This window comes from Ictalurus punctatus, chromosome 19 (assembly GCF_001660625.3).
Source record: "Ictalurus punctatus breed USDA103 chromosome 19, Coco_2.0, whole genome shotgun sequence".
In the NCBI taxonomy this organism is placed as follows: Eukaryota; Metazoa; Chordata; class Actinopteri; order Siluriformes; family Ictaluridae; genus Ictalurus; species Ictalurus punctatus.
In genome coordinates this window covers 27,333,845-27,598,181 of record NC_030434.2, presented here as the reverse complement: position 1 = coordinate 27,598,181, position 264,337 = coordinate 27,333,845, and the positions used below count along the sequence as shown (strand labels likewise).

At 40.4% G+C, this 264,337-nt stretch overlaps 12 protein-coding genes and 1 long non-coding RNA gene across 25 annotated transcripts in view; 9 read left to right on the top strand and 4 right to left on the bottom strand.

Moving 5' to 3' along the window:
• si:dkey-97m3.1 (fatty acyl-CoA reductase) overlaps positions 1 to 8,745 on the bottom strand; it is a 23,791-nt gene extending 15,046 nt beyond the window's left edge. Inside the window, exons 1-2 of one of the 3 annotated variants that reach the window (XM_053688407.1) lie at positions 8,590 to 8,745; positions 959 to 1,164 (exon numbers count right to left, since the gene is read on the bottom strand). In XM_053688407.1, coding sequence (XP_053544382.1) covers positions 959 to 1,147 — 189 coding nt within the window. In that variant the 5' untranslated portion in view covers positions 1,148 to 1,164; positions 8,590 to 8,745. Of the gene's footprint in view, positions 1 to 958; positions 1,165 to 2,202; positions 2,340 to 4,540; positions 4,945 to 8,589 lie in introns of those variants that run through there. The other 2 variants (XM_017493768.3, XM_017493767.3) reach the window with 2 other exon arrangements.
• A 12,213-nt stretch (positions 8,746 to 20,958) lies between these two features.
• cpsf6 (cleavage and polyadenylation specific factor 6) lies at positions 20,959 to 34,469 on the bottom strand. Of its 4 annotated transcripts, none has more exons than XM_053688405.1 (10): positions 34,351 to 34,469; positions 32,923 to 33,132; positions 32,340 to 32,443; positions 31,987 to 32,132; positions 30,538 to 30,711; positions 29,948 to 30,434; positions 29,653 to 29,768; positions 28,807 to 28,960; positions 28,512 to 28,710; positions 20,959 to 21,488 (listed from the first exon to the last, which is right to left on the bottom strand). In XM_053688405.1, exons 1-9 carry the CDS (start codon positions 34,408 to 34,410, stop codon positions 28,521 to 28,523), a joined length of 1,641 nt encoding a protein of 546 aa, XP_053544380.1. In that variant the 5' UTR covers positions 34,411 to 34,469; the 3' UTR covers positions 20,959 to 21,488; positions 28,512 to 28,520. The 4 variants fall into 4 exon arrangements, with proteins under 4 accessions (XP_053544380.1, XP_053544381.1, XP_053544378.1 ...); XM_053688406.1 differs by having other exon boundaries at positions 28,512 to 28,707; XM_053688403.1 differs by having other exon boundaries at positions 28,512 to 28,960.
• Positions 34,470 to 39,860: 5,391 nt separating this feature from the next.
• On the top strand, positions 39,861 to 44,705 carry LOC124629219 (myelin-associated glycoprotein). The gene is made up of 8 exons (XM_053688398.1): positions 39,861 to 40,408; positions 40,510 to 40,833; positions 40,916 to 41,173; positions 43,053 to 43,337; positions 43,434 to 43,533; positions 43,658 to 43,676; positions 43,804 to 43,882; positions 43,968 to 44,705. The coding sequence occupies exons 1-8, from the start codon at positions 39,964 to 39,966 to the stop codon at positions 43,994 to 43,996; spliced, it is 1,539 nt and encodes a 512-aa protein (XP_053544373.1). The 5' UTR covers positions 39,861 to 39,963; the 3' UTR covers positions 43,997 to 44,705.
• Positions 44,706 to 50,460: 5,755 nt separating this feature from the next.
• On the top strand, positions 50,461 to 94,354 carry LOC108279495 (B-cell receptor CD22). The gene is made up of 16 exons (XM_053688394.1): positions 50,461 to 50,589; positions 52,872 to 52,939; positions 53,172 to 53,537; positions 53,646 to 53,975; positions 54,058 to 54,315; positions 54,440 to 54,766; positions 54,849 to 55,106; positions 55,231 to 55,557; positions 55,640 to 55,897; positions 56,022 to 56,348; positions 56,431 to 56,688; positions 87,977 to 88,234; positions 90,475 to 90,774; positions 92,770 to 92,860; positions 93,019 to 93,070; positions 93,176 to 94,354. Exons 2-16 carry the CDS (start codon positions 52,882 to 52,884, stop codon positions 93,566 to 93,568), a joined length of 3,861 nt encoding a protein of 1,286 aa, XP_053544369.1. The 5' UTR covers positions 50,461 to 50,589; positions 52,872 to 52,881; the 3' UTR covers positions 93,569 to 94,354.
• A 4,452-nt stretch (positions 94,355 to 98,806) lies between these two features.
• Positions 98,807 to 102,673, bottom strand: LOC128635425 (sialic acid-binding Ig-like lectin 7). Of its 2 annotated transcripts, none has more exons than XM_053688400.1 (6): positions 102,533 to 102,673; positions 101,150 to 101,217; positions 100,600 to 100,956; positions 100,172 to 100,498; positions 99,832 to 100,089; positions 98,807 to 99,408 (listed from the first exon to the last, which is right to left on the bottom strand). In XM_053688400.1, coding segments are annotated over exons 2-6 (990 nt in total). In that variant the 5' UTR covers positions 101,196 to 101,217; positions 102,533 to 102,673; the 3' UTR covers positions 98,807 to 99,406. The 2 variants fall into 2 exon arrangements, with proteins under 2 accessions (XP_053544375.1, XP_053544376.1); XM_053688401.1 differs by having other exon boundaries at positions 102,529 to 102,657.
• Positions 102,674 to 104,380: 1,707 nt separating this feature from the next.
• Positions 104,381 to 112,519, top strand: LOC108279496 (cleavage and polyadenylation specificity factor subunit 6). The gene is made up of 7 exons (XM_053688148.1): positions 104,381 to 104,436; positions 105,445 to 105,460; positions 105,675 to 105,884; positions 107,099 to 107,202; positions 107,410 to 107,555; positions 108,829 to 108,987; positions 109,086 to 112,519. Exons 1-7 carry the CDS (start codon positions 104,381 to 104,383, stop codon positions 109,238 to 109,240), a joined length of 846 nt encoding a protein of 281 aa, XP_053544123.1. The 3' UTR covers positions 109,241 to 112,519.
• A 2,563-nt stretch (positions 112,520 to 115,082) lies between these two features.
• LOC128635424 (sialic acid-binding Ig-like lectin 5) lies at positions 115,083 to 129,322 on the top strand. Its single transcript, XM_053688395.1, has 11 exons — positions 115,083 to 115,266; positions 119,650 to 119,717; positions 120,241 to 120,606; positions 120,715 to 121,044; positions 121,127 to 121,384; positions 124,147 to 124,404; positions 127,505 to 127,789; positions 127,862 to 127,961; positions 128,139 to 128,157; positions 128,560 to 128,638; positions 128,750 to 129,322. The coding sequence occupies exons 2-11, from the start codon at positions 119,660 to 119,662 to the stop codon at positions 128,761 to 128,763; spliced, it is 1,767 nt and encodes a 588-aa protein (XP_053544370.1). The 5' UTR covers positions 115,083 to 115,266; positions 119,650 to 119,659; the 3' UTR covers positions 128,764 to 129,322.
• A 4,679-nt stretch (positions 129,323 to 134,001) lies between these two features.
• LOC128635426 (uncharacterized) lies at positions 134,002 to 135,894 on the bottom strand. The gene is made up of 3 exons (XR_008398399.1): positions 135,663 to 135,894; positions 134,352 to 134,465; positions 134,002 to 134,189 (listed from the first exon to the last, which is right to left on the bottom strand). It is a non-coding gene; the product is annotated as an uncharacterized LOC128635426 (long non-coding RNA).
• Positions 135,895 to 144,248: 8,354 nt separating this feature from the next.
• On the top strand, positions 144,249 to 160,075 carry LOC108279490 (alpha-N-acetylneuraminide alpha-2,8-sialyltransferase). 6 transcript variants are annotated; one of them, XM_017493788.3, is made up of 7 exons: positions 144,271 to 144,355; positions 144,736 to 144,865; positions 146,036 to 146,122; positions 148,132 to 148,276; positions 157,294 to 157,403; positions 158,378 to 158,470; positions 159,413 to 160,075. In XM_017493788.3, the coding sequence occupies exons 2-7, from the start codon at positions 144,855 to 144,857 to the stop codon at positions 159,876 to 159,878; spliced, it is 912 nt and encodes a 303-aa protein (XP_017349277.1). In that variant the 5' UTR covers positions 144,271 to 144,355; positions 144,736 to 144,854; the 3' UTR covers positions 159,879 to 160,075. The 6 variants fall into 6 exon arrangements, with proteins under 6 accessions (XP_017349274.1, XP_017349278.1, XP_017349276.1 ...); XM_017493786.3 differs by having other exon boundaries at positions 144,272 to 144,355; positions 145,905 to 146,122; XM_017493785.3 differs by lacking the exon at positions 144,736 to 144,865 and having other exon boundaries at positions 144,249 to 144,355; positions 145,905 to 146,122.
• Positions 160,076 to 168,386: 8,311 nt separating this feature from the next.
• Positions 168,387 to 185,509, top strand: LOC108279500 (sialic acid-binding Ig-like lectin 13). Of its 2 annotated transcripts, XM_053688396.1 has the most exons (8): positions 168,387 to 168,479; positions 174,937 to 175,004; positions 175,198 to 175,563; positions 175,672 to 175,998; positions 176,248 to 176,544; positions 183,942 to 184,032; positions 184,247 to 184,310; positions 184,871 to 185,509. In XM_053688396.1, exons 2-8 carry the CDS (start codon positions 174,959 to 174,961, stop codon positions 185,345 to 185,347), a joined length of 1,668 nt encoding a protein of 555 aa, XP_053544371.1. In that variant the 5' UTR covers positions 168,387 to 168,479; positions 174,937 to 174,958; the 3' UTR covers positions 185,348 to 185,509. The 2 variants fall into 2 exon arrangements, with proteins under 2 accessions (XP_053544371.1, XP_053544372.1); XM_053688397.1 differs by lacking the exon at positions 174,937 to 175,004.
• An 8,769-nt stretch (positions 185,510 to 194,278) lies between these two features.
• On the top strand, positions 194,279 to 198,060 carry LOC128635421 (deleted in malignant brain tumors 1 protein). Its single transcript, XM_053688392.1, has 3 exons — positions 194,279 to 194,567; positions 194,782 to 195,096; positions 197,706 to 198,060. The coding sequence occupies exons 1-3, from the start codon at positions 194,363 to 194,365 to the stop codon at positions 198,026 to 198,028; spliced, it is 843 nt and encodes a 280-aa protein (XP_053544367.1). The 5' UTR covers positions 194,279 to 194,362; the 3' UTR covers positions 198,029 to 198,060.
• Positions 198,061 to 198,453: 393 nt separating this feature from the next.
• Positions 198,454 to 205,868, top strand: LOC108279477 (antigen WC1.1). Its single transcript, XM_053688147.1, has 16 exons — positions 198,454 to 198,550; positions 198,679 to 198,870; positions 199,105 to 199,419; positions 199,504 to 199,824; positions 200,544 to 200,858; positions 201,274 to 201,579; positions 201,778 to 201,843; positions 202,302 to 202,607; positions 202,728 to 202,784; positions 202,873 to 203,022; positions 203,663 to 203,782; positions 204,834 to 204,896; positions 205,199 to 205,264; positions 205,375 to 205,452; positions 205,657 to 205,719; positions 205,858 to 205,868. The coding sequence occupies exons 1-16, from the start codon at positions 198,454 to 198,456 to the stop codon at positions 205,866 to 205,868; spliced, it is 2,526 nt and encodes an 841-aa protein (XP_053544122.1).
• A 14,424-nt stretch (positions 205,869 to 220,292) lies between these two features.
• Positions 220,293 to 232,271, top strand: LOC128635389 (scavenger receptor cysteine-rich type 1 protein M130-like). Its single transcript, XM_053688146.1, has 15 exons — positions 220,293 to 220,401; positions 220,595 to 220,912; positions 221,027 to 221,341; positions 221,426 to 221,746; positions 222,466 to 222,780; positions 223,448 to 223,516; positions 225,797 to 226,102; positions 226,319 to 226,384; positions 226,490 to 226,627; positions 228,030 to 228,092; positions 228,395 to 228,460; positions 228,571 to 228,648; positions 228,853 to 228,915; positions 229,015 to 229,077; positions 232,174 to 232,271. Exons 1-15 carry the CDS (start codon positions 220,293 to 220,295, stop codon positions 232,269 to 232,271), a joined length of 2,388 nt encoding a protein of 795 aa, XP_053544121.1.
• Positions 232,272 to 264,337: the final 32,066 nt, after the last annotated feature.

Sequence of the window (264,337 nt, the reverse complement as noted above, 5' to 3'; positions counted from 1 at the left end):
ATATATACACAGTCTAACACACACACAGTCCAATATATACACAGTCTAACACACACACACACACACACTCCAATATATACACAGTCTAACACACACACACACACACACACACACACAGTCTAATATATACACAGTCTAACACACACACACAGTCCAATATATACACAGTCTAACACACACACACACACACCAATATATACAGTCTAACACACACACACAGTCTAACACACACACAGTCCAATATATACACAGTCTAACACACACACACACACACACACTCCAATATATACACAGTCTAACACACACACACACACACAGTCCAATATATACACACACACAGTCCAATATATACACAGTCTAACACACACACACACACCAATATATACAGTCTAACACACACACACAGTCTAACACACACACAGTCCAATATATACACAGTCTAACACACACACACACACACACTCCAATATATACCCAGTGTAACACACACACACACACACAGAGTCCAATATATACACAGTCTAACACACACACAGTCCAATATATACACAGTCTAACACACACACACACACAGTCCAATATATACACAGTCTAACACACACACACACACACACACAGTCCAATATATACACAGTCTAACACACACACACAGTCTAATATATACACAGTCTAACACACACACACAGAGTCCAATATATACACAGTCTAACACACACACACACACACACACACACACACACACACACACACACACACACAGTCTAATATATACACAGTCTAACACACACACACAGAGTCCAATATATACACAGTCTAACACACACACACACACAGTCTAATATATACACATTCTAACACAAACACACATTGCAATATATACACAGTAACACACACACACACACACAGTACAATATATACACAGTCTAACACACACACACACACACACACACACACACACCTTGCTCTGCAGCATGGTGTGGATCCTCTGCTGTGAGCTCTGGCCCTGTTTGGTGCGAATCAGCAGGTACAGAGCTTTAACCTCGGGACAGGAACGCAGAAGCTTCTCCACCAACACCTTCCCCATGAAGCCCGTCGCCCCGGTGATCAGCACACACTTCCCTGCGTAGAACTCCGAAACACTCGCCATGACCGCAGCGCACACACCTGTGAGAGAGAGTGAGCCACACACACACACACACACACACACACACACACGGAGGACGGGACAGGGAGAAAGTGTTATTGTTATTATTATATACAGTGGATTCAGATCCCCTTTACTTGTTGCACACTAAATCACCCGTAATGATGACGTGAAACCATGTTCTTAAAGATTCAGATATTAAGTAAAATAAATACATAAATAAATTAATTAATTAATTAAAAAAGACACAAACATCTGTCAGTCATCGTGCGAGACAAGGATGGATAAAAATGAGTAAAACAGAGAGAGAGAGAGAGAGAGAGAGAGAGAGAGAGAGAGAGAGAGAGAGAGAGAGAGAGAGACAATACGAATGTACCTTCGTGATAACAAAAACACACCTGGATTTAACCAAAACCAACACAGAGAGAGAGAGAGACAGACAGAGAGAGAGAGAGACGCACACAAAGACAAACATGGAAATAAGTATAAATGCAGATTAAGGGATAAAAGGAGTAGAGGAAGTAAACATAACATGACAGAGATAGTAGAGAGGTGTGTGTGTGTGTGCGCGCGTGTTTAAATCTAACGGCGCTCATCAAAATCAAACACATTGTGTAGTTGAACGTGAACACCGTGATGCTCTCTGATAAATCGTACATTAACATCAGAGAGAAACCGTAGTTTTTAATAACACACACACACACACACGGTAGTATTACACGAATTATATTTATCCCTAATGAGTGACACAGAGGCACCGGTGCTGAGGAGGACCTCCCCGAGACCTCCACCCGAGGAAGGAACCAGATATAAATCATTATAAATCATTAGTCACACTCTGTGTTATTCCCACGATGGAAAACCCTGTAGAAACCAGTTAAGATTTATTTTGACCTGTTCCTTAACGAGTCTTTAAAACCATATTAAAAACGATGCACTATTAAACCTGACGTTCACCCTACTTCCTGTCTGTGATGAGATCAGATTAAAGCTGCTGCTAAACGCTAACACAACAGCCGCCTCCATGGAGATTCTCCATGTTATTTAAACAAACTTACACTGCAGAGGAAACTTCCCGAGTGGTGGAATTACTACACTGGAGCACGCTTTCATCTTCTGTCAAACTGGCTCCTGTTCCACACATCTTCTACTAAACAAGTAATGTGGGTTCTTTCTCTCTCTCTCTCTCTCTCTCTCTCTCTCTGTGTGTGTGCGGTGGGTGGGCGGGGGAGTCCTGGAGACAAGAACAGACAAGCTCGATCTTTGTCCTTCTTTGGTTAAAGGCATCACAATTGTTCTCCTAGTAGTAATCACCCGCATGCCGTTAGACATTTGAGACATCCTTCTCGTCACCGTAGCAACCACACCAAGCGTCAGTGGTAAACAGGTGCTCATAACATGGTTTCAAGGTTGTCGTACCAGCTGAATAACCGTCTCTGTTCCAGCGGGCCGAACCGCGCTCGACTCTGCGCTCTGATCCCGGCGTATTAACACGTATGGGCACGTGAATAAAATATTTCTCTGGACTGGTGTTCTTCAAAAAGAACAATAAAAACAAACGTTTATGGAAGTTCTCCAACTTATGGTTACGTTACAGGAACACGCACAACTTTCAGCTGCGAACCCCGGAGAGACCAAAAGAACAGGAATGACGAGAGAGGAGTAACCTGCTTTAGAAGGAGAACACACACACACAGATTCCTCTCGGGTCACAGGCGCCACACATTCCTGTACAATGACTCTCCAAAGTAACCTACAACTTTGGCGGTTGACAGCACAGACAAGTCTCGCACATATAACAACAACCAGGCCCAAAGAAGAACCTACTACTTCCCATCAATGTGCTAGAACACATTGTTGGTTACCATGACAACGGTAATACAGCCTGAATCATATGCAGTGTTTAAAAACGTTCATACATCCAGGAGAGCCCCCATTAGTCACGACGTCTCTCTCTACAATTACCACCATAGTGTCAATCACGTTCAAGAAACAACGCTCCTCCAGAACCACGGCCTTACATAAACACCACACTAACCACACAGAACTAAACAAGACCTACACGTTTCTACATCAAGTGCACAACACGTGCTCACACCACAAGACGGTACAGTACTACTAAAACTGGATAAGAGGCACAGTATCACGTTGATGTTGCTGATGGTTCGGTTTCATTTCCACCATCTCATGTAAAGTTAGAGGAAGTTCTGATCAGGAGTGGAGGTGGACTGGGACAATACTTTATATAGTCTGGTGCGTGAGCCTCGTTGGCGATCACTCGTGCAGTACGTACGCCGCTTCGTCCTGAGCGCAAGCTTCTAAAGTTGTGTAGTGTGTACTCATCTTCACGTGACCATGCAGTGTGTCAGGACTCGTCAAGAACTTTCAGAAACATTTGACAGGGCCGAGTAAACTCATCCCGTGTCTGTGTGGCGCTCAAGAGCTCACTCACAAAGCTCCGTTCGACGAAGTCGGAAAGTTCAGGGCTCCGCCCACCCAAGTACGAACTGCGCAGCGGAAAAGCACAAACGTTCCTGAACCGTACGAGTGTCGAGCGATCGTCACTCAATAAATCATACACGGCCGATGCAGCTGCACGTAAACAGTGCCAGACCCATGTAAATTCTTTAGAGTGATGTAGCTGAGGTTGAGGAACTATCCGAGCCTATCAGATGTGCTTGCCTGCTAGCTAGTTAGCTAACTTTATGCTAGCTGCCCTTATCTGGCATGATGTTATTTCAGCTCAAACTACTAAAACATCCATGGCTGTCCAACTTTAAGGTACAATAGTCATTAGCAAGGACGTCATCCTGTCACTATCTGCTAATAAGGTTTACGTTCAGTCTGAAGATCGGGTTTAAGAGGCATCTCGTATCACACACACACACACACACACACACACACACACACAGGTTCATGTGTCCTTGTAATCAGAGAGATTAGAAAACCAACAACTGAAGTGTATCTAGCACTTGGTCCTTGTACACTTGGTCCTTTATAAACCGTTTCATTTTCTGAACCTTACATCACCTTTCAGTAAAAGTTGTGTGTAAATGTTTTCACGGACGAAACAAACTAAACATTTCCAGCGTTCACATTTAGCCACGCCCACAACACGACAAAGGCTATAAAAGTGGAATTATCGGAACGTACTAAATAAATGTCATTCGGATGACACTAGGCAAGTACAGGAAACAAAACCACCGTGTGTGTGTGTGTGTGTTTGTAGCTGCACTGTTTTCCAGGCAGCCACGCCTTACATAAACAGGATGTGGTCTCATGCACACACTTCCCACTGACACCGTGTGTGTGTGTGTGTGTGTGTGTGTGTGTGTGCGTGTGTGTGCGTGTAAATTACACTCGTTTCATCATCGCTACACCGTCAGATTCACTTACCATCGATTCTCAAACCCTTTTACTGCTGTTGAACATTCTGGACCGGCTGTGCTCCAAACTGAGGTTTCAGATCGAATGTCAGCTTCCTGAGCACTACGAGGGAGCAGTTACAGCTGTTCCATCATCATCACTCCACACCGAACCCTTTCCATTTCTAACGGTTTCACCACCTGTCTCTAAACGTCCGTCTGTCCGTCCGACTTCAGTGTACACTACAACTCCTCTCAAAGCGAGAAATAAAACTCGATTAACACTCCAAAGCACACGTAGACCATGTTCTACACTCAAGTTTTCACGCTCCAAGTTCTGCTGTCGTATACATTTTAGAGCACTAGCCACAAGAAAGAGGTATCAGTGGGAATAAAGTGCAACTCAGCCTAATTAGCCGAGGATATAAATAGTGTCTGATCTTAGACACATTTTTGTCTCGGTCCCCGAGAAGCCACGGTGAGCTGAACTTACGTCTGATGTAACGTCATATGTGAAGTGCTTTAGTTTAATGGAGATCATTACCGACGCTCCGGTCAGGATGTTTACAGACGATACTACTTCTTCTGAAACCGAAACTGATCCACATACCAATCTCTATTTATTTTGTTTTAAAGCTTTAATCAGGAGGTCTATCATACACAGCTAAATGTAAGCTCTCTGCTCACAGTCACTGCTTATTGATTTAAAATAATAACAATGACACAAATACTGTTGGTAAATTGATAAATAAACAAGCATTAAATATTTTTAGATATTTTAAACAATAAAGAGTCCTAATTAAAAGTAAACTATAAAAGTGATCCATATTAGGAAAAAGATGGATAATAGACTTCTAAGGAGATAGCAAACTAAAGTTAATGTCAAATTGATATTAAATGCAACCCATAGTAATTAAATATTATTTCATTTCTCATTTTATGAAATTATTATAATATCTATTTTTATATTAAATGATTTATTTATAACTAAGCACATTTTCTGTCTTTACATTTGATTAGTTTGTTTGTTTATTAGTTGTTTAGATAGGTTAAACAGTACAGTGTTGCCATGTCTGCTGATAATGTGTTTTTTGGGGAATTAAATCCAACTGGAGTTGACCTTTCTGGTGATATCTAGGAACCCTGAGTTTAAATGAAGTGGATGCGCTGTCTATTAGAGTTGGTGAAGAGAGTGACAGTGTACTGTATGTTTACACCTACCTACCTGGAGCATCACAAGTCAGTCTCTCTCTCTGGTACTTGCTGCCAAGACAAAACCCGGGCACTTGGTGTCCACGTGGCAGGACATGGACATGCTGGACTCAGTGAACAACGCCTTTAACCACTTCTCAAGTTCACAGATCTTTACACGAGTGTGTCCTACCTTAAACCTGGGTTGCACCTCGTCATAACAGAGGTTCTGAAACCCTCTGATGATGGCACGTAGCTCACGACAGACATGAAGACAATGGTCATGGACCATCTCAATGAGAAGTCTGATGACCTGCTTGATATGGCATCCTTGGTTGATATTTATAGTGATTAATTATTGATATCGACTGATATGAAAATTTTTATCATGATCATTTTTCTCACCACATCGCCCAGCCCTACCTGTACCAGGACCTCAGTAACTTACCCAGAAGCCCCTGGGTTTTGCCCTGTGAGGTTGTAGGCATCTCTGAATGTCTGAGCCTTGTCCCAAACATCACAGCTTAGGACGTTATTACCCCTCGCTCACTACACCTGAACTTCTGTGTTAATACTGTAACAGGTGATAAAACACTACTGTGATAAACACGTGTGCAGTGCACTACAGGAAGTGACATCATGGTGGTTAGTCCATCACGCGATCATCATTCTGCTGGGGTCTTAGATTAGGGACAGTAACTGTAAACCGAACTCTGCTCCACCCGATCCTGTCTGTCTGACACACACAAAAAGACAAATGGGGGGGAGTGAGAGAGAGAGAGAGAGAGAGAGAAAAAGAGAGAGAGAGAGAGAGAGGGAGATAGAGAGACCAACAGAAAGACAGGTTTATTTAAAGAACAGGGATCTATCGGAGTCTGATCTTCACAACACGTGTTTGTGGAAGTGTATCATGGCACGAACATAGGAGATTTCTGAGGACCTCAAAAAAAAAAAAAAGTTGTTGAAGCTCATCAGGTTGGAAAAGGTCACAAAACCATCTGTAAAGAGTTTGAACTCCAACAATCCACAGTCAGACAGATTGTGTACAAATGGAGGAAATTCAACACCATTATTCCCCTCCACAGGAGTGGAGACCAACAAAGATCTCTCCAAGAGCAAGACGTGTAATAGTCCACAAGGTCACAGAGGAACCCAGGGGAACTTCTACACATCTAAACATTTCTGCCCTTCTGCAGTTTTTTAAAGCTCACATGGATGAGCCAGAAGACTATCAGAAAAAAGTTTTGTGTATGGAGGAGACCAGAATAGAACTTTTGGTTTAATTGAGAAGCGTTATATTTGGAGAAATTAAACACTGCATTCCAGCATAAGAACCTTCTCCCATCCGTGAAACATGGTGGTGGTAGTGTCAGGGTTTGGACCCGTTTTGCTGCATTTGGACCAGGACGACTTGAATGATCTGAATCTGAAGAGAAAGTGAGTCGTGCAGAAAGACCACGATCCTAAACACACGAGTCGTTCTACCAAAGAACGCTTAAAGAAGAATAAAGTTCATGTTTTGGAACGGCCGAGTCAAAGTCCTGAGCTTAATCCAGTAGAGATGTTGTGGAAGAACCTGAAGCGAGCGGTTCATGTGAGGAAACACACCAACATCCCAGAGCTGAAGCTGTTCTGTACTGAGGAACGGGATAAAACTCCTCCAAGCCGATGTGCAGGACTGATCGACACTTACCCCAAACGCTTATCTGCAGTTATTACTGCACAAGGAGTCACACCACATACTGAAAGCACAGGTGCACATACTTTTACCCCTCACAGATATGTAATATATCATTTTCCTCAATAAATAAATGACCAAGTGTAATATTTATATCTCATTTGTTTAATCGGGTTCTCTTTATCTACTTTTGGACCCAGACCCCCTCAGGTATACGGCCTAAACTCTTCACACCTGAAACAGAGTGACACACCTCTGTAGTATATACAGTAACAGTTCCTACGGCCCCCCAGTACAAGTGCACAGCCCTACGGCCCACCAGTACAAGTGCACAGCCCTACGGCCCACCAGTACAAGTGCACAGCCCTACGGCCCACCAGTACAAGTGCACAGCCCTACGGCCCACCAGTACAAGTGCACAGCCCTACGGCCCACCAGTACAAGTGCACAACACTACACCTACATGCAGTAGTATGCAGTATAACGTGTTTATTTACTGTTCTGATCACTACACTGCTCCGACTCACACACACTTCCGCACTACACAGTGCTCTACACCCACAGAATGCAGGGAAGTGCGCGCGCGCGCGTGTGATGGACGTTACGCCCTGGGTGCCGCGTTTAAAACTCGCACGAGGATTCCAGTTCACGCGCTGACACTCACCTCATCTAGCTAACATTACATTATCTTTCTCTCTCTTTCTTCTAGCCGGTTTCCGGTACCGGTTCCGCACACGGCCTGCTTTCCCTCTTTCCTGAACGAATTTACGGTGACACAAATCAAAATCCCGTCTCACTGAATCCGCACGAGCCGCTGAGAGAAAACCCCGAACCCAGAATTTCTGTCAGTTAGCGACATTAGCTAAGCAGCTAGCCTCAGAATGTACCGAGATGTCACATCCTTCCCGGTATTACACACACACACACACCACGACGACCGCTCCAGGACACACACACAACTAAAACTAGGTCTCGTTTAATTTCCGGCGTGTTTATAAAGTTAAAACTGTTCAAACTGAAGGTTACACAGGGAACAGGATTACCTCAGAGGCTAACAGTGATACAGCCGGCATGCTGAGGGAGGAGGAGGAGATGCTTCAGCAGCGGCGTGGAGCATTTTTACCTCAGATTATCACAGAAAAGTGAACTTCTCCACACAAATCAGCGCTAAATCAAACACACTGTTAAATAATGAGGTTTTTCTGTCATACCTTGAGCATGAATTTGTCCGGGTTTTTTTTTTTTTCCCCGAAGTGTGTGTGTGTGTGTGTGAAGCGACGATTCCGTCCCTGCGTCTGTTCCGGAGTTAAACAGCCTCAGACGCTCTCGCGCTCTCTCTCCCGCGCGTGCACACACACACCTGCGCGTTCACGAGGAGGGCGGGCGTGTGCGCGCCTAAAAATATGAGGAAGAAGCATGTGTCAGAAACATGGCCTCAGCAGCCAGGCGGGAGATGATTTAACTCTGAAATGTTTGTACAGCAGCAGGGGCTAGACGGGTGTGTAAAGCAGCAATGCAAATATCGTCCTAAATTAGCATTAACGCTTAAAAGATGGTTCAGGAGCTAAATAAATTTACCTCAGGTAGCAGGGACAAAGCCAGTCATCCACTGATAGAATATCAGACCCTAATTGCCTTTATTATTATTATAATTTTTATAAGTGTTGCAGCACTTTTTGTAACTGTTTCTTACTGTTTTGACAAAATAGCAAAGTATTTCATACTTAGTGGAGAAGCCTTTGTTTGTAATGACGCTTCAAGATTCTTCCTGTATGAAGAAATTAATGTTCTGCAGTATTCAGGTGTGATTTTGACTCAATCTTCTAAACATATTGTCTTTATATCTTGTTCAGTTGGATTCGAGTCAGGTGATTGACTGGGCCATTCTAACACCTTGATTTATTTTCTCTGAAACCAATTGAGAGTTTCCTTTGCTGTATGTTTTGGATCGTTGTCCTGCTGGAAGTCCACCCACGTCTCATCTTCATCATCCTGGTGGATGGCAGCAGATTCGTCTCAAGAATCTCCTGGTAAAGGGCTCCATTCATCGTTCTTTCAATTATATGAAGTCTGCCAGTACCATGGGATGAAAAACATCCCCACACCATGATGCTTCACCTCCACACTTCACTGTTGGTATAGTGTTTTTAGGGTGATGTGCAGTGCTATTTCTTCTCCAAACATGGGGTGTAGTATGACTAACTTTAAACGGGCTTCGACATGCCTTTTCTGTAGTAATGGAGTCTTGCAGGGTGAGCAGTGGAGTGCATTGCCTATTGTTTTCTCTGTGACGATGGCACCTGCTGCCTCCAAGTGTTTCTGGAGCTCTTTCCGAGTGCTCCTTGGCTCTTGGGCTACTCTTCTGACTCCCTGGTCAGAAATCTTGTGAGGAGCTCCTGTGCGTGGCCAGTTGATGATGGAGTGATGTTGCTTCCACTTTTTATAGACCATCAATTTAGTAACCCAGCTGATATTAATTTGCACAGATAGGGGGTATAATTACTTACGGATTTCAGCTGGTTCCTTGCCTTGCCTTGGAGAACACGCTAAGAAAAAGCAGTTAAAAACTTTTTCCCCCGTGGTATCCACTTTATTACACAACTTTATTTATGGATTTAATGTTGTGAATTCTTTATACGTGTGGATTTCTTGAGTTAATACTGATAATACTGAATATTTCATGTGAATAACATCGTGAAATATATTTACTGAAAAAAATATTGACACATTCAATACTTATTTCCCACACTTTATAATCAGCCATAACATTAAACCCACCTGCCTAATATCGTGTAGATCCCCTTTGTGCCTCCAAACAGCTCTGAGGCGTCGAGGCATGAACTCCACAAGACCTCTGAAGGTGTGCTGAGGTATCTGACACCAAGACGTTAACAACAGATCCTTTAAGTCCTGTAAGATGCGAGGTGGGGCCTCCATGGATTACATTTACATTTATTCACTTAGCAGACGCTTTTATCCAGAGCGACTTACAAATGAGAAAATACAAGCAAAAGGATCAGACTTGTTTATCCAGAACGTCCCACAGACGCTGGATCGAATTGAGATCTAGGGAATTTGGAGGCCGAGTCAACACCATGAACTCTCATGTTCCTCAAACCGTTCCTGAACCATTTTTACAGTGTGACAGGGTGCATTTCCATTACCATTACCCTGCTGAAAGAGGCCACTGTCCACCATTAGGAAATACCGTTACCATGGTATACCAAAAGGTCTCATTTACCAAAAACATGTCTGTGAAAGACTATTTCATGTAAGTAGTTTTCCACCAGAAAACCACAAATTTTGAAAAAAGCCACAGCAAAATCGAGCATTTTTGGCCACAACAATCACAAAAACACCTCTGCGAAATCCTTTATGGACTCATCGTGTCCAATTTTGCACCTCAGAGTTTTGAAAATAAAGATTTTATTTATTATTATTTATTACAAATATTATACAGTGAAAACAGTGAGAACTGAAGTTGAAAAAGGAGAATAAAAAACTGAGTGAAAACGAACAGACAGAGGGGTTATAATGGCTCTTTCCAAACAGAAATGTCATTTTAATGACATGATGAGGGAATTTCCATTTATCCACCCAGGTCTAGAAGATACAGTGCTTCACGCCACCATTTATAATGTGTCTTTTTCGATTGGTAATGGAGGGAGACCGGCAGCGGCAGAGCATCTACAGACCAAAAAACGTTTTTTTATTACCATGTAAAACATTATAGATTTTAAGCTAACACTGCTAGCAAGAAACCTTTATAATACATGACAATAAAAGTTGTTTACTGATGACGTGTCAAACCAAACAACAAAATTTCTATTTCTCAACTTCTAGTCTAGTCATGTTTGGTATTCAAATTGTTAGCTACGAAGCTTAAGACTAGCAATTAGCATCATTCTCACTTAATAAAGTACGGTTTGTAAAGTAACACGACATTAATATATAATTTAATCGGTTTCTTACACTTCAGTTTCAAGCTTTGGAACGTAGCCACTGCTAACTGCAGCTACGAGTCCAACATAGCAAAGGCACTTATACATTAGCTTATACCACTTATACCATCAACTAGCATTATAACTTGCAACTAACTGCAAGTCAGCTCCGCTAAATCCAAGTTAATCTCACACAGCTCTGCCGAGGCAGTTAAGAAAACGAATAACTAACTTTTGATCTATACAACTTCTTTTGCATTTTTTGTGATATGATGCTAATTTGAGCGCTATGTCAGCGTCATTTCCCGTGCTTTGTATTCTTGTCTATTGACTCAAAGACTGAATCTTAAACGGAGATATAAAGATAACATACGAACAAGAAGCTAATTACAACAATTGGTATCAGGTAACTGCATATGATTACACCGTTCATAGAGGAATCTCGTCATTCATTTGGTGATAATAGGTTAAAATGAGCGATAATGGTTTTGACAAAAGACGTGAATGTGTTTTAATCGAACGGCCAAGAACATGTTTTATGAGAGAGAGGAATAGATGAAACACTACAATATACTTCCATTTGAAGCATTTTCCTCCAGTTAGGCTAAACGCATTGAAATTTGGGATAAAGCTGTTTAACAAATGATATCACTGTTATAATTAAACAAGTAATAATAACTGCTTTCACCGACACACTTCAGGAACACTTTCTACATGATGAACACAGACATACAACTCGGCATAATGAGGAAATGAATGGGCAAAAGCACTAACGAAAGATCCCATGACCATTACTACATTCACATGAATACATCTGAGCCATACAACAATAAACATGGGCTGTGTGTTTAACCATGTGAAGGGAACTCCAGCAGCGAGAACAGTTTAAACAGTGTGTGGTTTGAGACACACCCGTAATAGTAGTTGTGGGAACAAGCTGCGTTCAATTGGAACTAAAATAAAACACAAGGATGAGTTCCGCATAAGCCATGAGTAAACTGTTGCTAGGCAACTCCAATGCATAAATGTAAATAGCTAATGTCAGAGGCGATTTAGCGAGCTAGCATGCAGTGTTTAATACAGATTGTGTAAAGACACAGTGAGAGGGATAAACAAGACATGAACAACATTACTGTTAGCAGTGGAAGAAGTAAATGCCAGATTCATTATAAATCGACATTTTAGAACCCTGCAGGTTCATGATTATTAACTCTAATATAAATATAAATAAATACTATCGGTTTTGTTGCATCCGTTAGACAAACAGACCCGAGAACGCAAAGTTTTCACGTTGAAACGTTTTTCCATTCGACCTCATTGTGACCAAAACCCACAGGGTTATGAAACTCAGCGTTGAGACACTTGACTCTCTCTTATCGCCATGTTCGACACTCAGAACTGCACGACCTTAAACTTTTAATCCAAACACAGACAATGCTGTAGCGATAGACTGCATAATAACCTTATCACTCAGATTAAGACTTCGAGGGTGCGCAGTATTTTTCTGCTCACAATCTCACATACGCCAAACAACGATTAACGGCTGTGACGGGAAATACGGAGCTCTATCAGCGAAGGACAAAAAGCGTGTGTTTACGAGCACTACATAATACAGTCATTCTGCCACAGTCATAAAATTCAGGGAGAGAAATACCCATAATGCACTGTGGCATTGAAGATGGCTCATGTCCTATATACAGTATAATTTTAATTTATTTTTTTATTTCAGCCTCAGGACAGAAAACAGAAAAGAACTGAACTGCAGCCAGAAGACCTGCAGCTGTTTGTGTTTAGGTATAATTAGAAATGATTACAATGCAGGACTGAATGAGCACTTTACTGTTAACACCAAAACACACACACCCTGAATTACAGCAGAGCAAAGGCTGGGCCGTTAATTTCTTTGAATATCAACCATTCTAGAACTAGTTGACAAGCACACTTTCGTCATTGTCAACATTCTTTGGTGGTAAGTTGAGATCAGATGTGTTGTGTAACATCTGCACTTAACTTTTGCGCGTGTTGACGTGACGATGACGTGAGCAGAATGTAGTAATTATAGTCACAGAAGAATTATAAGTAGATCATCATCATCATCGTCGTCATCATATTAACGTGACATGGAGAACCCAAGTTATCAGACATTATAAAGTTCGACCAAGATTTAATTGGGATCCTGTACATTATGATGAATAATAATCTTAAAGTGTGTTAAAATCATACAATCATACAGTTTAAAACCAGATCAATAATTTAGGTATTTGTCGAACAGTTCTTTACCCTGGCACAGCTCAGAAGGAGGACATGCGTGAGCGTTCTCTACCAACGTGTCCGATGTTAGAACTTCTGATGTGCTCATGTAAATTGTCTTTTAAATTAGTAAGCACGTTGCAAATAATCTGCTGGAACGTCTCCTTTGTTCTTCTTCTGAGTTTTTTACATCACCAGGCTCACTAAACAAATGACTGATGCAAAAAGCGTGTCATCACGTTAATAAAGCAAGCTTGCGTTCCCAGAGAGAAGAGTCCCAGCGTAGCGACGTAGCTTCAAAACGTCTCGTTTTATCATCGTTATTTATTTCGCAAGTAATAAATAAACCACCGTCACGTATTTTATTTCTCTCAGACCACGGCAATTTACAGATTAAAGAACAACATGCTTATGTTTTCATTCTTTTCTAAAAGTTCCATTTATTTATCAGAAGAAAGATGTTCTGGTTCAGGACATGACTGTTCAAGCACAAATCTCAAATAAGATATGTTATAAATTTAACTGTCCTCCTGTTACACCACATTAAACAGCTATGGGGAACATGATAAAGACTGATTTGAGTGTTATATCACAGTTCTGGGTTGTGACTGGTCAGAAGGTGTTGACTGACTCTCTAACAGCGGCTCTGACAGTAGCGCAGGTTTATATTAACGGGCTCATTCTAATATGTTATCGTTTCTATAGTAATCACTCATTCACAGGGATGTGTACAGAGGACGCTCCACTGATAATAAACAGATTTTTTAAAACGTGTAATGGTTTATGGTGAAGTTTTCTCTGACGGGATGTTTAACATTTATGGAAGGAGTCTCCAGTGTCAGTGACCGTCTTGTCTGAGGCAGCATAAGGAAACCAAAAAGGTCCTTTACTGGAAAGAAGCAATCCCATTCTGTTCTCATTTTAATAAGCATTTAATAAACTACTTTGACTCCCGAGGTCGTTGTTAGACAAGTGACGCAACCTTCTTGTCATCACTTATTAATAAAGAACATTGTTCTCCTCTTCTGAGGATTAAATATAAACAATAACTGCTGAGCCTCTTTCTATTGCCGGCGATATGAAAATAAAGATTTTGTAATTTGAGCATTGTGATATTGAGACCAGATCTAATTATATTCCAGCCTTTAAAGCTGCACTGCTTTCAGACCTGATGTACACTGACTCAGCAGAACGAGATTACAATGGAAATTTAATCTGGAAATGTACATCTGTATAAAACAACAACAACAACAACAACAACAACATCTCTAGTTTGTTTACACCTGTTCAAATTCATTAATAAATCCTGTTATTGTCAACGAATCGTACTTTCTTTAAAGCAGATCACATGATAATTAAATCCTGTCATAGCAATTTTTTTATTTTAAAAAACAAACACACTTGAAACAAATTTGTTAAATATGAATAAAATTACTATTAATATTGTACATTATATACCATATTGCCATTTCATCAGGTCACTTTATAGGCATATAATTGCTGACTGCTGTCATCAGTCATAGCGCACAAAGTATTGGCACCCCTACTCCATCCACCAATGGAAAGGGGCCACCACTGAGCAGATATGGTTTGAGTTGTGATTTATTCCCAGCACAGTAGTGACACTGACATGGCACAGTGACCACTTGACTGAGGCTTGGTATTCAGGGTACTTTTAGTCCTGTCTGACCCTGATATATCCCACTACCACCATCTCAACAAATATTTCTGAAAACGGCAAGACTCCGATCTGTAGTCTGTGGTGAACCGTGCAAACAGCAGTAGAGCATTCATTGAATCCTGACAATACCACAGTCTTCCATGGCCAGGAATCAAGGGAATGCATTTGGCCTTGCTCTCTCGGTGTGAGGAGCTTACTCTCTCTTTAATGTCTTTAATGTATAGCAAAAACGAAAGAATTGGTCTTGCCCTGCCTTTCAGAGGGGACTGTATGTGGAACAAGACAGTGCTTTCGTCAGTGTTCTGCTGCCCTGTGATGCAGCATCAGTGGTATGAAAAAATGCACTGGCTTTATGCATCTCAGAGGAAGCATATGCTAGCCTTCACCCTCCACGGTTGACAGCTGAGGAAAGCCAGCCATTGGGTCGAAATTCGCAAATAACAAAAAATTGGGGGGAAAAGTGGAAGTAAAATACTGCTCCCTGCAGGATTCCAGACCTGCTCATGATGGACCATTTAACCCTAGGTTGCTTAGTAATAAAGGCAATAGAGTAGTCAGCAATTTGTAGTGCCTTTCCCTAATCTAATTAAAGATTAGAGGTGACCCAACGGTCTTAAATGTGTAAAGACAGAGCTACTGGTTAATAGTCAATTGATGTTTTTTGTAGCTCCAACTTAGGGACTCGACCATGCAGGATGGTGTCCACACAATCGGACACCTCCAAGGATAAAGCTTATGGACTGCTTAAAAGCTTCCAAGTACAGATCGTTAGTACCAAGTGTCTCCTGCAGCTCTGCATAATAAAGCTTCCTTAGCCCACCTCTTACCTGGTCAGCAGTGAAAGCAGAAAGTAGTGTGGGAAATACTTAATTAGTGCCAGTACAGGATCCATTACCTCTCGGCTTTGGAGTGCCTACATCCCAGGACTTACAGTATTTATTTATGTGGATCGGACACTTCTGCAGCTTATTTTCCTTTGTGTCACATCCCTTCCAAAGAAACAAGCGTCTCATTTCTATGATCAATTGGTGAAGAGTGGAGCTTATAACAACAGCAAAGGGGGAACAAATATGGAATGGGAGGTTCAGTATGGACATATGGCTGTGATGGTCAGGTGAGCACAAACTTCTGACAATATAGTGTACCTACCTAATCTATTTGCCCTAGCTCTATTTGACAGCATCAACACTATTGTATTAGGTGAAGCATTTGGAGCACTTGTGTCTACATGTTCTAAGTACGAGACAGGGACAACGGTGTTTGATGTGCATAAGTTTGAATGATTATAATGGAAACGGGGGAGGGAAAGTGTTGTGTAATACTAGGGATGAGATGAAGTACATAATGTTTTAAGGAACTACAACATTTTAGAATGATTTCCTGACTTGCCCTTCCCCATACTACGGGAACGGTTACAAAAACAGAAATGACAAACCACAAAATGGTTACGACCTTTTACCACGTGGTGAAAGTACAGTACAGCAGACCAGCAATCATGGAGGAGGTGGACATATTTGACATTGTTTTACATACTTAGAGATTACTTAACTGTTATATTCAGCATCTTGTTAGCTAAATAATTCAGACATTAGAGGGTTCCGTGAAGCTTGCATTTAAACAGCAATGATCGACTTTGCTCTGTACAGCAAGCTCGGCCCCAGTACTTCCTGATCTGTAGGAAAGTAACCTGTATATAGAACAAGAACCAATAAGGTTACTGGAACTATGACGCAGGAAGTAAAATCAGCCCTAGTTCATTTTATGGGTGGAAATGCACCAGAGTGCAAGTGAGCACAAGGTTTGTTGTGAAACTTGAACAACTGGTTTAACTTATTTGTATCATTTACAGCGTCCCAGCCAGTGGTTTGCAACTGTACTGGTTTGAGCCAGTGATGCTCTTCAGGCCATTCCACACATTCCATTTAATATGTCCTGTAACTAGTTCCTGTGTTCGTAAACCTAGACAGGATTACTGAATCTAGCTGATGTCGGCACACGATGCTTGGCTAACTGGGGACACTTTGACAGATCATTGTCTTCCGATTACTTTATATTTTCTTCTTGTTTATAGAAAGCAGAATACTGAAGTTGCTAACTGTAGAGTCATGTGTTCACTGGAGAAGTGACACTTACAAAAATTTGGTCTGCGTTGAATAAGGGCAGACCCAAAGATCACCAGGAAGTAGGAAGCACAATGGGATGTGGTTGGCTGAAAGGAACGAATAATAAAAATTATAATAAATTATGACAATATTTTCCTGTTATTTAAATTTGTGTCACTACTACTGTGGTATCTGTGTTTACGCCTCTGGAGTCCTCTCTGGACCAGCTTCATTTTCTTCGTGTCCTTGTGACCCACATTTTAATGGTGAGCAGCCAGTGGACAGTCCTCATTGGTTAGTAGAGCCAACAAACACAGTAATACAGATGGTTGGTCCAGCTGTATCCTCTACATGTGGTTTTATAGCCTCAAGGCAGAGCCATCAGAACCTCTCCGTGACCACTGGAGACTTATTCACATTCCCAGTGGTAACTGATTGCCATACAATAGGCTTATGCTAATCAGACACTAGCAAACAAAAGATTAGCATGCACGTAGCCTGGCTAAATGTAGAAGGTTTAATCTAAGGACATTACCATGCAATAACCTTGCATGATGCATCATGTAATTAAAAAGGTAAATGTGTGCAAAACACATAACTCCATATTTACAAGTTTTACACTATATACTAAAAACTTCCTGTAATCTTTTTGACCTCAGGGATGTTTGTGTTAGGAATTAGGAAGTAGTTAGCATTGAGAAAATGTAAATAAAAAAAATTAAATAGTACACTTTTGTATTTTTCCACCTTCATTAGTACATTATTGGTAATCTACATATAATTTAAGCAATTTAGACATCCTGCGTTTATATGAAGAATGCATTGTTCAATTTTGTTGTTACAAATTAAATGTTGTACCTAATTTATAGTTTATTCTTCTCCTCTATTATAATCTTGGTTAGAGTCGTTACCAATAGCCAAAGAACATTCCGGTTTATTAAAAACGTTCCGAGTGCTATCTGTCCTTAAAATAACTGACAAGCAGTTAAAAGGACATCATTAAAGTTAACAATGCTGCCCTCAGGTGGCCAGATAGAAACAACTACTACAACTACACCGCCACCCCATACAGGTTTTAATGAGATCTGGATATTTTTGTAAACACTAAGGTCTCTATAACCCCAGACAGGGATGTACAGGCAATAGCACTAAACCACAACAATTAATTCAACAAGGTGTGTTACACAATCCCAACTTCTTAATTTATATGCTGCCCTTTATCAATAATTAATAAAATACTAAAAGTTACTGTAGTAATAACCAACGTCCATTAAGTATATATTATTCATGTAGTGTTGGAAGCCACATGACTGCTTTTAAATTTAAGTGGCTTCTAAGTAGATAAAATTACATTATTGATTGTGCAACTGTTATATTTCATCAGAGGTATTGTTTATAATTATGTAGTCATGCACTTCCTGCAATTTTTGGCTAAATGTAGAGTGCAATTGTTTTTAAACAGCGAGCAACTGTATTTAGATGGGTATCGACCACAAACATCAATATTATTCAGAACAAAACAGTCCGTGGAAACAACTGAAGGTTTTGTTAATTCCATGTTTTGTAATAGTTTTCTAAGTGCATTTACAAGTACATCTACATGAACTGAAGACAAAATATTCTTTATAAATAAAAAACAAATAAACGAAACTTAGCAACCACACAGCTACACTTTAGGTTTTTTATTATTATTATTCTGAATGTTTAACAAGGTAGAAATCATCAATTTGATGTATATAGCAAATCAAATGAAATACTGTAAAATCCACTTACCTGTTAGTCCCAAAAAGGTGAGAACGAATGGGAAAATCCTCATCCTGAGTCACATGATATACACTCAGACCCTTTAACTCCAAATTCAATAGACGTAACAAGGGAATTTCACCTCACTTCAAGGGAAACACACCTGAATACAAAGGAAAGTTCACCCAAAAATCCCATCTTCTCTGCCACATTTTTTTTTTTAGTTTGAATAAAAAGAACAATGTTTATGAAAACAATGGCTTTTACAGCACATTATTGTACTTCATGTCACACAGCTATAATATGATGCAAGATTTTAGGTGACACCCCCATTAACATTTCAAACATTTTCACACAATTAACCCAGTGATACTTCAATTGCTTAATCTACTGGACTACATATATATATTGTTTGATTCTTATGCTTAGGGGTCGTGATTCACAACAAAGAAAATTTCAGACCAAACAACTAAAAACAATAAAACAAATTTTGTTTTGCACTTAAGATACTTCTGCAACTTTTTCCTTGTTTCTGAGCTTTAATGTTACAAGTGTGAAACATTTTTACACCAAATTTAAACTATTTCTATTAAACAGAATGAAATCCATCAACAGCATGTACTTTCTACACTTTGGCAAAAATGAGCTAATAGTGTTTTTTTTTTTGTTGTTGTTGTTTTTACCAAAACCTGTACCAAATGAGAATACAATAATGATCATGATTCCTCACTGCCTTATTAAAAACCCTATAAAGTGCACATCTAAAGCTTTAACTCAGGAAAAATTGGGTCCAATTACATTCCAATTTTTCAATGCATATAAACATAGAAACCCAGATTTTAAAACCCTGATGGGACAGAACACGTTAAATTCCATTAACAATTTTACCTTATCACTTAATGTTTTGCCTTACTAAAAATACCTGATGCTTGCAGTAAAAATCTATAAACATTCACAGTCAAAAGTTCACCAAATCACAAAAACCTGAGTAAAATTAAATCCATACAGATCACATGAATCTTGAAATGCACCTCTAATGCCTCACTAAACTTACAAAACTCTTTTTACAGCTACAATTCAAACACAGTGTGAATGTAAAAACATTGATGTTCAGCCCCTTATTAAAGCTTTCTGCATAAATTCTGCATAATACAAATAACCTCTACAAACGTCAAGTCAGAAATGTAAACCATTAACCGTACACCTCAACATGAAGCTACAATTGATAAATAAATAAAAGTATAGCTTTGTCTAGTGCTGCTGCTGTAACAGAATCACACACACTAAACAAAAACAAACAAACAAAAAAAAAAGTTAACTAATTACTTTTCATAGAGTCCTGTTTAAATGTAAATTTTCTAGCAAAAGCTACATATTTAAAATTTGTGTGGTAGCTACTGATTTCAAAAAGGCCATTGTCAAAAATTAGCCACATGGTAAAAGTACAAAAATATACAATTTTACACAAAAAATAAAAATAAAAAAATCAGACACTAATCATGTAGGTATGAGGTAAGACGTCTAAAAAATTTGTAATTTTTCCCCCTTAAATGGTTCAGATCAAGTTTAGGCATGTACTGACCATCTGCTATACAATTTAAGAGGATTGTAGAGAGTTGAGATTAATGAGCCTACTCGCTCGCTGCATCGAGGAGAGGCGTCTGCGTAAACAAATTTGGACAAAAAAAATAATCCAGCATTCAAATTGTAATTTACCATCTTAAAGATGATTTAAAAAAAACAAAAAAACGAAATGACATCAGTACATGCCTAAAAAGGGATTTTCAAAATGTTGCTTTTTAGTGCAATGAGTAAACATGTACAACATGAAAAATGCATCAAGAAATACAGAATATAAACAAGTGGCAACCCCAGAAACACTTTATTACAACAGTATATTTAATAAATCAAGGCAGAGACATTCACAGACAATGATGAAGACAAACGGTGGGGGAAAATAAGGGTAGGAGGGCGTTGAAAACAAAAGTTCCCTATAAAAACAACGTCTAACAATTTACACATCACAGGCGTCAAAACGTTTAAGTTTTTGGTGGAGGACCGAGCAGGCAAAAGTTACTTTAACGCCGAAAAAGTTACTTTTCTTCTTCCATTTATGCAGATCAAATAAAATGTAGAAAATAAAAAAAATATGCCGCTGGGAATTAAGAGTAAGTATATATATATATATATATATATATATATATATATATATATATATATATATATATATATATATATATACACATGGTTTTTTAAACAGAGCCGTACTGGAGCGCTGTGTGGCCGAGTCCCGTCGTCTTGGTGACGGAGGGATGAAGAGCGCTGATGGATGAGTGTGAAGTGCTCGGATTGCTTCCTCCTCCTTCTCCTCTTCTTCTTCTTCTTCCATTCAGCTGAAAGGTGTCAGAAACGGAGGTGGCAGTTTGGTTTGGGGGTTCAAACCCACACAGACACACATACACACACACTTTATACTTACACACAATAAGCATGCGAGTTGCTCTCGTTTCAAATTTTAACAAGTTCAAGGTCAGAAAATCATTCACAAATTTACCTTCAACACATCCAAATTTAAACACTTCAGACAGCTTTTATCTTCACTGTTTGAGATTAAATCTGCTTTACACATTACACAAATAAATCAAAAAGAATTTGGGAAAAATTAAGGCTTTAAAATAATGATTTTTAATATTTATCTCACCAATTACAGTACAACTGCTATGAGAAGACCTAAATTAGCAGCACTAGTATTACTATTTAACAGATCTATGAAATTTAACCTTATTTCTGTAATATTTAATGCAGCAAAATAATCATCTGTCAGAAATCAAAGCACATTTTAATTGGAAATGGCCATTTATAACTTAATTATGAAGATCAACTAAAGCCAATTACAATTCGTTTTATCGCAGTTGAAAATTCAATTATTGTTGTTTTTTTTTTAAAGTATATCCCATTTACCCATCCTAGAACACATACCATAATACACATACACACAATTCATCCATCAACTACAAAAATATTACTAACATGTAAAAATATAACCACTTGTGTCGAAATGGCAAAATCAGAACATTTTTGTGGAAACTTAGAATTTGCCTGATATGAAGCTACTTTTATATCTTCTGGATGACAAAGCGACTAAAATTTAGATTTATATACATACACATTTATTGTTTTTTATATATATATATATATATATATATATATATATATATATATATATATATATATATATATATATATATATATATATATATATATATATATAAAGTTTTCCAAAATGTCCTGATTATAACCTCACTTTTCATAAATAATTTGTAATACTGTCGATGAAGTGAGCATAACAATTATAAAATATTTGAGATGGTACGAATTGGATAGCAGAATAAGACAAATCAGGGCTGGACAAATGAACGTCGGGATTTAATTCATAAAGTTGAATCATTCTGGCTGGTTAACTGATGAGAATAAAAATATAAGTAACTGAATTGTGAAGACATACTCGACTTTTAGACTTTTTACTCATTTCTGAGTAAATGTTTTATATACAATGAGCGTAAAAGGTTTACACCCCCGTTAAAACTGCAGGTTTTTGTAATGTAAAAAATTAAACCAAGAAAATGACAAATTTCAAGTTAATGACAACTAGATTTTATTTTATAGCATAACTGTACACACCCTCTGGGTTACTGATCAGTAGGTCGGGGGTTCAAGCCGCAGCACTGCCAAACTGCCACTGTTGGGCCTTTGAGCAAGGCCCCTAACCCTCTCTGCTCCAGGGGCGCCATATCATGGCTGACCCTGCGCTCTGACCCCAATGTACTATAATGTAAACGTGACCGGCTTCTTCTTTTGTAATGGGTCGAGTGACTGTGCTCAGAATGAACCAATCCCACTCAGTCTCATGATCAAAAGTAATCATACTGCTGTCATCAATGATGTGATTCTGATGAACCCCTAATAAAGTCCAGATATACGAGTTTCTTAACAAAATCTCGGTTCCATCCGACTGCTTAAGCAATGGTCCTCAAAGAGCTTACAAGTGAAGTATCAACAAGTGAAGAAGATAGAGCACGACAGTGACATTGCAGAGAACTGGACTTCCCTCCAAAATACACAAAAACTTACCAGGGAGGCTGCCAAGAGGCAGAGTTGCAGGAAAATCTGGCAAGTACAGATTACTCCGTGCATGTGACGATCTCTTGTAGTCTTCTTATATGTCGGGCTATGGCGTAAGGTGGCTAGAAGAAAGCCTTTTCTCACAAAAAAAAAAAACCAAAACCAGACGGCCCAAAACATGTGGCGAGATGTGTTATGCTCAGACAAGACCAAGTTAGAACTTGGCATAATTATGAAAGACATGTGTGGTCTAAAAACAAGACAGCTTATCACCCAAAAGATCACCATACCCACGGTGAAGTGTGGTAGTGGCAGCTTCACACAATGGTTCTGATTCTCTTCAGCTGGGACTGGGAACCATGGATCGCTCCAAATACCAATCTAACTCAGCACGGAAACTGCAGTCCTGTTACACAGCTGACAGTGAAGAAAAATGTCACCTTCAAGCATGATAACAAATCCCAAGTCAACAAAGGAATTGCTTCAAAAGCATTTTGGAACGGACCAGTCAGAGCCCTGATCTACATCTTATCCAACACCTGTGGAATGACTTGAAGACAGCTGTGCAAAGGAGATCCCCACACAATCTGATAGATCTGGAGCATTCTTGTAAGGAAGAGTAGAATAAAATATTAGATAAAAGGTGTGCAAGAAGGTTATTGCACAGGTTTTCTTTTTCCACCTTAGAATATTTATTTTTCACTTGAAATTTCCGGCATGATTTCTTTTGATTTCCATTTTTACATCAAAATAATCTGCAATTTTAACAAGGGTGTGCAGACTTTATAGCCAATGTACATACAGACAGTTTGTCCAACCCTGTAACAGGAAGAGAAATGTTTAAAAACATACAACCCTAAAACAAAAACAAAAAAACCTAATGTAGTAGTAATAATAATAATCATCATAAATATCAGCTCCTTCCACCAGAGAAATCTATAAATAAAATATCTAGAAAGCATAAAATGTTCTATTTTTATGGTTGAATTTAATACAACTAAACCTACATGTGCTGCAAAACACGAGAACAAAAACAGAAAAAAACACACCAAAATCAAGGCATGGGCCGATACTAGATCTGCATATAATTCAAACGTGCATTTGATCAACACCCTTAGCTTAAATTGCCTTTTATAATATCTATAAATACAATTTGATGCATACGAAATACTGGTTATATACTGAAAAACTGAATATCGGCACATGCTTTGTTGAGTGTACACAAAAGGGCACAAACCTGTTAGCAACTTCTAAAGCGAAGCAATTCAGAATATAAAAAACAATTATGTTTATAAATGTTTTGTGCTCCATGCTCTTCAAAGCCAGATATTTGGAATTTTACTTAAATTATCTGGTGGCAGTTGAATTACTTTAAAATGGACCATCAAGCTTGCAAGTGTGTTCCCTTACTCATCCCTTATCAAGCTAAATATCTTACTTTTTAAGTAACTTAACTGCAACTTGATGTTATACAACGGTAAAACTTGCAGCAGAACTTTCAGCACCAAAATTCATTACCATTTCCTTGACAACTTGTCAAATAATATTGGCTTTGAATGATCAGCATGAAGGCACAAATTTGATCAGAACCTCAGAATAAAATCAACCATTTTCAACTTCCTGTATATTGACAATGTAATGACAATCTGAATTGTGACACACACGTAAAAAATGTTTTGTAATAAATGTAGGTAAATACGTGACAGGCACTAATGGCACCTGATGAATTCTACAGTGCTATATACTTGTTAAGTTTATATTGCAGGAGAAAATAAACTTTAATTGACTTACAGAATAACTTCAACCTTCGGGGCAGATTTATCAAGTTTACAAAACTACTGGGTAAATACACAAAGTAATTTATGAAGTCTGTAGTTATGTTTGTAGGCATGGCAAGCTACAACTGAAATTTGAAAAGCTCAATTTTATTTAAAATCAATAATAAATAGATTTATTAACCTTTACTTATTAGGGTTTTTTTTTATTTTATTTATTATCAATCATAAGCCTTCTACTAAATAGATATGATTATATTTAGTTCTTACAGGCATTTCAATGATACATTAATATCATAAATAAATAATTATTTGGCTGATGGCAAACCTTAAACTTTACTCGATACACCTGCCCCCTTTCCCTAGAACCTAAAATTATTTCTTTCATACTGATTTATTAACCTTTTTCTTGGCAAAAAAATACATTTTTGATCATAAATTTGAATTTGCTGTAACTTGTGACAGTTACATTCATCAAGTTATAAATTACAACAAATTGGCAAAAACATTTTCTGAAGTCTCACCTTTCAGTAATAATGAGATCAGAAGCAAAAGCAAAGTACGGACAATGTCCTCACACTTCTCTATTTCAGACTAAAGAGAATAAATGTCATTCTACATAATCATAGTAACAGGCCATGTTGAATGAAAGTGTACACAATCATATTCAAAGGTTACTCATCGAATTATAGAACAATTCTAACTTCACATTTGATTGAACAGGTCGTTGTTGTTTTTTTTAAGTCAGGTTAACCAAAGCCTACTTTAGAGTAAAACTACAAAACTTCAATAGATAAATATAAATATGGAGAAGAATTGCTATATTTAACATTTATAAACACTTACAGAATCTGACAATGTAGTTGTAGTGACCATGACTACTTGCTCTGTTAAAATTAAAAGAAACTCGAGATTGTTTGTGGACATTTTCGATTCAACTTGAAGTTAATGGAAATTATATCAAACCTACATGTTTGATCCTTTTTCAGATTTTCTCAACTGAACACTTTCTGAAATCACACATCAATGCAAAAATACCCTGCAGCAAAACATGATATCATCCAAATACACAATACTAATGATCCTATAAGCTCAACTTTAGATTTCACTACAATATCTCATCAAACTCTACTTTGCTAGTTAGCTCAAAAATCCCTTACCATTATGTTCACATTAGCAAGTGACAAAGCAACAAGTGACCGTTTCACTGAATTTATTTTGGCAATAGTAAATAAGCATATATTGTGGTGAAATAATACAAGTTATTGTTGTTTGGGTTCTCCAAAGTCCCACAGTTCTCAAACTTTGCACTACATATACATACAACACAGGAGACTAGTGAACATCACCGTGGCTAAATAAATCCAACAAAGTCTGCTATGTTTTCTGGGACATTTTAACATTAGCCAGCTATTTTATTTTTATTTTTAAAAAATTAGTTATTTGTGAAAAAGAAGAAGGAAAAAAAAACTATAAAAATATTAATTTAGTCGCTTCCTAATGTGAACAAAAGGCCAAAAAGCAGAATTCCAAAAATTTCAAAACAGTTGAGGACCACAAAGATTACTTCAAATAGCCAAAACACCACTTAACCAATGATAGAGGTTTTTACATTTTTCTGAACAAATTTAGGATCACACATTATTTCAAAACAGCCAAAAAGACTACTTTACTAACTAACAAAACTGAATTTAATTACCATTACACTAAACATGGCCTCAGCTTTCATCTGATAATAAGGACATTTTATGCTAGAACTTTACTTTTTTCTCACCATCATGGCATCAAAAGAACTTGCATATGTACATAACTTTGGGAATTTCTTTTTTTCCAAACACTCTTTTGGCAAAATTTTTTAGCAAGACAGAAAAATTGAAAACAGTTTTGACAGAATAAAGCCAATCTGATTTACCAATTGAACAATTTGACATGTGATGATCATTACACCAGCCATATTCTTAATAAATTCATTTGAAGATCTGATAGCAAAGGAAAATTAAGCATTTAAACATTTAATACTACAGAGTCATGTAAAATTCGTGTATACAAACAGCAAACAGTAACTTCATCCATCACTGACTTATGATATTAAATATCTGTAATTAGTACCTTAACATTTTACGTTTTGGTACTGCAACTCAATTAAATCAACCTGATTGAGTATAACAGAACATACTGATCACCAATACATATAGGTTTTCCCGACAGATTATAGCCAATTTTTTTCCATTATTAAATATTAAATCAGTCAAGCCTCATAGTTCTTAAGTACAAGAATTTTAATCATTTTCTCATTACAACATTAATACTAACAGGCTACAAAAGTGAAGTTTAAATTTCTGAATAAACCCTTAAAACAGTCAACCTCAGCATATTTTATTGTTTTTCCAAAAATTACAGCCACAGAAATGAACATTTTGGATCAATCCATCCCAGATTTCTGACTGTTTATAACTAAATCGATCACATACCAAATTTCAACAGGTGAAACTAAATTAAGTACTTCAATATAGCCTAATTTATTGCAATTACAGAAATATCTATAACCAAGATAGATACATTACTTTTTGTGCCAATTTTCTGAAGAAAATACAAATAACAATGAATGGATTTGGTACATGAGCAAAAACTACTACCTTGGCTGTAAGGCAGCATTTAGGTTTCAGAGAACCTCTTACTATGGGAAGTTTTTCCAAAGATATTCACAATATAAAAATGAATCACTGAGAATTAGAATGCTATTAAGTCAGTGTTGAAAAAAAATGCTATAGCACTAATTAACGCTTAAATAGCACCTTAGATTCAGGAATAACTGCTTCAAAATATAATTACTGGTCTTCACAGGTTACACCAACAATGGAAATGGATTTTTGCACTTAAAAATCACTTAATCTCATTTCTACAGCCAACAAAACCAGTTATTATTGAATTAAATGCCTGTACTTTAGTACAATCTCCATACATACACTGATTATTAAAAAGGCACATAATTAACATTCCAGACTGCAGAATCCCAAAATTCAACATATCCTCATTTACTATTTACTCACTCTCAAAATATACTTCATAACCTATTTGTATACAACATTTGAACAATCATTGACTTCTTACAGAATGCACCTGAATGCAAATATTTTATCATAATTTAATTACGGTAATGTCTACAAACACATAGGCATGAAAACACTGCTTTCAAAGAGTGTGTGTGTGTGTGTGTGTGTGTGTGTGTGTGTGTGTGTGTGTGTGTCCTGCATAAACATAAATACCCTTTAAGAGGTCATCAGTACAAATCAAATCATGAACCAATCAATTTTCAGCATGGAATGAGCAGTAATTAATTAGAAATTAAAGCAAAAAGAAAGTCTTCAGTATGGTAAAAAGTGTGTGTGTGGGTGGTCTTACCTTACAGTTACCTACCTGGTATGTCCTCTAGTGTCGTAGCAGAGCTGGGTTTGAAAAGTTTAATTAAGAAATAAAATAATAAAACGATAAACACACGTTAAAAAATAAAACACGCACCTCTTCGTCCTAACGATGGCGGTACTCCCTCTCTCGGTCGCGGTCTCTCTCTCGGTCGCGGTCCCGCTCGCGATGGCGGTCTCGCTCGCGGCTCCGCTCTCGGTAGTAATCTTCGTGCCGATCGCGGCTGCGTGATTTGTGACGGCGACTTTTCTCACGAGAGCGACTGTGGTCCCGGTCCCGCGATCGCTCTCGTCTGCTGAGAGAGACGGAAGAGTCAGGGAGAGGACAGGACGATTGGAGTGCAGAAATACGTTGAGCAGAGATGAGCTCTGAGCGCAGATGAGCAGTGTACCTGGAGGCCGAGCCGTAGGATTTGGACTCTATGCCGTGCAGGCAGTCCTGCAGAGAGCTGATTAACACTTTACAGCGATCATCAGCTGAAACTTTCGACTGCTTTATTAATGAAATTGCAGTCACCAGTGTCTCAATAGCACTGCCGTAATCTCCTGAAAGACACACACACACACACAAAATCAGATTACTGAGTGTTCCTCTAACCACCTGTCTGTCTGCCTCCCTGTCCATCTGTCGCTCTGACCACCAGTCTGTCTGCCTCACTGTCTGTCTGTCCACCTGATCTGTGTGCCTGCCCGTCCCTCTAACTAATCTGTCTGTCTACCCCAACACCAATCTGTCGGTCCCTCCAACCCCCCAGCCCCCCAACACCAATCTGTCGGTCCCTCCAACCCCCCAGCCCCCCAACACCAATCTGTCGGTCCCTCCAACCCCCCAGCCCCCCAACACCAATCTGTCGGTCCCTCCAACCCCCCCCCCCAACACCAATCTGTCGGTCCCTCCAACCCCCCCCCCCAACACCAATCTGTCGGTCCCTCCAACCCCCCCCCCCAACACCAATCTGTCGGTCCCTCCAACCCCCCCCCCCAACACCAATCTGTCGGTCCCTCCAACCCCCCCAACACCAATCTGTCGGTCCCTCCAACCCCCCCAACACCAATCTGTCGGTCCCTCCAACCCCCCCAACACCAATCTGTCGGTCCCTCCAACCCCCCCAACACCCCCCCCCAGCTAGTCTACCCAGATACATCTCTAAGGATTCAGAGTAAACTATCTCTACCATCATGACCTACTCAGACATACACATGCAGAATAACTCAGAGGTGTGTGTGCGTGTGTTTACCTGCACTTGCGTCCGACACGGCTCTGGATATAGCACTGCTGGAGATAGCTCTGTTTCTGTTCATTATCTCCTCAAATTCGGCCTCACTGAGAGGGGCCCGAGCTGCGTCCATCTCCCTGATGATGATGATGATGATGGTGTGCGTGTGTGTATGTGAGAGAGAGAGAGAGAGAGAGAGAGAGAAATAAAAAAAACAAAAAAACAATTACAATACACTAATCACCTCCTGATACCCAAAAGACAAGGTCACAAATAGTAAACATTTAGCTAATTATCTGACGAGTGAGTTTGTTACCTGCCCGGGCCGTAATCCCGGTCATAAGGAGGGGGCCGTCCGTACGGGTCGTTGGGGGGCGGGGCTCTATCCGGCGCTGCCATGTTGTTGTTTCCGGGCGGCGGGAAGAAGGCAGGGTTGACGTGGGGGGCAGGTGGTGGGCCTCCAGGAGGGGGACCACGTAAGTGAGGGGGTGGAGCTAAAGCCAAGGGAGGGCCAATAGGACCGGGGGGACGAGGTGGGAACGGGCCAGGAGGAGGTGGACCTTGCTGAGGTGGGGGTGGACCAGGGGGCGGACCATAACCTGGAGGAGGTGGGCCAGGGGGTAACGGGCCGAGCGGAGGTTGGCCAAACTGACCAGGAAACAGGACAGGAGGAGGTGGGCGGTCCCCTCTATTAGGGGGGCCTGAAAGGGGTGGGGCTAAACCTTGCCCAGGAGGTGGAGGGCCAGGAGGACCTGGAGGACCAGGGGGGCCTGGAGGAGGGCGGGGAGGACCCTGCATACCACCTAAAGAAGACAAAGGAATACAATTTGTTAACGTAACCATTTTAGAGAACCATGTAGAGAACGAACAAAACAGTAACACAGAAATTACAGTAAAGTGTCGTACCAGGGAAGTGTGGAGGGGGTGCCCCAGGTCCAACGGGTCCAGGAAAGCGATCTCCTCCTGGCCCTGCAGGGCCTGGAAAGCGCCCTCGACCCCTACCTAGGGGAAAACCGCCACGGGGACCCACACCTGGTGGTCCAGCCTTCCCTTCCCCGGACATTTGCCCCGACTGGGTGCCTAAAAAAAAAAAATATATATTACATTAACACCCTGCCATGAGGAGCACATACACCACACACACGCACCAATCATCAGTTACCCACTACAGCTATAACACCAGGGAAATATTTTAATATTGTCAGTAATGCGGTGCTATAACGGAGAGAGAAGTCTGCTCTGTGGGTTAAGGGCCTTTCACACCGAGCGTGATTAAGCGACGAAACGTTTGACACGATGACGCTCTTGAATAGAAACAGCAGATCCCTATGGATCTGTTCACACAGGGTTCCATCATTTGCGGTGCGACAATGCGGCACTTTTTCGTCCAGTGTGTCGATTTTCTCCTGTCACTCGGCGACCAAACGGGCCGTCCAACTGGATTTGAGCTTTAGATCACGTGCCCCGAGCCGCTGCTGTTGCACCACAGGGTGAGGTAGGAGGCGCTATAGCACAGAAAGTGGTTCTGAAAACCAGTGTAAACACAGAAGAGTATGAGTTCATGTTATCAAGTTTCCATCCACTTTTTGTGCATTTCTGCTATCGACAAAGTGAAAGTGAGTAAAAAGGTTTGTGATGGTTGCTGTCTCCTGCCTGTTTCTATCCGACCGGCCATTTACAGACGATAAAATGGTGCATCAGTTACTTACGAAGTAAAAAAACGCTGTTTGCTCAGTGCGTGTGCGCGCTCTCTCTCCCTCACACACACATACCATGGAGATATAAACAAAGTATCTTCACATGCCCTGGCATGAGATAACTGCCAACAAAAAATATTTCTAACTGAAATACTTCATATTTGTATGAACGTAAACCGATTTATTTCTGTAATGTTACAGTTGAACTTTTTGCAGCAGAACACAATACTCAGTGTGTCATTTGTTATTAATCTTTAAATTCTTGTTGAAACACGGCAGTAATAAATATAACGGGATAGTAAGAACTGAACTGTCCCTTCATTTATCAAAGTTCTTTCACCAGGAAGAAAACTGGGCTGGTCTTGGGCATTAAACTGGGGTTTTGTCCCACTGCTGTGTTCCTGCATTATATTTCACATTATTTCATTCAGACTAAAACAGCTGCTGAAAAAAACCTTTCTTCTTAACACTTCTGTGCTAACATTTCCATGATTCTTCTTCTCAGCGGTCAAAGACGACAGGCTTGTGGGTTGTGTCGCCCATCATGGAGGCGTGAACTAGCTGAAGACGAACAGTGGTTTTGCACTCGGTGTGAAAGGGCCTTTAGAGAACTGAGTACCGGTGCGTGATGTTACAGAACAGGGTGAATGTAACTCACTCTTACGTGACTGAAGCTCGAACTGACTGAGCGACTGTTTGTTGCAGGGTGTGACGATCGGGTTCTGCCCGTGCAGCTCTCGCTTCGACAGCAAATCCATCAACTTCCTGGAGGAGGCTTCTGATCCCACACACACCAACGCAAACCTGCAATACACACACGCACGGTTTAAAAAAACCTTAAGTAAGCTTTGCTTACACTTGTATACAAGAACCTCTGCAGGTTCTACAACCACACTGAAGAACTAGCACAGCACTGACGAACAGAGCAGCACAAACAGTTCTAGGACATCACTGTAGAATCTAGAACCATTGTAAACAGTGCAGACACAGCCTTCACGCATGCACTCTCACCCTTTCGACTGTCCGTTAGCTCGGTTCTCGAAGAACTTGATTTCCAGAACGTCGCTGATGCCGATGGAGCGAATTGCTTCAGTCAGATCCTCATCTGTGGTCCACTGTGGAGAACACGCAGAAGATTATATTTAAACACAACAACGTGTTAAACAACCACTACACTTGCTCACTGCACACGGTAGAACAGACCTCTATTTGAGGCTCAAAATGTTATACATCACAGCTATAATGCAAATTACACCATACATTACACCAAGGTGAGGTGTGTGCGTCTTACCCAGGTGAGGTGTGTCTCTTACCCGTGTGTGTGTGTGCGTCTTACCCAGGTGAGGTGTGCGCGTCTTACCCAGGTGAGGTATGTGACTTACGTGTGTGTGCGCGTCTTACACAGGTGGTGTGTGTGTGTCTTACCCAGGTGAGGTGTGTGTCTTACGTGTGTGTGCGTCTTACCCAGGTGAGGTGTGTGACTTACGTGTGTGTGCGCGTCTTACACAGGTGGTGTGTGTGTGTGTCTTACCCAGGTGAGGGGTGTGTGTCTTACCCAGGTGAGGGGTGTCTTACCCGTGTGTGTGTGTCTTACCCAGGTGAGGTTGCCGATGTACAGAGCGATGCGTTTGCCCGTGTAGGTGTAAACGACGTTGGGCGGAGCTCCTTTATTCCCCTCGGTGCCTCCAGGTGCGGGCAGGTTGTCTAGGTAATCTCTGTCCTCGGGTGCATCACCGTTATTGGCCGAGGGGGAGATGACATCATCGTACAGGTCGATCTGCTCGTGAACGGGATAATCCGTTTCCTGTAAACACAGAGCACCCACGGTCAACAAACAACCAACATTAAACCCCTTTTAAAAACACTGGACTAAATTACTCGCACCGTTTAATACTTGTGAGAATTGTTTTCAAATAGTTTCTTTAAAGATGCCACCTGAATAAACTAACATCTATTTAATATAACTATTTATAACTAACAACGTCTTCTCCGTACCATCTCACCTGTAGCACTAACGAGGGAGATCACCATGTGACTATATTTTATGGATCTTTTCCCCAAATAAGGGGTGTGTGTAATGAATAAAGAGTGGAGCTGGATGCTGATTCTCTGCACATGTCAGTGGTATAAGAGGAATAAAACACAGCAGTTCCTGGAAGTGACGCGTACGAGTAACTCGGGTCACACCACCCCGGCTTTGATTATTTTACTACAACAGCGTGCCCCAGTGTGTTATTCCTCTAATAGGTGCTTATAACTGCTTTATAAATGACGAATGTTATCCCATATCTGCTATTAAAATATCTCACAATCCCTCAATCCTGTGCATATCTAATAATACAAGAAAAACAATTGTTTATGGCGAACTGCACAACTTCGCTAATAAGAGCTTTGCTTCAAACACTAAAAAAAAAACCACACAGTTTATAAATCTGACCACTTTGTATATTTACACACTTCCTCTAATTCACTATTAACAGCAATAAAATGTTCAGGATTGTACCCTTAAGGCTAATTAGCTTAGCTAAACAGTATAAACAAACAATAGCCGCATACAACTACAAAGTAAATTCAATAATCACAACAGCAATCTCAAATATCTTCCACTTTGTTAAATAAAGTATAACACATTTAAAGAGTGAGCAATGAATAAGGCTACAAATGTGCACAATAATAAGCGTTAATACAAGATTAACACACCGAGATGCGAGGCCGAATCCCAAATCACAGCCTGCTACAGTGCGCACTACACAGCGCTGAGGTCGCCCTTATCCTATTCACTACGTAGCACGCTTAGCTAGTAATGAGCGCGCGATTTGAGACGCGACCTCCATCCGAGACATTTCATTGTGCGCACTAGCGTTAGCTTGCGACGCTAACGCCAGTGCACGCGCTTGCAGCCTCAGGGCGGTAAATACACATCGCATTTTTTAAAAAATGAACGTTCGCGTTCAACCTTCACGATTTAAACTGATAAAAAAAAATGGGAAACACTCTGCGTTGTTCTTTGTTGAAGGTGTACCTGATTGAACTCCTCTTCTACATCTGCGTAAATGTCGATGTGATCAACACCGTCCGCCATTTTCCGCTCCTCTGTCCTCCTCCCTCAGCGGGCGGAAATGACGCAGGCGGCGCGCGAACGTGCGGAAGAAGGAACAGTGCGCCCAAACGGTGACGTCAGAACGTTTGAAAATCGCCACAACTGACAACTCGTCTATTTAGTTTAGATTTTTATTTGCTAAAAGATGATTGTAAACAAAACGTTATTAAAAATCTATTAAATTTATTAAAACTGTGCTAATATTCCAGCAAAGTCAATACAAAGCCACGCACGTAGGATGTAGCGAAATTAAACTTAAATACATTTTAAACAAAGTTTAAGATTATTTAAACTTCATTTACATTGTATTATGACCCTAATGTAATATTAACACACAGCAAGTCACCAGTATTCTCTCAGTTGTTGTCACTTGTGGGCGTGGCCTGGGCAGTTTTTATTTAAACAGTATTAGCCAAATTATATAGTCTACAGTCCACTGTACAATTTATACACACCTCTATTGTTTAAAATGTATTTGAGTTTGATTTAATTTTACATGCTCGGCTTTACAGAGCTGTCTGTACTATCTATGAACACTCACCAGAGGCAATCGGCCATCTTTGTTCCTTCCTTCCCAGCTTTATTGTTCTTTGTAATGTCTCTACACACATTTCATGAGAGGTCGTATATAACAGGATAAGATGGAACCACGCTTATAAGTATTTCTTCCATTTCTGTGTCAAACAGTAATGCAGTAAATCGCATGTAGGAGCATGTTGCGGGGAGCCTGGAGCCTGTCCCAGGAGATTCAGGGCACAAGGTGGGGGTACTCTGGACAGGGTGCCGACCCATCGCAGTGCACAACTGCGCACACACTCACACACTACGGATAATAGCTTACCATGCACGTCTTTGGACTGGGGGAGGAAACTGGAGTACCCGGAGGAAACCCTGAAGCATGGGTAGAACATGCAAACTCTGTGCACACAAGACAGAGGCGGGAATCGAACCCCCAACCCTGAGGTGCAAGGCAAAAGTGCTAACTACTAAGCCAGTGTTAATTATTTACTAACTGTTAGCTGGCTGAAAAAATAACACAACGAAGAAGATAGCTAATCATTTTATACTCTTACATTACAAAAAAAAAAGGCGCTGACAGCTGGAATATTGTTTAGTTAACCTGATTTATTCTATTTATTTATTTATTTATTTTCACACAGTGAATATATTAATGCATGCAAATACAATAAATAAAAAGATTGGGTGAAATTGTGGTTTAATAATGTATAATCAATAACACATGTACATGTAAAATGTAAGAAGGAGCACAGTGCAAACTTAAATGAAAACAACAATGAAGAACGACCAGCGTGTTGCAGCAGCAGTTGCTATTTGTGCCTTTTCGTTTGCGATTGGAGAAGAAGAAGCACTGTAACCTTTTGACGAGACTACATTTGCGAGATCGTGGACAATACAGCGTTCATTTAGTTTTCAAAACTGTTTAAAACACTTTTATGAAATAAATATACATGAAATATTTTGTAGATATTGTAAATAAAATGTAATTAATGTTATTATTACAAGTTTTCACTTATTTAATTTTTTTACCCGAACTGACACGAGTGACTACTCGATGAGTGGTGATGAATGGTGATGAATGGTGCTTCCTGCTCACTGGTCACTGCCTTGGCCGGGTGTACCTGCCCACTGACTGCCCAGCAAAAATTTCAAACATATCAGAAGCCTTTTTCCAGTTGGTGAAGTGATTATCATAGCAGGACCTCTAAAACCTGAAAATCGCTGGAAAAATCGGCTAGCATGATGCTGGCTTCACTGTCCCATGAGAGGAGAGAGTAGAAGCTGCCTTTGAGAGGAAGAGGCTGAAGTACTCAGATCTTGTCAGAGTGTGCAGGGAGGCTGGCTGGAGAACCACCATCTACCTTGTAGCAGTAGGATGCCGTGGCTTATTTTTTTTTTTTTAGAACACCAACTGTTCACCTTCTGGGGGTTATGGGAGTAACTGGAGCAAACCAGGGGAAGGTCCTGAAAGTTCTGGCTGAAGAGGTCGTAAAAAACATCTTTTGTCTCTGAGTGAGGAGAAAGGAGAAGTGTTGGGGAAGTAACACCTAACCCAAGGTCTAGTTGCAGGTGTGTCAGGGAGACGTCCCTGCTACTGCTCCGCCACCAGGAGATGCTCTGGGGTTAAAGTAACAAAACATTGTTGAGTGGTGGTACATGCATTAACATTGTCAGTGGGGCTTGTCACAGCCTTAGTCACTGGGAAGGTCTGTATGGCTCTGCTTGTGTTAGGCAAATGCACCAGAGTGGGATTATGTGCAGAGGAAACCATATGGAGCCAGTGGCAATGAGTATGCATTAACAGTGCCAGTGGGGCTCGCTACAGCCTTAGTCACTAAGGTTTTTTGGTCTTTATGTTTTTGGTTGCAGTAAGCATGGTGGCAAGGCTCAAGGATGGGAGGGGTAATACTTTGGGCACCGGAGGAGGTGTGACATGCAGTAATGCCATAGGTCAACATCTACCTGTGCAATTATTATTATTATTATTATGATTAGTATGATAATTGTTATTATTGTTATTATTATTATTATTATTATTATTATTATTATTATTAATAATAATAATAATAATAATAAAAAAAAATGTAACATTTGATAATAAAGTACATAAACCTGGGTTGAATGTCAATATCATTAGCCACTTCACAGTAATGGACCAACAGGAGGCCCTGATGTTTATTTAATTCTTACTTGTAATTATATTTACATTTACATTTTATAGCATTTGGCAGATGCCCTTATCCAGAGCGACTTACAGAAGTTATAGAAGAATAAATTCATTCCGATACTGGTTCACTAGGTCATGGACTAAGAATATCATCAGTCTAAAAACTCTGTTGGGAGGAAATGTAGTAAGAAAAACACACAGATGACACAATACACAATTTAAAAAAATAAATAAGGAAAAGTGCTCATTTAAATACTTTAGGAAGAGGTAGGTCTTTAGACGTGGTTTGAAGACTATCACTGTATCAGCTGTTCGGACATCATGGTGAAGTTCATTCACCTCCAAGGTGCCAGACCAGAGAAGAGTCTTGATGCATGCCTTCCTTGAGAGATGGTGGCAGCAGTGTAATGGTGCTAGAGGATTGGAGGGAGCGTGGGGCAATGTGGGCTGTGATAATGATGCTCAGAGGCAGATCTGCCAGGACTGAGGTACAGTAGTCCAGTCTCGAAATGACAAGAGACTGAACAAGCACCTGAGTGGCCTGTGTGGATAGAAATGGATGAATCTCTGATGCTGTAAAGGGGAAATCTACAAGAGCAGTGTGAGAGAAAAAAGACAGTTGATTGTCCATATTTAACCCAAGGGTGTGTGGAGTAACTAAAGGGAGATCACAAGATCCTGACATGGTGATGAATCAGCTGGGATGACAATGATATATTTTATACAACTCCTTGACTTTGTGCATTTTACTTCCTTATCTTTATTTCATTTCAGTAAAATGGAGTGGTTTGGCATATTAATTCTTATAATATGCCAAACACTATTATTAACATTAATAACACTATTAATAACACATTATTAACACTAATATTAACACTATCGACCCACAATTCAGAAAACCACCATTCTGCTTTTTATTAAACTGCTACAAAGTTTTTAACATTGTGTAACAAAGTGAGACAATACTACACGAGTGTGTGTTGGATTTCTGAGTTGACTTTTACGCATCTCTATGAAACTTTCTTATTCGTACAGGCATCAGCCAATCAGAAGAATCATCTACTGTAATAATATTATCTATGTTATATAATAGAATGTCATTTAAAAAGGTGAATAAACAAAAAAACTAGGCAATGTTGCAGCAACAAAGACCTTGCAAACACACAAGACACTAACAAAGACGTATTCATTCACAGAATGGTCTTGCAAAACAAAGCACAGAGACACACAAACACTGGTCTGATTAATAATCAGGGGGACGTGGCTAAAGGAGAGTGTGAAACGTTACCACAAGCCAAATGTCAACGATTGTTACAGTACAGAAATTAAAACATTGCATGTATATATATATATTTATATATACAGTATATCAGTATCGTACGAAAGGATTTTCTCGACTCCATGTCATGTGAGTAAGTAAGAATTATTCTGTTGCATATTAATGAAAATGTGACAGTTGTCAGGTGTGTTTTTATGAACAGTTTGTCTTCATGTTTCACTTGTGAATTGGAAGGTGTTTTATTTATTTATTTATTATATACTTGCCAAAAAACAAATAGCTATAGGAGTTTTCAATGCATAGTTAATCAAAAGTCTATAACACATTGTTATGTTTATGATGGAAGTGTAGTAGATTAACAGGTGAAATGGCGTATTAGTAGAAATAAGTTATTGCAGTTGGTCAGCTGTGACTAACCACTATAACAAATACGTAACAAATGTAATTAAAATTATGAATATTTTCTTTTCTGAAAAATATTCTGAAATATCTTTATATTGGAAATCTTTTGTCTGAACTGTCCTCAAACTATTTAACAAATCTAGTTTTAATATTACTTCACGCTCACTGAAATGTGCATCATTCTCTTATCCACAAACAGTAGGACATTCCAATTCCCTTCATAATTAGCACGCACAATGTAATTTTCTTTTGTTGTACTAAAATGATCCAGGTCTTATTTTAAATATTCAGTAGCATCCTTGGGCATTATATTGGAGCTCTGCCACCTTTATAGATCTAATGTCCAAGGTTTGATTCTGAATTAGCCCCAATGCCAAAAAAATTCTGGTGGGTGGACTGCAAGTCCATCACATGCCTGCCAAACTGGCATTGCACCTGCAAGTGCTGAACCCACAAGATGGCTTTTGTACATTTTATGGGATTCATTGGGCTCTAATTATCATCTTATTAGTTCTTTGTCTGATCTCCTGACCTTCACCAAGGGTGGTCCTATTGGCTTTAAGGTTCCAGCAACACAGCCATATGGTTCACCAAAAGTCCACAAGTCTCTTAAAGATATCACTCCACAAAGGGTGTAGGTGGCTTAGTGACACTAAATTGCCCACTAAATGTGAATGAGTGTGATGCCTTGAAATGGACTTGCATCCCACCAGTGTTCCTGTGAAAGGCGCTGGATTCACCATGACCTTGACTAAGATTAAACAGTTACTGAAGATGGATGTAGTCAAGCAGATTGTATAGTGCTTGATAAGCAGCATCATAAAAAGATTTCTGCACATATCAAGAGACTGTGCTTAAATTGTTTCACTTCATAAGCTTCAGCCATTGAAATCTGTGTTGATTTAACTCACTATGTGTGTGTGTGTGTGTGTGTGTGTGTGTGTGTGTGTGTGTGTGTGTGTGTGTGTATGTGTGTGTGTGTGTGTGTGTGTGTGTGTGTGTGTGTGTGTGTGTGTGTGTGTTTATTACTCTTTATTTTAGGTGACCTTTTCTGACCTGAGATATGAAAGCTGTGGAGAAATTTGCATTCACCTGTTGTTTATTTCAAGGTTTGTGAATGATTTTTTAAATTAATTTGTGCATTTTTAGAAAAAAAGTTTTATGTGTAATGTGTTATAATAATACTTTGTGTTGTGGTATACGGATGTGTGTGTGTGTGTGTGTGTGTGTGTGTGTGTGTGTCTGTGTGTTTGCAGCTGTTTTTTGCAGAGAATTCTACATCAATCTACCAGAAAGTATAGAAGCTGTGAGAGGACTCTGTGTTCGTATACCCTGTAGTTTTGATTTTAAAGAACATTATGATGAAGAACTGCAAAACAATCCTAGAGGAGTCTGGTATAAAGGTGACAGTTTGGCAAAACACAAAGTCTTTTCTTCCAAAACTACCGAAGACAACAAGATTGATGGCAAAATAATAGGAGACCTCCACAGGAAGAACTGCACCACCATCTTCTACAACATCAGTGAGAGTGACAGTGGAGAATATTACTTTAGAATAGTGTCTGGAAATCTGAAATATATTTATCCTTCTTCTCTTTATTTAAATGTCAGAGGTGAGAGCTGCAGCACATACAGTATGTATGTAATTACACTAATGATGCACTGGAACACATTTAAAACTCATCTCTAATGTGATACTGTGTGTTTATCTCAGCTTCTCCAATCAGTCCCTCAATAACACTGTATAAGGAGGATCAGGGGGAGGTGGAGGACCAAAATGAGGTGGTGGAGGGAACTTCAGTGAGTCTCATTTGCTTTGCTCGATCTCCGTGTCCCTTCAACCCCCCTATTTTTACATGGAACTTCCTGCCTGAGGAGAGAAGACAGGAGCACAACCACAATTACAGATTCAGCTCCTCTCAGCTGAACTTCACCGCTACTCACCTTCATCATGGACTCACTTTCACCTGCACCGCCACCTACCAGCTCCAGAACTACACCAAATCAGCACGGAGCTCTTTTATATTACATGTTCTCTGTAAGTGCTGATTAATCACTTCACATTCACTACACTTTTAATGATTTATGGAGTCTCCTAAATCCAGTTCTTCCTCCTTTAGTTGGTCCTAGAAACACGTCAGTATCAGCGTCTCCATCTGCTTCAGTGCTTTTGGGCAGTTCAGTGTCTCTGAGATGCAGCAGTGATGCAAACCCAGCAGTGCTGAACTACACCTGGTACAGAGAGAACGGAGAGCAGATAGGAACCGGAAACCATCTCACCATCAACACCACTGATTCTACACACAGTGGTCTATACTACTGTAGAGCTCAAAACCAGCACGGAGATCACACCTCATCTGTCCTCCTGGATGTTCAGTGTGAGTACAGTGCTGTGTTGAAGTATTATAACATGGAGTCAGGTTTCCAAACTTGTAAGCTGACCAATCCAGAGAAACATGGTTTTTGCCATTTGTGTGGTTTTATTTGCTTGCAGAGGTGAACCTAGATTATGTAGGGGCCCCAGGCAAAATAAATGCGTCCCAACTCGTCAGCATATAGGGAAGATAACAGGGTTCAACCTTCCCAACTCTCTGTGTCCCCTTGACATGGCACTGACGTCAACAGCCCCGGCACTGCCTCCCCAGCCAACGCTGTGCACATTTTACACTGTCTCTCCCTACTGCTGGACCCAGCCATAAACATTTCTTTCACTAATGCTCGAAACCCTAGCCAATTTGTACCCAAGATTATTGGATGGGTGAGGCAAGAACTAACCGCCACCTATGTGTTTTTGTCCCCAGAATTTAATGATGATGGCACCAAAAGATATTCATGAACATCCCTGTGCACACACGTCACCTTCAACAAACATGCATTTCCCAATGCCTCCCCTTGAACCAAGCATTGGTGAATTGAGGTTTGGTTACAGCCTGAATCCACCAATGTGTGGTATGTACCTCCTTGGACACTCACTCACCGTGTGTGGTACGTCCCAGCCTGATCGGAAGTGGCTTGCGGCATGTCAGGGATCTGGACCAAGACCCCTCTGCCAGCTAGACCACCTCATCAAGTGATGCCGGTCGGTGGTGCTGGACCCACACCATCGGCCCTTCTGGTAGTCGGTTGACGAACTGCTCCAGTACCACAAGGTCGATCACTTCTATGACACTGCTCCCGTCAGCCAGCAGCCATCTTTATCAGGTGTCCCTGAGCTTCTGGGAGAACGTAAATGGGCTTCTGAGTTTATGGAGGATCAGTGAGCAGAAGCGTTGACAGTACTGTTCAGAGGTGTGGCCGACACATTGCACCTTCCGATCCGCTGCCTGGGCATCTGGAAGGTCCTTAATGTGCTGCTTCTGACTTCTGCAGCCTGCGCAGTCTGGTGGAAGTTGGCGAGGGAAGCGATGATCTCAGCCAGCTGTGAGGACTCTATGACAGCATCTCTTGTTCAGTCTCCCAGGTTTCGGCACCGGTGAAACCCAAGTTCAGGTAGGGAACGAGGAAGCTGAGGCAGGCCTGGAACAACTCAAAAGGCACTTTTTTCTTTATCTTTTATTTGAGCTTTTCAGCGCTTTTATTTCATAAAGACAAACACAAGTACATACACACATGGCTCTCTCTCTCAAGGCTCTCATCTCTCTCCTTTTATCTTTGCCACAGCTCACTGCAACACAAAACTTTCATTAGTCTAATTCCCCACAGGTGTGCATTCCTTACCACTCACCTTCTCCGGCTCTGCAGTTCATTCACAAGTCAGTGCTTGAGTACGACCCCGCTCACACAGGAATCATTATTAGAATCCATGTTTCTGTGGGGACCAGAGAGCAAGTGATATATAACCACAGATGGGAGATGTTAACTTTATTCTGCAGATTTTCACACAGCACACACGGACATAGACCACTCCTTAGAAATGTTACTGCAAATAACTTCACGTTCATCCCACTGGCTGAAGAGCTTTTAAGTGATAGACTGAAATACAATAGCCAAAAGTTTGTGGATACCTAACCATCACACCCATATGTGCTTGTTGAACATGCCATTCCAGCTTTATTCCCCCTTTGCTGTTATAATAAGCTCGACTCTTCTGGGAAGGCCTTCTACTAGATTTTGGAGCATGGTGAGCATTATTGAGGTCAAACATTGATGTAAAGTGAAGAGGTCTGGGGTCCAGTTGGCATTCAGGGCTCTGTGTCAAGTTTCTCTCTCTCTCTCTCTCTCTCTCTCTCTCTCTCTCTCTATCTATCTATCTCTCAGATGCTCCTCAGGTGTCTCCCTCCTCCAGCTGTAACAGTGCTCAGGATTTGATAACGTGTTCCTGTGAGGTTCATGGGAATCCATCTCCTAAACTGGAGTGGCATCTGGCTGGACAAACTGTCATGCCCTCTGAGAGCATGCCCATCCGAGAGGAGTCTATGGGTGACACAGGTTTAAAAAGCTTCATTACCATTCATCAGTCATTTATAGACACTCCCACTCTGCAGTGTATTGGCATCAATAAGTTGGGTGTCGACACACACCTGTTTAATCCCATCAAATCAGGTAGGCAGTTACAGCGAAAAAGTGGTGTAACAATTACATCCAGCTAAATATGTGAATCAGTCAAAATCTACTAAAATCTGTTTTGTTTTCACTCAGAATGCAGACATACCGCAGTACCTTATCTGGTTCTATCTCTGTTTGTGGTTCTCCTTCTGTGTGTTGGTGTTATTATATTTCTCATCTACAAATTAAGGCAGTAAGTCACACACTTGATTTTTAGGAATATTTCTACCATTGATACAGGATCTAAAAATGATAGGCTATATTCCTTTGAGTTACAAATACATATTTAAAAAAATGTTTTTTGTTTTTTTTTATAGATTATTTGGAAAAATAAAGGTGAGTCTAAAAATAGAAGTGAATTCCTACAGGATATTGTATGCATGAATGTTGGCAGTATAAATGATGATGATGATGATGATGATGATGATGATACTAATGATATTGTACTGTTTGTTATTTAAAGGTTCTTAAGAGTGGGAATATTTATACTTCACTCCAGCCCTCTGCTCCAAACACTTATGAGATTTTGGAGCCTCACAGAGGTGATCTCACGTCATTCATAATTATTTAATTAACCTCCATGGCACTGTAAAAAGCACTCATGTTAAAATGCCTTTTGTGTTACAGAAAGGAGACTACAAGAGAACAAAGTCTGAAAAGCTGCACAAGCTTTATAGATACTCGTTTATTTGTTGGTCTGTTTATTGTGTAATGCTGTAAATGATATTATTTAAATATGTTGTGTGTAACATCCAACCCAGACAATTCCCTGCCAGACTGCCAGAAGGTCACAGTCATATTCTGTTTGTTAGCTATGAAAAGCACATGGACTAGAATTTCCCTGCAAAGCCTTAAAGGTTGACTGTCACGTGTAAGTTCTGAGTTGTTGGTTCTCTATAATTTATCTGTGCATGACCCTGCCCTTTCTTGCCCTATATCTTCCTTTGTTTAACCCTCTGAATTTGACCTCTGATTATTGACCTTGCCTGCCCTTTTGACCACATACTTTGGATTGTCTTTTGGATTGTGCTTGTTGGTATTGAACCTGGAACATTTTGAACCATTTGATTGTGCACCCATAAATGTCTTGCATGTGGACACATAAAACCTGACTGAGTCACTGTTTACTGACATTTATATATGTACAGATATATGTTATAGATGCTGTTGTGTTGTTTCATTTTAATGTTCAGTTTGCAATAAAAACTCAGATTTTTGAAAGGCTTGATTTGGTGTGAAAGTGAAAACTAAAATGTAAAAATACATGAAAAATCAATCATTTTAAGAAAATTTACTTAAAAAAAAGTAAATAAGAAAAATCTTATTTACTTATAAAAATTTATATAGTTGTGCTCCTAAATATACACACCCCTTGCAGACTCTGCAATAATTTTAATAAAATAAAAGGAATCATTAAGATTGCATCTTATTTTTTATTTAGTCCTGTCCTGAATAAGCTATTTCACATAACAGATGTTTACATATAGTCCACAAGATACAACACGAACTGAATTTACACAAATTAACTAGTTCAAAAGTTTACACTTACGCTTGATTCCTAATAACGTGTTGCGACCTGGCGGTGCACGTACAGTACGCCTGTACTCTGCTGATGACGAAATGTGCGCTTTCCAAGCATACACATAAAAAGTGAACTATGCTTCAGGCTTGATTCGACAAAAGGGGGCTGTTCTATCTCACTGCCGGGGGTCCCCCCCTCACTCTCTGAGGGTCAACACAGGGCCATGCTGTGCTAGTGTTTTGTCCAGCCATTTGGTCCTGATGCTTTGTCTGAATTAGCAATTAAAGGAGTAAAGTAGTAAAGTAGTTAACCTGGGCTGTAGTGGCACATACTCAAGGAGATAAAAAAACAAAGAAATAAGTCAGGAAAAGTGTTCACATAGTCTGCAACTGCAGGCAGGGTGTTGGTCTGCTGTCTGAAATGTTTGCATTGTACATACATCAGTAACAGGCACATTCACATCAGATTCATCATCATCATCACCATCTTCATTAGAGATATACAGTGTATATTGACTTCATTTCAGCAATGAGATTGTACCTAAATAGGCCTGCCATAAAATCCACTGCAGGACCCACGGTATTACCCTCTGTAGTCCTGTCAACAGTGAGGGCTGTTCTATCAGTCACTTGTGGCCGACGTTCTTTTCAATGGAGTGGTCTGCTTGAGAAGCAGCATCATTTCAAAAGATGGCAAGTACCTCAGTAACTGATCAGAAAAGCCAACTCCATCGCAGAATTGACATTAGACTCATTGGAAACAATTACAGATTAGATAATGGTAGCAAATCTAGATATCATCAACAATTCTGCTCATCCGCACAGTGGCACATTTTCCAGGAGCACCTTTAGCTCTCAGCTCATTCCACCATGGTGTTGTAGGAAACACTATTGGGGGTAATTTCTACCAGCTGCCATCAGGCACCACAACATAATTATTATTCAGAATGAATAACTGTGGACAGAATTTATTAATATAAACACATACACATGTACAATGCATACATAGAAACACCATCTATCTATCTATCTATCTATCTATCTATCTATCTATCTATCTATCTATCTATCTATCTATCTATCTATCTGTCTGTCTGTCTGTCTGTCTGGTGTTGCTTAATTGCTTTAGACAGCCCCACTGCATGCAAGTTTTTTCACCCAACTATAATATTATTTTTAGTTCTTATGGTATGCATTTTTGCATTTTCTAATATGATTCTGTTGACTCTTTCTTACTTCTCTGATTTTTATAGTCATGTGTGTCACTGTCTTCACGTCTGCCTGTCAAAATCCCTTCTTCTGTTTAAATCCTACTGTTTCATATTCCCTGACTAATTTCTGATTCCCATTCCATCTGAGCTATCACCCAAGCTGGAAACACAAGAGAAAAAAGCAAAAAGAAACTGGACTCTCTCCCACACAGCACTTTTCTTTTAAAGAAAATATCTTGATTCGCATATTGATTGCTTGATTGCTTGTATACATTGGGGTGGTGTACAGAGGCAAAATTACAAAAGCTGTCACTGTCCAAATACTTCTGGATCTGACTGAATGTTTAAGGCCAGGTTTGCGATCTGCTGGTGATCCCCCGCTCCAAAACTTGGCTCTGTATTCACCTGACCCACGCACACCCACCGGGCAGACACCTGGATCCCTGAAGCACCCTGGAAAAACTGCACGACAGGATCCTCTGGCCCGGTATGAACGCAGAAGTCCGGGGCCTTCTGCAGGCAGTGTCCTCGGTGTCAGTGCACTGAGCCCCAGAAACCCCCCAGCGCCCCTCATCCCACTCCCCATCATCTCTGTCCCCTTTCAGTGGATAGGCATGGACCTGTAGGGCCGCTCCCAAAATCTGTCCCGGGCAAAGAGTACATCCTGGTGATCCTGGTGTACACCACCAGATACCCTGAGGTGGTCCCTCTGTGGACAGCCATCTTCTGAAACATCGGAAGGGAACTCATGCTGCTGTTCAACCGTGTTGAGGTCCCCAAGGACCTTCTAACAGACCAAGGTGTGCCTTTTATGTCTAAGCTAATGGAGCTCTGTGTCGGCTTTTGCAGATGAGACACCTGAGGACCTCTGTCTACCACCCTTGGACGGACAGCCTCGTCACAAGGTTCAACCAAATGCTCAAGCGGATGCTGAGGCAAGTGGTAGATGTGAAAGTACATCTGAGAAATCCCTCAGGCCTCTGCCAGCTTCACCCCTTTTGAGCTCCTCTTTGTATGGTGACACCGAGAACTGCTGGATGTGGCACAGGAAGCATGGGAAGAACAACCCTCCCCGTTACGCTCCTAGTCGAATATGTCCAGGATATGCAGGAGCAGATCGACAGGGTAATGACAATCATCCGCTATTGAGGAGGAGGTTAGCCGGATGCTTCATGATGGGATGATCAAGTGGTCCGCCAGCCCTTGGTCCAGACTCATCGTGGTGGTTCCAAAGCCAGACGGCAGCCTCCGTCTGTGTAATGACTTCCAGAGGATGGACAGTCTCCGTCTTCCACAGCTACCCCTTTCCTGTAGTCGACGAGCAGGTGGAATGCTTGGAAAGCGCCCAGTTTATATCCACCCTTGACTTAACCAAGGAATACTGGCAAGTTGTCCTATCCCTGGACGCAAAGGCCAAGACCGCCTTCAGTACTGCCAGCGGCCACTGGCAGTACCAGCTTCTCAACTTCAGCCTGCATGGTGCTCCAGCAACCTTCTAACGTCTGATGGACATCGTCCTGAGGCTGCACTGGCCATTCACAGCCACCTACCTGAACAATGTCAACATTCACTCATCCACCTGGGCAAACCACCTCCACCACCCCTGGGGGTACTCGGGAGCCTCCGGAAATCCGGGCTGACTGCAAACCCAAGGAAGTGCCACCTGGGTCTGCTGGCAACACAGTACCTGGGGTGCCACATCAGTCAGCATCTGCTGAAACCCCAGGAGAACAAATAGAGGCACTGAAAGACTATCCCCGGCCTACATCCACAAAACACACATGTGCATTCTTGGGGCTGGCAGGGTACTACTGATGGTTTGTGCCCTCTCAGATCTCATCAAAAAGGGCCAATTGGACTCGTTGCTGAGGACAGATGAGGCGGACCAACATTCCAGGCCCTCAAAAGGACTCTCACCAGCTCCCCAGTCCTCAGTAACCCCTGACTTTGACCTGCAATTCATGGTCTACATGGATGCCTCAAGACAGGGCTAGGGGTAGTCCTGTCCCAGATGTTTGACGGAGAGGAGCACCTGTTCTTGTACGTCAGCAGGAAGCTAACCCCCACTGAGAGTAAGTATGCCGCCGTGGAGAGGGAAGCCCTGCCAGTGAAGTGGGCCAAAGAAGAACTCAGGTACTACCTGGCTGGGTGCCACTTCACTCTCATCACTGACCATGAGCCCCTGCATTGGATAGCCTGGGCCAAGGACTCGAATGCCATGGAGACCAGGCGGTTCCTCTCTTTGCAGGACTTCTACTTCCAGGTGAAACACCGGTGGGAGTCCACCACAGGAACGCAGATAGCCTCTCCCATAGACACACTCTCCAGTTCTCCAGTCTGGTAACCCATCTTTCTCTCTCTCACACAGAGGCTGCTGCCAAAGATGATGCTCGATGATGCTCCCCGGCCTCTCCACGAGACCATGACACCTCTCTAGATAAAGCAAGTCCACTCAGAGCTTAAAACAACTTCAAAAGTGAAAGACAGATACAGGGACAAGCTAGAATGCAAGCTGCAGCAGAACAACGTGTGGAAGTGTGGAGTGGAATGAGAACCATCACTGGCTACAAACAGGCTGAGAACCACATGGTGTCAGTCTTAAGGCCTACAGACCCGTTACACTCACCTCACACATCATGACGTCCATTGAGAGACTAGTCCTGAAACAGCTCTGGCCACTGGTCATGGTACAACAGGACCACCTGCAGTTTGCCTACCAGGCACTTTTAAGTATCAGTGATGCTCTGATCTAAATGTTACACAGAGCCCATGCACACCTGGACAAATTTGGACCTACAGTGTTTTACAATTTTAATACCATCCTGCCTTCTTGACTGAGGAACAAACTTAGGGTGATGAACATTGATGCACCTACAGTCAGCTGGATTATGTACTACCTGACCAACAGGCCACAGTTTATGAGATCAGATGTCCACTAGCTCACACTAGCTCATGCCACGTGCTGAGGTTCTCTGATTGATGACTTCTCCATTGTGAAGTGTATTCACAATGGACCTTAATAAGAGTGCAAGAAATTGGTGGAGAACTTTGTCTTGTGGTGCACATAAAACAACCTACAGCTGAACATCAGGAAGACAAAGGAACTGGTGGTGGACTTTCAGCATGTTAAAGACCCTGTAAGACTGGTAACCATCCAGGGGGATGAGGTGTATTTGGCGCAGTTCTACACCTTGGAGTCTGCCTGAACTGCAGACTGTACAGGACAGACACCACCAACACACTATAAAGTAAAGGCTAAAGCAGGCTCTTCTTCCTAAGAAAGCTCAGGTCCTTTAATTTTGCGGCAGACTATTAGAACTGTTCTATCAATCAATTGTGGCTGGCATTATTTTCTATGGTGTGGTATGATGGAGGAGCTGACATTAGGCTCATTGGAAACAATTACAGAGAAGAGAATGGTAGCAAAACTGGAACTATCCTCAGCATTCTATTATCGGAACTATCATCAACATGCTCATCCACTCCATGGCACTTTTTCCCGCGACCACATTTAGCACATCTTGCATGTCTCTCATATCGGAAGGAGAGTGGCGCAGTGGAAGTATGCTGGGCCCATAACCCATTGGTCAATGGATCGAAAGCATCCTCTGCTAGTTCCAATACTTTTTAACAATTGCAGAGTAAATAAAGTATATCTATCTGTCTATCTCATATTTTTGCTTGTATTTTCTCATTTGTAAGTCGCTTTGGATAAAAGCGTCTGCTAAATGAATAAATGTAAATGTAAATATCTGACACTCAGCCTAGTTCATGAATCTCTCTCCTAATGAGCTGATATCTCATATCTGAATCAGGTGTGTTAAATAAAGGAGACATAAAATGTGTAGAGCAGGATTGAAAACCACTGTTCTAGAAAACACTATTAAGGGTAATTTCTACCAGCTGCCATCAGGCTCCACAACATCTTCTTCCAGCGGGGCATGCACCCAGCTTTCAGAATGAATGAATAACTGTGGACTGAATTAAAAATTATATATATACATACACGCATACAGTGCATACATAGAATCACCACCATCTATCTATCTATCTATCTATCTATCTATCTATCTATCTATCTAGTATTTAATTGCTTTAGACAGCACTACTGCATGTAAGTGTTTTCCCCACTTATTCCTCAAATTATAATATTATTTTTAATTGTTATGACATGCATTTTTGTGTGCTCTAATATTAGTCTGCTGACACTTTCTTTTCTTACTTCCTGGTTTTTATAGGCATGTGTGCCACTCTCTTCACTTCCTCCCTTCTGTTTAATTCCTACAGTTTCATATCCCTGACTCAAATCTGATTCCTATTAAATTCCATCTGAGCTGTCACCCATGCTGGAAGCAGAAGAGAAGAAAGAAAAACGAAACTCACCACAGTCCCACACAGCACTCACAGCTCGGCATCTTGTGGCTTCTTTTCCTGTTGTATAGCTCTTCCTGCAGTCCACTGTTCATTTCTCCTGAGCTTTGTTTTCCAATATTTAGTGTTCCTGATGAACATCTCAGGTAATATTGGATGTATTTATTTATTTATTTATTTATTTATTTAAAAGAAATAAATCTCATTCTAACTTACAGAAGTACTTTGAAGTCTCCATCAATAAATACATCCTGAAATTTACTAAACAGAGGAACGGGATTGTACAAGGCTAACAGAAGATATTATTAGAATGTGCAGTAATATATTCAGGTTTCAACTTTACAGACAAAACTTCTTAAAAACATGTTAAATAATTTTTTTAATTATAAAAATTGTCTAATTAGAATACTTTACATGTTAAATTTTGCACTTTGTTGCATATACATTTGTTAGAATTTTAGATTTTTTACTCCTGAAGCACAAAATACTGGCCAGAGATTACTGTGATGCCCCACCCATACTGATTTAATAAGGCTGATAATAATTGGTAATTACTAATTATAATAATTATTATTAACTTGAGATTAAATTTCAAGAACAAACAGTGTCGGCAGGAGAGAGCTTGCTATAAGGTTAAAATGTTAAATGTTAAACATTAAAATTCAGCTGCTATTCTTAGTGGTTGCTATGGTATTTCATGCAGGGTAGTCCTAAATATTTAACATATTAAATCAAAAGTATTTTCTAGGTGTTATGAATTCTGATCCAAAATAACCTTGTAATAGCCTGGTAATAATTCGTATAAAACTGTAATTGATTCATGGTGTGCACTGTGTGAAGTTAAATGAAACCTACAGCTAAATTATTTTCAGTATCTAAAGATATAATTTTGTAAACATTTCAGCTGATTCAGCTGAAAATGAATGTTTTGAAGCTGTGTAATGAAATCTTGTGGCTGGTGTGAAAGGTGAAGTAAGGTTGTTGCAGGATTGGCTGTTTCACACGTGAAAATTGAACTTTTTGTGGTTGAAAGTTGACAGTGTTTAGCCTGGATACCAATAAACACAGTATGGCACTGCGTCATAGCAAAGCAAGCTAGTATAATTAGATCTAAATTAGATTTAAATAAGGTAGAAGGACTGGATATTTTCTGTCTACTTAATTCCATTGCACTTTAAATTGCAGTATGGTGACGGGTTTAGTACGTATATTACAAGTTATTTTATACACAAAGGTACTTTGACAGTCGAATATTATTTAGTTAAAAATACCTTGTGTACATGTCACAAGCTGAAGATGTAATTTCTTTATAACTAAAATATAAATGCCATTTACAACAGTTATTGATGCTAATATCCAAGTTTGAACATGACATGAATAAATATATATACCTCCAGTTTAATACAGAATAATTATATAATGATAGACATATGATCCCTGTGTTACATACTCTTTTTATTCAGAAATGGATGTATTTACTGTCATTTGTTAGGATTTACCTCTCACATCTCATAGTATTAAATTCTAACCTTAGTCTAAGCTGAAGTTAAGACTGAACTAGTGTTAGCTACAAAGATCATGACAGTAACATTTAGAGCTGTTAGAATTAATGTTATTAATATTTATGTACTCAACAATAAAATGCAATAAAACTGTACATTTTAAGATCCCATGTTTGATTTTCAATCACCTACTGTAAATAGTTTCTGTAAAACTTATGAAAAAACAGAAAAAGTCTGAGTACATGCAATGTAATGTATGGCATACTTTATTGTCCCTTTTATCAGATGTATCCAATATATAATTACACTTTTCGTAACGAACGTTTAAGCCCTAAAAGTGATGCTACATGAAAGTAGTTAATTTCCAACATACAAAAATTAACAAGATGCTGTTCCTGTGGTAATATAAAAAAATTTGAAATGTAGGGCACTAGGTAGAATCTACAGTACAATCCAATCATTATAGGGTATTATGTAGTGTGTATGGGGTGTGAACAGGAAATGAGTGAGTGAAGTATCTTGTGAAATCATATGCTAATTTTTTAAATACCGAGCCTAAGTGTTTCTCCATGTAAAACTCCACAGAAATCGTAGTGATAGTGTCACATGTTTATACAAAATGAGTTGTACTTCTGATGCCATTGAATATTTTTATATGTGAATAAGAGTGAACAATAAAGTGAATCTGTAATCATCTGCATACACATTGTTAACAGGTAAGTGTTAAATTGGCCACACCCACAACAAAATAACTAAAAGAACTGTAATTAGAGTTTATCTTAAACTTCCCTTTTAATCAGTATCAATAAATGACATCATACACACATTAACCTACAGTATGTTGAAACATTTGTACTAATCGTGTTGTTGATTGCATGTACTTTTCTGTCTAACTGAGATCATTTCTCATTATGGTTCTTCTCCAGGTGATCTTTCATGAACAGAAAAATGAAATCAGCAGTGAAACTTGTCATCATTTATTCTCTATTTCAAGGTTTGTGTGAAAGTTGATTTTAATTTGTGAACTGATAATGGCAGGAACTGAGTGCTTTGTTTATTAGTGTGTGATTCTGTAGCATAACTAGTATAGTGGTAGTTTTGTGTTGCTTGTGTTACAGTAGTGAATTTGATTTTGTTTTGTGTCTTACTGTACTAATGATTTTGTGTTGTGTGTGTGTGTGTGTGTGTGTGTGTGTGTGTGTGTGTGTGTGTGTGTGTGTGTGCAGGTGTTTTGTGTAGAGAATTCTCCATCAGTCTACCAGAGAGTGTAGAAGCTGTGAGAGGACTCTGTGTTCTCATACCCTGCAGTTTTGAGATTAATGAACAATTTGATGGAGACCTCCAGAAAGATCCTACAGGAATCTGGTTAAAAGACGGCACTCATGCTGACAATAACAGAGTCTTTAACTCTAAAGAAACTGAAGAGAACAAGATTGAAGGGAAACTTATAGGAGACCTCCGCATGAAGAACTGCACCACCGTCTTCTACAACATCAGACAGAGTGACCGTGGAGTTTATTACTTTAGATTAGTAACTTCAGGAAGACTGAAACACACTTATCCTTCTCCATCAGTGTCTGTAAGAGTGGGAGGTGAGATCTGCAGCAGTGTGTGTGTACAGTGTAACTGTAATTACACTAATGATGCACTGGAACACATTTAAAACTCATCTCTAATGTGATACTGTGTGTTTATCTCAGACTCTCCAATCACACCCTCAATAACACTGTATAAGGAGGATCAGGGGGAGGTGGAGGACCAAAATGAGGTGGTGGAGGGAACTTCAGTGAGTCTCATTTGCTCTGCTCCAGCTCCTCCATGTCTCTTAAAGCCACCCACTTTTACATGGAACTTCCTGCCTGAGGAGAGAAGACAGGAGCAGAACCACAACACCAGCTTCAGCTCCTCTCAGCTGAACTTCAACGCTACTCACCTTCATCATGGATTCACTTTCACCTGCACTGCCACCTACCAGCTCCAGAACAAGATCACCAAATCAGGAGAGAGCTCTTCTATACTACATGTTCTGTGTAAGTGCTGATTAATCACTTGACATTCACTACACTTTTAATGATTCATGGAGTCTCCTAAATCCTGTTCTTCCTCCTTTAGATGGTCCTAGAAACACATCAGTATCAGCGTCTCCATCTGCTTCAGTGCTTTTGGGCAGTTCAGTGTCTCTGAGATGCAGCAGTGATGCAAACCCAGCAGTGCTGAACTACACCTGGTACAGAGAGAATGGAGAGCAGATAGGAACCGGAAACCATCTCACCATCAACACCACTGATTCTACACACAGTGGTCTATACTACTGTAGAGCTCAAAACCAGCACGGAAATCACACCTCATCTGTCCTCCTGGATGTTCAGTGTGAGTACAGTGCTGGAGCTTTGTGAATGCTACGATACATGGGTCATATTAACATGGGCTGAGCATTAACACATTTTAATAAACTCAACTAGTTTGTTAATGTGATACTGTGTGTTTATCTCAGACTCTCCAATCAGCCCCTCAATAACACTGTATAAGGAGGATCGGGGGAAGGTGGAGGACCAAAATGAGGTGCTGGAGGGAACTTTAGTGAGTCTCATTTGCTCTGCTCCAACTCCTCCATGTCTCTTAAAGCCACCCACTTTTACATGGAACTTCCTGCCTGAGGAGAGAAGACAGGAGCAGAACCACAACACCAGCTTCAGCTCCTCTCAGCTGAACTTCACCGCTACTCACCTTCATCATGGACTCAATTTCACCTGCACTGCCACCTACCAGCTCCAGAACAGGAACAAATCAGCACAGAGCACTTTTATACTACATGTTATGTGTGAGTGCTGATTAATCACTTGACATTCACTACACTTTTAATGATTCATGGAGTCTCCTAAATCCTATTCTTCCTCCTTTAGATGGTCCTAGAAACACGTCAGTATCAGCATCTCCATCTGCTTCAGTGCTTTTGGGCAGTTCAGTGTCTCTGAGATGCAGCAGTGATGCAAACCCAGCAGTGCTGAACTACACCTGGTACAGAGAGAACGGAGAGCAGATAGGAACCGGAAACCATCTCACCATCAACACCACTGATTCTACACACAGTGGTCTATACTACTGTAGAGCTCAAAACCAGCACGGAGATCACACCTCATCTGTCCTCCTGGATGTTCTGTGTGAGTACAGTGCTGGAGCTTTGTGAATGCTACGATACATGGGTCATATTAACATGGGCTGAGCATTAACACATTTTAATAAACTCAACTAGTTTGTTAATGTGATACTGTGTGTTTATCTCAGACTCTCCAATCAGCCCCTCAATAACACTGTATAAGGAGGATCAGGGGAAGGTGGAGGACCAAAATGAGGTGCTGGAGGGAACTTTAGTGAGTCTCATTTGCTCTGCTCCAACTCCTCCATATCTCTTAAAGCCACCCACTTTTACATGGAACTTCTTGCCTGAGGAGAGAAGACAGGAGCAGAACCACAACACCAGCTTCAGCTCCTCTCAGCTGAACTTCAACGCTACTCACCTTCATCATGGACTCAATTTCACCTGCACTGCCACCTACCAGCTCCAGAACAGGAACAAATCAGCACAGAGCACTTTTATACTACATGTTATGTGTGAGTGCTGATTAATCACTTGACAATCACTAGACTTTTAATGATTCATGGAGTCTCCTAAATCCTATTCTTCCTCCTTTAGATGGTCCTAGAAACACGTCAGTATCAGCATCTCCATCTGCTTCAGTGCTTTTGGGCAGTTCAGTGTCTCTGAGATGCAGCAGTGATGCAAACCCAGCAGTGCTGAACTACACCTGGTACAGAGAGAACGGAGAGCAGATAGGAACCGGAAACCATCTCACCATCAACACCACTGATTCTACACACAGTGGTCTATACTACTGTAGAGCTCAAAACCAGCACGGAGATCACACCTCATCTGTCCTCCTGGATGTTCTGTGTGAGTACAGTGCTGGAGCTTTGTGAATGCTACGATACATGCGTCATATTAACATGGGCTGAGCATTAACACATTTTAATAAACTCAACTAGTTTGTTAATGTGATACTGTGTGTTTATCTCAGACTCTCCAATCAGCCCCTCAATAACACTGTATAAGGAGGATCAGGGGAAGGTGGAGGACCAAAATGAGGTGCTGGAGGGAACTTTAGTGAGTCTCATTTGCTCTGCTCCAACTCCTCCATGTCTCTTAAAGCCACCCACTTTTACATGGAACTTCTTGCCTGAGGAGAGAAGACAGGAGCAGAACCACAACACCAGCTTCAGCTCCTCTCAGCTGAACTTCAACGCTACTCACCTTCATCATGGACTCAATTTCACCTGCACTGCCACCTACCAGCTCCAGAACAGGAACAAATCAGCACAGAGCACTTTTATACTACATGTTATGTGTGAGTGCTGATTAATCACTTGACATTCACTACACTTTTAATGATTCATGGAGTCTCCTAAATCCTATTCTTCCTCCTTTAGATGGTCCTAGAAACACGTCAGTATCGGCGTCTCCATCTGCTTCAGTGCTTTTGGGCAGTTCAGTGTCTCTGAGATGCAGCAGTGATGCAAACCCAGCAGTGCTGAACTACACCTGGTACAGAGAGAACGGAGAGCAGATAGGAACCGGAAACCATCTCACCATCAACACCACTGATTCTACACACAGTGGTCTATACTACTGTAGAGCTCAAAACCAGCACGGAGATCACACCTCATCTGTCCTCCTGGATGTTCTGTGTGAGTACTTGCCTTCTATTTGAGGATAATTGTAAGAATTCTTACAATCTATGTAAGATTGTTACATAACAATCTTACAGTCAAGCCTTATCTTGGCCTTATCTCAGCCTTATCTTGGAGTCTCAGTCACAGTGTTGTAGAATTCGTTTTGGGCTTTATTTTACATAACTAATTCCCACATAGCAGACGGTCTTGGGCTGAATGTGTCAGTGATGGCACTGCAAATGTGACGGCAAACAACCCCCCCCCCAACACACACACACTTTTTCATGATTTTTAAATGTGTTACTATTTGAATTAGTATGTATCTTTCATTTACTGATTTATAGGGTCAATGAAAATAAGCCATGTCCAGAAGAAAAAGGAGAAATCATTTGAAAAGAACTAGTTTTATGTGCCAAGTTCTCAGAAATGTAATTCAAGAAATTTCCATAAGGTTACTCAACCTGAACAAACAATGCATTTTCATAAAATTAATGAAAATGCATGTTTGCCATCCAAGCCATGTAAGGCCACCATGGCATTGGTGGGCAAGGCCTATGCTGTAGTGGGTCTTGCTTGTGGGTCACTGTATACAATGGCAGTGTTGCAGGCCTACCAAGCTGACCTGCTGAGTGAGCACGATATAACACAGCATTCAGCCAGTTCTTTCCCTGTTGTGTCGAGTGGCAGGCCTATAAATAGGTATAACGTTACACAAGCTTCAGATACTGGTCACGTGCGACGGCGCTTCCCACAGAATGGAGCTCATGCAACATCTCGTTCCTGTCACAGCTCAGTCAGATCAGAACTCAATTTCCCAAGATGCAACACTCACTTCTCATGCATGCATGCGCTCACCATCCCCGGAATTCTGATCAGACACACCTGGCACCAATTACACACACACACACACTCTCACTGCTAGTACTTAGGGATGTCATTCACTTAGAGTCAATGCGAAGTACACGTTCAGTCAACTCGTTTCTCTACGTTACCAAGCCGATATAGTTAGTTAGTCTTCTCGTTATCCTCGACCCTTGTTTCTGGTTTCGACTACGCTCTCTGCCTGACCCCGTTTGTGTTCGTCCGATCACTTGACCATTGCCTGTGTTACGACTACGTTTCTTGAACTTCCCGGTACCACGCTTTACACCTGCCGCCCGCTTCTGCTTCCGTGCCGATTCGAGGTTCGTGACAGAATACTTCTGCTTCCAATGGAAGCAGCGGGAGATCCCCGTTGGCCGCAAGCCATTGAGGGACATGGCTGGATGATTAGTGACCATGATCACCGTCTCGAAAGCCTGACTGAGCAGGTAGCTCGGCTAAATCAAACCGCGCCGTTTTCTACGGCACCGACCACACGCTTACCTCCCACTCCAGCGCCGGAGAAGTACAACGGAGATCCGGCATGCTGCTGAGGTTTTTTACTCCAGTGCTCCCTGTTTGTTTCAATGTACCCAGATATGACGGAGAATCGGAAAATAATCCACTTCATGGAACTCTTAACCGGGAGAGCTCTCCTCTGGGCCACAGCGGAATGGGAACAGGAAGGGAATGTCATCAGCACATATGATCAGCTGACATCACGTGTCTGCACTGTATTCGATCATTCTCCAGACAACCGGGAGACGGGGGAGGAATTATTATCCTTGACGCAGGGATCATGTTGTGTGGCGGATTACACTCTTGAATTTTGTACTGTGGCCACTAGGAGCGTATGGAATCAACCCGCTCTAAAGACTATGTTTTGCCGGGGAGTAAATGCCGATATCGTAATGGAGCTGGCGTGTCGCGATGATTCGCTGACTCTCAACTCACTCATTAACTTAGCTATACGCCTGGATCATCTACTACGGAGCCGCTTCTCCATATGCAGCAGGGCAGAAGTACCAACGTCTGAGAGCCCTGGTGAAGCCATGCAGCTGGGACAGACTCGGGTGAGCATGCAGGAGAGAGAACGACGGCGCCGTGAACATTGTTGTTTCTACTGCGGCGAGAAGAGCCACTTCATGCAACAATGCCCTCTCAAACAGTGCTCTACCCAAGGGGAAACCAAAACTCCCAAACAACCTCAGTCAGGGGTGAGTTTAAAACCCATTGCCCAGTACTCAGTTCAGTCTGCATTTGTATTACCAGTTATATTAGAATACTCTGGCGTTTCCTGTATTTTAGAGGCGCTGATCGACTCTGGAGCGACGGGAATTTTCATCGACCAAGAGACCATACACCAATACAACATCCATGTTCGTCTTCTCAGCACCCCCCGCCATGTCCAAGCCATTGATGGAGCCCCCATTGGAGATGGTTTAATCACCCACTGCACCGAACCTATTAACCTCCTCACCAGCGCTCTTCATCAGGAAAAAATTACGTTCCATGTCATTGTGACGGCCCGGCATCCAGTGGTTCTCGGTCTTCCTTGGCTCGAACATCACAACCCACAAATTTCATGGAATCAAAGGGAGATCACTCGCTGGTCAGCTCACTGCATCAATCACTGTCTCCAAGTCCCTGTGATCACCTTAGCGTCTACATCCGTTGAGAGCCCTGACAAGGCGGACAACGTTCTGATCCCCAGTGTTTACTACGACCTCATTGAAGTATTCAGTAAAAAGAAGGCTAGTGGACTACCTCCTCATCGAGATTACGACTGCGCAATTGATTTGCTTCCAGGCACTACACCACCGCGAGGGAGAGTCTATCCGTTAACAATAACTGAACAAAAAGCCATGGAGGAGTACATTCAGGAAGCATTGCACCAGGGTTATATACGACCATCTACTTCTCCAGCATCAGCGGGGTTTTTCTTCGTAGAGAAGAAGGGAGGAGGTTTACGACCATGCATCGATTACCGAGGACTAAACCGGTGTTGTGTCAAGTACCGTTAACCACTACCTCTAATACCAGCCGCTCTGGAACAACTATGCACTGCCACCATCTTCACGAAACTGGACTTATGCAGTGCATACAACTTGGTCCGGATTTGAGAAGGAAATTAATGGAAGACAGGGTTCAGCACAACTTCAGGTCACTATGAGTATCAGGTCATGCCATATGGGCTTTCTAACGCTCCCTTGGTCTTCCAATGTCTAATTAACGACGTGTTACGTGAGATGCTGGGACGCCATGTGATCACCTACATAGATGACATTCTAATATATTCGAACTGCCGGGAGGAACATGTTCACCACGTCCGCCAAGTTCTACATCGACTGCTCTCATCATCAGTTATATGTTAAAGCTGAGAAATGCGAATTTCATAGAACCACCATTACGTTTCTGGGGTTTGCAAACTTCTACAGAAGGTTTATTAGGAATTTCAGTGCCATCGCCAACCCCCTAATGTCCCTGCTAAAGGAGAAACCCAAACGTCTGTCATGGAATCCAACAGCCCAAACCGCCTTTGACAAGCTCAAGAAAGCCTTCACTACTGCTCCCATCATCAAACATCCGGACCCATCTAGACCGTTTATAGTGGAGGTGGACGCGTCAGAGACCAGGGTAAGAGCCATTTTATCCCAGTGGTTCGGAGAGAGGCCAAAGCTCCATCCAGTGGCATTCTTCTCGCGAAAGCTTTCCCCCTCTGAGAGAAACTATGATGTGGGAAATCGTGAACTCTTAGCAGTTAAGTTAGCGCTGGAGGAGTAGAGACACTGGCTAGAGGGGGCTACACATCCTTTTGTCATCTTCCAATTCCCCGACCCAATGGTAGGGGAGTGTGTAAAGATCCCTGCGGAGACCGGAGCTCAGGGGGCACGGGGATGGGGGGAGGTGTGCTTAACTGTACCTCAAGGGCCTGCAGTATATCCAAATCAATAGTGCTCATAGGCATGGGGTCATCAAGGTTATCAGATTGCCAGAGAGTGGCGAGTGTTGATAACAATTCTGCCTCTGGTGGGGTTACTAGCGGGACGGCAGCTACGTCTCCCGCTTCAGCTCGGGGGGAGGTAACAGGGTCAATATCATCGTATGGAGAGGAGAGGAACGAAGAGCCTGTTGAGCTACCGGCATCCGACTGGGCCGGTCTATACAGCCTTTCCACAGCCCGTCGTTTAGCCTGGGCTTGAGTGCCGTAGGCTGGACCCATAAGTGAGGTATCCGAGTCGCTGTCGGTTAACACCTCCGTCTCCATGGGCTGCCCTGTAGTGGCAGGGCCTGGGGTTGTTGGTCCTCGCCGTCCCATATCTGCTCCGGCACGGACGCACTGGTTTAAGTGGTACCAATGATCTCTCTCTTCAACTCTCACAGCCGAGGCGGTTGCAGCGACCACAGTGAAGGGTCCTTCCCGACGTGCCCCGAGGGGGCTATTTCTCTTAAACATACGAATGTGTACTCTATCCCCGGGGGCCACTAAACGTACATCCTCCCGTCCCCCGTCCCCACCATGGATTGCTTCTCTAACCTGTGAATATAACTGTCGGTGGATTTGAGTGAGGATTTGCATATAATCCCGCATTTCGCCCTCCAACTGGGTTTCAGACGGCTCGGTGTATGGACCTTCAGTGTATGCCAGAGGCATTGGGCGCCCAGTGAGCATTTCATGAGGAGTCAAGTGCGTCATACGATTGGTTTGTGATCGTATCTTCATCAATGCCAGTAGTAAGGCTTGGACCCAGTTTAGGTGTGATTCATCGCATATTTTTACCAATTTATTATTTAGGGTGCGGTACCCTGGGTCCATCATGCTTTGGGACTCAGGAAGATATACACATCCTAGCTTATGATCAATCTTCAAGGCCGATGCAACATTCTTAAGGACGTTATTTACGAAGTGGATGCCATTGTCTGAACTCAAAAAATCAGGGGTACCGAATCGAGGTATGACCTCACAACATAAAAATTTAGCGGCGGACTCCACATCTTCCCCAGAAGTAGCAGTCGCCTCCACCCACTGGCTGAAGCGGTCCACTATTACCAGAAGGAAGCGTTTCCCATCCACCTGGAACTCCGCTCCCATGTCTATATGACTCATCATTAGATGCTGAAATGGTCCCGTCGGCGGGGGAATATGTCCTAAGGGGGTGGTGAGGTTCTTTCGCACGTTGTGGTTGATGCACACAGCACATACATTTACCATTTGGTCCACTTGTGAGGCCAGCTGAGGGGACCACCATTCCTGACGGATTTTCCGGATCATTTCAGTCTTATTGACATGATCCACGCCATGGGTGTCTTTGATCAAGCGTGGGAGGAGGCTGACTGGGGCTGTACACAACCCTTCCACACTGCGCCATATCCCCGCACCGTCTTTTTGAGCCCCCCGTTTTAACCAGGACAAAATTTCACTTACTCCTGCATCGTTTTGTATCTCTTTCACGCGGGCTCCATTGTGTCCCTGTGGATGCCGCAGCCACCTACTTTCCCCGTCCTGAGTTGGGAACCTCCCCCGTGTAGGCCCTGTGGCAGCTTCCGCAAAAACAATATATTATTATTCTCATTTTTGGGGCTTTTACCTAGACATCACATTCGTAATTTATAGCATAAAAATAAAAGGTCCAAATGGACTAACTCACTCATTTCTCAATAATGGCCCGACAATATACACTTTTCTCCCACCTTCAGTTTTCCTGTTCCTGGATCACACAATCTGGGGATATGTTGTTATATATTACAGGTCTAGTAATTCTTGACTACCAATGGGCAGTCGTACAGATGTCTAAAATATGTACCATTGGCGTGCATGCTCCAAAATATGTATATATATATATATACAGATACACATACATATATATATATATATATATATATATATATATATATATATATAAATATATATATATATATATATATATATACATACACATTATTATTTTTTTTTTTTAACACACTTATACAGCAGTTATTGATATCAAATTAATTATAACACACACAGTCTAGCCGACTCACCGAAAGTATGTACCGGATTCGAAACATTCAAAGTCCGCAAGATATCTCACAATGCTCCGCATTACCAAGCTCACTCTGAAGAACACACACACACCGAATTGTCTTACCTTTTTCCCCCTTTTTTTTTCCTTGTCCTTCCACACAGACGCACAGATAAGAACGGACAGGAACACACACACATACACCCCTCCTTTCTATCAACAACGCAGGCAAGCTCACATACACACATTGTATTCCACATTATTACACTTATTTATGTTACTACATGAAGTTTTCAAAGTATAAAGCACCTACATACCAGCTCCGTATGCATGAAGCTTACAGTCATACAAATTAAATCCAACTTTCTCCAAAAGAATTCTTTTCTCTGAATCTTATCCAACTTATCCAATACTTCGGGTATGGAGCTCATGTTCAGAGCACTAATAAATACATTTTCCCTGTCTCCAAAACTAACACGCTCTCACACCACACTCATATTATAAGCACATATATTATAAGCACACACATTTGTTAGTACACATTCCATTCATACACCGGGCATGCTGTATTACACGACCCAGGATTTATTCCCCTCTCTATCCAGCCCTGGAATCTAATCTATCTATCTTTTATCTAATCTTTTTCCAGCGGTATTAGGGGTCCCCACCAATGCAGCCGCCACTAGTCTGCTAGTCTAGTCTAGTAGCCGGTATCTGGGGTCTGAGGCCTCATTTTCCACCTGCTTTCTATCCCCGCCCTGGAGTATTTCTCTATTTCTCTTCTCTTTTTTTCTACCTTTTTTCTACCTTTTTTCCCTTCCTCCAGCGGTATTGCAGGACTTTCACTCACACAACACATATACCATATCCTTACACAGTCTTATGTACCTTATACAATTACAATAAGTACAATCTTCTACAATCTACACTTCTCTTACCTCTTCTCACTCACTCAAGGTTCTTTTGGAGACCCACTTAGTCTTTCTTCCCACCCCGGGGCTTCTCAGTCGTAACAACAGACCACTAAAACAGAGCTTTGAAATAACAGGCGTCTGCAATGCCTTTTCCTATACGGCCTGTCTGTTGCTTAGAGAGCGAAGTCCCACGGGAGAGATTCCAGACATATAGATCTTAGCCCAGTCCCATCTGGGGTGCCAAATGTTGGCCCAAATTTAGCCTATTACCCAAAAACATTTAAAACTCAACTTAGAAGCCAATACTCACATCTACCTCTGAGCCCAGTTGGAGATAGAAAAAATACACCAGCCGTGAGTGAGAAGAAGCAAGGGTCCAGCTTTATTGTTCCATTGCACCACACGAGATCCACACCGATGAGAATTCTCAAAAGTGATCCCCATATCCTGAGCTTAAGCTCCAGTATTTATACTGTATTTACACACTAGATAACCCATAGGTTTCCAGAAAAGGCCTATTTCACTTACTCATAGAATTGAAACCAGGGTTTTTAATTTACACATAAAATCAGAACCCAGGCATTTCCAACAACCCAGGAAACAAAAACCCAGAGTTTCTAGTTACCTAGGTGGTCAGAAACCAGGATTCTCATTTACCTAGGTGGTCAGAAACCAGGATTCTCAATTACCTAGGTGGTCAGAAACCAGGATTCTCAATTCCCTAGGTAAAAAAATGACGTAGACAAGACGACTAAACAACCGGGAGGGACCTTGGTCTTATCGTTATCTCGAGGGGGGGGCAGTTTGACCCAGCCACCCTTATAACTGGCTTTCTTCATGGTTCTCTAAAAATTAAGGCTTTCCTTGCGAGACGAGAATCTTCACCACCTGAATCATGAGTAAGTTATATTTTTCTATTTTTCCTGTATTTCTCGTTTATAATTTACTTTCATATTTGCACTATAGTTCTCAGTTTATATATATTTATACTACTTGAAAAGAGGTTTACTGTACTTCCAACTTCTTAATATCATTACAGTTCTACTGTCCTGCATATCCTACTATTCTGTTTTTTATAGAGTTTCTCTATTACTATAAGATATTATTAAAGTTATTCATGTGTGTGTATGTTGTGTCTACTTGCCCGCCCTTGACTGTACGAGTGTGTGTGTGTGTTTTTTAGCACTCCTCAGCTCGTACACTTCTTTCGACTTTTTGACTAACAACCCATAATGATCTTTAAAGTGTTTCACCACTCTCTCCACCTCTGACTAAAACCGCTTCTGTATGTCTAGGTGCCGGTGCCCGTCGTCAGTCCCCTCTCTCTCTGTTACTGGACCTGGATCTGGACACTCATTACCAGCTTGTGCATCTCACTGCTGATATCATGATGCTACTTAACTATCTTCGCAGCACCCCCCCTAAGAATAGAGATCCGGGGTTCCCCCCTCTTCTTCGGTACAGAATCTGCCCCACGAACGTGCGTGTTGACGCCTCTACACAGTCAGACCCAGAACCCCTCTCTAGCTTCCAATCCGAGGATGATGTTGTCTTCTCTGATCCGGGCCCCGACCATCCGTCCCTCTTCTCACCCACCAGTCTGCCCGACTCTCAGTGGTCCGTTCACTTCACCCACCCTGATTTCCCCATGTCCCCAGGACGCACCCCATTTTCTTCCCCCTCTTACTCTCCTCCAGACTACGCACCCACCCGTCCTGTGAATTACCAATAAAATTACATTTTTACTCATACTCAATCTCCCTCGTGTTTATTTCATGTCATTTTTATCCACAACAACAGACCATAAGAACCTGGAGTACCTTCGCACTGCAAAGAGACTCACACCCCGCCATGCCCGATGGGCCCTGTTCTTCACCAGGTTTCTCTTCATGTTATCATACAGACCAGGGTCCAAGAACATAAAAGCTGATGCCCTGTCTCATCTCGACCATGCAGAACATGTCAATGATGTGTTAATGTGCTAGAGTGGGATCTGGACCAGGAACTAGAGGAGATTCCCCAGTCGCAAATACCCGTAAAATGTCCCCCGAACAAACTTTTTGTACCCAAAGACTACCGTCAAGAACTCATCATCTGGGCACACATGGTACTCGGTGCAGGGCATCCAGGGGCACAGCGCACACACCATCTCCTAAAAGAGAAGTACTGGTGGTCCAATATGGAGGGAGATATACACAAGGTGGTGGCATCCTGTTCATCTTCGCACAGAATAAGGTACCTTGGACCCTCCCAGCTGGGAGGCTCAAGCCCTTACCCATACCTGAATGCCCATGGTCACACATATCAGTTGACTTCGCGACGGATTTACCAAGATCCCAAGGAAATACCACAGTTCTAGTCACAGTGGACCGGTTTTCCAAGTCTGGGTGGGCTTTTGAGGCACCCATCCCTGCAACACAGGACATTCATTAGTATAATTCCCCACAGGCGTGTAAAACGGCGCTCGAGCACTCCCCCACTTCCACACTTAGTCTGTTTAAATCTGAGTTAACTCTTTATTTCAAATCAAAATGCAGGACATCATCTCAAGTTGCGAAAAAGCAGGACGTCTAGTCACCCTACTGTCTGGACATTTTTTTTTACGTTAACCACCACCAAAAAATACCAAAATGATCTAATTGGTGGATAAAGGGTCACGTGAAAACTTCTGATTGAATTAGGCTGTTCTCACCACGGCCTTGGTTCTCACTGAAGGTGAAGTTTCTTTCTGTCTTGAACGATATTGCTGCAGGTAAGTGACCACATTTTATTTACTGTAGATCACGCTACGTGGTTTGATGGGAGGCACAATTTTGACAGTGTTTGGCTTCCTATTCAGCTTAGAAATGTGAGATTACAGGTAGCAGTATGAAGTTAAAATGATGGCAAAAAGATTTGCATGTGTGGTTTAAGATTTGTGAAAGTGTATTTAAGATTACAAGTATAAATTCAATTTAAAAAAAGATTTGCAACATTTGACTGTTTTTCATGTGTAATTCATGTGTTCCCAGATAGCAAAATTTGTCTGGTCCACTTGTGGGTCACATACTTGCTTTAGTTATGGCCCAGTATACGCCTGGGTACTTGGCCCAGATGTGGCCCACACACTGTAAACTGAGCAGAACTAATGGATGTGGGCCAGATCTGGCCCAAGCACTAATGTGAATAATTCATAATTCATTCATTCATTAAAAATGGTTATATTCAAATAAACTAACAACAATAAAGCAGTTTAAATTAGTGATTTTTAATTTTTATTTTTAAGTTCAACTCAGAAAACTATACAAAAATATTTTGTACCCCATCAAATTTCAAGAATTACATTAAACTTTTAACAACAATGCATACACAAAAACGTGAATTTAACATGTAGAACAGATTATTTTTCACATGTAATGTGTCTGTATATATCAATGGTCACGTCCCGAGATGTAAGGGAGTTGAATATGGAAGCATGTACAGGTAAAGACGTTAAAGGAGGGAGGCAGATCGTGAAACAGAGGCGTAGTCACAAACAGGCAATGGGTCAGGCGATCGGCAGACAGGCATATACTGGGCTAAGCAGGAATCCAAAACGAGGTCACAATAAACGAGGTCAAAACACTAAACATGAAATGTGGACAGAGAAACGAGAGGTGGGGACCAACATCATGGTATAAAGTAAACTATCTATCAAGGTATGTTACTTAACTAATCTAATGTAATACTCCGTGCCGTTTACTGGGAGGCGTGCGGTATATAAAGCAAACATAATCATGGTTAAGTGCTGACAGCTGAAAACTATGAAGTAACACCCTCAAACAACAACCAATGACAGAACAGGGAGGAGACAGAAGAGAAACAAAACAAACACAAAACAAACACATAGTAAACAATGTCACAGTTATCAACATTTGAAGAGCACACATGTGCCCTCCGGCACTCAAAGCATGTGGCAGGGTGCAGCTCTGTCTAAAGGGGGGATCGTGACACAACCCTCCCCCAAGGGCACCCCTCCTGGAGCGCCAGAAAACACTCCTCTCCATTGGCGGTCCTGGCCCCCTGGGCAAAATGTCCCCAGCTGAACCAGGAGACTGAGCGGAGCAAGAAAGTTAAGCCATGTCCATAGCGAAACAGGTAAGCAGACTGACATCCTCAGCAGAACAGAAAGCAGACCGGCATCCTAAGTGGAACAGGAAAGCAGAACTACATCCTCAGTGGAGCAGGAAAGTGGAGTGTCGTCCTCCATCGACTCTGTAGGCTGAACTTGATTGGCTGTGTTAACAGACTCAGGTGTGAGCAGAACGTGGTTGGTCGTGTCAGCAGACTTGGGCATGAGCAGAGCTTGGTTGTCCGTGTCAACATTTACATTTACATTTATTCATTTAGCAGACGCTTTTATCCAAAGCGATTTACAAATAAGAAAGTACAAGCAAAGCGATATATCAAGCAGAGAACAATACAAGTAGTGCTACTATACAAGATCCATTAATTGAGTTCCAGAAGAAAAAAGTGTGCAAAGTAGAGGTGTAAGTGCCAGAGTAATTAAAAAAAAAAATAAAATTATGGGTTGATTAGGTGTTCATGGAAGAGGTGGGTCTTTTGCTGTTTTTTGAAGATGGTGAGAGATTCTGTGGTCTGGATTGAGGTTGGAAGTTCATTCCACCACTGAGGAACAGTTAGTTTGAATGTTCTTGAAAGGGACCTTGAGCCACACTGAGTAGGTACTACTAAGCTTCTGTCGTTGATTGATCGGAGATTGTGTGAGGGAACATAAGCCTTCAGGAGAGAGTTGAGGTAGGAGGGTGCTGTTCCAAACAAGGTCTTGTAGGTGAGCATCAAGGCCTTGAATTTGATGCATGCGGCTAAACGTAGCCAGTGGAGGGAGATGAAGAGGGGTGTGACATGGGTTCTCTTGAGCAGGTTGAAGATGAGGCATGTTACTGCATTCTGAATCATTTGAAAGGGTTTGATGGAGCTGGCCGTAGGCCCGAGAGTAGTGAGTTGCAGTCGTCCAGTTTTGAGATAACAAGAGCCTGGACTAGTATTTTTGTAGCCTGTTCAGTGAGGTAGGGTCTGATTTTCTTGATGTTGTATAGGATGAACCTACAGGACCATGCAGTTGTTGAGATGTCAACAGACTCGGTTGTAAGCAGAACTTGGTTGTCTGTGTCAACAGATTCGGTCGTGAGCAGAACTTGGTTATCCGTGTCAACAGCCTCGGATGTGAGCAGAACTTGGTCGTTCATGTTAGCAGACTTGAATGTAAGCTTCTTTGGTTGGTCGTGACGTCAGTGTCAAGCGTGAGCAGAGCCTGGTTGTCTGTATCAGTAGACTCCAGTGTGATCAGAGCTTGGTTGTTCGTGACCTCAGCTTCATGCATGAGCAGAACCTGGTTGTTAATGACTTCGGCATCGACCTGGGACAGGAACTTGGCATGAGCAGGGCCTGGGTTGGCCGTATCTTCAACCTGGGTCAGGAACTTGGCATGAGCAGAGCTTGGGTTGGCCGTCTCTTCGACCTCGGACAGGAACTTGGCATGAGCAGAGCCTGGGTTGGCCGTCTCGTCGACCTGGGAGAGTAATGTGTCTTGGGAGGTCATCTCTTCGACCTGGGACAGGAACTTGGCGTGAGCAGAGCTTGGGTTGGCCATCTCTTCGACCTGGGCCATGTACATGACTTGGGAGGTCACCTCATTGATGTCTGTCAGGAACTTGACCTTATGCTAGAGTTCTGGAGCTGAGACCCCCTCATACTGTAGGTCTCAGGCTGCCACACAGAGCTTGAGATTGCCACACTGACCGCTGGCTGGAGCTCTGAGGTTGCCAAGTTGAATTCTGGCTGAAGCTCTGGAGCTGAGACCTCCTTGTGTGCTGTCCGACACAAGAGACTCGTTGCATGTTTTTATGTCCTTGTGTTCCAGGTCCTCTCCTCATGCTGCCTATCTGCTCACTTTTTCCTCACTTCCTGGTATGCCCTGCCCATCTTGCCTTCCTTTGGTGCATTGGCTGAGCATTTGACCTTCATGCTGTGGCCCCAAGTTCAAATCCTGTCATCTACCACTTAAAATTGCCTCTCTCATGTTTTTTTTTTTTTAATAAAACCGGTTTTCACCTTGTATCCATGTGTCTGTGTTCTGCATGTGGGTTCCCTTGTCTCTGTGTCTTTAACAATATAATTGACAGCTAAAATAACTTGTTTGTGTCTTTCACATCCAAAAAAGCAGTCATTGTTATTTGTTTTTACTTTAATGGTAAAAAAAATGGTTGTATTTATGGATCTTGGTAGACACCTTTATCCATCTCATTCATACAAATGTGCAGTTTAGAGTTATGGTTTGCTTGGCAGTACTCATGACCTTCAAAGCAATAGTCCAAATATCTTAACCACTGATCTACCACTGCCACGACAAAGCTGGCTTTCTTGTGACATTTGTTTACATAATTTGGGCAAGCTTTGGCTGGGCTGTGGCTCAGTTTTGGGGTTTCTGATTACAGGCTGGTGTTGATATACTTAAGACTGGAATTCCAGTATTGAAACTTGTTCTGGCCCAGTGCAGGGCCATGTATGGACTTTTAATCGACTGACATTTGTGTGGCCCTTGTTTGTAAACCGAATCTGGGTGGTCCATGGGCCATCATTCTTTGCAGTATGTGGGCCGAGGGAGAATTGGTTGTGTGGACCAGAGCTGGGCCAGAAAAAATTGCTATGTGGGTTATGTCATAATCTGAATCAGTATGAGCTTTATTGCCAAGTGTGTTCACACACATACACACAAGGAATTTGACTTGGTAAGTGAAGCTTCCAGTGCATAAACAAATATGACAGCAAGACTCACCATAACAAAATAAATAAAGAAAGAAGACATGATAAGCTTAAGTCAGAATAGACATGGTACAGATGCTATGTGCAGTTATGCAAGGGGTAAAGAAGGTGGGGGAATATACAGGTAATAGGATAAATAGGAGTGAATTTACAATTGCACATAAGGGTCAATTCACAGTGGGAAAAATGCACTAGGAGGGTCCTTGGAGGCAGTTAACTGTTTATAAGGTAGATGGTCTGTGAGAAAAAGCTGCTCCTGTGTCTGGATGTTTTGGTGCTCAGTGCTCTGTAGTGCTGGCCAGAGAGCAGCAGTTCAAAGAGGTTGCAGCCAGGGTGAGTGGGGTCTGAGATTATTTTTCCTGACTGTCTCTTCATTCTGGAGGAGTACAGATCCTGGAGGGAGGGCAGAGTAACACCAATAATCCTCTCAGCAATCTGGACTGTCTGTTGTATTCTGCTTATGTCCAATTTGGTAGCTGAACCAAACCAGACAGTTATTGAATTGCATACAATAGACTCAATGACAGCTGAGTAGAACTGGGTCAGCAGCTCCTGTGGCAGATTGAACTTCTTCAGTTGGCGAAGGAAGTACAGCCTCTGCTGGGCCTTTTTCATGATGGAATCTATATGGGTAGCCCACTTCAGATCCTGTGAACCTGAAGAACTCCACAGTGGCCACAGTGCTGTCCAGGATGGTTGGGGGGTGGGTGAGGGAATGATGGGGAGTTCCTCCTGAAGTCCACAATCATTGCCACTGTTTTGAGCTCCAGGTTGTTTTGACTGCACCAGACAGCCAGCTTTTCAAGCTCCCTTCTATATGCAGACTCATCTCCATCTTGGATGAGACCAATGACTGTGGTGTCATCTGCACACTTCAGAAACTTGACAGAGGGAGATCACACAACCTGGAGGAGAGCCAGTGCTGATTGTGTAGGTGCTGGATGTGAATTTTCCCAGTTTCACTAGCTGCTGCCTGTTTGTCAGAAAACTGGTGATCAGATTCGTGATTGGCATAGAGAGCGTGTTGGCACAGAGAGCACAGATCGTGATTGGCACAGAGAGATGGGTTAATTTACACAGTAGGATATCTGGGATGATGGTATTGAAAACCGAACTGAAATCCACAAAGAGGATCCTTGCATAGGTCCCTGGTCTGTTGAGGTGTTGCAGAATGTAATGCAGTCCCATGTTGATTGCATCATCCACTGACCTGTTTGCTCGATAAGCAAACTGAAGTGGGTTCAGCAAGGGTCCAGTGATGTCCTTCAGGTGGGCCAATCCCAGTCTCTCAAATGATTTCATGACCACAGACATCATAGCAACAGGTCTGTAGTCATTCAGTCCTGTGATCTTGGGTTTCTTTAGGACGGGGATGATGGTGGAGCATTTGAAGCAGGAAGGGACTTTACACTGTTCCAGTGATCAGTTAAAGATGATAGCTGTCTGGGCCTGGAGCTATCCTGATCTTCTGTGTCTGGAACAGCCGGTACACATCCTCTTCACAGTGCAGGTTGAATAGCAGGAGGGGAGAGCAGAAGAGAAAGAGGGGTAAGAGGAGGTGTTAACAGTTCTGTGCAGAGGAGGTCAGAGCGGGTGTGTGGTTTGAGTCTGCGAGACAGCCTGTTTCTCTTAGCCACTCAAATCTTCTTTGTCAGTGTGTTTTTGGCCTGATTGTACAATACTTTCTCCTCACTTCTGTAAACCAATTCTTTGGCCTAATGAAACTTTGACAACATGCTAGCAAACATCTGGGTAACACATGTAACCCTATTTGCTGACAAGGGAACAAGACGTTGCGTTTAGCATAACACTATGGGAGCGCCCTCACGCGCAACCCGCATCTGAAGCTTGTGTAAAATCATGCCTATTTATATACCTGCCGTGATCAGGTTACGTGGCAATTAAGCGTGTCGTGTGATATATCATATCATCGTCATACCGAGGGTACAGCCTGTTCAAAAAGACCCAAGCCTGAGGGTCACTGCAAGACAATCAAGCCTGTGGCGGAATGAATATCCAGGCTGTAATATCGAAAGAATGTGTCTGGCATAGACCACCCTGCAGCAGCACACATATCCTGTAAGGATACCCCGCTGGACAAAGCCTTCAAGGAGGCGATCCCCCCTCCCTTATGCCCAGAGGCATAGCAAGACCGCGCGCCTCATAAGCGATAGAGATTGCTTCCACTATCCAATTAGAGATGCGCTGCTTTGACACAGCATCAACTCTACAGTCGTCGCCAAAGCAGACCAGCAGCTGCTCCTACTTACGCCACTGGCTGGGGCGGTGGATGTAAGTACAGAGAGCCCTTACTGGACACAGCAGGTGCATTCTCTCTTGTTCTGGTGTGAGGAACAGAGGAGGGCAGAAAGCCTGGAACACCACAGGCTGGGCAGCAGATGTAGTCACTTTAGGAATATAATCCGGCCTAGGATACAAGAAAGCCTTGGCTAACCAAGGGGTAAAGTCAAGGCAGGAAGGGGCAACAGAGAGAGCTTGTAGATCTACTCACTTGAGAGATGTCAGGGCCAGCAGAAGAGCTATCTATAGAGTCAGAAGCTTCTCAGAGGCTGACTCTAAGAGCTCAAATGGGGCCCCTGACAGACCTTCCAGGACCACAGAAAGGTCCCAGGAAGGTATATGCGGCCTGCAGATGGGCCTCAGCTGCATGACACCATGCATAAACCTTGAAGTTAGAGGATGTTGCCCCACAGAGGCTCCATCAACAGGGGCGTGACTGGCTGAAATGGTGGCCATGTAAACCCTGATTGTAGAAGGAGCCCACCCCGCTGAGAAACATCCTTGTAAGTACTCCAGTACTGTAGCTATTGCGCAGTTCACTGGGTATAGCTGATGTTCCTCACAATATGAGACAAAAAGTCACCACTTGAGTGCATACAATTTCATCATGGATGGTGCCCTAGGGTTCAACATGGTCAATACAACCTCAGTTGTGAGACCAGAATCTATGAGTTGGTGCTTCTCAGGGGCCAGACTCACAGTTTCCATAGTTCCAGCCGAGGGTGATAAATCAGAAATTGAGATAGTAAATCCCTGTGGATGGGAATCTCCCAAGGAGTGCCATCTAGCAGGGATATTATCTCTGAGAACCATATTCAAGCTGGCCTATAAGGTGCTACTTAGCAGACGTAGACTGTCTTGGCGAACTCTCGCTAGAACTTGTGGGAGCAGAGCCATCGGGGGAAAAGCGTACAGATGTGACCTTGGCCACATGTGCACCATGGTGTCCAGCATTAATTATGCGGGAGGAGAGAGGGTGGACCACAACCGGCAGTGTGTTGTCTCCTCGGAGGCGAACACATGCAGTCCCGCTTGGCCCAACCTCTGCCATATGGACTCCACCACTACTGGATGGAGCCACCCATCCCTGGGCCTCAGCCCCTGCCTCAACAGGATGTGTGCCCCCACATTCCAGTTGCCCAGAATGTACATTGCACTCACTGACAAAACTTTTCCCTCTGTCCAGAGAAGAATTAGTTGCACCTGCCTGAACAAGGGGTGTGGACATAATACTCCCTGGTGGTCAATATATGAGACCACCGCTGTGTTGTCTGTAAAAACATGGTGACCGCTCAATTGAGGAAGAAGGAATCCCAGTGCTAGAAATATGGCCCACATTTCTAGGCAATTTATATGCCGATCCAGATGAGGGCTGCTCAAAAGCTGGACAGCTGTCTAAGACACCGCTCCAGCCCAGGAGGGAGGTGTCTGTCATTACTGCCTTGCACTAAGGAGACACCCCTTGAGTGTGACCCGAGGCTAGAAACCGAGGACATTTCAAATTCACAGAGCACGTAGGCATCGCCACGTGACACTGATTACTCTCAGAGGTTTCGTTCTTGGACGAAACCCCCAACTTCTCAGCCAACACTGAAACGGTCTCCTGTACAATAGGCCCAATGGTATGACATTGGCTGCTGCTGCCATAAGCTCCAATAGTCTCCCATAGAGACTGGAGGGGATGCCAAGCTCCAGCTTTGTCTTGCTCAATGTTGATAGGATTGACCCTACGCATGTTGGGGATAGAAATACCCTCATTGTAGTAGAATCCTTATAACCCTTATAACCCACTACACTGGGGAAAGCATACTTTTCTGAGGTTCAAGCTGAGCCCCAAGCTCTTCATGTGGGCGAGAACAACATCTCGATGTTGAACCGCCAGTTCCCTGGATCGTGCTAGAATTAACCAGTTGTCCAGGTAGTTTAGTACACGGATGCCCTGGAGTCACAATGGAGCCAGAATGACATCCATGCACTTTATGAAGGTGTGAGGGGATAAAGCTAGCGCGAAGGGAAGAACCTGATCTTGGTATTCGTCGCTTCCAACACAAACCCCAGGAACTTTCTGTGACTGGGCGATATTTCTATGTGGAAATATGCACCTTTTAGATCTATCATCACAAACCAGTACTCAAATTGAATCTGTGGAATGATAAGTTTGGGCATCAGCATCTTGAACCTGTATGTCTAAATAGTAGAGTTCAGATAACACAGATCTAAAACTGACTGCATACTCCTCTATTTTTTGCGGACCAGGAAATAACGGCTGTAAAAACCTCTCTCCCTTAGTGAACGGGGTACATGTTCTATGGCCTCTTTGTCCAAGAGGGATCTTACTTCCTGCGCTAACGTCAGGCTCAGCTCTGTGCTGACTATTGTGGTGAACACACCTCTGAACCAGGGGGGGTCGAGCTCTGAACTGGACCTGGTAACCCTTTTCTACGGTAGACAGAACCCATGGAGCCCCATTTGACAGTAATTTCCACGCTGCCAGATGGTCTTTTGCCAACGTTAACTATTCCACATTCTATTGGAGGGAAAGCACCAGATTTTCACTGCCCTGTGACAGCTTGCTGACCAGAGAACACTGAAAACTTGGGACAGCCTTGGCTAGGGGAGGCCCTGCAGTAGCACTGATGGCTAACTGCACTAACAACCTCATGTCCCCTGATACATCCATCCAAGGCCCCTCAGAACCGCTCCTCTTTGTCTGCTTGGCCTTTATGACCATTCTCAGATCAGGCCTAGTAGCTGACTGTGACTGTGGTCACCCAGTTCCCCTGGCTGTCTGAGGGGGTTGGCGGGCTGCCATACTCGCCTTCTGTGTCTCCCTCAAACTAGCGCTGGCCTGGGCTCCACTCGTGGATGCCCAGGTGAATTTGACACAACAGGGAAAGAACTGGCTGAATGCCGCCATATGTCGAGCTCACTCAGCAGGTCTGCTTAGTAGGCCTGCAACACTGTCATTGTCTGCAGTGACCTACAAGCAAGACTACTACTGCATAGGCCTTGCCCACCATTGCTACGGTGGCCTTACACGGTGGCTTGGATGGCAAAGTTGGCCCCCATAATTTACCTGCTATTGATGGAGAGAGGTAGCTTGCAAGCACCTCCTCCACCTTCAGCATAGATAAATAGCCATGCCGTTCATTCCCCACAATAGCCTAACAATCCAACATCGTGGGGTTATAAATATGACTTATGCATAATATGCTGGTTTCTCCCCAGAAGCCTGATATTTTCTCATGCACTTCTGGAAGAAAGGGGAGTTTTCTGCAGTGTGAGGTATTTACTTTCAATGGGAAGAAAAAAGCTCATCCAGTCTTAGTAATCACTTCAAGCAGCTCTTTATATGCTGCTCTCAGTTTTTAGTACACCCTTTTAGAGGAATTATTACTATTATTTTTGTGTGTCTGTTTTTTTTTTTTTTGGCTTTCCATAGCAGAAGGAGGAGTCACGATGCGATCTCCAAAATCCAGTGGACCCGGAAGACAGAGCAAGATATACCCATATACACTTCACACAGAAAGTGTGCACTCCTGACCCATGATGAAACGGGAGCCAGGTGTAACACACTTCCTGATTTCTCTCACTCATACTTTTCTCTCTCACTCATTCTTTTTTTTTCTTCTCTTTTTTTGTAAAGGTATACAAAAGTCCAGAGATTTTGAGAAAATATTTTCTGGATAGCATATAGTATACCAACGTGATGCTTGGAAAGGTGTACAGAAATGGCTGCTGTGCTCTCACCGTCTCGCTGAAGATAATACGGCTGACAGCGTGATTCACAGGTGCCATATATATATCATGCAACGCGCTTAATTGAGACATCAGCTGATCATGGCAGGCCTATAAATAGGCATGATTTTACACAAGCTTCAGATGCCAGTCGCGTGCGAGGGCGCTCTTAGTGTTATGCTAAATTCAACATGGACTTCCCTTTGAAAGGGAACAGTAGAGACATTCTTTTCTTGGTGCAGTTTTATTGTCTGGTCACAACAGCAAATGCTTAAATAATAGACACCAATTATGATGTAACTTAATATGCATCTATATGAATACATATGTTTGGGGCACTGCTGGAGTTCTCAAATTTCTGAAAAATCATTTAACGTTTACCAAATCCAAAAATACATATTTTGGGAATAGACCCAAAGATCAGATTATATTGAAACTGCTCTACCATCATACCTCTATATTACAACCTCCTGTTCTTCCTCCTTTAGATGGTCCTAGAAACACGTCAGTATCGGCATCTCCATCTGCTTCAGTGCTTTTGGGCAGTTCAGTGTCTCTGAGATGCAGCAGTGATGCAAACCCAGCAGTGCTGAACTACACCTGGTACAGAGAGAACGGAGAGCAGATAGGAACCGGAAACCATCTCACCATCAACACCACTGATTCTACACACAGTGGTCTATACTACTGTAGAGCTCAAAACCAGCACGGAGATCACAACTCATCTGTCCTCCTGGATGTTCAATGTGAGTACTTACGAAGTTTATACACAAACCCCTTTTAAAACTCCTTAACTTAAGACAATCCTAAACAGTTCTTAGTTCTTTTCTTGCAGCTTCATTACTCAAGATTCAAAGGTTTATTTGCCACATGCACATTGGTAGCAGATACAAAGGTGCAGTGAAATGAGATGCAGCAACTCTGAATACTGTGCATAACAAAAACAATTGATAGACCTTCATAGACACTATGCAGACAATATAACAGTGGGTATAGGGTGATGGAGAGTACAAGACAACAAGAGCATACAACAAATACATATACAGTAGCAAGAAAAAGTATGTGAACCTTTTGGAATTTCATGGTTTTCTGAATAAATATGTCATAAAATGTAATCTGATCTTCATCTAAGTCAGGGGTATTGACAAATATAATGTGTCTAAAATAATAACACTCAGAACAATTCTGATCTTTCATGTCTTTACTGAACACACTCATTCAACATTCAAAATGGCAGTGGAAAAAGTAAGTGAACCCTTACAATTAATAACCGGTTGACCCCCCTTGGCAGCAACAGCCTGAACCAGGCACTTCCTGTAGCTGTGGATCAGACCTGCACATTGTTCAGGAGGAATTTTAGCCCATTCTACCTGGCAGAACTGCTTTAGCTCTGTCATATTCTTTGGGCGTCTCATGTGTATGGCTCTCTTCAAGTCATTCCATAGCATCTCTATTGGGATGAGGTCTGGGCCCTGACTTGGCCAATCCAAAATGTGGATTTTGTTTTTCTGAAGACATTCTGTTGTGGACTTGCTCCGGTGTTTTGGGTCGTTGTCCTGTTGCATCACTCAACTTCTACACAGTTTCAGCTAACGTACAGACATTCTCACATTATCCTGAAGAATTGTCTCATAAATTTGGGAATTCATCTTCCCCTCAATGATTGCAAGCTGGACAGGCCGTGATGCAGCAAAGCAGGTCCAAATCATGATGTTTTCATGATGATATGCTGTGCCCTTTCTACGCCAGATGTAGTGCTGTGTGGTTTTTCCAAATAGTTCTATCTTAGTTTCATCAGTCCACAAAACATTTTGCCAATACCGCTGTGGAGTGTCAATGTGCTCTTTTGAAAACTTCAGGCATGCAGCAATGTTCTTTTTAATAAGCAGTGTCTTCCTTCGTGGTGTCCTGCCGTAGATACCCTGCTTGTTCAATGTTTAACGTGTTGTAGACTCATGAACAGAGATGTTAGCCAGTTCCAATGATGCCTTCAAATCTTTGGCTGTCATTCGGGGTTGTTTCTTTACCTCAGTGATGAGTCTTCGTTGTGCTCTTGGTGTCATTTTGACTGGGCGCCCACTTCTTGGTAGAGTAGCAACAGTCCCAAAGTGTCTCCATTTGTAGAATGTTTGCCTAATTGTAGACTGGTGAATTTCTAAAGTCTTTGAAATCACTTTGTGACCCTTGCCAGCTTTATGTAAATCAACAATTCTTGAACGTAGATCCTCTGAAAGCTATTTTTGGCGAGGCATGGCTCACATAAGCGTGTGCTTCTTGTGCAGAGCAAACTCCAAAAGTTTGAGGGGTTTTTATCAGTCAAAGTAGCTGTAGTCCACACCTCCAAACTCATTTTCTTAGCAAGACTCCAATTAGCTTTTTTACGGTCATTAACTCAAGGGTTCACATACTTTTTCCACAAGCACTATGAGGTTTTTTTGGTTGTTCTCAATAAATATATGAGGGATCAGAATTTTTTTTGTGTTATTATTTTAGACACATTATATTTGTCAATACCCTTGATTTAGATGAAGATCAGATCACATTTTATGACAAATATATTCAGAAAACCATGAAATTCCAAAAGGTTCACATACTTTTTCTTGCCACTGTATGTATATGTGAAGGTAAATGTTCTGCACTTATATAGCGCTTTTTAACCTTAGCAGTTAAAAAACTGTGTCTCATTCACCCATTCACACACACACACTCACACACCAATGGCAGCGGAGTTACCATGCAGGGCGCTAGCCTGCCATTGGGAACAACTTGGGGTTCAGTGTCTTGCCCAAGGACAGTTCAGCATTTGGAGTCATGTGGGCAAGGGCTCGAACTGCCACCCCTGTGATTAGTGGACAACCCACTCTACCACCTAAACCACAGCCACCTCATGTGTGTGTTTGTGAATGTACATTATATATGCACATATATACCAAAGTGTCCTGAGCATGTGCAAATATGCCATATGTGACATATATGTTCAGGTGCCATTTGTGTGTGCATTAGTGTCACGTGTAGTCCTAGCCTCTCAGTCCTGGCCATGTGGCTGCAGAGGCACTTTCCCAACTGCAGTCAATGGAACAGTCCATTGTTGGTATTTGTGCACAATCCTCACCACCCTCTGCAGGATTGCATATGTTATTAAAAAGGATAAACCAACATGAAGACCACAGAGCTGTATATCGGAGAAAAGCAAGCCATTTTGAAGCTGAGAAAAGAGAGGAACTTGATCAGAGACATTGCACAAGCATCGGGTATAATCAGTACAACATTTTGACCTGAAAAAGAAAGAAGGCACTGGTGTACTAAGCAACAGACATCGAATGGGTCGGCCAAGGAAAACAACAACAGCTGATGACAGAAACATTGTGAGAGCGGTGATGAAAAACAAAAACAACAGTAAGTGACATCACCAACAACAAAGAGCAGGGGAGTAATAATCCACCGTTCGAAGAAGACTTTGAGAGCTGAAATATAGATGCCATACCATAAGATGCAAACCACTCATGAGCAGTAAGAATTGGAAATCCAGATTGGAATTCTCAAAGAAATACAGAGATGTGCCAGAAACTTTCTGAAACCAAGACTGACCTTTAGCAAAGTGATGGAAAACCCAAAATCTGAAGAAAGAAAGAATCTGTCATGGCTACTTCTGGAACAAGATCACTAATCTTTTTTGATGATGTAACTCATGATGGTGGCAGCAGAATCCATCCAGAAGTTTACAGAAGATATTTGCCAATCTAATTGGGAGGAACGTCATCATGCAGCCAGACAATGACCCAAAACACGCCGCCAATACAATAAAGGACTTCGTCAGAGAAAAAGGAAAAAATGGGCAGTAGTGACTCAATGAGTAAGGCTCTGGGGTCCTGACCATATGTTTGGGGATTCAAGCCCCAGCACTGCCATGCTGCCACTGTTGTGTGCTGGAGCAAGGCCCTTAACCATATCTGCTGCAAGGGTGCTGTGTCATGGCTGACCCTGTGCTCTGACCCCAGCTGCCTAACAAGCTGGGATATGTGAAAAAATCTATTTCACCTTGCTGTAATGCATATGTGACAAATAAAGGCTTCTTAAAGTGGAAGATTTTAGACTGGCCAAATCAGTCACCAGACTTTAACCCAGTTGAGTAACATTTCACCTCCTGAACAGGAGACTGAAGGGAGAACCCCGCTGAAACGAACATCAACTAAAAGAAGCTGCGCCTCAAGACTAGAAAGCATCACAAAAGAAGAATGCAACTGTTGATGTCAGTGGGTCACCAGCTTGATGCAGCTATGGCAAGCAAGAGATATGAACCCAAATACTAAGTGTTATTTACTTTGAGACTCCTACACCTATACTCAACCTATACTCAACCCCTATACCTTTGCTCAGCTAAGGTGCCATGTTCTAAGTTGTTTAAGATATATAGGTGTATATATATCAGGAAATGAAAACTGAAATTCTGATCTGTAGTCTCATATTAATCTTTTGATCTCAAACCCAAATGTCTTCAGTGTTTAGCAAAAACAATAGAATTGGTCTTACCATTGCAATACATTCAGAGGGGACTATGCATGCTGCCTTATCCCTTCCACACAGAAACCTCTGCAGTAACTCAGAATTTGGGAACGTCTTTAAATACAGTACATCATCGGTTCCATCATTGCATTTGTATGAGAGGTGGTTTGTCACTCTTCTGAAATCTTAAAAAATCTTAAATCTTCAATTTCATCCACAAAAGGCTGGTGTGGCTGCAGGCTTTCAGCTTGTTTAATCAGTTAATCTTGGGAATGAATCAGGAATGAATATCAGATGCTGTTGCTGCTGTGAACTGGTGAACAAAGGTCAGCAATAGAAAACTGCATAATATCTGGGCTGCAAATGTGATTCACTTGCGTTGATTCCCCTTGTACAGAGTTCAAATGTTTCACGGCATATTATGCAGTTTGCAGACACTGGTCTAAGCCAGCACAAGAATTTGCTCTTCTCCAGCCACTTTGGATTAAATTGACATGTATCCATGTAGATGATGCTTTTAGCTTAACCGCATATTCCTCTGTCATGCAAGTGACCGACCCAGAATAATGTGTGTGCAACATGTCAGGAGTTTTTTTTATTATTATTACTTATTTTATTTTTTTAAATGACACAAAAGAAAGTTAATTAAAAGACACTTATGAAGCATAAAATATAAGATCATGCAACTTAAAATGTAAGACAATTTAAGACTTATTAATGGTTTAAATGTGTAAAATGTAATTTCAGAAGAAGAGTTTTTAAGGATGTAGACACCCTGTCTCTCCTTGTGTTTCTCTCAGATGCTCCTCAGGTCTCTCCGTTCTCCAGCTGTAACAGTGCTCATGATTTGATCATGTGTTCCTGTGAGGTTCGTGGAAATCCGTCTCCTAAACTGGCTTGGCATCTCTCTGGTCAGATTGTCTCTCCGTCTGAGGCGACATCTATCCAAGAGGAGTCTGTGTGTAACAGGGGTTTAAGAAGCGCTATTACCATCCGTCAGTCATTTATAGACACGCCCACTCTGCAGTGTGTTGGCTCCAACAACCTGGGCAATGACACACACCTGCTTAATATCATCATTTCAGGTAGGCAGCTGGAGCAGGTTAATAAAATGTATGTTTTTCATAGTTTAATCTTACTTTTGTTTTATTTTCCAGAACCCAGACACACCGCAGTACCTTATCTGGTTCCCTCTTTCTCTGTGGTTCTCCTTCTGTGTGTTGGTGTTATTGGATTTCTCATCTACAAATCAAAGCAGTGAGTCACAGATTTAGTTTATACAACTCACAGTGAATTAAACATTAGTTAAAATCAGTTAAGAATGGTCAGAAAAATAGAAGTAACAATTTTTTTATTGCAGAATGAAAGTTTATGATCTTAGACTTCAGTTAATAGATGAATGAATAAAATGTTTATATTTCATTTGTTTTCTAGATTGTCCAGAGAGATACAGGTGAGTCCAAAATAAATATTAATGATGATGGTGACAGTGATGATGATGAGGATGATGATGGTAATGATGTTGATGTTGGCGATGGTGGTGGTGATGACTGTTTTGGTAATGATGGTGATGATGATGATGGAAATGACAGTGACGATGATGATGGAAATGACAGTGATGTTGATGATGGAAATGACAGTGATGATGATGATGATGATGATGATGATGATGATGAGGGATGACAGTGATGTTGATGGGGATGTTGGCGACGGTGGTGGTGTTGACTGTTTTGGTAATAATTGTAATGACAGTGATGATGATGATGGTAATGACAGTGATGATGATGATGCTGATGGTGATGATTATGATTATGATGATGTTTATTATGTGAAGGTTCTACAGAGAGGAGATACTTCTCTCGAGCTCTTTGCTGTACAGAACTCTGCATATGACTCTCTGCAGACTAACAGAGGTGATATCACAACATTAATTATTAACTTTATTCAGTTAACCTCACTTATTGCTTTAAACATGACCTTTATAAAGAGCTGATGAATTTTGTGTTTGTGTTTCAGAGAACAACGCCTGAGAAGCTGCCCGTTTTCATCACTAGATTTTCAGCCACATCAGGAATAATCACTGTGTGTGTTGCTGTTACATTGAAAGAATTAACAGTGGGGTGGTGTGATGAAGCGAAGTTATTGTTATCACTTCGAAGTTGGTTATTTTCCTATAACCTATATTTTATTCCTCTTACACCACAGCAATCTGACTCCAATTTTTCATTTATTAAATTTTGACATGTCATACTTTTAATCAGTTATAGTTACATTTAATGTTGTGGATCATCAGTGAAGCAAATTAATTCCTGTTCTCTCTTACATTATAGCAGATATAAACAGTTATTCTCTCACCAGCTTCTCTTTTTTCTCTATTCTGAAGTTAATAAGACAAAAAAAAAATATGTTACCAATATAACACAAAGCATAAACTCATCTGTCCTGAAAATGTTGGAAATCTGTATTTCTGTTGGAAATCTGTAAGGAGCATCACTATTGAAATTTGGATTTATACATATACAAATATGTGTTACTGATTCTGTGTTGTTTTATTTTAATTGACGGTACACAATAAAGGGGTTTAATTTAGTTTTGTGTGAGTGAAATCTTGTTAAAAGACACATGACACATTTATAATTTATTTTTAGTTTTTTTTAACAACAAGGAAGAGGTGAGACAGATCATGACACGTGAAGGATACAGTCAGTGACGAGACAGGGAGACAGGACATGAATGAAAACAAAAACACACACGGTAATATAAACAAGACATAAGAATACGGAAGTGTTTTTTGAGAAAAGTGAGTAAAGCACTTTTGACTCAAAATCAATATAAATAAAGATTATTATTATTATTATTATTATTATTAATATTATTATTATTATTATTATTATTATTATTATTATTATTATTATTATGTGTGTGCAGAGTTTGCATGTTCTCCCTGTGCTTCGGGGGTTTCCTCCGGGTCCTCTGGTTTCCTCCCCCAGTCCAAAGACATACGTTGTAGTCTGATTGGCGTTTCCAAATTGTCTGTAGTGTGTGAATGTGTGTGCGATTGTGCCTTGTGATGGGTTGGCACCTTGTCCAGGGTGTCCCCAGCCTTGAGCCTCGAATTCCCTGGGATAGGCTCCAGGCTTCACGACCCTGTGTAGGATAAGCAGTACAGAGAATGGATGGATGGATGATGATTACTGACATTTTTATATTTAACCTATAAAGAGAAATTACTCTGAAGGACCTAATTCAGGGGTTCCCATACTTTCTGGGCAAACGCCCAAAATGGACCCCAAACCTTGTTTGTAGAGGTGTTGTGTTGTCAGTCTGTATGTCCATCCAAGATTCTCGTTAACATGATTTCTCAAGAACAAGTGGGTGAATGTTTGTAGGATTTGTATGGAATCATGATTGTTACCAGCAGATGAACTGATTAGATTTTGGAATTGATATAAAAAGGGTCAAAGTCACAGCAAGGTCAAGTGTTTCACATGGTTCTTTTAAAGTTTGTAGTATATTTTAAGGGTGTTTCAGGCGTATACATTAGTAACGAGAAGGCAACATGAGAGGGTTTTTATAATTCAGACACCAAATGTTATAGTAAACTCGCTTAGTGTTAGAACTCAATAGCGGTATAAAATAGTACATAAGTATGTGATTTGAAATGCAACATTAGTTTATTTAGGGGAGGTAGATGGATGGGGTAATTTATCATTTTCTGTTCTGAGATTAAATAAATACACTCAAATGTGGCTTATCTGAATGTGACTCAGTAACTTTTCAAAATATTAGCACACGATGGCTTTGATATTTGTTTACTTATTTGTAAATTAAATCAAATATCGCAAAAAAGAGCAGATTGTGAGTTTCTGTCTTTGTAAATCAAGTGACCCCTAGTTTCTGAACCCTGACTGTTGTTAAAAGTGCTATACAAATAAATGGAATTGAATTTAATTCACATTCAGAATTTAAAATTAAATATTATTGTTTTATTCACAGTACAGTGCAAGAATATGCTAAAAAAAACAAACAAATAAAATAGACAAAAAGATGTGTATAATGAAGCATGATCTGTAAATAATCTACATTTAACAGAATAAGGAAACAGTAGTATAAGGAAGTAGTGTGTGTGTGTGTGTGTGTGTGTGTGTGTGTGTGTGTGTGTGAGAGAGAGAGAGAGAGAGAGAGAGAGAGAGAGAGAGAGAGAGAGAGAGAGAGAGAGAGAGAGAGAGAGAGAGTTAGTCGTCAGAATGTTGTGTGTAACTGGTCACACTTCATTTTGAGAACTAGGATTCAAACACACTGAGGTGAGAATCACTCGTTCTTCATTCTTACACTTTATATTTATATAATAATAATAATGGACTCAGCTACATTCATTTGTCTGTTTATTGATGACACGATTGTGTCTCATTCTAACACACACACACACACACACACACACACACACACACACACACACACACACACACGAGTTTCAATAAAGTTGCACTAAAATGCTTTTGTTTTAGTCCACAGTAAAGTGTGTAAGTTAATTCTGTTTTCAAGATAAATTCAGACAGCAAATGTATATTTTTATTCATGTTTCTGAACTGAAATAAATGAAAAGTTATTTTATTGAGAAATATAATTTAATCAAATCCGTATTAGTGTTGAAACTGAAATATATGATGTATACATTTTTGGACTTGACTTTAGACCCTCGGTTACTCAAACACGCAAATCTTTCAAGATATCTTAATTTAATCAATCAAATCTTTCATTTGTGTCTGTAAGCACTAAATTCACTGTTTATAAATGTCTAAATAGAAACATCACCTGTATGTGCTTTAACGCCACTTTATACAGAATGATCCATATAATGATACTGAGTCTTTATTGGTCACATATACATCTTTTCTTCACATACCCCAGCGTGCCAGGTAGGTGGGGTCTGAGCTCAGGGTCAGCCATGATACAGCACCCCGGGATTAAGGGTTAAGGGCCTTGCTCAGGGGCCCAACAGCAGCAGCTTGGCAGTTCCAGGACTTGAACCCCTGACCTTCCGCTCAGTAGCTCAGAGCCTTTTTGAAGTGTCTAACAGAGGAACATACTAACAGAAGATGTTATGTTAACTTTGCAGAAACTTTAATAAAAAATGTAATGGGTTATTAGAATGTTTTGCATATTACGTTTTTCACTTTGTTGCAGATGCATTTCTGTTTTTCTCTTTCTTTCGAAGCACAAAAAGCCAGGTGGAGATTACTGTGCAACCCCATCATCCACCCATTCTGATCATCATTTATTTACTAAATAATAATAATATAAGTTGTGTATGTATAACATCAGTAAATGACATCCTACACACATTAAGCTACAGTATGTTGGAACACTTGTGCTAATCGTGTTGTGTTTGCAGGGTCTGTACTTTACTGTCTAACTGAGATCATTTCTCGTTATGTTTCGTCTCCAGGTGATCTTTCCTGAACACAGAAATGAAATCAGTGGAGAAACTCGTCATCGTTTGTTTTCTGTTTAAAGGTTTGTGTAAAAGTTATATTTAATCTGAGAATTGATCATGTAAATATAGCAGAAACTGAGTGATTTATTCATTAGTGTGTGATTCTGTAGCATAACTGTAGTTTTGATGAAACAGTTCTACACACTTCAGATAAACAGGTGTGTGCTTCGCTAACTGCAGTAATGATTTTATATGTGTTGTGGCATTGTGTTCATGTATTAATAAGTGTGTGTGTGTGTGTGTGTGTGTGTGTGTGTGTGTGTGTGTGTGTGTGTGTTACTCAGTGTTGGGGAAGTTACTTTAAAACTGTAGTTTTTCAAGCTACAAGCTACTCGTAGTTTGAAGTAGTTAAGCTACAGTCAAGCTGCTCTTTTAAAGAAGTAGTTACTACACTACAAGTTACTAACAGAAAGTAGCTCACTACACTGAAGCTACTTAAATGGGTAACATGTTTAGTTTGTCATAATTGTGAATCAGATTATGAATAACTGTGTGTAATTGTGCAAAAAGAAATGAAGCACAATTTAAAAATAATTCAGAACAATTATGAATGTATAATGTGCACATTAGGCTACTCATCAATTTAACATGACAATCGTTTTCACCTCCCTATGCGTCCTTAAATTTCTACCTGAACTCTTGGATGTCGTTTATAATCAAAGTATTGGATGAAGTATTTTAATCTTTGGTTTGCAAAGATTACATATAAAGGTGTAAGATTTATTATTTGATTCCTTTGTGTTGGTGTTAGTGTAGTAATGTGTGTGTGTGTGTGTGTGTGTGTGTGTGTGTGTGTGTGCAGGTGTTTTGTGTAGAGAATTCTCCATCAGTCTACCAGAGAGTGTAGAAGCTGTGAGAGGACTCTGTGTTCTCATACCCTGCAGTTTTGAGATTGAAGAACAATATGATGGAGACCTCCAGAAAGATCCTACAGGAATCTGGTTAAAAGACCGCAAAGATGATAAAAATAACAGAATCTTTAACTCTAAAGTAACTGAAGAGAACAAGATTAAAGGAAAACTTATAGGAGACCTCCGCATGAAGAACTGCACCACCGTCTTCTACAACATCAGAAAGAATTACAGTGGAGTTTATTACTTTAGAATAGAAACTTCAGGAAGCCTGAAATACAATTATCTATCTTCATCAGTGTCTGTAAGAGTGGGAGGTGAGATCTGCAGCAGTGTGTGTGTACAGTGTAACTGTAATTACACTAATGATGCACTGGAACACATTTAAAACTCATCTCTAATGTGATACTGTGTGTTTATCTCAGACTCTCCAATCACACCCTCAATAACACTGTATAAGGAGGATCAGGGGAAGGTGGAGGACCAAAATGAGGTGGTGGAGGGAACTTCAGTGAGTCTCATTTGCTCTGCTCGATCTCCATGTCTCTTAAAGCCACCCACTTTTACATGGAACTTCCTGCCTGAGGAGAGAAGACAGGAGCAGAACCACAACACCAGCTTCAGCTCCTCTCAGCTGAACCTCACCGCTACTCACCTTCATCATGGACTCAATTTCACCTGCACTGCCACCTACCAGCTCCAGAACAGGAACAAATCAGCACAGAGATCTTTTATACTACATGTTCTGTGTAAGTGCTGATTAATCACTTCACATTCACTACACTTTTAATGATTCATGGAGTCTCCTAGATCCTGTTCTTCCTCCTTTAGATGGTCCTAGAAACACGTCAGTATCAGCGTCTCCATCTGCTTCAGTGCTTTTGGGCAGTTCAGTGTCTCTGAGATGCAGCAGTGATGCAAACCCAGCAGTGCTGAACTACACCTGGTACAGAGAGAACGGAGAGCAGATAGGAACCGGAAACCATCTCACCATCAACACCACTGATTCTACACACAGTGGTCTATACTACTGTAGAGCTCAAAACCAGCACGGAGATCACACCTCATCTCTCCTCCTGGATGTTCTGTGTGAGTACTTATGGACTTTAGATGCAAGATCTTTATACAACTCTGTAACTTAAGAAAGTCTGATGATTCCTTCTTAGTTGTTGATTCTAGAGATTCAGGCTTCATGTAAACACTTACACTGTCTCCATTTTTTATCTGAGACCCGAGAGACTGCTGTATTACCATCACTCGAGAGCAGGGAAGCTCATGGAAATGGATCCCAGGCAGCACACAGACAGTTATTAAATGAGTATACTCTAGAAAGCGTGAGACCTTTAGAAGAGTGATGGAGGGAGTCTTATGTGTATTCACCGATGACAGAAATAGTGACCATCCCCTTGAAGACCAAATGCCCCAGCTCCTGAGTAGTCCTTTTTCTGCTGGACTAGAGGAAGTGAGAGGTCACCCTTTGCTTATCCTAGCTTGCCTACTCAGTGTGAGATAATGTCCTCAGGTTCGAGCTAAAAATAGAGACAGTGTATTATTCAGGCCGTGAGCCATCACTAAATATTCACATTCTCCAAATCTTGTACTACAAGTGATCTTCCACACATCCCCTTCACATCCCCTTCACATCCTCTTCACATCCCCTTCACACCCCCTTCACACCCCCTTCACATCCCCTTCACATCCCCTTCACACCCCCTTCACATCCCCTTCACATCCCCTTCACATGGATAAAAGCACAGGAAGTAGAATATGTATCATTTTGTAATTTATGAGGCAGAAAGAGTGAAAATAGTCAATAATTTTCATTTAAACACTTCATCAGTTGACACCACAGTGCTGTTGAATTCAGATGGTATTAATTTTCTATAACAGCAGTAGTGGAGTGCCAAATCACATATTAATGCACTCATTTTAATATTATTTCTATAGCAACAGCTCATAAACAGGGACATGTACGACAGAAGTGCCACATAAATTCATTAACAAACATATTTGCCCATTCACGTGGTGAAGCTTTCTGGAAGGAACTGTTGATTCATGTTATGAGTCTCCAGTGTTCCAACATCATCCGGACAGAGGAGTTTATGTTTTGCGTTTTCTCGGTAGCATGACAAGATGTAATTTTTTGTTGTTGTTTTATTACTTTAACTTCAAGAGTGTCATGTAATGGAGTTGGAGACAGATGCAAGTGCAGTTAAAGTTTTTAATGAGAAGAGAGGCAGGCAGACAAATCCAAATTGTAGGGCTGTTAAGCGCGCTGAAGAGAAATCTCTGACAAAGAGAGAGAAAACGTAAGGGATGGTGAGGGAGCAACTGTTTATATCTGAAATAACGTAAGGGCCAAAAGGAAGAAACTTGTTTCATTAAAATTCTACATAATTAAAAATAATTATAAACGGGCAAATGTTAAGACATTTTCTTTGATAATTATTTAATAAATAAGAATAGTAACTGATGGTAAATTGCTGTTGTATAAGAGGAATTAAACACACTTGGTGATGTGCTGTTTTAGGAGAATAATCAACTGGGGGGATGTGTGTGTGTGTGTGTGGGGGTGACAGTAGGTCTCTTTTCAACCTTGGAGGTTGTGTTGGGGTCTGAGAGATACAGTACTGTGCAAAAGTATTAAGCACCCTAAATTTTTTGATTAATTTTGCCTATTTTCTGCATTGTATTCTCCAAACATCACGTCGGAATGTTACCAATAAATTGTTGTATTTTGTTACGTAATCAACCATGTGATGTCTACAGTATTTAGTACATACTTTTCTGGAAATTACTAGTTTTATCCATATTAGCTAATTAGCTAATAACCCATATTAGGGTGTCTGGGATTTTACTTGCAGAGAGTGAGAGAAAGTGTAGAAGGTTCTCCAAGAAGGCTGGAAGAACATCCTAGATGATTTTATTTAGAACCAGTGGTATTTTGAGAGAATTAATGCTGTTTTAAATGCAATGGCAAATTATGATTTGATTAAAATTTTGCATTGGTTGCTTTGTTCATACTGTTCAATACAGTAATTATTATTATTATTATTATTATTATTATTATTATTATTATTATTATAGTGTCCTAATTTTAGAAGTTCCCTGGTAAAGCAGAACTGATTAGATGATTTGTTAAGAGATGGAGGACAGCACAATGTGAAGAGTAATGCTCACATTATGGCAGCATTGTGGATATTGTCATACTGTTTCTTATTTGTTCAAATATTATCTTCTCTCTCCCTGTCTCTTTTTGTCTTTCTCTCTCGCACTATTTCTCTCTCTCTCTCCCTCTCTCTCTCTCTCTCTCTCTCTCTCTCTCTCAGATGCTCCTCAGCTCTCCTCCAGCTGTAACACCACTCAGGATTTGATCGGGTGTTTCTGTGAGGTTCATGGAAATCCGTCTCCTAAACTGGAGTGGCGTGTCTCTGGTCAAACTGTCTCTCCCTCTGACAGCATATCCATCTGGGCTGAGTCAGCGAGTAACAACACCTTGAGAAGCTTTATCTCCATCAGTCCACCAGTTAACGTCACGCTCACTCCACAATGTGTCGGCACCAATAAGCTAGGCGTCACCTCACAAGTCTTCTTCTCCATTTTGAACAAGGCTCGGTGCTCTGATGGAGGTTAGAAACTTTGCAAATTATGTTTTGTTCATTACTTCACTGTGTCCTACTCCACTACAGCGTCATAATTATGTTAGTATTGGATTATTGGGAAAGACTTTTCATTAACTTTCCTCTGATGAAAATGGTTGCCTCTGCCAGGAGGTTGAGCTTAGCTGTAGATTGATCTTTGACCTGACTACCTTATAGGAAGACTACCTTCTCAGTGCTGTTATTCTTTGCAAAGTGAATGGTAGATTGTTTTGAGACCAGTTATAGTCTACAATCTTGAGTAGAATGCGTTGTAAGCACCTGGTCAGGGTGGCGGTGGATCCAGAGTTTATATTGGGATGCGAGACAGGAATACATCCTGGGTGTGATGCATTCACAGACACACATTTACACTTAGGGACAGTTTAGTGTAGCCAGTTCACCTACTGACATGGGTTTAGGGGAAACAGAAGCAGAGAACCCAGAGGAAGTCCTCACAGACATGGCAAGAACAAGAGCCTGAGATCAGGATTGAATTTGGAACCCAGGAGCTGGGAGACAGCAGTGCTACCCTCTGCACCACCCATTATGGAAACTGTGTTATTCAAACAAGTTTAAAAAAAGTTTGACGTGTGTGTGTGTGTGTGTGTGTGTGTGTGTGTGTGTGTGTGTGTGTGTGTGTGTGTGTTTTCATTACACAACACCGGAATGTACATGGGTCATGATGTAAATGATGTTTAATGTTTCATTGTGTTAAATCATGGGTTTTTATTACATCATTCAGAGAGCTGTGTAATGCAACAGTGACGGTTTATATTTATGCATTATAAAGATTTAGAAAACATCTACAATACAACAAGCTTTTCTATATAACTATATATAGTCTATATAGATATTTCTGTTAGTGAGGTTCAGTCATGCGAGGGAAAGGGGAAATCATGTAGCCCTGAGGTTTCTGCTTACGCCTACGGAAAATTTAACTTCTCAAAACCATTTCTCAAGTTGCAGAAATAACTGATTAGTTAACCACAAACTGCTTTTTCTCATAAACATTTCAGTAAACACTTTCTCCAGTAATGCTCAGTTGAGTTAACTTATGAAATAAAATACATCACAAGACTGCGGAGTTCTGGATTGTGATTGCTCAGAAGGTGTTGATTAATTCTCTATAACAACAACTCTGACTGTAGCGCAGGTTTATATTAATGCTCTCGTTCTAACACGTTATCGTTTCTATAGTAACAGCTCATTCACATGGGACGTGTACAGCGCACGCTCCACATAAACTGATTTTAAAAAGCGTGTGTAATCGTTGATCTGGTGGAGTTTTCTGTGAGGAGATGATTATTTAACATGTATGGAAGGAGTCTCCAGTGTCAGCGCAGTCAGAGGTAAACAGGACAGAGGAGTTTACGCTTCTTTGCGGTTTCTCGGTAACGTGACAAGTTGATGCAATTTGTTTTGCACATCATTATTTTAAAAGTTTGACCTGCTATTAAGTTAATAAAAACACCTCAGTGGTGAACAGAAGGTTAGAATAAAACATTTTATTTGATGAATGTATTATTAAGAAGTGAATCATTTATTATTAATAAAACTAGTACTTGCATCAGGAAAATTATCTATATAATGTATCCTACATTTGCTGGCTTTCAAGCATCGTAAAATATCTTCTTTTTTTTGCTGTACTTTAATTTTTTTTTTAAATAATGAAGGTCATTTGTTTTTGCAATGCAAGAAAATATTTATTTTGACAATCCTGTGTCTGTAGTTAAAAAAAAAAATCTAACTCCAAATATATTTCAGTATATTTATTTATAGATTTATACTGACTTTAATGTGGATTCTGTAAATTGTTGTTGACAAATTCAGTACTTTTTAAGTTAATGATGTACTAATTCTTCATTTACTAATATATAATTTGCTAACAATTTATTTGACAATTTAATTCAGTAATATATTAATTAAAAATGTACTATTTGTCATATTTACATTCCAAACCCTCTCTGTGTTTTATTATTTTAGGTGCAGGTGTGGATATTTCCTCCGTGCTGATTGGTGCTGCTGTTGGAGCTTCAGTAATGATGATGCTGTGTGGTGTATTCCTGTGTGCAAGGTGTGTTCACTGTAAAAACTGTACTTTTACGCTAGGTACTGTAGGAATATTAAGGAAAAAAATAATTTAAAAAAAAAGACAAAATGTAAGTCTACATTTTTATGTACATTTAATGTAATATTTTAAATGGAAATGTTTTTATTGATTGATTCATTCAGGAAAGCGAGTCCTTCGCGGTCTGGACCAGGAGACCCAGCAGGACTCGACACGGTGGGTGTGAAACTCCACACACAGAGCTGATTGGAGGACATATTGTCTTTTTAGATCAAATTAATTTTAAAAAAAGAATTAATTTTATTTCCTGTCGATCTCCAGAAGGCTGATTATCAGGTCGAGGATGAAGAGTCTGTGTATGCGAACAAAACTGTTTTATCAGAGTCACTTCATTACTCCACTGTCGTGTTTCCCAACGGAGATGGAAGTGAAATCAGAGGACTTTCCAAGCTCACTGATGACTACGCCATCATCCGTCACAGCTCCGAACATCTAACCGAAGGAAGAGTTACAGAACCAGCCATCGAGGAAGTCCAGGAAGAAAACGGGACAAATATGGAACAAGAGGAGGCAACTTACGGAAACATCACACGTCCCCTGATGATGGAGCAAACGCATTTGGATTTAGAGGAAGATGGGAATAATGGAATAAAACCATCACAGATTCAAGAAAGAGATTCAGCTCAACTCATTCACTCAGATAAGGCTGACTGATCATTTATTGTCTAAAAAGCCTGCTCAGGGCGGGGGCTGGCACGTGGCTTATTCGTTAGCATGTTTGTTTCACACCCCCCAGGTTGGGGACTCAATTCCCGGCTCCATCCTGCGTGCATGGAGCTTGCATGTTCTCCCCTGGCCTACAAAGAGCAAAATTTATATACATGTGTGATAAATACCTGTTTATATAAACACCTTAAAACCATCATAGTTTCACACACAAGTGCACTTATTGCATATGTTTATTGCTTTTGGGAAAAAGATTCAAGTTTAAACTGATCATCTGCACAAGCAAAAGTTGTTGTTGTTGCTTTCAGCGTTTAGTTCTCTCAGTCCTGCTGACAAAAACAAACAAAAACATTGGTTTTATTTTCATGAAAATAAATGTTGAAAAGATTTACAAGTATTTTTTTATTATATGTTTATATACACGTTGCCAGTTTGTTGGGTATACCAGTCTATTCACAAATAAATGGTAAGCTCAGCGTAAATTTCTATAATAATTTATGTTTAATAAATAATTTTATGTTCATTAGTATGAGTGCTACATTTTAATATATCTTCTTATCTTTATCTTTATATTTCTATATAATGTGTTTTGTACTTGCTTTGGTTATTGATATCTATCTTCAGATGTAATGAAAAGAAATGTCATGCTTTTGTTCTAGTTTTGTACAATTCTGCTTTGTAATGTAGAATTTGATTTAAAAAAATCTTAATACCTGTATTTTAAAATGACATCGAACTATAAATGATGGTAAATAAAGTGACATTTTCTTTGGATCTTGTATCAGTTTATCAGTTAACAGAAGGAATATATGCTACCGATGTCACATTCAACATAAAGCTCGCTGCGTGCTCTCTATTAAACACAGTGTTTTAACACCGTAAAGGTGTTTTATCAGGTTGTGTTTTACTTCAGATGCTGTAGTTCCTCCTCTCGATATTTTCACAGAACACAGTACATATTACAGAATGCAGTAAAGATGGTGTATGTAATTTTAAATTTATGAAGTATCTGAAATCTCAGTGCATCATTCACCTTTTACTTTTCAGTTTTATTCTCCATTATTTGCTCATGAGTTCAGACTGCTATGTCATGAGGATGACATTTGAGGAAATATTCATGTGATTCTGTCATATTATTTAATAGCTCTCAAACTGTCGATGCAAACCCGCTTTACATCTAAAGTTGTATTTCAAACCACAGTCCTGTAGGGGGCGGCACTGCATCGATCTGTGTTTTCATTCGAATAAATAATTACCTTATCAGTATCTTAGCAGTAAAACAACAAACAATAAAACAGCATTTTAAAAAAACTAAAAAATGAATTATTAAAAATTAAAACTGCAATAATGATTAAAATTACACAGAAACTAAAATGGAGAATTGCCACTAGAGATAGTAAAGTGTGTGTGTGTGCAGTGGTGACTCAGGGGTTAAAGGCTCTGGGTTACTGATCAGAAGGTCAGGAGGTCAAGCCCCAGCACTGCCAAGCTACCACTACCAAGCTACCAAACTGTTTGTTTGTTTATTTTATTTAAACTGATGATTGAGTGTTTATCTGTGGAAAAAATACTGATACTGAAAACATACACACTGTTGTGACTTTGCACATTTCATTTTTGTAAAAATAAAAAACATTAACATGTTAATGAGATTCCACTGCACGGCTCTCAGCCAATCAGAAACCTGCTACGCCAGGTGAAGAAGAGAAGGCTGAGAGTGAGCCTGATTCATGTGATAAGGATACACAAGACAGTACGGTGTCACTAGATAGTGTTGCTCCGTCCCTTGCTGATGAAGTTGGGGATGAAAGCTCTCGCATGGATACAGAAGAGAATGTGTTCAAGGTGCCCCAGAGAAAAAGACAGAGAAACCGTCCTCATGCACAGGCTAAGAGGAAAGATGTTGCAGTGGAGTTGAATTCTGTGGAGGTAGAGAGCGAGAGCGAAGCATCTGACTGCAGTATAACATGTAGCGTAAATCTAAGTGGCTTTTCGAGCCATGAATATAGCGTGGACGACATCAAGGCTTTTCTGAGAAAGACTAAGCATGCTAGGAATGTGAGGATAGACGAGTTTTTCCGGATGTGGAACAGCTCATTAAAAAAACAAGGGGGTTTCACTGATCAGGAGGATACCGTCTAAAGAAAATCCTTACAAAAGTCAATGTAATGTTAGACAATAACGGTAGTGATAGTCAATCCTAGACATCATGTACGTAAATCTGTTATTTTTCCTCTTATTTATGAGTGAGTTTCGAGTTGCTTCGTTGAATTTAAATGGAGCAAGGGAAAGAAATAAAAGATTTTTGCTATTTGAAACGGTGAAGCAAAAGAAAATTGATGTAATCTTTGCTCAGGAAACCCACACAGACGCCAGTAACGCTGCGGACTGGGCCAGGGAGTTTAAAGGGTTATCCGTTTTAAGTCATAAGACATCTACCAGTGGGGGAGTAGCTATTTTATTTTCCAATAATTTTATCCCCTGTTCTTATCAAGTTGATGAAATCATAAAGGGTCGAAGGTTAGAGCTCAATATGAGAATAGGTGGGTCGTTTTTGTTTGTGTTTATGCCCCGACCACGGCCATCGAAAGAATGGTATTTTTACGAAGCTTAGATAATGTCCTGAAGAATTGTGACTGATGATTTTTTGATTCTGGGGGGGATTTTAACTGTACAGAGCTGGATATGGACAGGAATCATTTAGAGCCCCATATGCCATCACATAGAAGGCTAGTCGAGTTAATGAATTCCTGTGACCTTGTGGACATTTGGAGAAATTTCCACCACATGCAAAAGCAGTATACCTGGGTGCACTCCTATAATAATATGCTCTCTATGGCCAGATTGGATCAATTTTATGGCTTTAAACAGCAGTTAAGTGCTTTTAGAAGTTGTGCAATTATACCGGTAGGATTTACGGACCATTGTATGGTTCTGTCTACTGTGTATTTAAGTAAACTCAAGCATAAGAGTGCGTATTGGCATTTTAACACCAGTTTATTGCAAGACGGTCATTTTAAGGATGTGTTTAAGTATTTTTGGAGTGATTTTAGAACCACAAAGCGTTCTTTTAAATCGGTGCAGCAGTGGTGGGATTTTGCCAAAACGCAAATTAAACAGCTGTGTCAACAGTATACCTCCAGTGTCAGGAGAGACACAACTCTACACATGAAATCCTTGGAGGATGAAATAATGGCGCTAATGGAGCCAATGAAAAACACAGGACGGCAGGTATGCATAGAAAATTTAAGGACAAAGAAGAATTTATTGACCAAATTGCTAGACGTTACCGCACAAGGAGCTCTGGTCAGGTCACGGTTTCTGACTGTAGAGTGTATGGATGCACCGTCAAAATTCTTTTTTAATTTGGAAAAAAAGAATGGTCAGAATAAGATGATACATGGCCTGTTTTCTGATGATGGGACACTTTTAGTGGACCATAGAGAAATTCGAAAGAGAGCAGTCGGGTTCTACAAGGAACTGTACACGTGTGAAATCTCCGATGAGCAGGCCCATGATAACGTCTTCTTGAAGGATCTCCCTCAGGAGTCAAAGGAAACGCATGCAGACCTCGGAGGGGAGTTGTCCCGAGAGGAACTGCTACGAGCCCCCCAGGGTATGGAGAGTGGCAAGGCACCAGGGATCGATGGTCTACCGGCTGAATTTTATAAGTCTTTTTGGCCTGAAATGGGTGCAGACCTACTGGAAGTACTGGGTGACAGTTTAGTCACGGGGCGGCTGCCACTCGGATGTCGCAGAGCAGTATTGACTCTGTTGCCCAAAAAAGGAGATCTACTCGACATAAGATCATGGAGACCTGTCTCAGTTCTCTGTGTAGAATACCGACTGCTCTCTAAGGTTTTGGCGAACCGACTTAGTATAGTCATGGAAGAGGTGATTCATCCGGACCACACCTACTGTGTGCCGGGTCGATTTATTCACGATAACATTTCGTTCATTAGGGATGTTTTAGAGGTCGGAAGGATTTTTAATTTGGAATGTGGTTTGATTTTAATTGACCAGGAAAAAGCTTTCGACAGGGTTGAGCATACCTACTTATGGAACGTTTTGACTGCTTTTGTACATGTGTATGTGTTTATATTAATAAATTCTGTCCACAGTTATTCATTCTGAATAATAATTATGTTGTGGTGCCTGATGGCAGCTGGTAGAAATTACCCCCAATAGTGTTTCCTACAACACCATGGTGGAATGAGCTGAGAGCTAAAGGTGCTCCTGGAAAATGTGCCACTGTGCGGATGAGCAGAATTGTTGATGATATCTAGATTTGCTACCATTATCTAATCTGTAATTGTTTCCAATGAGTCTAATGTCAATTCTGCGATGGAGTTGGCTTTTCTGATCAGTTACTGAGGTACTTGCCATCTTTTGAAATGATGCTGCTTCTCAAGCAGACCACTCCATTGAAAAGAACGTCGGCCACAAGTGACTGATAGAACAGCCCTCACTGTTGACAGGACTACAGAGGGTAATACCATGGGTCCTGCAGTGGATTTTATGGCAGGCCTATTTAGGTACAATCTCATTGCTGAAATGAAGTCAATATACACTGTATATCTCTAATGAAGATGGTGATGATGATGATGAATCTGATGTGAATGTGCCTGTTACTGATGTATGTACAATGCAAACATTTCAGACAGCAGACCAACACCCTGCCTGCAGTTGCAGACTATGTGAACACTTTTCCTGACTTATTTCTTTGTTTTTTTATCTCCTTGAGTATGTGCCACTACAGCCCAGGTTAACTACTTTACTACTTTACTCCTTTAATTGCTAATTCAGACAAAGCATCAGGACCAAATGGCTGGACAAAACACTAGCACAGCATGGCCCTGTGTTGACCCTCAGAGAGTGAGGGGGGGACCCCCGGCAGTGAGATAGAACAGCCCCCTTTTGTCGAATCAAGCCTGAAGCATAGTTCACTTTTTATGTGTATGCTTGGAAAGCGCACATTTCGTCATCAGCAGAGTACAGGCGTACTGTACGTGCATCGCCAGGTCGCAACACGTTATTAGGAATCAAGCGTAAGTGTAAACTTTTGAACTAGTTAATTTGTGTAAATTCAGTTCGTGTTGTATCTTGTGGACTATATGTAAACATCTGTTATGTGAAATAGCTTATTCAGGACAGGACTAAATAAAAAATAAGATGCAATCTTAATGATTCCTTTTATTTTATTAAAATTATTGCAGAGTCTGCAAGGGGTGTGTATATTTAGGAGCACAACTATATAAATTTTTATAAGTAAATAAGATTTTTCTTATTTACTTTTTTAAGTAAATTTTCTTAAAATTATTGATTTTTCATGTATTTTTACATTTTAGTTTTCACTTTCACACCAAATCAAGCCTTTCAAAAATCTGAGTTTTTATTGCAAACTGAATCACAATCACAATCACAATCAAATGTTCAAAATTGTTCCAGGTTCAATACCAACAAGCACAATCCAAAAGACAATGCAAAGTAGGTGGACTTCCGACTTCCGACTACCAGAAGGGCCGATGGTGTGGGTCCAGCACCACCGACCGGCATCACTCGATGAGGTGGTCTAGCTGGCAGAGGGGTCTTGGTCCAGATCCCTGACATGCCGCAAGCCACTTCCGATCAGGCTGGGACGTACCACACACGGTGAGTGAGTGTCCAAGGAGGTACATACCACACATTGGTGGATTCAGGCTGTAACCAAACCTCAATTCACCAATGCTTGGTTCAAGGGGAGGCATTGGGAAATGCATGTTTGTTGAAGGTGACGTGTGTGCACAGGGATGTTCATGAATATCTTTTGGTGCCATCATCATTAAATTCTGGGGACAAAAACACATAGGTGGTGGTTAGTTCTTGCCTCACCCATCCAATAATCCTGGGTACAAATTGGCTAGGGTTTCGAGCATTAGTGAAAGAAATGTTTATGGCTGGGTCCAGCAGTAGGGAGAGACATTGTAAAATGTGCACAGCGTTGGCTGGGGAGGCAGTGCCGGGGCTGTTGACGTCAGTGCCATGTCAAGGGGACACAGAGAGTTGGGAAGGTTGAACCCTGTTATCTTCCCTATATGCTGACGAGTTGGGACGCATTTATTTTGCCTGGGGCCCCTACATAATCTAGGTTCACCTCTGCAAGCAAATAAAACCACACAAATGGCAAAAACCATGTTTCTCTGCATTGGTCAGCTTACAAGTTTGGAAACCTGACTCCATGTTATAATACTTCAACACAGCACTGTACTCACACTGAACATCCAGGAGGACAGATGAGGTGTGATCTCCGTGCTGGTTTTGAGCTCTACAGTAGTATAGACCACTGTGTGTAGAATCAGTGGTGTTGATGGTGAGATGGTTTCCGGTTCCTATCTGCTCTCCGTTCTCTCTGTACCAGGTGTAGTTCAGCACTGCTGGGTTTGCATCACTGCTGCATCTCAGAGACACTGAACTGCCCAAAAGCACTGAAGCAGATGGAGACGCCGATACTGACGTGTTTCTAGGACCATCTAAAGGAGGAAGAACAGGATTTAGGAGACTCCATGAATTATTAAAAGTGTAGTGAATGTGAAGTGATTAATCAGCACTCACACAGAACATGTAGTATAAAAGATCTCTGTGCTGATTTGTTCCTGTTCTGGAGCTGGTAGGTGGCAGTGCAGGTGACAGTGAGTCCATGATGAAGGTGAGTAGCGGTGAAGTTCAGCTGAGAGGAGCTGAAGCTGGTGTTGTGGTTCTGCTCCTGTCTTCTCTCTTCAGGCAGGAAGTTCCATGTAAAAGTGGGTGGCTTTAAGAGACATGGAGGAGCTGGAGCAGAGCAAATGAGACTCACTAAAGTTCCCTCCAGCACCTCATTTTGGTCCTCCACCTTCCCCTGATCCTCCTTATACAGTGTTATTGAGGGTGTGATTGGAGAAGCTGAGATAAACACACAGTATCACATTAGAGATGAGTTTTAAATGTGTTCCAGTGCATCATTAGTGTAATTACATACATACTGTATGTGCTGCAGCTCTCACCTCTGACATTTAAATAAAGAGAAGAAGGATAAATATATTTCAGATTTCCAGACACTAATCTAAAGTAATATTCTCCACTGTCACTCTCACTGATGTTGTAGAAGATGGTGGTGCAGTTCTTCCTGTGGAGGTCTCCTATTATTTTGCCATCAATCTTGTTGTCTTCGGGAGTTTTGGAAGAAAAGACTTTGTGTTTTGCCAAACTGTCACCTTTATACCAGACTCCTCTAGGATTGTTTTGCAGTTCTTCATCATATTGTTCTTTAAAATCAAAACTACAGGGTATACGAACACAGAGTCCTCTCACAGCTTCTATACTTTCTGGTAGATTGATGTAGAATTCTCTGCAAAAAACAGCTGCAAACACACAGACACACAGACTCACACACACACACACACACACACACTCACACACACACACACACACACACACACACACACACACACACACACATCCGTATACCACAACACAAAGTATTATTATAACACATTACACATAAAACTTTTTTTCTAAAAATGCACAAATTAATTTAAAAAATCATTCACAAACCTTGAAATAAACAACAGGTGAATGCAAATTTCTCCACAGCTTTCATATCTCAGGTCAGAAAAGGTCACCTAAAATAAAGAGTAATAAACACACACACACACACACACACACACACACACACACACACACACACACACACATACACACACACACACACACACACACACACACACACACACACACACACACACACACATAGTGAGTTAAATCAACACAGATTTCAATGGCTGAAGCTTATGAAGTGAAACAATTTAAGCACAGTCTCTTGATATGTGCAGAAATCTTTTTATGATGCTGCTTATCAAGCACTATACAATCTGCTTGACTACATCCATCTTCAGTAACTGTTTAATCTTAGTCAAGGTCATGGTGAATCCAGCGCCTTTCACAGGAACACTGGTGGGATGCAAGTCCATTTCAAGGCATCACACTCATTCACATTTAGTGGGCAATTTAGTGTCACTAAGCCACCTACACCCTTTGTGGAGTGATATCTTTAAGAGACTTGTGGACTTTTGGTGAACCATATGGCTGTGTTGCTGGAACCTTAAAGCCAATAGGACCACCCTTGGTGAAGGTCAGGAGATCAGACAAAGAACTAATAAGATGATAATTAGAGCCCAATGAATCCCATAAAATGTACAAAAGCCATCTTGTGGGTTCAGCACTTGCAGGTGCAATGCCAGTTTGGCAGGCATGTGATGGACTTGCAGTCCACCCACCAGAATTTTTTTTGGCATTGGGGCTAATTCAGAATCAAACCTTGGACATTAGATCTATAAAGGTGGCAGAGCTCCAATATAATGCCCAAGGGTGCTACTGAATATTTAAAATAAGACCTGGATCATTTTAGTACAACAAAAGAAAATTACATTGTGCGTGCTAATTATGAAGGGAATTGGAATGTCCTACTGTTTGTGGATAAGAGAATGATGCACATTTCAGTGAGCGTGAAGTAATATTAAAACTAGATTTGTTAAATAGTTTGAGGACAGTTCAGACAAAAGATTTCCAATATAAAGATATTTCAGAATATTTTTCAGAAAAGAAAATATTCATAATTTTAATTACATTTGTTACGTATTTGTTATAGTGGTTAGTCACAGCTGACCAACTGCAATAACTTATTTCTACTAATACGCCATTTCACCTGTTAATCTACTACACTTCCATCATAAACATAACAATGTGTTATAGACTTTTGATTAACTATGCATTGAAAACTCCTATAGCTATTTGTTTTTTGGCAAGTATATAATAAATAAATAAATAAAACACCTTCCAATTCACAAGTGAAACATGAAGACAAACTGTTCATAAAAACACACCTGACAACTGTCACATTTTCATTAATATGCAACAGAATAATTCTTACTTACTCACATGACATGGAGTCGAGAAAATCCTTTCGTGCGATACTGATATACTGTATATATAAATATATATATATACATGCAATGTTTTAATTTCTGTACTGTAACAATCGTTGACATTTGGCTTGTGGTAACGTTTCACACTCTCCTTTAGCCACGTCCCCCTGATTATTAATCAGACCAGTGTTTGTGTGTCTCTGTGCTTTGTTTTGCAAGACCATTCTGTGAATGAATACGTCTTTGTTAGTGTCTTGTGTGTTTGCAAGGTCTTTGTTGCTGCAACATTGCCTAGTTTTTTTGTTTATTCACCTTTTTAAATGACATTCTATTATATAACATAGATAATATTATTACAGTAGATGATTCTTCTGATTGGCTGATGCCTGTACGAATAAGAAAGTTTCATAGAGATGCGTAAAAGTCAACTCAGAAATCCAACACACACTCGTGTAGTATTGTCTCACTTTGTTACACAATGTTAAAAACTTTGTAGCAGTTTAATAAAAAGCAGAATGGTGGTTTTCTGAATTGTGGGTCGATAGTGTTAATATTAGTGTTAATAATGTGTTATTAATAGTGTTATTAATGTTAATAATAGTGTTTGACATATTATAAGAATTAATATGCCAAACCACTCCATTTTACTGAAATTAAATAAAGATAAGGAAGAAAATGCACAAAGTCAAGGAGTTGTATAAAATATATCATTTTCATCCCAGCTGATTCATCACCATGTCAGGATCTTGTGATCTCCCTTTAGTTACTGCACACACCCTTGGGTTAAGTATGGACAATCAATTGTCTTTTTTCTCTCACACTGCTCTTGTAGATTTCCCCTTTACAGCATCAGAGATTCATCCATTTCTATCCACACAGGCCACTCAGGTGCTTGTTCAGTCTCTTGTCATTTTGAGACTGGACTACTGTACTTCAGTCCTGGCAGATCTGCCTCTGAGCATCATTATCACAGCTTCCTCCCCCAGTCCAAAGACGTGCATGGTAAGCTATTATCCGTAGTGTGTGAGTGTGTGCGCAGTTGTGCCCTGCGATGGGTCGGCACCCTGTCCAGAGTACCCCCACCGTGTGCCCTGAATCTCCTGGGACAGGCTCCAGGCTCCCCGCAACATGCTCCTACATGCGATTTACTGCATTACTGTTTGACACAGAAATGGAAGAAATACTTATAAGCGTGGTTTCATCTTATCCTGTTATATACGACCTCTCATGAAATGTGTGTAGAGACATTACAAAGAACAATAAAGCTGGGAAGGAAGGAACAAAGATGGCCGATTGCCTCTGGTGAGTGTTCATAGATAGTACAGACAGCTCTGTAAAGCCGAGCATGTGAAATTAAATCAAACTCAAATACATTTTAAACAATAGAGGTGTGTATAAATTGTACAGTGGACTGTAGACTATATAATTTGGCTAATACTGTTTAAATAAAAACTGCCCAGGCCACGCCCACAAGTGACAACAACTGAGAGAATACTGGTGACTTGCTGTGTGTTAATATTACATTAGGGTCATAATACAATGTAAATGAAGTTTAAATAATCTTAAACTTTGTTTAAAATGTATTTAAGTTTAATTTCGCTACATCCTACGTGCGTGGCTTTGTATTGACTTTGCTGGAATATTAGCACAGTTTTAATAAATTTAATAGATTTTTAATAACGTTTTGTTTACAATCATCTTTTAGCAAATAAAAATCTAAACTCAATAGACGAGTTGTCAGTTGTGGCGATTTTCAAACGTTCTGACGTCACCGTTTGGGCGCACTGTTCCTTCTTCCGCACGTTCGCGCGCCGCCTGCGTCATTTCCGCCCGCTGAGGGAGGAGGACAGAGGAGCGGAAAATGGCGGACGGTGTTGATCACATCGACATTTACGCAGATGTAGAAGAGGAGTTCAGGTACACCTTCAACAAAGAACAACGCAGAGTGTTTCCCATTTTTTAATCAGTTTAAATCGTGAAGGTTGAACGCGAACGTTCATTTTTTAAAAAATGCGATGTGTATTTACCGCCCTGAGGCTGCAAGCGCGTGCACTGGCGTTAGCGTCGCAAGCTAACGCTAGTGCGCACAATGAAATGTCTCGGATGGAGGTCGCGTCTCAAATCGCGCGCTCATTACTAGCTAAGCGTGCTACGTAGTGAATAGGATAAGGGCGACCTCAGCGCTGTGTAGTGCGCACTGTAGCAGGCTGTGATTTGGGAGTCGGCCTCGCATCTCGGTGTGTTAATCTTGTATTAACGCTTATTATTGTGCACATTTGTAGCCTTATTCATTGCTCACTCTTTAAATGTGTTATACTTTATTTAAGAAAGTGGAAGTTATTTGAGATTGCTGTTGTGATTATTGAATTTACTTTGTAGTTGTATGCGGCTATTGTTTGTTTATACTGTTTAGCTAAGCTAATTAGCCTTAAGGGTACAATCCTGAACATTTTATTGCTGTTAATAGTGAATTAGAGGAAGTGTGTAAATATACATAAGTGGTCAGATTTATAAACTGTGTATTTTTTTTTAGTGTTTGAAGCAAAGCTCTTATTAGCGAAGTTGTGCAGTTCGCCATAAACAATTGTTTTTCTTGTATTATTAGATATGCACAGGATTGAGGGATTGTGAGAGATTTTAATAGCAGATATGGGATAACATTCGTCATTTATAAAGCAGTTATAAGCACCTATTAGAGGAATAACACACTGGGGCACGCTGTTGTAGTAAAATAATCAAAGCCGGGGTGGTGTGACCCGAGTTACTCGTACGCGTCACTTCCAGGAACTGCTGTGTTTTATTCCTCTTATACCACTGACATGTGCAGAGAATCAGCATCCAGCTCCACTCTTTATTCATTACACACACCCCTTATTTGGGGAAAAGATCCATAAAATATAGTCACATGGTGATCTCCCTCGTTAGTGCTACAGGTGAGATGGTATGGAGAAGACGGGTCTACTTTGTGTCACGTGGACTGAAAATAAATATAAATAGATGTTAGTTTATTCAGGTGGCATCTTTAAAGAAAATATTTGAAAACAATTCTCACATAAGTATTAAATGGTGTGAGTAATTTAGTCCAGTGTTTTTAAAAGGGGTTTAATGTTGTTTGTTTGTTGACCGTGTGTGTCGTGGGTGCTCTGTGTTTACAGGAAACGGATTATCCTGTTCACGAGCAGATCGACCTGTACGATGATGTCATCTCCCCCTCGGCCAATAACGGTGATGCACCCGAGGACAGAGATTACCTAGACAACCTGCCCGCACCTGGAGGCACCGAGGGGAATAAAGGAGCTCCGCCCAACGTCGTTTACACCTACACGGGCAAACGCATCGCTCTGTACATCGGCAACCTCACCTGGGTAAGACGCACACACACACGCACGGGTAAGACACACCTCACCTGGGTAAGACGCACACACACCACCTGGGTAAGACGCACACACACACGCACGGGTAAGACACACACCTCACCTGTGTAAGACGCACACACACATGTAAGACACACACCTCACCTGGGTAAGACGCGCACATACCTCACCTGTGTAAGACGCGCGCGCACACACGTAAGACACACACACCACCTGTGTAAGACGCACACACACACACACACACACGCACGGATAAGACACACACCTCACCTGGGTAAGACGCACACACACATGTAAGACACACACCTCACCTGGGTAAGACGCACACATACCTCACCTGTGTAAGACGCGCACACACACGCACGGGTAAGACACACACCTCACCTGTGTAAGACGCGCACACACACGCACGGGTAAGACACACACCTCACCTGGGTAAGACGCGCACACACACGCACGGGTAAGACACACACCTCACCTGGGTAAGACGCACACACACACGCATGGGTAAGACACACACCTCACCTGGGTAAGACGCACACACACACGCATGGGTAAGACACACACCTCACCTGGGTAAGACGCAGACACACACCTCACCTGAGTAAGATGCACACATACCTCACCTGGGTAAGACACACACACGTAAGACACATGTGCCTCACCTGGGTAAGACACACACACCTCACCTGGGTAAGACGCGCGCACACACACGCACGGGTAAGACGCATACACACACCTCACCTGGGTAAGACACACACACACCTCACCTGGGTAAGACACACACACACCTCACCTGGGTAAGACACACACACACCTCACCTGGGTAAGACACACACACACCTCACCTGGGTAAGACACACACACACCTCACCTGGGTAAGACACACACACACCTCACCTGGGTAAGACACACACACACCTCACCTGGGTAAGACACACACACACCTCACCTGGGTAAGACACACACACACCTCACCTGGGTAAGACACACACACACCTCACCTGGGTAAGACACACACACACACACGGGTAAGAGACACACCTCACCTTGGTGTAATGTATGGTGTAATTTGCATTATAGCTGTGATGTATAACATTTTGAGCCTCAAATAGAGGTCTGTTCTACCGTGTGCAGTGAGCAAGTGTAGTGGTTGTTTAACACGTTGTTGTGTTTAAATATAATCTTCTGCGTGTTCTCCACAGTGGACCACAGATGAGGATCTGACTGAAGCAATTCGCTCCATCGGCATCAGCGACGTTCTGGAAATCAAGTTCTTCGAGAACCGAGCTAACGGACAGTCGAAAGGGTGAGAGTGCATGCGTGAAGGCTGTGTCTGCACTGTTTACAATGGTTCTAGATTCTACAGTGATGTCCTAGAACTGTTTGTGCTGCTCTGTTCGTCAGTGCTGTGCTAGTTCTTCAGTGTGGTTGTAGAACCTGCAGAGGTTCTTGTATACAAGTGTAAGCAAAGCTTACTTAAGGTTTTTTTAAACCGTGCGTGTGTGTATTGCAGGTTTGCGTTGGTGTGTGTGGGATCAGAAGCCTCCTCCAGGAAGTTGATGGATTTGCTGTCGAAGCGAGAGCTGCACGGGCAGAACCCGATCGTCACACCCTGCAACAAACAGTCGCTCAGTCAGTTCGAGCTTCAGTCACGTAAGAGTGAGTTACATTCACCCTGTTCTGTAACATCACGCACCGGTACTCAGTTCTCTAAAGGCCCTTTCACACCGAGCGCAAAACCACTGTTCGTCTTCAGCTAGTTCACGCCTCCATGATGGGCGACACAACCCACAAGCCTGTCGTCTTTGACCGCTGAGAAGAAGAATCATGGAAATGTTAGCACAGAAGTGTTAAGAAGAAAGGTTTTTTTCAGCAGCTGTTTTAGTCTGAATGAAATAATGTGAAATATAATGCAGGAACACAGCAGTGGGACAAAACCCCAGTTTAATGCCCAAGACCAGCCCAGTTTTCTTCCTGGTGAAAGAACTTTGATAAATGAAGGGACAGTTCAGTTCTTACTATCCCGTTATATTTATTACTGCCGTGTTTCAACAAGAATTTAAAGATTAATAACAAATGACACACTGAGTATTGTGTTCTGCTGCAAAAAGTTCAACTGTAACATTACAGAAATAAATCGGTTTACGTTCATACAAATATGAAGTATTTCAGTTAGAAATATTTTTTGTTGGCAGTTATCTCATGCCAGGGCATGTGAAGATACTTTGTTTATATCTCCATGGTATGTGTGTGTGAGGGAGAGAGAGCGCGCACACGCACTGAGCAAACAGCGTTTTTTTACTTCGTAAGTAACTGATGCACCATTTTATCGTCTGTAAAAGGCCGGTCGGATAGAAACAGGCAGGAGACAGCAACCATCACAAACCTTTTTACTCACTTTCACTTTGTCGATAGCAGAAATGCACAAAAAGTGGATGGAAACTTGATAACATGAACTCATACTCTTCTGTGTTTACACTGGTTTTCAGAACCACTTTCTGTGCTATAGCGCCTCCTACCTCACCCTGTGGTGCAACAGCAGCGGCTCGGGGCACGTGATCTAAAGCTCAAATCCAGTTGGACGGCCCGTTTGGTCGCCGAGTGACAGGAGAAAATCGACACACTGGATGAAAAAGTGTCGCATTGTCGCACCGCAAATGATGGAACCCTGTGTGAACAGATCCATAGGGATCTGCTGTTTCTATTCAAGAGCGTCATCGTGTCAAACGTTTCGTCGCTTAATCACGCTCGGTGTGAAAGGCCCTTAACCCACAGAGCAGACTTCTCTCTCCGTTATAGCACCGCATTACTGACAATATTAAAATATTTCCCTGGTGTTATAGCTGTAGTGGGTAACTGATGATTGGTGCGTGTGTGTGGTGTATGTGCTCCTCATGGCAGGGTGTTAATGTAATATTTGGTTTTTTTTTAGGCACCCAGTCGGGGCAAATGTCCGGGGAAGGGAAGGCTGGACCACCAGGTGTGGGTCCCCGTGGCGGTTTTCCCCTAGGTAGGGGTCGAGGGCGCTTTCCAGGTCCTGCAGGTCCAGGAGGAGATCGCTTTCCTGGGGCGCCCCCTCCACACTTCCCTGGTACGACACTTTACTGTAATTTCTGTGTTACTGTTTTGTTCGTTCTCTACATATTAAAATGGTGACGTTAACAAATTGTATTCCTTTGTCTTCTTTAGGTGGTATGCAGGGTCCTCCCCGCCCTCCTCCAGGCCCCCCTGGTCCTCCAGGTCCTCCTGGCCCCCCACCTCCTGGGCAAGGATTAGCGCTCAGAGCTCATCTCTGCACATCGTATTTCTTAGTTTTTAATTATTTACTGCTCACGGTGGCTTAGTGGTTAGCACGTTCTCCTCACGCCTCTGGGGTTCGAGAGCCGCCGGGGCCGTGTGTGTGGAGTTTGTGTGTTCTCCCTGTGTTGCAGGGGTTTCCTCCATGTAGGCTGATCGGCGTGTCTAAAGTGTCTGTAGTGTATGAATGGGTGTGTGAGTGTGTGTGTGATTGTGCCCTGCAGTGGATTGTCACCCTGTCCAGGGTGTACCCCGCCTTGTGCCCGATGCTCCCTGGGATAGGCTCCAGGTTCCCCGCGACCCTGAAAAGGATAAAGCGGTAGAAGATGGATGGATGGATGCTGCTCATTCCATGCTGAAAATTGATTGGTTCATGATTTGATTTGTACTGATGACCTCTTAAAGGGTATTTATGTTTATGCAGGACACACACACACACACACACACACACACACACACACACACACACACACACACACACACTCTTTGAAAGCAGTGTTATTTTCATGCCTATGTGTTTGTAGACATTACCATAATTAAATTATGATAAAATATTTGCATTCAGGTGCATTCTGTAAGAAGTCAATGATTGTTCAAATGTTGTATACAAATAGGTTATGAAGTATATTTTGAGAGTGAGTAAATAGTAAATAAGTATATGTTGAATTTTGGGATTCTGCAGTCTGGCATGTTAATTATGTACTCAAGGTTGCAGTTCAGCAGCTTCTGACTCAGCAGTGATAAGGAGATCGTCCCGTATTTGAGTACACATGGCCGTCGTCATGGAGATCTTGCAAAAAGTTTCACCACACGAGAAAACATGGGGTCAACGTAGCCCTGTGGCAGGCATGTCCAGGTCAGCTGGTGTCCCCTTGTGTGAATGCACACAATGGCTGAACACTGAAACAACAGCACAAATCCACCACGCTAAACCACGCATGGTGTGACGGTATTAATGTAATGTAACAATAGCATGCACATTAGGACGGCAGGATTAACACAACATTGAAACACAACTTCCGCTTGAGGTCTTGTGTTGAACAGGCTTGGGAACAGGGTTTAACAGGTGTGTTATACAGGCTTACAGGGCTTCAAAACACCTTGCTGTAAAAGAGAATGAACAATAACATCAAGGCCAAGAGCTTTTGATTCAGACAAAGGATATTGTTTTACATACACAGGATGAGAATGTTTGACTTGGCTGATAGGACATTGCATGTCCTTGTGGTCTGCCCAGAGAGTTAGGCAGAGTCTGTAACCTTGGGTCTTATTTTGAATGAGACACATTCTGACACACTGAACAGCTGATTTACGAGATTTACTGCGTTTCGACAGTCAGAGGTTTAGAAATTTAGAGCCAGAGAATGCAAAATTAAAAGGATACTCCAGCATGTTTACGAATCCATGCGTGAAAATTCATTCATGATCCAATCGTTATATTAATTTGTACTCATATTCATAACAGTCCCTGAATATTATATATACTGGCAATAATAAGAAAGTCTTTGGTTTGCATTTAAATGACGTATTAGTGCACTGTTCTATCCGCGAGAGCAGCAGCTGGGCACACACGTCTCTCCCGCGCTCTGTGTTTAGATGAACGTCGTCATGGAGTTCAAAACACTTTCATTCAGTTTCCAAACTGGGAAACACACCGAATTAAAATTAAGAGAATTAAAAGCTACGTTTAAGTTTGATCGGCACACTGGGTCACAAGAGCTCTGTGGGCATCTCTATTGATTATGATAAGGAGGAGGTGGTGGTGGAAACGTATCTGATTGACGGTCTGGTTGGGACCTCGCCATCCCTCCCATAACTAACTTGGAAAACAACATGCACAATAATACTGAACAAACAATACTAATATAACACTCCTAGGCAAACCACACAGACAATTGCAAAGTCAATTTACCCTACAAATATAAAATACAAGTATTAGGCAGGCATGACGATACAGAGGATCGTAGACCAGAGTACAGATTATCGACAGACAGATAATCACTCAATTAAACCCATTTATAATTATGGGTTTGGAATTACACCGCACCAGGGAAGAAAGAAAAACACTTACCCTGGCACTTCTGACACCAAATTGTTAGATTTCCATGTATCTCAGGAATCTCAGATTATGCCTTCCAGCCTTTTCTAAAGTTACTTCTATTAACTTTTAGTTCTGTGCTTAGAAAGTGTGGTTCTCCTCAGAGCATTTCAGATCGATCTGGGGAGCCTAAATGAACACACACTACCACATGCATGCTCAAATAGACATCCCAGTTTATTCATGCAAACCAAGAGTATGTATACATTGATAACAGCAGTGCGTGGACAGTTTCTACTGGTGCAGGGGCCAGACAGATTTAGACAAAATGCACAGCACACAGGGTCATACTACAAAATAAGTCCACTATAATAAAGATGGCAGGTGATCAGCTTATTCAAAGAGGTAATTAAATGTATACATCCATCATAGGTATTTGGTAGCAGTTCATAGTATAAGAGAGTACATGATATATATTTATTTCAAATTCTGATCCAAAATAACCTTGTAATAGCCTGGTAATAATTCGTATAAAACTGTAATTGATTCATGGTGTGCACTGTGTGAAGTTAAATGAAACCTACAGCTAAATTATTTTCAGTATCTAAAGATATAATTTTGTAAACATTTCAGCTGATTCAGCTGAAAATGAATGTTTTGAAGCTGTGTAATGAAATCTTGTGGCTGGTGTGAAAGGTGAAGTAAGGTTGTTGCAGGATTGGCTGTTTCACACGTGAAAATTGAACTTTTTGTGGTTGAAAGTTGACAGTGTTTAGCCTGGATACCAATAAACACAGTATGGCACTGCGTCATAGCAAAGCAAGCTAGTATAATTAGATTTTAAATAAGGTAGAAGGACTGGATATTTTTTGTCTACTTAATTCCATTGCACTTTAAATTGCAGTATGGTGACGGGTTTAGTACGTATATTACAAGTTATTTTATACACAAAGGTACTTTGACAGTTGAATATTATTTAGTTAAAAATACCTTGTTTACATGTCACAAGCTGAAGATGTAATTTCTTTATAACTAAAATATAAATGGGTCATTCTACAGAAACGTGCACTTTTGGAATGGCAGAATGTCTTCAAATGTATTTATTTTTTAACATTTAAACTTTGACCACATTATTACTTAAATCATTGGCTGTATGAATACACTTACATTATAGCTTAATGATTTTTTTTCTTTTTTGTTCATTTATTTAAAGATGGCATACTCTGTTTATTTGTCAATGGTGTTACCTTACTCATTTGGCAATAATAAAGTTCTTTATGAAATATTATTTTTCAATCTCTTCAGCACATGTACCTGGAATAGTGAAGGCTACAGCAGGGGGAAGAGCTTTCTCTTATAGAGCCCCACAGTTATGGAACAGTCTTCCTATTAGTGTTCGGGACTCAGACACAGTCTCAGTGTTTAAGTCTAGGCTTAAAACGTATTTGTTTACTCAAGTCTACCCTGACTAGATTCTGTTCTACTACTTCGCAGTCATAATGATCTTTTTTCTCCCTCTCTCCTTTCGCCGAGACCCACACGAATTTATGGAGATACTAGAGATCCTGATCCTTTCTGCCTCTGGATGGAGCTCAAATCTTCTTTAATTCCAGACTGCTGGGGCTACGGCTGCTCCTAACGCCATACAGACTTCATATAAATCCATAATTAACTTTTTCACACTAACTGTTGTACCCAGATGAGGACGGGTTCCTTCTGAGTCGGTTCCTCTCAAGGTTTCTTCCTCTTAAAACATCTTAGGGAGTTTTTCCTCGCCACCGTCGCCACTCAGTGTCTTGCTCAGTTGGGATAAATTCACACCTTTAATATCTGTACACTGTGTTGATATTTCTGTAAAGCTGCTTTGAGACAATGTCTATTGTAAAAAGCGCTATACAAATAATACTGAATTGAATTGAATGTAGTCAGAGCTAGAGAATAACATTGATAATGCAACAAATCAGAAGATTATTATTTTATTTTGATTTTTTATGCTTTGTTAAAAGTGTGGGTGATTTTTTTTTTCAGTTGCACAACCATGAATTTCCTATTCAAATGAAAATATTAAAAAAAATAAGAACAAGTAATGTTGCAGTCCTTGGAATCTGAACTCTTGAGTGTAGCAAAATGTAATGAATATAAAATTATCATCATGTCAAACATGACACATTTTATTTAATGATAAAGAATAACACAGTAGCAATAGTGACACAATGAAACACCAGCGACCTACAAGACGAAAGATCTTTATTCCTCAATTCTAATTAAGAAAAAGGTTTCATTTGGCATGCAGTCAAACTCATTGACAACAGGTCAAAACACTCGATCGTTCATAAACAGTTTAAGCACATCTGAACTCAATTAAGAGTAACAACTAAAAAGGCCCAACAAAGAACATTATCTAAACTGCAGTTGTCTGCTACTATTTTATGTCATGCTATGTTACTAGGTTATAATTAAGGGGTAAACTGTCCCCATTTTACAATTTATATTGCCTTATTTCCCTTTTCTAGCTGTCTCAGAATGGTAAATGGTGAACTTATCCACTTTTATCCAAAGCACTTTACACTGTGTCTCATTCACCCATACACACACACACACACACACACACACACACACACACACACACACACACAGCAGGAGCTGCCATGCAAGGCACTAGCTTACCATCGGGAGCAACTTGGGGTACAGTGTCTTGCTCAAGGACACTTCGACATGTGGAGTCACCCGGGCTGGGAATCGAACCACCAAACCCTATGATTAGTGGACGACCCGCTCTACCACCTGAGCCACAGCCGCCCCAGAACGATCTCCCAGAACCTCTGATCAATTTCAGCTGAATGCCTGTTCAGTGCTAGGGGCTCTGGAATCAGGCATATGATCTGGTCATCATGATACCGCTTAATATCATCTCTAGGGCTTGGCCAGAAGAACTTATTCACTCTGTTTCGGTGCATGCACTTGACCATTGCCTACTGTGATGGTGTTCGATGACATTGGGTCTAAACTCTTTATCCGTTTCATCAACTGCTTCCATAGCTACAAGAGTTACCTTCTCTAGACTGTAGCATAAATAGTCAAACACTCCGTCAGCAGCCTGGCAGAAACAGCTGATGTCCCTGTATTTTTGAATGCCATGCGAATCACTGAGGACCTCATGCATCCTCACTGTGCCCTTGATGGTGAACAGGGAGACTTCTTTCAAACCTTCACCCTTCTTCTCAACTTCCTCCTCACTTACATAGAAGAGTTTAACCTTGCCTGTATCTTCTAGCAGTTGGAGAAGGTCTGTGCATTTGGGATATCTCTACCTTGCCTATATATATATATATATATATATATATATATATATATATATATATATATATATATATATATATATATAATTTATTTATTTTTTAATACAAATGCACATTTACTATTCACATTCGGAACGTATGTGAATAGTAAATGTGAGTTTTTATAACTATTTTATCACCCTTCATTTCTGGATCTGTAATAGTTCAGTTAGTACCTTGAAACGTATGTGATGGGTTGCTATCTGGTGATGATGCAGGGGTCACCACTCAAATATAGCCTCATTGATGGCTCAAGAAGGTGTAATAACATTGTTTTACTTTAAAATATAAATACATTGTAGCAATAAAGTGTTTTTTCAAGTGTAATCGTACTGTGAAGTGCAAGGACAGAAAAATGCACATTTCCGTAGAATGACCCACAATCAAAAAAGCTTTAGTCGTTCTCTCCGATTTGTCTCTGTGTCGGTATTTTCATGGAGAGGTGTGAATTGTTCGCCTGCGGGGAGCTGAAACTCCGCCCCTTTCCCACCCCTCTGCTCACAAGCAGTTAATCTTGTCATAAACTTGGACACTCAGAAACCCTCCAGTGTCCTGACTAATCTTATACCAGAATTGCGGCGATAAAATATTTCATTTCGTGGCATCTTGTGGCTTGTTTTCCTGTTGTGTAGCTCTTCCTGCAGGCCACTCTATCTCTCCGTTTTTCAGTATTTACTGTTCCTGATGAACATCTCAGGTAATATTGGATGTATTCATTTATTTATTTATAGAAAAGAAATGAATCTCATTCTAACTTACAGAAGTGCTTTGAAGTCTCCATCAATAAATACATCCTGAAATTTACTAAACAGAGGAACGGGATTGTACAAGGCTAACAGAAGATATTATTAGAATGTGCAGTAACATATTCAGGTTTCAACTTTACAGACAAAACTTCTTAAAAACATGTTAAATAATTTTTTTAATTATAAAAATTGTCTAATTAGAATATTTTACATGTTAAATTTTGCACTTTGTTGTATATGCATTTGTTAGAATTTTAGATTTTTTACTCCTGAAGCACAAAATACTGGCCAGAGATTACTGTGATGCCCCACCCATACTGATTTAATAAGGCTGATAATAATTGGTAATTACTAACTAATAATAATTATTATTAACTTGAGATTAAATTTCAAGAACAAACAGTGTCGGCAGGAGAGAGCTTGCTATAAGGTTAAAATGTTAAATGTTAAACATTAAAATGTAAAAAAACATTAAAAGATCAAACATTTTTAAAGATGTACATGTGGCTATGGGGATTCGTATGGTATTGATATATTGATTGATATATTCTATGGTAGATTTTTGCTAGGGTGTTGCGATTTGGTTGCTGTGGTATCCCAGGTGGTTTGTAGGGTATTGCTAGGAAGTTTGTGTCATTCCACATGGTTGCTAGGGTGTTGCCTGATATATAGTTTGTATATTATGTACCTTTATTTTTGACAAGTCTAGGTCAAAGGTCAAAAAGATACATATTACTGTCTATGTACACGTCAAAGGTCATAATCATCATAATTAAATATAATGATGACAGGTCAAAGGGTCATCATAATCAATTATAATTATGTTAAATCCGGTTCCGATGTATTCCAGACACACACACACACACACACACACACACAAGTTGTTTCCTTACCCATAGATTGTGATACACTCATGTGTTAAGCCTAGGTCAAAAAGGTCAATGATAATTATTGCTGCATGTTCTTTACCTATAGCTTTTTCTATAGCTCTGCTGTGTTACACACACACACACACACACACACACACACACACACACACACACACACAAACGCTCACACATACATAAGGATGATGAAAAAAATAAGTAAATGATTCATACTGAATTTCCATACACATCCAACCAAAAATATGACACACACACAGCCAAACAAAAATATTACTCACACATGCACGCACACATCCAAACAAAATCATCGCGTGCACACACATATACCTAAGGCTGATGAAAAATAAATAAATGATTAATAATTAATTCTGTACAAATCCAACCAAAAATATGACTCTTTCTCGCACACACACACACACACACACACACACACACACACACACACACTCACACACACACACACACACCCTGTCCAATCAGCACAAAAGAAATTAAAATTGCTCGATCCGGTAGGTGACGTTATTAGCACCATAGTTTATAGAAGAACAAGGCCTCACCCACCCTCTAGGTTTTGTACCCACCCTCTGTACTTCGAAGATCGTGTGTGAGCTTACAACATGTCTGCTGCTTGTCCTGATGCACTGAATTAAGCTGACTCTTTTTTGGGGAAGATTTGAAAAAATTTTAGAGCATGAAAAGATTCAATATTGGGGGGCTGTGCTACTGACAAGTTTTCCCCATTGATTGTGAAATAGTCATGAGTTAAGCCTAGGTCAAAAAAGGTTAAAGATAATTATTGCTGCATGTTCATTCCTATAGCTTTTGCTGTAGCTCCGGTGCATTCTGCGCGCACACACACACACACACACACACACACACACACACACACACACACACACACACACACACACAGACTAATGATTTGTTAGTAACCTTAACCTTCAGCCTAATGATTTGCAAATTCTGTATACAGTGCTTGAAAAGAAACATATATAACGAACTTTAAAAGGTAGAAAGGAGGTCTATGAATTAGTTAATGAGTATCTCTCTCTCTTTATATCGCTATTACAATAGTGCTTAAACAGATACGTAGCAGACAAATATACATAGTTTTATTTAGTACCAAATCTGTTAACCAGACGTATGTGTGTGTGGGGAACGCAGCGGAGCTATAGCAAAAGCTATAGGTAAAGAACATGCAGCAATAATTATCATTGACCTTTTTGACCTAGGCCTAACACATGAGTGTATCACAATCTATGGGTAAGGAAACAACTTTGTGTGTGTGTCTGGAATACATCGGAACCGGATTTAACATAATTATAATTGATTATGATGACCCTTTGACCTGTCATCATTATATTTAATGATTATGACCTTTGACGTGTACATAGACAGTAATATGTATCTTTTTGACCTTTGACCTAGACCTGTTAAAAGTAAAGTGACATAATATGCAAACTATATTATATATAATGGGTTATCGTAGGGTTGGTGGTTCAATTCCCAGCCCACATGACTCCACTGAACCCCATGTTGCTCCCGATGGCAAGCCTTGCATTGCAGCTCTGATTCCATTGGTGTGTGTGAATGGGTGAATGAGAACCAGTGTAAAGTGCTTTGAGGTTGAAGGTTAACCGCTAAGGTTAAAAAAGTACTATATAAGTGCAGACCATTTACCATTCCAGGTTGTTGCCTAGGTGGTTTCTGTAGTATCCCAGGCGGTTGGTATTCTAGGTGGTTGTTAAGTGGTTGCTATTCTTAGTGGTTGCTATGGTATTTCATGCAGGGTAGTCCTAAATATTTAACATATTAAATCAAAATTATTATAAAACTGTAATTGATTCATGGTGTGCACTGTGTGAAGTTAAATGAAACCTACAGCTAAATTATTTTCAGTATCTAAAGATATAATTTTGTAAACATTTCAGCTGATTCAGCTGAAAATGAATGTTTTGAAGCTGTGTAATGAAATCTTGTGGCTGGTGTGAAAGGTGAAGTAAGGTTGTTGCAGGATTGGCTGTTTCACACGTGAAAATTGAACTTTTTGTGGTTGAAAGTTGACAGTGTTTAGCCTGGATACCAATAAACACAGTATGGCACTGCGTCATAGCAAAGCAAGCTAGTATAATTAGATTTTAAATAAGGTAGAAGGACTGGATATTTTTTGTCTACTTAATTCCATTGCACTTTAAATTGCAGTATGGTGACGGGTTTAGTACGTATATTACAAGTTATTTTATACACAAAGGTACTTTGACAGTCGAATATTATTTAGTTAAAAATACCTTGTTTACATGTCACAAGCTGAAGATGTAATTTTTTTATAACTAAAATATAAATGCCATTTACAACAGTTATTGATGCTAATATCCAAGTTTGAACATGACATGAATAAATATATATACCTCCAGTTTAATACAGAATAATTATATAATGATAGACATATGATCCCTGTGTTACATACTCTTTTTATTCAGAAATGGATGTATTTACTGTCATTTGTTAGGATTTACCTCTCACATCTCATAGTATTAAATTCTAACCTTAGTCTAAGCTGAAGTTAAGACTGAACTAGTGTTAGCTACAAAGATCATGACAGTAACATTTAGAGCTGTTAGAATTAATGTTATTAATATTTATGTACTCAACAATAAAATGCAATAAAACTGTACATTTTAAGATCCCATGTTTGATTTTCAATCACCTACTGTAAATAGTTTCTGTAAAACTTATGAAAAAACAGAAAAAAAGTCTGAGTACATGCAATGTAATGTATGGCATACTTTATTGTCCCTTTTATCAGATGTATCCAATATATAATTACACTTTTCGTAACGAACGTTTAAGCCCTAAAAGTGATGCTACATGAAAGTAGTTAATTTCCAACATACAAAAATTAACAAGATGCTGTTCCTGTGGTAATATAAAAAAATTAGAAATGTAGGGCACTAGGTAGAATCTACAGTACAATCCAATCATTATAGGGTATTATGTAGTGTGTATGGGGTGTGAACAGGAAATGAGTGAGTGAAGTATCCTGTGAAATCATGTGCTAATTTTTTAAATACCGAGCCTAAGTGTTTCTCCATGTAAAACTCCACAGAAATCGTAGTGATAGTGTCACATGTTTATACAAAATGAGTTGTACTTCTGATGCCATTGAATATTTTTATATGTGAATAAGAGTGAACAATAAAGTGAATCTGTAATCATCTGCATACACATTGTTAACAGGTAAGTGTTAAATTGGCCACACCCACAACAAAATAACTAAAAGAACTGTAATTAGAGTTTATCTTAAACTTCCCTTTTAATCAGTATCAATAAATGACATCATACACACATTAACCTACAGTATGTTGAAACATTTGTACTAATCGTGTTGTTGATTGCATGTACTTTTCTGTCTAACTGAGATCATTTCTCATTATGGTTCTTCTCCAGGTGATCTTTCATGAACAGAAAAATGAAATCAGCAGTGAAACTTGTCATCATTTATTCTCTATTTCAAGGTTTGTGTGAAAGTTGATTTTAATTTGTGAACTGATAATGGCAGGAACTGAGTGCTTTGTTTATTAGTGTGTGATTCTGTAGCATAACTAGTATAGTGGTAGTTTTGTGTTTGTGTTACAGTAGTGATTTTGTTTTGTGTGTCACGTTACAAAGATGGATACGGAAGCAAGCGCAGATCTTCAAGCATTTAATAAACAAACAAACAACAAAACAAAGACCCAATAACACCAGGCAAAATACTGTGGCAAAAACTAAACGCGGAAGTGTGGAGAAAAGCATAGAAAGATGATGGATATACAATACGTAAGATGAGGAAGTAGTGCAAACAGTGGCTATATATAGGAGTGCACGTTAAACAAAAAATGTGATACAGGTGCAGGTGGTCATGTGACAATGATGTGGTATGGTGCAGTGGCTGCTGGGAAATGAAGTCCAGAGTTCCCTCCTTGATATATGACATTGGGTCTTACTGTACTAATGATTTTGTGGTGTGTGTGTGTGTGTGTGTGTGTGTGTGTGCAGGTGTTTTGTGTAGAGAATTCTCCATCAGTCTACCAGAGAGTGTAGAAGCTGTGAGAGGACTCTGTGTTCTCATACCCTGCAGTTATGAGATTGAAGAACAATATGATGGAGACCTCCAGAAAGATCCTACAGGAATCTGGTTAAAAGACGGCACAAGTCATTACTATAACAAAGTCTTTAACTCTAAAGAAACTGAAGGGAATCAGATTGAAGGGAAACTTATAGGAGACCTCCGCATGAAGAACTGCACCACCGTCTTCTACAACATCAGACAGAGTGACCGTGGAGATTATTACTTTAGATTAGAAACTTCAGGAAGCCTGAAATACAATTATCTATCTTCATCAGTGTCTGTAAGAGTGGGAGGTGAGATCTGCAGCAGTGTGTGTGTACAGTGTAACTGTAATTACACTAATGATGCACTGGAACACATTTAAAACTCATCTCTAATGTGATACTGTGTGTTTATCTCAGACTCTCCAATCACACCCTCAATAACACTGTATAAGGAGGATCAGGGGGAGGTGGAGGACCAAAATGAGGTGGTGGAGGGAACTTCAGTGAGTCTCATTTGCTCTGCTCCAGCTCCTCCATGTCTCTTAAAGCCACCCACTTTTACATGGAACTTCCTGCCTGAGGAGAGAAGACAGCAGCAGAACCACAACACCAGCTTCAGCTCCTCTCAGCTGAACTTCACCGCTACTCACCTTCATCATGGACTCACGTTCACCTGCACTGCCACCTACCAGCTCCAGAACGAGATCACCAAATCGGCACAGAGCTCTTTTATACTACATGTTCTGTGTGAGTGCTGATTAATCACTTCACATTCACTACACTTTTAATGATTCATGGAGTCTCCTAAATCCTGTTCTTCCTCCTTTAGATGGTCCTAGAAACACGTCAGTATCAGCGTCTCCATCTGCTTCAGTGCTTTTGGGCAGTTCAGTGTCTCTGAGATGCAGCAGTGATGCAAACCCAGCAGTGCTGAACTACACCTGGTACAGAGAGAACGGAGAGCAGATAGGAACCGGAAACCATCTCACCATCAACACCACTGATTCTACACACAGTGGTCTATACTACTGTAGAGCTCAAAACCAGCACGGAGATCACACCTCATCTGTCCTCCTGGATGTTCAGTGTGAGTACAGTGCTGGAGCTTTGCTAATGCTATGTCACATGGGTCATATTAACATGGGCTGAGCATTAATAAATTTTAAGAAACTCACCTAGTTTGTTCTCAGCCTTATCCTGGAGTCTTAGCCACAGTGTTGTAGAATTCCAGCCTTGTTTTGGGCTTTATTTTACGTAACTAATTCCCACATAGCGGACGGTCTTGGGCCAAATGTGGCCTCAGGATCAGGCCTCAGTGTGGGCCATGTGTGGCAATGATGGCACTGCAAATGTGACGGCAAACAACATTTGGGCTGATTGTGGATAGAGGTGTATGGCCCAGATCATTGTAGTGATTGCGGGCCACAAGCCAAGATTTTCTGTCTCTCTCTCTCTCTCTCTCTCTCTCTCTCCCCTCACACACTTTTTCATGATTTTTAAATGTGTCGCTATTTGAATTAGTTTGTATCCCATCTCCCCATTGTTCATTTACTGATTTATAAGGTCAGTGAAAATAAGCCATGTCCAGAAGAAAAAAGGAGAAATCATTTAAAAAGAACTAGTTTTATGTGCCAAGTTCTCAGAAATGTAATTCAAGAAATTTCTATAAGGTTACACAACCTGAACAAAACATGCATTTTCATAACAAGATCAACTGGTTATGAAAATGCATGTTTGCCATCCATGCCATGTAAGGCCAACGCAGTGTTGGTAGGCAAGACCTATGTGGTAGTGGGTCTTGCTTTTGGGTCACTGTATACAACGGCAGTGTTGCAGGCCTACCAGACTGACCGGCTGAGTGAGCTCGATATACGGTGGCAATCAGCCAGTTCCTTCCCGGTTGTGTTGAGTGGAGCCCGTGCCAGCACTAGTGTGAGGGAGGCACAGAAGGTGAGTGTCATGGCCTGCTACTAGGCCTGATCTGACAATGGTCATAAAGGCCAAGCAGACAAAGGAGGAGGGACAAGAAATAAGGAAATAAGGGGCCGTGGAGGGACATATCAGGGAACATGAGGTTATTAGGGCAGTTATCCCCTAGTATTAATGTAGGGCCGTCCCTAGTTGTCCCAAGCTGACCCAAGTTTTCAGTGTTCTCTGGTAAGTGAGCCGTCACAGGGCAACGAAAACCTGATGCTTTCCCTCCAACAGAATGTGGAAAGGTTAACATCTCTAAAAGACCATCTGGCAGTGTGGAAACTACTGGCAAATGTGTCTCCATGGGTTCTGTCTACTGTAGAAACAGGTTACCGGGTCCAGTTCAGAGCTTGTTCCCCCCCGGTTCAAAGGTGTACTCACCACAGTCGTCAGCACAGAGCAGAGACTGATGTTAGTGCAGGAAAGGGGCCATAGGACATGTACCCTGTTCCCTGAGGGAGGTAGGTTTTTACAGCCGTTATTCCCTGGTCCACAAAAAAGAGGGGAGTATGCATCTAATTTTAGATCTGCATCATCTGAACCGTACTCTTCAGACATACAGGTTCAAGATGCTGCTGCTCACACTTATCGTTCCACAGATTCAGAGCTAAAAGATGCATATTTCTACATAGAAATATTGCCCAGTCACAGGAAGTTCCTGAGTTTTGCGTTTGGAGGCAATGCATACCAATATCGGGTTCTTCCCTTCCGGCTAGCTTTGTACCCTTACACCTTCACAAAGTGCATGGATGTCATTCTGGCTCCATTGCGACCACAGGGCATCAGAGTACTAAACCAGTGGTTCCCAAACTTTTCCAGGGCAAGGCCCCCAAATGGCATTAACATTTGACTGAGGTCCCCCTTTTCCAAGATGTCTTTAAAACACATTAAAAATACAGACTTCTGAATATATCCCCTTTTAAAAAAATTAATAATTACATCTTGCATCTTTACATTACATTCGATTAGGAATTGATTGTGTGTGTGTGCGTGTGGTTGTCTGAGAGTGAGAAAGAGAAAATCATGTATTTATTTATTTTTCACACCAAATTCTTGAGGCCCCTTGGGGGCCGCCCCACTTTGAAAACCACTGTACTAAACTACCTGCACGAGTGGTTAATTCTAGCACAATTAAGGGAACTGGGGACTGGATTCAACATCGAGATGTTGTTCTCGCCCACATGAAGAGCTTGGGGCTCAGGTTAAACCTCAAGAAAAGTATGCTTTCTCCATTGCAGAGGACAACTTTTCTAGAGGTTATAAGGATTCTACTACAATGAGGGTATTTCTATCCGCAACATGCGTAGGGTCAATCCTGTCAACATTGAGCAAGATAAAGCTGGATCTTGGCATCTCCTCCAGCCACTTGGAGCTTATGGCAGCAGCAACCAACGTCATACCATTGGGCCTATTGCACAGGAGACCGTTTCAGTGGTGGCTGAGAAGTTGGGGGTTTCGTACAAGGACGAAACATCTCAGAGTAATTACTGTCACATGGCGATGCCTACATGCTCTGAGAATTTGAAGTGTCCCCGTGTTCTAGCCTTGGGTCACTCTCTAGGGGTGTCTCCTTAGTGCAAGACGGTAATGACAGACAGCTCCCTCATGGGCTGGAGCTGGGTCTTAGACAGCTGTCCAGCTCACGGTCTTTGGAGCGGCCTTCATCTGGAGCGGCATTTAAATTGCCTAGAAATGTGGGACATATTCCTAGCACTGAAATTCCTTCTTCCTCAGTTCTAAAATTTCTGAAAAATCATTTAAAGTTTACCAAATCCAAAAAGACATATTTTGGGAATAGACCCAAAGATCAGATTATATTGAAACTGCTCTACCATCATACCTCTATATTACAACCTCCTGTTCTTCCTCCCTCAGATGGTCCTAGAAACACGTCAGTATCAGCGTCTCCATCTGCTTCAGTGCTTTTGGGCAGTTCAGTGTCTCTGAGATGCAGCAGTGATGCAAACCCAGCAGTGCTGAACTACACCTGGTACAGAGAGAACGGAGAGCAGATAGGAACCGGAAACCATCTCACCATCAACACCACTGATTCTACACACAGTGGTCTATACTACTGTAGAGCTCAAAACCAGCACGGAGATCACACCTCATCTGTCCTCCTGGATGTTCTGTGTGAGTACTTACGAAGTTTATACACAAACCCCTTTTAAAACTCCTTAACTTAAGAAAATCCAAAACAGTTCTTAGTTCTTTTCTTGCAGCTTCATTACTCAAGATTCAAAGGTTTATTTGTCCCATGCACATTGGTAGCAGATACAAAGGTGCAGTGAAATGAGATGCAGCATCTCTGAATACTGTGCATAACGAAAACAATTGATAGACATTCATACACACTATACAGACAATATAGCAGTGGACATAGCGTAATGGACAGCTCAGTACAAAACAAGAGCATACAACAAATACATATATGTGTAGGTATATGGTCTGCACTTATATAGTGCTTTTTAACCTTAGCGGTTAAAAAACTGTCTCATTCACCCATTCACACACACACTCACACACCAATGGCAGCGGAGTTACCATGCAGGGCGCTAGCCTGCCATTGGGAACAACTTGGGGTTCAGTGTCTTGCCCATAGACAGTTCAGTATATGGAGTCATGTGGGCCAGGAATCGAACTGCCATCCCTGTGATTAGTGGACAACCCACTCTACCACCTAAACCACAGCCACCTCATGTGTGTGTTTGTGAATGTACATTATATATGCACATATATATACCAAAGTGTCCTGAGCATGTGCAAATATGCCATATGTGACATATGTTCAGGTGCCATTTGTGTGTGCATTAGTGTCACGTGCAGAGGAACTGGAGGGTGTTGTTCATGAGCTCAAGGTTCTAATGGCCTGGGGGAGAAGCTCCTCCTTACCCTCTCAGTCCCGGCCATGTGGCTGCAGAGGCACTTTCCCAACTGCAGTCACTGGAACAGACCATTGTAGGGATGTGCGCGATCCTTTAAGATCCTTCCTCCTCTTGTCCTGCACCGCCTGGTGTAGATGTCCTGCAGTCTGGGTAATGCTGACCTGGTGATACATTACCACCCTCTGCAGGACTTTGCAGTCCTTAGCACAGCATTTCCCATACCAGGTGGTGATGCTCCCAGTGAGGTCCCTCTAGATGTCTTAAACAACTTAGACAACCAACCCATTTTTCAATTCATCAGGAATATTGGAACATGTGACTGACAGGTGTATTTTGTATCACAGGTGTGCGCTGTTAGATTGTTTAAACAATTAATAACTCTAAATGTCTACTATTGGTTTGAGCCTTGGGTTTTGATCTGTGAAGACTGCAAATGTTGTAATTAAAAAGATAAACCAACATAAATACCAGAGATCTTCATATGGGAGAAAACAAGCCATTTTGAAGCTGAGAAAAGAGAGGAACTTGATCAGAGACATTGCACAAGCATCGGGTATATTCAGTACAACAATTTGTCCTGAAAAAAAAAGAAGGCACTGGTGTACTGAGCAACAGACATCGCATGGGTCGGCCAAGGAAAACAACAACAGCTGATGACAGAAACATTGTGAGAGCTGCGAAGAAAAACAAAATTTCTTTTTCACCAACATCACCACACATTGTTGGTGATGTTGGTGACATCACCAACAAAAAAGGGTAGGGTCTAATTGCCAGTCTAATTGGGAGGAATGTCATCATGCAGCCAGACAATGACCCCAAAACACACCGCCAATACAATAAAGGACTTCATCAGAGAAAAAGGAAAAAATGGGCAGTAGTGACTCAACGAGTAAGGCTCTGGGGTCCTGACAATACGTTTGGGGATTCAAGCCCCAGCACTGCCAAGCTGCCACTGTTGTGTGCTGGAGCAAGGCCCTTAACCATATCTGCTGCAGGGGTGCTGTGTCATGGCTGACCCTGTGCTCTGACGCCAGCTTCCTAACAAGCTGGGATATGTGACAAAATCTATTTCACCTTGCTGTAATGCATATGTGACAAATAAAGGCTTCTTAAAGTGGAAGATTTTAGACTGGCCAAATCAGTCACCAGACTTTAACCCAGTTGAGTAACATTTCACCTCCTGAACAGGAGACTGAAGGGAGAACCCCGCTGAAACAAACATCAACTAAAAGAAGCTGCGCCTCAAGACTAGAAAGCATCACAAAAGAAGAATGCAACTGTTGATGTCAGTGGGTCACCAGCTTGATGCAGCTATGGCAAGCAAGAGATATGAAACCAAATAATAAGTGTTATTTACTTTAAGACTCCTACACCTATACTCAACCTATACTCAACCCCTATACCTTTGCTCAGCTAAGGTGCCATGTTCTAAGTTATTTAAGATATATAGGTGTATATATATCAGGAAATGAAAACTGAAATTCTGATCTGTAGTCTCATATTAATCTTTTGATCTCAAACCCAAATGTCTTCAGTGTTTAGCAAAAACAATAGAATTGGTCTTACCATTGCAATACATTCAGAGGGGACTATGCATGCTGCCTTATCCCTTCCACACAGAAACCTCTGCAGTAACTCAGAATTTGGGAACGTCTTTAAATACAGTACATCATCGGTTCCATCATTGCATTTGTATGAGAGGTGGTTTGTCACTCTTCTGAAATGTTAAAAAATCTTAAATCTTAAAATCTTCAATTTCATCCACAAAAGGCTGGTGTGGCTGCAGGCTTTCAGCTTGTTTAATCAGTTAATCTTGGGAATGAATCAGGAATGAATATCAGATGTTGTTGCTGCTGTGAACTGGTGAACAAAGGTCAGCAATAGAAAACTGCATAATATCTGGGCTGCAAATGTGATTCACTTGCGTTGATTCCCCTTGTACAGAGTTCAAATGTTTCACGGCATATTATGCAGTTTGCAGACACTGGTCTAAGCCAGCACAAGAATTTGCTCTTCTCCAGCCACTTTGGATTAAATTGACATGTATCCATGTAGATGATGCTTTTAGCTTAACCGCATATTCCTCTGTCATGCAAGTGACCGACCCAGAATAATGTGTGTGCGACATGTCAGGAGTTTTTTTATTATTATTACTTATTTTATTTTTTTAAATGACACAAAAGAAAGTTAATTAAAAGACACTTATGAAGCATAAAATATAAGATCATGCAACTTAAAATGTAAGACAATTTAAGACTTATTAATGGTTTAAATGTGTAAAATGTAATTTCAGAAGAAGAGTTTTTAAGGACCTGTAGACACCCTGTCTCTCCTTGTGTTTCTCTCAGATGCTCCTCAGGTCTCTCCGTTCTCCAGCTGTAACAGTGCTCATGATTTGATCATGTGTTCCTGTGAGGTTCGTGGAAATCCGTCTCCTAAACTGGCTTGGCATCTCTCTGGTCAGATTGTCTCTCCGTCTGAGGCGACATCTATCCAAGAGGAGTCTGTGTGTAACAGGGGTTTAAGAAGCGCTATTACCATCCGTCAGTCATTTATAGACACGCCCACTCTGCAGTGTGTTGGCTCCAACAACCTGGGCAATGACACACACCTGCTTAATATCATCATTTCAGGTAGGTAGCTGGAGCAGGTTAATAAAATGTATGTTTTTCATAGTTTAATCTTACTTTTGTTTTATTTTCCAGAACCCAGACACACCGCAGTACCTTATCTGGTTCCCTCTCTCTCTGTGGTTCTCCTTCTGTGTGTTGGTGTTATTGGATTTCTCATCTACAAATCAAAGCAGTGAGTCACAGATTTAGTTTATACAACTCACAGTGAATTAAACATTAGTTAAAATCAGTTAAGAATGGTCAGAAAAATAGAAGTAACAATTTTTTTATTGCAGAATGAAAGTTTATGATCTTAGACTTCAGTTTATAGATGAATGAATAAAATGTTTATATTTCATTTGTTTTCTAGATTGTCCAGGGAGATACAGGTGAGTCCAAAATAAATATTAATGATGATGGTGACAGTGATGATGATGAGGATGATGATGGTAATGATGTTGATGTTGGCGATGGTGGTGGTGATGACTGTTTTGGTAATGATGGTGATGATGATGATGGAAATGACAGTGACGATGATGATGGAAATGACAGTGATGTTGATGATGGAAATGACAGTGATGATGATGATGATGATGATGATGATGATGATGATGAGGGATGACAGTGATGTTGATGGGGATGTTGGCGACGGTGGTGGTGTTGACTGTTTTGGTAATAATTGTAATGACAGTGATGATGATGATGGTAATGACAGTGATGATGATGATGATGATGATGATGATGATGCTGATGGTGATGATTATGATTATGATGATGTTTATTATGTGAAGGTTCTACAGAGAGGAGATACTTATGTCAGGTTCTTTGCTGTACAGAACTCTGCATATGACTCTCTGCAGACTAACAGAGGTGATATCACAACATTAATTATTAACTTTATTCAGTTAACCTCATTTATTGCTTCAGGTTTTTAAACATGACCTTTATAAAGAGCTGATGAATTTTGTGTTTGTGTTTCAGAGAACAACGCCTGAGAAGCTGCCCGTTTTCATCACTAGATTTTCAGCCACATCAGGAATAATCACTGTGTGTGTTGCTGTTACATTGAAAGAATTAACAGTGGGGTGGTGTGATGAAGCGAAGTTATTGTTATCACTTCGAAGTTGGTTATTTTCCTATAACCTATATTTTATTCCTCTTACACCACAGCAATCTGACTCCAATTTTTCATTTATTAAATTTTGACATGTCATACTTTTAATCAGTTATAGTTACATTTAATGTTGTGGATCATCAGTGAAGCAAATTAATTCCTGTTCTCTCTTACATTATAGCAGATATAAACAGTTATTCTCTCACCAGCTTCTCTTTTTTCTCTATTCTGAAGTTAATAATACAAAAAAAAAAATATGTTACCAATATAACACAAAGCATAAACTCATCTGTCCTGAAAATGTTGGGAACTGTATTTCTGTTGGAAATCTGTAAGGAGCATCACTATTGAAATTTGGATTCATACATATACAAATATGTGTTACTGATTCTGTGTTGTTTTATTTTAATTGACTGTACACAATAAAGGGGTTTAATTTAGTTTTGTGTGAGTGAAATCTTGTTAAAAGACACATGACACATTTATAATTTATTTTTAGTTTTTTTTAACAACAAGGAAGAGGTGAGACAGATCATGACACGTGAAGGATACAGTCAGTGACGAGACAGGGAGACAGGACATGAATGAAAACAAAAACACACACGGTAATATAAACAAGACATAAGAATACGGAAGTGTTTTTTGAGAAAAGTGAGTAAAGCACTTTTGACTCAAAATCAATATAAATAAATATTATTATTATTATTATTATTATTATTATTATTATTATTATTATTATTAATATTATGATGTGTGTGCAGATTTTGCATGTCTCCCTGTGCTTCGGGGGTTTCCTCCAGGTCCTCTGGTTTCCTCCCCCAGTCCAAAGACATACGTTGTAGTCTGGTTGGCGTTTCCAAATTGTCTGTAGTGTGTGAATGTGTGTGCGATTGTGCCTTGTGATGGGTTGGCACCTTGTCCAGGGTGTCCCCAGCCTTGAGCCTCGAATTCCCTGGGATAGGCTCCAGGCTTCACGACCCTGTGTAGGATAAGCAGTACAGAGAATGGATGGATGGATGATGATTACTGACATTTTTATATTTAACCTATAAAGAGAAATTACTCTGAAGGACCTAATTCAGGGGTTCCCATACTTTCTGGGCAAACGCCCAAAATGGACCCCAAACCTTGTTTGTAGAGGTGTTGTGTTGTCTGCCTGTATGTCCATCCAAGATTCTCGTTAACATGATTTCTCAAGAACAAGTGGGTGAATGTTTGTAGGATTTGTATGGAATCATGATTGTTACCAGCAGATGAACTGATTAGATTTTGGAATTGAAATAAAAAGGGTCAAAGTCACAGCAAGGTCAAGTGTTTCACATGGTTCTTTTAAAGTTTGTATTATATTTTAAGGGTATTTCAGGCGTATACATTAGTAACGAGAAGGCAACATGAGAGGGTTTTTATAATTCAGACACCAAATGTAATAGTAAACTCGCTTAGTGTTAGAACTCAATAGCGGTATAAAATAGTACATAAGTATGTGATTTGAAATGCAACATTAGTTTATTTAGGGGAGGTAGATGGATGGGGTAATTTATCGTTTTCTGTTCTGAGATTAAATATATACACTCAAATGTGGCTTATCTGAATGTGACTCAGTAACTTTTCAAAATATTAGCACACGATGGCTTTGATATTTGTTTACTTATTTGTAAATTAAATCAAATATCGCAAAAAAGAGCAGATTGTGAGTTTCTGTCTTTGTAAATCAAGTGACCCCTAGTTTCTGAACCCTGACTGTTGTTAAAAGTGCTATACAAATAAATGGAATTGAATTTAATTCACATTCAGAATTTAAAATTAAATATTGTTGTTTTATTCACAGTACAGTGTAAGAATATGCTAAAAAAACAAATAAAATAGACAAAAAGATGTGTATAATGAAGCATGATCTGTAAATAATCTACATGTAACAGAATAAGGAAACAGTAGTATAAGGAAGTAGTGTGTGTGAGCGTGTGTGTGTGTGTGTGTGAGAGAGAGAGAGAGAGAGAGAGAGAGAGAGAGTTAGTCGTCAGCATGTTGTGTGTAACTGGTCACACTTCATTTTGAGAACTAGGATTCAAACACACTGAGGTAAGAATCACTTACACTTTATATTTATATAATAATAATAATGGACTCAGCTACATTCATTTGTCTGTTTATTGATGACACGATTGTGTCTCATTCTAACACACACACACAGTTTTAGTCCACAGTAGAGTGTGTAAGTTAATTCTGTGTTCAAGATAAATTCAGACAGCAAATGTAGAGGGGCCCAACAGTGGCAGCTTGGCAGTTCCAGGACTTGAACCCCTGACCTTCCACTCAGTAACTCAGAGCCTTAACCACCAAGCCACCACAAAGAACTCGCTGAGGATCTGAAAAAAAGAATTGTTGCTCTACATAAAGATGGCCTAGGCTATAAGAAGATTGCCAAGACCCTGACACTGAGCTGCAGCACGGTGGCCAAGACCATACAGCGGTTTAACAGGACCGGTTCCACTCAGAACAGGCCTCGCCATGGTCCACCAAAGAAGTTGAGTGCACGTGCTCAGCGTCATATCCAGAGGTTGTGTTTGGGAAATAGACGTATGAGTGCTGCCAGCATTGCTGCAGAGGTTGAAGGGGTGGGGGGTCAGCCTGTCAGTGCTCAGACCATACGCCGCACGCTGCATCAGATTGGTCTGCATGGCTGTCGTCCCAGAAGGAAGCCTCTTCTAAAGATGATGCACAAGAAAGCCCGCAAACAGTTTGCTGAAGACAAGCAGACTAAGGACATGGATTATGAGAACAAGATAAACTTATTTGGTTCAGATGGTGTCAAGCGTGTGTGGCAGCAACCAGGTGAGGAGTACAAAGACAAGTGTGTCTTGCCTACAGTCAAGCATGGTGGTGGGAGTGTCATGGTCTGGGGCTGCATGAGTGCTGCGGCACTGGGGAGCTACAGTTCATTGAGGGACCCATGAATCCCAACATGTACTGTGACATACTGAAGCAGAGCATGATCCCCTCAGTTCGGAGACTGGGCCGCAGGGCAGTATTCCAGCATGATAACGACCCCAAACACACCAAGACGACCACTGCCTTGCTAAAGAAGCTGAGGGTGAAGGTGATGGACTGGCCACGCATGTCTCCAGACCTAAACCCTATTGAGCATCTGTGGGGCATCCTCAAACGGAAGGTGGAGGAGCACAAGGTCTCGAACATCCACCAGCTCCGTGATGTCGTCATGGAGGAGTGGAAGAGGACTCCAGTGGAACCTGTGAAGCTCTGGTGAACTCCATGCCCAAGAGGGGTAAGGCAGTGCTGGAAAATAATGGTGGCCACACAAAATATTGACACTTTGGCCCAATTTGTACATTTTCACTTAGGGGTGTACTCACTTTTGTTGCCAGCGGTTTAGACATTAATGGCTGTGTGTTGAGTTATTTTGAGGGGACAGCAAATTTACACTGTTACACAAGCTGTACACTCACTACTTTACACTGTAGCACAGTGTCATTTCTTCAGTGTTGTCACATGAAAAGATATCATCAAATATTTACAAAAATGTGAGGGGTGTACTCACTTTTGTGAGATACTGTACATGTTTCTTGAAAACAGATTATTCCAGACTTAATCAAACACCTTCTAAAAATAATAAATTCTTCCCTTAGCACTGGCTATGTACCTAAATCATTTAAAGTAGCAGCTATCAAACACCTGATTAAAAAACCTGACCTGGACCCCATCAGCTTTCCAGCTATAGGCCAACATCAATCTCCCAAGCTGAAAGCCTGCAGCCACACCAGCCTTTTGTGGATGAAATTGAAGATTTTAAGATTTAAGATTTTTTAACATTTCAGAACAGTGACAAACCATCTGCAAGATATTAGAAAAGTTTGTATCACAGCAGCTCTGCTCGTACTTACATAGGAATAACATTCATGAAATGTATCAGTCAGGATTTAGAACTCATTATAGCACAGAGACAGCGTTAGTTAAAGTAGTAAATGATCTTCTACTGACCGCTGATCAGGGTTGTGTCTCCTTGCTTGTGTTACTTGACCTTAGTGCAGCTTTTGATACTATAGATCATACTATTCTCCTTGATAGACTAGAAAATGTTGTTATGCATACTGAGGTAAAGTTTGGTTTTCCACAAGGTTCTGTTTTTTTTCTTAGGTAAAGGAGCAGATCTAGAGGGCTCATAGGCCCAAAGTTCACCCAAGTTTGTTGATGGTGGAGTGGCTGGCTGCTTATGTCACAGGGTGCCTTTGTGTCTGTGTTACCTTCTGGCTGTCCCTTAGTTATGCTGTCATAGCTAGTCTTGCCAGAGTCCCTGCTTGCACTCATGCAAACTACATTGTCCTTAACCATTACGGGACAATAAGCATACCTAATAATATCTCTCTCTCTCTCTCTCTCTCTCTCTCCTTCTGTCGAAATACACATGATAATCCTGAGATACCAGTGATCCTGACCCCTTTTGCTCTCCAGACCTGCCTGATCCATCCCGATTACCTACTTCTGGGGGTAGTTCTCATCAATTGGAAGTTGCATGCTGCTGCTGACGATGTCCCCACATGGTACAGCTTAAAGATCATTGAGATCGCTGAGGATGGTCCCACTTAAAAACCATAAAGATGGCTTTGGACCACAATTCATATGAACAGTTATGCTGTCATGGCTAGGACAACACTTGCTATTACAGCTTTAGGACTGCAATTACCACAAACAGTTCTGCACTTGAGTCTCTATCAGTGAACAGTGGAGAAGTTCAACAAAACAGACTTCATGTAGAAACTGTAATGAATTTCCTGGTTACACAACTGCACTATTTGAGCATGTAGTATTAGCACATTTATAGAAGGGATTTACTTAATTATAACTGTACTATCCGGTGTCACCCAGATGAAGATGGGTTCCCTTGTGAGTGCGTTTCCTCTCAAGGTTTCTTCCTCATATCGTCTCAGGTAGTTTTTCCTTGCCACAGCCGCCTCTGGCTTGCTCATTAGGGATAAATTCATAGATTTCAAATCTATATCCTGAATTTATATATTTCTCTAAAGCTGCTTTGAGAATGTCCATTGTTAAAACCTCTATACAAATAAAACTGAATTGAATTGAAGTGAAGTGAAGTTTAGGTAGGTGGTTTTAATGTTACCTCTGATCAGTGTATAGTTACAATATGGTTCACTTGTCAATGGAAATAACAGCAAAATGTTATTTAATATATATTAAACAGCAAAGTGTCTCTTTACATTGGCACCCTGTCCAGGGTGTACCCTGCCTTGTGCCCGATGTTCCCTGGGATAGGCTCCAGGTTTCCCCGTGACCCTGAAAAGAAATAAAGCAGTAGAAGATGGATGGATGAATGGATGGATGTCTCTTTACCAACTCCTTTTTATCTGTAAGTGATTTATCTCAATATTCAGTATCAAGTGCAATGCAAATCTGTAGCGAAGAATGTCCCACATCCAGGAATTAAACTAATCTCACCTTTCTGGTCCTCTTTGGTATGATTGTGCTCACTTTCTTCTGAGGAGTTCTCTGGATCCGGACCCTCTTTCTTCTCAAATAAGGAGGGCAGCATGTCCAGGTTTTCATCCTCAGCTGGTTGGGATCACAAATCACAAAGCTCTTTCATGCATGTTGCATGTTATAGCAGCTATGTATTAAAGAAAACAGGAATTCAGGAGTTGGATTTGTCCTATACAACATGGAGACAACTGTAAACAGTAACAGCAGAAGGGGGAAATAGTAAGAAATAGAAATGATAGTGGACACAGCAGTAGTATGTATAAGTTAGTAGTATATATAAGATATAAGAAGTTAAATTACAGTCAGATCACAGATGAGAAGTTTTAAAGCATCATGAGCACTAAACTACATTTTCTGAGATTTTAACAGAGGTTTGTATCGCACATCATATAAGACAATCTTAGCATCTGTTAAGTTGAATTGTAGGAGAAAGCTGGTTAATTTTTAGCTTTTTTCTGCTATTTTCATCTTCCTGGTTTAAAATCTCGGTCACAGGCGGTGATGTGGCATTGTACTATGGTACTTCGATGACGTGTCGGTGTCTCATAATTATCCATGAGCCTGCGTGTTCTTATCCAGCTCTCCATTTTCTCCACCTGAGTTTTGAATGGGAACGTGAGAACAGTCAATTGTGCATATAACTCCAGGATAAAACAGCTCTTCTATAAAATCCAGCAGATGTTTCTCCTGTTGGGGCAAATCTTATAAACTGATTTTTCAAGGCTGCAATTGCCCCTGATATGCTTCCAACAATTCTGCTCACAGTTGATTTATGTATTCAAAAGAGGTCCCCATCCACCATTTGGAAACAACCAGTAGCATAAAAGTGCAAGGCTATTAAAAGTTGGAGCATGGGTGGTATGGCTGCATTTTGGTCACTGCCATGGCTAATTACAGGTTCATTTTTTTTATTTAATCTAATCACAATTTCCTTGCTGAACCGGTACCTGATCAGCAACATCTTAAAACTGAACAGGGTTGAGACAGTTATTTTCCACTTATTTTTCTGCGAGGAATTTTCTCCAATCCAGCAAATAAATGCTGCCATTTTGACAATTTAAACCTCCTCAATAGCAAGTTTAAATTTAATGGAGCAACAAGATTATAGTTAATCCAGGTTTATTGTGAAATTAAATCCAGGATTAAAGTGATGGTTTAAATGTAAGCCTTCTTATTTTTAAACAAGGTTTAAAGTTTGGTGCAACAGAATTACTAGATAAACCTCCATTTAATCGAGATTTAAGTTGAATACTTATTGGTGCAACCCACCCATAGTCTCTTAGCGAAGGGTTAGCTCACAATAAACAAAGTAAACAGGCTAACTGTACAATAGAAAATTAAAAAAAAATAAAAAAAATAGCAAAAACCGATTATATCAGAATCTTTCTTCAATTTATGGTGAACAGAATGACAACAAGAATATCCTAGTGTGCATATTCCCTAAAATAATTGCTTGAAAGTATTAAATACGAAGCAATATAGCTAGAAGACACTACTCTGTCCTGCCCTGTCCTGCTCTGTTCTGTTCACAGGTGGCACGAAAACCGTTAAAAACGCAAGGACCCCTACAAATACCTCATTTAGAAAGGGGCAGATATTACGCCTGATCAGAAATAAACATTTGTAGAAACAGCTCTACAAACACTACAGTACAACGATTATATTCCATTAATTAATCTATTCAGTCTGTATTATGTACGTCTATACGTTAGTTAGTTAGAGTAACACAATATTCAGACGGACAACCAGTTCTTACGTTGATCTTTACAGCATCGCTACCCGGAAGTACTTGGTTTACATGTTGTGCAGATCACTGGAAAATGGCGTGAAGGCTTTGAGGTTTGGGACTGATTCCAAAACAAGCGCAGTAAAATTTAGCGCACAGAAGCGCTTGAGCACATATTCACTCCATACACAACCTATTTATTTATTTATCATAGTAATACTTTATTCATAATGGTATGTATATACATATTTATTTTTGGTTTGCAGATTCTAGGCTGTTAAATTCGAGTAGGTTTTATATAGAACTACACATTAATCAGTTTAACCACGGTTCCTTCACATACAAACACAAACATTTTTTCTTTTTTTCCACAAAGAACAACATTAAAACCAATAAAAATCTTTTATTTAAAAGTATTATAACCAATTTCCTTAACATATGTGCTTATAGTAGTGTACCTGCTGTTATAGTGAGATGAGTAATAAGTCATAAGTCAGAGTAATAAGACTCTGACTCTCCCTGAGTATATATACAATATATTTCCTGATACACATAATAATAAACAAACATTCACATACTTTACTCCTGTGTAATTACTGAGCAGAATTGTAAATGATATAGCTTTCACCATATTGTGCTATTACCACACAAAAGACTGGCAGTTTAAATTTTTACCTCTGAGACAATCGTAAAGTAATTAAAAAAAAATATTTTATTTAACTACACAGGTTTCTTATTTTCATAAATAAATAACATCCTTTGATAACAGCTGGAGTGCTATACACTCTGTACATATTAGTACAAAACTACTATACATGGTCTTTTATGCCATTTAAAACGACGTATTGGTCCTACATGAGGGCTGTGTGGGTAGGCTGCATTCTAGCATGGCATGAAAATCACACTTCATATTCAGAACAGATAATGAATACATTTTCCTTGTGTCACACGCTGCTCTCAGAAGGCATTAAATACGCAAATAAGTCCTAACAGTCCTAACATATACATACAGTTTAGTGCAAATGTTTGCATCGCCTATGATCCATTTTAATGGAAGAAATGTAATGTATCTATTCTACGATTTATCTACAAGAAAATAGAAAAAAGTAAACATTAAATGCGGTGTATCCAAAGAATCAGAAACATCTCCAAACAGGGCACACGGTGGCTTAGTGGTTCGCCTCACACCGCCAGGGTCGGGGTTCGATTCCTGTGGCTCTTTGTGTGCGGAGTTTGCATGTTCTCCCCGTGCTGCGGGGGTTTCCTCCGGGTACTCCGGTTTCCTCCCCCAGTCCAAAGACATGCATGTAGGCTGATTGTTGTGTCTGAAGAAAGAAATCATCTAAAAAAAAGTCACAACAGACTTGTCAAGAATAATGGGCAAAGATTGGACTAGGTGGAGCCAATATTAAAACTGACAGGATCCAAATGTTCAGAGGCAATTATAAAGACAAAAGGTGGGCCTACCAATTAATGAAACGAGATACAATTTTTCATTTACTTTTGTATTTTTATAGTACAAAATATGCATGTTTTTATAGTAACATACATAATTTTGACATTGTAGTTAACGGACAAACGTGTGAAACACAAGAAATGAAATGTCTGGCTACTAGTAAAATTTCTAAGGGTATGCAAAATTTTGCACTCAGCTTTATCATTCCCTGTAGTGAATCCACAACATGTGGAGTAAAAGGCACTGCATACAACTACAGTTTTGCTCGTTTATCCACTGGGGCTGCATATTAGTGTACAACCATACAGTTTAATCAATTAATCTGCTAGCAGGTTAATCTGTTAATCCTCTTGTTGCAGTCCTGAAGATAGAGGACATTACTTGGGCATAGGCTACCTCACATCCCGCTACACCAACAACTTCACCCTGTAGTTCAATGTTCAGTACATATCCTTATAAATTTCCTGCAGTAGTGGATGGAGAGAAGCATCCTGTGTTTCCTTAATGTCCTGGACTAACTGTGCATGCTCCGTTATGAGCTGCCAAAGGTCAGCAAGTTTCTGCAGGAGTTTGGGGAAGAGCAAGGTGTTGTCAGGGTGGTTGGTCTGCAGGTGAAGCCTCAGAGCATGAATGATACTTTCTTGAATGCATTCGACATGTGACACGTTCCCTAGTCCTGGTCAGTCTGCAAGAGTTGGGAGTTGGCAGTGGGGGTGGGGGTTGTGGAGGCATAACCAAAGACAGAGAGAAATATAGAAATAGAGTAAGAGAAATGCTGAACATTATTTCTACAGAAATTAATGACCACATATAGAGTTCATTGCATGGCATGTTAAACAGGGATCATGTGAAAGAAAGAGTGAGCATGCAGCAGGCTGTAGTTAAAGTGTCCGGTCATACAGAACCCTGTGGGCTGCACTTGGAGTAAACACTACTTGGAAGCTGTGGATATATTTGCTGAAGGAGAGCAAAAAAATCAGAAAAAGACACTCTAAACAGTCTCTTTTTTTCTTAATGTTTATTTACCCTTATAAGCTTGATTACATATTTTACCATATAAGCTTGTTAAGAAACTAACAAACTGCTCCAGTAGTAGTCAGTTTTTGTAAATTCACATTGCAACTACACTGTAAAAAAAGGATACGTGCCCTTTCAAAGGGAACTTCAACGTTGCGTTTAGCATAACACTACTGGAGCGCCCTTTCGTGTGACCGGCGTCTGAAGCTTGAGTAAAATCATGCCTATTTATAGGCCTGCCATGATCAGGTGACGTGGCAATTAAGCGCGTCGCATGATATATATATATGGCACCTGTGAACCGCGCCATCAGCCTTAATATCTTCAGCGAAAGACTGCATGTTAGTTGTTTGTGTAAAGAAACAAAAAGATGCTTCATTTCTTCGCTATTTTTTCTCAAAATCTCAGAACGTTTCTATCCCTTAAAAAAAAAAGCCGTATTACGCCTTGCTCCCGTTTCATCACAGGGAATAGTGCACACTGTCTGGGTGAAGTGTTTACAGGTCTAGCATGTGATGGCGGCCTCTAGAGGCTGCGCATGGTAATGCCTAAATTCAGCAGCTCGGCTCGCGCTCTCCTCGGAAGCCGAAGCGAGTTGGGTTTCGGAGCCTAGCGGATTTGGGCCGGCCGCTGCCGAGGCAGCTAGCCATCTCAGGTTCGGGGGATCTCTTATGGATCTTGAAGAGGAACCGGAGACGAGCGCTGCTCTATGTCTTGCTCTTTCTTTCGGGTTCAGCTCTCTACTGGATTTTGGAGCTCGCGTCGCGGCGACTCCTTCCGCTATGGAAAGTCAAAAGGGGAAAACACACACACACACACACACACACACACACAAATAATAGTAATAATTTCTCTCTGACTCCGAGGAGCCAGAAGGGTGTACTAAAAACTGAGAGCAGCATATAAAGAGCTGTTTGAAGTGATTACTAAGGCTGGATGAGCCTTTTTCTCCCTACTGAAAGTAGATCCATCCCTCACACTGCAGAAACTCCCCTGTCTTCCAGAAGTGCATGACAAAATATCAGGCTTCTGGGGGAAAACCATTCATAAGACGTATTTATACCCCGACGATGTTGGATTATTCGGCCATTGTGGGAATGAACAGCATGGCTATTTATCTGTGCTGAAGGTGGAGGAGGTGCTTGCGAGCTACCTCTCTCCATCGACGGCAGATAATTAAGGGCCTTGTAACCATGTAAGGCCACCGTTGCATTGGTGGGCAAGGCCTATGTAGTAATAGTCTTGCTAGTGGGTCACTGCAGACAATGACAGTGTTGTAGGCTTACCAAGCAGACCTGCTGAGTGAGCTCGACATATGGCGGCATTCTGCCTTCCCTGTTGTGTTGAGTTCACCTGGGCATCCACGAGTGAAGCCCGGGCAAGCACTAGTGCGAGGGAGACACAGAAGGTGAGTATGGCAGCCCGCCAACCCCCGCAGGCAGCCAGGGGAACTGGGCGGCCACAATCGCGGTCTGCTCCTAGGCCCACATTTACATTTGCATTACATTTATTCACTTAGCAGACGCTTTTATCCAAAGTGACTTACAAATGAGAAAAGGCTCTCAGGCCTAATTTGAGAACGGTCATAAAGGCCAAGCAGGCAAAGAAGAATGGTCCTGAGGGGCCGTGGAGGGACGTATCAGGGGACATGAGGTTGTTAGTGCAGTTAGCCCCCAGTGCTACTGCAGGGCCTCCCCTAGCCAAGGCTGTCCCAAGTTTTCAGTGTTCTCTGGTCAGCAAGCTGTCACAGGGCAAGGAAAATCTCATGCTTTCACTCCAATACAATGTGTAATAGTTAACGTCACTAAAAGACTGTCTGGCAGCATGGAAACTACTGTCAAATGGGTCTCCATGGATTCTGTCTACTGTAGAAAAGGGTTACCGGGTCAAATGGGTCTCCATGGGTTCTGTCTACTGTAGAAAAGGGTTACCTGGTCCGCAAAAAAAAGGAGTATGGGGCCAATTTTAGATCTGCATCATCAGAACTGTACTCTTCGGACATGCAGGTTCAAGATGCTGACGCCCAAACTTATCGTTCCACAGATTCAGTTTGTGGACTGGTTTGTGATGATAGATTTAAAAGGTACATATTTCCACATAGAAATATCGCTAGCTTTAACCCCTCACACCTTCACAAAGTGCATGGATGTCACTCTGGCTCCATTGTGACTCCAGGGTATCCGTGTACTAAACTACCTGGACGACTGGTTAATTCTAACACGATCCAGGGAACTGGCGATTCAACATCGAGATGTTGTTCCCACCCACATGAAGAGCTTGAGGCTCAGGTTGAACCTCAGAAAAGTATGCTTTCCCCAGTGCAGTGGACAACTTTTCTAGGGGTTATAAGGATTCTACTACGATGACGGCGTTTCTATACCCAACATGCGTAGGGTCAATCCTATCAACACTGAGCAAGATAAAGCTGGATCTTGGGAGACTATTGGAGCTTATGGGCCTATTGCACAGGAGACCGTTCAGTGGTGGCTGAGAATTTTGGGGTTTTGTCCAAGGACGAAACCTCTGAGAATAATCAGTGTCACATGGCGATGCCTACGTGCTCTGATAATTTTAGTGTCCCCGATTTCTGCCATTGAGTCACACTCTAGGGGTGTCTCCTTAGCGCACGACGGTAATGACAGACACCTCCCTCATGGGCTGGAGCGCGGTCTTAGACAGCTGTCCAGCTCACAGTATCTGGTGCGGCCCTCATCTGGAGCGGCATATAAATTGCCTAGAAATGTGGGCCATATGTCTAGCACTGAAATTCCTCCTTCCTCAATTCAGAGGTCACCATGTGTTTACAGACCACACCGGTGGTCTCATATATTGACCACCAGGGCAGAAGGAAAGTTTGTCAGTGAGTGCCATGTACATTCTGGGAATATGGGGTCAGACATCCTGCTGAGAAAGGGGCTGAGGCCCAGGAATTGGTGGCTCCATCCACAAGTGGTGGAGTGCATATGGCGAGGTTTGGCCAGGCGGGACTGCATGTGTTCGCCTCCGAGGAGACAACACACGGCCCGTTGGGGTTCACCCTCACTCCAATTAGGGCTGGACGCCATGGTGCATATGTGGCCGAGGTGCCATGGTGCATATGTGGCTGTATGCTTTTCCCCCGATCGCTCTGCTCCCACAAGTTCCAGCGAGAGTTCGCCAAGACAGTCTATGTCTGCTGCTAGTAGCACCTTATTGGCCAGCTTGAATATGGTTCTCAGAGATAATATCCCTGCTAGATGGCACTCCTTGGGAGATTCCCATCTGCAGGGATCCACTGTAGACCCAGTGAACTGCGCAGTAGCTACAGTCCTGGAGTTCTTACAAGAACCTTTCTCAGTGGGGTGGGCTCCTTCTACAATTAGGGTTTACAGTACGTGGCCGCCATTTTGGCCAGCCATGCCCCTGTTGATGGAGCCTCTTTGGGGCAACATCCTCTAACTTTGAGGTTTGTGTGTGGTGTCAGGTGGCTGAGGCCCATCTGCAGGTTCATACTTTCCTGGGACCTTTCTGTGGTCCTGGAAGGTCTGTCAGGTGCCCCATTTGAGCCCTTAGAGTGGATCTACTGTCTCAAGCCAGAGGGCTGATTTCTCACCCTCGGCCAGAACTATGGAAACTGTGCGTCTGGCCCCTGAGGGGCACCAGCTCATAGATTCTGGTCTCACAACTGAGGTTGTAGAAACCATGTTAAACACTAGAGCACCATCCACAAGGAAATTGTATGCACTCCAGTTGTGGCTTTTTGTCATGTGGTGTGAGGAACGTCAACTAGACCCAGTGAACTGCGCATTTGGTGTATTTGGTGTAAAGAAATTGATTTCTCAACTTAAAAATTTTGAGGTAATTAGTTTCCTCAAATGTTTTGAGTTAAATGAACTATCCGGTTTTACAGTGTACAATCTGTTAGATGACCTACTAATTTTTGTATACTTTAATTTTCTGAGCACTTTGTAGCTATAGCAGAGCACAAGGCAATGTCTAACCATCACCAACAAAGAGTAGAGGCTAGAATAAAGTAATTCTCCTTGTAAAACAGTAACATGGACTGACTGAACTGATGTTTCTGCCTGTTTTCTTGTTCTACTCCCTATGAAATCTCTCAGAATAAACCAGTTTAATGTAACCCCACAATGCATTCAATATAATACAACCAATAGATGAAATCAATTTAAATCGATATCAATTTCTTGTTGTCAATAATATAAGCTAACACTTTTAATGCTCTTCAGCCACATCAGACTGTTTATAACTGGGATTTGCACTTGAGTGGCCAATGAGAAGCAGCTCAGTTTCATGTAACTCACTCTCCTCTTGATTGTGAAATGAAAAGACAGTTTAAAGTTACAAATAAAGAAGCAGGTTTGCATCTATAGAAGGGCACATTAAACAGTATTTAGTAATTTCTAATATCATAAGTTTTTGTGCTGCTCAGGTGGAAACTCAACCTCAATGTGAAAGTCCTGCACAATTAATTCCATATTACAACGTTACCTATTGTTTGTTGCATGTGTTTGTTTTGAGTTGTCTATGGAGCTAAATAAAGTTAGTTATTGAATTGTTATTGAGAAACGTGGTTTTTACTATTTTTTATAATAGTAAAATATTTTTTGCAATGGCTCTTTTGAAAAAATGCATCAACCAAATTTTTTTTATGTATTCCTAAAAGTGAGAACATAATTGGGCCCAGATTGTTAATTCCCTTCCACAGTCAGCAGCAAGATTAAGCCATCAGGAACAAGCTCAGGGTGACATAGCAAGGGACCATGGGTTACCTACATAATGTTCCCATTTAAAGCATTTTGGTTTAAAAGGTTCTGATCACATTTGTTTATTTGTTTTTAATGTTTCTGTACTATCTGTACATATTTACTCCTCATTTGTTATTTCATAGTGATCAATGTTGCATAAAAGTATATGCTTTATATTTATCTGAGTTTAATATGATTTATATCCTATAATTGTTATTGTATTATTGTGTATTTAGGTTCTATTAGGTGCTATTATCCCATATGCTGCCATTTATTTCTAACAAACCTGTAGCTACAGTATCCATAGAACTGAACATTCTGATCTGTTATATTCTGTTCTATCTGAATGGACACATATGTCTAACCATCACTGTGCACCAAGGTAGAATTTAAACTTGACACATAAACAGCTGATAACTTGAGTGGAAATTACTGAATTGGGAAGAGGACCCTGCTTTGTTACAGTAAGATGCCACAAGAGGGTGCATAAGGCTAGAGTCTACATCGAATGTCTACTGTTCACTCATCACTGAAGAATTTCATTTCAAACCAAAAGTAAATCACAGATTCTATAGTTTGTTGTTGAATCATTGTTTCTCATTGAACTATAACAGAATCAAATGGCATGAGGGCTATAGTATGTCATGTAGAATATCTGTGCTGATCCTTGTCAACCTTGAAATATACATGGCGATTTTTATATATGATTTAATAGTTTATTTTGTTAAATATCAAAAATCTAAGAGGTGTGCATTATAGCTGACACCTAGATGAACACTTTACAGTTGGTTATATGTCTGTAAGTCATTCCCTTCAAATGCTATTGAAGTTAGAAACGTGTTTAACAATGTCGTATGTAACTTTATAGACGGTCCCTTAATTCCGCATATCCGCGAATTTCGAACGTCCAAACGTCACACCAACTTTATTCCAGTACAGAAATCTTTATCAGATCCATACGGAAGTGTATGAAGGTGTCTAAAACAAAGTACAACAGCAACTGTGCAAAATAAATGAGGTAAGTAACTTAATGCCACAAGAGATTAATCCACATGCACTGTATCTCCTAGATCTCAGTTTCCTTGCTTTGGTTGTATAAAAGTGCTATGTCCTGTTTGACGGAGCTGATTAGATAGGGAGCAGGGAAAACACTAAAATGTGTAGGACAGGGAGCCTGTCACAGGGGGTAATCCAGGACCAGTGTTAGGAATCTATCCTCAAGATAAAAGGGTGTGACCGCATCTTTTCCGCAACAGCAAATCTCCATTAGCAGGGCAATGCGGTTGAAGTGATGGGGATGGAGTCCACCACCAGGTGGCAGCAGTGAGCCATTACGGTTGCGCGCACTGAACAGTGTTGAGGCATCCGGGCTGACCGAGCTGTCTTGTGTCTCACTAGGAGAGAGTGATTTTATCATCCCTTATTCACGGCCATTGCGATAGAGCCACGGAGGGAAGATTTACTACTCGACGCTGAAACACCTCGTGATGCGCCGGTGAAGAGGGACTACATGCGACATGGGGGGCAGGTGAATTATTTTGTTTGCTGGAAGGAGACAGCGGGGCCAAAAGCGGGTGATGGAGGGATGGAGGGAGGAAGGGATGGCGGGGGGAGACGCAAAGCCCTGGACAATGAAACGGGTCCGATGCAGGCTGCGCGTGAGAGGACAGTAGCCCGAGGAGCACGATGCAACACTTTTTTGCAACCAGACCCATTTATGGCAAGGGGACGTGAGTGAAAAGGAGTGTTGTGGATAAAACAACCTTTTTAGCCTAAGTAAAAAACTTCAGAGCAGAGAGTTTAACAGATGTCAAAAAGTAAATAAACTTTATTGAAAACCATCAAAGTGTGACCGTCTGCACAGGGTCTGAATTATACATACACAAACATGTCTTTATATACTTTTTGGAAACAGTAAAATTATCCCTAGGTTAGGCATTCACCTTTAGTTTCTAGAAACAATCCAATCCCTATTGCCTTAATTATTCATGTCTACGTGTTATCTTAAATTTGTGGAGCATGCGTAGTTAGTTGTTTTTCTTGAAAAGGCTTTATGAGGACAATTTTTCTTTTTTACAAAAAGTTTTCACTCAGACAGAGTCTTTGTTTTTTGTTTCTTTCTGATCAACACTCCCTTCTTATGTCTCACTGAACTTCTGTCTGCTTCTATCTGCTGAAACCTTCCTTCCTAAGGCCTTGTCGTAACTCCTTAACCGGCACCTAGCTTCAAAGTTATTCTCCCACAAAAGCGAGCGTCTAATGCCAATCTATTGCTGTGCAGAAAAGTGCCAGCTGATACAGAAGAACAATTATTGTACACTAAAACACAGAGTTCATTCAACTCTATACACTCAGAATATAACTTGATCAAACATTGTTCTATGAATTTAGATTATGCTTCTAAATGTTGATTATTCATATAAATTATCCTTTTTGACCAATACTGATTATTCGATTATGCTTAAGTAATAATTCTAAATGTAGGTTACATATTGAGTATACTTCAACATATCCAAAAGTTAGTTATACATATTGATTACACTTTATTTTCTGTATATTTTCTATAGGAGTGCAGTCAATCTCTGTAATTCATAGCAGGTGACATGATGGTGTGTTTGCGATTCCACAAGACTAAGTCGATGTTGGCCGCCCTGTGTGTGTTCGTGCTCTGCTGGCTCTACATCTTTCCTGTGTACAGGATGCCAAGCGATAAAGACACGGTGGAGGAAGTGCTGCGCCAGGGCCAGGCGTGGACCAAGAACCAGACTGGTATCGACCTATACAGGTATCGCCTATATGCATGATATTAGTTTTTGATTGCTGTTATATAAGGCCATGATTCCCCTCTCCTGAACAGCGCATTATTTATTTATTAGCCAGCTCCAAGACAGCTTTCAGGATTTGAAAACATCTGGCAGTGAGCTAAAACATCTCGAGCTTAATTTTGTTGCATGCATATATTGCGTATTTTTCTGCAATATATCTAACTTATTAATAATCACAAAGTAATTCTATATAACTTCATATGTTCATATAAATACTTATACATTATGTTATAGATAGATAGACAGATGCATTATGTTTGATATAGATAGATAGATAGATAGATAGATAGATAGATAGACCCAAGTTTATCGAGCTAGCCCTAGCGATACCCCTGGTCATTGGCCTATAGCTAGTGTCTCTCAATTTCACTTATTACTAATATCACGTATTACTACTTTTTATGAAAGTGAGCATATAGGTGAAATGTGCTGTGATGTAGCATATGACTTCACAGAGGGACAAGACACAAGATTAGCCATTAACTCTCTACTGCATGAATGATTATATTTACATAAAACATAAAAAGTTATGGATTTTTTAAAACTTGAATTAGCTCAAGTAATAAAAATATATATAAAGTCTCTTTTTTATGGGGGTGATTGGTAAATTGGTGCCGTATGGCAACAATGTGCAATGGTGGAAAGTATCAGTTAGTCAAAAATAACACTAAATGTATGAGATTAATATTTCAATGATTGCATTTTCCAGCCTTTAAGTTGCAGTTGTTTGCCGCCTAGTAAGCATGCCAAAAATTATATCTTTTAAAAAAGGAATTACAGTTGTAAAAAGCATGTGGATGGATGGTAACTTTTTTTTGTTATATCAAAGGTAAAGCCCCTTTTTAACAGTTAAATAGGAAAGGAATAGTTTTGTATTATTGTCTATTTAAAAGCTGTGAACAAATGAGTTGTTGCCATATAGTAACTAGAGATGTAACGCTATGAAAACTTCATATCACGATTATCGTGACCAAAATTTGGTTATCAGCATTATCACAGTATTCTTTAAATGTGCTGAAAATGTACAGAAAGTACTGATACACACACTGAAATCATTAAAACAGGTTTTATATTTGAAAATCAACAAACAACAAATAAAATTAGCAGCATAATGCTTGCTCGAGTGTTTGTATTACAAGTGTAAATGAGGAGTGAGTCGACGAGGAACCAGGAGCATCACTGGGTTTACCTGCTGCACGCCAACTCTGTAAACAAGGGAATAGCAAATAATTATTATTATATTGTTATCTGGTTAACTCCATGCCCAAGCTCAGGTGAACTCCATGCCCTAGAGGGTTAAGGCAGCGCTGGAAAATAATGGTGTTCACACAAAATATTGACACTTTGGGCCCAATTTGGACATTTTCACTTAGGGGTGTACTCACTTTTGTTGCCAGCGGTTTAGACATTAATGTCTGTGTGTTGAGTTATTTTGAGGAGACAGCAAATTTACACTGTTACACAAGCTGTACACTCACTACTTTACACTGTAGCAAAGTGTCATTTCTTCAGTGTTGTCACATGAAAAGATATCAAATATTTACACAAATGTGAGGGGTGCACTCACAGGGTGTACAACCCTACATACATATATATATATATATATATATATATATATATATATATATATATACAGGGTTGTATGTGTGATAAAGTGGAATGACACGAGGAAAAAAGTATTGAACATGCTAAGAAAAAGCAGTTCTCCAAGGCAATGTAAGGCAAGGAACCAGCTGAAATACTACTATTACTGTGGGTCTGTGTGGAGTTTTGCATGTTCTCTCCATGTTCGCATGAATTTCCTCTGGATTGGAAGATTGGCTCCGCTTAATTGTTCCTAGGTGTGAATGTGTATGTGAGTGGTGCCCAGTGATGTACTGGGGTACCATCTGTGGTGAATTCACCCACTTTCTATTTTATTTTATTAATATGAAATAAATCTTCATTTACTTATCCATATATCTTCTAGGAAGCTGTTAGCTGAATGCTGTGACCCAAAGAGGATGTTTGCATTGACCATGGAGAATTCACAGATTGGCAAAGTCCTGTGGTATGATGGCGAGCTCTACCACTACCATACAGTCAACAATGACACCTACCCATTATTTATACAGGTACAGTTGAGCAAATAAGAATCATAGACAATCAAAACAGTAAACACACAGGGTTATTATGCACACTGCTATATGATTGATGTTTTGGTGTGAGGAAAAATGGATCCACCTTAATTGGAATTTTGGCCTGATTAAAAAACATGGCCACTATCTGGCAATCAGATTTCAGCAGGCATTTAACATAGTTAACAGTTATTTGTAACGAACCTTGAATTGTAGATCCCCTTTGGGATCCTCTAGTAACCAATGCACTATTCATGTTTTTGCACTTAAAAACAAGTGTATCGCATGTAAAAGAAGTTATGCAGTGATAGTTCTTTTTCTCCTGATTCTTTGGCTGAATTTTGATTGCTTGTGATAGCAGTGATGGTGTATGTTTGTACTAAACAAATGACCATAATAACTATTAACTATTAACATTCATGAGGCTAATCATATTAATTTCTTCTCAGAGGTCATGCATTGGCTCAGTACTGGTAAAAGTGATTAGAATTGTATTAGGTTTCCTAAGGAAGACTAGACAGCAGTCACAAACAAAATAAGTAATGTAGTTTCTGCTACATGCAGGCAACTGGCAACAAACAATCCTGTTATATGGATAACAAGTTTATTGCTAGGTGATTTATAATACACTAAAGACCAATTGGGGACAGATGTAACCAAAATTCAAAATTAGGGAATATTACCCCAATTTAAAATGAGGGGAATAGTCTAGATTTTGTCTAGAAAATAAAAATATAGACAGTTAATTAAGATTGATAGGTACATTCTCATTTACTGTAACCTGATGCTGCAGGTTTACTATTTTTCCCAGTGAGCTATTTTTTCCACTCAAAAAAAGAGTGCCACCTCCTCTGCACACACGAGGACGAGTGGAGAAGCGCACAGCAACCAACCCAGCTGCACAAAACAAAAGGAAAAACAAAAAAAGGAACACAAGTGGAGAGTAGCTATCTCCTCACTCTCTGTGTTCTCTCCCCCAAGTCGCTCACTCCCACGCTCGTACACACACACTTGTATATCTCCCCCATAAGTAACGTAATCCTCATAAGCGACTATTACAAGTAGCGTAATACAAGTATCACAAAATAAAAGTAATATAATCTGATTATTTTTGGATTACTTCAAGGTCTTTAATGTAAATAAAGTCAAGAGAAAAGCAATATGATCTAAAATACTTTTTTTAATGCTTAAAATATTTTAAATAAGTAAGTAAACAATCACTGTCCCTGATGCAGGTAACATTGCACACAAAAGCTAGGGTGACCATATTCTGGAGAAAAAGAAGGACACCTTTACTTTTTTTTTTTTGTGTTACTATGAATGCAAACTTTAATACACTGAAAAAGACACACTATTAGTATCGCATACATATATAGAAATAGAATTGGTTTCACTCTACACCACATTTGACACTTTTTCCTAAATTCTTTTGAATGTCCATGGAATAAAATAAAATATCAGATGCCACAAGTGAACTTTCTGCCATCATTTACACATCTGAATGGCCATGTAATATGAAGCAATGTGAAAACATTCCCGGACATCCCGGAAATTTTCTCAAATTTAGAAATCCTGGCCGGACGCTTTTTTAATGTATGAAAAAGAGCACATGTCCAGGAAAAAGAGGACATATGGTCACCCTCACAAAATTATTACAGAGAACAATTTGTGTTAATTTCTACCAAATTAACTTTGCGCAAACTTTATTTGTTCGTGCACCAGGAGATTGCTCATGTGAGCCACGACTGGCAAGAGAGAACCAGAACTATAATAAATCAGCTGTCTATATTGTGTTATGTAAAAATTCATTTCTTTGGTTTACAATGAAAAAAATTGTAATCATGATAGTATTCCCATTTTTTACAAAATGTATCGATTACTTTGTTTTTTTTTACCTAAGGCTGCAACTAATTATTATTTTGATAATCGATTATACTGTCGATTATTTCTTTGATTAATCTATTAGTTGGATTAAAAGGCCCATTTTTATTTTCTGTAATTTTTTGAAAAAAACGTTATTTCACATTCTGCATAATGTTGCCTTTCAAACATTGTGCAAATTGAAAGCTATGAAAAAGGTATTAAATGTATCTATGTGAGCCATGCTATACATTGTGCAAAGGATTTTTTAAAAAGTATTAACATTATATTTTGAAAACAAAAAACAACTGATTTTATCACAAGCGTTAAAGCAGAAGTTAAACCACTATATTAAAAATGCTTTTAAAAAGGAAAACAAAAGTACAAACTAATTGTTAACTGGTATGAGGTTGAATGTTCTGCAGAAACACACACATTCACTCATCTCAACACAGTAACGTTACTTTATTTTGTAAATGTATGACGTTTTACATTTATATACAATTGTTGTAACGCCATTACAGTTACTGCTCCCATAAATACCACAATTACTTTTGTTTCTAAATATAGCATCAAACAATGTATTTGATAAAAATGAATATTTTAGTTATTTTAGTTAGTTTAGTTTAGAGTTATTGCGCTTCCTTTCTATTGCACTTCCTGTTTGACTGATGCGCATGCGTGGACTCGCTGAGGTACTGGCTGAGAAATTTACTATCAGTGCATCTCTAATAACCGATTATTCAGAGTTCTGCCTTTTATGCCTTCTTTTAAATCAATAATAATTAATTCCACATTTCTGAAGGAAATGCAAGTAAAAACTTTATTCTCTCCATTTCAGCAAGTTGTTTGACAGTAACTGGTCTTATAAACAGAAAACACATTACTCACATTAACATTAACACATGAACTCGATTCTCAAGATTAAAGTAAGATTATTAACTTATTGAATGTTATTAATTCATAATGTTATTAATTCATAATGTTATTAATTCATATTAACATCGACTGAATTGTAAAAATCCTCCTGTTAGTCTCACATTTACTCTCCACACACACAAGCATTTCTACTTCATCACTGACATCACACTGGTCATATACAATATCAACTTTTTACATATTAACATTAACTGGGTATGAAATATACTACTAGTAGTTATGTCATACACTTTCTGTCAAACTGTCAATCAGAGTAGTGTGTGCTGATTTATGACCCTTTGTGCTTCCCTGGCCGACAGTTCTGTAGGTAACCTAATTTATGACGGGGGTGGGGGTAACCCTAATCGACTATATTAATCTATAGTAATTAATATTATAGTAATCGACTGTATCAGTGGGTCATTTTGGCATCTTTGTGTCTGGGCTGTGGTGGGGGTGTGCGTGGGTGAGTAGCCCCAAACATAGGTGTTAATGTTAATGAGACTGGGTTTGGGCGAAATAGGTCTGAAAAGCGTATCAATGGTTAATATATGGCATGCGTTTGTGTTACTATGTGGGGGATTTCATCTGTGTAAACACAATGTTAGAAAAGCATGATGTTTGAATGTGTACATATATGAGTAGAATATTTATTTGTGAACTAAATGAAAACAAATGTTGATTATGTTTTTTGGAAGCCTGGTTTGCCTTTGAATAAAATGTTTAGGAGGTAAAACTTTTATTTTTTTTATTTGTTTATTTATTTTAAAAAGAATCTATTCAAAAGAACCGCGCGTATTACGTGTCTTTCAAACATAACCCTTTATGAGGTAAAAATGATTAAAAGACCTGTTTAAAACGAATCCGTATTACATGTCTTCCAAAAACATAACCCTTAGGAGTTAAATGTTTAAAAGTGCTGTTTAAGAGAGTCACGCGTATTACATGACTTCTAAACATGATCCTTATGAGATAAAATGTTACAGTGTTGTCTAAAAGAATCACCGTATTGTTTAAAGTAGAAGATAAGTTTTCGTGAGATGTCTTCCAATCGCTGTGTAAAGCAGTAATAATGTTAAAAACCGATTCACCTCTCTCTCTCTCTCTCTGTCTCTCTCTCTCTCTCTCTCTCTCTCTCTCTCTCTCTCTATACACTCCACCCATACACACACGTGTTTCACCGGCAGACAGTTTCTGTAGTTCGCGTAAATGTATGACTCTACAGCCTGTTCTATAGGCTATGTGCATCTAATTTATGACTCTGTTTTCCTGACTGACAGTTTGTAGGTACACCTAATTTATGAGCTCTGGTGACCGTGTCTGTAGTGTGTGTGTGTGTGTGTGTGTGTGTGTGTGTGAGAGTGAGAGAGTCATGTGTTTTCTGGGGTTTGCTGACCAGAATGCTTACAATGTGTTTATGATAATGAATTAAGGGACGAGTCGTGTGTTTCAGTGTTTTATGACCCTACCGATGTGTACATTTGGGGTTTAAGTGAATCTTTGCTCTGAAATGACTTTTGTGGTAATGATCAGTTTGTGTAACTAATCTACCAGAAAATACTAGAACTGGTGACTGAATGTGGTAGATGTGTTAGAATTGTGAACATTTTATGTGTCTAGCTGATTTGTGTAATCCTTCTGTCAAGAAATGAACAGATGACATTTATTGGTTATATTATTGTTGAGAAAAACACTGTGATGTGTAAAACAATTCTGCAGTCCTTCAAGGCTGTATGAGGACGTTGTTCTCTTTTACTGAAATAAAGACCAAAACCATCTGTGTTATTTGTTGTGGCGAATGAAGTGACGATATCTCTGAAGAATATTAAAAATATTTATTACGTGGATTCGAATTCAGAGTTCGATGGAGTAGGATGCGAAGTTGGAGTCTCCTGCTGATTTCGATTAAAATTGTAATTAATTTGCGCTTTTTGGTCATACAATAGATTTTGACTTATTCTGCTCCGTTTCCTTGTTTGCACTTTTAACTTTGTGGTACATTAAAATGTCTGGAAAGAACACGAAAACCCATGGTAGCATTCAGACACGACTGCGAGGCCAAGTGTGCGTGCTGCGAGCGAGTCCCCTTCTCCATCTGAATCCGCGTTGCCGAGCAGCCGATATTTTGGAAACGGAGATTCTCCAGGAGATTCTCGGGGGTGCGCTGTCTACCTATCCAGTTTGACCGGCAGGCCGTGAAAACACAGCAGGCTGGTGATAAAGTCACTACCGAGGCTACCATATCAACACTGAAAGGTACTGTTGGGGAAATGGGGCACGCTCTCTCCGGTTGCACCGATGACATAGTTCATATGAAGACTACTGTCGAGTCTCTCACTGCGACCGTGACTCAATTAGAGAATAAATGTGAGGATTTGGAGTTGAGGTCACGGCGCAATAACGTTAGGATAGTCGGAGTTCCAGAGGGCGCTGACGCCTGTACAACCGCTGCTGTAGCGGCCTTGTTAAAAGAGGCGTCTGGTCTGGAGAAGGAGCCGGTTCTGGACCGGTCCCACCGGACCCTTCAGCTGAAGCCCAAGCCTGGTGAACGACCACGAGCTATTGTGTGCAGATTCCATTATCACAGTGACTGTGTTGATATTTTACACCATGCTAGAGAGCTCCAGCGGATTGAAGCGAGGGATTTGACCATCTCCGTTTTCCCTGACTGCATAGCCAAGACCGCCTGGGCCCGGGCCGCGTTTTACGAGGTTCAGCATCAACTTCGTGGTATTGAGGCCGCTTGCGATGGAATACTTCACCCAGCTCGGCTTCGCATTTAACATACATATCACGGTGTTCAGAAGGACTTTATTTCAGCGGAGGAAGCAGGAGACTGCGTTAAACTCTTGACATCGGGGTGAACTGCATCACCTATATAGTGGAACTTTTTTCACTTTTATTCTTTTTTTGCACTCGACCTTCCAGCTCTACAGAATTCGGATTCTTATTGAAGATATTGTCGGTGCATTACTTCGTCTAGATTTTGTGGACTCACTCCTCTTAAATCTACTTCTGTGTTAATGTGCTTCTCTGTTTTGATGCTCTGACCGGGTTAGTGTTCCTGTTTATTTCATTTTATTAGTGTTATCTCCTCGGCTTTACGTGCTACACTGTTATATTATTTGTTACAAGTTTTTGAAAGTCAAGGACATTAAATTTGTTATTGTGTGCAGACTGTTTATCAGTCAGTAGGGGTTTTTTCTCTTACTGGAACTTTTTGCCTTGGTAATTTTGTTGGTTAGTTCAGTTTACTCTCCGAGTTGTTTTCATATTGTGGACAACTTTTAGTTATTGTGGGAAACACTGCTGTCTCATATATTTTATGGAGACTTTGGGTGTGTGTGTGTTTGGAGGATTGTGAGAGTAAACAAAACATGCCAATGCTTTGAAGGATGTGAATTGGAACAGAGTAATGTTATTTAATTGCGAATCTGTTTTTAGAGGATTTAAACCTAACATGGTGAACAAATTATATTATAGAATTCAGGCAGTTTTACTGTGATTATCTCAAACAGTGTAGCGAGTAATAATCTGGAAAGACCTTTGTAATATTACAGTCTAAAACTGGATTTAAAGAGAAGAAAATCAGTAAATGAATCACATGAAAATGAATCACATGAAAATCAATCACATGAAAATGAATAAATAAACTTAAAGATAAAAATAGCCTACTTTCCAAACAAGGTACTTTAAGGGTTAAAAAAAACCTTTTTAAAAGACGGTGTTTTAAAAGAATCGTGCGTTTTGTTTCAACTATAAACAAGTTTTTGGAAAATGGTTCCCTAGCGAGGATACTTACACAGGACTGTCACTAAATACATAGGTTTTTGTCTATGGTTTGCCATCACATGTCCCCACTGGCTGACAGTCAAGTCGTGTGCATTTATGACCTCTGATACACTGTTTGATCTGAATGTGTGACCTTTCCTGGAAGTTGTCTGTCTGTGGGAGACAGAGAAGTGTGATTTCTGGGGGTTTTGCTGACTAGAATGTTTACAAATGTGATTATGTTAACGAATTAAGGGGAGTCGTGTGTGTCAGTGTTTAAATAATGATTGTGATGTTGTAGTTAAAACACAGAAGAAACTCTGCAACTATCTGTTACAATGTCTGCTCCGAGAAATCCTAATACCCCTAGAACAATGCTGTGTATTCACCAACAAGAGGACCTGTTGAAATGAGAGAGGAATTTTAGAGAGAGATTTTAGAATGAGACCCCAACTGTCAAATATGTTTTATGAAAGTCTTTGTCAGGTAAAGATCACGATGGCATGGAAAGAGTATACAGGAGTAATGGTGATCTAATGCTTAGGAGTTCTATAGTACTTCAACTTGGAAACATTCCAACATGGCCCTCAGAGAGACGTTATCTAAGCCATGTATATACAGTATCTCACAAAAGTGAGTACACCCCTTCCATTTTTGTAAATATTTGATGATATCTTTTCATGTGACAACACTGAAGAAATGACACTTTGCTACAGTGTAAAGTAGTGAGTAAAAAAAGAATTACTCTGGCATTTACACCTCTACTCTGTGCACTTTGCTGCCATTGGTGTGTGAATGGGTGAACCAGGAACAGTGTGTAAAGCACTTTGCAGAACTACTAGAAGGTTAAATGGTGCTATATAAGTGCAGACCATTTACTATTTTTCCATCATAATGATCAGTGGGGTTTTATTGCAGAGATGTAAAGCAGGCATTTGCAGCCTTCGTGACTGGTCTTTACACTGGAACTATTGGAACTTGCTAAGCAGCTAAAATCCTTAAAGAATAGTCAAAACCTGGCATGATAACGAGGGCAAAAAAGGGTAAGTTGTTGCCAATAACATGGCATCAAACATAACTCTACAACTCGTAAAATATTACTATACAAATGTATATTCCATTATTTTGTTTAATGTAGCTACCGCAATCACAACCACTTACACAAGCAGTTTGTATTTGTACACAAACAGTCTCTGACCTCCACCTGCTGGCTTTGTAAGTAAGTCTCATGGAAGCATTCTACTTAGGAGAAGGTGGCTGTGTGAGACAATGTGTAGGAGACAGTGGTTCATGTCTCATTTCTCTCCTCTCCCACACTTTAGCTGGTGCATCTCCGGAGGAGATCTGACTACCAAAAAATACAGGCCCATAAAAGGATGCTGCATGGGTTTTGTTTATTTTATACTTGGCACTGTTCCACGTCTCACACTTTCCACTTCCTCATGCGTTGTACTATAGGTATTAGTGACACTCTGACACATATTTTGCAATATTTCAAACACATGCACACACATTGCTAAGCTAAATTAACTGGTGACAGATAAAGTTCAAGTAGATAGCAATTACTGCAAGTGTATCCTTAATATCCAATTTTTATATTTCAAAAACACTAGAGAATTTGGTTCTAGGTATCTAAAATGTGTTTAAAATAAGCATTAGTGTTATAATTCGGCAGATCTGGTAAAAATATAATAAAGAGTCACATGGTACATTATAATATTGCTTAGTCTTAATATGTACATAGATGGTCATTGAGACTGGCAAATCTGATATTCCTAGTTTGACTACCAACTAGTGCAGCTTTAATATTATTTAATATTCTCCAAAATTAATATGAAACACAGCAGGTACTAGGATTGTGTGACTAATTGATGTGCACCTCGATGTGTGTGTGTGTGTGTGAGCGAGAGAGGGGGGGGTGTTGGGGGGTTGTGCTCCCTCTGAAATCCCTCTTGATCAGCTTGAGCACTATACATTTCTTTCTCTTCCTCTCTCTCTCTCTCTCTCTCTCTCTGTGTGTGTGTGTGTGTGTGTGTGTGTGTGTGTGTGTGTGTGTGTGTGTGTGTGTGTGTGTGTGGTTTGACTATTTATTTGGAGTGTGTTAAATACTAGAGGAAACTAAAACTGAGGAGTTTCCTGTAAAGGTGCCTGTGGGTGTTTTGGCAATAGTATATAATTAATAAATAAAATAAAAAACAATTACATTTAATCCAAAAAATGCAATTCACTCTTTAACTATGACAGATCACAAGTTCCCCAGTATGTTTCAAGCAATATTTTTTTGCCAGTGAGTGACAATATATGTGCAGTGTGGAAATGCTTGAAAATGCTTTGCTGATCATGGCATATTCACCTCCTGTGTACAAGTGGACGTGTATTTCATTTTGGTGGTTACAACTGAGCTATGTGAATGTGTGAATTTGTGTGTCTCTCTTGTGTAACAAGGGCCTATTTTTGGTTGCCAGGATACTCCTTTTCAGCTGCCATTGAAGAAGTGTGTGGTGGTGGGTAACGGAGGAGTTCTGAAGAACAGCGGCTGTGGCAAAGAAATCGACCAGGCCGACTTTGTAATGAGGTAACACCAGCTCATCATCTTGCTTAGCATTGCAAAAAATTAAATGAGGTGTAATCGACAGTTGGCCATGCTCTCAATGTGAAATAGATGGTTTAGACTGTCTCTCATTTAGTGCAGTGATTATAGCCAGGAGCAAGCTCTTAGGCCATATATACATCAAAGATTGGAAGGATAGCATGCTCACCTAAGCATCTCCAGCTTTCCCTGTGCAAAACGATGAGGTGATGAAAGTGTTTGTGTCACCCGTCACACTCCTAGATAATGATTATTATCGTGCAGTATGGGACAGCAGACAGGGGAAGGTTCAATCATGTGTTAATCATGCATCAATTACTTTGCTACTTTACCTACTACTGTAAATACGGCTATACATGTATAACTTTTCAAAGTGTTTATATACTACACTAGTGTATATTTGTACATAGCAAAAGCTCAAGTGTTTCATTAACTCCAGGTGAACTTTAAAATGGGTGTTAATTACACACAAGGATTTAACTTCCTACCAGTTGTAGACTTTACCCTGTTGCCTATTGAGATTTTTACTTGCATAACTCATCTAAAAGAAGACATTTTCATTCTACTTCTGATTTCACCATGCTTATCGAAATCCAAAGTACACTGGTAAATGCATAAATTATTTAAAGTCATATTTAAGGTTTCATTTTAACTTGGTGTAGTGTAGCATATATTACAGCATATACGTATTCACTTTCTTTTGAACTGTAAGTTGTTCTAATTCTGTAGTGCAGGTCAAGTTTATATTGAAAAGTTATAGAGTAATCATTTATTTAAAAAATAATTTAAATTCTTCTGCTTCTAATTTTTTTGCATAACTTTTTTTCTATTTCGCTCTTTGTAATATAACTTTCCATAAATTATAAAGTAACTAATGTCTTCATGAGTAACTTTTCATACTGCCTAGAGGGTTGATTTCTTTCTTCCTTTCTCTCTGTTTTCTTTTGTTTCCACTCTAGATGTAACCTACCCCCACTGTCCAAAGAATATACTGATGATGTAGGCAGGAAGACTCAGTTGGTGACAGCTAATCCCAGTATTATAGAGAAGAGGTAATTCTATATGTTTTAAGTGCTCTGGTTCATCACAGTGACCCCAATGAAGTGAAACCAATGACTAACCTGATGAGAGTTGTCAGAGGCAGCACTTAGAAAAAAACGTTACATTTACGGTTCTCCAGTTTGTTCTTTTGGGGACACCATTAAATGTTCTATGTAAGTTTCTATGTAGAGACCTGGGTGCATGGTGGCTTAGTGGTTAGCACGTCCACCTCACACCTCCAGCATTGGGGAGTCAATTCCTGCTATGGCTCTGTGTGTGTGGAGTTTGCACATTCTTCCTGTGCTGCGGGGGTTTCCTCCGGGTACTCCGGTTTCCTCCTGAATCCAAAGACATGCATGGTAGGCTGATTGCCATGTCCAAAGTGTCTGTAGTGTATGAATGGGTGTGTAATGTGATGGATTGGCACCCTGTCTAGGGTACCCCAACTTGTGCCCCATGCTCCCTGGTTAAGGCCCCAGGCTCCCCGTGACCCTGTAGGATAAGCAGTGTAGAAAATGGATGGATGGATATAGAGACCTGCAAAAGAGGCTCTTCTTTAAAAAAAAAAAAAAAAAAAAACTCCCAGGAAGAAAGCCTTTAGAAAGTTAGAACCATTAGCCATGCACCCTTGATGAACCAAACTCTTTCCAAAAGTATATCATAATATATTCAGCTCAGTATTTGCATATGTGTTCAAAAGACTAACTAATAGACTGCATGCTCTGGTGTTAGTTTAATTCGATTTTTACCTATACAAATTCTGATTTTGTTTGTCTAAAAGTTCTGAACTGTCTTCACAATTGTTGTAATGCACAGCATGTGGCTTGCTCATGTGGTTGACTGAGGAAATCATTCAGGGAATGCCACCCATGAGGTCTTTTTTCAAGCAAAGACAGATTAGATTTATTCAATTAGATTCAATTCAGTTTATTAACTCGTCCTCTTTCCCCCAGATTTCACAGCTTGCTCTGGTCTCGCAAGGCTTTCGTGGAAAGCATGAAAGCTTATGGCTCCAGCTACATCTACATGCCTGCCTTCTCCATGAAGCCTGGCACAGACTTGTCCCTGCGTGCCTACCATGCGCTGGCTGATTCAGCGTCCAACCAGACAGTGCTGTTCGCCAATCCAGACTTCTTAAAGAATGTGGGACACTTCTGGAAGCACCGTGGTGTACACAGCAGACGTCTTTCCACAGGCCTCTTCCTGGTGAGCCTGGCACTGGGAGTGTGTGATGAAGTGACAGCGTTCGGCTTCTGGCCTTTTGCACTGGGCTTTGACCAGCAGCCTATCAGTCACCACTATTACGATAATGTGCTGCCTTTATCTGGGTTCCATGCAATGCCGGAGGAGTTCCTGCAGCTCTGGCATCTCCACAAGAGCGGCACTCTGAGATTGCGCCTGGGCGCCTGCACTCACTAAAATACCACATATAGGATGAGGTATTTTCTTTTTTTAATTAAATCTGCCACCCTCACCTACTCTTCAAATTAGCATGAGGTGAAAAGAGTGGCTGAATCTCCTCCCGTTACAAACCTGGTCTAGGTCGGGCTGCAACATACAATAAAATAAAAAAAAAGAAAAGGGTTGGCGAGACCAAGATTGTGTTTGCTTTGTTTTTATTCTCCAAACGGAGCACCTTTTATACACACAGTGGTTTCAATCTTCAGAAGCCGGCCAGGACAAAATAATAAACAAAAATGCTCTCTAACTTTACCAAAGAAAACTAACTAACCTACAAGAAAAGAAAACAAAAATACACCATCTTCCCTCACTCCCTAGCTAACCCAAAAACAGGAGAAAAAAAGAATCAATACAAACGGCGCCAACTTCCTACAAACCACTCTTAACTGTGCACTATTTATAGAGGTGACTTTTAGTGTCTTAATTAACAAAATAATATATACATATATTAAGTAATACATTAAGTAAGTGTGTCACACGAATCGTAACGGGGCAGAGCATATACAAAGTCAAAACAGGCATAAGGTCATACACAGGCAAAAAGCACTTCTCTCTACACACAACGCAATGAGAATGATCTGCCCTGTGATGGAGACTGACGAGGCTTAAGTACACTTCCGGATACGTGCAGTCAACCAATCCTGTCGCACAAGGCCGGAGCAGGTGTGGTAAAGACATGATCATCCACTCGCGAGCCAGAACGTACGCATGCAGTAGGTGGGGCCTATAGAAGGGGAGGAAACAAAAGAACGCCATCCCACCACCAACATAGACACACAAATGGCACATAGAGCAAACAGAAATACATTGGATAACGTAACACCCCCTCCCAGTGAACATCAGGTTCACAACAAAGTGTGTAGTTTAGACTGGATATTTGCCAGCCATTCAGAGTTTGGTAACTGAGCACAGGGAAAACAAGCCCTACCTAAACTGAGACCATCCACCTCAGGAGAATACTCAGATGGTGGCGCGCTCATAGAGGCAGCAGCTACTGACGTGACAACAGGAACTGAAGAACCAACATCTATGGTAGCACGAGAGATATAAGGCTTGAGCATATTCACATGGCACACACGAGACTTTCGTGTCCGGTTAGGGGTTTTCACAACGTAGTCTGTATCTCTCAACTTAGACTCAATAACATAAGGACCTGAGAACCTAGCCTGGAGAGCAGAGCCAGGTAATGGCAGTAAAACCAAAACCTTGTCACCCGCTTAGAAAGTACACACCACAGCCTATTTATCAAAACATACAGGCCTGAGAGGATGCCAGAGAACTCAAAAGCAGTATGTAGGCGCTCACAAAAGGAACTAACATAATCTAGGACATTCCTAGTTAGGGGTTTCACTGGGCTTGGAGACAGGAACTCTTCCTGTAAAACCTTTAAAGGTCCACGAACAGAGTGCCCAAAGACTAACTCGGCCAGACTGAAACCAAGTGACTCTTCCTTCATCCCAGTCTTTTCTCTGACCTAAACAGTAGGTCCTAAGCATAGACTTCAATGTCTGGTGAAGTGTTCTAATGCACCCTGGGACTCTGGAAGCATTAGAAACCTGATGACGCACGTTCAGTTGTGTCATAACCTTCCTGAACAGAGCAGACATAAAATTTGAACCCTTATTTGACTGGATGTATTTTGGCAAACCAAAAGTGGTACAAAACTTGACAAGATCTCTGATGAAAGCACGGGGCTTTATGCTACGCAGGGGTTTAGCTTCAGGGCACCTAGTAGCAGCGCACATCAAAGTTAAAATGGTAAATGGAACACTTATATAGCACATTCACACACACACACACACACACACACCAATAGTAGCAGAGCTGCCATGCAAGGTGCTAACTTGCCATCGGGAGCAACTTGGGGTTCAGTGTCTTGCCCAAGGACACTTGGAATCGAACAGCTAACCCTACAATTAGTAGACAACCTGCTGTACCAAATGAGCCACAGCCACCCCAAAGTTAGTGGGTATGAATAACCAGCCTTGGTTCGAGGAAGGCGACCCACACAATCTATTAAAATTCTTTCAAAAGATTCTCCCATAACAGGTATAGGTTGAAGTGGAGCAGGGGGAATGACCTGATTTGGTTTCCCTGCAACCTGACACACATGACATGAGCAGCAATACCTGGCAACCTCTGATCTCATAGCAGGCCAAAAATATGCTTTAACACACGGTCATATGTCTTCCTCACACCAAGATGACCAGCGAGATCATGGTCATGGGCAATACTCAACAACTGGGTTCAGTATGGTTTTGGAAGCACAACTTGAAAAACTGACCTCCAATCATGCTCAGAGTTTGGGGGTGTCCACTTACGCATTAATACATCCCCATCAAAGAAATACGCTAAAGAACAGGAAACTGTGCCCTATCTACAGCAGCAGCCATACAATGACAGAGCGAAACGTCTGTTTTCTGGGCAGCTACCAGCTGTTCTCGCCCAACATCCCATTCACCACACTCTTCTTCCAATACTGAAGGAGTTTTAGATTCGGGAAGAACCCCAGGACTAGAACACAAATCTTGGTTTTCAAACAAGGGATCATCACTACACATAAACGAGTCCAAAATATCGACAGCGTCTTTCATTTATGAGCTTGGGCACGTGTCACGACACAGGAACTGAAGACAGAGGGAAACTCATGTAAAAGCTCATCGCTCTCGGGCAACACAGGAGCGTCTGTTACAACAGGCAAAGGGAAAACCTTTCCACCAGCTAGATCATTACTGCAAATAAACAAAACTCCCTTAACTGGCAACTGAGGTCGAACTGCAACCTTAACAAAGCCAGACACAACCTCAGAACGAAGATAAACCATATGCAATGGGGCCTTTACTACACCAAGTTCAATACCCTGAACTAGAACATCTGCACCACAGCTAGAGTGTTCAGACAAACGAAGGAACCTTCCAGCATAAAGGACTGAGCTGCTCCGGTGTCTCTCAGAACACGCAGTGGTTTACGGTCCGAATCGGTATCAGAGAGTGAAACTACACCATCCAGAATAAAGGGTTCAAATGCAGTATCAACTGAGGAAAGTGAATGCAAACTGTCACAGTGTTGTTGTTGTACATGCACTAACCCCACACTCTTAGGACTGTTTGTGCTTTCCGTCGATTTTTGCGCATTAAAACAGGACAAGCAGCAATGAGGTGACCAGATTCGCGACAGTAAAAACATTCACGGGACTCACTAGCACTTTTAGGTGCGCTCACGGGAGCTTTCGAGCAGTAGCTGCGATTAGAAATATCTTGACGTGGAGGGGAAAATACAGTTTTATGCGTGAGCACAAACTCATCAGCCAAAATGGCAGCATCAGCGATCGAAGAGACTTTTTGCTCATTCAAATAAACAACAATTTTATCCGAAATACAAGTCTTAAATTCTTCAAGCAGGATCAATCCTTTTAACTGATCTAAAGTAATGACCTTACTTGCGGCGCACCGCTTATCAAATAACGCAGACTTTTCACGCGCGAACTCAACATATGTTTGGCTGGCGGTTTTGGCATTTTTACAACCCGCCATCTCGGGACGGGAAGTTTTGTGTGCTGTGACATTTTGTGTGCAGGTCCGAACTCCCTCCCAGACTTTCCAGCCTGCCCTAGCCTGCCTTGCTCCCGCCTCCCAGGATGACCTCACTGATTGGCAGCCATTTTTAAAGACGAAGATGGAGTGAGAAGTGGTGGGATGTTGGAGGTGTTTATGTGTGATTTGTTGTTTGGCGAGTGCTTGGTTTGTGTTGCTTGCCCTTAACTCTTTATTTTAATCCTGTTCTGGTTCAGACTTTTGCCTGGTTTTTGACTTTGAGTTTGGTTATCCCTATGTTGTTATTAAGTATTCTCTTCACTTGTGTATATATATATGTTCACTTGATTCACTGGCAGTAGGGGTGTGGCTGCCATTTCTTTTGGGAGAGGGTTCCTTTTGTCTCTGTTTCTTGCTTAGGTAGTTAGGGAAGAATATTTGTATTTTCTTTTCTTCCCTTTTAGGTAAATCATAGAATCCTTTTTTTTATTATTATTATTATTTTGGCCTTGGCCCACCCTGAAGATATGCCTGTTTTGGTTCATTTGTATAGTTATATGTATATATTGTCTAATATAATATACCACAACCTTGGTTGCATTTTTATTCCCTTATATAATGATCAATCAACTTGAATCCCGAGCTGGTTACTCTGTGCGGCCCAACCTAGATTGGGCTGTAACAGGCATGCTTTCGAAACTTCTGCCGATAAACTTCTGGGACAAGTTCATATGCCAGTAACACAGCTGATTTAACTGTTTCATACTCCAAGCTTTTTTCCAACTTTAGAGCAGAACATACCTCTTGAGCTTTTCCCACAAACTTGCACTGTAGCAATAAAGACCAAATATTTCTCGGCCACTGCAAAGTGGCAGTAATGCGCTCAAACACAGGGAAATAGGTGTCCACCTCACTTCCCCTAAACACAGGAATTAATGCAATGTGTTTACTAACATCAAAACCAGCAGGACTTACATAGGAGGTGCCACAATGCGCAAGCTCTAGCACAGGCGATGACTGATGAACAGGTAGAGGAACCGCAGGTGCAGGAGACGCAGGTGAACCGGAAGCTGGCCTGTTTCGCAGCGCCAACTCTAACTCCAGCTCCTTCAGCTTTGTCTCCTTCTTGGTTTCCAGCTCCACTGTTTGGGACTGCAGTAGCTGAGCTTGATACTGCTGACGACTTATCTCAAGGTCAAGTCTCTTTAGCTGCAGCGCGAGCATGGGTTCCTCTAATGGAGAGTCTACTACCGCGGGATATATGCGTGTCGGTTCCTCGGGCTTGGCCCCAACCTCCGCTGCAGCCGGATCCTCGGAACCACTGACCGGTGATGTAACACCTGCCTCGGTAGGCTCAAGCATGACTCTGTTTCACAAGCTCCTCATACAGCAGCTTTTTGAGGTCTCGCTTAGTGGCCCTCTGTACTGTATATACACACACCAGGAGAGAGAGGGGGGATGCACCTGTACAGGAAAGCACACACACCTGAACTAAATCAGAAGCTTTAATAGATGTTTATCAGCAGAATTCTGTCTCTACACCACATGTACTCTAACTGCACATTTCCTCTCACACACATTTAGTTTATTTTTATTGATTTATCATAAATGACACATCCAGATGGAAGCACTGATCAGAACAAAGTCTTTTGCTCGATCTGCAGTGAGGAATTTACCTGAAATACCCCCTGAACTCAAAGCGTGTTTTAGCGAGCTCTACAGTTAGCACAACCCCGGCTGCTACAGTCATCACGCTCCGCCAAACCACACTGACCGAGAGCAGCAGCACACGATTAGTAAGTCTACATCGGAAACACCAACAAATGCCAGAGAGAAATGGATTGCTACAGAAGCCCTAAGTGTCCATGCATTACTGTTTTCTTTCTCATTTTCTCGTGGTCTCGACTTCATTTTTCTGTGTACTCGACATAACAACATGTTGTTCTTATTGTTCTGGAGGCAGCAAAAGCTTAGCGCAATCCCGCAGCATCATGGATGAACAGATTAATGTTGACTTTAATCAGAGACTCACTCAAGCTGAAATATCTCTGTGTCTGTCAGTGACTGACGACTTCCACATTAGTGTCCGACACTTGAGCAGGGGACGCCCCTCTCTCTTAATGCGGAGATAAAGTCCATCTCTACAGCGGGGAATTATTACATTTATGACGGCGATGGTGAAGACTCCAACGTGCATGCAGCACCAGTCCCATTCACAAGGAGACAGATTTTCCTCTGATAAAATGACGTCGAGAGAACACAGACTTTCTATGTCAAGGTCACGAGAAACAAAACAATAATAATAATAATAATAATAATAATAATAATAATGAGGGCTTCTGTAGATTGCTGTGGACTGTAGGACTGTTAATATGGAGGAAGGGGGTTGATGGAAGCATTTCGAATTGCGTCCTCCGATACAACCTAAAAGTTTATGTGTAATAAATTCTATGTTGAATCAAATAAAATAATATATTTCTTTCTAAAGCTACTTTTTGTAACGTCTATTCAATGCTTTAATTAATAATTAAGAAATTTCTCACCCAAAATTAGGATTCATTTAACTAATTCATATGCACATATTGTAATCTCAGTCCTAACACACGCACACACACACACACACACACACACACACACACTCACTCTATCACATACACAGACACACAAACATACACAGATACACACACAGACACACACATACACACACACACACACACACACACACACATTCACATATTCACATTCAAAACTTTATTATATAAACCATTATCCATTTTTAACAATGACTGTTAAAAAAATGAAGGTTGGTGATGACCTACATCTGTTAAGATAATGATGGTTGCTAATGACATAAGTGTAGTCCATATGTAATATTATCTTTGGTGTGATTCTCTCAACATAATATGATTACTTGATCTAAGTGCTGTTATCTTTGGTTTACATATCTCAACATAATATGATTTTTTATCTAAGTGCAGTCCATATGTGTACATGTCTCAACATAATATAATTACTTGATCTAAGTGTAGTCCATAAGTGCAAAATGTATGTTACATTATCTTTGATATACAACTCTCAACATAATTAGGATTGAAACTGATGACCGTTACCGACAGATGTTAAGAATATGACAGGCTGGCACGTGGCTTAGTGGTTAGCATGTTTGTTTCACAGCCCCCAGGTTGGGGGCTCAATTCCCGGCTCCATCCTGCATGCATGGAGCTTGCATGTTCTCCCCTGGCCTACAAAGAGCAAAATTTATATACATGTGTGATAAATACCTGTTTATATAAACACCTTAAAAACCATCATAGTTTCACACACAAGTGCACTTATTGCATATGTTTATTGCTTTTGGGAAAAAGATTCAAGTTTAAACTGATCATCTGCACAAGCAAAAGTTGTTGTTGTTGCTTTCAGCGTTTAGTTCTCTCAGTCCTGCTGACAAAAACAAACAAAAACATTGGTTTTATTTTCATGAAAATAAATGTTGAAAAGATTTACAAGTATTTTTTTATTATATGTTTATATACACGTTGCCAGTTTGTTGGGTATACCAGTCTATTCACAAATAAATGGTAAGCTCAGCGTAAATTTCTATAATAATTTATGTTTAATAAATAATTTTATGTTCATTAGTATGAATGCTTCATTTTAATATATCTTCTTAACTTTATCTTTATATTTCTATATAATGTGTTTTGTACTTGCTTTGGTTATTGATATCTATCTTCAGATGTAATGAAAAGAAATGTCATGCTTTTGTTCTAGTTTTGTACAATTCTGCTTTGTAATGTAGAATTTGATTGAAAAAAATCTTAATACCTGTATTTTAAAATGACATTGAACTATAAATGATGGTAAATAAAGTGACATTTCTTTGGATCTTGTATCAGTTTATCAGTTAACAGAAGGAATATATGCTACCGATGTCACATTCAACATAAAGCTCGCTGCGTGCTCTCTATTAAACACAGTGTTTTAACACCGTAAAGGTGTTTTATCAGGTTGTGTTTTACTTCAGATGCTGTAGTTCCTCCCCTCGATATTTTCACAGAACACAGTACATATTACAGAATGCAGTAAAGATGGTGTATGTAATTTTAAATTTATGAAGTATCTGAAATCTCAGTGCATCATTCACCTTTTACTTTTCAGTTTTATTCTCCATTATTTGCTCATGAGTTCAGACTGCTATGTCATGAGGATGACATTTGAGGAAATATTCATGTGATTCTGTCATATTATTTAATAGCTCTCAAACTGTCGATGCAAACCCGCTTTACATCTAAAGTTGTATTTCAAACCACAGTCCTGTAGGGGGCGGCACTGCATCGATCTGTGTTTTCATTCGAATAAATAATTACCTTATCAGTATCTTAGCAGTAAAACAACAAAAAATAAAACAGCATTTTAAAAAAACTAAAAAATGAATTATTAAAAATTAAAACTGCAATAATGATTAAAATTACACAGAAACTAAAATGGAGAATTGCCACTAGAGATAGTAAAGTGTGTGTGTGTGCAGTGGTGACTCAGGGGTTAAAGGCTCTGGGTTACTGATCAGAAGGTCAGGAGGTCAAGCCCCAGCACTGCCAAGCTACCACTGCTGGGTCCTTGAGCAAAGCTCTTAACCCTCAACTGCTGTATAAATGAGATAAATATAAGCCGTCTGGATAAAAGAATCTGCCAAATGCTGTAAATTTGTATATTACAGTACATTTTTCAATAATAAAAACAAATGTAAGATTTTGAGTTTATTTCATTTCACTTCAGTAATACGTTTAATAATTTAATAATATTTTATTTTATAATGGTTAATAAAGTAGCAAATAAAAAATAAAAATAAAAGTAGAATAAAGGAACTTCCTGTTAGTGCTGCGGTTTTGGCATGGTGAGCGTGAGAGGAAGTTGTGTGTGTGTGTGTGTGTGTGTGTGAGTGTGGGGGTATGTAATATAAGGTGATTCATCATGGGTGTAGTGGATTACATGTCAGTTGGAGAACTGGACACTTAAAAACACAGAGGTAAGAATCACACTTATTTATTTATTTATTTATTTACTGGTGAACTTAGCTTTGTTTGTTTGTTTCTTTAATTTATTTAAACTGATGATTGAGTGTTTATCTGTGGAAAAAATACTGATACTGAAAACATACACACTGTTGTGACTTTGCACATTTCATTTTTGTAAAAATAAAAAACATGTTAATGCTCCTCTCACACAGTGTTAATGAGATTCCACTGCACTGCTCTCAGCCAATCAGAACACTCTGTGTAATTAAAAAAAATGTACTTGTATTTGAGAAGTGATTAAATCCTGTCTCTCTCTTTCTCTCCCTCTCTCTCTCTCTTTCTCTCTGTCACTTTCTCTCTCTCTCTTAATCAATGTCTCTCTGTGTGTCTGTCTGTCTGACGGTCTCTCTCTCTCTCTCTACCTCTCTGTCTATCTCTCTCTCTCTCTCTCTCTCTTTCTCTCTCTGTATGTGTGTGTCTCTCTCTCTTTCTCTTCTGTCCCTCTCTCTCTCTGTCTCTTAGTCACTGTCTCTCCGTCTGTGTGTCTGTGTCTTTCTGTCTGTCTGTCTCTCTGTGCGTATGCGGGAGTGTGTGGGTGGAGCTGGTGTGTGAGTGAGAGCCCTACAGGGCAAGTGAATTCCTCCTTTATCTCCTTTTCTTCTCTTTTCTATCATGTTAGTTAATTAGAGTTTGGTACAGACACTCCGAGAGGCTTATACCACAGGTTGAGCCGAATAATAAGATTTGGGTTAAGACCGAGGAACGCTGTCCTCCAGCGCTTGCTTGTCGGCAATGGCGTTTACAGGGTCCGTCATGAAAAAGTAAACAGTGTGGTGCAAAATGGAGTAGTCATACAGGACACATTCACCCTAGTGATACATTCACCCTCCATTCAATAAAGATGACCTTCTGATCACGGAACTGTAGAAGTCCCCTCTACTTAAGCATGTAGTCTGCTTTACACGACAAGTGTACATGATTTTAAAGAATGAAACAGAAGACTTAAATGTTGCATTTAGGTTTAGAATTGACGGCTTTGATTGTGATGTGTTCGCAAGTTCAGAGACTATGAAATGTTTTAGATGTGGAGAAGAAGGGCACATTAGACGTTCATGTCCTGAGCGGACTGAGGATAAAAATGCTGAGCCTGCAGGCTGTGGAGAAGGTGAAGATACTGTCTGGGAACACGGGCGCAAAAAGCATGAGAGATGAGGCTGGAGGTGATGGAAAGTGTCAGCACAGATGTTAACAACGCAGGGCTGGGGGAATCAGAAAAGACAGAATTAAACTTTAAAGCAGCTTGCAGCTGATTGAAGGAATGGATACGGAGCGTGTGAGTGATAAGGTGCTGTTAAAAACGCCCTCTGTTAAGATTAAAAGGTCTAAAGGAAATGCAGAAAAAGAAAAACCCAGTCAGCTGATAGAAACACGCTGATAAGAACAATGACACTGAAAGTAGTGCAGTTGATGACTCTGACAGTGATACAGCTGACAATAGCAGCAGACGGAATGGATGCAGTACATATTCATTTGAAAAAGTAAGGTCCTTTTTACAAAGGACGAAAAATATGAAAAATGTTCAAGTCACAGACTTTTTCCCTGACAGCAGAATGTTTGTTAATACTGTTGGGACACTAATGAGAAGCGAGGGTTAGGAACAGTTCACAGCACAGGAAATATATACTGTAAGTTAAAGAAAATTATTGCTAAACTGAGGTCAGATCTTCAAGCAGAAGATGGTTTCCAAATGACATGGTACACTCTGCCCTTCCATGTTGCTGTCTGTTTTGTGTTCTTTCTTTCTTACACACTTTTCAGTGAGCGTGGTGAGGGTGGATATTCTCAACATAACTGGGGCACGAGACATGTATAAAAGAGGACAGATGTTTCAATGAATTAAGCAAAAGAGCATTGGTGTTGTCTTCATTCAGGAGACACACAGTGACTGTCTCAATGAGAAGGACTGGAGGAAAGAATGGGAGGGAGAGGTTCTGTTCGTTCCACTAGAGGAGGGGTGGCGGTTCTACTTACTAAGAACTTTATTCCTGACTCCTTTGAGGTGAAACAAGAGACTCTAAGCAGATGAATAGTTATTCGGGCATGGTTTGAAAAGTTCCGTATTGTGTTTATTAATATATACGCCCCCACTAATGGCGCTGAGAGAGTTTTTATTTTTAATAATCTTAATAAAACTGTACAGAAGCGTAACCCAGAAAACTACTTGGTTCTAGGGGTGATTTTAACTGCACAGAGATCCATGCACTATATCGCAATCATGCAGAACCTCACGTTGCTTCAGGTTATGCTGTATGCACTTTGATTAAGGCTCATAAACTGTGCAATATCTGGAGATGGTTGAATGAAAATGTTAGACAATACACACAGGCACATGTCTGAGAGAATTTTGTTTCTTTGGCCAGATTGGATTGACCAAACTGTTTTAAACATCATTTCAACATTGTGAAAAGGTGTGTAATTAGTCCTGTTGGTTTTTCTGATCATGCTCTTGTTACCGGTCATGTGTATATATATAGCGAATGTAAGGTCTAAGAGTGCCTACTGGCACTTTAACACATCTGCAAGTGTGATCTGATAAGTGATCTGCACCAGTGGTGGGACTATGGGAAAGCTGAAATTAAATTATTTTGTCAGCAGTATATTTTCAATGTCGCTAGAAATATCACCAAAAAAAAGCTTGAAGCTGAAATTATAGAGCTACAAACATCAGTAGAGGTTACGAGATGGAAGAGCGGTATTGAGGCTCTTAAGTCCAATTAAACTCTTCTGACTGACTTGCTGGGCATAAAGGCACAGGGGCTCTGGTCAGGTCGCATTTCTAAAACCTTACACAAATGGATGCCCGTTGTAAATTCTTCTTTGGTCTGGAAAGGAAAAACGGTCAGAGTTGCTATGTTCACTGTCTGCGGTCTGAAAATGGGGAAGAACGGACACAGCTATCTGAAATAAGACAGCGGGCTGTACGGTTTTATAATGAGCTGTATAGAAGTGAATATAGGGAGGATGAAGTGATGTCTGCTGGCTTTTATACAGGCCTACCACAGATTCTGAAGAAGTTGGTGGCAGAGTTGGAGAAGTCTCTGTGTGAAAGAGAGCTTTATAATGCTTTGTGGGACATGTAGGGTGGAAAGGCCCCTGGCGTTGATGGGCTCCCAGTTGAATCTTTCTGGGAGTTGCTGGGTGAGAATCTCATGGCTGTTCTAAATGAGAGCCAAGTGGAAGACTCTTTGCCATTGAGTTGCGGGGGAGCTGTGATCACCCTACTGCCAAAAAAGGGTGACCTGCAAGAAATCAAAAACTGGGGACCTGTAAGTCTGCTGTGCTCTGATCTCAAAATCCTCTCCAAGACCCTGGCCAAGAGACTGAGAGAGGTGATGGGGCAGGTCATTCACCCTGACCAGACTTACTGTGTGCCTGGTAGGTCTATTTCAGACAATGTGTTCCTTGTTTGTATGTTTTAGAGGTATCTGGACCTTTGGGTATTAATCTGGGTCTCATCTCTATTGACCAGGAAAAAGCATTTGATAGAGTGGAACACTAGTACCATTGGAAAACTCTCAATGCTTTTCTTTTTGGCCCTGGCTTTATGGCTTTATGGATTAAAGTGTTATATCGGGACATTGAAAGTATGTTAAAAATCAATGGTGGTTTGAGTGGCATTAGACAAGGATGTGCACTCTGGAATGCTAGACTCTTTGGCAATTGAACCAATGCTAAACAAATTATGCCTTAATATAGAAGGCATACGATTGCTTCATGAAAATTAAGGACAGAAAACTAAGGACAGAATCTTTGTTTTGGCTCATTGAGGAGTCTTTGTTGAAGGGGGCGTGCTTGGATTTACCGAGTGAGTGTGCACCAGGCCTCACAACAAGGCTCTGTGAATCTGGAATGGTAAAGCGGAGACATATTACTGAAGCGGTAGGGCCTGACCTGAGCAATGTGACTGCAGTAGCCGCTGCATTAGGCCAGAGATCAACACGCCAAGCCGAGGCTTTTCTAGGACTGTGGAAAAAAAGATTGATGGATAGGAGTTAACAACGCTATAGGACTATGGCTATGGATCATTGTTGCGTGATTGGAGAGACCCCTTTCCAAAACTTGTTATTTCACCAGACTTGAAAGGTATGTCTGGCCGCTTACTGGACCTGGAGAGGTACAGAGAGTTGGACTTTGACTTTGCTGGAGGTGAAGTGATATATAAATGTTTTGTCAAAGTATTCAGTAAAGTAGCTCTAAATGGGAAGAGGGATAAAGTGTGGCGGGAGAAACTTGGGTTAAGGAATGAAGTGAACCATCTTTGAGGGTAATTTACAAACCACCATTGAGTAAACAATCCGGTGACTTGCAGTGGAGAATACTACATGGTGCCATAGCAGTTAATGCTTTTGTTGCTGCTATAAATCCAAATGATGATTACAAATACCTGTTTTGTGGATTTAGAGAGACTGCTTTATAGAATGTACTAGACTCAGACCAATACTTGAGTTGATGAATCAGGTGTTTTCAAAATTTGAGGAAAAGTTCACTTCTGATGCTTTCATTTTAGGGTGAAGATAAAGTCTAAAACTGAGAACAGAATGGCAATCGATTAATTTCATTGTTGGGCAAGAAAACTTTCAGTTTACTGTACAAGGAGAAATAGAATGGAGAACAGATCCAGTCAGGACGTAGCACTTCTTTTCAAAGTTTTTTTTTTTTTTAGTTGTTGTTGAATATAAGTATTATAAGCTAATGAATGATATAGAATCTTTTAAAATGCTGTGGTGTTTTAACAAGATTATTTGTACGGTGGTTGAGGGAGAATTAATTTTTGATATGCTATGATGGTGATTGTGCCAATGAGTGGATTTGATTTATATAATTTATTGTTGATAAAATAAAGTGTGTTTTTTAAATAAAAAATGTCTCTTTCTCTTAGTCACTGTCTCTGTGTGTGTGTCTCTCCCTGTCTCTCTCTCTCCTTCTCTGCCTCTTTTTGTCCCTCTCAGGCTCTGTCTTTCTCTCTCTCTCTGCTTCTCTCTGTCTCACTCCTTGTGTCGCTTTGTCTTTCAGTCTCACTTTGTTTCTCTTTATCTCTCTCTACTAATTTCTCCATCTGTGTTTTTGTAAAAAAAAAAAAAAAAAAAAAATTCTTCCTGTCATCATCTTTATTTAGTGCTACTTTAGTTCTAATGAAAGGGAGATTAGACAGAGACAGAGATAAGCAGACAGAGAGAAACAGAAAGACAGACAGAATTTATTAAAAGCCCATTTTGCATAATAATCTGATGTCCAATTAAATGGAAGTAGGTCATGCCACACTCTTAAAGGAAGAAATATAAATGAGACATATTTTGATACAAATAGGACATTACTTGAACATCTGAGAGGAGAGTTATATAACATGTATAACCTTATACGCATCAGAGAAGGAGATGAGTGGAAGACAGCTGGCACTTCTGGGCACTATGAATACTTGGTAATGTCCTATGGTCTGATCATTGCTCCTTGCCTCGTCCCAGATTTTGCACTCACAGTGCTCTGTGAGTTCCTCAACCATTCAGTTATTGTATATATTGATTATATCCTTCTACTTCAGTGTCCTCAAGAACACGTAAGGGTTGCTGCTTTGGAGATTCTAGATTTGTCTCTTGTTGAAAACTTTCAAGAGCATCTGAATCAGCCTGCTCCCAGACCCAATAGCAGGTCTCAGTGCAGGGGTATTTTGGTTTCAGGGGCCTCCAGTTTGGTGTTCTGTCACACCAGACAAGAACACACAAACACACAAATCCTGGTCACCAACCCTCTTCCCTGAGATCTACATTCCTGCAGGTTTAATCTCCAACCAAATTCTAACACACCTGTTTACGTTGATCAAGAACTTCTTAGATGGTCAGGTGGGCACGATTATGGTTGGAGCTAAAGTCTTCAGGAAGGTGGATCTTCAAGAACAGGGTTGATGATATAGTCTTGACAATCCCAGTGTTTGTGCATGTTTTGAGTCATGTATTTGTTTACTGTGTGTCACCCTTACCGTGTTTATTGTTTAGTTTTTGGGTTTGCCCTCTGCTTTAGAGTTATCATGCTTTACTACCATAATGACTGAGAGTTTGGATTGTATTTTGGCTCAGTTAATAAACCCTCCTGCACATGGACCCTCAACATCTCCCGAGTCCTGTTTGTTACAGTTAGCTTGCTTTGTGGAACCAAAATTGATGAAATTTTTGTGAGCTTGTTAAAGTATCTTATATTGTGGAATAACCCTCAGATGTACTGATGTAATGCACACAAGACATATTCCGTTACACCACACAGACTGATTTGTGATACTGTGCAACAATGCATTTGTGTTTTTCTTTTCTTTACATCCACTTGGGTATAAAATGCACCTTGTAATATTCTGATTGAAGCAGCATTATTGTGTATTATTCCACCACATCATCAAATCCATTTGTGCATGTTCTCCAGGTGATCTTTCCTGAACAGAGAGATGAAATCAGCAGAGAAACTCGTCATCGTTTGTTTTCTGTTTAAAGGTTTGTGTAGAATTGATATTTAATGTGTGACCTGAGAGCGTAAGTGTGTTAAACTCCGGCAGTAACTGAACCAGTTTGGTGTGATTCTGTAACACAACTGCAGTTTGGAGTCAATATTTCTACACACTTTATATAAATGTAGCGTGTGTGTGTGTGTGTGTGTGTGTGTGTGTGTGTGTGTGTGTGTGTGCAGGTGTTTTGTGTAGAGAATTCTCCATCAGTCTACCAGAGAGTGTAGAAGCTGTGAGAGGACTCTGTGTTCTCATACCCTGCAGTTTTGAGATTGAAGAACAATTTGATGGAGACCTCCAGACAGATCTTACAGGAATCTGGTTAAAAGACGGCACTCATGCTGACAATAACAGAGTCTTTAACTCTAAAGAAACTGAAGAGAACAAGATTGAAGGGAAACTTATAGGAGACCTCCGCATGAAGAACTGCACCACCGTCTTCTACAGCATCAGAAAGAATTACAGTGGAGTTTATTACTTTAGATTAGAAACTTCAGGAAGACTGAAACAGACGTATAGATCTCCATCAGTGTCTGTAAGAGTTGGAGGTGAGATCTGCAGCAGTGTGTGTGTACAGTGTAACTGTAATTACACTAATGATGCACTGGAACACATTTAAAACTCATCTCTAATGTGATACTGTGTGTTTATCTCAGCTTCTCCAATCACACCCTCAATAACACTGTATAAGGAGGATCAGGGGGAGGTGGAGGACCAAAATGAGGTGGTGGAGGGAACTTCAGTGAGTCTCATTTGCTCTGCTCCAGCTCCTCCATGTCTCTTAAAGCCACCCACTTTTACATGGAACTTCCTGCCTGAGGAGAGAAGACAGGAGCAGAACCACAACACCAGCTTCAGCTCCTCTCAGCTGAACTTCAACGCTACTCACCTTCATCATGGACTCAATTTCACCTGCACTGCCACCTACCAGCTCCAGAACAGGAACAAATCAGCACAGAGATCTTTTATACTACATGTTCTGTGTGAGTGCTGATTAATCACTACTATTCATCCTACTTAATTATAATTCATGAAATACCAATAGTTTAATAGAATCCTGTCTTTGCTTCATCAGATATGTGTAAAAGTGACTGTGTTTTGTCTCATTCATATCAAGCAGTACAGTGTTTAAGGACTCTTTATTATAGGACTAACAGTGAAGTTATTTGCAGATAAACGATTTGGAGTCTTAAACTAAATGCAGATTATTCCTGTCTCTGTTGCTCTCTCAGATGCTCCTCAGATCTCTCCCTCCTCCAGATGTAACTTCATTCAGGATTTCTTCAACAGTTCCTGTGAGGTTCATGGAAATCCATCTCCTAAACTAGAGTGGCGTCTCTCAGGTCAAATTGTCCGACCCTCTGAGTTCATATCCACCTCGGAGTCAGCTAGCAACACAACGTTAAGAAGCTTTATCTCCATCCGGACATCACTTAATGGCAGTCTGCAGTGTGTTGGCTCCAATAAGCTGGGAGTCGCCTCTCAGATCTTCTCATGTATGAAAGTGGATCAGTGCTCTGCTGCTAAAGGTTAGAAACTTCACAAGGTTAATTTTTTTGTAACATTTATTTTAAAACTGACCACATTTATTATTTTTATGGCAGTCTATATGAACAATATCGATGGGGGTGGAGCTTTTGATAGCCCTCTCTTTACTAAGTGGAAGGTTTGTGTTTACAAGTGGTAATGTCAATTAGGGATTGAGGGAATTGAATGCTATTTACATCAGAATGTAAAAGGTCAGTCCATTTCAACTGGTCCAATAATTTTAAAGTTGGTTGCTTCACCATTTAATTTTTTTTCTCCTAGTGATTATCTCTATGTACTGGCATTGTAAAACCACTATGTAAAAAAAATACTTGGTTTAACTACAACAGCCATCTTTATATCATGGTACACAACACATTTTGGTTATACAGCTGTTTATATATATATAAACCTTTTCCATATTCCTGTCCTTTAGACTTAGAACGTAAGTCCAAATGTAATGCTCAAGACTGCTCACAGTTCTGTTTTTAGTGCCAATTTATAATGGGAAGGGCTCGAGTCTCAGTCTGAGTTACTTGGGTAAGTATCATGTGTATGCAGAACATTTTAGATTAAAATTTTTATTTAGATTCCCTTCACTTTTCGGGTTGAATATCTCTGGTGGGGGACAAGATACGAACTGAAATTTTCACAGAAATACATCCTCTATAGTAGCATTCTGCTGTAAAAATTGTTAGTTTGAGATTCCACTGGTTACAGAGCTAGGTCTAGTAGAAATCTGGGGAAAAGCCTACTTGATTCATGCGTTATGAGAAATTAACAGATGTAATATAAACATAACAAATAATAAAAATGAACAGTGTTTTACAGATACAATAGCTTAGGCTTTCAGTGAGGTCTGTATTGGCAACAGTGAAGCATGATCTATCACAGTGTTCTTCAAATCCATTAGCTCCAAACTCACCTGTCTGTAATTTTCTAGTATTCCTGAAGACCTTGCTTAGCTTGTTCAGGTGTGTTTGATTAGGGTTGGAGCTAAACTCTGCAGGACAGTGGACCTTGAGGACCAGATTTGAAGAATCCTGATCTATCATGTTGGTACAGATACCTTTAGTCAGTTTTGTGCCAAAACGTAAACAGTGAATTAATGGAGGAAATCTGTTTTTGTTAAAAGATTATTATGAATTTGAAAACAGCAAAGCTGCTGAAACTAGTACTGCATCACTATTAAGTGTTTATCATTAATGAAAATGTGTGTTAGTAGAGTACACATCACCATTTGAATCTATTTTATAAACTTGGTGCATTAAAACACCCTGAATGTTCATTACGCAACTAAGGATGTGTCACCATTCAAAAAAAATCCACTGTTTTTATTACACAATTCAGGAACTTATGAAATGTAGGAAATGCAGCTTGTGGTTTTAAACTTGGCAGTGTGGTAGAAAAGACACACATTTAATGATCATTTTAATTTTTTGTTTGTTTGTTTAGTTTTATATTTACACATGCGTGGTTTCTTGACACTATACAACAGTTTAAAATGATAACTTTTTCATGTGTAAACATTCAGACAACTGTAGAAATATATGAATAATTTATAAATAAATGAAATAATAATTAGTAATTATGTGAATGACAAATTAATTAAAATGCTATTGGATCATATAATAAGTAAATAATTATTTTAATTTAATCGAAATTTGATTAGTAAGAGTTTTCCGTAAACTAATCCGTTGAATACTCTATAAAGTAGTGCATATATAGTACTGTGCAAAATTTTAGGCACCTTCTTTTGTAAAATTTTGTTATAGATGTTTATTTTATGATTTTTCAGTCAAAAATTACTAAGTCAATACAAACACATTTTATATTTCCAAACATTATTTTTCCAACAAAAATGTTGCAGAAAATTTTTGTATCGTTTCTACGACTCTCCAGAAGAACTGTGGCAGATTCTCCAACATACTCAGTAAAAAGTTGCTAATGCCCTTATTAAACTGCACAAATTGTACCCGAGACTACTAATTTTTTATGGATAAATGTTTTATTTAACTTTTTTTGAAGGCATCTTTGATTTACAGCATTTCTTCATGAAGGCTAATATGACGACTAGTCAATAATAATGTAAGTAGAAACATTTTACATGGCAAAATCTTTACCATCATCACCCTTTAAATGAATTATTTTTCATGGCTTACTAGCTGGAAATTAGCTACAGCTATCTAAGATATTGACTTTCACAGCATAACTATTTGTTATGGAAAATAATTCTAGTTTGTGTGGGCAGTGATTTACTTTAGCGTTATATTGTGCAAATTAGGAAGCTCTGAAAGATACATCTTGCAACAAACAAATTTCCACGTGCAGTGTTTCAAAATAAATTGTACAGAACAAATGCTGCAAACAAAGGGTCACATGTATACCTAACTGTCTGATGACTTGAAAGCAACATGTTTCTTTTCAAAATAGAAAATAAATTGCTGTGTCTTATAAACTGTTTTTCACAACAAAAACAACAACAACAAACAAACAGGAAGTAAAGGTAATACTGAAGGTCAACTGCAGGTCATAATAAATACTGTTCTCTGTTTAACTTTGGAAAATATCTAGCTTTATCAGTTTTATTTTTTAAATACTGCAAATATAAAGTAGAACAAAGCCCAATGACAGATTTACCAATACACACATTATTTAATATTCTATAATTAAATATAAATTTGGTTTTCCCAACATCTGGAACATGCCTTCCTCCAGAGCAACAATAAGATATCAATCTAAACATGCAGTTTGGTTCAATTAAAACATTGTTAGAGAGACTCAGAATGCAGGTAAGGCAGCTTTTAATAAAAGTCCATGCAACAAATCCAAAAACGTAAGGCAGAGGCAAAAACTAGAAACAGGCACAGGTCAGGCACTCAACAAACAGGATATCAGGAATAGAGTTAGCCAAAACACCTAATCAGTAAACACAGTCAAAGTCAGGACCAGTATAAATCAGGCGGTAAAATAGAAAGGCTTGATAACGTTAATGACATAAAGGAATTCAGCGGTTACTTTGCGAAGAGCTTATTCTTCTTTTATTTTAATGGCGGACTGGTGTCATGAGCACATGCCGCCACCTACTGTTCAGTTTAATGCATCATATTCCATGTCTTTCTCTTAATGCCTTAAAAAAATATTACGTGTTCACCCCAAGTCTAGACCCATCAGATTCAGAGTCCCTCTGGATCCAGACTGATGCATTACAACACAAATCTGTTCTTTGATATATTTAAACTCTATCACTCAAACCTGTACGATACATGTATTGTATTAAAACCCTATGTCCTAACCTATCTCTATTAACCTCTATTCCTTATAGATACTCCAACTCCCCATCTTTACTGTATGTCCCGTATTGTTTAAATATTGTATTAATTCCCTTCTCTCCTGTATATACCTTCTACCACCGAATATGACATGCTCTACAGTTTCTGTTTCTCTACAATATTCGCATAAATCATTTCCTTGGATTCCTATTCAAGCCAATGAAGTGTTCAATCCTGTATGACCAAGCCTTAATCTAGTTATTATAACCACTTCCTTCCTGTTTCTGCCACATAGATTTTTATTAATTTCTACCTGTTTTTTAAATTTTATGTAAATGTCTTCCCTTCTTGTCCTTATCCCACTCTTTCTTAATATTTTTCTTTTTTTCATTTCTTTTTAAAGCCTTCTTACCTAACTCATCAGCAGCTTCATTTCCATGAATCCCTTTATGTACCCAACAGAATCCGATTGTTCCTCCTTTCCTTTGAATACGATACATGAGCATGAATATTTCATTTATCAGATCTTCTCTGGATGATCTTTGGGTACATTCAATACTGACGCTGAATCAGAACATATAACCACTTTGTCAGGTCTTATTTCCTCTACCCATGTTAAACGTATTATAATGTCAGTATTCTCTACAGAATATACACATAAATATAATACATAAATTTCTACACTTAACACTTGAATATACACTCCTATTCCTGTAATTCATGTGCTTGGATCTTTTGATCCATCTGTATATATTTGTAGACTTTCATAAAATTTTCCCTGAACATATTTAAAACACATGCCCATTTCCTCCCAATCCCTTATCTTTTATAATATCTCCAGATCTATTTCAACCTCAGGAAAAGTCCATGACTGTCCCGCTCAGTCTCTGCAATCTGATATTTTTCTTTTAAGCGGCTTATGCTCCATCCAAATCCCCTTTCTTTTTTGTTTACATATTCCCAGCAATTATTTAATACATCAGTAGTAATGTGATTTCCAACATAACTCTTCATATATTTCCAGTATATCCGTGATAATTTTAATCTATGCAAATTTAGTGGCATATCATTTTCCTCAACCAGTAGAGCATTAATTAGTGTTGATTTTGATGTTGATTTGCAGCCATAATCCAACACAGATCTAACCGTAGCTTGATAGATCATCAACAATCCTATTCTTTCTGCTCCCCACTTTTGCCCTCATCACATTTAAGAACTTTATACATTTATTATCAATTTATCTTTTTTCCATGTATATCTGCTATCAAACCAGACATTAGCTATTTAAATGTTTTCACTCGTTCTAAAACTTTATCATATAATATTAATTCATGTTCTGGGATTTCTCTTTTGCGAGTATAGAACACGATTTCCTTGTAGGCATTTAAAATCTTCAGTCTATAGTCCACTGTTCCACCTTTTTAATGGCTGCCTGCATGCAAGAGCTGCCCTGCGAGATGTTTCGACCCCTCTTCCGTGTGGTTCCATCATCTGCATATAACGCACATCCTATACCAGGGCCTATACCTATACCTATATATCCTATACCTGCTTTCCTTTGAGGGATATATAATATTGCTGCTTCTAATATCATGTTAGAAAGAGATCCACAAAAAGTTTTGTCTGTTTCTTCATTTAAAAATTTATATTAATCTCACAATAATTTTAAAAAGATTTCCAGTCTGCTTTTTCATATAAACATTTTCTTTGCAGATAATAATCTGTTTTATATTTGTTGACTCTTATGGTGCAAATTATTGGAAAGTGATCACTACCAATAGTATTATCATCGATCACATACCATTCGCACATCTCTGCCATCTCATTTGAAATCATTGTTAGATCTATATTTGATGTAGTATTTGCTGTTATATTGTATCTAGTTCTTTCTCCTGTAATTAAACATACTAGTGATCTATCATCTATAAATTGTTCCACTGTTTCCCCATTACAAGCTATCTTTGTACTACCCCATAGCCAATTACGTGCATTGAAATCTCCACACCCTTTTCCCTGTATTTCCTCCAACCTTTTCAAGTAACTCTTGTGAAATTTTATCACATGGATTGTAAACGTTAAAAATCACAATTGATCCCTCTCGGTAGAACACCTCTAAACCAACACATACTATTTCTTTGACATCTGTAAGTGTTCTATATGCTATTCCCTCTTGAATAAACGTCACTACTCCTTGTGCTCCCTTTCTATCCTTACGCTTCCGGACATAATTATATCCAGATCATTTAATTTGCAGATTTGGTTTGAGCCATGATTCTTGTACACATATTATACATGGTTTTGTTTTAATATTATTGTAAATTTCTTGAGTTCTTGCATTCCATTGCAGAACACTTAATACCATCAGGCTAATCAGACAATTGAGAAGCATCATGCGCTGATGTTTGATAAAGAACATCATATATCATTTGAAGTGATATTGCAGAAATCCCCAAGAATTCTGATGCTGCTTCCATGATTATTTTTATTTTAGCTGATCTGCTTGTCATCATAGAAGTAACACTTTTAATCTCGATAATGAAAACTTTTGTCGTTATTAATGAGTTTTCTTTGATAGAATGTTGTTGACGGCATTAGTTTCTTTCTGTCTTTTCTTCTCTCTTGTCCAAAGTATCCGGTTTGTCCTTGACTATCATCTCTTTCTGCTTGTCATCGCTACTTCCACAATCCTTTAATGCTTGTGCATGAGTTACTTTATTTTCGACTTTGTTTTTTTGAACTTCTCTTGCTTTTATCTGCTCTTCAAATCCTCCATGTGCTGCACTATGAAGGCCTCCACAGTTACAATATTTAAGCACAGTATTTCCTGGACACTTATCATATTCATGTTCATCTCCACACTTTGGACATCTCATTTCCCCTGTCAGACTGCAGCTACATGCCCTATATGCACTGAAACATCTTAATGGCTTTGGGACATATTCTCATATTGGATATATATCCCATTTGAACTTTTTCCGGGAGACTGCCTTAGAAGGTCAGTGGAATAGACAGACTTTCAAGTCACTGCCCCTCTTTGTTTTTGAATAATCTTCTTGCATTTATTACTTTTCCTCCTCTTATATTTTCTGTAACTTCTTCCATTGATATATCAGATGGAATTCCAGTGATAACACCTTTTACTATGCCGGAGACTGATATCTCGAGCTGATATCTTCTCCCCATTTACATCTTTAATCTTAACAATTTATTTCCTTGTGCAACATCTTTAACAATTATCAGTACTTTTCACAGTCCCAAACACTGAGCCATACTCACAGCACCTACTGTTTCGTTTATGGCCGTTGTCAGTCCTATCGGATTCATGTGTTTTCCTGATAATTTCTCAAAAGTCATCATCACTTTATACAAAGGCCTGTTCAATTCTTCAGTTGATGTGTTTCCATCTCCTATACTATTCTGGTTTCCCCAGCATCATATCCTCGCTATCTTCCAAGTCCTTTGTAGATCCTGAATTTTTCCGTTTTAGAATGTTTTTCTTTTGATATATTTCATTACTGACCCATCCGACTCTTCTTCCATGATCAGTTTATCCGAATACTTCTGACGTTCAAACAATCTGCCTAGCTAGTGATTCATTATCTATCAGAATGTTTACTGAACACACACTTCCTCTTCCAGCAGCGCAGGTCTACACACCCGCCCCAGGACCTTCAGCTTCTGCCTTTGCTGCACGCCTCGCAAAGATCTGGCATTAGAAAGTCTCTATATAAATGTGTGTGTGTGTGTGTGTGTGTGTGTGTGTGTGTGTGTGTGTGTGTGTGTGTGTGTGTGTGTGTGTGTGTGTAATTGGGATCAGGTGTGTGTAAGGTGATTGCAAATGAGGAAGTGTAGGGAAGTGTAGTTCATGGCGGCCACGTCTGTTTATATCCACAAATATCTACAACATACACACTTTAAATTCATTCTGTTGTAGTTTAAGTAGATTCAAATTCAAACTGTAGTTACAATTCAGTAATATTTATTACTTAATAGTGCATTAATTACCATATTTACACTACAAACGCTAACAATTTATTTGACATAATTTAATTCAGTAATATATTAATTAAAAATGTACTATTTGTCATATTTACATTCCAAACCCTCTCTGTGTTTTATTATTTTAGGTGCAGATGTGGATATTTCCTCCGTGCTGACTGGTGCTGCTGTTGGAGCTTCAGTAATGATGATGCTGTGTGGTGTATTCCTGTGTGCAAGGTGTAATTATTAATTAGTCATTTTTTAAAAAAAATTATAGACAATTACTTATATTAGAGCACAACAAAGAAACATGAATTTTTAAATATATTTATGTAATGTTTATTGGTTATTATTGATTTTACATTTTTACAAAATGACAAAGTGTTATTGTTATTATTTATTTAAGTGTTAATTATTATTTTTCTTTTCTTTTTTTTTTTTTTTTTTTTAGGAAAACACAAAACAAACCACCAACTGGACGAGAAGCTGCGTCAGAAAACGTATTAAATGATGGGGTTAGTATAATGAATATTCTTTTAATAGTGCATTCTTTTATGGTTTTTAAATGTACCCATGACCACTCATCAGCCTTCATTCATATTGGGTCAATTTTCGTAAAATCAAATCTCTAGTTTTGGAAAAGGTACAAATTTTTAGCCAAGTAAAGCAATATAACACTTAAACATAAATAAATAAACAAATAAACAAACAAACACATAAATAAATAATACCAAACTGACACCAAAACCTGATTTTAAAGCAACAAACCAATTTTAACAAAACCATTTATGGCAGTCAAAGAATCCAACTCCCAAATCTCTCAACTCTCTTCCCAGATCAGTGTCCTACTTTTTTATTAGAAACTTTCTGCAATACACAGGGTCATAACAGCGGGAGAAAGAATGTGAACACTAAACTGGTTAATGTACAAAAATAGAGCATTGAATCATGAGTTATTGTGACTACTACAAGATGATAAATGTCCCAAAACATTACATTGTACAGTAAATATGTGATGATTTTATGTGGAATAATGTTGACAAATTAATACATTTTATTTCCTGTCGATCTCCAGAAGGCTGAGGTCGAGGTCGAGGTCGAGGATGAAGAGTCTGTGTATGCGAACAAAACGGTTTTATCAGAGTCACTTCATTACTCCACTGTTGTGTTTCCAAGAGGAGATGGAAGTGAAATCAGAGGACTTTCCAAGCTCACTGCTGATTACGCCATCATTCATCACAGCTCCGAACATCAAACCGAGGGAAGAGTTACAGAACCAACCATGGAGGAAGTCCAGGAAGAAAACGGGACAAAAGCAAACAGTGAAAAGAAGCAAGAAGAGGAGGTAACTTACGGAAACATCACACGTCAGCCAACGATGGAGCAAACTCAGCTGGCTGATGATGATGATGATGATGATGATGATGAAATTAAATATATTAAAGGAACTAAAGAGGCTAAAGAAAGAGATAAAGAGCAGCACAAACACTCAGAAGAAGCTGAAGGTCTTTATGCACAAATTCAACCTAATAAACATGAACAGAAAGTGTGAAATAATCTATAAAATCGTCCAGTGTTTAAAAATCTGCTCAGTTATTCAAGCTACGTACAGGTGTTTCACCTTGTGAAAATATTACTGTTACATTCCGGCCTGCATCAGTTTTGCAAAGACGGCACGTTAACGTAATAATCACAACTAATATATATATATATATATATATATATATATATATATATATATATATATATATATATATATATATATATACATATATATACACACACACACACACACACACACATATATATATATATATATATGTATGTATATGTACTCCCTCAATATAGTCTTCAGAGTTAAGTGCACTGAAATTACACACATCGGTATTCAGGGGCGGAGTTTATCTAAAACAGGGGCGTGTCTCAGTTACATGTGATTCTGATCTTGAACTTAAGTGCATGTTTCTTGCCTGATGTTTCACGCTGAAATTTATAATTTGCTGTAAATACACTCACACACACTATGGAATGTCATTTGAGACTAATATTAAATGTATAAATATGACAGTATTAATTAATTAATTATGTACTTTGTTTAAAGTCAGTGGGGGACATCAGAGGAGACATATCTTTATCAGAGACATGGTTTATATCGGGGAGTAAACAGTTTATAGATGAAATGATGAATGAAGTTAAAGTTTCTCTGTAAGCGTAGCAGATGAGCGCTCGGTCAGTTATCCTTCACACCGTGAGCACGTTTTCTTTACAGCAGAGCGCATCGAATTAACACAAACAGTGGCTTTATTTATTATTTTTCAACAAATCCTAAATTAAAAGTGAGATAAAATCACCTACATCCTGCACATTACAATGTCATGACCTCAGTTTAGTATCTTGAAGCTTCATTAAGTTATAGTAACAGTCGGAGCACGATATTAAAAGGGACACAAATATAAAATACACAAATATTTGCATCAAGTGCTATTCTATTCTCCATGCTGCTGAATTATGAGTGTGGAAGCCATTTTGTTGAACCAGTGATTAATGTGATCATTACAACTAACACTATTCATGCAGTAATATATTAGTGATATACGAGACTCCTATTAGATTTATTTCAACACTCCCCATCTTCTCATTCAGATATCATCATAGTAGTGTTTTTGACTTTTTAAATTGTCTCTTGCTTTTATGTTTCATCATATGACATTTAACAGCAAAAATAAATAAATAAATAAATTCCAAAGGTCAGAAAATCGCAGCTGCATAACCTGACTCTGAATACCAGGAAATTTCCACATAAATACCTAGATAACTTTTGGACTTAAGTCGGCAACTCTGAATACGATCCGATGTGCACAAGTTTAATGTTTTAAACTGGAATACAAAGTATTTAAACCTAAAAGTATTTGGTGTTATTGTTTTGTAGCTAAGACACAAAACACACAAATATAATATACATGTTGTATAGCAGCTGGTCACATGGTCAAGCCGCAAACAAAACCTCATCATGTATAATGTATTGCTTTAGAAAGCATTTAGAAACGCACCAAGAAAAATTCAGATAGAGCTAAAGCCCCCCCGTGATTAAAAACCACACATTTGCAGTTTCAAAACAAGTCAGAGCCTCAGACTAAATATAAATATAAAGAGCTGAATATCCCTGTCACATGTTACATTAGGCTTTAGTGAAGCTGGAGATACTGTAGAAAATATCTGTTTTACTCCAATAATACAACTCAGACAGAGCAAAAGCTTTAAAAAGAGAAAAACAGGAACGAACACAATCAACACCGAGCAGAGCAACAACATTTACAACATTTCTGAAACGAACAGCCTCGAACCTCAGTTATTTACTCAAGAAAATAAATGTGAAGATGAATTCTGAGTGTTTTTGCTTTTAATTTGACATTTGTGTTTTATGTTCTGTAAATATTTCACATTACAGAGTAACAGTACAATATTGCATGTATGTTCATGTTATATAATATGTTATATAATATGTTGTATGTTCATGTCAATAATTTATGTGTTTATTAAATAAGATATAAATCCTGTCAAAATTAATAAAGTATCCTTATTGTCATATCACAGGAAACCAGTGACTACATTTCCCATCCTGCACTGTGGCCTACAAACATGGCCACCATTGTTCCCAAAACACACCTTCATTCTAATCATGCATCCAATCTCACACTCACTCCACAGTTTAAAGAGACTGTTTTCAAAAAATGTCTTTGCGAAGTATTCACAGTACTACGGTTTTGTTTATTGTGTGCCGTGCCATGGGTTTTGATCTTGTGTCTAGTTTCTTGTTTTGTGGTTTGCCTTGCATTACCTTGCCTTGTTTATGCCCGTTTGCTGATCGCCTGACCTTTTGCTTGTTTTTGGACCACGCTTTTGATTGACAATTTGGATTTGTCTGCGTTCCTCTCTTCAATAAAGCTCTTATCTGCATTTGCATCCGTCCTCAACTTCCTTACATGACAATTATATTTTAAATGTCTTTCATAAGAATTATGCATTATTTTATTATTTCTTTAAGTATTAAATTATTAAATGCTTGTTTTTAAATTACGTTTCTTAATTTATACAGTTAAACATTTCATTAATGTAACATTTAAATTTCAAGTTTTAAAAACTTTTAATTATAATATTTTTTCCCAATAATCTTTCTTTTTTGATAGAAATAATGATAATTGTAAATCAAGTAATAATGAAACACAGATTTATTAAAAAAATGTATATATTATAACTTAAAATATTAATATGTTAAATATATGTGTGCCACAATTATTGTCAATCATATGAGAAAAATATATTTGAAGTATATTCCCATTGATATTTTATATTTTTTTAGTACACCTGGGTGACTAGGAACAGGAAATTGTTCAACCATGACTTCCTGTTTCACAGGAGTATAAACATGAAGTAACACATAGGCCAAATTCCCTTAGTCATTCATAACAATGGGTAAGAGCAACGGATATAGCTGTGATGTGCGGGAAAAGGTTGTTCAGCTTCACCCAAGGGGGCATGTCTATAAGAAACTAGCACAAGCATTGAAAATGCCCATTTCCACCATCAGGACAATGATTAAGAAGTTCCAGTCAACTGGAAATGTTATGAATCGACCTGGAATTGGACGTGTGTCTGTATCGTCTCAACACACTGTGAAGAGGACGGTTCGAGTGGATAAAAATCTACAAGGATCACAGCTGGAGAACTGCAGAAGTTAGTTGCGTCTTGGGGTCAGAAAGTCTCCAAAACTATAATCTGAAGTCACCGACATCACCACAAGTTGTTTGGAAGGGTTTGAAGAAAAAAGCCTCTACTCTCATCCAAAAACACACTCGAGCGTCTTCAGTGTGCCGACACTACTGGAACTTCAAATGGGATCGGGTTCTACGGTCAGATGAAACCAAAATAGAGCTTTTTGGTAATAAACACCAGAGGTGGTTTTGGAGCACACAGAGAGATAGGAAAATAACCTCATGCCCACGGTTAAATATGGAGGAGGATCTTTAATGTTTGGGGCTGTTCTTCTGCCAGAGGACCTAGACATTTTGTTAGGATACATGGCATCTCTCTCTCTCTCTCTCATATATATATATATATATATATGTGTGTGTGTGTGTGTGTGTGTATAATATATATGTTACGAAGCGGGAATGGAGGCGGATGCAGGTGCAGGTCAAAGTCTTTATTCATTAGCAGACAAACAAAACACAGGGAGCGCGGTCTCTACTGACTATACTTACTCTGGACCTCTAGCTACGACCGCTAGCATGCTACACGTTAGCACATACCTTCATACTTCCTCAATATGATCAAAGTAAACCAAATAATACTGCGCGAAGTGCGCGGTCACGGAGGGTTTTAAATAATCAACATAATAAAACCAAAACATGGACACCTGGGGCAAATCAGAGACATGATCAGACTTAAATCAATGTCCAAGCAAGAAGCAAACGAAAACAAAAGAGTCACGTGACCAGTCAGAAGCCGTGCCTCAGTGCCATCTGCTGGCCGTGGCGTAACAATATAATATATTAGACATGCATCGATGCTAAATTTCTCAGCCGATACTGATAACGGATTAATCAGAGTGATCAGGTTGTGGAGGAGTAGACTCGATTTCGCTGCTGCTCACTTCCGGTGTAAAATAATGGTGGCCACACAAAATATTGACACATTGGGCCCAATTTTGAGTGAACATTTTCACTTAGGGGTGTACTCACTTTTGTTGCCAGCGGTTTAGACATTAATGGCTGTGTGTTCAGTTAATTTGGAGGGGACAGAAAATTTACACTGTTACACAAGCTGTACACCCACTACTTTACATTGTAGCACAGTGTCATTTCTTCAGTGTCGTCACATGAAAAGATATCATCAAATATTTACAAAAATGTGAAGGGTGTACTCACTTTTGTGAGATACTGTATATGTGTGTGTGTGTGTGTGTGTGTGGAGAGAGGGAGAGAGAGAGAGAGAGAGTAAATTTAGGTAAAATTAGGTAAATTTTTCTAATATTTCTTAAAATTATTAGCAAATAAATTTTTAACTACAGTAAAAAGTCTAGAAATGGTTTAAATCACGTTTTAATGTTAAAATAATTTAATGATAAATATTAAGTGTGTGTGTGTGTGTATGTGTGTGTGTGTAGCTGATGTAGTTGCAGTGTGCTGCAGTGGTTTATCAGTGTGTGTATCTGCTCTGTGCAGCTGTCAGGCATTAATGCTGTACGACAGCCGAGTGCTTCCTCTCTCTGAAATCAGTGTGTGATGTGGTCGACTCTAGTCAGTCACACACCTCAGAGACAGGAGGCGGAGCTCTGTTCCTCAGTCACACACCTCAGAGACGGGAGGCGGAGCTCTGTTCATCAGCGCTGACGTTATTTTGATATATATGGAGAAAGTGAGAGATGCCTCGTCTGATTTGTTATTGAGGCTGTGTGATGATTTCCTCTCGTCTTTCTAATAAGGTAACAGTGTGTGTGATTGGTGGCTGTCTCTCTCTCTCTGTCTGTCTCTCTGTCTCTCTCTCTGTAGGGGGCTGAGTGAGGGGACACACTTCTCTCAGTCTCTCTGGGCGAGTGGAGGTGAACACATCGTGTACAGCGAGGAGGGAGATGGAAATCTGTCTGACTTTTATTCTTCTCTCATCCACACTCACACTCACAGCAGCTGGTAAGTACACACTGATTATTCACACTAAAACATCACACACTTCTCACTTTAACAGTAGCCACCATTTTTAATCCTGAAATGGGAGAAATTTTCCTGGACTGATCGTAACTTTATAAACAGTGAAAGTCTTCCATTTTTATAGAATTTAAAAAGCTGTACATGAGCGTACACACATCATCCTCAGGGGTTTTTCTGAGGCCTCAGTTATAAAATCAGGTCCCGATTAATGATTACAGTTTACACAGGATTTATTGTGTGTGTGTGTGTGTGTGTGTTTATGTGTGTGTGTGTGTGTGTGTGTGTGAGTGTGAGTGCGAGAGAGAGTGTGTGTGTGTGTGTGTGTTTGTGTGTGTGTGTGTGTGTGTGTGTGTGTGTGTGAGTGAGAGAGAGAGAGTGTGTGCATCCTCATAAACTATAAACTCTCTCTCTCTCTCTCTCTCTCTCTCTCTCTCTCTCTCTCTCTCTCAGACAGTGTAAGGTTGGTGAATGGAAGTCGCTGTGCTGGGAGAGTGGAGGTTCTTCATGAAGGACAGTGGGGAACAGTGTGTGGTGATTACTGGGATATGAGAGAAGGTGCGGTGGTGTGTAGAGAGCTGCGCTGTGGGGAGGCTGTAAATGTTCGGTATTACGCTCACTTTGGACCAGGATCAGGACCAATCTGGATGGATGATGTGGACTGTAGTGGATCAGAGTCGACACTGAAGAACTGTAGCTCAGCAGAGTGGGGGAATAATGACTGTGGTCATGAAGAAGATGCTGGAGTCACCTGCTCAGGTAATATATGCTCTAGAAAATATCATAATTACATAATCTATGTTAAAGTTCTATGAAATAAATGTTGAGTGTAATAGATTGAGCTGTCAGTGTCTGGTGTAAAGTCCACTTTGATTAACATGACAATGTGTTGAACACGACAACGCTGCAGTCTGGTGTTAAAACTGCTTCAGAGGAACTCCAAACTGCATTAACATCATCATCATAATAATAATAATAATAATAATAATAATAATAATAATAACAACAACAACAACAACAACAACAACAATAATAATAATAATAATAATAATAATAATAATAATAATAATTGTATCTCAGGTGATATCTTGTGGAATCATAACCCTAAGATTAATGAGCTATGTCTGAAACGTTCACACTTTGCTTTTATTTGTTTTAGATGAACTGAGAACTGATTATTAGTGTGTTCAGTGAGATTCTGCTCAGTTTCTCTGACAAATTAGAAGAAATGATTAAATTATTTTTATCACGTTTGCCTAACACGCAAACGGTCCCTGGTTCGAGACCGGGCAGAAACAAGCTAGAAATTTTTATTCTTGATAATGGCTTGACCTTTGCAGACCATATCTCAGCAACTGCAAGGTCCTGCAGGTTCATCCTTTACAACATCAAGAAAATCCGACCCTACATCACCAAACAAGCTACACAGATTCTAGTCCAGGCTCTTGTTATCTCTAAACTGGACTACTGCAACTCACTGCTTTCAGGCCTCCCAGCAGCTCCATCAAACCCCTTCAGATGATTCAGAATGCTAGAGCGCCTCGTCTTCAACTAGTCCAAGAGAACCCATGTCACACCCCTCTTCATCTCCCTCCACTGGCTTCCTGTAGCTGCCCGCATCAAGTTCAAGGCCTTGATGCTCACCTACAAGACCTTGTCAGGAACAGCGCCCCCTACCTCAACTCTCTCCTGAAGGCCTACGTTCCCTCTCACAATCTGCGATCGATTAGCGACCGACGTTTAGCAGTTCCAACTCAGCGTGGCGCAAGGTCCCTTTCCAAAGCCTTCACTCTAACTGTTCCTCAGTGGTGGAATGCACTTCCAATATCAATCCGGACCGCAGAATCTCTCACCATCTTCAAAAAACAACTAAAGACCCACCTCTTCTGTCAACACCTAACAAACTCATTAAAAAAAAAAAAAATTGCACTTACACCTCTACTCTGCACTTTGCTTCTTCTGGAATTCAATTAATGGATCTCGTATGGTAGCACTTATTGTATTGTTCTCTGCTTGATATATCGCTTTGCTTGTATCTTTCTCATTTGTAAGTCGCTTTGGATAAAAGCGTCTGCTAAGTGCATAAATGTAAAATGTAAATGTAAATTATATTTAATACTGAACATCAGTATTCAGACCTCAGATGTAACTACAGATGTATTTTCAGAATTTACACACATGGGGCGGAGTTTGTCTAAAACAGAGGCATGTCTCAGTTGATTCTGATATCGTACTTAATCTGATGTTTCTTGCGTGATATCGGCTCAAGTGAGGAGCAGTGTTAAGTCCAATGCCGCCGTCTGACTGATTGATGTAATGACAATGTGTCATGTTGAAAGTGAATATTAAATACAGAAATTTGACAGTATTAATAGATTAATAATATTCACCCCTTAAATACGGCATAAATTATAAATGAACTTAAAGTTTCTCTGCAAGCGTAGCAGATGAGCGCTTATCCTTCACTCCATGATTATGTTTTCTTTACAGGGGAGTGCATGGAATTAACACATTGGAATTTTTGTTTATTAATTTGAAGATCAAAATTACAATTTAAAAGTAAGATAAAAGTGATTATAAAATAACAGGATCAAGCTGGATCAAGTGCTATTTTATAAGCTAGGGTAGATTAATGAGTGCTGAAGTCGTATTATTAAATTAATAGAATGATTCATGCAGCAAAATGTTATCAGTATGCTCGACTGAATGCTCTCACCTTCTCCTTCATATATCATCATATTATTGTTTTTATTATTGTTTTGTGCTTTAATGTCACACTGTGTACCATCCATCCATTTTCTGTACTGCCTATCCTTGCTGGTTTGCGGGGAACCTGGAGCCTATCACAGGGGGTATTGGGCACAGGGCGGGGGACACCCCGGACAGGTTGCCAATCCGTTGCAGGGCACAGTCACACACACATTCACTATGGACACTTTTTTGGACATGCCAGTTAGCCTTCAATGCATATCTTTGGACTGGGGGAGGAAACCGGAGTACCCAGGGGAAAGCCCCGAAGCACAGAACATGCAAACTCCACACACAGGGGCACGGCGGGAATCGAACCTGCAACCCTGGAGGTGTGAGGCAAACATGCTAACCACCGTGACAGGAAATTTTAAAAAGTAGTATTTTCAGTCCTGAGTTTTTATTTATTGCAAATTTAACGATGAATGTTTGTGTTTAACGGCGGTGGTCTAGACCCTATTTTAAAAAAAAACCCTAATCCTAACATATCTCAGGTGCTTCTACTAAAGAAAAATCTGCCAACCTTAGAGCCATGAATTACATGCAGATGATTTTAATAATATGAATGAAGAACCCATAAAACTGACTTAAGCAGCTGTGTACTGATGTTACTTTTGGACTTAAGTCGCTGACTCTGAATCCGGCCCACTGTAATTGTTGTGACTCTTAAACATGATTTCTGTAACTTTAATGTTCATTATGACTTCACCACTTTAAATATCTGTGTTTTAATGTAGGGAATGAAGCTGAGAATTATGATGACACCCTTACAGCTGATCAGAAGACAGTTATACTGACAGGTATGTAATAATGTGACAGTTTTTAATCTCAATCATGAACACAGTCATAAATAACATCTAAGTGTCAAAGTGTACTGTCATTAATTCCATTCATTTTTGACAAAGAACATAAGAGATGTAGATCATCACAAATGAGACTGGATTCTCACTCTGTTCTTCTGTACATCTCTCTCTCTCTCTCTCTCTCTCTCTCTCTCTCTCTCTCTCTCTCTCTCAGACAGTGTGAGGTTGGTGAATGGTGGAAGTCGCTGTGCTGGGAGAGTGGAGGTTCTTCATGATGGACAGTGGGGAACAGTGTGTAGTTCTGCCTGGGATATGAAAGATGCTGCAGTGGTGTGTAGAGAGCTGCGCTGTGGGGAACCTGTAGAGGTGCAGTATGATGCTCACTTTGGAGAAGGATCAGAAGAAATCTGGATACATGATTTGTACTGTAGAGGATATGAGTCAACACTGAACAACTGTAGCTCACAACAGGGACATTCCTGTGATTATATTCATAATGCTGGAGTCATCTGCTCAGGTAAACGGCTATATTTAGAAGAAAAAAAAAGAAAATTGGTTAAATTATTAGTATGACATTTTCGACTAATTTTAATAACCAATAAATTAATTTAAATACATTTTTATTTTATTTTAAATTGAAAGCATTTTGTAACCTTGTTGGGATGTTTTCTTTATTAATATATGTTCTTAATATATTTTACACAATATTTACACAATAAAATAAAACACAGGTGAAAATCTGAGACTCAGTGCTGGTCCTCACCGGTGCTCTGGGAGAGTGGAGGTGCTTCATGGAGGTTCCTGGTCCACAGTGTGTGATGCTGACTTTGACCAGCAGGATGCAGAGGTTGTGTGTCGAGAGCTGGGCTGTGGGATTCCTGTGAAGGTGCTGGGATCAGCTGCTTTTGGCCGAGGGGAGGGTCAGGTGTGGACAGAGGAGCTTCAGTGTAGAGGAAATGAATCTGAGATTACCTTCTGTCCAACATCATCTTCACTCAAACACTCAAACTGCTCCCATTACAACGATGTGGGATTAATATGTTCTGGTTAAGTATGATGTGTGTGTCTTTGTTGTGTGTATTTGAGTATAAGTCCTAATAATTGATGAACAAAAACAAGTATAGAGTAAACAGTGTATAGCCATATTGTGTGTGTGTATGTATGTGTGTGTGAAATTACGTAATATTAAGTATTTACATATGTATTTTATATTAATTATTTTACTGAAAATTAAAAAGGAGCTCAAAGTGCAGATTTTAATTTGAGTGTATCTACCACACATGAAAAGTGCTGTAATTCCTAAACATTCACCAGATTTGGATGTAAATTCCCTAAAATTGAAGCTGAAAGTCTGCTCTATGAGCTCATATTCGTTATTTAATTTCAGCTCCTATATTCTGTGGCAGACAGTTATAATAAGAATAACTTTTTTAATGTCCAATATTTATTGACCTGTGTGTGTGTCTGTGTGCTTAATATGTGTGTATGTATGTGTGTTTGTGACTGCATGCATGTGAGAGTTGTAGCTACATGAAGCTGTGTTGGGCTGGTCATAGACACATAGGAGGCAGGGGTGGTGAGAAAAAAGTGACTTTCAGTCTTGAAAGGGGTGAAGGTGAGAAATGTGCAACGTCACGGTCATTTGGTCTTGGTCTGTGGCAAGCACAGGTGAGCGGCGTCCAAGCAGGACCCAGGGAGCTTCTCTGGCTGCTGGGCTGCAGACTGGTGAAGCGATATCATGAACATAAGACTGGCTCAGCTTATCATGTCTGCTGTGCTCTTTTATACTCTCCTGAGATACTCGCCACCACAATCATTGGCTGCCAGTTGTGTGTTTCTGCCACCTAACCTTGCAGGCATGTGCTCTTGCTCTATCGACAACATTGGGAGTGCTAGAATGGCACTGTCCATTAAGCATCCATGAGGCAGTTGTGTGAGAAGTGTAGTTTCAAAACCCGCGCACATAAAAACCAGGAGCATGCACGTGATCCTAGCGCCCAGAACAGTATCCATGAGCGGAAAACCATTCTCGCATGGGAGCATTTCTACTGTGTGAGCACACAGAACAGTACAAGCGTGCAGAAACCCATCCTCATGAGGGAGCATTTCTCCTGCGCATGTCCTGCGAGCATGGGGCTATGACAAGTACTCCCATGACCCTCTTTATACCCTCGCAACTGCTCAACCCTCACCTGCTTGTCAAGTTGACTTTTGAGAATTTGTAGATGGGGACAGTGGCTGATGTCACAGCTCCATTGATTTTTAATTTTCAACACCCGGCCTGTCTCTTACGCTCTGACCACTTTTTTTGTCAGAAGAATATTTAGCTAGCTAAAGAAATCAATACCTTCAAACAATATTAAAATGAGATCTCTGAAAGATGTTAACTTTGTGTAAGACTTACTTGCTCAGACATGATGGCCCCATGAAAATTGTTGTTCTCTTTACCAGTCTTTACTAGACTGGCTGGACTGGAGTGTGGTGTCAGATTATGCATGTCAGTAATCAAACCAAACAACAAATAATGGTCAGTAATCAAATTTACAAATCAAAGTGACAAATCAAATTAAAATTGACAAAGGAGCAGAGACATCAGCCACTGTCCTTGCCTCCAAAATCTCAAAAGTCAACTTGACAAGAAGCCATGTGCTGAGCAGTTGCATGGGCAAAGAGAGGGTCGAGCAGTTGAATGGAGCAGAAAGGATGTTTTCAGTGTGCAGATACTGTTCTGTGTGCTCATATCATGTGCATGCACCTGGTTTTTATATATGCAGGTTTTGAGACTAAGCAAATGCCATATGTGGGGGCTGCAGGCTCACCATCACAGTAACCCCCCCCCAACTCTGAGCCTACTCCCAGTGAGGGTTGCACCCATAGAGTGTAAATGTGTCAGGGTACCTGGCAGCATAATCAACTATAACAAGGATGTACTCGTGGACCCTGGCAGACTTCGGGAGTGACCCTACAAGGTCTATACCTACTCTTTCGAAGGGGATGTCATTGATGTGAAGTGGGAAGAGGGGAGTGGGTGCAGGCTTCTTAGGCACAGTACACTGGCACTGGGGGCACTGCTGGCAGAAATTCTGGACCTTTGCATCCATTGCCCAGCTAGAGGCACCGGTCTTTCAGTTTCTCCAGGGTGTTGAAAGCCCCCCCAGATAACTAACGGATGTGAATGGGCCAGGTGCGTGGGTAGCTGGGTCTTTGGTTGAGGGACAACTGGGAGGTTGTACACTTGGCCATGTTGCTCTGTGTGGTAATAAAGGAGTCCCTCTCTGACAAGAAAAATATGTGTCAGGGACCTCCCTGACATCTCTGTGCACACAGGAGACCGAGAATGACTCACATGACTTGGCCGTTTGGGACAGGATCACTTGCCGAGGTAGTGTTACTGTACTCCCAGAGTATAGGAAGGCTGGGACAGGCATGCCATCTACTTCAATGGAGAAGGTGGGAGCGAGGGGTGGGGTCAGAGTGTGGAGGGTGCATCCAGCCAGCAAAGCCTTATTGGCCTGTCATAGGGCGAATGACCCTGGGCTCCCCGTGTAGTGAGACATAGGTGGGGTGGCTCGTTGCAAGACTCTCCCCATTGTTATCAGGATCAGGGCACCAATCAATATCTCTCTCTCTCTCTCTCTCTCTCTCTCTCTCTCAGGCAGTGTGAGATTGATGAATGGTGGAAGTCGCTGTGCTGGGAGAGTGGAGGTTCTTCAGGATGGACAGTGGGGAACAGTGTGTGGTCTTAACTGGGATAAGGTTGATGCTGCAGTGTTGTGTAGAGAGCTACACTGTGGGGAGCCTGTAGATGCACCACAATCCGATCAATTTGGAGAAGGATCAGGACCAATCTGGATGGTTGATGTGCACTGTAAAGGATCAGAGTCAACATTGAAGAACTGTAGATCTAGTGGTATGGGTTATTACTGTGGTCATGATAATGATGCTGGAGTCACCTGCTCAGGTAAAAAGCTGAATTAAAAAAAATAAATTACAGTTACATTATTAACATGATTTGACAAATTTAATTACACCCACACATTACTATTAATAAAAAATTACTTTATTTAAATGCATAGAGTAAGGGTCCATTTGCAGGAAGTTTACTAACAGATATGACAGGGTCAAAGCAATCAAGTCCTATTCCAAGTCCACAAATCCAAAACATATTCAAAATCATAGTAAAAAAAATATATATACAAGTGTCAGGTTTTTCGAAAAGAAACTCTTCCGCATAGGATATGCCTACGTATCTTTGCTCCTAGATCCTCTGGAAGCTTCCTCACTCCTCATTCCTTGCCTCCTCACAGTGAAATTAGAGAATTGATATGTCCTTCAAAATGGCTGACTTGAATAGATTTATGGGTCATGGGCTGGAGGACAGAGGAGAGAGGAAACAAGGAAGCATGAATTTGAGTATTGAGAAGCACCCCATGTGCTTCATATCGCGTCTAACAGGAAATTACGTGAATGAGCAAGAAAGTGGTTCAGACCTCATACGAGGTTGTTCTCTGGTGGTTTGAAAGGGAAATGTTGGGGCTGGATGTTACAGCAACTACGTTATAGTGATTTCTTGATACTCTGTCTCTCTGAAAATATGTACAATATTTACACAATAAAATAAAACACAGGTCACAGAACGTCGAGACTCACTGCTGGGCTTCACAAGTGCTCTGGGAGAGTGGAGGTGCTTCATGGAGGTTCCTGGTCCACAGTGTGTGATGCTGACTTTGACCAGCAGGATGCAGAGGTTGTGTGTCGAGAGCTGGGCTGTGGGATTCCTGTGGAGGTGCTGGGATCCGCTGCTTTTGGCCGAGGGGAGGGTCAGGTGTGGACAGAGGAGCTTCAGTGTAGAGGAACTGAACCCGAGATTTACTCCTGTCCAACATCATCTTCACACAAACACTCAAACTGCTCCCATTACAACGATGTGGGATTAATATGTTCTGGTGAAGTATCAGGATTCAACTTCTTTTTAAATAAAGACTTTAAGGTTCAAATTTTACTGTGTCTTTGTTAATTTTCTTCTTTCACTGAGCTCTCGGCTGTTTGTTCAGGTCACACAGGGGCGCGGCTGGTGAACGGACCGGACTCCTGTTCTGGTCGAGTGGAGCTCCAGTACCTCAGTGACTGGGGCACAGTTTGTGCTGTAGGCTGGGATATGAGAGCTGCAGATGTTCTCTGTGCACAGCTGGATTGTGGGAGTGCTGTGGCTGTGGTGGAGGTGGACTGGTTTGGGGAGGGGAGTGGCCACATCTGGGCCGATGTGTTTGATTGTCAGGGGAAGGAGGCACACCTATCACAATGTGGCATCTCATCATGGAGTCGAGCTGCATGCTCTCATAAACACGATGCTGGAGTCATCTGTAATGGTGAGATATTAACATCACCTACACCACGTTAGTGAATGAAGTCAGTGTTCATTAGAATATTTAAATGATGTTCTTCTGCTTCAGGATCATCCGTGGCATTTCATGAGGGGCGAGTGCGGTTGTCTGGAGGGAGCGAGTGTCAGGGGGAGGTGGATATTTATTTCAGGCAGGACTGGAGGAGAGTTCTCCTGGACTCGTGGAGTCTGTCTGAGGCGTCTGTGCTCTGCAGACAGCTGGGCTGTGGCTCCGTGCTGAACTACCGCTCCTCTCCATCCACCACTGAACACAAACACATGTGTGTAACGGGTTTCAGCTGCTCTGGGAGTGAAGCTCATCTGGGGAACTGCAGCAGTGCACAACCTGTCAACTGCAGCTCCGGGGAACAGCTGTACATCACCTGCTCAGGTAAGCAGCACAACACCTACCAATGAGCAGACATGTAAAACATCAGCATGTAAAATATATTTTATAATGATTTTATGTATTTCATAATGTTATGATGCACAGTGTACTAGTGTGGTCCTTTTTGTGTTCTGCATTATTAGGTATGTCATTATAAATTATATATATATATATATATATATATATATATATATATATATATATATATATATATATATATATATATATATATATATATATATATATATCAATCACATTTTCCTCATACCTCCAGGGTTGAGGGTTCGATTCTCGTCTCCGCCACGTGTGCGCCGAGTTTGCGTTTTCCCCATGTGCTTCAGGGCTGTCCTCCCGGTACTCCAGTTTCCTCCCCAAGTCCAAGGACATGTGCTGTAGGCTGATTGGCATTTCTAAATTTTATGTAGTATGAATGTGTGTGCGATTGTGGCCTGTGATGGGCTGGCCTGCAATCCAGGGTGTTCCCCGCCTCATGCCCCGAATTCCCTGGGATAGGCTCCAGGCTCCCCATGACCATGTGTAGGATAAGCAGTACAAAAAATGGATGGATGGATGGATTTTTACGAACATCAATCAGAAATTCTTTTGACACTGAGTTTTTCATAATTGATTAAATAAAGCAGTTGACTTATACTTTAGACCACAAAATGTGTGTGTGTGTGTGTGTGTGTGTGTGTGTGTGTGTGTGTGTGTGTGTAATCCAGACCCCAGGTCCATCAGGTTGGTCGGTTCTGGGGGAGACTGTGCAGGAAGGCTGGAGGTTTTCCACAGCGGCTCGTGGGGGACAGTGTGTGATGACTCGTGGGATATTGAGGATGCGCAGGTGGTGTGCAGACAGCTGCAGTGTGGAGTGGCCCTCAGTACCCACATACCAGCCTGGTTTGGTCCTGGAACTGGGTCCATATGGCTGAATGAGGTGGAGTGTGAGGGGAACGAGACGTCCCTGTGGAACTGCAGATTTCAGCTGTGTGAAGAGGGTGAATGTGGACACCAGGAGGATGTAGGAGTCGTGTGCTCAGGTATGGTGTAATTGACCTGTACTTTAATATGTACAGCATTATCTCCCTGTGTCTGACTTTTCAAATTGAGGACCTCAGGAGATAAAATATAAAATACACTCACACAGTCGGAAGAAATAAAGGACATGATAGAAGATGTTACGAGTCTGTAGTCAGCTTTGGAGGTCAGGTTATCTGTAGCTCTGATAGTAGTGACACGCTGTGCACAAGAGGTAAAACGTGATTTACTTGACATTTTTTTTGGCATTTGCATGCATGTACAATGTTTCCAGGTGCATTTCACAGTTTCTGATAATTAGGAGGGTGAAATCGAACTACAGTTAATGGTGAAATGTAGAGACTAAATACTGTTTTTATGAGGTTATTGTTCATAAATATTGTTTATACTCAGTATGAGTCGTTGTTCTTCCACCAGAGTTTAAAGAGATCCGACTCACGGAGGGCTGTGAGGGGAATCTGGAAGTGTTCTACAATGGAACCTGGGGTAATGTGTGTCACAATCAGATGGATGAGGAGACAGTAAACATGGTGTGTCGAGAGCTGAACTGTGGAAGACGTGGCAGTCTGTCAAACACTGAAGCACGAGTAAAATCTGCTCCTGACTGGCTGGATTATCTGAAGTGTAGGAAACACGACTCTAATCTGTGGCAGTGTCCATCTTCACCCTGGGGACAGAACACATGTGATAATGGTGATGAGGTGGCTCGTATTACCTGCACAGGTGGGTGGAGTCAGACTTTTCTGCTTCTGTACATTGCCATAAACTGCAGTGTTTGATTGTGAATAGTGTATAACTAATGTTGCTGAAATATAAAGTGTATTTGGCAGAAATTGATGTTAGAAGTCTGAGAAAAGTCTGCTCTGAGAGATAAAGCTGCATGTGAGACTTTTCATTAATGCATGTATTTTATTCCTGCAGATGATGGAAAGTCTCTACGTACACAAGAAAAGTGCTCTTCATTTCCCTCTCAGAAACACTGCTCAAGTAAGGATATATAAGGAAAAGCTGTTAGTACTGTTCTTCATTTGCATTTGTTAGTGACAGAAGATATTTCCTCATCTGTTTATAAAACCATTTTCTGAGGACTTTAATGTATTTCCTCATATAACCATCCTGAGGGCATCAATCTTCCTCACATTTCATGAAACTTAAACCAGCAGAGATCAAATCAGTAAACAGAACCCAAAGCTGATCTTACTGTTCAAATTATTTTATTCTGCAGAAAATGTATTTATTTATAACATTTAATAAGCAGCTGAATTTCAGGATGTTTGTAATTAGTTTCAGATTCTTTTTCAGAACAAAACAAAATAATTTTGGGTAAACTAGAGCATGGTGAGTATAATATAAGGTTATATTATCATTGTGTTGTAGTGAGCTGTGTGACTGGAGCTGTTATTCAGCGTTGGTGTGTTTCCTCATGTGTGATGTGTGTGATGTAGAGCACTGGTCTCTCAGGCTGAGTGGAGGAGAGGGAAGCTGCTCTGGGAGGTTGGAGGTGTATCATAACGCTACGTGGGGCTCCGTTTGTGATGATCAGTGGAACATCAGGAACGCTCAGGTGGTGTGCAGACAGCTGGGCTGTGGGTCGGCGCTGAGTGCTGATAGGAATGTTAGTTCTGGTCCTGGTGAAGGGACTATCTGGCTGAACAGAGTGAAGTGTCGAGGGGATGAGATTCACCTGTGGGACTGTCATCATTCCCTGAAGAAACACACTGACTGCTCTCCTGCTGGAGTCACCTGTGCAGGTCAGAGGCGTGTGCTAACTTTTCAGCTTCCTGTCTCCACTCATTACACTTTTCTCCCAGTGTTAACAACATGCAAGATTGAATTGATTTAATCTATTTTTGTTATTTCCATATGTCCAGACTTATCTGTGTCCACTGCTATTACACCCACATCAGCAACACACACCACCACAACAGGTACAATATTTATTACTGTTCACCATTTTTCTAAATATTTATGAAAAGAGTGTCCTGTGAAGATTCTCTTCATGTTATTTAATTTCAGTAACTCAGTTAATGAGTATTACCGCTCTAAACCCGCCATCTGACGCTCCATCCACCCCTCCACTGGTTCTCTTTGGTTTGGGAACGCTGCTCTTCCTGGCCTTAGTGCTTTTGGTGGTACTCTTTGACCAGAACAGAGTGCTCAGGAGAGGTACGAGACATACACAGATTCATCTCCACTCTAATGTCTGGATATTGACCTGGTTGGCTGAGTCCTAGAGACTGGATTAGATGTTAATTATATATTATGTTACCGGGTGCTAACACATTAAAATATCATGCAGTATCATGCGTGATTCCACAAAGCTCAATCCTGGATCCTTTTTTATTTACACATCACATGCTTCCATTACATTGTGTAATGATCAAATAGAACATTTCATAACTTTTTTTTATCAGTATACACATAACAAGCAGTGATCTACATCTTAGCACATGATGACCAGATGAAATTAATCAGAAAATGTCTGATAATTCCCTGTAACTGTACAAGATCAGACTGAACTCCTGGTACTTAGCGCTCCATGTGCTAGTAACTGTATAAGATGAATCCCTAAAACAACAAAATTTATATCATAGGCTCCATGAGATTTAACACATTACACTTTTAGAAACCTTTAATTACTTTTTTTTTACGTAACCAACACAATTGCTTTTTATTATTATTTATTTCTACTTTACTGTGGTGTTAAACATTTACTGTAAACATGTTTGTATAATAATAATAATAATAATAATAATAATAATCTAAACATCGTGAGCCCTTTGTTTCTCTCTGTCTTGACCCTCAGTTCTCTCTAAGACTCATCCTGAGGTAGTTTATGAGGAGATCAATCACAGACAACACACGACTTATGAGATGATCAACCACAAATACTTAACTAGAAGAACCATGATCTCCACTCAAAGAGGTGAGTGATATGTGGACTGTTCTACATCACACTTATTGTATTCCATTTAAACTTGTAGCTGAAATTCACTGCATGCAAATCATCAAATCACTCGATACAAAATACACACCTCAATGCAAACTCAGTGATTAAAGCAAAATTTTCCCCCAAATCCAGTCTGATTTAGTGTGTGTGTGTGTGTGTGTGTGTGTGTGTGTGTGTGTGTGCATATCCATGTGTGTTTTTGTGAACTGTATTTTATTGGAATGTTGGGAAAGGTGGGTCCTCATGAACCACGCTGGTTAGTTAATGTCCTCATAAACACTTTATATTGAATGTGAGTTTCTTGAATTGGAGCATGGGTTTATCTCTCTCTCTCTCTCTCTCTCTCTCTCTCTCTGTGTGTGTGAGAGAGAGAGATTTACCACAAATCATTAAAAATAAGTTAATGTGTGTGAAAGGAAATGTGCAGTTAGAGTACTTGAGGTGCTGATAAACATCTAGCAATGCTTCTGAGCTGCTGCTTGTGAATGCTTTCCTGTACAGGTGCATTTCTCTCTCTCTCTTGCTCTGCGTTTGTGTGTGTGTGCATGTGTGTGTGTGTGTGCACTTGTCTGTGTGTGATGTACTGCATTTATGTGCATTTTTGACATGCTGAATTGGAAGGATGTTAAGAACTGAGTCCTCATAAACCAGGATAGATTTAACAACAAGCTTCCTACAAACAATCCTATATGTGAATGTAAGTGTGTATGTCTGTTTTCCTGTGAGTGAGTGTGTGCGTGCGCGTGTGTGCGCTTTCCTGCACAGGTGCATCCTCCCTCTCCCTCAGTCCCTGTGTGTGCGTGTGAGTGTGTGTGTGTGTGTGTGTGTGTGTGTGTGTGTGTGTGTGTGTGTGTGTGTGTGTGAATGAGTGTAGGGTAATGTAACATGTATTAAATGTCCTAATAAAATCTTGATACTTGAATAAGTGTATTTTCCTGTTGGTGTGAGTGTGTGTGTGTGTGTGTGTGTGTGTTGGTGATCTACTTTTCTGAACACGTCTCATGACTGTGCTGCTCTCCTCTAACAGGAAGTCTCCTCTCTGAAGAACAGCATTCTGGGTATGAGCATGTGGATGATGAGCTTCTCTCAGGTAAAAAAGGGCAGAGTGTGAGTTTGTCTAACTCCATTAACTGAAAGATATTAGAATTGCAATTAAAAATCAGAAATGACTAAATGTGTCCTTTCTGAGACGTGATTATGATGTATTGTATAGAAGAATTACAGGAACTCCAGTGTTTTAATGCTGACACGTGACATCTCACAATCAACCTTATCTTACTTTAAGCTTCTGAAATCCCTCTTATCAAATTGATCAAAGCTTCTTTGGAGGAGGATTTTATTGAGTATAAATGTGTTTAAAAACCCAAAACAAACCAATTGTTCTTTTTACAGTAAAGTCTGGGACTGGAGAAAAGGCTGAGTATTATGATGACGTCATCGACACCAGTGACTTCATAAGTGGGTGCAGTTGTTAACTGATGACATAAATTTACTGACTTCACATTAAACCATGAGGTCAGAATGTGATGTAGCTGTTTGTACAGAGCCTCTGCTTTTATTTCATTTAGGTGATACAGGAAGAGTTGACCCACCAGAGGACTACGATGATGCCGTCACTGCTGGACCGATCCCTGATAACGTGGATGGTGTGGTTCTGTTTTGGGATTAGTTTTAGAAAGCAGTATAAATGAAACACACAGACTGCAAATAAGTTTGTTTATTGGTTTGTGTGTAGTGACATTTTTTACATGTATACCATGTCATTTTGCATTGTGTCATCAAATACACAGTGTACAAACTGCCTCTTCAGTAAACTTTAAATATCTTTAAATATCTGTGTTTTGGTGTAGAGGATGAAGCTGAGAATTATGATGACGCCGTTACAGCTGATCAGAAGTCAGTTATACTGACAGGTATGATAATAATGTGACAGTATTGCATCCACAAGCATCCAAAAGATCATTAATGTGGATTTAATAGGTTTTATGCATGAGCTCCATGCTGTGGGAAGCGCCCTGGCGTGTGACTGTCATCTGAACATCTATTTATAGGCCTGCCATGATCATGTGACATGGTAATTAAGCGTGTCACATGATATATAAACGGCACGTGTGAACAGCACCATTAACCTCTTTATCTGAAGCGAAAATGCAGTTCACTGGCATGCCCCAGTATGACAAAGCTATGAAATGTCTCATTCCCTTCTCAGGGAACAGGGTTACAGGCGTAACCCAGACGTTCCATTTCAAAGGGAACTCCATATTGCATGAGCTCCATGTTGTGGGCTGTCCACTGAAATGTATTTCCAGGCTGTAATACCGGATGTATGTGTGTGGTGTAGACAACCCTGCCGCAGCACACACATCCTTTGTACTTTGGACAAAGCCTTCATGGAGGCGACCGCCCTAGTGGAATGAGCCCTTATGCCCAGAGGCATAGCGAGTGATAAATGATAGAGATTGTTTCAGAGATTGCTTCAACTATCCAATTAGAGATGCGCTGCTTCAACACAGCATCACCTGTACTGTCACTGCCAAAGCAGACCAGAAGCTGCTCCGAGTTATGCCACTGGCTAAAGCGGTGGACATAAGTACAGAGAGCCCTTACTGGACACAGTAGGTGCATTTTCTCTTGTCCCGTTTAAGGGCTCAAATGGGGCACCTGACATACCTTCCAGGACCACAGAAATTTCCCATGAACTTATGCGTGGTCTGCGGGTGGGCCTCACCCACCTGACACCGTGCATAAACCTCGAAGTTAGAGAATGTTGCCCCACAGAGATTCCATCAATAGGGGCATGTCAGGCCAAAATGATGGCCACACAGACTAGGCGTGAACATAACCCTCCCTGGTGGTTGATATATGAGAACACTGCTGTATTATCTGTCAAACTAACATATGGTGACCTTATACCGAGCTTATATCGAGCTCATACATCAGGTCTGCTTGGTAGGCCTGCAACACTGCCATTGTATGCAGTGACCCACAAGCAAGACAAGCTGTTGAATAGGCTTTGCCGAGGTGGCCTTACATGGTCTGGAACACAAAGATGGGCCCCCTAAATTTCCTGTCGTCGATGGAGAGAGGTGGCTCAAATGCGCCTCCTCCACCTTTGGCATAGCTAAATAGCTGTGCTGTTCACTCCCAATCAGCCGTTGTGGGGTTACAGTGCATCTGTAAAGTATTCACAGTGCTTCACTTTTTCCACATTTTGTTGTGTTACAGCCTTATTCCAAAATGGATAAAATTAATTATTTTCATCAAACTTCTACAAACAATACCCCATAATGACAATGTGAAAGTAGTTTGTTTGAAATCTTTGCAAATTTATTAAAAATAAAAAAATAAAAAAAGCACATGTACATAAGTATTCACAGCCTTTGCCATGACACTCAAAATTGAGCTCAGGTGCACCTGGTTTCCACTGATCATCCTTGAGATATTTCTACAACTCGATTGGAGTCCACCTGTGGTAAATTCAGTTGATTGGACATGATTTAGAAAGGCACACACCTGTCACCTGATCATGGCAGGTCTATAAATAGGCATGATGTTACATAAGCTTCAGTTACTGGTCATGCGCAAGGGCGCTTCCCTCAACGTGAAGCTCATGCAACATTCCCTTTGAAAGGGAACCACTGTTTATAGCGGCTATGACATAAGTGAGAAAAGGAACTTGTTTTTCCAAAGCTCTACAACATTATCTGTAACTATAAATTGATAAAAACTACAACATCTAATTCTTTACTAAATGAAAAACTGCAATTGTTGTGAAATTCCCATGGTGTGAGAGGGGACATGCTGTTATAGTTAAATGATCAACGTTAGGGTGGTAGCAGTAACTCAGCTTCATCACACCACCCTGTAACTCAGTATTTTACTATAACAGCAACACACACAGTGCTTTATTACTTATTCATTTATTTCTTCACTAGACAGTCCAGAAGATTATGATGATGTCATCACTGAGGAACAGGATGTAGGAGAGACAGAAAGTGAGTGAGATGTTTATTCCGGTAATGTACGTGAGTGCAAAGGCAGCAAAGTTAAAGCGTGACTCTATTACATATGAGATATAATATAAACATCAGCTTTCTGTTCTGTAATCTCCATTCTGTCATTTAACAAGTACAGCCATATTTATTAAACAGTTTAGATAAGACCTATATTTATGTCTCATTTACTTCCACATCTTATACACATGGCCTGTGTTAATATAAAGAAAGCTGAATTGATAAATGTCCTTTTTTCACTTTTTTATTGCTAGAATATTAAAGACATTCCTACATAGTGCGTCATTTACTGTATTTTTAAGGTTTTACATAACAATTAATACACTACAAAGGATATATTAAAGAGGTAAATGTATTTATTTTACAGAATATGATGACGTGGAGGAGAAATCTCAGAAAGACAGGGACCATGTGACTGAGACACGCCACCAAAGGCCTTTTCTCAGGAAATTACATTTCAACTTTTATAAACACAAAAAATGATTTTATTATACTTCCAAAAATGTCCTGTTTTCTGAGCTGTGTTCATTTCCCCCTAGTTATTAGCAAATAGAGTAGGAGAGTTACATCACCTTTCATATGACTTAATGCAGTGTCTCCAGCTTTTCTTTTACAACACTTTTAATGCTATAAGTCAGCTTAAATATCACTGACACACCACACCTCATTTATCTCACCTATTCTTTCATCTGAACTGCTATAATATTCATCTGAATGTTTTACATTTATCAACCTGTTATTCAGTGTTTTTAGAAATGTGTTAGTAACTATAAGCCACTTGCCAAAAGAACAAAAAGATTTGTATTCCTTAAATCAATACTTGTTTATTCATTTTAAAACACATTTATCTTTATGTTCAATGCTGTGCTTTTAACTATAAAACATATAATTGAAATGGATTAGAGAATTCCTTTATGAAATATTCATACTATGACATGATAATTAGATAGCTTGCTGTACTGCATTTTTTGTTGTGATGTTTATTAGGTAGCTGGCTGTGCTGAAAGCCAGATATAGTATATGTAAGTATCATAAATATATATTTTGATGTTAAATTCTCAGGTTTGTTTCCTTATTCTCAGGATTTTGTTTATAATCTCAGGTTTAATTCAATATTCTCACTTTTTAAATGAATGATGGCCAGTTACATCTTAATAAACAATATACAAGCAACTGTGACTTTTTATCTTTCCACAATGAGAAGAAGTAAATATTTTACATTATACACAGTTTTGTTTGCTCTTTTTCATATTGTGTAACAATCATCTATTTTTATACATTCAGTGAAATAAAAGTGCTTTGATTATTTTTAGTATAATGTGGTGATCTGTGTTTGAGTTGAGTGAGTGGCTCTTGTAGTGATGAATCTGTGGTCAATGTCCTTATAGAACATCTCAGGCAGTAAAAACTACATTTACATTTATTTATTTAGCAGATGCTTTTATCCAAATCCACTTACAAATGACTTATACACACTCAGCTAAACACTATTATCACTATTAACACTGTGTTATATATATATATATATATATATAATTTTATCCCTTCTATAATTACTCATATAAGTGCCGCTACAATGTTAGCAGCTTTACATCATCACGTTCACCTCACAACTCCAGGGTCTGGGGTTCGATTCCCACCGTGGCCATGTGTGTGCGGAGTTTGCATGTTCTCCCCGTGCTGCGGGGGTTTCCTCCGGGCACTCCGGTTTCCTCCCCCAGTCCAAACACATGCATGGTAGGCTGATTGGCGTGTCTAAAGTGTCCGTAGTGTATGAATGGGTGTGTGAGTGTGTATGTGATTGTGCCCTGCGATGGATTGGCACCCTGTCCAGGGTGTACCCTGCCTTGTGCCCGATGCTCCCTGGGACAGGCTCCAGGTTCCCCGTGACCCTGAAGAAGGAGTAAGTGGTAGAAGATGGATGGATGGATGGATGGATGGATAATAATAATAACAATAACAATAATAATAATAATAATAATAATAATAATAATAATAATAATAATAATAATAATAATAATAATAATAATCCTCACAGCGCCCTCAGCAGGTCAATTAAGAGAAAAACACATTTCACTAAACAGAAATCTCAGTTTGGAAGTGATTTACTGCCATCTTGTGGACGGAACATGTACATGTTTACAATCCTCAAACTCAGACTAAATGTGTGTTCTTAAAAACAATATCTAATTGGAAATGAAATGGTAAGAATTCTTAATTCTTTTCTTAATTACAGACAATTACTATGTGTCTGTGGATTTAGATTCACCACCAGGAATACATTTAAAGGGTTCTTAGAATAAAATTTATTCAGTAATTGATCTGACAAGTTATTTGACTATAGTGTTTCTAAAAAGTTTAGCTGGCAAAAAACAGCATTCCTACAGGAACGAAAATTTACAGAGCTGATCATAAAACCCTTACTTTCTCCCTCAGTTCGCTCTTATTGACATTTAACAACCGTATGTGCAATTCACAGTATAACTTCAAATATGTTTGCACTGTAGGACAGGGTATATTATCACCAGGTGTGGAAATCACAATTTAAACTATGCAAAGACCAAACCATTTCTACGAGTTACATCTGACAATACGGCAGTGGGAAAAATTCAGAGCTCCTGCACCGCATGATACCTTCAAGAGTTGAAACTCTCCCGCACTTCTCACAGAGCATTACATGTCTGTGTGTGTGTATGGCCTGCATGAGCCACTGAAAAGTCGACGGCCCGTTACATACCCCAAATGGCATCCTCTGATACTGAAATAAACCAAAAGGCATAGTAAAAGCTTTCTTGGCCCTATCTCACTCACCCACCGCAGTCTGATGGTACCCGGACGCCAAGTCAACAGTTGAACTTAGGCAATAAAAGCCTTTCTTGCCTTTATACTAAGCTGGAAATTTTCATCTGAACATGAAATAGATTTCATACAATGCAAGGAAATAAGCAGACCATTTACCATTTGGTTACAGCTATATTAGAGCACAACAAAGAAACATGACTATTTTAGAAATTTTATTTTATTGTTTATTATAAATATAAATATGTTTGTTGGTTATTACTGATTGTACTTTTTTATTTAAAAAATGACAGTTTTTATGTAAGTGTTTTTTCTTACCCTTATTTATTTATTTATTTATTTATTTATTTTAGGAAAATGCTAAACAAACCACATACTGGACGAGAAGCTGCGTCAGGAAACGTGTTAAATGATGGGGTTAGTGTAATGAATATTCCTCATGGTGAACTGACCCCTATGTACATGTTCTTTTAATATCGCATTCTTACATGGTTTTTAATGCACCCATGACCACTCATCAGCCTTCATTCAAACTGGGTTTTATTTTATTTTATTCTGCAGTAATTTTATAAATCAGATCTCTAGTCTTGGAAAGGGAACAAATTCAGACAAGTAAAACAACACAATACTTAAATATCGAGTAATAAAAAAAAAAATATTGACAAAAACCAAACTGACACCAAGACCTTAACAAAACCATTTTAAGGCAATGAAAGAATCCAACTCCCAAATCTCTCAACTCTCTTCCCAAATCAGTGTCCTAGGTTATTGTCTGTAAATGCCCAGTTCAGCCATGAAACTCTGTCTGAGCGCTGATTGGCTCCCTCGACGCCGCGCAACAGCCTATCAGACACGTTTCTACACTCACGTAACCCTTCATAATCCAGTCCAAATTGTCACTTACAGCCAGCGCGCGCTACAAATTTTTTTGTCCTACATATCGCTTCCGGCCGGTAAAATCCCCAGAACTGCTGATTATGAAACTGATCACAGCTGGCAAATGACCAATAAACTTGGCAATTGCCGATAAAAGCTAATAGACGCGACAACGGCCGGTAAAACGCTTATTAAAGATCCCTACGCGTCGAAATGAGGAGACCGGAAGCAGGCTAGGTTTAAACCCACGAAAAGGGCTTTCCTTTTATTTACTTTCACTTTTCTCCTCTTTTCAGCAGTGTCATTTAATCTCACAAACTCTCTCTCTTTCACACACACACACACACACACACATACACATGTTGTCTCCTTTATTCCTCACCTGCTCTCTGCATCACAGAACAGTCATTAATTGAATTCTCCACAGGTGGGCGTCCTCACTCTCACCTTCTCAGACTCCGCCCTCCATTCACAAACCGGCGCTGGGCCACGCCCCCGCCCCCATAGATAATCACCGGTTAATGGTAATATCATTTATGGCCGGTAAATAAATAAATAAACGCGATCACGGTGACAAACACCGACCATCGCTAGTAACTGGTCATATATGAGGAACATGCAGCTTTTCATTTGAACATAACAGAGACTCTTTCTGACCCAATCTGGCCTTTCAAGTAGGTGAAAATAATGAAGCTTAATTGACTAAAATAATGATGGACATCTGATTAACAGTAATAGTAATTAAAAGGGGTACAGGTGTGGGTCAGGCTTCCGTCATCTGCTATTGTTTTGCCGCAGTGTCTTCTGGGACTTGAGGCGGTTTGTTGTGCTCAGGTCTGTACCGATGCGTCCTCGAGATCAAGACAAATCCGGGTAATTTCATACGTCCCGGTACTTGTGTTCTTGAGTGTTGGAATTGAACTTCAGCAGTGGATAATGACACAGAACCAGTTCACAAGGACGAAAGATCACATAAGAACGCATATTGAGAAACAGCCATCGTCAACACATCAAATAATGCCGTGTGTTTAAAGACACTTCACGGGGACTTTAAAAATATCGTCCCTGTCTTCTCCAATGTCTTTACTGTCACTTCTTAAAATACTTTAGAATGATTATTATGAGTACATGATCACAACTGTTTTCGGTATAGAATGAATCAATAACGTCTATGTCTGCAGCACACACATCCTGTAAGGATACCACTTTGAACAAAGACTTCACAGAGGCGACCGCCATAGTGGAATGAGCTCTTATGCCCCAAGGCATAGCGAGACCACACACCTCATAAGCAATAGAGATAGCTTCCACTATCCAATTAGAGATGCGCTGCTTTGACACAGCATCACCTGACTGTCGCCACCAAAGCAGACCAGCAGCTGCTCCGACTTATGCCACTGGCCGGAGCGGTGGACGTAAGTACGGAGAGCCCTTACTGTACACAGCAGGTGCATTCTCTCTTGTTCTGGTGTGGGGAATGGAGGAGGGCAGAAAGCCTGCAACACAGCCGATGTAGCCAACTTAGGAATATAATAGAGGATACAGGAAGGCCTTGGCCAATCCAGGGGCAAAGTCAAGGCAGGAAGGGGCAACAGAGAGAGCTTGTAGATCTCCTACTTGCTTGAGAGATGCCAGGGCCAGCAGAAGAGCTACCTTCAGAGTCAGAAGCTTCTCAGAGGCTGACTCTAAGGGCTCAAATGGGGCCCCTGACAGACCTTCCAGGACCTCAGAAAGGTCCCAGGAAGGTATGCACAGATCGGCCTCAGCCGCCTGACACCACTCATGAACCTCGAAGTTAGAGGATGTTGCCCCACAGAGGCTCCATCAACAGGGGCATGGCTGGCCGAAATGGTGGGCTCGTAAACCCTGATTGCAGAAGGAGCCAACCCCGCTGAGAAACATTCTTGTAATAACTCCAGCACTGTAGCTATTCCACAGTTCACTGGGTCTAGCTGACGTTCCTCACACCCTGAGACAAAAAGCTGCCACTTGAGTGCATACAATTTCCTTGTGGATGCTGCTCTAGCATATAACATATAACTGTGTATTGTATTTTTACGTTGACTTGATATTTAATTTGGCGCGAGACTTATTTGGGCAGAGTGAGAGCATGAGACAGAGCCTGAAAGCATGTGTCTCACGCCAAATGCCTGAGACTCGGCAGAGAGAGATTTACTTTCTATATTTCGGATGCTACCAAAAATCACTAATTGGATCTGACAGGTCTAGGTCAAAGGTCCATCCATCCATCCATTTTCTATACCACTTTGTCCTTTTCAGGGTCATGGGAAAACCTGGAGCCTATCCCAGGGAGCATGGGGCACAAGGCGGGGTACACCCTGGACAGGGTGCCAGTCCATCACAGGGCACAATCACATACACACTCACACACCCATTCATACACTACGGACACTTTAGACACGACAATCAGCCTACCATGCATGTGTTTGGACTGGGGGAGGAAACCGGAGTACCCGGAGGAAACCCCCGCAGCACGGGGAGAACATGGGGGAGAAACTCCACACACACATGGCCGCGGTGGGAATCGAACCCCAAACCCTGGAGGTGTGAAGTTCTTTCCTTTCACATAGATTGTGAAACACTCATGAGTTAGGCCTAGGTCAAAAATGTTAGTGATAATTATTGCTGCATGTTGTTTTCCTATAGTTTTTCCAGTGCATTCCACACACACACACACACACACACACACACACACACACACACACACACACACACACACACACACACACACACACACACACACAGACACACACACGCATGCACGCATACACACACACACACACACACGCATTTTTTATTTTGTGATGGCAGCAAGACAAAACTGTTGTACATTTGGTATCTGATGATTTTAGAATTAGACCCCAAATGTCAAATATGTTTTGTGAATGGCTTTGTCAGGTAAAGAGCACAATGTCATGGAAAGAGTATACAAGAGCAATTGGGGTGATCTAATGCTTAGGAGTTCTACAGTAGTTCGACTTGGGAGCATTCCAACATGGCCCTCATAGAGGCATTATCTAAGGTACGTATATATAATATTGATCAGATCACCAGTCTGTCTTTACCCACTCCTGATCTGGAGTCAAAATTATTACTTTTTATTCCTTGTAGGGGTTTATGACAGTGAGCAGTCATATACACTATAAGCCGAAGATATAGAAGCAGGTGAGTTATTTTTAAAGGTTCCAAATTAATTGAACAGTTAAGAAATATTTCCAACAGAACAGAATATTAAACATTTAGTGTAAACTGGTGTAAAAATTTCTCTGAAATATTTCAGTGAAAATATTTTCCATATTAAATGCATTATATTAGAAATGATAGTACAGTCTTTGTTGATCAGTTACCAACTCATACTTTATAATAATTTGTTTAGGAGCATCTGAATCTGGCAAATAACTTTTATTGCATTTAGGCATACAATAAAAGTTAATAAACAAATTGGGAAGAAATGACTTGTTACACTACTGCTGCGGATATTAAGTCAAACCATTTTGTTCAAACTTCAACATGATCCATAGAGTAGCAGAAAGTTATGGCAGCTTTTGAATACCATGTGAAGGATTAAGTTGACTAGTCAAAAGTGTTGTGAGGTTGGTGAATCGTGGAAGTCACTGTGCTGGGAGAGTGGAGGTTCTGCAGGAAGGACAGTGGGGAACAGTGTGTTGTTCTGCCTGGGATATGAAGGAGGCTGCAGTGGTGTGTAGAGAGCTGCGCCGTGGGGAGGCTGTAGAGCTGCGGTATTTAGCTGAGTTTGGACAAGGATCAGGAGAAATATTGATACATGATTTGTACTGTACAGGATCAGAGTTGGACAGAGGAGCTTCAGTGCAGAGGAAATGAATCTCAGATACACTTCTGTCCAACATCATCTTCACACAAACACTCAAACTGCTCCCATTACAACGATGTGGGATTAATATGTTCTGGTTAAGTATCATGATTTAACTTCTGTTTAAATAGAGAACACATACCTGTCAATCAAACTTTAAGCTGCCTTTGTTAATTTTCCTGTTTCACTGAGCTCTCGGCTGTTTGTTCAGGTCACACAGGGGCGCGGCTGGTGAATGGACCGGACTGCTGTTCTGGTCAAGTGGAGCTCCAGTACCTCAGTGACTGGGGCACAGTTTGTGCTGTAGGCTGGGATATGAGAGCTGCAGATGTTCTCTGTGCACAGCTGATTTGTGGGAGTGCTGTGGCTGTGGTGGAGGTGGACTGGTTTGGGGAGGGGAGTGGCCACATCTGGGCTGATGTGTTTGACTGTCAGGGGAAGGAGACACACCTATCACAATGTGGCATCTCATCATGGAGTGGAGTTGCATGCTCTCATAAACACGATGCTGGAGTCATCTGTAATGGTGAGATATTAACGTCACCTACACCACGTTAGTGAATAAAGTCAGTGTTCATTAGAATATTTAAATGATGTTCTTCTGCTTCAGGATCATCCGTGGTGTTTCATGAGGGGCGAGTGCGGTTGTCTGGAGGGAGCGAGTGTCAGGGGGAGGTGGAGATTTATTTCAGGCAGGACTGGAGGAGAGTTCTCCTGGACTCGTGGAGTCTGTCTGAGGCGTCTGTGCTCTGCAGACAGCTGGGCTGTGGCTCCGTGCTGAACTACCGCTCCTCTCCATCCACCACTGAACACAAACACGTGTGTGTAAAGGGTTTCAGCTGCTCTGGGAGTGAAGCTCATCTGGGGAACTGCAGCAGTGCACTGCCTGTCAACTGTAGCTCCGGGGAACAGCTGTACATCGCCTGCTCAGGTAACACCTATGAATGAGCAGCTTTTAACAACAGTCATGGTAAATGGTCTGCACTTATATAACATTTTTTTTTAAACCTTAGTGGTTCAGCAAAGCACTTTCCACTGGTTCTCATTCACCCATTCACACACACACTCGTTTTACACCCATCGTAACTCCAGACATAAACACTATTCAGGAGCAGTTTTATAGCAGATAATAATAATAATAATAATAATAATAATAATAATAATAATAATAATAATAAGGTCATATCACAGCAAACCAGTGACTCCTGAGGCCTACAAACTTGGCCACCATGGACCACAATTGGAACGTGAGCACTCTCACGTTCATTCTCATCAACACACATCTGCATCCAATCTCACACACAATCACACCACACATAAAACAGACTGTTTTAACACTAGTCTTTGTGAAGTATAACGTGGGTTTTCTGTCCACAAGGCTATTGTTTATCGTGTTTTGTCTCCTAGTTTTGATCTAGCCCTCATTTTCAATTCTCGTTTTGCCTCATTTATCCCCATTTGCTGATTGGCTGACCTATTGTCTCTTTATGACCATGTTTATGTTTCACGATTTGGATTTGTCTGCCTGCCTCTCATATAATAAAGCTCTTATCTGTTTTTGCATCTGTCCTCAACTCCATTACTTGACAGAATACTTCACCTATTATGGATGCCGCATTAGAGTGTGGAGAGCATCACGCTAGTGTACATAGGAATGTCTGGCCACCATTCATGTCAGTCCAGTTTCCCCAGTGGATAGATATAGAACTCCCAGACCCGAATTATGGATTGGGCGGCTACCCAAGGCAGTTCATGTTCCACTGCCAAATGCAATTTTCGATCCTGGTGAACCCCAAGCTGTCCAGGGCAGAGCTACAACCTGGATAAACTTTTGAGAGGAGTCAGTGTGACGAGCAAGCCTGATTTGCCAATCCACACCTTTTATGAGTGGATCGACAAGGCCTCCACAGTTCAGCTCCTGTACCAGACTGACAGGGTGGCAGTAGGGGTGATACAGACATGCAAGACAGAGGGCTGACGTAAAGAAGCCACCCTACAGTGTCCTACATGCAGTAATCTTGGGATCCACGACTCATATTTCTGCTCCTAGGAATTTTTTAAAGGCAGCTCGCATACCCACAAATGGCTTCACAAGAGAGCAAGGGCAGCGCTCCAACCTGAGACCCACGAGGTGGTCTCACCCACAGAGCTCCAGTCGGAGGTCAACATGGCAACCTCCTCCCCAGTGCTCCAACCTGACACCCATGAGGTGGTCTTACTTGCCGAGCTCGAGCTGGGGGTCAACGTGGTGACCTCCTACCCACTTGAGACCCATGAGTTGGTCTCACCCGCCAAGCTCCAGCCGGTGGTCAAAGTGGCGACCTCCTCCCCAGAGCTCCAGCAGGAGCCCCATGAGGTGGTCTTATGTACAAAACTCCAGCCAGAGGTCAATGTGGTGACCTCATCTCCCTAGCTCCAACCTGAGAGCCACGAGGTGGTCTCACCTGCAGAGCTCTAGCATGAGACCCACAAAGTAGTCCCAGTTCCAGAGCTCCAGTTGGAGGTCCATGTGGCGACCTCATCTCCAGAGTTCCAACCTGAGACCAACGAGATAATCTTAGCTCCGGAGCCCCAATTGGAGGTCAACGAGGGACCTCCTCCCCAGATCTCCAGGTCGAGACCCATGAGGTTGTCTCATCTCCAGAGCTCCAGCATGAAGTCAGGTTCCAGTCTGAGGCTGAAGAGACTGCCTCTCAAGCCAAGTTCCCGTCCAAGGTCAAAGAGATGGCCTCCCAAGCCAAGTTCCTGTTCTGTCATATCACAAACCAGTGATTGCATTTCCCATTCTGTACTGTGGCCTACAAACATGGCCGTCATGGACCGCAATTCCCAGAACACTCACTTTCATTCTAATCACACACACCTGCATCCAACCTCACACACAATCACACCACACATAAAAGAGACTGTTTGAACACTAGTCTTTGCAAAATATTATGTGTGTTTTCCATATACCAAGCCGTTGTTCCTCGTGTTTTGTGTCCTAGTTTTGATCTTGTTCTAGCCCTAGTTTTCGATTCTTTTTTTGCCTCATTTATGCCCGTTTGCCGATCACCTGACCTATTGTCTGGTTATGACCACATCTGCGTTTCACGATTTGGATTTGTCTGCATGTCTCTCATATAATAAAGCTCTTATCTGCATTTGCATCCGTCCTCAACTCCAATATGTGACTAATAATAATAATAATAATAATAATAATAATAATAATAATAATAATAATAATCCTCACAGCACCCTCAGCAGGTCAGTTAAGAGAAAAACACATTTCACTAAACAGAAATCTCAGTGTGGAAGTGCTTTACTGCTATCTTGTGAATGGAAAATTTTTATGTTAGTAATAAAAAAAATTATGAGATAATATATATTTTTGAATAATTAATACTTTTAATTCTGAAACCCAGACTAAATGTGTGTGTACTTCAAAAATATCTAATTGGTAGTAAAATGGTAATTTCACTGTGGCTCAGGTGGTAGAGTGGGTTGTCCTCTAATCGTAGGTTGGTGGTTTGATTACCGGCCCGCATGACCCCACATGCCGAAGTGTCTCTGGGCAAGACACTGAACCCCAAGTTCCTCCCGATGGCAAGTTAGCACCTTGCATGGCAGCTCTGCCACCATTGGTGTGTGTGTGAATGAGACAAAGTGTAAAGCTCTTTGGATAAAACTGCTATATAAGCACGCCATTTACCATTTTGCGCCATTTTTCTAATATTTCTTAAAATTATTAGCAAATATATTTTAACTTCAGTAAAAAGTCTAGAAATGGTTTAAAGTGTGTTTTAATGTTATAATAATTTAATGATAAATATTAAGTGTGTGTGTGTGTGTGTGTGTGTGTGTGTGTGTGTAGCTGATGTAGTTGCAGTGTGCTGCAGTGGTTTATCAGTGGTTTATCTGCTCTGTGCAGCTGTCAGGCATTAATGCTGTACGACAGCCGAGTGCTTCCTCTCTCTGAAATCAGTGTGTGATGTGGTCGACTCTGTTCCTCAGTCACACCTCAGAGACGCGAGGTGGAGCTCTGTTCCTCAGTCACACACTTTAAAGTCTGGAGGCGGAGCTCTGTTCATCAGCGCTGACGTTATTTTGATATATATGGAGAAAGTGAGAGATGCCTCGTCTGATTTGTTATTTAGGCTGTGTGATGATTTCCTCTCGTCTTTCTAATAAGGTAACAGTGTGTGTGATTGGTGGCTGTCTCTCTCTCTGTCTGTCTCTCTGTCTCTCTCTCTGTAGGGGGCTGAGTGAGGGGACACACTTCTCTCAGTCTCTCTGGGCGAGTGGAGGTGAACACATCGTGTACAGCGAGGAGGGAGATGGAAATCTGTCTGACATTTATTCTTCTCTCATCCACACTCACACTCACAGCAGCTGGTAAGTACACACTGATTATTCACACTAAAACATCACACACTTCTCACTTTAACAGTAGCCACCATTTTTAATCCTGAAATGGGAGAAATTTTAATGGACTGATCGTAACTTTATAAACAGTGAAAGTCTTTCATTTTTATAGAATTTAAAAAGCTGTACATGAGCGTACACACATCATCCTCAGGGGTTTTTCTGAGACCTCAGTTATAAAATCAGGTCCCGATTAATGATTACGGTTTACAAAGGATTTATAGTGTGTATATGTGTGTGTGTGTGTGAGAGAGAGATTGTGTGTGTTCCCGTTTATGTTTGTGTGTGTGAGAGAGCATGTGTTTGAGTCCTCATAAATATATCTCTTTCTCTCTCACTCTCAGACAGTGTGAGGTTGGTGAATGGTGGAAGTCGCTGTGCTGGGAGAGTGGAGGTTCTTCATGATAGACAGTGGGGAACAGTGTGTGGTCATTGGTGGGATGAGGGTGATGCTGCAGTGGTGTGTAGAGAACTGCACTGTGGGCAGCCTGTAAATGCACCACAATACGGTCACTTTGGAGAAGGATCAGGATGAATCTGGATGGTTGGTGTGGACTGTAGAGGATCAGAGTCGACACTGAAGAACTGTAGATCAGATGGGAAGGGGGATTATTGTGGTCACAGTCGTGATGCTGGAGTCACTTGCTCAGGTAAACTGCTGGATTTAGAAAATATATTACAATGAATTAAATAATTACGATTGAATTGACTCATTTCAAGTATATAAATAAAAATTTAGACTTTATTTAAATTTAAATCATTTTGTAACTACTTTATAATGATGTTTTGATACTCTGTCTTGTTGAAAATGTGCCGAATATTTACACAATTAAATAAACACAGGTCACAGAGAGCCAATTCTCACTGCTGGCCCTCACCGGTGCTCTGGGAGAGTGGAGGTGCTTCATGGAGGTTCCTGGGTCACACCATGTGATGCTGATTTTGACCAGCAGGATGCAGAGGTTGTGTGTCGAGAGCTGAGCTGTGGGATTCCTGTGGAGGTTCTGGGATCAGCTGCTTTTGGCCGAGGGGAGGGTCAGGTGTGGACAGAGGAGCTTCAGTGTAGAGGAACAGAACCTGAGATTACCTTCTGTCCAACATCATCTTCACTCAAACACTCAAACTGCTCCCATTACAACGATGTGGGATTAATATGTTCTGGTGAAGTATCATGATTTAACTTCTGTTTAAATAGAGAACACATACCTGTCAATCAAACTTTAATGTTTCTTTGATAATTTTCCTCTTTCACTGAGCTCTCGGCTGTTTGTTCAGGTCACACAGGGGCGCGGCTGGTGAATGGACCGGACTCCTGTTCTGGTCGAGTGGAGCTCCAGTACCTCAGTGACTGGGGCACAGTTTGTGCTGTAGGCTGGGATATGAGAGCTGCAGATGTTCTCTGTGCACAGCTGGATTGTGGCAGTGCTGTGGCTGTGGTGGAGGTGGACTGGTTTGGGGAGGGGAGTGGCCACATCTGGGCTGATGTGTTTGATTGTCAGGGGAAGGAGACACACCTATCACAATGTGGCATCTCATCATGGAGTGGAGCTGCATGCTCTCATAAACACGATGCTGGAGTCATCTGTAATGGTGAGATATTAACGTCACCTACACCACGTTAGTGAATAAAGTCAGTGTTCATTAGAATATTTAAATGATGTTCTTCTGCTTCAGGATCATCCGTGGCGTTTCATGAGGGGCGAGTGCGGTTGTCTGGAGGGAGCGAGTGTCAGGGGGAGGTGGAGATTTATTTCAGGCAGGACTGGAGGAGAGTTCTCCTGGACTTGTGGAGTCTGTCTGAGGCGTCTGTGCTCTGCAGACAGCTGGGCTGTGGCTCCGTGCTGAACTACCGCTCCTCTCCATCCACCACTGAACACAAACACATGTGTGTAACGGGTTTCAGCTGCTCTGGGAGTGAAGCTCATCTGGGGAACTGCAGCACTGCACAACCTGTCAACTGCAGCTCCGGGGAACAGCTGTACATCACCTGCTCAGGTAAGCAACACAACATCTACCAGGTGAACAGGCATGTACAAAATCAACACTTTTAAATGTAGTATAGGAAATGTTCAGTTTGATCAGTAGGATAAGTTATTTGGCAGGTTAATTAGCTGCTGTTGAGTAAGGTTGCCTTTTGACACATCAACCTTTCGTGTAAATTAAGTAATTTGACAGTTTAAGCTCCATGTGAATTAGTTTAGTAATGAGTCAGTGTACATGCTTACTGAGTATACTATACTAAATACAGTAAATTAGCATGTTTTAAGCACTAATTTAAATAAGTAAGTAATTGCAAAATTAAATGGGTAAATAAATATGAAATAGATTAGCAAATGGTGTCATTTAAGAAGTGGATTCAGGTTGAGATTGCAATTGATCTTTAGTTTATCACATGCCACAGCCCAGGGAAAATATAGACAAGTGGAACCTTGGCTGCTTTCTTGCAGCTGATCCTGTCTCATTTGTGTACACTTGACATACACATAAACACACAGGCTTAACTCACTAAGAGAGGGAAAAAGAGTCAAACACTCCCCCTGCAGACTCCTGTTAAACACCCCCACCTCCCACACAAGTAAATATAGTTTGCAATTATTTAATATATTATAATGGTATGATGCAGAGTGTAATTAGTTGAAAACTTAGATCAGGACCCAACAGTTAGAGTTGTGCTTCCTGTGTTATGCATTACACAAAATGTGTGTGTGACCCAGACCTCAGGTCCATCAGGCTGGTTGGTTCTGGGGGAGACTGTGCAGGAAGGCTGGAGGTTTTCCACAGCGGCTCGTGGGGGACAGTGTGTGATGACTCGTGGGATATTGAGGATGTGCAGGTGGTGTGCAGACAGCTGCAGTGTGGAGTGGCCCTCAGTACCCACATACCAGCCTGGTTTGGTCCTGGAACTGGGTCCATATGGCTGAATGAGGTGGAGTGTGAGGGGAACGAGACGTCCCTGTGGAACTGCAGATTTCAGCTGTGTGAAGATTGTGAATGTGGACACCAGGAGGACGTAGGAGTCGTGTGCTCAGGTACAGTGTAATGACTGAGATTAAACCTGTAAATATGTAAAACATTCCTGTGTTTGTGTTCTCAATACTGAGATCCCAACATACTAACGCACCAGAAATAAATCTTATTAAGGTCCTATTTATAAAAAGTAATCTGTTTTGGGGCTCCCGAGTGGTGCAACAGAAATGCGTTTGCCCTGTCTGGTGATCACGAGTTCGAATCCCAACGATGGCCTGGAGTCCAAGAGTGCAAAATTGGCCTTGCTCTCAGGGTGGGAGGGGTAACATACTCTATCTCCTCCATCACACTAGCCAAGCATGGGCAGCTATGAGCTCATGTATGCAGAAGTAAGTAGATAGCACTTAGCATGTTCCTCTGGTGTGTTACTCCAAAACCTGATGTTGCATACGCAGCAGTTCAAATAGATGCAGTTGTGAAAGCCTGCACCCTCCCTGGTTGGTAGTTGTCATTTGATATGGGAGACCTAACTGTAGGGTTGGAACTGGCTATTAGCAAATTAAGGAGAAAATCTGGGGAGAAAATAAATCTAATCCAAAAAAATTTAATCCAAATTTTAAAAATCCATGTTAAAAATCTTTTTACATAAAGATAACATTACACATATTTAACTGAGTCAATAAAACAGGATTTTTACAGATTAAGTGTAAGTCATCCTTCTCTCACCAGAGTTTAAAGAGATCCGACTCACGGAGGGCTGTGAGGGGAATCTGGAAGTGTTCTACAATGGAACCAGGGGTAATGTGTGTCACAATCAGATGGAGTTAGAAACAGCAGATATGGTGTGTCGAGAGCTGAACTGTGGAAGACGCGAGCGTTTGGTCTCGGCCAGAGCGAGAGTCGAATCTGCTCCTAATTGGCTGGATCATGTGAAATGTAGGAAACACGACTCTAATCTGTTGACTTGTCCATCTTCACCCTGGGGACAGAACAGATGTGATAATCGTGATGAGGTGGTTCATATTACCTGCACAGGTAGGAGGATTCTCTCTCTGGGCTTTACTAGTTTATACATTGCTGTAAAATGTGCATAAATAATAAATCTGAAGTCTGAATGCTCTGAGAGACACAGCGTTGACATTTTTCATTATTTCATTTTATTACTGCAGGAGATGGAGCGTTTCTACATACTCATGGAACATGCTCTTCATTTCCTTTTCAGAAATATTGTTCAAGTAAGGACATTTCTTTTCTTCGTCTGCTTCTGCTTTCTGCCTTGTGCAGACCAAACATTAAGTTGTAGAGATATGAAATTTTATCAACAGGAAGCACTCCCTGCAGCTACTCAGGCAAGTGAGATGAGCCCAATCGGTGTGATTGTGGTCATATCTCATAAACCATGAGTCTTACAAACAAAATTCTTCTTGCCATTTTTTTTGGGTTCTCCTAACCAAAAACACTTCAAGAACTATTTAGCTCCACAGTCTTATATATATATTTTTTGCTAATTTGCATTATATGCCAAACCTACTTTTTGGAAATTGTCCTAGTACTAGTCCTTGTCATATCTTTACAATTTTGATGTTAAATTACTCAGTAATCCTCAGTAATGATCAAAAACGTGTTGACATTCGCAAACGATATGGCCGACACATTTCAATCAATACAAACAAGGCACAGACTTAACAGTGGGGTGGAGCTATGGTAAAATAACTTCTCAGGAAAATAGTTTCTCAAGAACCATACGTTTGATTGTGAAATTTCATATGTGCTAATCTGTAAATTAATTTTTGATGATGACTTTAATTAATAAAAAAAATAAAAATAAACATGGCTGCCATCAGCTAATCAGATTTCATCAGGCATTTGACAGGGCTATCATAACGAATCTTGAATGGTAGGTTTGGGTATGGACCCACTACAGTCTGATGCAATCAGAATCAATTTGGCCACTGTGAGGTGCTATTCATGTTTCTGCACACGAAACCCAGCATATCTCTTGGAATATCAAATGTACATTAAAATGTCTTCTTTGTCTTGGTTGTCCTCCTCAATCCAAACAAAACTGATTTTTTAAACATTTATATCTGCCAACTAAAATTTTTGACAATTTGCATAAAATAATATACTTTTGCAATCTAGTGCTAGGATATTTGGCTAATCTTCAAAAAATATGATGTCAAACTATTCAGAAGAATGTGAAACTCAAGAATGATCAAAAACATGCTGATAACCTGAAACCATTCTGAAGTCATATTCAAAGTCAAGGCCATGGCCATACATCGGGAGCAGGGCTTAGCTGAGTTCAAATAACTTTCTCAGTAAGCTCTACTGAGCTGAAATTTAGTAGAATGCATATGTAGGCTAATCTGTGTGGATCTTTAATGATGACATGATACTTACAGATCAGATTTCATCAGTATTTTAACAGGGTTAACACTGACCCATTGTCATGAAACTTACATAGTAGGTTTGAGTAGGGAACCACTACAATCTGATGCAATCTTATGTAAATTATTTTTTAAAAAACTTTAGCTCCTGATTTTCTCACAAATTTAGTCTTCACAAATTCCCACCCTCTAGTTAGGCCTCCCTATCACATACTTCCTCCGAGACACATGAAGTCAGCCGAGTGCATCTTGTCTAACCAAAGATGCCTTTCATGCAACGTGGCGTAACACACTCTGAGGAACGTGCTATTCGTCCACCTTCACATGCATAAGTATGCGCTAGTCATTATTTTTAGGGTTACGGTTAGGGTTACCCTAGTTTAGGTGAAACTTAAACCAACAGAGATAAAATCAGTAAACAGAACTCAAAGCAGATCTTACTGCTTCAAATTATTTTATTCTGCAGAAAATGTATTTATTTATAACATTTAAGTAAACAGCTGAAATTCAGTATGTTTGTAATTAGTTTAAGATTCTTTTTCAGAACACCACAAAAATAATTTTGGGTAAACTAGAGCATGTTGAGTATAATATAAGGTTATATTATCATTGTGTTGTAGTGAGCTGTGTGACTGGAGCTGTTATTCAGCGTTGGTGTGTTTCCTCATGTGTGATGTGTGTGATGTAGAGCACTGGTCTCTCAGGCTGAGTGGAGGAAAGAGAAGCTGCTCTGGGAGGTTGGAGGTGTATCATAACGCTACGTGGGGCTCCATTTGTGATGATCAGTGGAACATCAGTAACGCTCAGGTGGTGTGCAGACAGCTGGGCTGTGGGTCGGCGCTGAGTGCTGATAGGAATGTTAGTTCTGGTCCTGGTGAAGGGACTATCTGGCCAAACAGAGTGAAGTGTCGAGGGGATGAGATTCACCTGTGGGACTGTCATCATTTCCTGAAGAAACACACTGACTGCTCTCATGCTGGAGTCACCTGTGCAGGTCAGAGGGGTGTGCTAACTTTCCAGCTTCCTGTCTCCACTCATTACACTTTTCTCCCAGTGTTAAGACCTGATAACTTTTATTTATAATCTTAGATATTAGTTTGAAAGCTCAGACCCTAAACTGTAATACGCTGATCAGCAGGTCATAACCCTTATTTAGTGAGAGTATATTTTATTATATGATAGAAAGTGTTTTTATATTCTGTAAATACAGACGTGTCCACTACTACACCCATCACCATCACCACCACCACCACCATCACCACCACCACCAAATCAGGTATGTGTATTGTTACAATACAATATTTGTTACTGCTCATCAATTTTGTAAATATTTATGATTACAGTATCGTATCAAGATCCTCTTCTGTGTTTTTAACTTCAGTAACAGCTCCTCCAAATCCTCCAGCACCTAAAGCTCCACCCACTCCTCCACTGGTTCTCTTTGTGTTGGGAACGCTGCTCTTCCTGGCCTTAGTGCTTCTGCTGGTCCTTTTTTACCAGAACAGAGTGCTCAGGAGAGGTACGAGACATACTTGTAAATACTAATTACATTTTATTCTGCTGTTAAAATGGTCCTGTGAGAATTTCATTAAAAGTTATTATTATTATTATTATTATTATTATTATTATTATTATTATTATTATTATTATTATCCACTCCCAGTTGTCTCTAAGAGGAGGCGTAAGAATCAGCCTGAGGCAGTCTATGAGGAGATCAACCACAGATACATCACTAGAAGAAGGACGAGCTCCACTCAAAGAGGTGAGTGATATGTGGACTGTTCTACATCACACTTATTGTATTCCATTTAAACTTGTAGCTGAAATTCACTGCATGCAAATCATCAAATCACTCGATACAAAATACACACCTCAATGCAAACTCAGTGATTAAAGCAATATTTTCCCCAAAATCCAGTGTGATTTATTTCTTTACAACAAATCAATAAAAATAAACTAAATGTGTGTGAGAGGAAATGTGCAGTTAGAGTACATGTGGTGTAGAGACAGAATTCTGCTGATAAACATCTATTAAAGCTTCTGATTTAGTGCACGTGTGTGTGTGTGTGTGTGTGTGTGTGTGTGTATGTGCATGCGCTTTTCTGCCCCCCTCAAATGCTCTCCCTGTGTGTGTGTGTGTGTGTGTGTGTGTGTGTGTGTTTGTGTGTGTGTGTGTGTGTGAGTGACTGTTTGTATGTATGTGTGTGTGTGTCTTTGTGTGCACGCTTTCCTGCACAGGTGCAACCCCCCTTTCGCTCCCTCTGTATATGTGTGTGTGTGGTTGTGTGTGTGAGTCCCCATAAACCATATGGTAGTTACTGGATGTCCTGATAAACATTTAATATGTGAACTGTGTGTTTACCTCAAGGGGAGTGTGTATGTGTGTGTTCCTGCGTGCACCTGCGTGTGTGTGTTTGTATGCGTTTGTGTGCGTCTGTTTGTGTGTGTGTGCACTCCTGTGTGTGTGTATGCATTTTACTGCACAGGTGCATCCCCCATCTCTCTCCCTCATTCCCTCTGGGTGTGTGTGTGTGTGATTGTGTGTGTGTTTGTGTGCGCGTGTGCGTATTTGTGTGTGAGTGTGTGTATACCTGTGTGTGTGTGTACCTGCGTGTGTGTGTGTGTCTGTGTATGTGTGTGTGTGAGTGTGTGTGTGTGTGTGTGTGTGTGTGTGTGTGTGTGTGTGTGTGTGTTTGTGTGCGTGTGCGCGCGTGCATATTTGTGTGTGAGTGTGTGTGTGAGTGTGTGTATACCTGTGTGTGCGTGTACCTGCGTGTGTGTGTGTGAGAGAATGAATGTGTGTGTGTGTTTGTGTGTGTGTGTGTGTGTGTGTGTGTGTGTGTGTGTGTGTGTGTGTGTGTGTGTGTTGGTGATCTACTTTTCTGAACACGTGTCATGACTGTGCTGCTCTCCTCTAACAGGAAGTCTCCTCTCTGAAGAACAGCATTCTGGGTATGAGCATGTGGATGATGAGCTTCTCTCAGGTAAAAAAGGCCAGAGTGTGAGTTTGTCTAACTCCATTAACTGAAAGATATTAGAATTGCAATTAAAAATCAGAAATGACTAAATGTGTCCTTTCTGAGACGTGATTATGATGTATTGTATAGAAGAATTACAGGAACTCCAGTGTTTTAATGCTGACACGTGACATCTCACAATCAACCTTATCTTACTTTAAGCTTCTGAAATCCCTCCTATCAAATTGATCAAAGCTTCTTTGGAGGAGGATTTTATTGAGTATAAATGTGTTTAAAAACCCAAAACAAACCAATTGTTCTTTTTACAGTAAAGTCTGGGACTGGAGAAAAGGCTGAGTATTATGATGATGTCATCGACACCAGTGACTTCATAAGTGGGTGCAGTTGTTAACTGATGACATAAATTTACTGACTTCACATTAAACCATGAGGTCAGAATGTGATGGAGCTGTTTGTACAGAGCCTCTGCTTTTATTTCATTTAGGTGATACAGGAAGAGTTGACCCACCAGAGGACTACGATGATGCCGTCACTGCTGGACCGATCCCTGATAACGTGGATGGTGTGGTTCTGTTTTGGGATTAGTTTTAGAAAGCAGTATAAATGAAACACACAGACTGCAAATAAGTTTGTTTATTGGTTTGTGTGTAGTGACATTTTTTACATGTATACCATGTCATTTTGCATTGTGTCATCAAATACACAGTGTACAAACTGCCTCTTCAGTAAACTTTAAATATCTTTAAATATCTGTGTTTTGGTGTAGAGGATGAAGCTGAGAATTATGATGACGCCATTACAGCTGATCAGAAGTCAGTTATACTGACAGGTATGATAATAATGTGACAGTATTGCATCCACAAGCATCCAAATGATCATTAATGACATTCGTGTGGATTTAATAGCTTTCATCTCTACATTCTGACAGAGGACGTGTCCGAGAACTACGACGATGCGGTTCCCACTGAAACGAACACAAACATCATCACAGGTCAGTTTCTTTCTGGAGAAAGACAAAAAAAGAAAAGCTGGTGAGGAACCACTGTTTATAGCGGCTATGACATAAGTGAGAAAAGGAACTTGTTTTTCCAAAGCTCTACAACATTATCTGTAACTATAAATGGATAAAAACTACGACATCTAATTCTTTACTAAATGAAAAACTGCAATTGTTGTGAAATTCCCATGGTGTAATAAAACACTTGGGGACATGCTGTTATAGTTAAATGATCAACGTTAGGGTGGTAGCAGTAACTCAGCTTCATCACACCACCCTGTAACTCAGTATTTTACTATAACAGCAACACACACAGTGCTTTATTACTTATTCATTTATTTCTTCACTAGACAGTCCAGAAGATTATGATGATGTCATCACTGAGGAACAGGATGTAGGAGAGACAGAAAGTGAGTGAGATGTTTATTCCGGTAATGTACGTGAGTGCAAAGGCAGCAAAGTTAAAGCGTGACTCTATTATATATGAGATATAATATAAACATCAGCTTTCTGTTCTGTAATCTCCATTCTGTCATTTAACAAGTGCAGCCATATTTATTAAACAGTTTAGATAAGACCTATATTTATGTCTCATTTACTTCCACATCTTATACACATGGCCTGTGTTAATATAAAGAAAGCTGAATTGATAAATGTCCTTTTTTCACTTTTTTATTGCTAGAATATTAAAGACATTCCTACATAGTGCATCATTTACTGTATTTTTAAGGTTTTACACAACAATTAATACAATACAAAGGATATATTAAAGAGGTAAATGTATTTATTTTACAGAATATGATGACATGGAGGAGAAATCTTAGAAAGACAGGGACCATGTGACTGAGACACGCCACCAAAGGCCTTTTCTCAGGAAATTACATTTCAACTTTTATAAACACAAAAAATGATTTTATTATACTTCCAAAAATGCCCTGTTTTCTGAGCTGTGTTCATTTCCCCCTAGTTATTAGCAAATAGAGTAGGAGAGTTACATCACCTTTCATATGACTTAATGCAGTGTCTCCAGCTTTTCTTTTACAACACTTTTAATGCTATAAGTCAGCTTAAATATCACTGACACACCACACCTCATTTATCTCACCTATTCTTTCATCTGAACTGCTATAATATTCATCTGAATGTTTTACATTTATCAACCTGTTATTCAGTGTTTTTAGAAATGTGTTAGTAACTATAAGCCACTTGCCAAAAGAACAAAAAGATTTGTATTCCTTAAATCAATACTTGTTTATTCATTTTAAAACACATTTATCTTTATGTTCAATGCTGTGCTTTTAACTATAAAACATATAATTGAAATGGATTAGAGAATTCCTTTATGAAATATTCATACTATGACATGATAATTAGATAGCTTGCTATACTGCATTTTTTGTTGTGATGTTTATTAGGTAGCTGGCTGTGTTGAAAGCCAGATATAGTATATGTAAGTATCATAAATATATATTTTGATGTTAAATTCTCAGGTTTGTTTCCTTATTCTCAGGATTTTGTTTATAATCTCAGGTTTAATTCAACATTCTCACTTTTTAAATGAATGATGGCCAGTTACATCTTAATAAACAATATACAAGCAACTGTGACTTTTTATCTTTCCACAATGAGAAGAAGTAAATATTTTATATTATACACAGTTTTGTTTGCTCTTTTTCATATTGTGTAACAATCATCTATTTTTATACATTCAATGAAATAAAAGTGCTTTGATTATTTTTAGTATAATGTGGTGATCTGTGTTTGAGTTGAGTGAGTGGCTCTTGTAGTGATGAATCTGTGGTCAATGTCCTTATAGAACATCTCAGGCAGTAAAAACTACATTTACATTTATTTATTTAGCAGATGCTTTTATCCAAATCCACTTACAAATGACTTATACACACTCAGCTAAACACTATTATCACTATAAACACAGTGTTTATTATTATTTGTGATTTTATCCCCTCTATAATTACTCATATTTGTGCCACTGTAATGTTAGCAGTTTTACATCATCATCATCATCATCATCATCATCATCATCATCATCATAATAATAATAATAATAATAATAATAATAATAATAATAATTCTCACAGCGCCCTCAGCAGGTCAGTTAATAGAAAAACACATTTCACTAAACAGAAATCTCAGTGTTGAAGTGCTTTACTGTCATCTTCTGGATGGAAAATGTAAATGGTTTTAATAAAAGTAAATATATATATTTTAATGATTAATGTTTATAATCCTGAAATGGAGACTAAATGTGTTTTTAAAAACAATATCTAATTGGAAGTGAAATAGTAAGCATTTTTAATTCTTTTTTTTTTATTACAGACAATTACTATATTAGCGCACAACAAAGAAACGTGAATATTTTAGAAAATACATTTATTGTTTATTATAAATATAAACATCTGTTTAGGTTATTACTGATTTTACTTTTTTATTTAAAAATTACAGTATTTGCGTGGTTTTTTTACGTACATTTTTAAAAAAATTTTTTTAGCGAAACACAAAATAAACCACGTACTGGACGAGAAGCTGCGTCAGGAAACGTGTTAAATGATGGGGTTAGTGTAATCAATATTCCTCATGGTAAACTGACCCCTATGTACATGTTCTTTTAATATTGCATTCTTACATGGTTTTTAATGTACCCATGACCACTCATCAGCCTTCATTCAAACTGGGTTTTATTTTATTTTATTCTGCAGTAATTTTAGTAAATCAGATCTCTAGTCTTGGAAAGGGAACAAATTCAGACACGTAAAACAATACAATACTTAAATATCGAGTAATAAACGGCCGGTAAAACACATATAATGGGTTATAAACAGAGCTAATGGCTGGTAAAAGATGTTAAAGATCCCTACACGTCCACATGAGGAGACCGGAAGCAGGCTGGGTTTAAACCCACGAAAAGGGCTTTCCTTTTATTTACTTTCACTTTTCTCCTCTTTTCAAGAGTGTAATTTATTCACACACACACACACACACACACACACACACACACTCTCTCTCTCTCTCTCCTTTATTCCTCACCTGCTCTCTGCATGACAGAACATTCATTAATTGAATTCTCCACAGGTGGGCGTTCCTCATCCTCACCTTCTCCGACTCCGCCCTCCATTCACAAACCGGCGCTGGACCACGCCCCCGCCTCCAAGTTGGTAATCACCGGTTAACGCTTGGCTTTACCGCTCCGCTGAGGAAGGCACTCTGCTTTTTTACCTGGCTGAGGACGTCGCTCTGCCTTCCGGCTCTGCTGAGGACGTCACTCCGCTTTCCTCCTCGGCTGAGGACGTCGCTATGCCATCCGGCTTCCATGAGGATGTCGCTCTGCTTATCTGTTCCGCTGAGGATGTTGCATTGCTTTCTTTCTCTGCTGAGGACGACGCTCAGTCTCCTGGTTCGGCTGGGGACATATTGCCCAGTGGGCCAGGACCGGTAGAGGGAGGGAATGCATTTTGGGCGCTCCGGGAGAATTGCCCTTGGGGGGTTCTGTAATATATCAAAGAGTTAACTCTGGACTTGACTTCCCAGCAGCCACTGCACCATACTACATCACTGTCACATGACCATCTGTACCTGTATCATGTTTTTTGTTTAACGAGCACTCATATATATAGCCACTGTTTGCACTGCTTTATCGTCTCCCTAGACCTTTGTCTATGCTGCCGTATTTTGTCTTTGCCACAGTGTTTTGTTTCCTTGTTGTAGAGTGTTTCATATGTTTGTTTGTTATTAAATGTTTAAGAATCTGTGCTTGCTTCCATCTGTACTTTGAATCATGACATGATGGCCTGATATATAATTTGGCGTGAGACATAGCCTGAAAGTGTGTTTCTCATGCCAAATGCCTGAGACTTGGCAACCCTGTGTCCACCCTGATTAGAGCTCTTCTCAGGTCCACATTTCTGTATTATAAATTCTTTATTCTAATAGTTTTCAGATTCTGGATTTTTCCAGTATCTCATTTCCATGAGCTGTAAACTGTAATCCAAAATTAAAACAAAAAGCAGGCTTGAAATATTTCACTTTATGTGTAATGAATCTAGAATAAATAAAAGTTGCATATTTTGAATTAAAATTAATTACAGAAAAAATGAACTTTTCCTCGATATTGCTGTGGATAAAAATGAAATAAACATGAGGGAGACCTAGTATCTAGTAAAGGGGAGAAGAAGAAATGACGGGCATCAAGACACAGAAGCGGTGTTAGGCGGATATTGACAAATTGGATTCACACTTTAAGATCTTTAAGAGTACTACACTATCGTTTATTAGTCAAAAAGTGAAAAAGAAGTATAAGAGCTGAGGAGTGCTAACACACACACACACACACACACACACACACACACACACTCTCGTACAGTCAAGGGCGGGCATGTAGACATAACACACACACACACACACACACACACATACACACATAACATTATAACTTTATAAGAATAATAAAAAGGAGTATTAGGATATTATAAGGTTAATATCTTATAATAATAGAAAACTCTTTATAAAATAAAGAGTAGTAGGATATGTAGGACAGTTGAAGGGTAATTTAATGATATTATGAAGTAGGAAGTACAGTAAACCATTTTGCAAGCAGTATAACTATATATAAAATAAGAGATATAGAGCATATATATCACATATAATTTATATGTGATATAATATAAATTATAACACATATAATTTATATGAAAATAAATTATAAACTAGAAATACAGAAAAATGTAACTTACTCATAATTCAGATGGTGAAGGCCTTAAGTTTAAGAGAAAACCATGAGGAGCCATTTATAAAGCTACACTGAAGCTGAGTCAAGCTGCCCTCCCCCCCCCCCCCCCCGCGACATAATAGTGAGACCAAGGTCACTCTAAATTGTTTTGTCTCTCCACTTTTGACCCTAATGGTAAACTGGAAAGTCATTTTTCAGAGCCTAATGGTAAATTTGATAAGCCCTTTTCAGAACCTAATGGTAATGTAGATGAGCTCTTTTTTAACCCTATTGGTATTGATATCATAGTCTTTTTGAAACATATTGGTTATTTACTGTGTAAGTACAGTATAAATACTGGAGCTTGAGCTCCGGGTGTCAGATCACTTCTGAGAATTCTCATCGGTGTGGATCTCGTGTGGTGGAACGGAACCAATAAATCTGGACCCTTGCTTCTTCTCACTCATGGCTGGTGTCTTTTTTTCTAGCGCCAACCGGGTTCAGAGGTAGATGTGAATATTTGCTTCTATGTTGAATTTTAAGTGTTTTTGGGTAATAGGCCAAATTTGAGCCAGCATTTGGCGACCCAGATGGGACTGGGCTAAGATCTATATGTCTGTACTCTCTCCCGTGGGACTTCACTCTCTAAGCAACAGATAAGCCGCGTGGAAAGAAGGCATTGCAGACACCTGTTATTTCAAAGCTCTGTTTTAGTGGTCTGTTGTTACGATTGGGAAGCCCCGGGGTGGGAAGAAAGACCAAAAGAACCTTGGGTGAGTGAGAAGAGGTAAGAGAAGTGTGAACCGATTGTAATTGTATAGGGGCTATGAATAAGGTTCATAAAACTGTTTAATGAAATTGTATGTGTTGTGTGAGTGAAAGTCCTGCAATACTGCTGGTTAAAAATTCCAGGGCTGGATAAGAAGCAGGTGGATATGAGGCCTCAAATCCCAGATACCGGCTACTAGAGTAGAAGTGGCGGCTGCTTTGGTGGGGACCCCTAATACTACTGGTGAAAGATTCCAGGTCTGGATAGAGAAGGGTATAAATCCTGTGCCCAGGTCCGGGTCAGGCAAAACAGCGTGCCCGGTGTATGAATGGAATGTGTAATAACAAATGTGTGTATGAGTGTGGTGTGAGAGCGTGCATGCATGTGCTCTGAAACTTAGTTTTGGAGACAGGGAAAAATGTATTCATTAGTGCTCTGAACATGAGCTCCATACATAAGGAGATATGTGTGTTGGATAAGCTTTAAAAAATTAGTTTTGGAGAAAGTTGCATTTAATTTATATGACTGTAAGCTTCATACATACGGAGCTGGTGTGAAGGCGCTTTATACTCTGAGACCACAATTGTGTGTATGTAATAAATAAATATGTGTAATAGTGTGTGAATATAACATGTGTATGTGAGCTTGCGGGCGTTGTTTATAAAAAGGCGTGGTGTGTGTGTGTGTTCCTATCTGTTGTGATCTGCGCAAGCAGGCCTGCCGTCTGTGTGGAAAGAAAAAAAAAAGAAAAAGAAAAATGTGTGTGTGTGCGCACTTCAGATTGAGCTGGGTAACACAGAACAGTGTGAGATTTTTTTAAATGTTTTGAATCTGGTACAGACTTTCTGTGAGTCGGGTGTGACTGTGTGTATAATAATTTCTTTGGTATCAATAACTGCTGTGTGAGTGTTTTAAAAATTGGGGGAGCATGCAAGAACATTGTAAATATTTTAGACATCTGTCAGACTGCCCATTGTGTGAATAAGACCTGTAATATATAACAAAATTGTTGAGAAACAGTGAGTCAGTCCATTGGGACCTTTCATTTATATTCCATAAATTATGAAGGTGTTGTTCAGTTAAATGACAAATAATAATAATATAATTTAATTTAAAATATTTTTTCCCCTGTTGTATTCCTTCCCGAAAACACTTATGATAAGTCGAAAAGTACAGGCCATAAAAATTGGGTAATATTGAATAGGGGTTGTAAATGTTATGTCTAAGAACATTGTAAACATGTAAGAATTGCTGGATTGGCCGTTGTGTGAGGCTGTGTGAATTACCTAAAGTTAAACTTAAGATTCATAAGATTAATTGAATCATCTTAATGAATTAATTAATCGTCTTAATTAATTGAATGTATGTACTCTGAGTGTATGTGAGTCCCTAGGGCGGCCGGCTGGACCGAGTACGGACGGAAGGGAAAAGCAGACATAAACCGGTACGAGATAGGCTAAGCAGGCTGGAACAGCAGGACAAGGTAGGAGGAAAACATTTGGCTGTGAGGGATAACTTATTGGATTGGGGGGGGGGGGGGGGGCATATACAAAAGACTCTAAGGGCTGAGAGGTGTGAGACACGACCAGAGTTATGGCTGAATGTAAGAAAGAGGTGAGCCCGATGGAGAGGGTGATAAGCAAACACTGTACAGATGAGAAGGACATTAGGCATTATTGTACAAAACGGAGTGAGAAGACTAGTGGTGAGTGGAAATGGCCCGAGGAAGGTACTCTTGATGAACAGCTATGCCAGATAATGAAAGAGAGATTAGCTGTATGGAATGAACAGAAAAAAGGCTTGAGAGTGAGGGAGAAATGTGTGAAGACAGAGAAGATAGTGGACTGGTTTGTGAACGCAGGGAAAGAGGAGAAGGAGAAGGGTAGACGGCAGAGAGAACGAGCAGAGGCAGTGGTACGGAAGAAAGAAGAAAGGGAAGCAAGTCTAGGAAAAAAGATAAAAGAGGCCATTCAGAAGGAATGGGCCAAGGCCCTGGGGGCCCCGCCCCCATATAACCCTCAGTACCGCCCTCCAGTGAGACCTATCGGAAGTGCCCCACCTGCCGGGCTCTGCATGATGCAAGACCTGGAAGACAGAGAAAATGAATGGAAGGAATCTGAGGTGGACATACAGGGAACATTCACCGGATACCAAAGAATGAGGCATCGCATGCGGGAGGATGGAGAACCTACCAAAATGGAAGAAGGAGCTGCCAGATATAAGGATAGAACCCAGGTCGAGAGCGAAAGCCCACGGCTGGACCTCCCACAGGTAGGCAACAAAGAGAGGGACAGGGAACTACAGGAGTATATGAAAAACTGGACCCACACTCCGGGGTGGCCGGAGCACGGGGAGATTCCCACCAGCACTAGCACTCCGACAAGAAGAGACAAGAAACTGGAGGAAAAACAGGAGCAGGAGGCGCATAGGACCAGTGACAATCAAGAAGGCCGTAGGAGTGAGAGAGGGCACGAGGTTGAAAACAGAGCACGAGGGGCTCCACATACCAGAGGAGGAGAAAAAGGTGAGCCGAGAGACAATGTGGGGTGGGTGGTCCATTTAGAGGGGGATGTGCTGCTCTCTCCATATGCTATCGAGGAGGATAAGGAACTGGAGGGCAGGATTCGACGGCTGGAGGACGGGATATTATACGCCGTGGGTAAACTGGATGAATTGAAAAATCTCGCAGGTGAAGCGTTCCAAATGGCGACGGCTGTGAAAAATAAGTATGCACACAAGCCCCGTTTGGGAGAATCAAAATCACAGAGGTCGAGAAGAGCACTGAACCAGTCAGCAGGAAAACATGTGAAGAGCCTGAGTAAGGCCACAAAGGTCATAATATACCACCAGCAGAAGAAGAAGCAAGTGAGTTCAGACATGGATCTGGACGAACAAGGGGGGACTGAGAGCGAGGGGACTGAAACAGACAACGAAGGAAAAGTTGAACAAGACGTCAGTGATAAGGAGGACTTAAGGGCCACGAAGACGGAGCCTAGAGAAGCTAGATCACTACGGAGCAGGGCAAGCCTGAGACCCCCAGTGAGATTCCCACCTGGTATCACAGCGTACTTAGCGCATTCCCGCTCCCCATCAGAGCCCAGCCCTAATCAGGTTGGGTGGACACCCCCAGGTCAGATGCCCCTCATGGTTAAAGGAAAAGCCCTACATTATGCACCCTGGAGTTTCATGGACCTAACAGGCCTGATCCAATGACTACCCAACATGTGTAAAGGGGGGCAGAAATGGATTACACAGTTTGAGGAAAAAACATCAGGACAGCACCTGGCGATTGGCGATATCAAAGCCATTTTCTGCCAAACGGTGGGCAAGGGACGGGCTGAAGAGATTCTCAATAGGGCAGAATACAGGGATTTGATAGACGGCCCCAAGGCTGACACCATGCCGTTTGGCCTGTTCCGACAAGAAATATGGGACGCTGTGAGGAGTATGTTTCCGGCTAAGATGGACCCTGGGAAGCTCGAAAATATAAAACTGAAAGACGGAGAAAACGTGATAACCTTCATACAAGAGTTTCAAGACAAATGGAGGGATGAAACGGGTGCCAAATGGGATGATTTGGTGGCAAGTGTGGGACTGTTCAAACTGCTGTTGAAGAAGGCTCTTCCTGGGGAGGTACAGCAGAAGTTAGAGGAAGTGGTGGGGCTCAATGCAATGGAATGGGCTTCATTTCTGGCACATGTGACCCATCACGTGGAGCAACACAGAAAGCTGAAAAAAGAAGCTAAAGATGCCACTGAAACCCTAATGAGCTAACTCTGTTAGGCACAGCTCGGCGAACTGACCAGGACTAAACAGGAAGAGAAGGAACGGAGGAAGGAACACATTAAACAAGTGGCAGTAATGGTGCCCCATCCACAAGCGGCAGCCCCAGCACAGGCTGACCCTTTGCTGCTGGCCAGTGGATACTGGGCCCACCCACAACCGCCAGTCCCACACATAACTACTATGCTGCACCCCGCCCAGATGGATTACATATATCATATGAGGGTCCCCATGTACCTGGGGACGAGACCTGCCTGGGGGAGGGGACGAGGATATGGACGGGGTCGAGTTTTGCAAAGACCAAATATGGCAACTGAAGGGTGTTGGGGATGCGGCGACCCTAGCCACTTCAGGAGAAATTGTCCACGTGTCCCACGGCCAACTTGGGGAGACCGCATGGATAGGGCTGAAAGAAGAGGTCAGGTGCTTGGACCGAGAGCGCCGGAGAGCTATGGAATGCCACCTCAGTGTCAACCGCTACCCCCAGTACCCCCAGGTGGCCCCATGTACGGCCCCTATGGGGAGCCGGGACCCAGCCAGAGTTGAGGAGGCCTAGAGAAGCCCGAGGGGGAGCTCATGCAGTCCGTCACCACACTGCACCCAGAACAAGAGCCAACTGTTACAGTGACGATCGGAAACACCTTGCAAGCGCCGTTTATGATCGACACTGGAGCTACATATTCAAGCATAGGGAAAGAAAGTTCACAGCTCCCCCTCACCTGTAAGGCAATTCAAACTATGGGCTTCTCAGGAAAAATACAGATCTTACGATTCACCGAGCCTCAAGAACTAACTCTGGATGGTGTGACATTACAAGCAGCCCTGTTAGAGAGAGAAGATAGTTTGTATATATTGTAACCGTAGTTTTGACAGGTATAGGTCAAAGGTCAAAAAGATACACATTCTAACTCTCTATATCTAGATCAAAGGTCATGATCATAAAAATATGAATAGTTATGTTAAATCTGGATCACATCCATTCGTGACCATATATGGTGCTGCCATGTGTGTTTTTCCGCCCCACACGTTGCGCACACCTGGTACATCTTTTCACATAGAATATGAAACTCTCTGTGGTAGGACATAAAAATATATATAGTTTTGTTAAATCTGGTTCACATCCAAATCGTGACCATACCTGGTACGACCATTTGTCCCCCCCCCCACCCCCACCCCCACCCCCCCCCACCCCCCCACACACACACAGACAAAAGTTGCATACTCATGTTTTTCCTCTTCACATAGAATATGAAGCTCTCTGTGGTAGGTCATAAGAATATATATAGTTTTGTTAAATCTGGTTCACATCCAAATCGTGACCATACCTGGTACGACCATTTGTTCCCCCCACCCCACCCCAACCCCTCCCCAACTCCTCCCCACACAGACAAAAGTTGCATACTCATGATTTTCCTCTTCACATAGAATATGAAGCTCTCTGTGGTAGGTCATAAGAATATATATAGTTTTGTTAAATCTGGTTCACATCCAAATCGTGACCATACCTGGTACGACCATGTGTATCCCACATCCAAACAAAAATATGACGCACACAAACGCACTTTATTTTCACATTATTTAAAAGGAATTTAAGTGTTATGTACTAAATTACCATAATTATGAGCACAAGTTGTTAAGTTGACAATCATTTTTAAAATTACGTTTCTCCATTTAGATTGTCTGCAGTAGAATGCAGTCTTTTAATCCAGGAAAAATGACTGCCTTTAAGTTTTATAACAATAGTAAGTAAAATCCAGCGTGATTTACATTACAAATCTCATACGTAACATCTCTACAGGATTTATAGACGTTAAAGCACTGAATGAAATGAACAATATAGACAAAAAATAAACACTCTGTGTCTACTACTTTTATCTCTCATAGAACTATCCACAGTCCAAAGGCTGTGGAGCTAGAAGGCTACGCGTGCGAATGACAAAAGATTTTTAAAAATAAAATAAAAAATGTATCAATACATGAAATTAGATTACACAATGTAGTTGAGGTTTACATGAATAAGCAGAAATGTAATCATGCTTATCTTTCCTATAGCACAATTGAAAAGCCCTCTCTAGATGAGCAGATTTGTCAAATGAAACTTTTTCCTTCTTTTCCACTGCTACGGTAAACTAAAGAGTGGATATTCAAATGACACTGCTAAATATGACTAGCATTAGCTACGTGTACTAGTGCAAAATAGTCCATCAAATGTATTAGCCGGTGTAGCCTATACACGAGTCCACTGTCGGTCATATCGCAACTGAGAACATGCCCCAAATTCATTGCTTTAGTAGAATTTAATGGTAAGTGAAATGATAATCACATTGTAATGTACTTAGTATTTGTTCAGTCTACAGGTCCTCTAACACTCTGTTAAATGAATAAATGTAAATGTACTACAACGTAAATTTTGTTTTAAATCAATTAACGCAGAAATTACACACAATATTAAGTTGATGTAATTATCAACATTATTATGTCAACACCACTCATCAAAATAATGTGTACAACTTTAAATATTTAATTAATTCAATAAATTAGAATTTTTATCTTGCAACCACACATTAAATTTAGATTGTGGGGGTTTGTTTTGTATAGCTCCGCTGTTAGAAAATACACGATGGTTGAATGTGAACATAAATGAGCAGAATGTAAGCTTGTGAAATAAATTCAACTTTATTGATTGCACTTTTTGAGAAAATGACATGACTTTGAATAAAACTTTACTGAAATAAATACTCTAAAACATTGATATACCCGAAGAAATGTAAAAAATAAAAAAAAAAAAAAAAAAAACTTTTTACATACCTTCTAAATAGGTCCCTTTAGGAGGTAAACGTTTTAAAGACGGTGTTTTATAAGAAACGCGCGTATTACATGCCTTCTAAACCTAACCCTTTAGGATGTAAAATGCTGCTTAAAAGAATCGAGAGTTTTGTTTAAACTAGAAGACACAATTTCCGGGGAATGTCTTGTAGGCCTATACACAGTGTCCTACACATCTGAGGTGTGTGTGTGTGTGTATGTGGGTGTGGGGGGTGTGCGTGCGTGTGTGTGGGTGTGTTAGAGAGAGAGAGAGAGAGAGAGAGAGAGAGTCGAGTGTTTCCTGGGGGTTTGCTGACCAGACTGCTTACAGTGTGTTTATGTTAATGAATCAAGGTACGAGTCGTGTGTTTCAGGGTTTAACGATCCCTACCAATGTGTACATTTGTGGTTTAAGTGAATCTTTGTTTCTGAAATTACTTCTGTGGTAAATATCAGTTTGTGTAACTAATCTATCAGAAAATACTAGACCTGGTGACTGAATGTGGTAGATGTATTAGAATTTTGGACATGTTATGCATGTGTAGCTCCCTATGTGTATGATCTATGTGTAATCCTTCTGTCACGAAATGAGCAGACTGAGGTTTGTGAAATAATTGAACTGTTTATTGGCTACGTTGTTGAGAAAAACACTGTGATGTGTAAAACATTTCTACAGTCCTTCAAGTCTGTATGATGTCGTTGTTCTCTTTTACTGAAAGAAAGGTCAAAACCATCGGTGTTATTCGTTGTGGAGACTGAAGTGACAATATGTCTGAAGAAAATGAAAATATGTATTACATATCCTACCTGCTAACCAGGTTATTTTAAGGGTGAAAAACCTTTTTTTAAAGACGGTGTTTTAAAAGAGTCGTGCATTTTGTTTAAACTATAAACAAGATTTCAGAAAATGGTCCGCCAACGAGGATACTTACACAGAACTGTCGCTAAATACATAAGCTTTCGTCTATGCTTTGACATCCCGTGTCCCAGCAGTACATTTATGACCTCTGATGACCATGTGGGTGTGCGGGGGGTGGGTGTGAGAGAGAGAGACACAGGTGTTCTTTCGGGGGTTTTGCTGACCAGAATTCTTACAAATGTGTTTGTTAACGAATTAAAGGGAGGCGTGTGTCTCAGTGTTAAAATAGTGGTTAAGACGTCGTAGTTAAAACACAGAAGAAACTCTGCAACTATCTGTTACTATGTCTGCTCCGAGAAATCCTAATACCCTTAGAAGATTGCTGTGTATTCACCAACAAGAGGACCTGTTGAAATGAGAGAGGACCTGACTTTTGCTCCAAAAATTTTTTATTTTTTTAAAAACCAAGAGGTTAGTTTGACAATTTATTAATGAAGGTAATGTAAATACGTTGTTGTTTAACCCTGAGCAGGGCGTCAACAGCTCCAAAGATCCTGTCTTAAGTCGGAGGGTTTAGTTAGGAGGTAGAAAAACATTTAAAGACGACGTTTTAAAAGAAACAAGTGTTTCATCCTTAATGGTAAAAAAGAAAAATGGTTGTACTCCAATATGAAATAAAACGGCGGAGACACACTGAGTACATTTCTGTTCCACAGTCTATAAGGATCCCCAAACTTCATGTAGTGTGGAAAAATATATACACCCTCTGTGACTCTGTTACTTAAGGTTTAAACGTTTTTATTTTGTGATGGCAGCAAGACAAAACGGTTGTGCATTTGGTATGTGGTGATTTTAGAATTAGGCCCCAAATGTCAAATATGTTTGTGTATGGTTTCGTCAGGCAAAGATCACGATGGTATGGAAAGAGTATACAAGAGTAATTGGGGTGATCTAATGCTTAGGACTTGTACAGTACTTCAGCTCGGGAAAGTCCCACCATGGCGTTCAGAGAGGCGTTATCTATGGTACACGTATATATAATATAGATCAGATCACCAGTCTGTCTTTACCCACTACTGATCTGGGGGGTGGGTGGGATGGGGATAACAGTTCAGGCATATTTCCAACAGAACAGAATATTAGACATTTAGTGTAAACTAGTGAAAAATAAATAAAATCTCTGAAACATTTCAGTGAAAATAGTGGTCCATATTTAATGCATTATATTAGAAATGATAGTACAGTCTTTGTTGATCAGTTACCAACTCATACTTTATAATAATTTGTTTAGGAGCATCTGAATCTGGCAAATAACTTTTATTGCATTTAGGCATACAATAAAAGTTAATAAAAAAATTAGGAAGAAATGACTTGTGCACTACTGCTGCGGATATTAAGTCAAACCATTTTGTTCAAACTTCAGCATGACCCATAGAGAAGCAGAAACCTATGGCACCTTATGAATACCATGTGAAGGATTACGTTGACTCGTCCCTTACAGTTACAAAGACGTGTCCTTGTGCAGGATCACCTTCGCACCAGCATCGGACCCCTCTTATCCCATTTCAACGTATAAGAAAAGGCAAAATGTAATATAAGATGTATAAGAATATATTTATAAAATATAACACATTATGAGGAAGAAACATAAAATATTATTTAACAAGGTCTGCCGTTCAGCCCTCTTAACTGTAAGAGCATCATCAGTATTGTACGGCAGTTGGGGAACAGTAGTTAGCTTTCAGATGTCAGATATAAAACAACTTTTTGAGTCACAGTGCCAAACTACTGGTATTATATTCGGATCCTTCTTTTTCAGCATGAAGGACCGGCATTTATTTAATAGACAGATGGTACAGCCATATACTTGGTCAGAGGATTTAGGAATTTCTTTGAGAAAGGTTCATTGTTTTTGTTCTTTTATCATAGCTCCAGTTTGTATACTTACTTTGGTTAGTGACTTAAACTGTTTTATTAGGTACGGACCGACTTCATTAACAGGGAACGATGATAGGTGAAGATTAAGTTGGTATGCGTGTACAAAATAAAACTGTCTATATGTATATTTGTCTGCTATCTATCTGTTTAAACACTGCTGTAATGGCTATATAAAGAGAGAGAGATACCCATTTACTAATTCATAGAACCCCTTTCCACCTTTTCAAGTTCGTTATACATTTTTCTTTTCAAGCATCGTGTTCAGACATTGCAAATCATCAGTCTGAAGGTTAAGGGTTACTTAGATTTTTGCTTCTTCAGCATCAAAAAAGTCTAATATCTATTAAATATCATATCTATTTAAATACTTATTAAGATTACTGTGCTAGTAAGTGTTCCTTACCAGCTCCTGACTATGGCTATAACCTCTGTGGCTATATCCTTACCAGCTCCTGACTATGACCATAACCTCATCTCGTTAACAGTTCTTTCCTGCAGTTCAGTCTGTCCACAAGGAATAGGTACACTCAGTAAGGATAGGGTTAGGCAATACATGTGCATCACTTTGTTTCAAAGGTGGTGGAGATAAAGACACGTTGTGGAAAGTAGTAATACAGATATCATAAGGAATGACCTTTTTGAGCTGAGTGAATGAAAATCAGTAAACTAAAACACTTTATTAGTGGTTAATTAACACACCCTATTGCATCCTATAAGAGATTAATCACATTCATAGACAACAAACGCAATTCTACAACATGGATCTACACAAAATTACATGAACACACAACTATCTGTGATAGCCATAGTCAGGAGCTGGTAAGGAACACTTACTAGCACAGTAATCTTAATAAGTATTTAAATAGATATGATATTTAATAGATATTAGACTTTTTATGATGCTGAAGAAGCAAAAATCTAAGTAACCCTTAACCTTCAGACTGATGATTTGCAATGTCTGAACACGATGCTTGAAAAGAAAAATGTATAACGAACTTGAAAAGGTGGAAAGGGGTTCTATGAATTAGTAAATGGGTATCTCTCTCTCTTTATATAGCCATTACAGCAGTGTTTAAACAGATAGATAGCAGACAAATATACATATAGACAGTTTTATTTTGTACACGCATACCAACTTAATCTTCACCTATCATCGTTCCCTGTTAATGAAGTCGGTCCGTACCTAATAAAACAGTTTAAGTCACTAACCAAAGTAAGTATACAAACTGGAGCTATGATAAAAGAACAAAAACAATGAACCTTTCTCAAAGAAATTCCTAAATCCTCTGACCAAGTATATGGCTGTACCATCTGTCTATTAAATAAATGCCGGTCCTTCATGCTGAAAAAGAAGGATCCGAATATAATACCAGTAGTTTGGCACTGTGACTCAAAAAGTTGTTTTATATCTGACATCTGAAAGCTAACTACTGTTCCCCAACTGCCGTACAATACTGATGATGCTCTTACAGTTAAGAGGGCTGAACGGCAGACCTTGTTAAATAATATTTTATGTTTCTTCCTCATAATGTGTTATATTTTATAAATATATTCTTATACATCTTATATTACATTTTGCCTTTTCTTATACGTTGAAATGGGATAAGAGGGGTCCGATGCTGGTGCGAAGGTGATCCTGCACAAGGACACGTCTTTGTAACTGTAAGGGACGAGTCAACGTAATCCTTCACATGGTATTCATAAGGTGCCATAGGTTTCTGCTTCTCTATGGGTCATGCTGAAGTTTGAACAAAATGGTTTGACTTAATATCCGCAGCAGTAGTGCACAAGTCATTTCTTCCTAATTTTTTTATTAACTTTTATTGTATGCCTAAATGCAATAAAAGTTATTTGCCAGATTCAGATGCTCCTAAACAAATTATTATAAAGTATGAGTTGGTAACTGATCAACAAAGACTGTACTATCATTTCTAATATAATGCATTAAATATGGACCACTATTTTCACTGAAATGTTTCAGAGATTTTATTTATTTTTCACTAGTTTACACTAAATGTCTAATATTCTGTTCTGTTGGAAATATGCCTGAACTGTTATCCCCATCCCACCCACCCCCCAGATCAGTAGTGGGTAAAGACAGACTGGTGATCTGATCTATATTATATATACGTGTACCATAGATAACGCCTCTCTGAACGCCATGGTGGGACTTTCCCGAGCTGAAGTACTGTACAAGTCCTAAGCATTAGATCACCCCAATTACTCTTGTATACTCTTTCCATACCATCGTGATCTTTGCCTGACGAAACCATACACAAACATATTTGACATTTGGGGCCTAATTCTAAAATCACCACATACCAAATGCACAACCGTTTTGTCTTGCTGCCATCACAAAATAAAAACGTTTAAACCTTAAGTAACAGAGTCACAGAGGGTGTATATATTTTTCCACACTACATGAAGTTTGGGGATCCTTATAGACTGTGGAACAGAAATGTACTCAGTGTGTCTCCGCCGTTTTATTTCATATTGGAGTACAACCATTTTTCTTTTTTACCATTAAGGATGAAACACTTGTTTCTTTTAAAACGTCGTCTTTAAATGTTTTTCTACCTCCTAACTAAACCCTCCGACTTAAGACAGGATCTTTGGAGCTGTTGACGCCCTGCTCAGGGTTAAACAACAACGTATTTACATTACCTTCATTAATAAATTGTCAAACTAACCTCTTGGTTTTTAAAAAAATAAAAAATTTTTGGAGCAAAAGTCAGGTCCTCTCTCATTTCAACAGGTCCTCTTGTTGGTGAATACACAGCAATCTTCTAAGGGTATTAGGATTTCTCGGAGCAGACATAGTAACAGATAGTTGCAGAGTTTCTTCTGTGTTTTAACTACGACGTCTTAACCACTATTTTAACACTGAGACACACGCCTCCCTTTAATTCGTTAACAAACACATTTGTAAGAATTCTGGTCAGCAAAACCCCCGAAAGAACACCTGTGTCTCTCTCTCTCACACCCACCCCCCGCACACCCACATGGTCATCAGAGGTCATAAATGTACTGCTGGGACACGGGATGTCAAAGCATAGACGAAAGCTTATGTATTTAGCGACAGTTCTGTGTAAGTATCCTCGTTGGCGGACCATTTTCTGAAATCTTGTTTATAGTTTAAACAAAATGCACGACTCTTTTAAAACACCGTCTTTAAAAAAAGGTTTTTCACCCTTAAAATAACCTGGTTAGCAGGTAGGATATGTAATACATATTTTCATTTTCTTCAGACATATTGTCACTTCAGTCTCCACAACGAATAACACCGATGGTTTTGACCTTTCTTTCAGTAAAAGAGAACAACGACATCATACAGACTTGAAGGACTGTAGAAATGTTTTACACATCACAGTGTTTTTCTCAACAACGTAGCCAATAAACAGTTCAATTATTTCACAAACCTCAGTCTGCTCATTTCGTGACAGAAGGATTACACATAGATCATACACATAGGGAGCTACACATGCATAACATGTCCAAAATTCTAATACATCTACCACATTCAGTCACCAGGTCTAGTATTTTCTGATAGATTAGTTACACAAACTGATATTTACCACAGAAGTAATTTCAGAAACAAAGATTCACTTAAACCACAAATGTACACATTGGTAGGGATCGTTAAACCCTGAAACACACGACTCGTACCTTGATTCATTAACATAAACACACTGTAAGCAGTCTGGTCAGCAAACCCCCAGGAAACACTCGACTCTCTCTCTCTCTCTCTCTCTCTCTCTCTAACACACCCACACACACGCACGCACACCCCCCACACCCACATACACACACACACACACCTCAGATGTGTAGGACACTGTGTATAGGCCTACAAGACATTCCCCGGAAATTGTGTCTTCTAGTTTAAACAAAACTCTCGATTCTTTTAAGCAGCATTTTACATCCTAAAGGGTTAGGTTTAGAAGGCATGTAATACGCGCGTTTCTTATAAAACACCGTCTTTAAAACGTTTACCTCCTAAAGGGACCTATTTAGAAGGTATGTAAAAAGTTTTTTTTTTTTTTTTTTTTTCTTTTTTACATTTCTTCGGGTATATCAATGTTTTAGAGTATTTATTTCAGTAAAGTTTTATTCAAAGTCATGTCATTTTCTCAAAAAGTGCAATCAATAAAGTTGAATTTATTTCACAAGCTTACATTCTGCTCATTTATGTTCACATTCAACCATCGTGTATTTTCTAACAGCGGAGCTATACAAAACAAACCCCCACAATCTAAATTTAATGTGTGGTTGCAAGATAAAAATTCTAATTTATTGAATTAATTAAATATTTAAAGTTGTACACATAATTTTGATGAGTGGTGTTGACATAATAATGTTGATAATTACATCAACTTAATATTGTGTGTAATTTCTGCGTTAATTGATTTAAAACAAAATTTGCGTTGTAGTACATTTACATTTATTCATTTAACAGAGTGTTAGAGGACCTGTAGACTGAACAAATACTAAGGACATTACAATGTGATTACCATTTCACTTACCATTAAATTCTACTAAAGCAATGAATTTGGGGCATGTTCTCAGTTGCGATGTGACCGATAGTGGACTCGTGTATAGGCTACACCGGCTAATACATTTGATGGACTATTTTGCACTAGTACACGTAGCTAATGCTAGTCATATTTAGCAGTGTCATTTGAATATCCACTCTTTAGTTTACCGTAGCAGTGGAAAAGAAGGAAAAAGTTTCATTTGACAAATCTGTTCATTTAGAGAGGGCTTTTCAATTGTGCTATAGGAAAGATAAGCATGATTACATTTCTGCTTATTCATGTAAACCTCAACTACATTGTGTAATCTAATTTCATGTATTGATACATTTTTTATTTTATTTTTTAAAATCTTTTGTCATTCGCACACGTAGCCTTCTAGCTCCACAGCCTTTGGACTGTGGACAGTTCTATGAGAGATAAAAGTAGTAGACACAGAGTGTTTATTTTTTGTCTATATTGCTCATTTCATTCAGTGCTTTAACGTCTATAAATCCTGCAGAGATGTTACGTATGAGATTTGTAATGTAAATCACGCTGGATTTTACTTACTATTGTTATAAAACTTAAAGGCAGTCATTTTTCCTGGATTAAAAGACTGCATTCTACTGCAGACAATCTAAATGGAGAAACGTAATTTTAAAAATGATTGTCAACTTAACAACTTGTGCTCATAATTATGGTAATTTAGTACATAACACTTAAATTCCTTTTAAATAATGTGAAAATAAAGTGCGTTTGTGTGCGTCATATTTTTGTTTGGATGTGGGATACACATGGTCGTACCAGGTATGGTCACGATTTGGATGTGAACCAGATTTAACAAAACTATATATATTCTTATGACCTACCACAGAGAGCTTCATATTCTATGTGAAGAGGAAAAACATGAGTATGCAACTTTTGTCTGTGTGTGTGTGGGGGGGTGGGGGGGGGTGGGGGGGGAACAAATGGTCGTACCAGGTATGGTCACGATTTGGATGTGAACCAGATTTAACTAAACTATATATATTTTTATGTCCTACAACAGAGAGTTTCATATTCTATGTGAAAAGATGTACCAGGTGTGCGCAATGTGTGGGGCGGAAAAACACACATGGCAGCACCATATATGGTCACGAATGGATGTGATCCAGATTTAACATAACTATTCATATTTTTATGATCATGACCTTTGATCTAGATATAGAGAGTTAGAATGTGTATCTTTTTGACCTTTGACCTATACCTGTCAAAACTACGGTTACAATATATACAAACTATCTTCTCTCTCCTGTTATATTCGCCAGGAGCGCCTGTTAACCTACGGGAACGTGATGCCCTGTGTAAGTTCGGAGCTCAGATACAGTGCGAGGCGACTGGGATTTGGGTGACATTCCCTAAATCAATATCCACACAATACCTACTGTTGCACGAGCCACCTAGCACCGCCCATAATGTGAGGACGGTATACTGGTTGGAGATGTCCGATCCATCTAATTCGGAACTCTGGCACAGATACGCAGAATGGAAACCATGGTTACAGTACATGCAGCCCGATTGCACAGAGGTGGAGGCCCCTTTATATTGCACTATTAAATATGATGACGGTGGACGAGACCAGGAATATGCTCAGCTTTGGGAAGACATGGAACAGGGACAAGTAATGGACATTAAAACCATGGAAATAATAAGCGGCCCGCAGGGAGTGGCGGCTATGATCAAGCTCCCAGAGAGAATCACAAACTGGTATCAGCTGGAAGGGACAGCGCCCCATGTCATCCCATGTTATCACGGAGCGTATACGGCGCCGGAGAGTCTAAATGAACAACCAGGGCAGTTCAAATAGACGTATGGATTAATGCAGATTTCACAGATGTTTATATAGACATATACAGAGGTACAAATAGCCGGGGTATGTGCACTACTGTGTGGAAATAATATGGCGGTTGAACTGTCTGGCCACATATGTGAAAAACATCTTAGACAATACAAGAATGTACAGGTTTCTGAACATATATGGTATCTGTTCTCTTAACAGAAAATAGGAAGCTCCTATGGTGACATGTTTAATGGCACGTACACAGCAGACAGATTCAGAAAAGTTCATGACACAGAAATAAAACTATATCCTATACATATACATATCTGAGGGAATAGAGAATAGAAAGTTTGGCAACATTGCCCTCTTTTGTCCTAGTGAAATGCAGGACAATAAGTACTCTTTATAATTAAAAGCACAGCAATGAATATAAAGGCAATTTTTAAATTAAAAAAATAAAGAGAAAAATGTGTTAGTATAATTACATTAACACATTTCTGAAAACACTGAATAATAGATTCAAGATTCAAGCTTTATTTGTCACGTACAAAATGATACTGAGCACAGTCTCCTCAAAGTGAACTTAACTGTGCAACATGTTACAGTTTAGGTAAATGTACATATTAGCTAAATGTGATAGCAGGACACACGTGCAAAAAAAATGACAATGAATAAGTTCCGGTTAAGCAAGAATGATAATATCAACTGTTTCCAAACATTAAAGGTAAGATTATAGACATTTTGGTGTTTGATTATATAGAATAATTGATGAGATCATTTCAGGTGAGCTGTGTGAGTGATATTTAAGCTCACTATAATTTATAGCACTGAAAGTGTTGTGAAAGGAGAGCACATCTGGTTAAGTAATAATGGAAGTGATTTACCTCTCTCATATCCATTTGTTAATAATAAGATAAGCAAGAACAAGAAAAAGATAACGTGGTTCAGAATGCATGAATTTTTTTGCAAGTATAATGACATCAGTTGTTGAGTCCATAGAAGTTTAAATGTAATTTCCTGAGAAAAGGCCTTTGGTGGTGTGTCTCAGTCACATGGTCCCTGTCTTCCTAAAGTTTCTCGTCCACGTCATCGTATTCTATAAACGGACTGAAAACTTATAACCCCGACATCTTTCAGTTTGCTTTATTGGTACCATGACGCTGGTTATCAACATACTCTGTCTACTCAGGTTCTGATCCTTAAGCTATGATTATTCTACAAGTGCGTGCACGTAAACGCGTGATGTGGGCACAGAACAGACAATGGGTACATGGGAAAAAAGCAGGTGTGCATACGTCCGGTTGAAAAGCAAGAAATTATTTTGTGGAAATATGAGGAATTTAAACCTACACTAACTGCAAAAAGCAACACCGCTGCAGCTGCCCAAGCTCGGGAAAATTACTGATTGTGTAAATGTGTAAGTTTACTTTTATAGGCTCACAATGAGAATAAACAGATTGAAAACTTATAACCCCAACATCTTTCATGTAATTTCCTTTAATATAAATGTAAATTGTTGTAATGAAATGTTTCTCTGTGATATGCTCTTCTAACAGTTTGCGCTGGGGAGTTGAATTATTTGCATCACTTATATGTCACTTTGCTCACGGCTGATTAGTCCAAGTTGGATTTGAGTTTTCTTACCCAGAACATAACCTGACCCGGAGCAGGTTATCCATGGAGCGTAAGTTACTATGGTGATGAACATCGGTAAAAGTCGAGCCACTTTCATGGTACCTAAAACCCAGGGTTGGCACAAACTAAACTGAAACTTACCTGATTAGCCACCTAAACCAGCTTCCTGATACAGGCCCTTTACGGAGGAATCCTAATAATCCTTACGAAAACAATAGGGCCCTGTATATTCTCAGTGCTTGGGCCCGAATAATAATAGTAAAATAATAATAATAATAATAATAATAATAATAATAATAATAATAATAATAATAATAATAATAATAATAAAACTAGTAATAATCCTCACAGCGCCCTCAGCAGGTCAGTTAAGAGAAAAGCATACATTTCACGAAACAGAAATCTTAGTGTGGAAGTGCTTTACTGCCATCTTGTGGATGCTAACTTTTAATGTTAGTAATAAAAAATAATAATTAAATAATCATTTACTTTTAATTACTCATGATTTAATCCTGAAACCCAGACTAAATGCTTGTGTATTTAAAAAAATATATCTAATATGAAGTGAAATGGTAAGTCTAGAAATGATTTAAATCATGGTTTAATGCTATAATAATTTAATTATAAATATTAAGTGTGTGTGTGTGTGTGTGTGTGTGTGTGTGTGTGTGTGTGTGTGTGTGTGTGTGTAGCTGATGTAGTTGCAGTGTGCTGCAGTGGTTTATCAGTGTGTGTGTGTGTGTTGTGTGTGTGTACCTGATGTAGTTGCAGTGTGCTGCAGTGGCTTATCAGTGTGTGTATCTGCTCTGTGCAGCTGTCAGGCATTAATGCTGTACGACAGCCGAGTGCTTCCTCTCTCTGAAATCAGTGTGTGATGTGGTCGACTCTCGTCAGTCACACACCTCAGAGACAGGAGGCAGAGCTCTGTTCCTCAGTCACACACCTCAGAGATGGGAGGCGGAGCTCTGTTCATCAGCGCTGACGTTATTTTGATATATATGGAGAAAGTGAGAGATGCCTCGTCTGATTTGTTATTGAGGCTGTGTGATGATTTCCTCCCGTCTTTCTAATAAGGTAACAGTGTGTGTGATTGGTGGCTGTCTCTCTCTCTCTGTCTGTCTCTCTGTCTCTCTCTCTGTAGGGGGCTGAGTGAGGGGACACACTTCTCTCAGTCTCTCTGGGTGAGTGGAGGTGAACACATCGTGTACAGCGAGGAGGGAGATGGAAATCTGTCTGACTTTTATTCTTCTCTCATCCACACTCACACTCACAGCAGCTGGTAAGTACACACTGATTATTCACACTAAAACATCACACACTTCTCACTTTAACAGTAGCCACCATTTTTAATCCTGAAATGGGAGAAATTTTCCTGGACTGATCGTAACTTTATAAACAGTGAAAGTCTTTCATTTTTATAGAATTTAAAAAGCTGTACATGAGCGTACACACATCATCCTCAGGGGTTTTTCTGAGGCCTCAGTTATAAAATCAGGTCCCGATAAATGTTTACAGTTTACACAGGATTTATGTTGTGTGTGTGTGTGCGTGCATGTGCATGTCTGCGTGTGTGTGTGTGTGTGTGTGTGTGTGTGTGTGTGTGTGTGAGGACTTACAACAGTGTTTTGAATAAAAGTCAGATTGGATGTCTACCAAATCACCAATGAACATATTTATTCAGTACATTTACATGGACAACAATAATCCAATATTAACCCGATTAAGACAATACTCTGATTAAGAAACTACCATTTAAACAGCAATTTTTTATTACCTTAATCAAATTAAAGTCATACTCGAAGTAAACACAAATGGAATTAAGACGTGTGGAGTATTCCTGTTTTAGTCGCATTATTGACGTGTATTACAGACATGTAAACACCTTAATCACATTATCAACATCGTGTGGGGGTTTTCACCGCATTATGCGACAGGACAAGTACACACACGGCAGCGCTCAACCGTTTTAGGGCAAACAAGAGAGCACGGTTGTGTCCCAAACTCTGTACATAGCTGCTATATAGTAGGCGAAATACATGTCTCTCAGCTACTATATAGTAGGTAATTAGGTGGTTTGGGACGCAGACAAAAAAAAGTCTATCAGCCGTTTTTGGATATATTCCACCAGTTATTCAGGGGGTTCTAAAACAGTCATATTATGCCATAAGGTTGAAGCTACCAGCTTGTTGCAGACCAAAGCTCTTCTTCTGTATGAAAGCTGGGGTGGCAGCTATTTCCAGCGAGACAACCGAGCACACACGTTTCCTGCCAGGCCCTCCCAATTCTGTCTCCTGTACTCCACTCTTCCTGGGAGTGCCAGTCTACTGTGATCCAGTCCACACCACAGGGCATCACTTTTAGCCCAATTTAGTCATTCCTTATAACAATAGTAACATCATCTGCATATGCTGAAACTTTTACATAATCATTAGAAACTGGAGCCTTTAACTGCAGTCCAATTAACTTCTCTCTTAGTTTACAGTGGAGAGGTTCAATGGCCAAACTGTACAGCTGACCTGAAAGTGGGCAGCCCTGTTTTATCCCCTCTGCACCTTAACAGGAACACTAAGACCACCTTGACCTCATCTTGGCTCTGAACACCTGTGCTCTCAGCAGAATATAACTGGGAGTAAAAGTCCACTGCCAGTCTGCGCATTTCTACAGGATCACTTATATCATGACCATTACTGTTTTTTAAAACTGTACATTTGTTTTTCTTGTACACTTTTATGCTCCAAGTTAAGAGGTTGGACCATCCATGGCTTTCATTGAAAAAAATTTGAGCAGCTGTGGCTCAGGTGGTAGAGCAGGTTGTCCACTAATCGTATGGTTGGTGGTTTGATTCCCAGCCTGGGTGACTCCACATGTCAAAGTGTCCTTGGGCAAGACACTGTACCCCAAGTTGCTCCCGCTGGTAAGCTAGTGCCTTGCATGGCAGCTCCTGCTACCATTGGTGTGTGAATGAATGAGACACAGTGTAAAGCACTTTGGATAAAAGTGCTATATAAGTGTGCCATTTACCACCTATTTTGGATAATGGCAGAGAGCAAGTCTACTGAACATTTACTCCGCAAAGTCTGTTTACATCCAAAGTCTCTTAAGTGCTGTGGTGAGAGAGTGTGTGTATGATTGGATGCAGGTGTGTGCGATTAGAACTCCGGGGAGGGCAAGCGCATGCGTGTGTGGGAAGCGTAGTTCTCAGCAGCCATGTTTGTAGTCTGCAGTTCCTCCTGGGAAACTGAGTCATGGCAGACACCATATATTCTCAAAAGATATAAGATCCTTCATCTCCTTGTAGAACTTAAAATTTACCTGAATCACAAAAAACAATAAAATACTGTGCCCCAAATTTGACTCAACTGTATTCCTCCTGCTAACATATATAGCCATTTTAGCCTGTCCAATGATAAAATTCATCAGCTGACACTTAAACCTTTACTTCTGAGAATATTTAAAACCAAAAATAAAAGTTTTCATTGAAAAACTCTCATTAAAATAGCCAAGCAATCTCCGTAAAACAGAAAAAAAGGCTTCAGTCTCTCACACTGCATAAACATAGTGTATAGTTTAATAGGCACAGAAAGGACATACATGACTCACATCACATTTGCAAATCCACACGCGTTTCTGTTAATGGTGACTTGTAAAAAGCAGTTTTACTTGTTCCCTTATTTGCAGAACTGCACGACAAGGTGTGTCCACTCTTTTATCCAGAAATGTTTTATTCAAGGACACCACACAAAGTTTATATAGAGCCTTCCCAGAGGCTAACTTGGGACCCACAAAATGTAATTCTTCAGACTAAAAAACAAAAAACAAAAAAAAAAACCACCTGAACACTCACGTACATTTGATGACACACTAAGACATGGAAATGGATCCTGGTCATTTGGACCACTTAGACCTTTGGAATACTCGTCCAAAATTCTCAACACCCCTTCAGTGAACAGAGACCTCCATTCCACAAGGAACTGAGAGACTATATGGGCTGACCTCATGTTTATTATGCTCAGCAACTACCACAGCGTTCCCAAGCTCCGGTCCTGCTAGGCTCAGTAGATCTCCCAGAGTGATGACTCCACCCCTGCAAAAACCCTCTGGAAGCACAGGAAAAGGCTTTTCCCTTTCAAAGGGAACTCCACATTGCGTTTAGCATAACACTATGGGAGCGTCCTCGTGCACAGGACCGGCATCTGAAGTTTGTGTAAAATCATGCCTATTTATAGGCCTGCCATGATCAGGTGATGTGGCAATTAAGCGCGTCGCGTGATATAAATATGGTACCTGTAAACCACGCCATCAGCCTTAATATCTTCAGCAAGACTGCATGTCGGTCGTTTGTGTAACAAAGCAAAAAGACTCTTCATTTCTCCTCTATATTTTCTCAAAATCTCTGAACTTTTCTATCCCTTTTTTAAAAAAAAGAAAAGAGAAAGAAAGAATGAGCAAGAGAGAATTCAGAAAGTGTGTTACGCCTTGCTCTTGTTTCTTCATGTGGGAGATGGACACGCGTTCTGTATGAAATGTTTAGGGGGGGCATTCCACAGCAGCCCTTGAGGGGTCTGACTGTGAGTATTGTGAGCATTTTATGATTAGGCATCTCCGCTTTTTGACTCGATCTCTTCTCATCTGAAGGGAGATGGGTTTCAGAGCCTCCTGGATCTGGGCCAGCCACTGCTGAGGCAGCCAGCCGGCTCAGGTTATAGGGATCTTGTATGGATCTGGAAGAGGAGCCAGAAACGAGAAACACCCTTGCTGACTCCAAGGAGTTGGTTGGGGGTGCCATTGCACCAAAATCCGAGAGCAGCTCTCAAGCATATAAAGAGCTGCTTGAGGGGATTACTAAGGCAGTTGAAAAGCTGAATATAGACTGGCCTAAGGAAGAGGAAGTGGCTCGTAGAGGCTGGATGAGCGCTTCCTCTCCAGTGAAAATAAATCTCCCTCACACTGCAGAAAACTCCCCTTTTTTCCAGAAGTGCATAATTAGACATCACGCTTCAATGTCACGCGGCAATTCCTACATGCTCTGAATATTTGGAGGTGTCTCCCTTGTGAGCTGGGGTGCAGTCTTAGATGGCTGTCCAGCTCACGGTCTTTGGAGTGGCCCTCATCTGGAGTGGCATATAAATCGCCTAGAGATGCGGGCCGTATTCCTAGCACTGAAGTTCTTTCTTCCTCAATTAAGAGTTCACCATGTGTTAGTTGTGACAGACAACACAGCAGTGGTTTCCAGTGAAAATAAATCTCCCTCACACTACAGAAAACTTCCCTTTTTTTCCAGAAGTTCATGATGAGATATCATGCTTCTAATAAAAACCATACACTAGCTGTGTTTATAACCCTGTGATGTCTTATAACTCACCCGTCATGGGGAGTGAGCAGCACGGCTATTTAGCGATGCAGAAGGTGGAGGAGGCGCTTGTGAGGCTGACTTTGCCTTCCATTCCATGTAAGGCCACCTCGGTGTTGGTGGGCAAGGCCTATGTGGCAGCAGGTCTTGCTTGTGGGTCACTGCATACAATGGCAGTGTTTCAGGCCCACCAAGCAGACCTGCTGAGTGAGCTCGATACTGTGGAGGGAATTGGGCCTGTGGCAGTGGCAGAGCTGTGCCGCGCCACAGATTTGTCTCTCTGGGTTACCGAGCAAACGGCCTCTCATATCGGCCATTCAATGGGTAGCTTGGTTGTGGCGGAGAGGCACCTATGGCTCAACCTCTCAAGGATGGGGGACAAAGATAAGTTCTCCTTGCTGGACGCCCCTGTTAAACCTTCCGGCCTGTTTGGCGGTGTGGTTAATGTCATTGCCGAATGGTTTCGCGAGGCAAAACAGCAAACGGCGGCGTTCAGTCAGTTCCTTCCCTGTCATGTTGAGTTCACCCGGGCATCCATGAGTGGAGGCCGGGCCAGCGCTAGTGCGAGTCAGGCACAAAAAAGATGGGAGTATGCGGCCAATTTTAGAACTGTGTCATCTAAACCGTACTCTTCAGACAAACAGGTTCAAGATGCTGACGCTCAAACTTATCGTGCCACAGATTCAGTGCAAGGACTGGTTTGTGACGAAAGATCTAAAAGACACATATTTCCACATAGGAATATCATTTAGTCACTGGAAGTTCCTGGGGTTTGCGTTTGGAGACAATGCATAGCAATATCGGGTTCTTCCCTTTGGACTAGCTTTATCCCCTAGAACCTTCACAAAATTTCATGGGGCGACTCCAGGGCATCCGTGTACTAAACTACCTGGATAACTGATTAATTCTAGCACGATCCAGGAAACTGGCACTTCAACATCGAGATGGTGTTCTCGCCCACATGAGGAGCTTGGGGCTCAGGTTGAATCTCCAAAAAAGTATGCTTTCTCCAGTGCAGAGGACAACTTTTCTAGTGGTTATATGGGATTCTACTACAATGAAGGCCTTTCTATCCTCAACACGCATAGGATCGATCGTATCATCATTGAGCATGATAAAGCTCTACAAGAGACTGTTGTGCCTTATGGCAGCAGAAGTCAATGTCATACCATTGGGCTTATTGCACATGAGACCGTTTCAGTCATGGCTGAAAAGTTGGGGGTTAATCCGAGGATGAAACCTCTGAGAGTAATCCGTGTCATGCAGCGATGCTTACGTGCTCTGATTATTTGGAGGTGTCCCCAGTTTCTAGCCTCGGGTCACACTCTAGGTGCGTCTCCTTATCGCAAGACGGTAATGACAGACACCGCCCTCATGGGCTAGGGTGCGGTCTTAGATGGCTGTCCAGATCACAGTCTTTGGAGCGGCCCTGATCTGGAGTGGCATATAAATCCCTTAGAGATGCGGGCTGTATTCCTAGCACTGAAGTTCTTTCTTCCTAAATTAAGAGGTCACCATGTGTTACTTGTGACAGACAACACAGCAGTGGTCTCATATATCAACCACCAGGGAGGGTTACATTCACACCCCCTGTTCAGGCAGGCGCAACTAATGGTTCTCTTGGCAGAGGGAAAGATTTTGTCAGTGAGTGCAATGTACATTCCGGGCAACCGGAATGTGGTGGCAGACTCTGTCAAGGCAGGGGCTGAGGCCTGGTGGAGTCAATATGGCAGAGGTTCAGACAAGCGGAAGTGGATGTGTTCGCCTCCAAGGAGACTACACACTACATGCTGGGGTTCACCCTCACTCCTCCCGCACCATTGGGGCTGGATGCCATGGGGCACATGTGGGCAAGATCGCGTCTATATGTTTTTCCCTGATCGCTCTGCTCCCACAAATTCTAGCAAGAGTTCACCAAGACTGTCTACGTCTGCTGCTAGTAGCACCTTATTGGCCAGCTCGAATATGGTTCTCTGAGATAATTTCCCTGCTAGATGGCACTCCTTGGGAGATTCCCAACCACAGGGATCTAATGTCTCAAGCCGGAGGGCTGATTTATCACCCTCAGCCGGAACTATGGAAGCTGTGCTTCTGGCCCCTGAGGGACACCAGTTCATATATTCTGGTCTCACAATTGAGGTTGTAGAGAACATGTTTAAAGCTACAGCACCATCCACAAGGAAATTGTATGTGCTCACGTGGTGGCTTTTTGTCTTGTGGTGTGAGGAACGTCAGCTAGACCCAGTGAACAGTGCAATAGCTACAGTCCTGGAGTTCTTACAAGAACGTTTCTCAGCAGGGTTGTACAGTCCTTCTACAATCAGGGTTTATGTGGCTGCCATTTCAGCCAGCCACACCCCTGTTGATGGAGCCTCTGTGGGGCAACATCCTCTAACTTTGAGGTTTATGCGTGGTGTCAGGCGGCTGCAGGCCGTGCATACCTTCATGGACATTTCTGTGGTCCTGGAAGGTCTGTCAGGGGCCCCATTTGAGCCCTTAAAGTCAGCCTCTGATAAGCTTCTACCTCTAAAGGTACCTCTTCTCCTGGCCCTGACATCTCTCAAGCGAGTAGGAGATCTACAAGCTCTCTCTGTTGCCCCTTCCTGCCTTGACTTTGCCCCTGGATTAGCCAAGGCTTTCCTGTATCCTAGGCCGGATTATATTCCTAAAGTGCCTACATCGGCTGCCCAGCCTGTGGTGTTGCAGGCTTTCTTCCCTCCTCCGTTCCTCACAACAAGAGAGATTGCACTTGCTGTGTTTAGTAAGGGCTCTCTGTACTTACGTCCACCGCTCCGGCCAGTGGCCTAAATCGGAACAGCTGCTGGTCTGCTTTGGTGGCAACGGTAGACGTGATGCTGTGTCAAAGCAGAGCATCTCTAATTGGATAGTGGAAGCAATTTCTATCGCTTATTAGGCGCATGGTCTGGGCATAAGGGCTCATTCCACTAGGGCGGTCACCTCCTTCGAAGGCTTTGTCCAAACGGGTATACTTACAGGATGGGTATGCTGCTGCAGGGTGGTCTATGCCACACACATTAATTAAATATTACAGCCTGGAGATTCATTCCGCCCCGGGCTTGAGTGTTTTGCAGTGACCCTCAGGATTGGGTCTTTTTGAACAGGCCATACCCTCTGTATGATGGAGTGGGTATTCTCGTTCCCATAGTGTTATGCTAAACGCAACGTGGAGTTCCCTTTGAAAGGGATCGTCTGGGTTATGCTTGTAACCCTTGTTCCCTGAGAAGGGAATACCAGGGCAGGCCTGTGAATTGCATCTTTGCTTCAGATAATAGAGGCTGAAGGCACAGTTCACAGGTGCCACATATATATATATATATATATATATATATATATATTTATATATATATATATATATATATATATATATATATATATATATATATATATATGACACGGTGCGCTTAATTGCCACGTCAACTGATCATGGCAGGCCTATAAGTAGGCATGATTTTACACAAGCTTCAGATACCGGTCACGCGCGAGGGTGCTCCCATAGTGTTATGCTAAACTCAACATCTTGTTCCCTTCTCAGGGAATAGGGTTACATGCATAACCCACACGTTTTTGTGACACATCCAAAGTGAAACCATTGATGATTGGCTCCTGCAGTTGTGTTTTGTGTTTTGCGCTCTACACACTATTAAAGTCCTGATACTTTAAAAATATTGCGGTAAAAGACAGGGAGTTTACTGAGGTCCATTGTCTTTGGATCCATCCAGAAAAGAGGCTTATGCAAATCCATCCTCTAAGATGTCCGTAAAATAGCACATGCTACAGCTTTCCAATTTGAATTCACAGGTCCATTATGTAACCTCTGCACAAACTATAAGTGAAAGGCTGCTGTCCTGCTCTGCAAGTCCATATCCCTCTTCATCCTTGGGAAGAAACACTCTGTGGAACCAAGCATGGACTGTCCCCAAAAAAATTACTAAAATCGATTGTATTTTAGACAGTACATGTATTGAAGGATCTATACATGCAAGCCTATACCAGAGGGATGATGCTACCAGATTGTTAATTATAAGCACACGCCCCCTAAAGGACATTTTTTAAACTAAAAAACATCTCGGTTGCGCATGTAGAAGTGAACGAGACATTGCGTTCAGCATAACACTATGGGGGAGTGTGCTGGCTCAAATTTAGCCTATTACACAAAAACACTTAAAATTCATCATAGAAGCAAATACTCACATCTACCTCTGAACCCAGTTGGAGATAGAAAAAAGACACCAGCCGTGAGTGAGAAGAAGCAAGGGTCCAGATTTATTGGTGCCGTTCCACCACCCGAGATCCACACCGATGAGAATTCTCAGAAGTGATCTCCCACCCTGAGCTTAAGCTCCAGTATTTATACTGTATTTACTCAGTAGATAACCAATATATTTCAGAAAGACTATGATATCAATACCAATAAGGTTAAAAAAAGAGCTCATCTACATTACTATTATGTTCTAAAAAAGGGCTTTTCAATTTACTATTAGCTTCAAAAGTGGAGAGACAAAACAATTTAGAATTTCACCATCTGAATTATGAGTAAGTTATATTTCTCTGTATTTCTAGTTTATAATTTATTTTTATATTTGCTCTATATCTCTATTTTATATATAGTTATACTGCTTGCAAAACGGTTTACTGTACTTCCTACTTCATAATATCATTATATTACCCTTCTACTGTCCTACATATCCTACTATTCGGTATTTTATAAAGAGTATTTTTTTTTATTATTATAAGATATTACCCTTATAATATCTTAATATTCCTTTTTATTATTCTTATAAAGTTATAGTACTATGTGTGAGAGAGAGAGGGGGAGAGAGAGAGAGAGAGAGAGAGAGAGAGAGAGAGAGTGTGTGTGTGTGTTATGTCTATATGCCCGACCTTGACTGTACGAGAGAGTGTGTGTGTGTGTGTGTGTGTTAGCACCCCTCAGCTCTTATACTTCTTTTTGACTAATAAACCATAGTGTATTATTCTTAAAGATCTAAGATCTTTAAAGTGTGAATCCAATTCGTCAATATCAGTCAATATCCGCCTAACACCGCTTCTGTGTGTCTTGGTGCCCGTCTTTTCTTCTTCTCCCCTTTACTGGATACTAGGTCTCCCTCATGTTTATTTCATGACATTTTTATCCACAACAAGTGCCCAAATACATCGACACAAAACAAACAACGCATGCAGCATAGAATTAGGCAAATATCCACTAATTATAAAAGTACAGAAACAGCCATTCAATTTGTGGAAACAGCTAAAACTCAGTGAGCCCCAATCATATCATTCCAAAGCCCTGCAATACCAAGAGCTGATCAAAAACAATTCTTCCACAGAATTAAACACCAAACATTCTCTATTCTCTTTTATTCTGCACTTTTACTAATTTTATCCTTCTTTTTTCAATTATTCTGTATATTGTGCCTTTTATACATGTAGTGAGAGAGACAGAGAGAGAAAGAGCTCCCTGGAACCCCGACTCAGCGTCCCACTCAGCGTGGCGCAATAACTCTTTCTCTTTCCAGAACCTTCACGCTAACCGTTCCTCAGTGGTGGAATGAACTTCCATTCTCAATCCGGACCACAGAATCTCTCACCATCTTCAAAAAACAGCTAAAGACCCACCTCTTCCGTGAACATTTAAGCAACTCATAAAAATAAATAAATAAATAAAATTGCACTTACACCTCTACTCTGTGCACTTTGCTTCTTCTGGAACTCGATTAACGGATCTTGTATGGTAGCACTACTTGTATTGTTCTCTGCTTGATATATCGCTTTGCTTGTATTTTTCTCATTTGTAAGTTGCTTTGGATAAAAGCATCTGGTAAGTGAATAAATGTAATGTAAATGTAAAGAGAGAGTGTTTGTGTGTGTGGGGGGAGACAGCGAATGTTTGTGATTGTATGTGTTGAGAGAGAGTGTGTGTATGTTTGAGAGAAAGTGTGTGCGACAGAGAGAGAGAGAGAGTGTGTGTGTGCGTATGTGTGTGTATGTGTTTGAGTCCTCATAAACCATAAAATAAAATAAAAAATAAAAACTATAGAAACTTCTCTCTCTCTCTCAGACAGTGTGAGGTTGGTGAATGGTGGAAGTCGCTGTGCTGGGAGAGTGGAGGTTCTTCAGGAAGGACAGTGGGGAACAGTGTGTGGTGGTGGCTGGGATAAGGTCGGTGCTGCAGTGGTGTGTAGAGAGCTGCGCTGTGGGGAGCCTCTAAATGCACCAATATTTGGTCATTTTGGACCAGGATCAGGACCAATCTGGATGGTTAATGTGGAGTGTAGAGGATCAGAGTCGACACTGAATGACTGTGGATCACGTGGAAGGGGGGAACGTTTCTGTAATCATGGTAACGATGCTGGAGTCACCTGCTCAGGTAAACTTCTGTATTTAGAAAATATATTAAAATTAATTAAATAATTATTATGATTGAACTGAATTTGAATGAAATTATGAATGAAGTAAGGAAGTAATTAAGTAAACTATCTTTAGTAAAATTCTGATTTTATTTAAATTTGAATCATTTTGGAATGACATTGGAATGATTTCTTGAGACCCTTACACAAACCCCTAGAAGAATCCTGCAGGAATATTCTGCAGATATCCCACATTTTCAGCTCATTTTCCTGTAGAAATACCTGCAGGAATTCTATGAAGGAAAATATGCAGGAATATGCATCTAATATTCTATCCTTCAGGAATGATGTCCTGCAGGTCTGTTTAAAACACACACTTCCTGCAGGACTATTGTGCAGGATCAATCTGAAATTCTGCAGGACATGGCGAGTGTTTGTATCCTGCAGGAAACATACTGGGGAAATAACTTCACAACAAAAGCATTTTCACACAGAAATTATTTCATTCACTGAAATTATGTCACATGATGACTGATGCATTCTGTAAAGTTTCCAAGCCGGAGTTCAATTCACACCTAAAAACAGAAGAGAAAAGATTAAAGACTGTAAATAATAAAATTAGCCGTGTTTGCTAGTAAGCGAGCTAACGTTACACTAACTGCTGTGTTACAAACACATAACAGAACAGTAG

Bases quoted from the DNA above. Each gene is read 5' to 3' on its own strand.
- LOC108279500 (XM_053688396.1), top strand. From the start codon at position 174,959: ATGAAATCAGCAGAGAAACTCGTCATCGTTTGTTTTCTGTTTAAAG. The intron at 175,564-175,671 runs GTGAGATCTGCA...TGTTTATCTCAG, and splicing joins AGTGTCTGTAAGAGTTGGAG to CTTCTCCAATCACACCCTCA. The intron at 176,545-183,941 runs GTTAGAAACTTC...TTATTATTTTAG, and splicing joins TCAGTGCTCTGCTGCTAAAG to GTGCAGATGTGGATATTTCC.
- LOC108279490 (XM_017493785.3), top strand. From the start codon at position 145,941: ATGATGGTGTGTTTGCGATTCCACAAGACTAAGTCGATGTTGGCCGCC. The intron at 146,123-148,131 runs GTATCGCCTATA...TATATCTTCTAG, and splicing joins ACTGGTATCGACCTATACAG to GAAGCTGTTAGCTGAATGCT. The intron at 157,404-158,377 runs GTAACACCAGCT...TTTCCACTCTAG, and splicing joins CAGGCCGACTTTGTAATGAG to ATGTAACCTACCCCCACTGT.
- LOC128635425 (XM_053688400.1), bottom strand. From the start codon at position 101,195: ATGAAAGCTGTGGAGAAATTTGCATTCACCTGTTGTTTATTTCAAG. The intron at 100,957-101,149 runs GTTTGTGAATGA...GTGTGTTTGCAG, and splicing joins CACCTGTTGTTTATTTCAAG to CTGTTTTTTGCAGAGAATTC. The intron at 100,090-100,171 runs GTGAGTGCTGAT...TTCCTCCTTTAG, and splicing joins TTTTATACTACATGTTCTGT to ATGGTCCTAGAAACACGTCA.
- LOC128635424 (XM_053688395.1), top strand. From the start codon at position 119,660: ATGAACAGAAAAATGAAATCAGCAGTGAAACTTGTCATCATTTATTCT. The intron at 121,045-121,126 runs GTGAGTGCTGAT...TTCCTCCTTTAG, and splicing joins TTTTATACTACATGTTCTGT to ATGGTCCTAGAAACACGTCA. The intron at 124,405-127,504 runs GTGAGTACTTAC...TGTTTCTCTCAG, and splicing joins TGTCCTCCTGGATGTTCTGT to ATGCTCCTCAGGTCTCTCCG.
- LOC108279477 (XM_053688147.1), top strand. From the start codon at position 198,454: ATGAATTTGAGTATTGAGAAGCACCCCATGTGCTTCATATCGCGTCTA. The intron at 198,551-198,678 runs GTTGTTCTCTGG...AATAAAACACAG, and splicing joins TGGTTCAGACCTCATACGAG to GTCACAGAACGTCGAGACTC. The intron at 204,897-205,198 runs GTAAAAAAGGGC...TTCTTTTTACAG, and splicing joins GGATGATGAGCTTCTCTCAG to TAAAGTCTGGGACTGGAGAA.
- LOC128635389 (XM_053688146.1), top strand. From the start codon at position 220,293: ATGGTTGGTGTGGACTGTAGAGGATCAGAGTCGACACTGAAGAACTGT. The intron at 223,517-225,796 runs GTAATGTGTGTC...TGTGTGATGTAG, and splicing joins GTTCTACAATGGAACCAGGG to AGCACTGGTCTCTCAGGCTG. The intron at 228,916-229,014 runs GTATGATAATAA...ACATTCTGACAG, and splicing joins GAAGTCAGTTATACTGACAG to AGGACGTGTCCGAGAACTAC.
- cpsf6 (XM_053688403.1), bottom strand. From the start codon at position 34,410: ATGGCGGACGGTGTTGATCACATCGACATTTACGCAGATGTAGAAGAG. The intron at 32,444-32,922 runs GTAAGACACACA...TGTTCTCCACAG, and splicing joins ACATCGGCAACCTCACCTGG to TGGACCACAGATGAGGATCT. The intron at 30,435-30,537 runs GTACGACACTTT...TGTCTTCTTTAG, and splicing joins ACCCCCTCCACACTTCCCTG to GTGGTATGCAGGGTCCTCCC.
- LOC108279495 (XM_053688394.1), top strand. From the start codon at position 52,882: ATGAACAGAAAAATGAAATCAGCAGTGAAACTTGTCATCATTTATTCT. The intron at 53,538-53,645 runs GTGAGATCTGCA...TGTTTATCTCAG, and splicing joins AGTGTCTGTAAGAGTGGGAG to ACTCTCCAATCACACCCTCA. The intron at 55,558-55,639 runs GTGAGTGCTGAT...TTCCTCCTTTAG, and splicing joins TTTTATACTACATGTTATGT to ATGGTCCTAGAAACACGTCA.
- LOC108279496 (XM_053688148.1), top strand. From the start codon at position 104,381: ATGGCGGACGGTGTTGATCACATCGACATTTACGCAGATGTAGAAGAG. The intron at 107,203-107,409 runs GTGAGAGTGCAT...TGTGTATTGCAG, and splicing joins GCTAACGGACAGTCGAAAGG to GTTTGCGTTGGTGTGTGTGG. The intron at 108,988-109,085 runs GTACGACACTTT...TGTCTTCTTTAG, and splicing joins GCCCCCTCCACACTTCCCTG to GTGGTATGCAGGGTCCTCCC.
- LOC124629219 (XM_053688398.1), top strand. From the start codon at position 39,964: ATGTGTTATAATAATACTTTGTGTTGTGGTATACGGATGTGTGTGTGT. The intron at 43,338-43,433 runs GTAGGCAGTTAC...GTTTTCACTCAG, and splicing joins GTTTAATCCCATCAAATCAG to AATGCAGACATACCGCAGTA. The intron at 43,883-43,967 runs GTGATCTCACGT...TTTGTGTTACAG, and splicing joins GATTTTGGAGCCTCACAGAG to AAAGGAGACTACAAGAGAAC.
- LOC128635421 (XM_053688392.1), top strand. From the start codon at position 194,363: ATGAAAGATGCTGCAGTGGTGTGTAGAGAGCTGCGCTGTGGGGAACCT. The intron at 194,568-194,781 runs GTAAACGGCTAT...AATAAAACACAG, and splicing joins TGCTGGAGTCATCTGCTCAG to GTGAAAATCTGAGACTCAGT. The intron at 195,097-197,705 runs GTTAAGTATGAT...TCTCTCTCTCAG, and splicing joins TGTGGGATTAATATGTTCTG to GCAGTGTGAGATTGATGAAT.